The sequence below is a fragment of the Nerophis lumbriciformis genome, linkage group LG01 (genome assembly GCF_033978685.3).
Source record: "Nerophis lumbriciformis linkage group LG01, RoL_Nlum_v2.1, whole genome shotgun sequence".
In the NCBI taxonomy this organism is placed as follows: domain Eukaryota; kingdom Metazoa; phylum Chordata; class Actinopteri; order Syngnathiformes; family Syngnathidae; genus Nerophis; species Nerophis lumbriciformis.
The window spans coordinates 28,873,526-29,130,720 of record NC_084548.2 but is presented as its reverse complement, the minus strand read 5'-3'; the positions used below and the strand labels follow the sequence as shown (position 1 = coordinate 29,130,720).

The 257,195-nt window shown below is 40.6% G+C and overlaps 9 protein-coding genes across 16 annotated transcripts; 3 read left to right on the top strand and 6 right to left on the bottom strand.

Annotated features, from left to right (window-relative positions):
* Nucleotides 1–25,109: 25,109 nt before the first annotated feature.
* On the bottom strand, nucleotides 25,110–64,011 carry mlpha (melanophilin a). 2 transcript variants are annotated; one of them, XM_072913551.1, is made up of 15 exons: nucleotides 63,998–64,011; nucleotides 63,445–63,566; nucleotides 50,407–50,628; nucleotides 50,221–50,333; nucleotides 49,620–49,664; nucleotides 43,931–43,986; nucleotides 43,775–43,864; nucleotides 42,728–42,812; nucleotides 42,459–42,652; nucleotides 39,950–40,027; nucleotides 39,671–39,874; nucleotides 27,751–27,912; nucleotides 27,586–27,642; nucleotides 27,461–27,506; nucleotides 25,110–27,381 (listed from the first exon to the last, which is right to left on the bottom strand). In XM_072913551.1, the coding sequence occupies exons 2-15, from the start codon at nucleotides 63,552–63,554 to the stop codon at nucleotides 27,341–27,343; spliced, it is 1,503 nt and encodes a 500-aa protein (XP_072769652.1). In that variant the 5' UTR covers nucleotides 63,555–63,566; nucleotides 63,998–64,011; the 3' UTR covers nucleotides 25,110–27,340. The 2 variants fall into 2 exon arrangements, with proteins under 2 accessions (XP_072769652.1, XP_072769698.1); XM_072913597.1 differs by lacking the exons at nucleotides 63,445–63,566; nucleotides 63,998–64,011 and adding an exon at nucleotides 59,821–59,912.
* A 14,510-nt stretch (nucleotides 64,012–78,521) lies between these two features.
* On the bottom strand, nucleotides 78,522–84,935 carry LOC133618385 (CD59 glycoprotein-like). Its single transcript, XM_061978695.1, has 5 exons — nucleotides 84,875–84,935; nucleotides 84,587–84,657; nucleotides 84,325–84,426; nucleotides 81,882–81,955; nucleotides 78,522–78,942 (listed from the first exon to the last, which is right to left on the bottom strand). Exons 2-5 carry the CDS (start codon nucleotides 84,648–84,650, stop codon nucleotides 78,820–78,822), a joined length of 363 nt encoding a protein of 120 aa, XP_061834679.1. The 5' UTR covers nucleotides 84,651–84,657; nucleotides 84,875–84,935; the 3' UTR covers nucleotides 78,522–78,819.
* Nucleotides 84,936–85,087: 152 nt separating this feature from the next.
* Nucleotides 85,088–108,802, top strand: dytn (dystrotelin). 3 transcript variants are annotated; one of them, XM_061978671.1, is made up of 15 exons: nucleotides 85,088–85,257; nucleotides 91,939–92,279; nucleotides 92,636–92,722; nucleotides 92,795–92,993; nucleotides 94,781–94,866; nucleotides 94,947–95,026; nucleotides 95,098–95,169; nucleotides 96,480–96,643; nucleotides 96,730–96,841; nucleotides 96,903–97,021; nucleotides 97,080–97,206; nucleotides 99,915–99,967; nucleotides 100,059–100,200; nucleotides 108,188–108,578; nucleotides 108,652–108,802. In XM_061978671.1, the coding sequence occupies exons 2-15, from the start codon at nucleotides 92,261–92,263 to the stop codon at nucleotides 108,768–108,770; spliced, it is 1,770 nt and encodes a 589-aa protein (XP_061834655.1). In that variant the 5' UTR covers nucleotides 85,088–85,257; nucleotides 91,939–92,260; the 3' UTR covers nucleotides 108,771–108,802. The 3 variants fall into 3 exon arrangements, with proteins under 3 accessions (XP_061834655.1, XP_061834659.1, XP_061834666.1); XM_061978675.1 differs by lacking the exon at nucleotides 85,088–85,257 and having other exon boundaries at nucleotides 91,612–92,279; nucleotides 100,059–100,185; XM_061978682.1 differs by lacking the exons at nucleotides 85,088–85,257; nucleotides 99,915–99,967; nucleotides 100,059–100,200 and having other exon boundaries at nucleotides 91,612–92,279.
* Nucleotides 108,803–111,739: 2,937 nt separating this feature from the next.
* On the bottom strand, nucleotides 111,740–128,654 carry zdbf2 (zinc finger, DBF-type containing 2). 3 transcript variants are annotated; one of them, XM_061978668.1, is made up of 9 exons: nucleotides 128,257–128,654; nucleotides 124,089–124,185; nucleotides 122,792–122,949; nucleotides 114,839–115,307; nucleotides 114,593–114,715; nucleotides 114,420–114,528; nucleotides 114,227–114,350; nucleotides 112,983–113,121; nucleotides 111,740–112,919 (listed from the first exon to the last, which is right to left on the bottom strand). In XM_061978668.1, the coding sequence occupies exons 1-9, from the start codon at nucleotides 128,424–128,426 to the stop codon at nucleotides 112,107–112,109; spliced, it is 2,202 nt and encodes a 733-aa protein (XP_061834652.1). In that variant the 5' UTR covers nucleotides 128,427–128,654; the 3' UTR covers nucleotides 111,740–112,106. The 3 variants fall into 3 exon arrangements, with proteins under 3 accessions (XP_061834652.1, XP_061834651.1, XP_061834649.1); XM_061978667.1 differs by having other exon boundaries at nucleotides 114,227–114,438; nucleotides 114,505–114,528; XM_061978665.1 differs by having other exon boundaries at nucleotides 111,741–112,919; nucleotides 114,227–114,528.
* A 1-nt stretch (nucleotide 128,655) lies between these two features.
* eef1b2 (eukaryotic translation elongation factor 1 beta 2) lies at nucleotides 128,656–136,074 on the bottom strand. Its single transcript, XM_061978669.1, has 7 exons — nucleotides 135,909–136,074; nucleotides 132,086–132,208; nucleotides 131,893–132,031; nucleotides 130,878–130,944; nucleotides 129,095–129,220; nucleotides 128,849–128,916; nucleotides 128,656–128,778 (listed from the first exon to the last, which is right to left on the bottom strand). The coding sequence occupies exons 1-7, from the start codon at nucleotides 135,986–135,988 to the stop codon at nucleotides 128,692–128,694; spliced, it is 690 nt and encodes a 229-aa protein (XP_061834653.1). The 5' UTR covers nucleotides 135,989–136,074; the 3' UTR covers nucleotides 128,656–128,691.
* Nucleotides 136,075–136,094: 20 nt separating this feature from the next.
* Nucleotides 136,095–144,689, top strand: arl11 (ADP-ribosylation factor-like 11). Its single transcript, XM_061978670.1, has 5 exons — nucleotides 136,095–136,436; nucleotides 141,029–141,094; nucleotides 141,160–141,275; nucleotides 141,339–141,516; nucleotides 143,254–144,689. The coding sequence occupies exons 1-5, from the start codon at nucleotides 136,407–136,409 to the stop codon at nucleotides 143,380–143,382; spliced, it is 519 nt and encodes a 172-aa protein (XP_061834654.1). The 5' UTR covers nucleotides 136,095–136,406; the 3' UTR covers nucleotides 143,383–144,689.
* Nucleotides 144,690–147,843: 3,154 nt separating this feature from the next.
* On the bottom strand, nucleotides 147,844–166,772 carry cavin2b (caveolae associated protein 2b). The gene is made up of 6 exons (XM_061978664.1): nucleotides 166,445–166,772; nucleotides 156,368–156,508; nucleotides 156,155–156,256; nucleotides 155,018–155,278; nucleotides 149,862–150,014; nucleotides 147,844–149,789 (listed from the first exon to the last, which is right to left on the bottom strand). The coding sequence occupies exons 1-6, from the start codon at nucleotides 166,676–166,678 to the stop codon at nucleotides 149,499–149,501; spliced, it is 1,182 nt and encodes a 393-aa protein (XP_061834648.1). The 5' UTR covers nucleotides 166,679–166,772; the 3' UTR covers nucleotides 147,844–149,498.
* A 9,621-nt stretch (nucleotides 166,773–176,393) lies between these two features.
* vps16 (VPS16 core subunit of CORVET and HOPS complexes) lies at nucleotides 176,394–197,431 on the top strand. The gene is made up of 24 exons (XM_061978663.2): nucleotides 176,394–176,543; nucleotides 176,811–176,899; nucleotides 181,432–181,523; nucleotides 181,729–181,857; nucleotides 181,921–182,065; nucleotides 182,135–182,250; nucleotides 182,324–182,446; nucleotides 182,537–182,592; nucleotides 182,750–182,839; nucleotides 182,935–183,106; nucleotides 185,545–185,676; nucleotides 185,761–185,888; nucleotides 186,866–186,901; nucleotides 186,973–187,081; nucleotides 187,176–187,310; nucleotides 187,406–187,514; nucleotides 189,912–190,009; nucleotides 190,113–190,217; nucleotides 190,470–190,547; nucleotides 190,631–190,717; nucleotides 190,851–190,933; nucleotides 196,628–196,724; nucleotides 196,799–196,902; nucleotides 196,968–197,431. Exons 1-24 carry the CDS (start codon nucleotides 176,494–176,496, stop codon nucleotides 197,107–197,109), a joined length of 2,505 nt encoding a protein of 834 aa, XP_061834647.1. The 5' UTR covers nucleotides 176,394–176,493; the 3' UTR covers nucleotides 197,110–197,431.
* An 8,646-nt stretch (nucleotides 197,432–206,077) lies between these two features.
* On the bottom strand, nucleotides 206,078–250,413 carry fmnl2b (formin-like 2b). Of its 3 annotated transcripts, none has more exons than XM_061978660.1 (28): nucleotides 249,779–250,413; nucleotides 249,506–249,589; nucleotides 248,909–248,989; nucleotides 247,992–248,068; nucleotides 247,843–247,926; nucleotides 247,435–247,578; nucleotides 247,236–247,365; nucleotides 247,021–247,097; nucleotides 246,814–246,907; nucleotides 246,637–246,711; nucleotides 246,419–246,529; nucleotides 246,174–246,323; nucleotides 244,799–244,900; nucleotides 244,431–244,651; nucleotides 244,136–244,239; nucleotides 243,844–244,032; nucleotides 243,652–243,672; nucleotides 243,317–243,441; nucleotides 242,790–242,992; nucleotides 242,489–242,723; nucleotides 242,341–242,409; nucleotides 242,186–242,266; nucleotides 230,492–230,621; nucleotides 230,264–230,424; nucleotides 218,913–219,014; nucleotides 218,741–218,842; nucleotides 207,305–207,428; nucleotides 206,078–207,218 (listed from the first exon to the last, which is right to left on the bottom strand). In XM_061978660.1, exons 1-28 carry the CDS (start codon nucleotides 249,896–249,898, stop codon nucleotides 207,130–207,132), a joined length of 3,285 nt encoding a protein of 1,094 aa, XP_061834644.1. In that variant the 5' UTR covers nucleotides 249,899–250,413; the 3' UTR covers nucleotides 206,078–207,129. The 3 variants fall into 3 exon arrangements, with proteins under 3 accessions (XP_061834644.1, XP_061834645.1, XP_061834646.1); XM_061978661.1 differs by having other exon boundaries at nucleotides 247,236–247,362; XM_061978662.1 differs by lacking the exon at nucleotides 243,652–243,672 and having other exon boundaries at nucleotides 247,236–247,362.
* Nucleotides 250,414–257,195: the final 6,782 nt, after the last annotated feature.

Genomic DNA, 257,195 nt, shown 5'->3' with positions numbered 1-257,195 from the left:
ACATACTCAAATACATTACATACATCCACACGCACATTCACCATAAAAACATACATATACACATTCTGTACATACACAAGCACATATGCATACATACACTCATGCATATAATCACGTTTCATCAAACATATATTAACGTTGTTCCCCTACGGTAAACTGGGTAAAATACGGCACACTGACAAAGCTTAAGCTATTGTTACTATACCAATCTACAAGGTTAATACAGTTCACTTCTCTTTCTTCCCCTCCATTTATCTGTATCTTTTGTAATTCAAGTTATCATTACATATATCTATTATTGCATTTGAAACAACTGTATTGTTGATAATAGAGGTAATTATTTGTCACAGACTCGCATGGCTGCGGTAGGATGACGTGCAGGTAAGACAAGTATTTCATAATATTTATAACAGGATGAGCAGTCATGCACACAGCATGGAGCTATAAGTCAGTAACCGAAACAATCCTTGAGCCCTGACGAACAGGCAATGTAGGCATTAATAGAAGCCAGCAGATTGATAACCACTACCAGTGTGGCCAGGCTGCCAATCAGCAGCAGGTGAGGGGAAATAGCGCTCAGGGAGACATGCAGGAAAAGGAACCAAATATAAGAGCGCTACACAGGAAATAAACACAAACTAAGGAAACATAACAAGACGTGATGTGACAGATTGTCACATTATTATTATTATTCATTGTCAATAGTTTTTTTCTATTGGTATTTTCTCTTTTCGTACCTCATTTTGTAAGTTATTTACAATTTTTCTCAGGTGCTTTCTGACTTCTCCTAAAGATCATTCAGTTGGCGCGTCTGCCATCGTGCACTGAGATTTGTGGCATCAGTTGCTTCATCAAACTTCTAGGCCGTAATTAGTGGCCTGTGCTAACTGGAATGGGCCTAACCAGCATGGTTAGCTCTAGTCGTGGCAGTATTGTTTCCTCGAGACCCAGCATCCTGTAGAGGCTGGAGGTGGCACTTGTTCTTTTGGGGACTTATAGTAGACAGTCTTGTACCTTTTGTGCCAAAAATACTTATGGCTGATGTTAGCATCCAAGTCTTGCAGTGCTTTCAGGGTTACTAAATCAAAAGTCGGAGTTGTTGTGAACTGGACTCATAGTCAGGTCAGGTCAGTAAAGTCCTGTTGCACAGAATGAGCAGAATAAAATCAACATGTAGAAAACAGACGCGATGCCCCGTTCATCGTCAGGTCTGAGCGAATATTGTTGTCTGGCTGGTCTGTAGTCAGATTGTGATTTTGACTGGGTTTCAATTTTTAAGCAAACCAAGGTCATATTTATGAGATGCCCACAGGTGGGCCAGCACCGTAGTCAACAGTGGGAAGATGTTGGCAGGAGCAGTCACTTGAGCCAGCACCATGTGGTCTGAGTCATGCAGAATGATGACCGTCTGGAAATCCTGAACTCCTGCCGCAAGGTCAGTTAGGTAATGGAGAGGAGCTGGATCGGTCAGTGGTGGCGGGTACAGTTGTTCGTTTGTAGGCATCGCAACACAAAAAGACCATTGTCCTTCCATTGTATGTTTGACGATTTGGCCAGCGAGATTTGTGGAAAATTAAAAGCTTTTTACAAGTCTTATAATGAAGCCAACACATGATGTAAGTGTTTGTATTAGCTATATCAGACTGCAAGCTCTAAGGCGGGTGTGGTATTTGGATTTGATGTTGTTCATGTTTGAGAATATCTGCTTGCAAAGGTATTTGTTTTGTATGCAACAGCCACCTGCCTGGCACCACGCCGTGCAGAAAGAAACATGTGTCGCAGGCTGACGGAAATCTTTGTTGACAGAAATGTTAAAATTCAACAATTATTCTACCCATTTTTACAACATTGGAAAACATCAGTAAAGCAGACACTTCTCAGAGGCTGAGATAAAGCCTGGAAATGACTGGCTTAGAATTACCAAAGGTATAGATGTGTGTCCATGTTAAAGGAAACGCCAGGCTGTCTTCTTCTTTTTTTTTTTTAATGCCTCGCAATCGAGTGACACACCCTCCCTGATTGACCGGTAGCTCCCCCTGATGTAACTGCGTCACAGGCCACACAACTACAGTGCGTTCATGGACCCCCTCCCCAAAGTAGTAGCACAAAAACGGTGCTCGATAAATAATTTTATCAATGAAGCATAAATAAAAACATATTAAAGAATGGGCTTTCTAACAAATAGGAAGGCTTGTGTCATGTTTGTCCTCCTATTGTAATTATATGAAAACAAAAAATATGTTTTTTCTCCCATTTTTTCCATTTTCATAAATTTCTGAAAAAGCTTCAGGGAGCCACTAGGGGGGTGCTAAAGAACCATCCATCCATCCATCCATTTTCTACCGCTTATTCCCTTCGGGGTCGCGGGGGGGCGCTGCAGCCTATCTCAGCTACAATCGGGCGGAAGGCGGGGTACACCCTGGACAAGTCGCCACCTCATCGCAGGGCCAACACAGATAGACAGACACCGCATAGCAAAAAAAAGATCAACTTGGTTTTTAATGCTGTGCTGAATTAATGAATTATTCTGCCTGCCAATATGGAGGATTATAAACTCAAGATCAAATATTTCTCTAAACTACACTTTCAGACAAAACAGGTGATTATACAGAGCACATTTTCACGGTGGATAGTGCGGGTACTTCAGATACAAATACAGTGAATAGGTAGGACTTCAAATGTACTTGAATTTTATCAAAACAAATAAATGGGACACATAAAACAACATCAAAAATATAATTGTCACTTTATTTTTCCCATAATGATCAAATGATTAGAGCATATGACTTTAGGTTAAAACAAGATAATCAAACCAATTGCATTTGGTGTTAAGGTCACAGGTATATACAAACAAGCACTTCCACTCACATTAATAAACCTGTAAATTTGTCAACTGAATTTGTGCTGACATCCTTTAGATATGACATAGTACTCCTCAAAATCGATACTTCGATCAACTATGAGAGCTTGCATTGTTTTTGTGTTTCTTGATATTTCGCTTTGCTTTTTCCCTTCCTCTCTCACTTGTGTCTTCTGAAGCCGATGGCACCTCTGTTTCTTCACTAGCTTCCTCACAACTGTCCATGGCATCCGCTGAGGGTTCTTGGTTAGCCTGCATACATGTGACCATTAACTGGCCAGAGTGTTGCTGGTCAAGAAGTTTTCCTTCTCGGACATCCATCAGCAGCCTGTGTGGAACTGATAAGATTTTGATGTGCTCAAAAAAAGTGTTTCGCGGTTGACTCTGACTGGCAGCAGCAGAGCGTTCAGATGTAATGAAGTTTTCAGGTGCAAAGTAAGAATCCACAAAAACTAAGTCGGTTGAGCATCTATTTCTCTTTAGACAGTTTGTCTTTTGACATGTTTTGCACATGATCTCAGACGTATCTGCTCTTACTTCCAGCTCATGTGTTGCAGGAAGATCTTGGTCTTCTTGACTTATTACACTTACTGGGAAAGACGGTTCCTCATAGGTGTTCTTTTTCATCTCAGATGGTGTTGAGAAAGTGAGCTGCTGGTTTATCGCAGGATCTTTCCAATGATAAATGTCATACGCCAACGTTGTGTGCTGAAGAAGTTGTCCTATGAGTTCTTTAATGGATGAACTATGTTTGTTGTATTCTTCTAAACAGTTGGGTTTTCTTTCTTCCTCACGAGTTTCCATGCACTTTTCATCTTTGTGTCGTTGTGACAAAGCTGAGGTGACATGATGGGTTTTCTGCAGGTACTTTGAGCTCCTGGATAGGACAGTCCTGTGTCTTAAGATCGCGTCCCTGCCAAGTTGAGGTTTAGTGAGTCTTGTGTTTTGCAATTTTCTAACTGAAGTCCTCCAAACATATGAGAGGTAGTGTTGATGTTCTGTGTGGCCTTCAAACTGATGTTTGGAGCGACTGGCTTCCTCTGGTGACTCCGGTAATGTCCACTCATGCTCAGTGTTGTCACTCTGCTTTTTGAATGTTCTGTTTGTGGGTAGAACATCACGTCTATTCAGTCCAGAGAGTGATTTCCCCAAATGACCATTTGCTCTTGTCTTGTTATCGATTTTTCTTCCTGCACTGCCTTTTTTTCTTGTCATTTTTTTACTATCATTTGGAGCTTGGGTGCGGTTGCTGGCGGAGATGAAGCCAAGGGACTGTTTGTTTTGATGAATCTGACAGCGGCGGGATGTTTTGTCTCCAGTGTTCCCTGTAAGAATATGAAGAATACATTGGAGCACATAGCACGGACTAGTAGCGAGTGAAGGAGCAGAGGGAATCAACCTGGATGCTCAGCAAAAAGCGAGTGAAGTTCTCCAAAAATTCCTCCATTAGGTTAATTGGAATTAACCATGACCATTTCATGGTCATATTCATATATTAACAATGTCATTGACTCAATCATCATCTGTATTGTCTGTCAGTAGACTCGTACCTAACATTGTCTGTCTGCTGCTAGGAGCGACCATCGCTAATTGCGAAGCAGAGCTGGTGCTGACCTGATCCTCAGCCTCAGCCAATCCCGTCCCCCTACTGACCGTGACCCCAGGGGGAATGACATATGTGTGTCTCTGTTTGGAAAATGATCAGAAATTAATGATTGATCAGTGAATTGAGCACTTAACCTTACAAACTGTTAAATGAGACCAGTTCTTTTTTTTTCCAATACAAAGTTGCAGGTCATATGACGCAATGACTCCATTGAGCGGCTTCTTCTGTACCTTGAGAGCATCTCGGAGGTTGATCACCTCAAGTCTAAGCTTGTCTTTCTCCATCCGAATGATGTCGTAGAGTTCCTTTTCACGCTCCAATGCCTGACGTGAAAGACGAGTGGTCGGAAGGGATAAGAGATAGGGCAGGTTATTAATAAAACATTCAGTATTAATTTAAATCTGCATATAGGAGGTCCTCAAGTTAATTTTACGTGTTAAAACATTTTGTGGTTATGACGCGCTCCCATAAATTATCAATGCTAAACATAGAGAAAAGGGAACTAATTACTTAATTTGTAATGTGTCACCACACTGAAGAAGCACAATGCCCCTTTATATTTAACTTCATCTTGTATCTTAACTTTATGATGTTTTTAATTGTGAGGCAGACTCCTCTGAAGACAATGCGTCAAAGATAATTATAGTGAAGTGAAATTAAACAATAGACAAATACTTCAAAAGTTTAGAGATCAACTTTGGTTGTTTACTGTTCAAATATTGTGACCATCTGCTTAGTGGTCTCATTAATGACCCTTTTTGTTTCTCTCTTTCAGTGTGCAAGACAACCACAGGAATACAACTAAAGAGTTGTTCCATTTTCATTTCAATGACCCTCTTACCACATGACTACAACCCCATCAAATCAGGTGCATTATGCCAAGTTAATCACACCTGTGGGTGTGTGCCACACTGAGTGAGGCGCGCACACACGCTCACCCGCTTCCGATCCTCCTGGTCATGGATTTTGTGCCATTGGTGAATGAACCATCTTCTCGTGGGCAAGGCCAACTTAACCTTATGGGGGACCCTTGTGTTTTGTCCCAGGTAAGCCCGTGCATTAAGGCGGCCTTGCTTGTGGGTAAATGCTAGAATGGGCTGCTGGTTTTTCCTGAATTGGATCGGTGCCCATGCCGCCAGGGCCACGCCCTTTTGCTTATGTATGGTGATTTTGTAGCATGGCTCCATAATTTCCTGTGCCTGGCCGGCCTAGTTCACAGCCTTTCACTCAGCACTCAGTGTATTGAAAAGTGGATGCGATTTCACAGGTCGGTCCAACATTTGCACTCCTTGCTGCGATTTGTTTTCCCCTTCTGAGAAGTTTTCACCACCCTCACTACAAGGGCAGAGCAGTGTTAATCTTGACAGCAGTTTTTCATTTAGTTTTAGTCATAGTCTTTTGACAAAAATGTATTTTAGTTTTAGTCATTTCAATTGATGTAGTTGTGTTCTAGTTTAGTAGACTAAGTTTCCACTTATTAACAGGCAGGACAGCCAATCATCAACTATATGGACTTATGAAGAGTACAATATGACTGACTTAGTAGTAATTTAGATATCTTTTAGCTATAAGTTCCCACTTACATCAAAACGCCACTTATATTGCAGAGTCAAAACAGAACTCGTGTGCAGATCGAGGACCTCCTGTACTTGTTATTATTTTATCAGGTCATACTGTAATCTTCTTTTCCTTCCACTGCAAAGCTTCCTGCAGGTCAAACACCTCCTGAGAGCTGACATCAGCTTGTGCTCGTAAGTGTGACGCTTCCTGGTTTCATGAAAGGAAGAGAGAAGAAAAGTCACAGTATGTTTGTTTTAAGTCAACATGCTGCGCCACATGACTGCGTTATACCAAGGTCACGTGATTCCTGAGCATAGGATTACTGTGAGCACGATTTGTATGGGATGGAATTGTTTATGTGTTGGACGGATTATCAGAAGTTATTTGGTCAGTCTCATCTTTTTCATCTCCCTAAACTGGAACTAAAGAACCCTGTGAAGCTTGTGCTCACGCTTGTACACCTGCAAACACATGAGATGAATTTGAAACGTTTTCTGACCGACCAACCGACCGACTGATATCTATCTGCCCGTCTGTCTTTCTGTTCTATCTGTCAAGGGGTGTTTTAAAATAGTCGACTATCACCCTCACAGTCGAAATGCCGGATATTGAACCCCTGCCCCCTTTCCCAATTTGAGTACAGCGAGTGTGTTGGGACAATGTTCTGAGATGGAACCTGCCGCCACCAGAGCTCGCTGTGCTACAACGCGCCTCAGCTGGACCAAAGCCCTCCGCTGGCATCACTGGCACTCGCCGGATTTTCCGCTTCGGCACAGAGGTGTAACTTTGATGATTTTGCTCGGGCCGGAGTCCTCCCTCAACAAACACTGATATTACCTTAGGTTCACCTACGAAAACCAAGTTTTACTTCTCAGTGCTCCAGGAAAATCTACCAAATCAGATTTGACTATAAAAATCTTTAGTTGAAGACAGCCCTACTACTTATCGTCTGCCTAACTACATACCTTTGTGAGCTCATCGCAGTGCTGTCGCGCTTCCCACAGCAGTTCCTCCATGTCCCTTAGGTCCTCCTGCAGCGTTTCCACCTGATATATTAAAGTTGACTTCTGGTTGTACAGCTGACCAATGCAAGCAGTGGCTTTTTGATACTTCTGCTCCGTCTCCGCCAGACAGTCCTGACACATTGAATAAGCAATCACACAGAGAAATGACTTGTTTGCATCTTAAAATACTTTCTTTTGAGACCCTTGACCAGCATGTTGTAGACGGATAGGAAAGTGATCTCATCCAGCTCATCTCTAATGATAGAAAAAAATCAACTTTAAGTCCTTACTACCCTCCTTCACATTGTCGCCTCTACTCGCCCTAATTCAGGTGATCAACCTGTCAGGAAATTCATTTTGCAATCCACCTCTTTTGGAGCACAGGATTCACGTGACCACACAGTATGGGCCACTTCACCTGAAATGGCCGTGTAACGATCACTGTCCTCATCACTGTTTGGTGCATACCTTAGTCTTAAGGTCATGGTTGGGGTTCATTTTTGGGTACACTATGAGATCCATCCATCCATCTATTTTCTACCGCTTGTCCCTTTCGGGGTCGCGGGGGTTGCTGGAGCCTATCTCAGCTGCATTCGGGCGGAAGGCGGGGTACACCCTGGACAAGTCGCCACCTCATCACAGGGCCAACACAGATAGACAGAAAACATTCACACTCACATTCTCACACTAGGGCCAATTTAGTGTTGCCAATCAACCTATCCCCAGGTGCATGTTTTTGGTGGTGTGAGGAAGCCGGAGTACCCGGAAGGAACCCACGCAGTCACGGGGAGAACATGCAAACTCCACACAGAAAAATCCCAAGCCCGTAATTGAACTCAGGTCCTTTGTATTGTGAGGCACTTGCACTAATCCCTGTGCCACTATGAGATTAAAATGCAAAAACATAAAATTGTGTATTTTTTATGTAAACAGCTTGAATGTTGTCGTTTTTAAATGACTGCTAGTGTAACGAAGGCCAACCAGTGTGGCTGTGGCAGAGTACGTTGTTAAAATTCATTACCTGATGCCCAAAGAGTTTGCCCTGGACATCGATGCCTAGCGCTCTCTCAACATTATTCAGCTAACCCATGTTTGAGCCCCTGGCAGGGAAGCAGTAGCTTGGCCAGGCGGATTACACAAGCTATTGTTTTGTTGCGCTGTTCTCCATCCCTACTGAAAAATACGACACACTGCTTTCATCTTATCTAATTGTCTTTGTTTATGTATTTCACTGGAAGTCTTCCTAAGCAGCATACCTTGGAACAGGGTTTTCAAGCTTTGGATTCTCCCCGCTAGCTAAACAATGGACTGTGTTTGTTTACCATAAACACTTCCTGTCTCTCACTTGTAATGTGTACCGTGTGATATATAGAGAGGTGCGTATGTTAACTCGCTACATTTACTTTGTTTTATTTACTTAAATAACTTTTTAGACACATTGTACTTGTCATAGTAGTTTTAATGCGACATACTTTTATCTTTACTTTTTGTGAAGAACAAATGCTATGTTTACTACCTTACATTGAATTTCATCCTAATTACTACATTTATCTCATTTATTCATTACTTCTTGCAACTACATTTATTTTAGTTTAGGCTTATCAGAAACACTTCTTTCAGCCGGTGCTGTCCCATGACTCCATTTCACCAGTCAAACGGAGCCTGGCATATACATGACTGTACTCAAACATATTGCCACTGTAAACAAGAGACACACAGTTGTACCTCAACCTATGGGTTATGAGTTATACTTGTATAGCGCTTTTCTACCTTCAAGGTACTCAAAGTGCTTTGACACTATTTCCATATTCACCCATTCACACACACATTCACACACTGATGGCGGGAGCTGCCATGCAAGACCCTAACCACGACCCATCAGGAGCAAGGATGAAGTGTCTTGCTCAAGGACTAGGTTGGTAGAAGGTGGAGTTTGAACCAGGAACCCTCAGGTTGCTAGCACGGCCACTCTCCCAACCACGCCTATGAACACATCGCGCTCCACAACCAAGCTCGTAACTTGGAATACTTACAGCCCCACCCATTGAAATGAATTGCAATCAATTTAATCTGTGCTTGGCCCTCCCAGAAAAGCACAATTTTAACAAAACAATAGTAATACAAACTACGGTACAGTAGTTCTATGAATGTAACAATGTAGGTAGATAATGGAAAATAACCAAGGCCAGCAATCTCATGAACACTTCCCCAGTGTTTTGTAATACAGTAATATTAATTCAAAGCTTTTATATTTTCCAGCAAACTGAAGAGGACTGAGAAATATTTTTAATCCCTTGTTCTGTTTGCCGCCTTCCCGTTTCATTGGATCCAACATTACAAAAAAACAAGTTACCAACGAGGGAAGGATATTCGCAGCGAGCAATTGCGTTAATAAATAAGATTTTACTAGTTATGCTATCTCTCATACTCTCTGTTGTGGGAGAGAATAAATGTATGTGCTGGGAAAGTTACGAGGTGGGAGAGAGGACACGGCAGAGATAAATAAAAAAAAACACACACCCATAGCAGCTTCAGGCAGCAAAAGGTTGTCCGCAGAAAGGCTGTGGAAGCTGGACTGCTGCTAAAGGTTTGATTTCCAATGGTTGGAAAACAAAGTTATCTTTTTCTCTAGTTCTATAAGCTAGTGCAAGCAAGTTATACTGGATGTTTAGGGAAGGATCTTATGGTGTTAACTGTGTCATTAGCTATGCCACTTATCAGCTTGGTGGCTCGTAACTTGAACTATGTTTGCGATTTAACGCATAACAAAAGTTGTAGTTGTATCTCAGGCAATGAAAATAACCACAGCGACTCACAGTCAGATGAGGTAGCACATCTCTTCAATCAATGTTTACCTCACAAACTACAAAAAAGAACAGCTGTATCTGCTGTAGCTGCATTTCATTGAACATTGGCAGACAATCGATCTGTAACTGAATGAATGAGTAAAATGTTGGTACCATCATCTGCCTGATTGATAACTCCATCTCCAGAGAGACTGACGTGTCACTGCTTCCTCTGCGAGATGAGGCTCCGCCCAGTGAAGCAAGCATCACTGCAGACATGTTCGGCACTGTCCTGGATCCCTGAAAACAAAACACAAATACTAACCATTCCTACATTTTCCAGTTTTCAGTCAAATGAGTAAAAGCACAGAAAAAAATGTTGACTTACTTTGTTTATCCCCTCTTTCCAGTTTCTCCTCCACCTCAAAACACACAAATCATGATTTGGGAGGCAGTGTCAGGCTGTAGAGCATATCTTCAAAAGACTGGAGGTTGGTGGTTCAAACCTATCTCCCTTGCATCCAAGTCACTAATGTTGTGTCCTTCGGAAATACACTTAACCCACCTTGCCTCCAGTGCAGCCCACACTGGTGTAGGAATGTGAATGAATGTTTAGTGGTGGTCGGAGACACAGAGGGCACAAATTGGCAGCCTAATTTACGTCAGTATTCCCTCGGGCAGATGCAGCTACAGATGTTGCTTACCACCATGAAGTATGAATGAGGAGTGAAAGAATAATGGGTTCTTGTGTGAAGTGCTTTGGTTCACTCCAAAAAAGGTGCTTAAAGGGGCTGTTTGCAACTTCCTCACAGTTTTCTGAGCAAAAAATTATAACAAAAACATAATTGGCTAATATGGTGAATTATACCGTGTACAATTTTCTTATATGATTGCGAACTAGAGTGTATTTGTATTTGGTCACACAATCTTTTGGAGGATTAGTCATTAAGGAAATTTGTCCTTAGATAGCTTTGGGTGCAGATGTCCATCACAGCCCGTCCAGAGAGTTTTTGATTGATTGAAACTTTTATTAGTAGATTGCACAGTGAAGTACATATTCCGTACAATTGACCACTAAATGGTAACACCCGAATAAGTTTTTCAACTTGTTTAAACTTAAATTGATTCATGATCAGTGGTGGCTCTGGCCTCCAGGACAATTGAAATCCTAAAGGAATGCAGGTTTGGATTTTAGGAGTGATAATAAAAACATTAGCAACATTTGGTGGGAAGGCTCTACAGGTAGAAGTAGAGGATAGGGGTCGGAGGTCACCCGACTCAAACTGATCAGAGGAAAGAGGTCAGGGAAAGATTGACTGGCCAAACAACAAACTGGGCTTTGTCCAGATTGGCCGGCTCCAAGGCTAGAGTTACAAAGAGTGGGGGTCTTCGTGTAAGGGGTATTTAGGCACAGTGGTCCGAGAGTACAGCAGAAGAGTAATCAGGCCCATACTCTTTCTCCTAGAAGCTGCAGTTCCAGTCTGAGGCTCGCTGAAACAAATAAAGCTTTTTGTTCGACGATTCCTCCTTGGCTCATCACCCATCACACAACCAACAAATATACAATACTACCTTGTGTTACCATTAGTGGTTTAACAGAACACATTGAACTTACAATTGGTTATATTTTTCCACACATAATTACTAAGTGATTACTTATGTAATAAAACATTAAATAGAATAATTGGTGTTTACGGCAGTCACTGTCACATCCACACGTACGTGCAAGGAGTGCCTGCTCACAATCAGAAGCAGACAAGAGAAGCAACAAACCATGTGCAGTCAGGTTGTTGTAATGACACAATATACATTCACTAGCTATCCAAATCCCTAACGCCCAAAGCTAATGCACGTGCACGTGTTACGTACGTAGTTACGTCAGTAGGTCCCAGAAGCCAAAGAGGGCAGGATATACTGTGTAAAATTCAAGATAGATAAATGTTGCACACAGCCCCTTTAATGAGTGAAATCCATTAATATTATTATTATAATTATCATCGTCAAAGCCCACCACCACTCCACCATACCGTCCAGTGTGAGTTGTCTTTTATAACAGTAAAAACTTACAGTGAAACTCACCACAGCACTCACACACGCTGAACTTGCTCTGGAGGACGCCAAGGAGCCCGAAGCCAGAAAAGGTGTTGTAGTCTGACGGCTGGATTAAGCAAAGAGGTACAGTATGTGTACAATGTGCTTGTACACATGGGTACATGAACGCAAAAGACAGAGGAAAGGATGAGCCATAAGTCTGCAAAAGTGGAAAGAAACTGGTACATTGTCTCACCTTCAGACTGTCTCCACTTCCCACAGATGTCCACTCTTTATCATCTGACAGATGCAATCACAAACACGAGCACATTGTAGTTTTAGTTAGCAAGTAAACCAACTGTCAGGATGATGCGGTCACATCTGAGCCGTCTGACGTAAGTGCATCTTTTTACAAAATTTCTCTCAAGAGCCTGTACGAAACTTGTTCAAGCTCGTATTTATTAGCCTGTTTCTGGGTCTCTCTATTGTATCAACAGCACAAGCATGTCACAGCACAAGTGGGCAAACTCTTCAGGTTGTTGTTGAAAAAAATATTCCAACTAAGAAAGAGAAAGTCTGAATAAATACAAAGAATTTGAGCATGTTAATAACCTATGCAGTAGTTTCCAAAATACATAGGTGGTCTACAGCTTAGTAAGGGAATCAAAAACCAGTTCTTGTTCAGAACCGGTTCTCAGTGTATCAATTTCTTGGATTGCTTGCCAATTTTTCAAACCATTCCCTTAACGATGCCAGTGGTTGGGATTGGGAATGACATTATACAGACAGCAAAATGGCGGCACCAGGGCGTAACAAACACTCTAAAGTCCAGCTGTATTTTAAAAGAAAATATTGCAACAATGCTACTTGTAATATTTGCAACATTACTATGTGATCAAGAGGACATACGAGCAATAAGCTGAAACATTTGAACATACAGCATGCAGTAACTACAATTAAAAGTCGCGTTTTTGAACCGCTCCGATCTTATCCCATCATCTACCATGAATATAACTTTTACTAACTCACCGCCTATAATGTTAGCACTATTATTTGTCCATTTTAAATTAATGCCTTCTCATTTTGATGAGCAAGACGGAAGACAGATTCTGACTGGCTCTGAGGAGTTCATATCTGCTTCCCCTTTCACTGTGGCAGGAAAGAGTACATGCAGGACAGACAAGCAGTGACTAAGTTTTGCGGTCAAAAGCTTGAACCCATTTGCCACAGTGCTCCTGATTTCCGGTGGGAAGACGTTCAATTGTAGTTGGAGAAAAACGGCATTTCCGTCAACCACATGATCTCTCAGTCATTTCCATTAAACAGGTGAAACTCATAAAATTAGGATGTCGCGTAAAAGTCTATTCATGCCAGCAAATCAACTTCAAGTGTGAAAAAAATAATATCTGATATTAGTTCATTACATGCAGAGTGAAATATGTCAAGCCGTTATTTGTTATAATGTCGATTGAGATCGGCCCCAGTCCACGAAAACATTTCAACATCTCACCCAAGTTAATTGGGCAAACATGCACGCACCCGCCTCTCCCCCAATCAACGCCTTCACCACTGTTTAATTCCTCCGGGGTTGTGGATGGCTGAGTAGCGCTTTATAGCGGCAGCCGGCCTCCAGGGCCCCAAATCCCCCCCCCCCCCTCTGTTGCGAGTTGTTGTGATTACATGTATCATGTTTATGTGTGCCATGCTATGTGAGGTTTTTTCCTCGGACTCAGTCTGGACCCCTACTGAGGATCCAGCCTTAGACTGATATTTTTTTTACTCTTCCCCCTTTCCCAATGTCACCTTTTTCCCATCTTTTTTAAGGAGCGCCGTAAGTGGCTGATCCGTTGGTGGTCCCGTCTTGTCCCCTTGTAACGTATGTCTGCTCTTAGTGGGACTGTGCCGAAAATGAAATTTCAGTTCTTATGTGTCTTGTACATGTTAAAGAATGGACAACAATAAAGCATCATGAATCTTGATTATCATGGCTTACTGTTTTTGAGGACCCCCATATTTTCTGAGATTTTCAATTCAAGGTTTTTATAAACTGTAAGCCATAAACATCAAAATTATATCAAAAAAGCCTTGAAATATCTTGAGTTGCATGTTATGTATATGATAGTTTCACCTTGTAAATCTAAACAAACCTTTGTAATATTTTGAGTTTCACCAGTTTATTTTCTAGGGAGATTACAAAAGATCCTCAAGTTTTGAAAATATTACTAAATGTTACATTCTTGAGTAATTTCAACACATATAATTTAGTTTGTTAAATTCTACAATCTAATATTTATTTATCGTCAAATGTTTTTTCTTTTTATGCCATATTTGCCACTTAAAACCTCACTGTTGGCTTTGTAAGGTCATGTTACCTCTAAACTAAACAACATTAATGTTAATCCACATTTGTGTTCTCTTTTGAATTGATAAGAGAATCGATAAGAAACCAAATCATTAAGCAGAATCAAAATGGAAAAATCGTATAAATTCCCATCCCTATCTGCAGCTGTCTTGCCAAAGGTGGCTTTCAATTTGAAACCTGTATACTTCCTCGCGTGCAAATTATTTACATTGCGCAATTGAAATAATCAGATCAGCCGGTGTGTCTCAAAAATCCTTAGCTACAAAGGATATATTTTCTTTGGCCATTCAATGCAAATTCACAGATTCAGAAGACAGGGTCTGAGGAAAAAATCAGAACAGGAGATGGCTCATCACTGCAAGTCGCGCCCATTGTACTCAGACAATCCCCTCTTATGACGTCTCACCTCCATGGACCCCAAAGTACTTCTGGCATGTCAGGTGATACATGTTTTTTGTTTTTTTTCTAATTTGGTGACTTTACCCATATTACAAAAGTCCCGTGAAAAACACTGTAGCCTACTATGGGGTACCGAATGTAAAAGTTCAGTCACAATATCCTAGCAGATAGATTTCTCACATTTTGTGGAATTGTCTCACATTTAACTCACTTTTCTCACATTTAACACACTTTTCTAATTTTTAGCTCATTTTCATCGCATGTAAGTCTAAATTAAAAGTTGACTCTAAATATTACATATAAATGTTAAATCTAAATCTAAATGTTAAATCTAAAACTAAATCTTAAATCTAAATATTACATCTGAAATGAGATATCTAAACCTAAATCCTAATTAAATCAATCTAAATGTTACATCTGAATGTAAATGTGAGTGCGAAATGTTAAATCTAAACCTACATGTTAAATCTAAATCCTAAATCTAAATGTTAAATCTAAACCTAAATCTGAAAGTCAAATCTAAACCTAAACGTTAAATCTAAATATGAGTGCAACATTTTTAATCTGAATATAAATGTTAAATCTAAATCTAAATGTTAAATCTAAACCTAAATGTAAATCTTACATATAAATATAAAATCTAAATGTGAGAACTAAATGTTAAATCTAAGTTTCAATGTAAATCTTAATCAAAGCGCTAAATCACTTGCTAAGTGTATAGATGAATGATAATATCTCAATATTCCACCAATTTGAGGCATCCCTTACATCTTTCTCACAGCAGAAGAAGGAAACATGACAGATGCTTAATGACAAATGATGCCAAATAAAGTTGCATATTTGTATAAATGTTAGCTCCAAACGTGTGAGTGTGTATGGTGTGTTGCACAAAATCAATTAAACATTTGCGTTTGACAATGAATGGAATTGATTCTTACACCGAGGCATGCAGTCTGTTGGAATATACCTATTTCTATTTGTTTGTGATTTTTATCATTTCGCTGTGCTGTTACATCATGATTGTGTCACATAGTATCATTACTTTTTACTGTAAACAACGCAATCAATTAGAGATGTCCGATAATATTGGCCTGCCGATATTATCAGCCGATAAATGCGTTAAAATGCAATATCGGAAATTATCGGTATCGTTTTTTTTATTATCGGCATCAGGTTTTATTTTTTATTTATTAAATCAACATAAAAAACACAAGATACACTTACAATTAGTGCACCAACCCAAAAAAACTCACTCCCCCATTTACACTCATTCACACAAAAGGGTTGTTTCTTTCTGGTATTAATATTCTGGTTCCTACATTATATATCAATATATATCAATACAGTCTGCAAGGGATGCAGTCCGTAAGCACACATGATTGTGCGTGCTGCTGGTCCACTAATAGTACTAACCTTTAACAGTTAATTTTACTCATTTTCATTAATTACTAGTTTCTATGTAACTGTTTTTTATATTGTTTTACTTTCTTTTTCATTCAAGAAAATGTTTTTAATTTATTTATCTTATTTGATTTTATTAATTTTTTTTTTAAAGTACCTTATCTTCACCATATCTGGTTGTCCAAATTAGGCATAATAATGTGTTAATTCCACGACTGTATATATTGGTTGATATCGGTATCGGTTGATATCGGTATCGGTAATTAAAGAGTTGGACAATATCGGAATATCGGATATCGGCAAAAAGCCATTATCGGACATCCCTAAAATCAATGTAATGTAAGTTGTTGCAGCAGCCAGCTGCAGCTGCTCTAAAGAGTATGTCTCAATTGTGAGCTAACATTTATATTTACATTTAACATTTAGCGCTCAAATTTAGATTTAGATTCAAGATTTAGATTTAACAATTAGGTTCAACATTTTTATTTAGTTTTAACATTTGAAGTGAAGTGAAGTTAATTATATTTATATAACGCTTTTCTCTAGAGACTCAAAGCACTTTACATAGTGTCTACATCAGGGGTCCCCAAACTACGACCCGCGGGCCGGATTTTGGACGTTGGCGGGCCGGATCCGAAGTCCCAAGTTACATTTTTTGTTTTTTGTTTTTTTATTATTATTTTTTAAAATCTGTCCTTTCTAATCTATTTTCTACTGCTTGTTACTCTCGGTGTCTCCTAGCCGCTCAGGCAAATCATATTGTCTAAAAATGCATTTTCCCATCGATAACGTGACATCATCGCGCTCGGAATAAATATATTTACATATATATATAAATATATATATATATATATATATATATATATATATATATATATATATATATATATATATACAGCCCGGCCCCCGGCCAAATTTTTTTAACCAAATGCGGCCGCCGAGTCAAAAAGTTTGGGTACTCCTGGTCTACATCTTTAAGCTACATTTAAATCAGTGTGGGTGGCACTGGGAGCGGGTGAGCAAAGTGTCTTGCCCAAGGACACAACGGCAGTGACTGGGTTGGCGGAAGCGGGGATCAAATCTGTAACACTCAAGTTGCTGGCACGGCCGCTCTACCAACCAAGCCACGCCATCCCGTAGATTTAGATTTAGATTTAACATTTAACGCTCACATTTAGATTTAGATTCAACATTTAGTTTTATTATTTAGGTTTAGATTCAACATTTAGGTTTAGATTTAACATTTAGATTTAGATTCAACATTTAGATCTAGATTTGTTACTTAGGTTTAGATTTAGATTTAACATTTAGATTTAAGATTAAGGTTTGGATACAACATTCAGATATAGATTTAACATTCATACATCATATATAACAAGTATTTCCCATGAATTTAGTACAGAAATTGCATTAGAATTACATTCAAGTATAATTAAAAAAGTATAAAAATAGTTTTAACATAGATAACAATTAATCATACTATGTTGACACTTGTGATTTAGGGCTATATAAATAAACATTGATTGATTGATTGATTGATTGATGTTAATCAACAAATTAGAATGGTATGGAATCAGAAGATTAGTCTTGAACTGGATAAAGAGCTACTTAACCAACACACAATACGTGAATATAGGTAAAAAAATAAATAATTTAAACAGCGCTAGAGATATCTTGCGACGTACGCAAGGGATTAATACTGTGACTAAATGTGTTCAATCTTTATATCAACGACATTTGTTAAGAGGACACAGAGGACTTAAAGTTAGTATTATTTGCAGACGACACAACTGTGTTTTGTTTAGGGGAGAACACACATTAGCCAATACAAATAATAACAGAAGAAATGAATGAATTAAAAATATGGTTTGATGAAAACAGACTTTGAATACCAGTAAAACTAAAATAATGCTATTCGGTAACAGGAGAAGAGAAAGTCATACGCAAATAGACGGAGTAGATATTGACAGGGTGAAAGAAATCAAATTTTGGGGAGTAATAATAGATGAGAAAACTAGCCGGAAATCTCCTTTAAAAATATACAACATAAAGTGGCAATAAACTTTTTTAATGAACAAAGTAAAATATGTCCTACACCATAAATCTGCTTGCTATTGTTACCATATCAGAGTTATTGTGTAGAAATATGAGGAAATACCCACAGAAGCACTCTCCATTCACTAACTGTTACAAAAAGATCAGTTACAATATTGCATCATTTTGGATACAGAGAAGATACAAACCTGTTATTTATTGAATTAAAAATATTTAATTTCAATGATTTGGTGCATTTGCAAACAGCTAAAATTATACAAAAAGCAAACTGCTACATGCTACCAAAGAATGTACAACAATTATTCTCAACAAAAGAGGAAAAATAATCTTGGAGAAAAATCTAACGTAAAACATATATGTGTTAGTAATGGCCAGAGGTGGGTAGTAGCGCGCTACATTTACTCCGTTACATCTACTTGAGTAACTTTTTGGATAAATTGTACTTCTAAGAGTAGTTTTAATGCAACATACTTTTACTTTTACTTGAGTATATTCATAGAGAAGAAACGCTACTTTTACTCCGCTACTTTTACTCCGCTACTTTTATCTACATTCAGCTCGCTACTCGCTACTAATTTTTATCGATCTGTTAATGCACGCTTTGTTTGTTTTGGTCTGTCAGTCAGACCTCCATAGTGCCTGCGTTTCAACAAAAACAGTCACTGGTGACGTTCACTCCGTTCCACCAATCAGATGCAGTCACTGGTGACGTTGGACCAATCAAACAGAGCCAGTGGTCACATGACCTGACTTAAACAAGTTGAAAAACTTATTGGGGTGTTACCATTTAGTGGTCAATTGTACGGAATATGTACTGTACTGTGCAATCTACTAATACAAGTTTCAATCAATCAATCAAAAGTGTGAAGGAAAAAAGATCCTTTTTTATTTCAACCGTACATCCCGTCAAAAGCTTAAAGACTGACTGCACAGTTCCTGTCTTCACAATAAAAGTGCCGCTCCATCGCGCCTGCGCTTTCAAAATAAGAGTCTCCGAAAGCCAGTGCAAACAAGCTAGCAAGCTACGGAGTTTGCCGCCAATGTATTTCTTGTAAAGTGTATAAAAATGAATATGGAAGCTGGACAAATAAGATGCCAAAAACCAACCACTTTCATGTGGTATTAGACAGAAAGGAGGAACTTTTTTCTCCTCCATTTGAAAATGTGGATGTTATCAGCACAACTGTCTGATTACAATCAATGCAAGTCATCAGAATCAGGTAATACACCAACTTATTTTCTTGTCTTCATGAAAGAAAGGAATCTATATGTGTTAAACATGCATGTATATTCATTAAAACACCTTTAACATGTAAACAAAAACGACTAAATAAATATAAATTATATACTGTATATATCAATGTATATATATATATATATATATATATGTATGTATGTATGTATGTATGTATGTATGTATATATATATATATATATATATATATATATATATATATATATATATATATATTATATATATATATGATATGTGTGTGTATGTTACTCATCAGTTACTCAGTACTTGAGTAGTTTTTTCACAACATACTTTTTACTTTTACTCAAGTAAATATTTGGGTGACTACTCCTTACTTTTACTTGAGTAATAAATCTCTAAAGTAACAGTACTCTTACTTGAGTACAATTTCTGGCTACTCTACCCACCTCTGGTAATGGCTATGAAGTGAAAGAAAAGTAATCTTGAATGGAATTGTGCTGAAAATTTTAATTTCCCCTCGGAGATTAATAAAGTATTTTCTGATTCAGATTCTGACTCTGAGTAGGATTAAATCAGATTTGCTTCTTCCTACTCCATTTTGGGCATGTTGTAAAGAGAAATGGAAATATGTGATCTATCATAATGAAACTGTGTACATGTTGAAAATAAACTTCAACAAACAAACAAAAATGACTATGGGGATGTATCACAAAACATTATTTACAAAGATAATAATGCTTACTTTTGATTAACCTTGATTAACTTATTTAACAAAACCACAACTGTTTCTAGTACAGTATTTGGTTACCTTGTTTAGCAGTACAGTTGTACAAACACAATAATACACAAATATCACCCCGACATGACAAAACCACGTTATCATTAAGGTTTGCTTGAGCGTTGTAACACTAGTATTTTATATCACTTTAAAATACAACTACATTGAGTCTTTGAAATGTTTGTACTTACAGTATACTCAATGTTTCATTACAAACATATTTTTTGGTTGTCAAAGTTATAAACTTTACATTCAATCAAGAAATAGTTGACGAAAAAAGAACAAGAGAGAAGTGACTTACCACAGGATGAATGATTCTAAAGACTGTTTATTAAAGTCACACTGAATGTTATCACCCCTACTTTCTGACCTATGACCACAGGGGGTGTCACATGTTTGCTGACTGTCAGTCAATGGAAGTTAGTTGATTATTGATTTTTTTTTTTACCGTTTTTACTGTTGGAATGAAAACCCCTACCATAATTGAATTAATTTAGGATCGTGTTTATTGAGGCGGATGAGATTAGAGTAGTAATTTGTTTTAGCTAAGGTAAGAGCATGTTTATAAGTTTGTAAAGATTTAAGATGCTTTATTATTGTCCATTATTTAACATGTACAAGACATATAAGAACTGACATTTCATTTTCGGCACAGTCCCACTAAAGTACCGTATATAAAGCACTCCATGCTTGATGGAAAACCTCAACTTTCGTCGCACACCATTTGCGTTACACCTTTCTACATGACAGTTTAAGAGCTCTGTTTTTTTTCCGTGAACCAGGGGGTACGCCTTTTAGGGGACTTTTTTAGCTTTAGCTGTGCTATACTATCAATGGCGTTGCGCAGGTCATCATATAAGTTGTTAGTGAGGTTATCGATAGAGCCAACATCATTTGGGAATGGTGCCAGCAGTAGGCCAGCAAGAGTCATAGTTGTGACAGCATTATTGTTACGACTGCTAAAGCAGTGGTTATTAATAGCCTGTTGACAATGAGTCAGAACTTGGAATTTTATAAGGTAATGATCGGACATTACTTTAGTGTACGGGAGTATCATAACTTTTACTATCACAAAATCTTTTGTCATTTTTTAAATTGTTTATAAAGTTTAATTATGAAAGCATTTTTGTGGTGATACTGCACAAAAATGTGTAGTATCACGATCAGTCAATTATTGTATGACAAAGGCACTTCATATACTATTTTACCCCAAACGTATCCTGGCCACGTCATGCTCTGTCACTGATTAGAATAGGAGAAAAAAATGTACTCCTTTACTTCCGGTGGCTGCGTGCCGGGTCACTGTGCAAAGCAGAAGATGTTGGGTTCGAATCCTGGTCGTTGTTGAAAATTTGTAATGTTTTTTAAATTTATGTTTTAATGATGTTAAAATTCTTTAATATGCTAAACTTCAGGATATTAAAAAAAAGTGGACTGTACTGTTGCATCCTGTTTGAAAAGATAGTGGCTGCAATGATACGTAAAACTTTAGAAGAGGTGGGTGACTCTGGATACCCCAAAAAAATATATAATTTCTGCAACTCACAACAAATTCTGTTTACAGAGTAGCCTCCTCACAGCCAAATTAGAGTTTAATGTGAAAATTATATAATATTTGGTTTGCAATCTTTTAAGTGTTAACATGCCAGCACTATCAAAAAGGATAAGAAAGACTTCAAGCCTGATTTACTAAAGGTTTGCATGTACTAAAACATGTGTGTGGAGGTCTTGCACCTCCGGGTTCTTCGGACCACCCAGAAGAGACATGACAGGCTTGACGGTTTTGTGATTTGGTTTATTTTGCAATAAACTTATCGCTCTGCTTTTCAGCAATCGCCTCTCGTGACGGTCTCACTCTTCGGGTTGCTTTTCAGCCATCCGCTCTTGTCTCCGTCTCTGTTTCCGTCTCGCTCTCGCTTGTGCTCGTGCTCGGGTTTTCTCTTCACCATCAACAACTCCAACTTCTCCCCTCTTCCTTCCCGGCTGCTGCCCTTTTATAGAGTGACAGGTGATCAGATAAACGCACCAAGGTGGGCCATCTACGCACCTGTCGCCAATCTCGGAGCCGGCCCCGGCACACCCCGCCTAGCTTCAGGTCCGCAGGCCACGCCCCCTCACAATGTGCAAACTTGATAGGACACGCAAAGCTGATCTGCTAAACATATGCTAAGTGGATTGCATCTGTTAAGTGATCAAAATAAGGAGTGCCTCTGCACTCTCTCATGCGTCATGAGGCACATGGTCATACGCCATGTGCCTCCCGTAGACTGGGCGGCTCTTATTTCCTTTTAGCGCGGATAAAACTATTTATTTTCTGGTTGACCTTTGACGTCACACTAGGCATCTGTGGCTCCTAACAAGTTAACAGCCTAGCTCATTTGTGATGGCCACTGTAATATTGACACAGACTACAAATATTACGTCTCTACTGGCTATGCTGATGTTAAATAGCAGACAGCATGAAGAAAAGGATCTTAGATTGCGCCACGAACATGATGCTACTACCAAGAATGTATCAGAGAACAGAAGCATGTCCGAAGCAGAGAAAGACTAGCAGCAGAGAGTTTTTTCGAATAAATTTTCGGACGGAAAATATGGAAACAAAACTTTCGAATGTCTCAGAGTTCATTCATAAGGCTCTGTGGATTGATGGAAGGAGTTCTAAATCCTAAGGAAAAGACCGTTCGTGCCGCGGCTGATACTGTTCCAGATGAGGGTTGCTATTGTTCTGGATTATGTTGGCAGTTGTGTGGAATACAGAGTTATTGCTAATCAGGTTGGAGTGCACAAATGCAGCATGAAGAGGTTTGTGTACACTTTATTATTCGCCTTTAATATACCTGCTTTATTCTCTTTTATCTCATTCATATTTCGTTCGGGAGTCTGAATTAGGCTGGCATTCTCAATTTCCTTAGCTACCTTCTTAAATAAAGCTATTTTGCCTCCGCGACCGCTGAAGCCACACATCGCTCGGCCTGTCAATACCTGTCAACTGCCTCCGGAGTCCCATGAGCCAAAAGGACCCCATAAGGACTCTTTCTTCAGCTTGACGGGTTCTGGAATTATTGCCACAACAGGCACCAACCACCTTGCGGCCACAGCTCCAATCGGCCGTTTCGACAAAAGAGGTACGGAACATGGTCCACTTGGACTCAAAGTCCAGCGCAGGTAGAAATTTAAACTCTTTCTGAAGGGAGACTCTGCTAGACGTTCCCAGCAGACCCTCACAATGCATTTGGGCCTTCAAGGTGTGTCCGGCATCCTCCCCCACCATCGAAGCCAACTCACCACCAGATGGTGATAGATAGAAAGCTCCACCCCTCTTTTCACCCGAGTGTCCAAAACCAGGGGGCATAGAAGCCAGACAACATAGCTCCTAAGATCATTGGGAGACGCAAACTCCTCTACCACGATAAGGTGGCAGCTCATTTTGTTTGTATAAATCTTTGTATTTTCATAATGGTTGTATTGTTGTGTCATAATCATGTTTATTATATTTTGCTTTTGCTGGTGACTCGCTTGGTCATCATTTTAAATGATTGTCACGGCCGTGCATTATTTTGAGTTTGTTAATGTTTTCCTGTGTTAAGTGCTTTAGTTCCTGTCCTGTGCTTTTTTGGGGGGGGCGGGGCACTTCCGTTTTTGTGTTTTCCTGCAGTGACTTGACACCTGCTTTTGAGCGCTGTTCCCCGTACTTTTATGTGTCATAAATTACAACTATTTAAGTTTAATCTTGGCCACCAGGGGACTTTGTTAAGTTTGGATGTACTATAGTGGACGCTTCTCCTGCCGCACCTCTTGCAAGTAAGTTTTTGCTGTGTTCCAGTATTCTGTTATTTTTGTAGCCTGTTTTAGTTTAGTTTTGCATAGTCTAAGCTTCAGAGCACTTCCCAACTGCTCTCGCCTTTTAATTAGTTTTGTATCACTACATTAAATACCTTTACCGGCACGCTGCTTCTTCTGCTTTCTGCAATTTTGGGAAGACGCTAACAATTGCCGTCATGCGACCCATGCGTCACAGAAAGTCCTGACCCAGATATGCAAATGTTTCCGCAGTTCCCACCAGGGAATACTCAGAAGAAGAGACGCCTCTGGCTGCTGCGATGCAGACGCCAGCCTCGTATCCAGTGGCTCCACTGCTGACGCCAGCCTCATCTCCAGCTCTGCTGTCAGCTCTAACTTTGCGCCCTCCAGTCCTGAAGCCTCCGTGACCTCTTGCCATTGGGCGCCCGTCTGGTGTCTACACGCCTACTTCTCAACGACCAAGAATGTGACCGTTCCATGGACACTCTCCGCGCCATTAGCAGCAAAAGTCAGGACCTGGGCATGGACCTTCACAGCTACTGGAGCGCCGCTCACGCTTGCCTCCTCGTCGCCATTCCATGGACGCCTGTCTTACCAGCTGCAGCAGCGATCTGCTTGCCGCTGCCATCTGACTCTTCCCTGCTGGCTGCGAGGACACATGGCCAGGCAATCAGCCCTTTGAGACACTCGTGATTTAGGGCTATATAAATAAACTTTGATTGATTGATTGATTGAATCTCCTCCCTCTGCCCTCCCGAAATGTTTTCCAGAAATGCCTGGTATCCGTTTTGTTGGGGGTGCAAAGGGCCTTGTCTCCATTTGAGTTTGTTAGTGTTTTCCTGTGTTTAGTGCTTTAGTTCCTGTCCTGTGCTTTTATTTTGTTGGCACTTCCGTTTTTGTGTTTCCCTGCAGCAACATATGCCTTTGAGCGCTGTTCCCCGCACCTGTTTTGTGTCATCAATTAGGATTATTTAAGTTGAGTCTTGGCCACCAATCCTTGTCGGGACTTTGTTATGTACGGGTATTCTATTGTGGACACTTCTCCTGCCGCATGTCTTGCGAGTAAGTTTTTACTGTGTTCCAGCATTCTGTTTGTTATTTGTATAGCCTGTTTTAGTTCCGTTTTGCCTCCTCGGCTTTCTGCATTTCTGGGAACACACCAACAATCGCCGTCATGTGTCACAATGGGAAGATGTTCTCAATTGATCTTTCCTCGTCAAATTAAAGCACAAATAAAAACACAATTCATGATTTTTTAAACCTTTATTATATTTGTGAATATGATTTAAAGGCACATTAACCCTTTTTTAGACATTTGGTCCATGCATGCTTAAAAAACAATGCCAAAGCGTCAAATCATAAGATTCATGCATAAGCTTGCATGCAGCTTTGGATGCCTCTGAAAGCTGTGTTTTGCAGGGGGGTTTTTTGAAACAGTGGTCCATTTGTGTCGTCACTGATTGACGGACCTACTTATGTGGGCACCCGAGTATTTGCTCTTTACCAGCCTCCTCCCCCTTTGCTATGCTGAGACTTTCTGCCGACTACCTCCTGTGATATTCTTTCTTGTCTAATGCCGTCCCGCCTGCTCTGATGTCTATAAAATAAATAAATCTGTTTATTGCGGCTTTATTACTTGGTTTGAGGAAACACAAGAAAAAACGTGGGATAATGTATTATTTTAATATATTGTGGCATATGCACAATATCTCCAATGTGCGGCATGCTGATGAATGCTGCTTTTTTTATTGCAACTTTGTGAGCCACAGAAGGTGTACCTAATGTTGTGACCGGTGAATCTATACTGTGAATTAAGTTTGTTTTCAACCGTGTCTGAAAAAAAAATGATGATGATGTTCATATTGAAGATATATACTTCAACAGTGTGCATGTTCAAAAATATACTGATACTTTTGAAAAGGGTGGGTTGTGAAGTTGTTCATTTGCACCAACCGATGCAGACGAGTATGAAATGTGACTTTGGAGCAAAATTTTCACAAAATGTATACCAAAGCATATTAAATAAATATCATTTAGGTCACAAGCAAGTTTGTTAAATGTATTGGAATCATCATACAGTAGGTTAGGATTAGGGAAAGCCCATGCAGACAATGATTACACATAGAAGATATGTCTAGTATTTTTATTCTTTACATTCTAAAAATGTTGACATGCACACGGAGGATTCTCTCTATGTCATCTGTCATAGCCTCTTTCTCGCCACAATGACTGCGTTCATTTGTGCGTAACTGTGCCAGTTTTCAGGTATCTTTCAAAAGTACTAAATATAGACACAAAAACAGGAGCCGCAAACAATTTCAAGTTTGTCAAAATCACATTCGGCTGCTAAATAATTACATTTGTATCTTCTCCTGTTCTGATAAACTGCATATATTCTGCTTATGCATGAAAGCAAACAATAGACTGCGTAAGTTTTTTTGCTCATTTAGCAGACCCAATCCACTATACACAGGCCGAGTAGACCGGCTTTGCGTGTGCTATCAAGTTTGCATTGTTCTAATACACGCGAATCCTTAGCAGATGAGGCCCATGATATCTAAAAGACAACAATGTCAACCTATTGGAGTAACCATCACAGTGCTCTGATCTTATTTACCATATGATATTTGTGGGCCTAAAAAGCTAACACAGCTATGCCACTTCTGTCAAGAGGAATGTTGCAGAACTTATACTGTGAGAACATTGGGGAAATACTTTTTAACCCTTACCCCAAGTCATACAGTTTAAAGTTCATGCTATAAATAAAGTTGATTTGATTTGATTTGATTTATAAAATACTAAAGCTATTTTCGTACATGTGTGACTTACAAAAATACTTTTGATATTGTATCTCTATTAATTGCAGTTATTGGCAAAGGAAAAATAATTATGGTAATCCTAGCAGACCTAAAAGAGAAGTTTAATCCGGTTCAATTTCAGACAGTAAACAAAATAAAGTTGTATGTGTTTTTTACACACTGCATGTAAACTTATTATTGTTTGGTATACCGTAGAGTCCTTCTTGTTATTAACAATGATTTTATTTTATGTATTCAATGTCAAACACTATATATGCAACAATAAACTTCTACTGAAGTTAATTCACAGAATGGCCATCTTTGTTTTTCATTCTGAAGCCTTTAAGAGAAAAAAAAAGAAAAGGTTTCAAACAGGAGTGTCTTAACTTTTTACACCAAGGAAAAATGTCTTGTTATCAAAACTGTAATGTGGGTCAAGAAAAAAACATGTCAGCTTTGTGTTTTCACTGACAGTTGTTTTAGTGTCTTTACTTTTTACTATAACATTTAAATATTTTACTTTTGTTTTCAGCGAGGTCCCAATCCTCCTACCAATCCTATTACTATTTTTGTTGTTGTGTTTCACATTTTATTTCTAGAATGAGCAGTGGACCAAAAAAAAGCTAACTTTTGTACACCCCTTTTTAAAACCCTTTCAAACCAAAGTGATTGGCAGAAACTTCAAGAAATGTTGGATTTCCATGCAGCTCCGTTTGCAGATTCTGTGGACAGAACATGTCATTTTACCAAAGAAATGCAACCAAGGTGAACTGATGACTTAGCAGAAATAAAATGTCTTACTGGTAGCATGCTCGAGAGTATACTTCTTTCTTTGAGATGAAGAAACCTACAACAAAGTAAATATTTGACTGTAAATTGTAGCTTATTTGATGCAACCATTGATCGTCAATAATTGATGACCTCACCTTTTTCTTGGAACCTGCAGCATTCAAAGCTGCGATCTTACTCTCGATATCAGAAACCTACAAAAAGACCAAAGAAGGAAATTCAATAGGCATCAGGAGAATCATCAATTTCATACTTCATCACCACAGCAGACGTGATTGGCTGGGGGAGAGGGTGTGGCCTACCTCGCTTTCAGCACTCTGCACCCGGGCAGCAGTTAGGGCCACCACGTCCTCAAGCTCTGAAAGCTCAGAGTCCGTCGCCCCGCCAAAACAATTTGTAGCACTTTGTTCCAGTCGCATCAACTTGCTTTCCAGTTCGAATGACTGCCCGGCTGCCATGTACACCTGCACATACAAGCACGCACACCTTGTCAGAAAAAAGCACACTACTGCCAACGTCTCTGCTTACTTTTCACAATTTTTGTCTAGTTACGTTCTTCCACACATATTTATTTAGGTCCTTATTTGGTGTTTCCTCCATGGATTATTTTACACCCAGCGCAACAGACACACCTGCAGTTACTCTCCAATGAATCATGTTCTTAAGCCCAGTGGCTGCAGCAGGAAGACACTGTAATATTCCTCCACCTTTCATCCTACGACTGTCTCTGTTGGTCCCCATGCCGACCAAAGAGAGTTACATTAGTTACCATAGCAAAGCACAGTAGGAAATAAAAACTCACGATCATCCTGCTGGCCAGGATGACCACACCAAGAACTTTGAGCACCGTCTGGTCCATCGCTAATAACTCCTTCCATGGCCTAGTATTACCGTTCCCATTTTTGTGATGTTACTGTGTTCTTTGTTTTGCCTCTGTTGCCTTGTTCCAGCGTTTGTGTTCTTTGTGAGAAGATAATTCAAGACTTTCTTGCCTGTTTCTGGGTCGAACCCAGAACTGATGGGATACATTTTGTCAGCAAGTCAATAACCATAAAAGTATTTTCCATCCATCCATCCATCTTCTTCCGCTTACCCGAGGTCAGGTCGCGGGGGCAGCAGCCTAAGCAGCCTTCCCTCTCCCCAGCCTCTTTTGTCCAGGTCCTCCCGGGGGATCCCGAGGCGTTCCCAGGCCAGCCGGGACACATAGTCTTCCCAACGTGTCCTGGGTCTTCTCCGTGGCCTCCTACCGGTCGGACGTGCCCGAAACACCTCCCTAGGGAGGCGTTCGGGTGGCATCCTGACCAGATGCCCAAACCACCTCATCTGGCTCCTCTCGATGTGGAGGACCAGCGGCTTTACTTTGAGATCCTCCCGGAGGACAGAGCTTCTCACCCTATCTCTAAGGGAGAGCCCCGCCACCCGGCGGAGGAAACTCATTGCGGCCGCTTGTACCCGTGATCTTGTCCTTTCGGTCATGACCCAAAGCTCATGACCATAGGTGAGGATGGGAACGTAGATCGACCGGTAAATTGAGAGCTTTGCCTTCCGGCTCAGTTCCTTCGTCACCACAACGGATCGATACAGCGTCTGCATTACTGAAGACGGCACACCGATCCGCCTGTCGATCTCACGATCCACTCTTCCCTCACTCGTAAACAAGACTCCGAGGTACTTGAACTCCTCCACTTGGGGCAAGATCTCCTCCCCAACCCGGAGATGGCACTCCACCCTTTTCCGGGCGAGAACCATGGACTCGGACTTGGAGGTGCTGATTCCCATCCCAGTCGCTTCACACTCGGCTGCGAACCGATCCAGTGAGAGCTGAAAATCTTGGCCAGATGAAGCCATCAGGACCACCTCATCTGCAAATAGCAGAGACCTAATCCTGCAGCCACCAAACCAGATACCCTCAACGCCCTGACTGCGCCTAGAAATTCTGTCCATAAAAGTTATGAACAGAACCGGTGACAAAGGGCAGCCTTGGCGGAGTCCAACCCTCACTGGAAACGGGTCCGACTTACTGCCGGCAATGAGGACCAAGCTCTGACAATGATTATACAGGGAGCGGACCGCCATAATAAGAAAGTCCATTACCCCATACTCTCTGAGCACTCCCCACAGGACTTCCCGGGGTACACGGTCGAATGCCTTCTCCAAGTCCACAAAGCACATGTTGGGCAAACTCCCATGCACCCTCAAGGACCCTGTCGAGAGTATAGAGCTGGTCCACAGTTCCACGACCAGGACGAAAACCACACTGTTCCTCCTGAATCAGAGGTTCGACTATCCGGCGTAGCCTCCTCTCCAGTACACCTGAATAGACCTCACCGGGAAGGCTGAGGAGTGTGATCCCACGATAGTTGGAACACACCCTCCGGTTCTCCTTCTTAAAGAGAGGAACCACCACCCCGGTCTGCCAATCCAGAGGTACCACCCCCGATGTCTACGCGATGTTGCAGAGTCTTGTCAACCAAGACAGCCACAAAGCATACAGAACCTTAAGGAACTCCGGGCGGATCTCATCCACCCCTGGGGCCTTGCCACCGAGGAGCTTTTTAACTACCTCGGCAACCTCATCTCCAGAAATAGGAGAGCCCACCCCAGATTCCCCAGGCACTGCTTCCTCATAGGAAGATGTGCTGGTAGGATTGAGGTGGTCTTCAAAGTATTCCCTCCACCGATCCACAACATCCGCAGTCGAAGTCAGCAGAACACCATCTCCACCATACACGGTGTTGACATTGCACTGCTTCACCTTCCTGAGGTGGCAAATGGTGGTCCAGAATTGCTTCGAAGCCGTCAGGAAGTCGTTTTCCTTGGCTTCCCCGGACTCCTCCCATGTCCGAGTTTTTGCCTCCGCGACCGCTGAAGCCGCACACCGCTTGGCCTGTCGGTACTTGTCTGCTGCCTCCGGAGTCCTATGAGCCAAAAGAGCCCAATAGGACTCTTTCTTCAGCTTGACGGCATCCCTCACCGCTGGTGTCCACCAGCGGGTTCTAGGATTACCACCACGACAGGCACCAACCACCTGGCGGCCACAGCTCCAATCGGCCGCCTCGACAATAGAGGTACGGAACATTGTCCACTCGGAGTCAATGTCCAGCGCCTCCCTCGTGACATGTTCAAAGTTCTTCTGGAGGTGGGAATTGAAACTCTCTCTGACAGGAGACTCTGCCAGGCGTTCCCAGCAAACCCTCACAATGCGTTTGGGCCTGCCAGGTCTGTCTGGCATCCTCCCCCACCATCGCAGCCAACTCACCAACAGGTGGTGATCGGTAGAAAGCTCGGCCCCTCTCTTCACCCGAGTGTCCAAAACATGAGACCACAAATCCGATGACACAACTACAAAGTCAATCATGGAACTGCGGCCTAGGGTGTCCTGGTGCCAAGTGCACATATGGACACCCTTATGTTTGAACATGGTGTTTGTTATTGACAATCTGTGATGAGCACAAAAGTCCAATAACAAAACACCACTCGGGTTCAGATCCGGGCGGCCATTCTTCCCAATCACGCCTCTCCAGGTTTCACTGTCGTTGCCAACATGAGCATTGAAGTCCCCCAGTAGAACGAGGGAATCACCCGGGGGAGCACTCTCCAGTACTCCATCGAGTGAATCCAAAAAGGGTGGGTACTCTAAGCTGCCGTTTGGCGCGTAAGCGCAAACAACAGTCAGGACCCGTCTCCCCACCCGAAGGTAGAGGGAAGCTACCCTCTCGTCCATTGGGTTGAACTCCAACGTGCAGGCTTTGAACCGGGGGGCAACAAGAATTGCCACCCCAGACCGTCGCCTCTCACTGCCGGCAACGCCAGAGTGGAAGAGAGTCCATCCCCTCTCGAGAGAACTGGTTCCAGAGCCCTTGCTGTGCGTCGAAGTGACAAATATATCTAGCCAGAACTTCTCCACCTCACGCACTAGCTCAGGCTCCTTCTCCCCCAGCGAGGTGACGTTCCATGTCCCAAGAGCTAGCTTATGTAGCCGAGGATCGGACCGCCAAGTGCCCTGCCTTCGGCTGCTGCCCAGCTCACATCGCACCCGACCTCTATGGTTCCTGATTTGGGTGATGAGCCCATTGGAGGGGAGACCCACGTTGCCTCTTCGGGCTGTGCCCGGCTGGGCCCCATGGGGAAAGGCCCGGCCACCAGGCGCTCACCATCGTGCCCCACCTACGGGCCTGGCTCCAAAGGGGGGCCCCGGTGACCCGCATCCGGGCGAGGGAAATCTGGGTCCTTTGATTGTGTTCTTCATAGAGGTCTTCTGTGACACTTAAAATTACAAACTGACGTTACAAACAAACTGTCATCAAAATCATCAAATCATCAGGACTCGCAAAAAGCCGCTGCCTGACCAGGGCTCAGAAAATCTGCAGAGACTCCTCCCAACCCCACCAAAGACTGTTTTCACTGCTGGACTCTAGAAAGAGGTTCCGCAGCCTCCGTAGCAGAACCTGCAGGTTCTGTAACAGCTTCTTCCCTCAGGCCATAAGATTCTTGATCGCATCATAATAATCCCCTCAATTCCCCCCAAAGAATGGATTAACTCACTGGAATATAAAGACATTATAACATTCATCCATAAACGTGAATGCATATGCAAACGTGCAATACATGTATCTGTACAGTAATCTATTTATTTATATGTGCACCTTACTGTTCTTTTATCCTGCACTACAACAAACTAATGCAACAAAATATCGTTCTTATCAGAACTGTAAAGTTACAATTTTGATGACATGTCTAAGTAATGATATGGCGCAGATCAGGAAACGGTATCTGGGAATTCTGGGGTCTGGGAAGAGACAGATGACATTGCCACATTCAGGACACAGATGCCTTGGCAGAGGTATGCACTCTACTGAAGGGTTGTTTATATTTCAATTTGCTTATATTGTATTCGTCCCTCCTCTTGTCATATTGTGATTGTGTTCCTTGTGTTGGTGACTTGTCGATGTAGTTTTAAAAAGACATAAATCAATTCAGAAGAAGGGGATGAGGGAAGAAGAAGCAATTTGCTAGAGGCTTACATTTTCCTCAAGTTCCCTGAACGCATCATCGGCTTGCTTAGCATCAGTCCCTAACATGTGGGTTCTGTCAGCCGGCTCTGACAGGCCAAACTCGATCATCGCGTTTTCAGTGGCATTAATGGTTCTCAGGGCCTCAGTGGTGAGGTCACAAAGGGCGGAGGCGGTGGATCTCTGAAAGTCATGTAGAGGGACAGATATTAGCGGACAACGTCAAACCAGCACAGCAGCTACCTGACCGAACTACTGACACCCCAAATAATCAAGATGTTTGCTGCTTTCAGTCTACCGATCCTAATAAAACAAATTACGGGCGTCATCACACTCCGCCACTAGAACCTTGCTTGGGTCAACTTGACTCATTAATGGCCTGATCTACTAGAATCCAAATACAACGCGCTAAACCGTGTGTGCAAACTATAAAATTGTGTGTACTATTAGTGGGCGGGTGGCATGTGATCCACTAAGACTGCATGTACAGTTGAAAAGTGGTGCAGGCCCCCCTATTTAGATGAGGGTTTTGCATGTACCACTAGCCTTATGTGCCCTGCACATTCACGTGCTCCCCAACCTGGAGGCAATGTTCTTAAACTAACAGCACACATCTATAATTTGTAACACCTTTTCTGCAATATAGAATCGCAATCTAAAGAAAACAGAAACTATTTGTAGCGCGCTGACGCACTGCGGGGAGGGGTGGACCATCTCAACAGCAGCGCATTTATGTGTCTGGAATGATTCAAACACAAGAAAATGCTTGTTGAAAGACATATTTTCATGTAGGGGATGTTTTATAATGATATATTTTCTAAATTATAAAACAAACATCATTAAAAACAAAAACGAAAACGCCAGCAGACACCATAACACATCAATTGAATTTGTTTTAAACAGCCCATTAGGTCAACCAGCAGCTATAAAATCATAAAATGATATTGCTGAATAGACAATATTTCTAATATTTTTATTTATGACAGTCCAAATATGTTGATACACACACATGTGGACGGAGGATTATCTTGTGTCTTTGCAGCTCAAGCACCTCCTTTCTCACAGCCGTGTGCGTAATTTTTTCGGTTTGCACATACATTTCAAAATAGTGCCCGCAGAACAGTGATCAGTCCTTAATAAATATATTTGCATCTTGTCCACCCAGTATTGTGAGTGTTCTGATAATCAGCATATATATATATAAAGCTGATCTACTAAACTTGTGCACAGAGGATTGCGTTTCTTAAGTGTGCAGATTGAGGAGCACAATCCATTTAGCGTGTCTGCCTTCATGAATACATACATATATATATATATATATATATATATATATATATATATATATATATATATATATATATATATATATATATATATATATATACATATACCCTATATATATATATATATATATATATATATATATATATATATATGTATGTATTCATGAAGGCAGACACGCTAAATGGATTGTGCTCCTCAATCTGCACACTTAAGAAACGCAATCCTCTGTGCACAAGTTTAGTAGATCAGCTTTGCATGTGATATCAAGTTTGCATTGTTTGTCCAGTATGCTTTGGGTTGTGTGAGCGCTCATGTTCAGACCACTTCCCCGCCACTTGTCATTATACAAAGCAATAGATAGACAATATAATCCAAGTCAAAATCTATGTTTCTAACTTTTAAATACATGTAAACACAGTTCTTGTTTGGCTTGTTCAAGCCCTCCGATCCACCAAATGCAGTGGCGGGCCATGCGTTTCCCACCTAAGCCTTCAGTGATGTCCGGCTTCAATGATTTCCTCTCAAAATACCATCATTTATGTCACCACATGCCCATTGCTGGAGAAATACTATACAGAAACACGTTTACGCACTACTGCCCATTGACCCACATCAACAGTGTACAAAACGGGTTATTTTCTGGCGTATTTAAAAATCAATATACCTGCATCAGCAATTAAAACTAATCTTATGTGGTACTGTCAAAATTAAAATAGCGAAAAACATATTAAACGTGAAAAAATTAAGAAATAACATATTTGAACTCCCAATTTGTAGCACCCATTGGACGCCGTTTAAGCCAGTGGTACCCCTTGTCGATTCGAGTGGAAATGGCAGGCATTTCCCCATTTCATCGCCGACATGGTCTCACAAGATGTAGTTTCTCTTTAAATATCCTTCTTGAAAATGGCCTTGCAAATATATATCTGCTACCTAACTAACGTTTTGTTCTCCTTCTTTGTGGGTCAACACTTCCTGCTTCCTGCCATGTTGCAGCTTAGCAGGAATGACAAGTGAGTATCCAATCACAGTCTCGTTAACATCAGGCTACCTAGATAGGCTACTGTCAACAACTTCTGATCTGATTGGCTATCGCAACTGTCTCTCAACTCTATGTACTCTTAAATTCATCCACTAACGGTCCCGATGAGTATCCAATCGCAGGACGCGTAAATGTCACATTCAACGTGAGGCCAGCTAAAGGCCTTACTGACAACAACTCCTGATCTGATTGGCTATTACAACGGTCTATCAACTGTATGTCCCCATTCACTTACAGAGCATAGACACCCAGAGATTTGGTACAGCATGGCAACATAAGCTAGCTGAATTCTGATTGGATACAAACTAAAACTAAAAACAACAGCACTGGAACAAGCATAATACGACATGAAGAGAATATGAATACTTTTAAGATATTTAGGGAAAGTAAATTAAAAAAAAATTGTATCTTTAGTTATGATAATGATTTCTGGTAATGTTAGGCCAGCAGAGAAGGCCTTGCTGGTCCCGACGGCACACCACTGACCAAATGTTATGTGATCGCTCCTCGCAAGTTAGTAATGATAACTGCTACATTTTGTAACAGAAATAAACAGAAAGACTATGAACGCCACAATCAAAACCTACTGTACTTCTCATTTAGCAATGCGAGTGCTCCTCTCACAACTTACGAATGCTAAACTTCCACAATAGAAAGAATCATACCAACTCCGAAAACACTGGAAATATCCACAAAGCAGTGCTGTACAGGGGAACAAATTTGCCCCAACTTAAAAAAAAAAAAAAAAAACTGTCGCAGCTGTGTGAAAAGTAGACTTAGACTTAGACAAACTTTAATGATCCACAAGGGAAATTGTTCAACACAGTAGCTCAGTTACAATGATGGAAAGTGTAAGGATGGAAAGGACAATGCAGGTATAAATAGACTAATATATCGATACAAAATCTAACATATATACAAATATATACATAATATGTGTACAGAATAATATATATACAGATATATTATAATATGTGTATAACATATATACAATATATAACAATTACCATGTACAATATTACAGTATATGTGACAGCAGCAGCATAAAATAGAGAGTAAATCCAGCAGGAAATAGAAAATAGACATTATAAACATTATAAACAAAGAGAAGTAGCTAACATGTCAGGTGTCAGGTAATAGGCAGATGTCATCTATTGCTGTATGGCGAGTGATTATACAGCTGGATGGAGTGCGGAATGAAGGAGTTCTTCAATCGCACAGTGCGGGAAGGAAGTAATTTCAACTCTTTCATCACATTTTACTCCTAGAATAAATCCATCCAAATTTGATAAAACTAGAGTACATTTTTTGTCCATCTTTATAGCATGTTTTAAATGAATGTAAACCCTAACCATTGAAAAATTGCACTGTGATTGACGCGAAAGTGTTGATCACTCGCACTGAGAGCCCTTTCACCTGCGCCATGCAGAGTGGAGCGTGGCTGTTCCTCTGAGCTCATACACAGATGAAACTACATCTTAGTTGAAGGAACTGGTCGGTATGAGACAACGTTTTTTTCACCACCACTTGACACAAACTGCACTGCGCGCTCGTAACTATGAGGGTTGAAGGGAATATTGAATAACAAATCAATAGTTGAAGTGACAAACTTGCCATCCAAATAATTCCCCGTTTGTTGACAACAACATACAGCTATGGAAACACATTCAATCTATTTATTACACAAAGGTGACACAGACCAGTGAAAGATTCAAAAGAGCCGTGTGACCGTCAGAGCCGACAAACTGCTGCTGCTAGCCTGCTAAGCTAACAAAAACATTTCAAACTCAGACTACTGAGTGGACTCGCTGACGTCACACGTCACTAGGCAACGCCTTTTAAAAGGCACATACAGACGCATACACTGCTGCCATATAAATCCATCCATATCCATGTCGTCTCCTTTCCCCGCCGTACGTAACAGTATGTTCCAGCTAACTATGTCGGAACCAGGCGACACCGGCAGACCCCAGTCTGCCTCTCTGCCCTGATCCCCTAGGACACCTGATCTCGCGATCATGGGAGCGGTCCTGAATGAACACCAGGTTCGTTTTTCTACCCAGGAGGACAACCTGGAGAGAGCCTTCACCAGGTTGCATGCTAGGCTGGACCACTTTAGTCCAAGACAGACTTCTGAACCCGTGGCTAGCCGTATTTCCACCCCTGTTCCTGGACTTGGAAGCGCCACTCAGACCCGGGAACCCAAGATTGCTAGCCCAAGGCCCTTCGAGGGCGACTTTGAACTTTGTAGAGGATTTTTGGTACAGTGTGACCTCATTTTCAGCACCAACCCTCGCATTACTCATCCGACGGGGCCAAGATTGGTTTCATTTTCGCGCTACTGACAGGACCTGCACTCAAGTGGGCCACTGCGGCCATGGACAGGACCGTGGGACTAGGCACCGACTATGCTGCTTTCCGAGCCGAGTTCCGAGCGGTGTTCGACCACCCCAAGGATGGGGGTGATGCGGCAGGGCGTCTGCACACCATCCAGCAGGGCTCACGCTATGTTGCTGCCTACACCCTCGAGTTCCGCACACTTGCGGCTGACAGTGGTTGCTGACAGTGGTTGGGACGACAGAGCTCTTCCTCCTCTAAGATTGCTGACCTCCTCACGCTGCATGTCATCAAGCAACACGGCATCCCGATGGATATCGTTTCGGACCGGGGCCCATAGTGTACCTCCTGGGTGTGGAGAGCATTCTGCAAGGGGATTGGGGCCTTGGTCAGCCTCACTTCAGCATACCACCCTCAGAACAACGGGCAGGGAGAGAGAGCCAACCAGAGTTTGCGGACCATGCTACGCTGCATTGCTAACCGCCAGCCAGCCTCGTGGAGCAAGTTTATTCCCTGTGTTGAATACTCCTACAACGCCATGAAGAGCTCCGCTACTGGTATGTCCCCCTTTGAGTGTTCACTGGGTTATCAACCCCCTATGTTTCCCCAGCAGGAGCAGGAGATCGCTGTTCCCTCTACGAGGGCCAACGTCAAGCAGTGTCAGAGGGTGTAGAGAGCCGCTCGGGCGGCACTTGAAAGAGCTATGGAGAGGATGCGCCGCAGTGCCAACCGGTGTCGCATCCCGGCTCTATCCTATCAGCCGGGACAACTTGTTATGTTGCTTGCCAAAGACATCTACCTTCAGGTACCTTCGAAGAAATTAGCCCCACGTTATGTTGGACCTTATCCTACTGTGTCTGTGATAAACCCTGCTTCTGTCAAGTTGGCTCTCACACCCTCGGTCAAGCGACATCCAGTTGTGCATGTGACCCAGATTAAGCCGATAGCGGAGAGCGCTCTGTCCCCTGCCCCCGCTAGGTTCCTGGAGAATGGCGACCTCGGGGTTCGTTAGCAGGATAGGGGACTTGTGTACTTGGTTGACTGGGAGGGTTATGGTCCGGAGGACAGATCTTTGGTGCCGGCCTCCTACCCTTGCTTCTTGAGGATTTCTACCGTGCCAACCCTGGTGCTCCCCGTCGCTCGTCGAGAGCCTCGCCTAAGGAGGGGGGTACTGCCATGGCACATGCGCAATCCCTCATGTCTTCTGCTGCAAGCTCGGCCGGCACCTCCGCTAGAAGCTCTGGCCTCATCGCGGCCACGCACCGGCAAGGCTACAGGCAATCACTAATCTGCGCACCTGGGACTAATGAAGACGGACAGTATAAAGACCAGCGGACCCGAAGATCCAGTGCCGGAACATAGTTCACTCTAGTAGTGAGCATCCCGTCTCTGGCTTCCCTTCAGCGTACTTGCTCTCGCTCTGTGCCTTCCCTGTTCCCGTGTCTTATGTCCTTTGTGTCCCCCGCAGTGCTTCCCCTGTTTCCCGTGATCGAGCTGTGTGCCTCAACTTCCCTCTGGATTCTGGACTGCCTCCCTCGATCCTCGACCCCTGCTTGGACAAACCTAGGATAAACCTATTGAACTGATCTCTGCCGTTGTGTCGTCTCCTTCTCCCGCCGTACGTAACAAAGATCAAGGCATGGTGGAGATATTTAATTACGTCAACAAATATTTCCTTTCATGTGTTAGTTTATGGGCCAAACTATATATGGATATGAGTTTGATCACTATTGCCCAGCCCTACACTCGTGTTACCGACAGTGCTAGCACAGTTTAGGGATGTTCTGTGTGTTTAATTGAATGCTGCAGTTGGCCTTATGATGGCATTGTGTTTATATGTATGAGTGCACATGTGTACGTTGTATCAGTGTTGATAATAAAATTGTGATATTTAAGACATTGTATATTGCTAAAATGTTTATTTTTACCGGTGCTAATAATGAAAGGCTAAATTAAAAGGGTAGAATAAAAGTGATGTGTGAGATGAATGATCAGTGTTTCTAGCTGGGTCAGGAAGGTGGGGGTGCATTGGGGTTTGTGTCCATGTCGGTGGAAATGGGGTATAAACTCTTTCACCACTTCTTTCTTTCTTTCTGTCTTTCTTTCTTTCTTTCACTAAGTCCTGTAAGAGAGTGGGATAATGAAGTGATTGCTAAATTGAGAGCTGCAGGTTGCAGCTTAGGGTTGTCTGCACAACAACATCCGCCTTCTCAACTCTTTGCACCAACAAGTCACCCACAGACATCAACTCATGCAGCACCTTTTTTGTAGTTTTCTATTTTTCTACTTTCAAAACTTTTTTTGGAGGGGATTTGTTTGGACTTTGTGCGTCAGGTTATTCCATAGTAATAAACATTAATGTTGATTGTCTTGAACACATTTTTAAAGAGCATTTGACTTACCGGTAATTAAATCTCATTTAACCTTTTGATGACATATTAGAAATATATACATCAGTTTTTTGCTTTATGAAAGTATAATCTACATCACAAGAATGGAGACAAGGGGGAAGAGAAAGAATGGAGAACATCCATCTTCCTGTTTTACCTTCTGAGCTTCACTTGGGATGTCTTCGCTGGACGAGCTCAGATGCTTCATAGCGTCCGGTGCAGCCGCTCCTTTGACGCCACTGGAGCTTTTCTTCTTGTCAGCTTCGTCATCTGATGACAAGCGTTTGCCGCTTAGATGTCCTGCCAGCTCGTTCAACTTCTTCCTTAGCTTCTCTTCCTCGTTACCCGCCGGCCCTGATGCCTGCCAAACATCAAACGTTCATTGATAAATATCATAAAGTCAATATAGTTATTATTCTGAAATGTCCTGCTTCACCTTATCAGGCGTTATCTTCTCCTCCAAACGATTCAGCAGGCTTTCGATGGCGGACATACGTTTGCTTAACTCGTTTATCTGCACAAACAAGTAGAAGGAACATCAGCGTGGAAGTATAGTATAGTGAGCAGCTTACACAAAGTAATGTAACACTTTCATCATTAAAAAAAACAAACATTTGATTTACATTTCTATACACCAAGATAATCCATAAATCTCACAGGTGTGGCATATCAAAATGCTGATTAGACATATAACATAATTATTGTACATAAATAAATAAATAAGATACTAAAATAAAAGGCTACTATAAAAAGTGCAGATTTACTGCATTGGTGATTTATGAGGGTTAAGAAAACCAGTCAGTGTCTGGTTTGACCACCACTTGCCTCATGCAATACAACACATCTCTTTGGCATACAGTTGATCAGGTTGTTGATTGTGTAATTTTTTTCCTCTTCAATGATTTGATTTGATTTTTTTTATTGTTATTAAGGATCCCCATTAGCTGGTTGCCACAACTAGTCTTCCTGGGGTCCACAAACTCAATACAATTACAAGTAAAAACATATCATTATAACTGCACAATACAGAAAAAAATAAAAGCATCAATAAGAAAACAAGCAAACAATTTACAGTCACAGAATAATAATTACCATATAAATATAACTACACAATATAAAACCAAACAAAATCATCAACAAGCAAACTAATTTAAAGATTCAGATAAATTATTACTTTCTTTTTAAAAACCTGTTTACTTTCAATGCCGGTGAGCATTCGAGGCAGGTTATTCCAGAGCGATACAGATCTAAAAATAAAAGATTTCCGCAAAGAATTCTTCCTGGGACGAGGGAGTACAAAATGCCCCTCACTAGACGCCTTGGTATTATGATTATGTATAGTGCTACTGTGAACTATTTGGGCCATGAGAAAAGCAGGAGTTTTACTACCAATGGTTGTGTGAAATTGCTGGATATTGGCAGGAAGTGGAACATACTGCATATAGCATCCCAAACATGCTCAATGGGTGGCATGCTTACTGAGTATGATGGTGCAGGACCTGGGATGTTTTCAGCTTGTGTGTAGATCTTTGCTACATGGGGCCGTGCATTATCATGCTACAACATGAGCAGATGGTCGTGGATAGGCCGCAAAACAATGGAGGTCAGAATCTCATCAAGGTATGTCTGTGCATTCAAAATGCTATCAATAAAACACGTGTTTGTTGTTTATAACATGCTTCCCATAACGTGGCGCTGTTGGGAGAGTGGCCATGCCAGCAACCTGAGGGTTCCTGGTACGATCCCCAGCTTCTACCAACCTGGTCACGTTTGTTGTGTCCTTGAGCAAGACACTTAACCCTTTCTCCTGATGAGTCGTGGGTAGCGCCTTGCATGGCAGCTCCCGCCATCAGCGTGTGAATGTGTGTGTGAATGTGGAAATAGTGTCAAAGCGCTTTGAGTACCTAGAAGGTAGAAAAGCTCTATACAAGTATAACCCATTTACCATAACCCCACCCCGCCAAGGACCAATGACATCAGCAAATGCTCACCCACACGACACCGGGATTCAACTGTTAAGAGATCACCTCTCCCAAGAGTCAGATGTTATCGAATGTGAACCTCTACCCACTCAAGTTGGTTACAATATCAAACTGCAATCAAGTGGAGACATCGATGAGGATAACGAGCATGCAGATAAGTTTCCTTGAGACGCTTCCTCACAATGTGAGCAAAAAAATTTGGTGATGTAAATAGAGTTTTGCAGCAGCTGTTCAGATGGCTGGTTATAGACCATCTTAGAGGAGAAGATACTGGATGTGGTGCTCCAGGACTGGTGAGGTTAGACGTGGTCTGTGGTTGTGATGCTGGTTAGATGTACTGCCAAATTCTCTGAAACTCTTTGGAGGTTGCTTAGGATAGAGAAATTATAATTTAATTCCCATGCAACAGATTTGGTTTACAATCCTGCAGTCAGCACGCCTTATGAACACTCCCTCAACATGTCTATTAATGTTCTCATTCATTCAGGTCGTTGTCATCTCAGTGCATTCAATCGCTCGCAACTAGTCGGTTTGGTTTGTCTTAGAAGACGCTAGACTAGATCTGACCAATCTAAGTCTTTGAGCACAAACTGATGAAGCCTACTCGGATGAGAGGTGAAACGTCTTCTAAAAAAAAACAGTCTATTTGCAAAGCCCTCAGAATCCCTCAACACTTGCAACATATGTGGAATTGTGCTGTCTGATAAAACTGCACATTTTAAAGTGACCTTTTAATAACCTTCATAAATGCACACCTGTTAAATAATCATGCCGTCTAATCATCATCTTGATATGCCACATCTGTGAGGTGGATGGGTAATCTCAGCAAAAGAGTAGTCCTCCTCACTAACACACATTTCGACACATTTGTCAACAATATTTGAGAAAAGTAGGCCTTCAGTGTAAAAAGACACAAGCTACATATTTCAGTTCAGCTGTTGTGCTGTGGTCTGATTGTCTTACTGGCGGGGCTTGACCTAGGTTCTCCTGAGACGAAGCCCGGCTGTTGCGGCGACGAAAGGGTTGTGGTGGCTGGTAAACGGGTGGAAATCTGCCGTACTCCTCTTCATCAGATGTGTCGATGTACTGCTGGCGAGCCATGGAGCTAATCTTGGACAGGGAACGAGTCCGAACCATGCGGTTCTCACCATAATCATCTGGAAGAAAGAAAGTCCATCATTCTTTGAAAGTGGGTGGAGCATTCCATCGTGTATACGTGTGTTTATTTTCACCATTTCTCATTGCGTATCGATCCAGACTTTTCCTGCGATGCATTCGCTGAAGGTGCATGTCATATTCTGCATCCTCCTGAATTTGCTGAGGCATGAGACACACTTACTGTAGATGTGCTAATGTGTGTGTGTGTGTGGGGGGGGGATTTACGTGGACCCCGACTTAAACAAGTTGAAAAACGTATTCGGGTGTTACCATTTAGTGGTCAATTGTACGGAATATGTACTGAACTGTGCAATCACTAATAAACGTTTCAATCAATCAATCAATCAATCATTCAATAAATCAATCAATCAATCAAAAACCCTTCTTGAGACATCAACAAGGAAAAGTATCGTCCATATGAGGACCGGTGAACAAGTTGGGACATAAATCATGGTCCCAATACAGAAAACCATTGCATCTAATAGAGAATGTCTCATTTGCACCCCTGGTGGTGAAATCTTTCAAAATTAAGGTGGTCCCAAAAAGGAGGGATTTTTCAAATTGACTGTTTGTCTGTTTTTTAAATCCTCCCCCTCTGGCCAACATATGTAATAACAAGTGTGTGTAAGAAACTGAAATGCGTCCCCTTTGGCCAAAATTAATCTTTAAAACATTTTATAGATATGTATATAGAGACATACTGTAATAACTTGAAGTAAATAATGAAGATTAAAAACCAATTACAAAAAAAAAATTAAATAAAAAAAATAAAAAAATTAAATAAAAGCTTACCCTTTTTTATATTTGAATAGTATGTATATATTATTATTATGTTGTAAATACAAATTTTTATATATCTAGAAAGGGTGGTCCGAAAGAGGTAGGCATTTTTCGGAGAAGGTAACAAAATACAATAATGTGTGTGTGTGTGTGTGTGTGTGTGTGTGTGTGTGTGTGTGTGTGTGTGTGTGTGTGTGTGTGGGTGTGTGTGTGTGTGTGTGTGTGTGTGTGTGTGTGTGTGTGTGTGTGTGTGTGTGTGTGTGTGTGTTTGACTTGTTTGTGCCTCTTCTGACCCATGTGTGGTTACATGGCTGTCCCGGGTGCTTTTGTGTGTGGTTTACCTGCACAGATTGCCGTCTTGAATAAGGGAAGTATTCCTCCGAGTCAAAGTCAAAAGGATGAACCGACAGCAGGCGTTTATTTTTACGCATCTGGAAGACAAACTCAATTCAAATACTCCTGCTTTATAATCTTCACACTTTTATCTTTGCTTTTACCGATTTGTATCGCTGCGCCTCAACTTCTCCGTGGTCGTCGTCATTTGCATAAACTTCTACAACATAGAAGAACATATGGAGGTTAATTTGTGTCTTTATTACAAAAGCTTTTTTATGTAACTTAATTGTTTACGTTTGAATTTTGTGAACTCAATTTTTTTTTTTTTTCAAATCAAATTATGTTGACACTTTCGTTGAAAAAATGAATGAAAATGTTATCAAAATGTGTTTTTAAAAATTCATTGTTTGAAAATGTAATGTATAAAAATTCAGGGTTTAAAAATTCAGTGTATAAAAGTTAAAAGTTTGAAAATTCAGTGTATAAAAATTCTGTGTTTAAAAATTCAGTAAGTTGAAGCAGTTCCCACACTTTCCAAATCGTCCTCCGGAAACTCTTGTTATCTTTGAGCCCTAATCATAAAAAATGTATCTCCGTGTTGTATACCTCCTTAAGTTCAGTTGCTCCAAACTCTTTATCAGTGATAAGAGCCTCGTGGGAGAGCGATCTTAATACCAACATATCCGATCAACACTGGAACTCGGCCCTGAAACTGGTTCACTCCTCCTCAATATGTGCCCGTCATAGTCTCATCCAATGCAAAGTAATCCATAAAATTCACTACACTAATTCAAAACTATCCAAAATCTACCCCACTGTTAGCAATACCTGCAATAGATGCAAACAATCTCCGGCTGATCATGTCCATATGTTCTGGTCCTGCTCTAAACTATGTTCCTTTTGGGAGGACATTTTTGACACAATTGGAAAAGCATACGGTCAAAACTTTCCTCCCAACCCATTATCAGCCATTTTTGGCGTATGCCCCACTAAAACGCGCTGTTGCTTTTATGACCCTGCTGGCCAGGCGATTGATCTTGTTTAATTGGAAGCTGGCTCGCCCCCCATCACACGGCCGTTGGATTAGAGAGGTTCTCTACAATCTAAAACTGGAATAACTTAGGTTTTCGCTAAAGGGCTCGGTTCAAGCATTTGAAAGCTCATGGAGCCCTTTTTTGCTGTATGTCAACTCTCTTGACCTATGCCCAGACGCAGATGAGGAATAATCTCCCTTTTATTTATTAGTATTACTTTATTCTATTTTTTATTTTATTATATATTATTATTATTATTATTATTATATATATATATATATTTTTTTTTTATATATATCTGTCTGTCTCTGGCCGCGTATGTGTGTGTGTGTGTGAGAATGTGTCTGTCTTTGTCGTCTTACTTGTTACATAATTGTGCCATTTGTCCCTCGTTAGTGGGACCTGAGTGGGGTGGGAGGGTGGGTGGGTGGTTTGGGTTTTAAGGGAAAGGGTGTGAATCATTTACTGACTTTAAAATTGTATTGTTTTGACTTGCACTTTTTTCTGTCTGTTTGAAAATGCCAATAAAAAAAAGTTGGAAAAAAAAAAAATTCAGTAAATTGTCGGGTTCTGAGACAGACTCGATTGCTTTTGTCTTAATTTACCGGAAGTAAGTCTTGCTTTTTAAAGCAGCACATTTTTTTACACTGAATATTTATACCCTGTTTTTTTTTCAGACTGAGATAGGCTCCAGCACCCCCCGCAACCCCAAAAAAGGGACAAGCGGTAGAAAGTGGATAGATGGAATGTTTATACATCCAATTTTTATACAATACATTTTAAAACACACATTTTGTAAAACACGCATTTTGCTAAAAAAAAAAAAAAAAATGTTCAATGAAACTGTCAGCATAATTTGCTAAAATTTGCTAAAATTTGCTAAAAAGAAAATGTTCAATGAAACTGTCAGCATAATCTGATGTAAAAAAATTCAGTTCACAAAATTCTAATGCAAAAAAATTTTGTTACATGGAGTCAGTGTCAAAAAAAAGCTTTCGTAATAAAGACACAAATTAACCTCCATAGAACATTTTAGGTTTGTTCTACAAATTATAAAAAATATTATTATAAAAATACTCATTTTTACATTTGTAGTTATTTTCCAGTGCAAAAACGTTACCATAGTGCATACATTTACAATGTGCATGTGTGGACCGCGGGAACTGGGGGCCAAAAAAAAAGATTCCTGGCCAACCAAATTGGTCTAATCTAATCCAATCTAATCTAATCTAATCAGGAATGGTTCTTGTAATTTCCAGAAACCTTTAGATGCTTTCACCGTACTGATTTGATTAATTATTTGAAGAACATTAGTCATGTTTAATAAAGGTTTACAGAATACTCAATATTGTTTTATTATTTTATAATCGTACTTTGTGCTATTAATGTTAGCTAACATGCTGCAAAATTAGCTCCTTTCTACCACAATGAGGGCCTGATTTACTAAAGGTTTGCATGTACTAAAACACAAGCAAACTTAAGAGCACACGCAAAGCTGATCGACTAAACATGTACAAATTGGATTGCGTCTGTTAAGTGAGTAGAATAAGGAGTGCAATCCATTTTGCATCTCTGTCTTCATTAATATGGCGAGGAGAAGATGCAAATATATTATACAGCACACGCTGTGTGATTTATCAACTCTCATCACCGTTTTGCAAACACTATTGAGCGTGTTATTTAGCACGTCTGAAAAGTATGTGCAGACTGACACAGTAACACACTCGGCTGCAGTATTGGTGCTCGCGCTTTGAAAGGAAAATGAGTGTGTGTGTGTGTGTGTGTGTGTGTGTGTGTGTGTGTGTGTGTGTGTGTGTGTGTGTGTGTGTGTGTGTGTGTGTGTGTGTGTGTGTGTGTGTGTGTGTGTGTGTGTGTGTGTGCATGGTCTGTAAGAAATAAAAAATATTAGACATATTGTCTATACAGCAACATCCTTTCATAATTTTATACCGCATGCTGAGTGAGTTACAGGGCTGATTAAAACAAATTAAATTGATGCGTTTTAGTGTCTGCTTGTGTTTGTTTTTATTTTTATTTTAATGGCGTTCATTTTTTCGTTTAGAATATATACTAATAACATAGCTCCCATATGGAAAAAAACTCCCTGAAGTATGCATTTTTTTTGCGTCTTGAGAACAATAAGCGAACCTTTTCTCTCATGAGTGCACAAAAGAACAGTGTGTTTCATTGTGAATGCACAGGCCCGCTTCTAAAATGCCCATAAAAAGTGGTACATTCCTGTTGCTTGTTTTATTGCAAAACGCCACCGATAGGAGCATGATAACGTGAATGTGCAGTAATGGGTCTCCATGGTGAAAGTTTAAAATGTAATTGAAATAAGGCGGTCTGCACCAGTTATGATTAGCATGTGCAGTGTTCGTAGATCGCACGCAACACGCCCACATTTTTTTTAGATTGCACACGCTGTTAAGCACGTGGTAGTTGGATCTTAGTAAACCCGGCACTTAGTGTTATATTGGTGAACATTATAATACATCCATCCATCCATTGTCCCTGTGCTGGAGCCTATCCCAGCTGCATTCGGGCGGAAGGTGGGGTACACCCTGGACAAGTCGCCCCCTTATTATAATACATTTCAACTGTTTGTTATTTCTGGAGGACCAGGCGGAAGATGCAAAGTTGGGATGAGTAATATTTTGTGGTAAGGTGAACCATGTGATTTATTAAGACAACGATTATTGATGTATTTAATATTTGTATGTTTACTATGGTACATTATTTATTTATTATTTATCTGTTCACTGTTCTGTTTCAGAGAACAAGGAAATTGGATGAAATTGATATGGAATGAAAAGGGGTAGGACTAAATAAGCTCTGCTTCTTCCTACTCCTTTTCGGAAGTGCTGTAATGAAACGACTGGAACTGTGTGATGCAAAACATTGTATTGTATGCATGTTCGAAATAAACTGAAACTGAACTGAAACTGTGATAACATGTCCACCACTTGATGGCTTTACTCTTACAATAAACATTTTGAGCAAATCATGTCCATTCCTATTCTTACTAATTTGTCATTGTGTTGTTTGCTATTATGATATCTATGAATGTTGTAGTATTACAAACTATTATTTGTAAAATGTGAGTACATTAATGTTTAGTAAGTTAGTTCAGTTCAATTGAACATGTCATCATTAATTTACAATACAAAAATCTTGCTTGTGGAAACATAAAACACAAATGGACCACAGGAACCTTTTACAAACCCCGTTTCCATATGAGTTGGGAAATTGTGTTAGATGTAAATGTAAACGGAATACAGTGATTTGCAAATCCTTTTCAACCCATATTCAATCGAATGCACTACAAAGACAAGATATTTGATGTTCAAACTCATAAACTTTATTTTTTTTTTTTGCAAATAATAATTGTGTGCAGAATAATTGGGAACAAGTGGGTGCCATGATTGGGTATAAAAAAAAGCTTCCCAAAAAATGTTCAGTCTTTCACAAGAAAAGATGGGGCGAGATACACCCCTTTGTCCACAACTGCGTGAGCAAATAGTCAAACAGTTTAAGAACAACGTTTCTCAAAGTGCAATTGCAAGAAATGTAGGGATTTCAACATCTACGGTCCATATCATCATCAAAAGGTTCAGAGAATCTGGAGAAATCACTCCACGTAAACGGCATGGATGGAAACCAACATTGAATGACCGTGACCTTCAATCCCTCAGACGGCACTGTATCAAAAACCAACATCAATCTCTAAAGGATATCACCACATGGGCTCAGGAACACTTCAGAAACTCACTGTCAGTAACTACAGTTCGTCGCTACATCTGTAAGTGCAAGTTAAAGCTCTACAATGCAAAGCGAAAGCCATTTCTCAACAACATCTAGAAACGCCGCCGGCTTCTCTGGGCCCGAGAGAAGCTAAGATGGACTGATGCAAAGTGGAAAAATGTTCTGTGGTCTGACGAGTCCACATTTCAAATTGTTTTTGGAAATATTCCACATCGTGTCATCCGGACCAAAGGGGAAGCGAAACATCCAGACTGTTATTGACGCAAAGTTGAAAAGCCAGCATCTGTGATGGTATGGGGGTGCATTAGTGCCCAAGGCATGGGTAACTTACACATCTGTGAAGGCACCATTAATGCTGAAAGGTGCATACAGGTTTTGGAACTACATATGCTGCCATCCAAGCGTCGTCTTTTTCATGGCCGCCCCTGCTTATTTCAGCAAGACAATGCCAAGTCACATTCAGCACGTGTTACAACAGCGTGGCTTTGTAAAAAAAAGAGTGCTGGTACTTTCCTGGTCTGCCTGCAGTCCAGACCTGTCCCCCATCGAAAATGTGTGGCGCATTATGAAGCGTAAAATACGACAGCGGAGACCCCGAACTGTTGAACGACTGAAGCTCTACATAAAACAAGAATGGGAAAGAATTCCACTTTCAAAGCTTCAACAATTAGTTTCCTCAGTTCCCAATCGTTTATTGAGTGTTGTTAAAAGAAAAGGTGATGTAACACAGTGGTGAACATGCCCTTTCCCAACTACTTTGGCACGTGTTGCAGCCATGAAATTCTAAGTTAATTATTATTTGCAAAAAAAAAATAAAGTTTATGAGTTTGAACATCAAATATGTTGTCTTTGTAGTGCATTCAATTGAATATGGGTTGAAAAGGATTTGCAAATCATTGTATTCCGTTCATATTTGCATCTAACACAATTTCCCAACTCATATGGAAACAGGGTTGGGACTATAATTACCAAGAAATACAATTGCTTGGACATTATTTGTAAACGGGCTTTTGTTTCTCTGTGGTGAATTGTGAAGTAATGAAGTACTTACGGCTGCGGACATCTGGCATGCTCTGAGTGTCATCATCACGCCCACCTGGCGTAAGAAACCCTTTATTAGCATGGAAGTTATAGTTAAAGTACCAATGATTGTCACACACACACTAAGTGTGGTGAAATTAACCTTTGCATTTGACCCATACCCTTGTTCACCCCCTGGGAGGTGAGGGGAGCAGTGAGCAGCAGTGGTGGCCGCGCCCGGGAATCATTTTGGTAATTTAACCCCCAATTCCAACCCTTGATGCTGAGTGCCATGGGTCCCATTTTTATAGTCTTTGGTATGACTCAGCCGGGGTTTGATCTCAGGGCGGACACTCTAACCACAAGGCCACTGAGCAGGTAGCTGTTAGCATTTGATATTTGCAACACAATCACTTTAACATTTTTAGCAATTTGTGTGTTTTTTAGTGTATTAATTATATATTTGACACATGTACATTGTACAATACGGTTCTTGTATTGCATAGACAATATAAAACAAGAGGATTTTCATCTTCTGTTTCTGAGCAAAGGCAAAGTGACAGCAGCTTAAAAAAAATGAACTGATTGGAAACATTTGATTGATTGAAGGGTATATAAATAATGACAATCACCTTCTCCGTTCAGCCTTTTGTAAAGTGATCTCATCACCTTGGCGCTGCCGAAGCGCTTAAAGCGATTACGGACGTTGTCGTGGTACCACCCCAGGGTGCCGATCTTCAGGACTCTGGAGGAGAGAAGACGGCGATGAAGCCCGCACAGTGAATGCAGACTGTGCCAGGAAGGTGGGCGTGGCTCACCTGGTCATGCGGCAGTTGTCGCACACCCAGCCGTGCTCCTTCTTGTTGTAGCGGCTACACGACTTGCAGATGAACGAGCGGCAGTCCAGGCACTGACGCTTGCTGTTGACTAGGAACTTAAAGGGCTGCAGGCAGCGAATGCACAACGAGTCGGCCAGTTGGTTCTGGGAGCCCAGCAGCTCTCGTTTTGTGTCCTCCTTGTCAATGGAGTCCTTCAGCTTCCTGTGGAACACCAGCATCTTGTCAGAATATTCCTACATTTCAGGTCTATACCACTTAGAAAATACACTTTACAACACAAATCCATTCTTTTTAACAGTTTCTAGAAGTTGTAAGGATGCGGACGGACAGGAGGAGACGCTTCCAGAGGTGAGCAGCAGAGTATGAAGTTGAGAAATATTAGACTGACCATACATGTCCTCTTTTGCGGGGCTGTCCGGGCGGGGTTACTTAAATGCCTCAAATGTCCGGCATTTTGAGTCAGGGTTGCGTGTATTTTCAATGTACGCCCAGGGTTAAGAAGGGGTTAAAAACAAAACAAATTGTGAAGGTGTGCACAGCAGCAGCATTCGTGACGGAGGGGCAGGGACAGAGAGAGCGATAGAATGAGGGAGTGGATTGATTGACTTACTTGCCAACCCTCCCGATTTTCCCGGGAGACTCCCGCATTTCAGTGCCCCTCCCGAAAATCTCCCGGGGCAACCATTCTCCCGATTTCCACCAAGACAACAATATTGGGGGCGTGCCTTAAAGGCACTGCCTTTGCGTGCCGGCCCAGTCACATAATTTCTACGACTTTTCACACGCACAAGCGAATGCAATCGCATACTTGGTCAACAGCCATACAGGTCACACTGAGGGTGGCCGTGTAAACAATTTTAACACTGTTACAAATATGCGCCACACTGTGAACCCACACCAAACAAGAATGACAAACACATTTTGGGAGAAAATCCGCACCGTAACACAACATAAACACAACAGAACAAATACCCAGAACCCCTTGCAGCACTAACTCTTCCAGGATGCTACAATATAGTATGTATGTATGTCCTGGAACACCATTATCATCATTTCATGACCGAAGCAAAACACTTTTTACACTTTTATACTGAAATAAATACACCTACAACTTATTAAATAATAACATAGAAAAAACTACCAGCAGCGGTAAAGTTTAGATCCATGAAGGAAAGAAGAAAGTGAATGAATGTTTATAACTGAATACATTTACATATGTATAAAAAATGTGTCTTCTTTTTTTACTATTTCTTTTAATGAATTAAGTAACGTTTATGACAAACTTTTTCCAAAACACAATATAGAATGTGAGATATAACAGGACAATGCATATGTTTATCATTTGTTTTCAAAACGCTTACAAAAAAGTGGGACCCCAAAAATTTACTGTGGGACCCCATTTTTATGACTTGATGGGGTCCAAAATTCCTGACGCCAACACTGCTGTCAACAGAGGAGAAAAAATGCTTTATTTAAATAAATATATTATTTATAAAGCAAGTTCGAGTATAATTGGCAAATTTTCACCTAGTCCCGCCCTTGGCGTGCTGCCCGCCTTGGCACGCATATATGCAGGAGCGCCGCTAGGGATTTTGGGCCCCATGAAAAGAATCTTTACAGCGCCCCCAACACAGATTTGGGGGCGCTCCCAAAACAATACAATGGTTTGATACAATGGTGATGATGTTGAGAAAGGTGAAGTCTAGGACGATGCCGAGATGTCATGGGAGGGAAAGATGTCGTTTGTGACTTTGAGTTTGTTGTAATGCCAAAATTAATATTTTAGTAATCTCTTGTCTAAAACCACAATTTCAATCTAAGAGTTTGTGTGTGCGGCTTTGTCCTCACTGCATTGGTCTGTTTTTTGTCCTAAGGTAAGACACTTTTATGACCCTTTACGCATTCTTGGGGCTTGATGGGGATCTCTCCAAAACCCCATATTCTTCATGATTAGGACAAAGACTGCTGTGATGTTAGTTAACCACTATTTATGTTATATTTGTATTTTGGTCAAAAGGTTACTCTCCAAATGGGTTTCTTTTATGATTGATGTTGTTAACTGCCTTACCCAATGCTTAACCAAAACATAAGATATCCAAAATTTAGATAGTTTGTATTCATCCATCGTCTTCTTTCTCCCTCTCCCAGGAGACAGGACATTTCGCCCAAACCCCCTCCCTCCTCTCTCACTTCCAAAAGCTTTAATGTTCTGAAAGCGTGTTTTTGTCTTTCTCTTCCTCTTTCTCACTCACTCTCTTGCTCTTGTCCTCCTTTCCATTGCAGCGTAAAACCTTGCTCCTTTGTTAGCTGATGTTTTCTGAGTGCTCAAATAAATACTTAAACATATCTTAGTTTCCTCTGAATATTTATTTATTTAATTGAAAAATTCCAAAACAGTGTTTGATAAGCTGTGACATGAGTTCATGTCACATGACAAATGTGACTTGTCGTCCCAGAAGACATTCTGGTGTCCATTTCTACCCCTGTTTGGGTAGAGGTGAGCGGTAGACATTTTACATCCTGTACTGGTTATCAGCCACTCACAGGACACATATATACAAACCCCGTTTCCATATGAGTTGGGAAATTGTGTTAGATGTAAATATAAACGGAATACAATGATTTGCAAATTATTTTCAACCCATATTTAGTTGAATATGCTACAAAGACAACATATTTGATGTTCAAACTGATAAACATTTCTTTTTTTGCAAATAATCATTAACTTTAAAATTTGATGCCAGCAACACGTGACAAAGAAGTTGGGAAAGGTGGCAATAAATACTGATAAAGTTGAGGAATGCTCATCAAACACTTATTTGGAACATCCCACAGGTGAACAGGCAAATTGGGAACAGGTGGGTGCCATGATTGGGTATAAAAGTAGATTCCATGAAATGCTCAGTCATTCACAAACAAGGATGGGGCGAGGGTCACCACTTTGTCAACAAATGCGTGAGCAAATTGTTGAACAGTTTAAGAAAAACCTTTCTCAACCAGCTATTGCAAGGAATTTAGGGATTTCACCATCTACGGTCTGTAATATCATCAAAGGTTTCAAAGAATCTGGAGAAATCACTGCACATAAGCAGCTAAGCCCGTGACCTTCGATCCCTCAGGCTGTACTGCATCAACAAGCGACATCAGTGTGTAAAGGATATCACCACATGGGCTCAGGAACACTTCAGAAACCCACTGTCAGTAACTACAGTTGGTCGCTCCATCTGTAAGTGCAAGTTAAAACTCTCCTATGCAAGGCGAAAACCGTTTATCAACAACACACAGAAACGCCGTCGGCTTTGCTGGGCCTGAGCTCATCGAAGATGGACTGATACAAAGTGGAAAAGTGTTCTGTGGTCTGACGAGTCCACATTTCAAATTGTTTTTGGAAACTGTGGACGTCGTATCCTCCGGACCAAAGAGGAAAAGAACCATCCGGATTGTTACAGGCGTAAAGTTGAAAAGCCAGCATCTGTGATGGTATGGGGGTGTATTAGTGCCCAAGACATGGGTAACTTACACATCTGTGAAGGCGCCATTAATGCTGAAAGGTACATACAGGTTTTGGAGCAACATATGTTGCCATCCAAGCAACGTTACCATGGATGCCTCTGCTTATTTCAGCAAGACAATACCAAACCACGTGTTACATCAACGTGGCTTCATAGAAAAAGAGTGCGGGTACTAGACTGGCCTGCCTGTAGTCCAGACCTGTCTCCCATTGAAAATGTTTGGCGCATTATGAAGCCTAAAATACCACAACGGAGACCCCCGGACTGTTGAACAACTTAAGCTGCACATCAAGCAAGAATGGGAAAGAATTCCACCTGAGAAGCTTAAAAAATGTGTCTCCTCAGTTCCCAAACGTTTACTGGGTGTTGTTAAAAGGAAAGGCCATGTAACACAGTGGTGAACATGCCCTTTCCCAACTACTTTGGCACGTGTTGCAGCCATGAAATTCTAAGTTAAAAATTATTTGCAAAAAAAAAAATAAAGTTTATGAGTTTGAACATCAAATATCTTGTCTTTGTAGTATATTCAATTGAATATGGGTTGAAAAGGATTTGCAAATCATTGTATTCCGTTTATATTTACATCCAACACAATTTCCCAACTCATATGGAAACAGGGTTTGTACAAACATCCCATTCACACCTATCGACAATTTATAGCTTTTTTGTGTTAGTGCAAAACTGCTGGCAAGAGGCAGTTAACAAAGCAGGTAATAAGGAGTCATCCGTACTGCCTACAAAGCTCTCTAAAATACATCCAAAAACCGCCAACTTACATGCCGTGACCTTCATATCGACCAAACTACAAAATTACAACTTGTTGTTGTAAGAGCTAACTAATAGGAACTACTTTTAGTAACACAGCCCCTTGCCCACAGAGATACTCACACTGCACGGCCGACCGCTGCTGCTGCGTACTTGCCTCTGAGTTTGGAGATTATACAAGATTATAAATCATACTGTCTTGTACAGTAGAAGGTTGTTGCCAGATGCTGAGAAGTTGATCGAATGTGAAATTCAATTCAGACCTGAAGACATAGGAAGACGTGGCATTTTTTACCCGAGGAAGAGGGTTAAAAAATGGACTCGTCACGTTTTTAATATTGCTTGTCCATGTTGGTTGTCAAATACGCACTTTGTCCTGTGTTAATATTATTGTGAGAAAACAAATTGTCTGTAAAATATCAATAAATTCCATTGATTATAGCTTTGACACCAGTTTGCGGCAGGCTAAGGCTAAACCAAAAGATGCCAGCGTGTCTGATCGCTCAACCGTCAAACCCATTGCAGTTCGACTATTTATTAGACTTGCTAGTGCACTTTTTTTCGAAGTGTCATTTAGCAACTTTGCTTATGTTGTTATAATAATGATGTTGTGTCCTCAGCACACTAGTTATGTATCTAAGTTTATGTTTATGTTTAACACTACTGTGGAGGGGGCGTGGCCTGCGGGCCTGCAGCGGAACGGGGTGTGCCAGGACCGGCCTCGAAGTCAGCGACAGGTGCGTAGATGGCCCAGGTGGGCCTTGTTATCTAATCACCTGTCGCCCTGTTTAAGCAGCAGCCGAGAGGAGAGATGTTGTTGGAGCTGGAGCAAGAGCGAGAGCACAGACTCATAGGGAAAGGAAGACACACAGACAATTGCTGGAAAGCAACCTGAGGACACTATTAAAAATAAAGACTCTGTTGTAACCCTGATCCGGGCTCTCCTGGCAGCAGTAGATCTAATTTAAATGTAACCAGTCATATCAATAAAAGAGAGAAATCCAACCTTTTACAAAGTACAGTAGTTCTCATCAGGGGCGCCGAAAAGGGGGGGTAAAAGAGACGGATTCTAGGGGCCCATGATGGAGGGGGGCCCAGAGAGGCCCCTAATGATGATGAAATTATAATACAGAAAAAATAATGACACTGTGTTGGGGGCCCTGTAAAGATTATTTTCATGGGGCCCAAAATCCCTAGCGGCGCCCCTGGTTCTCATACCGATGACACTTGAAGACACCTTCTCTGTCATGAAGCTGCACACTAAAAGTATAATGTTAAGCAGAAGATATGGCTGTTTAATTTATATTCTTTTAAGTTAAGCAGGAAATATCTCTATCCAGAAAAACAATATTTACAGTAGGATGGTGAGAGGAAGGTGGGGGTTGACCATTTTGCAATGCATTCTGCTGAAAATAATGGAAAGTGTCACTCTACATAGCAACTGACGCTGTGGTCAAAGTTGGAATTGCCACAAAACACATTTTAAGATATTCAACAATCTACTACCATCTGGCAGCGAAAGTGGATAGTACGGTGGTATTGGTATCAAAATCATCACAATAATACTGAGTCGTGAGAAAGAAAGGATCGTTTTTTTCGACATTTCCTGAAGTTTTCATTTAAATCTATCCAAAACATTTTGAGTTATGTTGCTATTAGACAGACAAACAAACCCTGGCAAAAACAAAACCTCATTGGTCTACGTCCTACAAGGCAAAATTGCCGCCTTCGTCCGGAGTGTTTCCAAGATGACCCATAAAGCCGGTCAGAAGTTGTCATGTTTTAATCCACATTTTTTTCCAAAAACAACTTGTGCTCTAAATGGATTTGTTATCAGTAGGAAATGCGCCAGGTGGCAGTGCGGCCCAAAAAAACGTTTGGTGACACTGCACTGCTGGGCACACAGGTAATATGAGAAGCTACTTGATAAACCGTCACCCGGAAAATACATTTGATGCCAAAGAAGCCAAGCATCAAATTGTGAGGTATTTACATTATTAAACGTCAAATTGTCTGCTAACTTTTGTGAGAATCATTTTTCAAAGTGATAGAAGTTGTCCACTACAAAGGACACTGTTTTTCTGAAGTAAAAGTTGAAAGACACTAACATGAACATTATTGTTTCACAGTTGTTTTACTGGATGTTTATAATGTCAGTTTAAAGACACTTAATTGAAAGTATATTTAAATAAATAAATACTCATATAGATATATAAATATATATATATATATATATATATATATATATATATATATATATATATATATATATATATATATATATATATATATATATATATATATATATATATATATATATATATACACACACTTGTTTGTAGTAATAATATAATTTTAATTATTTGTGTGTTCAATTACAGTAAGTGTGTTTATCCTAAACATTCTTGCCACTTCATTTTACACACTATTCATTTTTTAAGTCCTTTACAGCTTAATACGGTGATAATATTTTACCGTGAGATTTTTGTCAAGTTTCATGTGTCAGGTAAACCGTGATGAATGGGGTAATGTGAATCTCCTTCCTACTATTTTTATTTTTTTGCTCATTTTGTTATTTTGCACAAAAGCATTGAACACTGAATAATTACTTTCCATTGTATTTGTACTTGGCCTGCACATCTAACCAAATTCTGGTTAAAGTCAAATAGTTAAAAAATACAGTATGTGTGTGTAGACTGTCAGTCATTGGGTCATATAATCCAAAAAGGTTTACATTCAGCCTTTGCAGATAGTATTTCACATAAATAAAAAAGGCAAAAAAATCAGGTCGACCAGACCCACAAGGTATCCCCTATTTAATTATTTGTTTGTTTCAGAGAGTTGGCAGCCTTTACTGAGGAGTGAGGATTATGCAGAATTTACCCACTGAAGGTAGAGTACAAATCTAGTGCTGAAAGATATAAACATCCCATCAGTCAGAGTGTACATTGTAAGTCACTGTTGTACTATGTTCATATTAGCTTCTGGCTTCTAAAACTTGTAGCCCATGTATTCAGGCTCAAAGAGATAAGGTTCTGGATCATCGTTCGTCCCAAAGTAGTCGTCGTTAGCTCTCATAAAGTCTGCCATGATTAGTAGAGGTTGTTATTGTAGATGTAAAATAAATGTTCCCAGGAAAGAAGTTAAGGTAAGGCTTAAAATGACTTAAATACTTGAATATTACATGTTATCATGAATATGTCTGTTACTACATTACATACACACTTACATGGTGTATATAAAACGTTGTTGGCGGTTTTTAAGAGGGATTTTTAGGCAAAATAAATCAATCCCCATTACCAGCAGTTGTTTACTGTTTAGAATGCATAGAAAAGAGACATGTGTTCGAGACTCACATAGGGATTGTGGATGATGGCCAAAATTTCAACAAAGTGTAGTTCATCTCTAAGTGCTGGGCTGCACTAAGAATTGACAGGCCGTGGCTTTTCGCTCACTAGCTAGTGCTGCTTGACTTAACTCACTTACTCAGTGCCTTGCAAAAGTTTTCAATCCCCCCCACCCCCCACCACCACCACACACACACACCCCACTTGGATTATTTCAGTCCTGTATTGCTTTTATAAATTACATTATTGACCATTTAATTTGACAAATTTCATGTCAAGGAGATGTTGGTCTGATGAGACAAAAATGTTGATTATGTGTGCAAAATAGCTGCAAACATTTGGCAATAATCTTTCTAAACCTGCAAGAAAACTAATTATTGGTAAAAGACTCATTCTCAATGCATTCTAACAGTTGATTTTTAGAGGGGAGGAGTATATTTACAGCTAGAATTCACCAAGTCAAGTATTTCATATATATATATATATATATATATATATATATATATATAAGAAATACTTGACTTTCAGTGAATTCTAGCTATATATATATATATATATATATTTATTTATTTATTTATTTATTTATTTATTTATTTTAAATTTATTATATATATATATATATATATATATAAATAAAAATAAGAGAAATACTTGAATTTCAGTGTTCATTTATTTACACATATACACACACATAACACTCATCTACTCATTGTTGAGTTAGGGTTGAATTGTCCATCCTTGTTCTATTCTCTGTCACTATTTTTCTAACCATGCTGAACACCCTCTCTGATAATGCATTCTGCTTCGTCTCCTTGTTGTGTGCGCAGTTGTGCGCTGCACTCTCTAAAAGCCGTAGATGTTATTGTCACATATGCGTGTACAGTAGATGGCAGTATTGTCCTGTTTAAGAGTGTCACAACATTGCTGTTTACAGCAGACGAACTGCTTTACGCTAGACGAAAACGTGACTGCTGTTGTTGTGTGTTGTTGCCGCACTGGGAGGACGTTAATGAAACTGCCTAACAATAAACCCACATAAGAAACCAAGAACTTGCCCTCGATCATTCTACAGTTATAACGTGATTGGGCAGGCACCCTGTTTATATTGTGGGAAAGCGAACGTGAAAACAGGCTGTCGACACGTCACTCAGGTCCGCATGGAGCTGGAGGGGGCGTGGCCTCCAGCTCCGCCTGAATTTCGGGAGATTTTCGGGAGAAAAATTTTCCCGGGAGGTTTTCGGGAGAGGCGCTGAATTTCGGGTTTCTCCCAGAAAATCCGGGAGGGTTGGCAAGTATGTTCACTAAAAACATGGCATACCCGATGCGAGCATGAATTGCTGACATGTGACTGACTGCATGCACAGAAACATCACGAGTGGCGATGCCGGTTGCACGGATTATTTCACACTTACTAAAGCAGCCAGGCAGCCTCTGCCAAGCGTGCTCATGCTAACCCAAGAGCCAGTATCAGCTGCCCGGCTTCCCAAAGTCCAGCTCACACCAATACCGGCAGCCTGGTTGCTCAAGACTCCGTCTCCAAGTCCCGTTGCTAAGCCACGCCAGCTCAAGGCTTTAATGCCCCCCATTCCTGTTCCACGTCAGTGCTTTGGGGGAACTGTACGGGACGGAGCAACGACCCTCCTCCAAGCCTCCCTCCCTCTATTCCTGCTCCAGGTGACACTGCCGGTCTACAGCTCATTGCTCCGGCAAGGGAGGAAATCTGGAAGGTCCTCTTAAGTGGGTGTGGAGTACTGCTACTCAGTACCTACATTTTGGGGTCGCCGCCCACCTCTCTCCAAGTTGGGTCGTCGCTTGCTGCTCTTCCTGCTCGTCTGCCCATGACGTCGTCGCCTGCTCTTTCAGTGAGTTTGTCCATAGAGTCCGTCTTCGCCCGCTGCAGAAGTAACCACCTGGTGCTCACCTTCTTCGCCTTCTACAGAATCTCCCATAGATGTGGTCATTCCACAAGCGCCCTCTGCGCCATGCCCAGGACCTGTGCAGAGATCTCCGCTCCTGCTAGAAAAGCCATGTCGTCCGTGTACATACGCCTCCTCATCAGGCATAGAAATGGCCATTCCATGGATTGCCTCTGCAACAACAGCAGCAACGCCCAGGACCTGGGCGTGGACCTCAACTGCTGCTGGAGCGTTAATCCCCCGCTTAGGTCACAGGTTTCAAAACTCTAAACTCAGTTAAACAGTTCATCTCATCCCCAAAACAGTTTCATAATATACTGTTTCATACATTCACGTAGACCTCAATGGGAGGTTTATGTAAAAAAATAACATCATTGGATAATTTGGATAATTCAAATGTGTAATATTTGTCCGGTTTAGTACATCAACTGTTCACTGCTGCCCAATGACATTTCTTCTCTGCATATACTTTTTTGCCAGGTTCAATACTGTTTGGAATTACGTACAGTACTCTTTTTTTTATTGTTATCATCAACGATTTGATAGAATTTTGTAAAGATTTAAAAATGTGGCTGAAGCAAAAATCCCTCAGCATTCGGTTTTGATTATGTTTTTGACCGTTTTGCACAAACGAATGTATCATTGGAAAAGTATTATATTTTGTAGGGGCTGACGTAGCAACTAAGAAAAGACTACCGTATTTTTCGGAGTATAAGTCGCACCGGAGTATAAGTCGCACCTGCCGAAAATGCATAATAAAGAAGGAAAAAAACATATATAAGTCGCTCTGGAGTATAAGTCACATTTTTTGGGGAAATTTGTTTGATAAAACCCAACACCAAGAATAGACATTTGAAAGGCAATTTAAAATAAATAAAGAATAGTGAACAACAGGCTGAATAAGTATACGCTATATGAGGCATAAATAACCAACTGAAAACGTGCCTGGTATGCTAACGTAACATATTATGGGAAGAGTCATTCAAATAACTATAACATATAGAACATGCTATACGTTTACCAAACAATCTGTCACTCCTAATCGCTAAATCCCATGAAATCTTATACGTCTAGTATCTTACATGAATGAGCTAAATAATATTATTAGACATTTTACGGTAATGTGTTAATCATTTCACACATAAGTCGCTCCTGAGTATAAGTCGCACCCCCGGCCAAACTATGAAAAAAACTGCAACTTATAGTCCGAAAAATACAGTACTTGAATTTTGGTGACAATAAATGCATTTTGTGTGAAAGCAATGAAAAGGTTGGTCAACATGGACTTCTTGATTTGCAGACTGTGTTGCTGTAAAAGTTTTCAACATGTGACTCCTGTTCATCTCATGCTTGTTAACACTTAGACTTAAACTTAGACAAACTTTATTGATCCACAAGGGAAATTGTTCCACACAGAAGCTCAGTTACAAAGGATGGAACGGGTAAGGATGAGAAGGCTAATGCAGGTATAAAGTACACTAAAAATGTACCATAGTAGCAATAGAAAATATAACATATATGCATACAGTATATAATATCTAGTGATATATCATATTATTATGTTATATTATATTTGTATATAATAAATACAATATAAAACAAATCCAAATTACCATGTACAAACCCCGTTTCCATATGAGTTGGGAAATTGTGTTAGATGTAAATATAAACGGAATACAATGATTTGCAAATCCTTTTCAACCCATATTCAGTTGAATGCACTACAAAGACAACATATTTGATGTTCAAACTCATAAACTTGATGTTTTTTTTGCAAATAATAATTAACTTAAAATTTCATGGCTGCAACACGTGCCAAAGTAGTTGGGAAAGGGCATGTTCACCACTGTGTTACTTGGCCTTTCCTTTTAACAACACTCAGTAAACGTTTGGGAACTGAGGAGACACGTTTTTTAAGCCTCTCAGGTGGAATTCTTTCCCATTCTTGCTTGATGTACAGCTTAAGTTGTTCAACAGTCCAGGGGTCTCCGCTGTGGTATTTTAGGCTTCACAATACGGCACAGATTTTCAATGGGAGACAGGTCTGGACTACAGGCAGGCCAGTCTTGTACCCGCACTTGGCATTGTCTTGCTGAAAAAAGCAGGGCGTCCGTGGTAACGTTGCTTGGATGGCAACATATCAATCAATCAATCAATCAATGTTTATTTATATAGCCCTAAATCACAAGTGTCTCAAAGGGCTGCACAAGCCACAACGACATCCTCGGTACAGAGCCCACATAAGGGCAAGGAAAAACTCACCCCAGTGGGACGTCGATGTGAATGACTATGAGAAACCTTGGAGAGGACCGCATATGTAGGTAACTCTTGCTCCAAAACCTGTATACAGTACAGCCTGAGGGATCGAAGCTTAGCTGCTTATGTGCAGTGATTTCTCCAGATTCTCTGAACTCTTTGATGATATTACGGACCGTAGATGGTGAAATCCCTAAATTCCTTGCAATAGCTGGTTGAGAAAGTTTTTTTTTAAACTGTTCAACAATTTGCTCACGCATTTGTTGACAAAGTGGTGACCCTCGCCCCATCCTTGTTTGTGAATGACTGAGCATTTCATGGAATCTACTTTTATACCCAATCATGGCACCCACCTGTTCCCAATTTGCCTGTTCACCTGTGGGATGTTCCAAATAAGTGTTTGATGAGCATTCCTCAACTTTATCAGTATTTATTGCCACCTTTCCTAACTTCTTTGTCACGTGTTGCTGGCATCAAATTCTAAAGTTAATGATTATTTGCAAAAAAAAAAAATGTTTATCAGTTTGAACATCAAATATGTTGTCTATGTAGCATATTCAACTGAATATGGGTTGAAAATGATTTGCAAATCATTGTATTCTGTTTATATTTGCATCTATCACAATTTCCCAACTCATATGGAAACGGGGTTTGTACAATATTACAGTATATGTAACAGAAAAATAACACGTGAAAAATTCAAATATAAATCGCTCATTTTCTTAATCACTAGACAGCACTCAGCATAACGTGCATATTTTCATTATAATCTGCAGTTACAGAAACATTTGTGTTAATGATAATCACATTTCCTTCCTGAAAATTCAATCATGCTTGAGATGATAATATTTGTAGCTTACTTGTGATAATGAAATCAAGCTTGTTTATCATCCAGAGTGACATTTTCCAACTTGCATTATTTGCCGTGCAATTTGGTGTGTGCGGAAGTGTGTGCGTGCGTGTGCATGTGTGTGCGTGTGCGGTTGTGTGTTGGGCCCTAATGGCTATATGAGTGTGCAGTGAAGACACAAGCGTCTTTGTGTTGGCTCCGTGTGACTGCAGTCATGACGGAGTCAAGTTTTCACGCTTGCATTCCTTGACTGGTCATATTGGAACAACAACTCACATGACTCTTTTCTAGAGACCTGCAACACCTTTCATGTTTTTACAAAGACCTGAGCAAAACTTTATATACTATTTCACGTCAGGAAGTAGACCTACCCTAGTCGATCTTCTTCGTTCTTGCGCAGGTTAAAGTCTCGTTGAATCACGTCCCACACATGTTTGGCTTCTTCGTCCGATAAACGAGTCAAATCCAGTTTCCGCTCCATATTGACTCCTCTCTGAGCAGGCAAGAAGCAAGTCAGTGGGGGAGCAACAATGCCCTTTATTATAGTTTTATTACTAAATAGATATCAACAATAATACAAAATCAAATTGATTTAAAATGTTGGAAGTAATTGTAAAACTTTGACATCTTTCAAAAGAAAATAGTCCCGGTAGAAAACAATAACAAGTATATAATATATGAAAATTCAACTTTATAACGTATTTAAATATCATTAATCATCTATATCCTTACTTATCAAATGAACACTTAACTAACATTTGATCCAAAAAAGGATCTTTGTTATTTAAAAAGTAGATTTTTTGATGACATGAAAAATAATCCAAAAGTAACAAAGGTCAACGTAGTATTATTATACTTTTTATTCAAAGTTAAATAGAATAAGTTTGTTGTGTAAAAAAAAAAAAAAGGGAAGAGAAAACTCACCTCTGTGTTACTGCTGAAAGACTCAGGATTGAAGTGAGAATATCAGCTGCTCGCTGGTTCACATGCTCCTGACATCATCACCATCACTCACAATAAATACTTTGTTTGCTGACAAGATCAGGTATTACCACCGCCCTCTAAAAAGGAAATAAACATTCATTTTAAGACTGTCTGGTAGAATACAGTAATAAGTACAGTATTTGATTCTTGCTTTTTTTTTTGTACCCTTACGAGACATGTTCTGGTACATTTGCTTTAAGAGACAATTAACTAACATTAAATAGTTTATGATTTAATAAGTATTTGATTCCATTTAGTGCTGTCAAATGATTATCCATCCATCCATTTTCTACCGCTTATTCCCTTTGGGGTCGCGGGGGGCGCTGGAGCCTATCTCAGCTACAATCGGGCGGAAGGCGGGGTACACCCTGGACAATGTTTTAATCAAATTAATCACACTTGAAATTTGATTGTGTCTGATTAATCGCAGCTAATTACTTGCTTGCATAATTTGAATTAACTTTTGACAAAAAAAATATATATATATATTTTAACACAAATGCAATGTTTTTGTATTTTTTTAATGTTTTACTTGAATATTTCTGGCATGTACAGCGATCACAACATTAAATAGTTTATGATTTAAAAAACAAACAAATATTTTAACACAAATGCAATGTTTTTGTCAGAATGTCATACATTAATTTTTTTTTGATGTTTTACTTGAATATTTTTGGCATGTACAGCGATCACAACATTAAATAGTTTATGATTTAATAATTATTTGATTATATTGATTCCATATACAAATGCCATGTTTTTGTTTGAATGTCAAACATGAAAACAATTTTTATGTATTTCTTGAATATTTTTGGCATGTACGGCGATCACAACATTAATTAGTTTATGATTTAACAAGTATTTGATTCCACATGGTGCTGTCAAATGATTATTTTTTAATCAAATTAATCACACTTGAAATTTGATTGTCTGATTAATCGCAGCTAATTACTTGCTTGCATAATTTGAATGAACTTTAAAAAAAATATATATATATATTTTAACACAAATGCAATGTTTTTGTATTTTTTTTAATGTTTTACTTGAATATTTCTGGCATGTACAGCAATCACAACATTAAATAGTTTATGAATTAATATGTATTTGATTATATTGATTCCATACACAAATGCAATGTTTTTGTTTGAATGTCAAACATGAAAACAATTTTTATGTTTTACTTGAATATTTTTGGCATGTACGGCGATCACAATATTAATTAGTTTATGATTTAACAAGTATTTGATTCCACATGGTGCTGTCAAATTATTATTTTTTAATCAAATTAATCACACTTGAAATTTGATTGTCTGATTAATCGCAGCTAATTACTTGCTTGCATAATTTGAATGAACTTTAAAAAAATATATATATATATATTTTAACACAAATGCAATGTTTTTGTATTTTTTTTAATGTTTTACTTGAATATTTCTGGCATGTACAGCGATCACAACATTAAATAGTTTATGAATTAATATGTATTTGATTATATTGATTCCATACACAAATGCAATGTTTTTGTTTGAATGTCAAACATGAAAACAATTTTTATGTTTTACTTGAATATTTTTGGCATGTACGGCGATCACAACATTAATTAGTTTATGATTTAACAAGTATTTGATTCCACATGGTGCTGTCAAATGATTATTGTTTTATCAAATTAATCACACTTGAAATTTGATTATGTCTGATTAATCGCAGCTAATCAGTTGGTTGCATAATTTGAATTAACTTTTGAGAAGAAAAAATATACATATTTTAACACAAATGCAATGTTTTTGTCAGAATGTCATACATGAACTTTCTTTTTTATGTTTTACTTGAATATTTTTGGCATGTACAGCATACAGACATATTTTGTAGTTGTAGTACTTTTAGTTTCTTGTAGCTGTAGTAGAACTTGCAGTAGTGTACTTGTAGATGTTTGCATTTTCATTACTGTACATGTTGCCGTGTACTTGTGGTGTACCCCGCCTTCTGCCCGGATGCAGCTGAGATAGACTCCAGCCACCTCCTGACCCCGAAAGGGACAAGCGGTAGAAAATGGATGGATGGATGGATGTAGTAGTATACTCGCAGTTTCTTGACATTGTGTACTTGTAGTTTATTTTAGTTGTGTACTTGTAATTGAAGAACTTGTAGTTTGTACTTAGTTTCTTGTACAAACCCCGTTTCCATATGAGTTGGGAAATTGTGTTAGATGTAAGTATAAACGGAAAACAATGATTTGCAAATCCTTTTCAACCCATATTCAGCTGAATATGCTACAAAGACAACATATTTGATGTTCAAACTGATAAACATTTTTTTTTTGCAAATAATCATTAACTTTAGAATTTGATGCCAGCAACACGTGCCAAAGTAGTTGGGAAAGGGCATGTTCACCACTGTGTTACATGGCCTTTCCTTTTAACAACACTCAGTAAACGTTTGAGGAGACACATTTTTTAAGCTTCTCAGGTGGAATTCTTTCCCATTCTTGCTTGATGTACAGCTTAAGTTGTTCAACAGTCCGGGGGTCTCCGTTGTGGTATTTTAGGCTTCATAATGCGCCACACATTTTCAATGAGAGACAGGTCTGGACTACAGGCAGGCCAGTCTAGTACCCGCACTCTTTTACTATGAAGCCACGTTGATGTAACACGTGGCTTGGCATTGTCTTACTGAAATAAGCAGGGGCGTCCATGGTAACGTTGCTTGGATGGCAACATACGTTGCTCCAAAAGCTGTATGTACCTTTCAGCATTAATTGCGCCTTCACAGATGTGTAAATTACCCATGTCTTGGGCACTAATACACCTCCATACCATCACGTCACAGATGCTGGCTTTTCAACTTAACAATCCGGATGGTTCTTTTCCTCTTTGGTCCGGAGGACACGACGTCCACAGTTTCCAAAAACAATTTGAAATGTGGACTCGTCAGACCACAGAACACTTTTCCACTTTGTATCAGTCCATCTTAGATGAGCTCAGGCCCAGCGAAGCCGACGGCGTTTCTGGGTGTTGTTGATAAACGGTTTTGGCCTTGCATAGGAGAGTTTTAACTTGCGCTTACAGATGTAGCGACTAACTGTAGTTACTGACAGTGAGTTTCTGAAGTATTCCTGAGCCCATGTGGTGATATCCTTTACACACTGATGTCGCTTGTTGGTGCAGTACAGCCTGAGGGATCAAAGGTCACGGGCTTAGCTGCTTACGTGCAGTGATTTCTCCAGATTCTCTGAACCCTTTGATGATATTACGGACCGTAGATGGTGAAATCTCTCAATTCCTTGCCATAGCTGGTTGAGAAACTGTTCAACAATTTGCTCACGCATTTGTTGACAAAGTGGTGACCCTCGCCCCATCCTTGTTTGTGAATGACTGAGCATTTCATGGAATCTACTTTTATACCCAATCATGGCACCCACCTGTTCCCAATTTGCCTGTTCACCTGTGGAATGTTCCAAATAAGTGTTTGATGAGCATTCCTCAACTTTATCAGTATTTATTTCCACCTTTCCCAACTTCTTTGTCACGTGTTGCTGGCATCAAATTCTAAAGTTAATGATTATTTGCAAAAAAAAAAAGGTTAATCAGTTTGAACATCAAATATGTTGTCTTTGTAGCATATTCAACTGAATATGGGTTGAAAATGATTTGCAAATCATTGTATTCCGTTTATATTTACATCTAACACAATTTCTAGACTCATATGGAAACGGGGTTTGTAGTTTTAGATCTTGTAGTAGTGTACCATAGTTTTGTGTAGTTGTAGCACTTGTAGTAGTGTATTTGCAGTTTCTTGTTGGAGTAGTACTTGTAGTTGTGTACTTACGTAATGTAGTTTCTTGCAGTTGTAATACTTGTAGTAGTGTACCTGTAATTTCTTGTAGTTAATGTACTTGTAGTAACGTAACTTGTAGTTTAGTGTAGTTGTAGTACTTGTAGTAGTGTAATTGTAGTTGTAGTACTTGTAGTGTACTTGTAGTTGTAGTACTTGTAATATTGTACTTGTAGTTTCTTGTAGATGGTCAGCCGGGTTGCAAACATGTCAGGAGGGATGTTGGGGTGAGAAACATTACACAACAGAATGTTTGCATCTCCATGTTTGACAGTAGTTAAAGTTAAAGTACCACTGATAGTCACAAACACACTAGGTGGGGTGAAAGTATCCTCTGCATTTGACCCATCCCCTTGTTCACCCCCTGGGAGGTGAGGGGAGCAGTGAGCAGCAGCGGTGGCCGTGCTCGAGAATCATTTTGGTGATTTAACCCCCAATTCCAACCCTTGATGCTGAGTGCCAAGCAGGTGATGATCAACATTTCATTTCATTTGATGCCAAACACTTCCATTGTGCTGTCATGTGACTAGGGGTGTAACCCACCTCTTGCCTAAAGTCAGCTGTGATATATGGAGGTTAAGTTGTGTCTTTATCACCAATGCTATGTAGTGCTGCATAAACTGCCTCTTTGCCACAGCTTTACAAGACCTGTGTCACGTGACTGCAAACGTGACACCTCATTGGCTTGTTCTGCAGAGGTGGGTAGTAACGCGCTACATTTACTCCGTTACATCTACTTGAGTAACTTTTGGGATAAATTGTACTTCTAAGAGTAGTTTTAATGCAACATACTTTTACTTTTACTTAAGTATATTTATAGAGAAGGAACGCTACTTTTACTCCGCTACTTTTATCTACATTCAGCTCGCTACTAATTTGTATCGATCTGTTAATGCACGCTTTGTTTGTTTTGGTCTGTCAGACAGACCGTCAAAGTGCCTGCCTTACTGGTGACGTTTCACTTCGTTCCACCAATCAGATGCAGTCACTGGTGACGTTGGACCAATCAAACAGAGCCAGGTGGTCACATGACCTGACTTAAACAAGTTGAAAAACTTATTCGGGTGTTACCATTTAGTGGTCAATTGTACGGAATGTGTACTGTACTGTGCAATCTAATAATAAAAGTTCCAATCAATCAATCAAAAGTGTGAAGGAAAAAAGATACTTTTTTATTTCAACCGCACGAGGACGTTCCTGTCTTCACAATAAAAGTGCCGCTCCATCGCGCCTGCGCTTTCAAAACAAGAGTCTCCGAAAGCCAGCGCAAACAAGCTAGCAAGCTACGGAGTTTGACGCCAATATATTTCTTGTAAAGTGTATAAAAACGAATATGGAAGCTGGACAAATAAGATGCCACAAACCCACCACTTTCATGTGGTATTAGACAGAAAGGAGGAACTTTTCTTCTCCTCCATTTGAAAACGTGGACGTTATCATCACAACTGTCTGATTACAATCAACGCAAGTCATCAGAATCAGGTAATACACCAACTTATATTGTTGTCTTCATGAAAGAAAGGAATCTATATGTTAAACATGCATGTATATTCATTAAAACACCTTTAACATGTAAACAAAAACAGCAAAATAAATACATATAAATTATATACTGTATATATCAATGTATATGTATGTATATATATATATATATATATATATATATATATATATATATATATATATATATATATATATATATATATATATGATATGAGTGTGTATGTTACTCATCAGTTACTCAGTACTTGAGTAGTTTTTTCACAACATACTTTTTACTTTTACTCAAGTAAATATTTGGGTGACTACTCCTTACTTTTACTTGAGTAATAAATCTCTAAAGTAACAGTACTCTTACTTGAGTACAATTTCTGGCTACTCTACCCACCTCTGTTGTTCTGAGGCACGATCGCTTGCTTCAGTCTTAATTTACCAGACGTGGGTCGAGAGTTTATATATATACAGTGCAGGCCAAAAGTTTGAACACACCTTCGCATTCAATGTGTTTTCTTTATTTTCATGACTATTTACATTGTAGATTGTCACTAAAGGCATCAAAACTACGAATGAACACATGTGGAGTTATGTACTTCACAAAAAAAGGTGAAATAACTGAAAACATGTTTTATATTGTAGTTTCTTCAAAATAGCCACCCTTTGCTCTGATTACTTTTTTGCACACTCTTGGCATTCTCTCGATGAGCTTCAAGAGGTAGTCACCTGAAATGGTTTTCACTTCAGAGGTGGGCTTAAGCTCATCGAGAGAATTCTGAGAGTGTGCAAAGCAGTAATCAGAGCAAAGGGTGGCTATTTTGAAGAAACTAGAATACAGAACATGTTTTCAGTTATTTCACCTTTTTTTGTGAAGTACATAACTTCACATGTGTTCATTCGTAGTTTTGATGCCTTCAGTGACAATCTACAACGTAAATAGTCATGAAAATAAAGAAAACGCATTGAATGAGGAGAAGGTGTGTCCAAAATGTCGGCCTGTACTATATATATTTCTGTACTGAATATGTATAAATTGAATTTTAAAACTCTGTATTTCAATAAACTGACTTTTTGGACACATGTTTTATTCACAAAATTGTATTAACTGAAATTGTCAAAATAATTTGCTGTAGCAAAACTAATTTCTCAAAATTCAAACAAAAAAAAAATCAGTCACATAAATTCAGTGTCAAAAAAATATTTGGTGATAAAGACACAAATTAACCTATAGAGCAGTGGTTCTTAACCTTGTTGGAGGTACCGAACCCCACCAGTTTCATATGCTCCTTCACCGAACCCTTCTTTAGTGAAAAAAAAAAAGTTTTTTCTTTATTTAATCTTAATTTGTAAATATTAATCATGAAATTATGTTCCATCCATTTTCTACCGCTTAATCCCTTCAGGGTCGTGGGGGGCGCTGGAGCCTATCTCAGCTACAATCGGGCGGAAGGCGGTGTACACCCTGGACAAGTCGCCACCTCATCGCAGTGAAATTATGTTATTATATTAAATAAATACTAATAAAGACATATTTTACAAACAAAGTTACAGGAACGTACACATGATTCCATGTTTACATCTCATTGTGCAACATGTGAATGTTTCAGTGGGAACTAAATGCGATATCTGAAAGGGGTACAAATTATTTCCAAAGCAGGACCCCCACCATCCATCCATCCATTTTCTACCGCTTATTCCCTTCGGGGTCGCGGGGGGCGCTTGAGGCTATCTCAGCTACAATCGGGCGGAAGGCGGGGTACACCCTGGACAAGTCGCCACCTCATCGCAGGGACCCCCACCCCGACATACAATACTAGTACACAGCTCATGAAAAACAATATTTTTTGTTATTGTCATTGCAAGTGGGCCAAAACACTTATATTAGAAAATAATCTCATGGATTATAATGATTATAATAATAAAACATTTAACTTGTTATTTAGTCAGGTTTGGAACTGGTGTGCTGCTGGTGTGGTCACAGTGCATGTGCACGTCTGACGTCGCTCACATGTTCTCCACTGAATGCTCAAGAAGTTTTCGCGTTTGCTCAAGCATATGGAAAATTAGAGGGAACATTGTTTGGGGGTATTCATAATACGCCGATTGAGAGAAGTTTTTATTTACACGATGAGTCGGGTGTGTCTTGACCTCTGTGGCGGAGGCTCCGTCGAACCCCTGAGGCCGACTCACCGAACCCCTAGGGTTCGATCGAACCCAGGTTAAGAACCACTGCTATAGAGATAGACCCCAGCTTACCAAGACCCTAATGACTACAGGTGCTATGAAAACATGGATGGATTGAGAAGTCCATAATTGTTTTTACTTTTGACACCGATAAAGTCTAGATTAGACAATAGCATCAAGACGCCAACATACGTTCATCGTTCCCCCTGCTCTCTAAACCCATCTGCCAGTTTGATGTTGAGTTTTTCCTTTGATTTTGTACCAACATTGCAATAAAAGTGAGTATTTTAATTATTAAATCAGATTTACTCTACTTCTATTGTCATTGTTCACTAACGACGAAAGCAGCTAACAAGCTTAAAGGGGAACATTATCACCATCAATCAATCAATCAATGTTTATTTATATAGCCCTAAATCACAAGTGTCTCAAAGGGCTGCACAAGCCACAACGACATCCTCGGTACAAAGCCCACATAAGGGCAAGGAAAAACTCACCCCAGTGGGACGTCGATGTGACCACCAGACCTATGTAAGCGTCAATATATACCTTGATGTTGCAGAAAAAAGACCATATATTTTTTTAACCGATTTCCGAACTCTAAATGGGTGAATTTTGGCGAATTAAACGCCTTTCTATTATTCGCTCTCGGAGCGATGACGTCACAACGTGACGTCACATCGGGAAGCAATCCGCCATTTTCTCAAACACATTACAAACACCGAGTCAAATCAGCTCTGTTATTTTCCGTTTTTTTGACTGTTTTCCGTACCTTGGAGAAATCATGCCTCGTCGGTGTGTTGTCGGAGGGTGTAACAACACGAACAGGGACGGATTCAAGTTGCACCAGTGGCCCAAAGATGCGAAAGTGGCAAGAAATTGGACGTTTGTTCCGCACACTTTACCGACGAAAGCTATGCTACGACAGAGATGGCAAGAATGTGTGGATATCCTGCGACACTCAAAGCAGATGCATTTCCAACTGGACTGGACAGATCAGCTTTCAGGAAAAGAGAGCGGATGAGGGTATGTCTACAGAATATATTAATTGATGAAAACTGGGCTGTCTGCACTCTCAAAGTGCATGTTGTTGCCAAATGTATTTCATATGCTGTAAACCTAGTTCATAGTTGTTAGTTTCCTTTAATGCTAAACAAACACATACCAATCGTTGGTTAGAAGGCGATCGCCAAATTCGTCCTCGCTTTCTCCCGTGTCGCTGGCTGTCGTGTCGTTTTCGTCGGTTTCGCTTGCATACGGTTCAAACCGATATGGCTCAATAGCTTCAGTTTCTTCTTCAATTTCGTTTTCGCTACCTGCCTCCACACTACAACCATCCGTTTCAATACATGCGTAATCTGTTGAATCGCTTAAGCCGCTAAAATCCGAGTCTGAATCCGAGCTAATGTCGCTATACCTTGCTGTTCTATGCGCCATGTTTGTTTGTATTGGCATCACTGTGTGACGTCACAGGAAAATGGACGGGTGTATATAACAATGGTTAAAATCAGGCACTTTGAAGCTTTTTTTAGGGATATTGCGTGATGGGTAACATTTTGAAAAAAAAATCGAAAAATAAAATAAGCCACTGGGAACTGATTTTTAATGGTTTTAACCCTTCTGAAATTGTCATAATGTTCCCCTTTAATGCATATACAATCATACTCCAGGTTTATACCCTAAATATACTGTGTCTCACATATTTTTTTAAACACATTTGAAATGATAAAATGTATGAACAGGTACTCACCACTAATCAATGATCATGAAAGAAGATAATGAGGATGATGAAGAGATGTAAGGCACAGTGCGAGCTAACGCTTTACGTTAAGAACTTGCTGTTTCTCTGCTTCTCTCCTTTTTTCTGGGTGTATGAATCAGAGCTGATAGATTTTCTTACCCTGTGCATATCCAAAGGTTCAACCTTTTCCTGCAGCGTCATGACCCACTTCTTCCCTGAGAAGGTTCTGGACGCATTGGCAGCATGGTACAATGTAAATGCAATAAAAAGTAAATACATACATTATGAATAAATTAAGATTAAAAACAAAAAATCGCCATCAGCGGGAAGTACAAGTCACAAACATAAATAATCAATCAAACTGCACACTAGCATGTACTGTATGTACTTTTTGTTTTATGCAATATTACCACATACTATGAAGTACAGTGCTACCTTGGTTTTTGTACACTCAACTCTCTGCATGATTCAGTTTTGGATTAAAAATTTCAATCAAATTTTATCCTGGTTTTCGTCTCGGTTATTATATGACCAAATATTGCACGCAGCAAACCAATCCGTTTGCCGGCATATCATTCTGTGGAATGAAGTGTCCAAACAAAGAATCCCACATGTTGACTCAGTCTCTGTACTTCTTTTTACCCACAACTGCCAAATAATGTACCATGGCGCCAAAGAAAGTTTTGCATGCCAGGATAAAAAAAATACAAGGAGTGATAAACACTTAAGGGCTTGAAAGGGCACCCAAAACATTGTTCGGTCACGGTCGCCATTTCTGCTGGTTAAAAGTTATGTTTACTGTACCCGCGGTACTGTGAGAGAGGGAGCAACAAACTGGATGAAAATAGATTTTACAAAAGAAAAACTCAGAAGAGCGTACCAAGACAAACTGGACCCTGTTTCAAAGGCATGCTACCTCGAAAAAATAAGTGAAATCGATCCATTTGAGCGCATCCAACGGACAGATTTGAATTTGTTCATTCACTTCATAAGCAGGTTTCCTTGGGGGGGAAAAAAACTTGACTATTATAGCTTTTAAAATATTTTGATCACTGTGCTTTTTCTCTGTAAAGAATATTCATTTATTTTTGTGCTTATCCACAACATAAGATAACTGGACACAATGCTCTTTTCCAAAACAATGTAGGTTGTTTGTAGCTGTGGTATATTTCTCATCGTGTCGTCTCCCAGGATGGAGTGACTATGTGATGGCTGATGAGCCAGGAAGATGCAAACGAGGAATTGTCGAACAAAAAGCGTTATTTGTTTCAGCGAGCTTCAGACTGGAACTTCAGCTTCCAGGAGGAGAGTATGGGCCTGATTCCTCTCCTGATGTCCTCTCGGACCACTGTCCTTAAATACCTTTTACACGAAGACCTTTACTCTTTGTAATTCTAGCCTTAGGGCCGTCTAGTCTGGACAAAGCCCAGTTTGTTGTTTGGCCAGTAAATCTATTTTCTGGCCTTGTCCCTCTGCTCAGTTTGAGTCGGATGACCTCCGACCCCTGATCTCTACTCCTACCTGTGGGGGCTCCTAACAGATGTCGCTAATGTGTTTATAATCACTCCTAAAATCCAAACCTGCATTCCTTTAGGATTCCAATTGTCCTGGGGGTAAGAGCCACCACTCTCTGGATGAGCTGTGATGGACATCTGCACCCGAAGCTAATTAAGGGCATCTTTCCTTAATATAATAATCCCCTAGAAGATTCTGTGACCAATTACAAATGCATGCTAGTTCACAATCGTGTAAGAAAAATGTACATGTCACAATTCACCTCATAGCCCACAGCCAGCTTGCCTAATGCTTACACCCTACTAAATGCTATTTGTGAGGCAGATTAACACAGGCTCTGATTGAAACTTACTCGTCTGAAAAGGCCGTGAACACACCAACATGTGTCGTGTGATGGCGGTAAAAGTGAAGTTTGGTCGTCTCTTTGATCCGAGTTCCTTGGCTTTGCTTCCACACTGGGAATGAGAAAAATCTCACCAAATTGTTTTGTTTCCTGAAAGGATCATGTGAGCTATTGAGGCAGTTAATGATGCAGCACATCCGTGCAATGTTTTGAACTTCCATCCATCCATTTTCTACCGCTTGTCCCTTTTCGGGGTCGCTGGAGCCTATCTCAGCTGCATTCGGGCAGAAGGCGGGTTACACCCTGGACAAGTCGCCACCTCATCACAGGGCCAACACAGATAGACAGACAACATTCACACTCACGTTCACACACTAGGGCCAATTTAGTGTTGCCAATCAACTTATCCCTAACTTGTTAAAGAAAAAAACACAACTTTGGGAAAAAGTTGTGCATTCAGCTGTGTAAATAAGGTTTTCAGATGGCCATAAAGCCACTGTGCATTGTGTTTACTACATCACACTTTAAAGCCCTATTAAATTCAAGAAAAGGCTTTTAGCAAAGTACAAAGTCTGTGTGGATCTCCTCATTCCCCCCTTTCTGCTCATCGCTGTTTTTGCATCAAAAGCCATTAATTAAGTTACAAGTTAAAGTACCACGAGGTGTGGTGAAATTACTCTCTGCATTTGACCCATCCCCTTGTTCCACCCCCTGGGAGGTGAGGGGAGCAGTGAGCAGCAGCGGTGGCCGCGCTCGGGAACCATATTGTTGATTTAACCCTCAATTCCAACCCTTGCTGCTGAGTGCCGAGCAGGGAGGTAATGGGTCCCATTTTTTATAGTCTTTGGTATGACTCGGCCGGGGTTTGAACTCACGACCTACCAATCTCAGGGTGGACACTCTAACCACAAGGCCACTGAGCAGGTAAATTAACGTAAAAGTGATGTCAAATGTTTATTTCTACAATTCATTCATTATTTATATGTATTTTACATTGTTTTATGCATTAAAAACTATTATTTTCTCTATAAAATGTGTTTTGTGTTCATATTTTTGGGTGTCTGGAATGGATTAATTAGATTTACATTATTTCTTGCAGGGAAATTGCTTTGCTTTTTTGAACCTTTTTGACTGACCTTTTGGAACAGATTACATATAAAGAATGAGATTCGATTGTATACTAACAACCCAGGGCTTTTAATGTCTTTTCTGACTTAATAATAACTTAATACAGTGGATAATAACTTAAATAGGGTGTACCCCGCCTTCCGCCCGATTGTAGCTGAGATAGGCTCCAGCACCCCCCGCGACCCCAAAGGGAATAAGCGGTAGAAAATGGATGGATGGATTGTTAGAATATTGGATACCCATGTTAAACAATACGAAAGGTCATAAGGTTCATGCATTTTGGCGTAAGCGTGCACAGGGTTTTGCAGTCTGGCTTTGTTGTGACATCACAGCAAGGTGGTTATTTGGACATTAAGGGCCTACTGAAACCCACTACTACCGACCACGCAGTCTGATAGTTTATATATCAATGATGAAATCTTAACATTGCAACACATGCCAATACGGCCGGGTTAACTTATAAAGTGCAATTTTAAATTTCCTGCGAAACTTCCGGTTGAAAACGTCTAGGTATGATGACGTATGCGTGTGACGTCGATGGTTGAAACGGAAGTATTGGGGCGCCATTGTATCCAATACAAAAAGCTCAGTTTTCATCGCAAAATTCCACAGTATACTGGACATCTGTGTTGGTGAATCTTTTGCAATTTGTTTAATGAACAATAGAGACTGCAAAGAAGAAAGCTGTAGATGCGATAGGTGTATTAGCGTCTGGCTACAGCAACCCAACCAGGAGGACTTTGACTTGGATAGCAGACGCGCTATCCGACGCTAGCCGCCGACCGCATCGATGATCGGGTGAAGTCCTTCGTCGCTCCGTCGATCGCTGGAACGCAGGTGAGCTTCGGTTTTGATGAGCAGATGAGGGTTGGCGTAGGTGGAGAGCTAATGTTTTTATCATAGCTCTGTCGAGGTCTGTAGCTAAGTTAGATTCAATAGCGTCGTTAGCAACAGCATTGTTAAGCTTCGCCAGGCTGGAAAGCATTAACCGTGTAGTTACAGGTCCATGGTTTAATAGTATTGTTGATTTTCTGTCTATCCTTCCAGTCAGGGGTTTATTTATTTTGTTTCTATCTGCAGTTAAGCCCGATGCTATCACGTTAGCTCCGTAGCTAAAATGCTTCACCAATGTATTGTCGTGGAGATAAAAGTCACTGTGAATGTCCATTTCGCGTTCTCGACTCTCATTTTCAAGAGGATATAGTATCCGAGGTGGTTTAAAATACAAATCCGTGATCCACAATAGAAAAAGGAGAGAGTGTGGAATCCAATGAGCCCTTGTACCTAAGTTACGGTCAGAGCGAAAAAAGATGCGTCCTGCACTGCACTCTAATACTTCACTCTCATGTTCCTCATCCACGAATCTTTCATCCTGGCTCAAATTAATGAGGTAATCGTCGCTTTCTCGGTCCCAATCGCTCTCGCTGCTGGTGTAAACAAAGGGGAAATGTGAGGAGACTTTCAACTTGTGACGTCACGCTACTTGTTCTATACTAAATCCTTTCAGCAAAAATATGGCAATATCGCAAAATGATCAAGTATGACACATAGAATGGATCTGCTATCCCCGTTTAAATAAAAAAATTAATTTCAGTAGGCTTTCGGTCAAACAGGGTAGAGCTCTGTATGAGGTCAACTGAGTTTGAGGAAACACAAAAGAAGATGGGATAAAGTATTATTTTATTCTAATCTTGGCATGTGCACAATAACACCGATGTGTGACATGCAGTGACATAAAATGGTGCTAAAAGCAGCTTCTTCTTTTTTTCAAACACTGTAATGATCGACAATTGTGCAGGTGTACGTAATGTTGTGACCGGGTGAATCCATATTATTTTTATGAAGTTATTTTTTGACCATGTCTGGAGAAAAAATAGTGTTGATGTTCGTCTTAAAGATACATATTTAAACGGTGTACATTTTCAAATGATACATTATGATACTTTTGGTGAGGGTGAAGCCAGGTTTCATTTGCAATCTGGGAAAGTCTCCAGAGACGATTATAAAAGTGACTGTGGAGCTAATTTTACGCAAAATTCACACCAAAGCATATCCAATAGTGTCGATTAAATTCCTCATATATACTCTTTCAGAATTTTATTTTTTTTTAAAAACAGACTTTTTGGAGGGAATGTGTGACAACATTTAGATGTCCTTTGATATACTTTATTAGACTCCATAAAACCTTGCAATTAGTGTTTTAACAAAAAAGGATCTGAATAGACATATTTACATATTCACCATTTATTTAGTTTAAAGTTACAAAAAGTAATAACAGTTACTGAGAAAATGACAATATTTGACGTGACATACTGTATGAGTGACATCAACCTGGGATAGTAATCGATTAATCAACCGTCTTTCTTCTTCTCTTTTTGTCAGCGTTGAATAATCAAGCAGCTTTATATCAAATAACATTAAAGAGCAGTGAGTTTTGAAGAAAGAAGAAATAATGACAGCTGTCAACCAAGAATCGGCGCTATATGAGCAATGTTCATGCCACAGAATCGGAACCAGTCGTCAACATCAGCGAGTCACCCACCACGTGACGACCACAGACGCCACCACACCAATCAGAGACGTGGCTGCGGCGGAGTGGGCGGAGTTACACAAGTCAGAGTTGCAGCACTTGAAAGTAAAACTGGACACCTGGAAAGATATATTCAATCATTAGGTTCAACACTAAATGTATTCCTAATCAAAGATGGACATTCTCCCTCATTGTACACATTAAGTGTTCATGGCATCATACATCTATACACTATAAACAAATGTGGTCTTTGGCTAACATCGCTAGCGATAGGAGAAGCCATAGCTTGAAAACCCTCTTCGATTATTAAAATGTCCTGTTGGGGAACACTTTTTCTTGCCCCTGAAATACGTAAACAAACAGAAATGTATTGTTTGAAAAATAGTAGTAAGTTTTTTTCACACGTATGTATATTCAATTTAAAAATATACAGTGCAGGCCAAAAGTTTGGACACACCTTCTCATTCAATGCGTGTTCTTTATTTTCAGGATTATTTACATTGTAGATTGTCACTGAAGGCATCAAAACTATGAATGAATGCTTGTGGAGTTATGTACTTAACAAAAAAAAGTGAAATAACTGAAAACATGTTTTATATTCTAGTTTCTTTGAAATAGCCACCCTTTGCTCTTATTACTGCTTTGCACACTCTTGGCATTCTCTCAATGAGCTTCAAGAGGTAGTCACCTGAAAGGGTTTTCACTTCACATATGTCATAGTTTTGATGCCTTCAGTGACAATCTACAATGTAAATAGTCATGAAAATAAAGAAAACGCATTGAATGAAAAGGTGTGTCCAAACGTTTGGCCTGTACTGTATATTTTCATATTTATGTTTTAAATGTACCACTTTTCTGTATTTGCAATACTTGGAGTAACATATTTGTAGTTGAAGTTGCTGTAATGTACTTGTTAAATAAATATATAGTAAAAATATTAATAAGTATTTTTGTTTTGTATGTTTCAAATTAGAGATGTCCGATAATATTGGCCTGCCGATATTATCGGCCGATAAATGCGTTAAAATGTAATATTGTAAATTTTCAGTATCGGTTTTTTATTATTGGTATCGTTTTTTGGTTTTTTTGTTTTGTTTTTTGTTTTTTTTATTAAATCAACATAAAAAACACAAGATACACTTACAATTAGTGCATCAACACAAAAGGGTTGTTTCTTTCTGTTATTAATATTGTGGTTCCTACATTATATATCAATACAGTCTGCAAGGGATACAGTCAGTATGCACACATGGTTGTGCATGCTGCTGGTCCACTAATAGTACTAACCTTTAACAGTTAATTTTACTAATTGTCATTAATTACTAGTTTTAATGTAACTGTTTTTATATTGTTTTACTTGCTTTTTTATTCAAGAAAATGTTTTTAATTTATTTATCTTATTTTATTGTATTAATTTTTTTTTAAAGTACCTTATCTTCACCATACCTGGTTGTCCAAATTAGGCATAATAATGTGTTAATTCCACGACTGTATATATCGGTTGATATCGGTATCGGTAATTAAAGAGTTAGACAATATCGGAATATCGGATATCGGCAAAAAGCCATTATCGGACATCCCTATTTCAAATGTAACACTCGTTCTCCATGATAAGCAAGTATTATATAGTCAGCTTGTTTTTAATGTTTCCCTACATCTTGTGAATGGTCTGATATGAGCACTTCACAACATTTTCACAAGATCTTGTAATTTCTCATGTCAAAACTTCATGAAATGTATGTCCATCCATCCATCCATCCATCCATCCATCCATCCATCTTCTTCCGCTTATCCGAGGTCGGGTCGCGGGGGCAGCAGCCTAAGCAGGGAAGCCCAGACTTCCCTCTCCCCAGCCACTTCGTCCAGCTCCTCCCGGGGGATCCCGAGGCGTTCCCAGGCCAGCCGGGAGACATAGTCTTCCCAACGTGTCCTGGGTCTTCCCCGTGGCCTCCTACCGGTCGGACATGCCCTAAACACCTCCTTAGGGAGGCGCTCGGGTGGCATCCTGACCAGATGCCCGAACCACCTCATCTGGCTCCTCTCGATGTGGAGGAGCAGCGGCTTTACTTTAAGCTCCCCCCGGATGACAGAGCTTCTCACCCTATCTCTAAGGGAGAGCCCCGCCACCCGGCGGAGGAAACTCATTTCGGCCGCTTGTACCCGTGATCTTGTCCTTTCGGTCATAACCCAAAGCTCATGACCATAGGTGAGGATGGAAACGTAGATCGACCGGTAAATTGAGAGCTTTGCCTTCCGGCTCAGCTCCTTCTTCACCACAACGGATCGATACAGCGTCCGCATTACTGAAGACGCCGCACCGATCCGCCTGTCGATCTCACGATCCACTCTTCCCTCACTCGTGAACAAGACTCCGAGGTACTTGAACTCCTCCACTTGGGGCAAGATCTCCTCCCCAACCCGGAGATGGCACTCCACCCTTTTCCGGGCGAGAACCATGGATGAAATGTATGTATACAAATTTTAATCAATCAGTACCGTTTGTGTTTTTTACTTGAAAATGCCATAGAGTGTATTTTGGATGTACAAATTGTGTATCAATAACAAACAGCGATAAGAAATGTTTTGTTTTTTGGGGAAAACCTACTTTAAAATCACTGCTCCTCTGCTCTCACTACTTCACATACAGATGTTTCATGCATAAAGTACAGCAATTTTTCTTTACTGTTTGCTAGTTATAACTATTAACTATTAAGCGGTTATCGCTTGAGAGAGTGTTGCATAGGCAACTCTGAGCTGGAGCCAACCCTCAACCCCCGACCAGTCACAACACAGTAGGCGTGGTCGAGGAGGAGATCGCTGAATGCAGATTTGTACACAACATTGATATTTATGTGGTGTTTTTTTCAGATAACATTACTGTAGTACCCCACTGAGATCCGAAATAATTTACACAAAAGCTAAGGAATTTTTTGCTTTGTATTGTGTTTCTTGCTGTACCCAATATGAACCAAACATTGAACATAAAACTGAGGTACCAAATCATGATGACGGTCTCACAGTTACATCCCACCAATCAATAATCAATACTTTGAGTTACCTGTGGGAACATCTGTCCAAGTCGACTGTGCTCGCAGTCTGAATACTTGAGGCACTGGCGGAACGTCATCCCTCCTGCAACACACACAGGAAGTACACTTACTGCAAGGTCTAATTTACTAAAGGTTTGTGTGTATCAAAACACATGCAAAATAGTGCAAAGCTGATCTACTAAGCTTCTGCACGCAGGATTGCAACTGTTAAATAAGCAAAATAATTTGCGCTATCCAATTTAGTGTCTTTTCCTTTATGCATATGCAGAAAATAAAGTATACGCACTTTATCATTCCACCCACAATAGAGGAAGAGATGCAAATGTAATCATTTAGTGCACGCAATGTGAGTTATCAAACGTTTATGCATCTATATTTAGCACCATAGCACGGTACGTGCAAACTGGCACAATTACGCACAAATGTGGTGAGAATGACCACAACTCAGCGAAGCAATTGTCAGATTACAAAATAGTGGAGATATATTGTCTATCCAGAAACAACATTTTTGGACTGCTGAATGATGGGCTGATTTGGAGTGAGCAGATACAAATTAATATATTGTATCTACAAAATGAAAAAACATCTAGTAACATTTAATTTTCTCACGTCTGGATCCTTCCGGCGCACTATCACGGTTATTGCCGGCGTCTCTCACAGTAATTTTTCTGGCGTTACATCCCAGGTGTTGAATGCTACTAAATGACACAAATCACCCTACCATTTGATAACTGTGCTCAACCCTTCCACTCGGGCAGAACGTTGCTATAATTTGTGCTTACATTCCAACGAGAAACATTGTGGAGCATATGTTCGGCGGGCTAAAATGTTTCTTCTGTTGTCTAGATAGCACTGGAGGGGCTTTTATATTGCCCAGAAAAAGTGCATATTGTCTGATGCATGTTCCACAACATAACAAAACACCACGGTTTGGAGCATGATGCCATGAATATGGAGGAAAATGTTTGACAGACGGTTATACACCTAAAAAACTCATTTATTGGGGCAGTCCGCACCACTTGTGCATCCATAGTGCGTCTTGGTGGATCACCCACAACATGTTCACTAATAGTCAGTTTGAAAAAGTACACTTAGTCGTGATTAAATTACTAATGTAAGTATATTTGTATTATGTAAGAGATGCAACTAATTACTGGCAAAGTAATTGATGCTTTGCTTTTTTTTTTTTTACTTTTACATACTTTATCTGCTGTGTGCAGTTGACATGTTTCATGAGAGAAGAGTGCGTTAGTGCGTGCCTTCAAAAGGCGGTTCCTGTTGCCAAGTGAAGCATGACATCAGCAAGGGTGAGCTCATTGGCTGTTTTAGCTCAGCTTTGGTAGTCTGCAGACTTGAAGGAAGTTTTTGACTACAGCGCCTGTGGAATGCTTTTTTTTAGTTCATAAAGTGATTGAACATACATCAATGCCTGTGTCTCTCCTTGTTCACAAATAGTGTATTATAGGATTATTGTTGTTGATGATAGTCACTTCATTGAATGTTCATTATTCACCCGTAGTAGTGGATTGTGTGTCTGCGGTGACTGTTGCTTGTACTAGTAAAGCTGACTTGTCCAGATCAAAAGTAGCGTGCCACGTTACATCAAACGTATTAGTAACAGCGTTGTAACCCACGTAAAAGTAATTAATTAGACCACTCGTTACTAAAAGAAGTAATAATGGCATTACTAATGGCGTTACTATGTAATGTAGTTTATTCAAACACTGCTAATAGTACCTGCTATTTTATAGTTTGCACACACTATTTAGTGCTAGTTATTTGGGATATTTTTTAGAACCATATTAGTGAAGTCGCCAACATGTACATGGTCGTGGTCACCTGAGGACAGAACACCCTTGTCTAACGTTCAAACTTGTTACTTTACTTAAAAGCAATTTTAAGTTCAAACTTGCACATGGAAAGCCAGGTATGTGTATTACTTGTAGTATGTGTTAAAACTCACACATGAATAGTAAGGTATGGTATAGTAGAGGTACCACAATGTGTAGTAAAGATACAGTAGTGCAACTGCAGGCATGGACAGTTGCTTATACTATAGTACATCTACATGGCTGATAAAGGATACATAGTAAAATACATGTAAAACTGTACTCCAATCGCAAATATTTATAAGACTAGGATTGCAAATAAGTTATGAATTGGTACTGCACAAAAATGCAATGGAAATAGTATGGAAATGTGGCAGTTAGTGCAAACACCTTGTTAAAGTTGTAGACACAGCACTACCATGTTTGTTGTGTGGTATTAGCAGTATACTAGCATTGACTGTAACTTACATTGTAGTAACGGTACTACCATAGCAAGTACACATGCGCAGGATGCTATGACAAAGTATATAAGCAGAATGAGCAAGTTAGTTAGAGATGTAGTACGGGTGCCAACATCAAAGTTACAATGTTAGAAGTTATTCCATAAAAATGCAGTAATAACCTCTTTCTGTGAGCGTCAGACAGGCGTCGTCATAGCTACAGTCTCGCTGTTTGGAACAACTCGCTGTGTAATCTTTACAACTGTAACAGCGAATTGCTGATCCTGAAACAACATTTCATGTTATATTTATCGGTAACTTCTTTCTGCAAAAACATTTTTACATTACTCACTTGTCATTCATTATACAGTACATCAATAAGTATAATAATAAGTAGTAATATAGCAATATCATGATCTTAAGAAGAACCAGGCTGAAACATACCAAGTCCCATCAGAGAGAAGCAAATCATCAGAAAGACGCTAACAGAGAACTTCATGTTCACCATCGTCACTCTGAAATCACACATGTATGTACTACTTAAGGGCTCTCAATACCACTTCGTACTGTGTGTACTGGTCTGTCTTGTGTGTGTGTGTGTGTGTGTGTGTGTGTGCATGTGTGTGTGTGTGTGTGTGTGTGTGTGTGTGTGTGTGTGTGTGTGTGTGTGTGTGTGTGTGTGTGTGTGTGTGTGTGTGTGTGTGTGTGTGTGCGCTCTGTTGTAGTACATACCAAACTGTAGAACTTGACAGATGCCACAGTGCTCACTAACTGACTAGAGATGAAACTGACTGAACAATTACACTGTTAGACCACACCCACTGGGAGGAGCCTACGAGAACCCTCAAAAACCTATAAAAAAAAACACATAAGACACTATTAGAACCAAATAAAAACAAAAAAAGAACCCATTACAACCTAATAAAAACAAATAAAAGACAAATAAAAACTCATTAGAGAACAAAATAAGAACCCAATACAACCAAAAAAAATAACACATAAGAACCAAATAAAACTCAAATGTAATTATAACCAAATTAGTTACATTCTGGTTGCAAGTCTGCGATGGTTGTGTTCTCCAGGATGCGGAAGGACGAGCAGGAAGCAGTGTGCAGGTAAGATCAATCTCTTTTATTTCTCAAACAAGGCAAATACAAACAGGTCGTGCAACTTTTTGGGAGTAATAATTGATAGTAAACTATCATGGAAACCTCATGTTAGACACATTAAAAAAAAATCTCCAAAAGCCTCTCAATTATAAACAAAGCAAAACTATACCTCAATGAAAATGCACTCCGTACTCTATACTGCACCTTGGTACTGCCATACCTTACATATTGTGTTGAAGTATGGGGGAATACTTACCACAACACAATTCATCCTCTGATCATATTACAGAAAAGAGCAGTGCGGATCATTCACAACGTTGTTTTTTTAGAACATAATCATAATCTGTTTATGCAACCAAAGTTGCTCAAATTTGATGATCTTGTTAAATATAATACATCAATAATCTTATATAAAGCATTTAACAAATTATCGCCGCCTAATCTACAACGTTTTTTTATAAGACGAGTGCAGGCTTATAATTTGAGAGGTTTTGGATATTTCTCATTGCCAAGAGCTTAAACCACGCGTAAACGTTTTTGTGTGTCTGTATGCGGAGTAAAACTATGGAACAAACCGGAATTATGCCAAAGTATTAATCGATTTAAACTTTTATACAAACATTGGTTCTGTTTCAAATATAGAGATGAGGGTCTTTAATTTGACCTGCTGTTGTACTCTGTCTCAAAGTGTTAACATGTGCTCAATGTTTGCTTACCATTATCGCTATGTTGTCTATTACCATTGTTGGTATATTCATTATTCCTACTTTGTTGATACAAATTATTGTTACAGTGTAAGAATTACTGTTACCTGTGGTAATTCCACAGGTAACAAAGTAACAGTAACAATGAAGCTCAATGGAATAATCACTGAATTGAGAACTAGGGATGGGATTAAATAAATTATCCTCTTCCCACTCACTTTCAGGCAAAACTGGATCATCATGCTTCCATACTGTACATTACTTTTTGCATCATATTAATTTATATTATTGCGTGTTGTCAACCTTGTACTTTTTTTATGTCATTGCCTGAAATAAATGAATAAACAAAACAAAACAAAAACTTGGAAGTGTATGAGAAAACGTAACTCTCTTGGAAGGTCATGACAGTAGAGGAAGGTAAAGGAGAAAATAATGCCCCCTAAGTTTATTTTAGTATGCTTTTATTAGCATGCTTCTATTTGGATGCTACAATTAGCAAAAGGCGCAACATGCACCTGCGGGTATGCTGATGTCCGACAGGCCGCCATGTTGTCGAGAACATGAAGCAGGGGTCAGGATGAGAGTGGCACCACGCCGTCCTGATCACTGATAGGATGATGACAAGCTGATAGATGTGGGGAGAAGAAAGGTGTGAGTGTGTCTCGGTGCCAAGCGACAAAGAAAGCATAGAAGAAGAAGACAAAAGTCCAGTGTGAGCAGAGACGACGGTCAGCAGCGCCAACGCAAACAAAGACGCTTCAGAGGCACAACGCTTCTTGCTGCTCCAATGTTTGGATCGTCCACTAGAAAGATGAGCTGAAAGACTTCAAAAGGTAACAATAATAATAAAGTCAAGTTTGAGAAGCATATAAATAATTGTGAATCGATTGTAAATAATGTTGTTGCTTCAAACGAAGCTTATCCATCTTGAGCAAAACTCCGATCACTAAAATAAACAGCATTTCTGTACTTTTTTATCGGGCTTCTTACTCACCTACTTCAACAAGGATCATTCAAAGTATAAATTAGGGATGACTTATATTATCGGCTAATATTAGCATAAAAATTAGGTAGGCTGTATTGATAGTGATCTATCTTATACTGATCCATCTTATATTGATCTTATGTTATTTTCTGCTGATAATGTTATCGAAGTGAGTATTTGTCGGATTTCAGCTAGCAAGTGATGACCTCATCAAACTGCGCCTTGCTCCACAGACAAACAAACTTGCTAGCTAGTATGTCCGTGGTGTGAAATGATCTAATATCAATTATGATAGTAATTATCTATATCTAATCTGATATCACACTTAAGGATGAAACACTTTTCTCCGGATACCCCGGTTTCCTCCCACATCCAAAGGCATGCACCTGGGGATAGGTTGATTGGCAACACTAAATTGGCCCTCGTGTGTGAATGTGAGTGTGAATGTTGTCTGTCCATCTTTGTTGGCCCTGTGTTGAGGTGGCGACTTGTCCAGGGTGTAGGCTCCCAGCTGCATTCAACACCGAGAGGGGCAAAGCGGTAGAAAATGGATGGATGGATGGGTTATGCAGAAGCCCAGAGAAGGGCAGTAGTCAGTGTGGAGCTCGTCTCTGCACCCTGAAACACATCTTGGCACACATCTTCTAGCTGGAAGCTACAGTTGGAGGCACAACAAAGCAAGTGGACCGAGCTGTAGAGAGCCCATGCCAACAAACAGCAGGCACCATCACCCAGACGCAACAAGCTCTTCCATGGGCAGAAGACACTTAGCAGTATGAAGGGATGAGGGAGACTTGATTTTCTCTCTGGAATAGAGCTCAGAGAAGTATTTCACCCATCTTTCCAACTGGTGGCCATTATCTGTGATAACTTTCCCGGTAGAATATTTGAGGAGAGCTGTTTTACTTGAGTAGGTTCTAGTGCAGGGATGGGCAAACTACTGCCCGGGGGCCAAAGCCTTTTTAATCCGGCTTGCCAAATATTAGAAAAAAATTAGGCAAAGATCTGTTTTGAGAATTGCCCCAACAAAACTAATACTAGACTTGGACGCACTGGCAAAGAAAGGGTGATCAACAACACTGCTCTCACTGAAACAGAATAAGTGTTAACTCTGTAATACCATTTGTGTGTTTCTTTGAGGTTCTGATATGACATTGTTGAAAATAGATGTAAAGCCCATGTTTGGGAAGTCTACTCTTCGTTCCAACAGATATGATATGCTTTGAAATGCAGCATGTTTTCAAATTTTAAAAGCCAATGTGGTCCCTGAGCCAAAAAGTTTGCCCACCCCTCTTCTAGTGCCTTCTTGATGCCATCATATTGATGTTTCCCATTTGTTGCTGAACTCTGTAAAGTATTGGTTTGGTCAGTGCAGTGCAGTCTGCTCAGCTTTGCTCCTGACAATAATGAGGATCTGTAGGTTCCTCTCACTTGTTGTCTATTTGTACTCAGCCTTTTTTGTTTCTATGACGGGGTCATCACGGTTGATTTGGCGTCAAACATGTTGTGAAGTTTCGAGGACTTCTACCAAAGCCAAAGCAGTGCAGCATCTAGTGTTGCACCGATCGTTCCACTTCTTTGATTCAGAGTAAACAGGATGCAAGATGCCAAAATCGTTCTTAAATGTCTGAGTAAACCGATTCATGAAGTGTGCTTGCTGACTTCAATTAAAGAATTTGCCTTTGTCTTTGTGCAATGGAATTTATTTAGTTGTAGCCTGATCTTGCAGCACACAAGGCATCGCAGTCTGCAGTATGGTAAGAGTGTGTGTGAAGAGCGTTTTCCTGATGGCAGCATGAAGGACTAGGTTCAAATCCAGTTGGTTGCAGTGCTTTGAGGTTATGTGGCCCCAGGACAACTTGTGTTGCAGATTGGCCTACAGCAGGGGTTGGCAACCCGCGGCTCTAGAGCCGCATGCGGCTCTTTAGCGCCGTCCTAGTGGCTCTCTGGAGCTTTTTCAGAAATGTATGAAAAATGGAAAAAGATGAGGGGAAAGCAATCTATTTTTTGTTTTAATATGGTTTCTGTAGGAGGACAAACATGACACAAACCTCCCTAATTGTTATAAAGCACACTGTTTATATTAAACATGCTTCACTGATTCGAGTATTTGGCGAGCGCCGTTTTGTCCTACTAATTTTGGTGGTCCTTGAACTCACCGTAGTTTGTTTACATGTATAACTTTCTAGGACGTGTTTTATGCCACTTCTTTTTCTGTCTCATATTGTCCACCAAACTTTTAAGGTTGTGCATGAAAGGTGAGTTTTGTTGATGTTATTGACTTGTTGGAGTGCTAATCAGACATATTTGGTTACTGCATGACTGCAAGCTAATCGATGCTAACATGCTATTTAGGCTAGCTATATGTACATATTGCATCATAATGCCTCATTTGTAGCTATATTTGAGGTCATTTAGTTTCCTTTAAGTCCTCTTAATTCAATGTATATCTCATGACACACTATCTGTATGTAATATGGCTTTTAATTTTTTGCCGCTCCAGACACATTTTTTTTTGTATTTTTGGTCCAATATGGCTCTTTCAACATTTTGGGTTGCCGACCCCTGGCCTACAGGAATGAGTTTTTTGACGCAGAGGCCATGAAAGGTGTACAGCTCCAGTAGCTAGTCGCGATCCAATCTCGTTCATCTTACCCACTCTGAACTGACCAAGACATGAGGGCAACATGTCATAATCTGCTCACTCTGGCATTAAAGTCTCCAAGAAGAAAAATGTGTTCCTTGCTGGGAATGTTACTAATGATGAATGCGTGGAACATAGAACGTGGCAGACAGTGTTAGGGCAGTCACCCTGACCTGGGACACTCAGCCTGTGATTAAATCAAAAGCGGTCATTAGATAAAAATGTTATTAGTCAGCTAAAAGCAGATCATTGATAACTTATAAAAGGGCAGTTTCTGTATTTTCCGTGATTTAAAACCGCTGTAATTTTCCCCCTAATTTTATTGACGTTAAGATAAGTCCAAGATTTATCATAAAAAATCTGTGCGCAATGGATGTTAAGTGGGTACGGTACAAGTGGATACGGTTGATAATGTACATAGTGGGGCCAGCAGGCGATCCTCTTGCATGTAGACAAGTCAGCAGCACAGAGACGTCACCAACTGATGCACAGAGGAGTGGTACACCCCCGGTCCTCTGTGGAAACTGATCTGTGGTCAGCTGATAACCTCTCCATGCAGGAGAGGGAGGCAGTGCAGAAAAGAGAAGCGGCAAGTCAACTTGTCTAAAAAAGGGTATATTTAAAGGCTAGAGTATATAAATGAGTTTTAAGATGGAACTTAAATGCTTCCACTAAGGTAGCATCTCTAACTGTTAACGGTAGGGCATTGTACTGGAGCCCGAATAGAAAACGCTTTAAAGCCCGCAGACTTTTTTTGGGCTGTGGAAATCACGAATAAGCAGGAGTTCTTACAACGGCGATTTCTGGCCGTGACATATGTTACAATACAATCAGCAAGATAGGAGGGAGCTAGACTGTTTAGTATTTTATATGTAAGTAATAAAACCTTAAAGTTGCATTTTAAGTGCACAGGAAGCCAGAGCAGGTGAGCCAGTATAGGCGTAATATGATCAAACTTTCTCGTCCTTGTCAAAAGCCTAGCAGCCGCATGGCACCCCAAACCATCACTGATGGTGGAAACTTTACACTAGACTTCAGGCAACGTGGATCCTGTGCCTCTCCTGTCTTCCTCCAGACTCTGGGACCTCGATTTCCAAAGGAAATGCAAAATTTGCATGGTTGGGTGATGGCTTGGGGTGCCATGTCATCTGCTGGTGTCGGTCCACTCTGTTTCCTGAGATCCAGGGTCAACGCAGCAGTCTACCAGCAAGTTTTAGAGCACTTCATGCTTCCTGCTGCTGACCTGCTCTATGGAGATGGAGATTTCAAGTTCCAACAGGACTTGGCGCCTGCACACAGCGCAAAATCTACCCGTGCCTGGTTTACGGACCATGGTATTTCTGTTCTAAATTGGCCCGCCAACTCCCCTGACCTTAGCCCCATAGAAAATCTGTGGGGTATTGTGAAAAGGAAGATGCAGAATGCCAGACCCAAAAACGCAGAAGAGTTGAAGGCCACTATCAGAGCAACCTGGGCTCTCATAACACCTGAGCAGTGCCAGAAACTCATCGACTCCATGCCACGCCGCATTAACGCAGTAATTGAGGCAAAAGGAGCTCCAACCAAGTATTGAGTATTGTACATGCTCATATTTTTCATTTTCATACTTTTCAGTTGGCCAACATTTCTAAAAATCCCTTTTTTGTATTAGCCTTAAGTAATATTCTAATTTTGTGACACACAGAATTTTGGATTTTCATTTGTTGCCACTTCAAATCATTAAAATTAAATGAAATAAACATTTGAATGCATCAGTCTGTGTGCAATGAATAAATATAATGTACAAGTTACACCTTTTGAATGCAATTACTGAAATAAATCAAGTTTTTCAAAATATTCTAATTTACTGGCTTTTACCTGTATATATACAGTATATACACACACATCTTTTAGTCAATTAGTGTGTGAGGAATATATATATATATATATATATATATATATATATATATATATATATATATATATATACACACACGCACACAGCCCGGCCTCCGGACACATTTTTTTAACCCAATGCGGCCCCCTGGGCTAGAGTCATACCCCCTACTCCTCATTATGCCCACTCACCCTACATGCAAAGTGTCATTGGGACACCACTACCTTCACGGGTATGTGCAAAATGTAGGGGTAGGGCTAAAAAGTAGGGTGAGGGGGTGTATTGGGATTGGGCCAAAGTCTACACAAGGTAAGTCTACTCAAGGTAGTTAATTTTGATTGTTATTTTGTTCAAAGAAAACTTTAGCGTTGATGCGCATGCGTGTGCATGCTTAGTAGCGTTGGGCAGCTCTTTTTTATGCATTTTGACAGAACACTGGCTCGGTTCAAAGAACCGTGAATCCCATCTCTCCTTTCAGCACATGCGTGACGTAATCGCCATTCTGTCTGATGATTGGTCGACAGCCAACAGGTGAGCAGCAGCTCTGATGTCTCATAAAAAATGTAACAGTTTCATTTTAGTGCTCATGTCGCTGCAGGTGAGTCTCTGCTCTACTGAATAATCCATTTGAATAAATATACTTCTTAAAATGAGAAACGATCAGATATATAAATTATTATTCAATGCTAGTTAAACTAATATAGTTTTGTTCAGAAAATAACCACATTAAATATGTTGTGATGTGAGTTTAAAATCACGTTTTATTAATTTAGCGTTTTCTTTTCAGATAGATACTTATCATGGATGTTGACGGTTTCAGTAAGTTTATTTTCATCATCATTTTTTTATTCTATTTCTACTAAAAGTTTCAGTATGTTTCTTCCTGCTTTTTATGATGATTTTTTTTTTAAATTTTGTTTCTGCTAAAAGTTTCAGTAATTATATTTCTGCTTAGTAAAAAATATTTTCTATTTTATTTCCAGTAAAAGCGTCCGTATGTTTCTCTCTCCTTTTATAAATATGTTTATGTGAACTCTAATAATAGTTCCAGTATGTGGCTTTCTGCTTTAAAAAAAATGTTGTCTCTATTTTTGTTTTGTATCTTTCATTTTTTTTTCTGCTGCTTCAAAATGACATGTACATTTAATGTCATTTAATTGCTTGCTTGTTTTTAGTTTCAGGTCTTGAGGGCTTGGATCAGATTGGTCCGTCCGTCTACCGCGTGGCAATGAAACTTCAAAGTCTACAGAACATCTGTCACAGTTTGTTGCTTTTTATTTGACTTTTGGTGTCTTGTTTGTGTGCTGATTATTTGTTACTGATTGTCGTCGCAGTGGATGTTGTTTTGCTTCAACACATCACAGCAGCACTCAACCTGGGTAGCGCACCTATGCGGGATTGCATGCTCAGCAAGCGGGAAGTAACTCAGAGCCTAAAGAGGATGTTCTGCAACACGTCCGTGGAACTGTCGAGTCATGTGATGCTGGAGGCGTCTGAGCAGATATGCAGTTTGATGTTCAGGATGTTTGACAGGTGAAAAGAGATGTTATACTCCATAGTCAAACAAACTGTCATCATGCGTTACATCACACAAAATCTAAGACTTTTGGTGTGAAGTAGAACTGCATGGTTGTACTTCACACGGTGGCTAGTCACAAAATGCATTTATCTTACAATCATCAAAAAAAAAATATTTAAAATGTTGAATTCATTATACAAATACATACATGTGTACTTAAACATCCATCCATCCATTTTCTACCACTTGTCCCTTTTTGGGGTCACGGGGGGTGCTGGAGCCTATCAGCGGCATTCAGGCGGAAGGCGGTGTACACCCTGGACAAGTCGCCACCTCATCACAGGGCCAACACAGATAGACAGACAACATTCACACTCACATTCACACACTAGGGCCAATTTAATGTTGCCAATCCACCTATCCTCAACATATTATTACAATATTAATGAACTTGATAATTGTGCATATATTGATTAAGTATTATTTATTCATCAATCAATAATGCAACTTTTTGTTTATCCATCCATTTTCTACCGCTTATTCCCTTTGGGGTCGCGGGGGGTGCTGGAGCCTATCTCAGCTACAATCGGGCGGAAGGCGGGGTACACCCTGGACAAGTCGCCACCTCATCACAGGGCCAACACAGATAGACAGACAACATTCACACTCACATTCACACACTAGGGCCAATTTAGTGTTGCCAATCAACCTATCCCCAACATATTATTACAATATTAATGAACATGATAATTGTGCATATATTGATTAAGTATTATTTATTCATCAATCAATAATACAACTTTTTGTTTAATGTCTGTATATTATATGTCCAGACGTAATAGACACCGCTTATGCTGATGACATGTATGCATGTATACATTGGTATGTAGTAAAAGTACTAGTATATAATTATGTATACGTTTGCATGTGTCTTGAGTTCAATCCCGGGCTCGGGATCTTTCTGTGTGGAGTTTGCATGTACATCTACCCGTGACTGCGTGGGTTCCCTCCGGGTACTACGGCTTCCTCCCACCTCCAAAGACATGCACCTGGGGATAGGTTAATTGGCAACACTAAATTGGCCCTAGTGCAGTGGTTCTTAACCTGGGTTCGATCGAACCCTTGGGGTTCGGTGAGTCGGCCTCAGGGGTTCGGCGGTAAAAAAACATGGTAACACTTTAGTATGGGGAACATATTCACCATTAATTAGTTGCTTATTAACATGCAAATTAGTAACATATTATCTCTTAACTAATCATTATTAAGTACTTATTAATGCCTTATTCGGCATGGCCTTATTATAACCCTAACCCTCTAACCCTGGCCCTAACCCGAACCAAATAACTATAACTATAGTCTTTATTACTTAGAATATGTTCCCCTAGTATCCTAAAAACTCTAAATTAAGTCTTTGTTACTTAGAATATGTTCCCCATACTAAAGTGTTACCAAAAACATATAACTTTGTCGTGAATTTGAAAAAAAAACGTTTTATTTTTCACTAAAGAAGGGTTCGGTGAATGCGCATATGAAACTGGTGGGGTTCGGTACCTCCAACAAGGTTAAGAACCACTGCCCTAGTGTGTGAATGTGAGTGTGAATGTTGTCTATCTTTGTTGGCCCTGTGATGAGATGGCGACTTGTCCAGGGTGTACCCTGCCTTCCGCCCGAAACGCAGCTGAGATAGGCTCCAGCGACCCCCCGCGACCCCGGAAGCTACAAGCAGTAGAAAATGAATGGATGGATGGACGTTTGCATGCCTACTGTCTGTACTTGTTTAAATTGTATTTGTGTGTTTTAGGAATGAGTCGGGTCACATTGCAACACTTTCTCTTTACGTTGCTCTCATCTGTTTATCGGCTGAAACTCTGCTGCTAAAATATAGAGGTGAAGAAGTGTTGAAATGTTGAAATATTTATTATGAAATGCGTATCATTGAATTGTTTGGTTGCATATTGTGTGTGCAGGTTTTGTGTGCGCAGCAACAAATGTTTCTGGGTCCATCAGCAGGGCTTCCCTCAGAGCGGTATTGGAGGATGTGAGCCAGGTACAAAGTAACTAAGTACTAAGTACACATGAATGTACTTTTATTTATGTGAGTGTTGTACTGCCTGTGAGGTTCCTGCAGTAGTCCAGGAGGAAGGCGTGTTTGGTGACGTTGATGAGGCGGTCGAGTCGTGTTTTCATGGGGTGAGCAAACAATGATAATCTTTTTCTATTTCCACATTGTTATTTTTAATAGCAGGCCTTAAAGTAATCCAACGTAGACATTCTGAGAAGTTATATATACCCTTATCTACTTTCTCTTAAAACAGTAGGCAACAAATTATTATCATTCGTATCTAAAGCTTTACATTTTTTGCTCTTTTTTTATTTTCACTTTTGTTATGTTGGAGTTTCCTTTTTGAATTGTATTTTCACAATATGCTGTGAACCAACCATCACTATGGATTTAAAATTAAAATATACATACCATGCATCCAAAAAGTATTCACAGCGCTTCACTGTTTCCACATTTTGTTATCTTACAGCCTTATCCCAAAATTGAATACATTCATTTGTTTTTAATTGTTAATTCTTGGTCACCGCATTACATAAGATGATGCTGCTTTGTATAAAAAAAATAAACAAAAATAAAAAAAACACTCAGTCTGGTCTTTGGGAGCTGCCGTGACACAGTTCTTGGATAAGCGTAATGACACTTGGATTACCGTAATACAAGTATATCACCAAATCATTGTCACAATATCTCCAAATAGGTCACAACTAGAGATGTCTGCCGATATTATTGGCCAATAAATGCGTTAAAATGTAATATCGGAAATTAATGGTATCGTTTTCTTTATTATCGGTATCGTTTTGTTTTTGTTTTTGTTTTTTGTTTTTATTAAATCAACATAAAAAACACAAGATACACTTACAATTAGTGCACCAACCCAAAAAAACTTCCTCCCTTATGTACACTCATTCACACAAAAGGGTTGTTTCTTTCTGTTATTAATATTCTGGTTCCTACATTATATATCAATATATATCAATACAGTCTGCAAGGGATACAGTAAGCACACATGATTGTGCGTGCTGCTGGTCCATTAATAGTACTAACCTTTAACAGTTAATTTTACTAATTTTCATTCATTACTAGTTTCAATGTAACTGTTTTTATATTGTTTTACTTTGTTTTCTATTCAAGAAAATGTTTTTAATTTATTTATCTTATTTTATTTTATGAATTTTTTTTTCAAAAGTACCTTATCTTCACCATACCTGGTTGTCCAAATTAAGCATAGCAATGTGTTAATTCCACGACTGTATGTATCGGTTGATATCGGTATCGGTAATTAAAGAGTTGGACAATATCGGAATATCGGATATCGGCAAAAAGCCATTATCGGACATCCGTAGTCACAACCGCTTAAATGACAGCTATAACCCTACATTGTTGCTGTGTGAAGTGAAATTGTAGCCCATGAATGATTGTTACAAATACACCTGAACAGGTGCTGACCCACACCGTAAAAAGGGAACACGTGTCTTCATGGCTGCAGAGTGAGCCTCATCTGTTACTATGGTTACCTGTCTTGTTTCGTCTCTCCGTGAGTCAGAAGGTTGTTCACAACGTCCGCTGTCACATTTGCAAGACATTTCCCATCAGCGGACTCAGGTGAGTGGCGTCGTCCTATCAGAAGAAGCTGAGCAGTGTGAAGACTGATTGTGCGTGCATGTGTGTGTGTGTGTGTGTGTGTTCAGGTATCGCTGCATGAGGTGTGTCAGCTTCCATCTGTGTCAGAGCTGCTTCCTGTCTGAGCGACACACACGCAAACACAAGAGTCACCACCCAGTCACTGAGTTCTGTACACAGGTGAGACGGACTTGAAGTGGGAAAAAAAAATCAGATTTAATACAAACCCTCTTCCTGTTAGCCCACCTGGCGAGAGTCTCTCTCCTACATGGCGCGCTGTGCTGGTCACTTCCTGTCACCACGGCGATTTAGTCAAAGAGGAACTGACAGGAGCAGAGGCCTGCAGGGGAATCAACGCAGGTGAGACATCTTTCATCACATAAATTTGACACTAAAAGCTAACAATCACATGTCCCAGTCATCTGCCCCCACATTGGACCAACACCACTGAAGAATGCAAGAGTAGAACCTCCCACGATTCCTCAGTGCATCCTCACTCCTCTTCATCGATATCACTGCAGACTGAAGACATGCTGATAAAACAGGTGACCTATAACTCCCCAAATGCACTTTTAGTCTATATTGTAAATAAGTATTTGATCCTTGACCATTTGCTGAATTACTAAGTGTACGCTTACAAAGATGTCAACAATAGATCCTTTTATGGTACATTGATTGCAACACAGAAACAGAATGTTAATAATAACATTATGTGAAGTTTAGGGATACACCGAAATTAAAATTATTGGATAAAACCGAAAATGAGGAAACCAAAGTCGAAAATTAAAAACACAGAAAAAATATATTATAACCATTGCATTTATGGCTCTGACTGTGTACTGACCTCACTAAAATCAAGGTATTGCAATAACATTTATTTTTCAAAGAACAAAACAACCATAAAACTATGAAAACATTTGTTTACCACTGGTATTACAACTATATAGAAGGTCAAATACTGTATGGCGCCTGACAAAGTCGGGAGTGCTTTCTAGAGATGTCTGATAATATCGGGCTGCCGATACTATCGGCCGATATATGCTTTAAAATGTAATATCGGAAATTATCGGTATCGGTTTTAAAAAGTAAAATGTATGACTTTTTAAAACGCTGCTGTACGGAGTGGTACACGGACGTAGGGAGAAGTACAGAGGGCTAATATACCTTAAAGGCTCTACCTGCCTTTGCGTGCCGGCCCAATCACATGATATCTATGACTTTTCACACACACAAGTGAATGCAAGCATACTTGGTCAACAGCCATACAGGTCACACTGAGGGTGGCCGTATAAACAAGATTAACACTGTTACAATTATGCTCCACACTGTGAACCCACCCCAAACAAGAATGACAAACACATTTCGGGAGAACATCCGCACCGTAACGCAACATAAACACAACAGAACAAATACCCAGAATCCCTTGCAGCACTAACTCTTCCGGGACGCTGCAATATACCCCCCCCCCCCCCCCCCCACACCTCAACCCTGCCCCCCTGAACCCCTCCCACCTCAACCTCCTCATGCTCTCTCAGGGAGAGCATGTCCCAAATTCCAAGCTGCTGTTTTGAGGCATGTTAAAAAAAAGAATGCACTTTGTGACTTCAATAATAAATATGGCAGTGCCATGTTGGCATTTTTTCCATAACTTGAGTTGATTTATTTTGGAAAACCTTGTTACATTGTTTAATGCATCCAGCGGGGCATCACAACAAAATTAGGCATAATAATGTGTTAATTCCACGACTGTATATATCGGTGTCGGTTGATATCGAAATCGGTAATTAAGAGTTGGACAATATCGGAATATCGGATATCTGCAAAAAAGCCATTACCGGACATCTCTAGTGCTTTCCTTTTATGTGCACTTCACATGATGTAGGGCCCTATGAAACCGTTTTTGTTTTTTCAAAATCTTTTTTTTCCCCCAAATTCTGTTTCTTTCATTTATTTTTTTGTATTCTGTTTTTTACTTCTAACATATATTTTGTGTGTTTTGCGCAACAAAAAAACTAAATTAAATTGTTTGTTAATTAAATGCAAAAATCTTAACATTTTTGGTGCAATACAGACCAGATGTTGGGCACAGCTCTGTTATTGTGAAGGCTGGCAGTGCGCTGCTATTCCTAAGGATGCTTGGCCCCTGCTATGTTTGTGAATGATTAGATGACTTGAGGTTGTTTTGAAGTAAAAATAAATTTCCTCTCAAGTTACGGCTGTTATCCTGCAAAGAACTACAAGTACACTACAACAAGTAGTACAACTACAAGACCACCATATTGCTGACGCGATCCAATGTGGCAGTTTAAAGTAACTCACTGTTGCTGTTTGTAAATAAAACATTTTTTTTACAAGACTGTCTATATCAGACTAAAGAACAGGAAGTCGTTTCTGGGGCAAAACGCCTAAACTAGAGATGTCCGATAATATCGACCTGAGGATAATATCGGCCGATAAATGCGTTAAAATGTAATATCGGAAATTATCGGTATCGTTTTTTGTAATTATCGGTATCGTTTTTGTTTTTTTACAATTAGTGCACCAACCCAAAAAACCTTCCTCCCCCATTTACACTCATTCACCCTCATTCACACAAAAGGGTTGTTTCTTTCTGTTATTAATATTCTGGTTCCTACATTATATAGCAATATATATCAATACAGTCTGCAAGGGATACAGTCCGTAAGCACACATGATTGTGCGCGCTGCTGGTCCACTAATAGTACTAACCTTATACCTAGCCTAACAGTTAATTTTACTAATTGTCAGTAATTACTAGTTTCTATGTAACTGTTTTTATATTGTTTTACTTTCTTTTTTATTCAAGAAAATGTTTTTAATTTATTTATCTTATTTTATTAATTTTTTTTAAAAGTACCTTATCTTCACCATACCTCGTTGTACAAATTAGGCATAATAATGTGTTAATTCCACGACTGTATATATCGGTTGATATCGGTATCGGTTGATATCGGTATCGATAATTAAAGAGTTGGACAATATCGGAATATCGGCAAAAAGCCATTATCGGACATCCCTAGCCTAAACCCATCACAAATCACACCATCAAACGTACAGGCCAACTGGATGACAGACAGGCCCCCCAGTGTCCGCCAAAATGTTACAATAAAGCTAGTATAAAACTTGTGTATTGTTCATGAAGTTGCAAAGGTAAACTTAGTCAATCAGCAGAGATCAAATACTTATTTTCCTAGTGTACGTGTGGCGCTCAGGTGTTTCATGTTTCAACCAGTCGGAGGTGTCCACTTTGCTGGCTGAAGTCAGAGACCTCAACAGAGACAAGAGGTGAGAAAACCAGGAATTGTTAAACAACCAATCAGAAGTCAGAATATAGTAAGTCATCATCAGGTGGTTTTTGATTGGTTACTTTTGGAAGGCTGTTAGAAGAGGAGATGAAGGTGTGGCGTCTCGCTGTTCAATTAGAACACAGTGTGCTGGAAGAAAGGTGCACAGAGATGGAGATCACCATGGAAACAGTCCGAGAACACAATTGCCATCTGCAGGTGATGCTCACTCAGGTAAACTCATTGGCGGTGTCTCAAATGGAATACTTGCGTCAGGACAATTCAATAAGTGTACCGTGTACACTGTATTTTTTCCTGAGTGTGTAGTACTCTCCCAAATCCATGACTGTGCGAGCACACTTACCACTACTTACTAATTCTACGTGTTGCTCCTCATTGGCAATATTTCAAGTTAGTCATTCCCCTTACGTTAAAGGCCTACTGAAATGCGATTTTCTTATTTAAACGAGGATAGCAGGTCCATTCTATGTGTCATACTTGATCATTTCGCGATATTGCCATATTTTTGCTGAAAGGATTTAGTAGAGAACATCGACGATAAAGTTCGCAACTTTTGGTCGCTGATAAAAAAGCCTTGCCTGTACCGGAAGTAGCAGATGAGTAGCGTGACGTCACAGGTTGTGGAGCTCCTCACACCCGCACATTGTTTACAATCATGGCCACCAGCAGCGAGAGCGATTCGGACCGAGAAAGCGACGATTTCCCCATTAATTTGAGCGAGGATGAAAGATTCGTGGATGAGGAAAGTGAGAGTGAAGGACTAGAGGGCAGTGGGAGCGATTCAGATAGGGAAGATGCTGTGAGAGGCAGGTGGTGGTAAATAAATAAATAGGTTACTGTACAGATAAATATATTGCACTTTCTCACATGCATCCACATTTATGGATGTATGTTATATTGTCTTTTTTATTCCAGTGAGTTAATCCATTTTGGGGGGAGTTGAGGGGCCACGCTGTAAGCCAGCCATGAAATTTACAGAATTTTCCGGTATTTTTGCCAAAATGTTCAATTACTACCGTGAGCGTCTGCAAGCCGCAGCCCGTCAGGGCATTAGTGGCGGTGTGATCACAGAGAGGTACAGCCTTATGCAGCAATTGACATACTGAGCCGGTGAGCTGCTGCATCGCCTCTAAATTGGTGAAAATTAATTTTAGATTATAAACATGCCTCTTACTTATGTAGTAGAAGATTGTGGTCATAAACCGAAAAGCTGGTCAACTTTGACATTCAACTTAGACCATACTTGCAAACATTAGGGAGATTGGGGGTGGGGGGGTTTAGTGGTAGCGGGGGTGTTTATTGTAGCCCCGAAGAGTTAGGGATGCAAGGGATTCTGGGTATTTGTTCTGTTGTGTATATGTTGTGTTATGGTGCGGATGTTCTCCCGAAATGTGTTTGTCATTCTTGTTTGGTGTGGGTTCACAGTGTGGCACATATTTGTAGCAGTGCCAAAGTTGTTTATACGGCCACCCTCAGTGTGACCTGTATGGCTGTTGATCAAGTATGTCTTGCAGTCACTTTTGTGTGTAAGCAGAAGCTGCATACAACATATGACTGGGCCGGTACGCTGTTTGTATGGTAAAAAAGCGGGCGCTAAAGGCAGTGCCATCACGGCACGCCCTTAATATTGTTGTCTGGGTGAAAATCGGGAGAAATTCGGGAGAATGGTTGCCCCGGGAGATTTTCGGGAGGGGCATTGAAATTCGGGAGTCTCCCGGTAAAATCGGGAGGGTTGACAAGTATGACTTAGACCCTGAGATCGCGAGAAAGACATGAAAAGACGCTCGTTCGCACCCACTTTTCTAAACCGGAAGGTGTGAACATCCCATCAGGGCAGATGTGGTGGACCCGAGTGGTGGGATATTAAAATCTAATAAAAATGTTGTTAAAAACCAATTTAAATATTAAGAACCCAATGCAGTGAGAGCAACCGTCCCAAAATAAGGAAAGATAATGATGCTGATTTACAATTTATTACAATATAGATTAAAACCGTCCAGTTGTCAATACTAAAAATACCAATTGGTAACCAATATTATGGTGAAGGTACAGCCGCGACAGATGTAGTGGGTCACCGTCCTGGCTCCACCCACTTCCACGGCATCCTCCTGCACACAGAATTAAAACGGAGGCAGGCCACGGGGATAAAATCTTCTAAAACGCTCTCCGGGCTGACGCCACACTTACATGCAAGGCAGGGTTTCCCCTGCCCCTGCTGTAGTTCCGCGTCAAAGTATTGGGTACACCCACTCTCCTCGCCAGTCGCCGGTCACTCGCGGGACCTACGTGGCCGTACCCCATACTTGCCAACCTTGAGACCTCCGATTTCGGGAGGTGGGGGTGGGGGCGTGGTTAAATATATATATATAAGAAATACTTGACTTTCAGTGAATTCTAGCTATATATATATATATATATATATATATATATATATATATATATATATATATATATATATGTGTGTGTGTATATATATATATATATACATACATACATATATACATATATATATATATAAATAAATAAAATAAATACTTGAATTTCAGTGTTCATTTATTTACACATATACACACACATAACACTCATCTACTCATTGTTGAGTTAAGGGTTGAATTGTCCATCCTTGTTCTATTCTCTGTCACTATTTCAGAACACACACCTTATACAAATATACATTATAAAATCAATAAGAAAACGGGAGCTCTAATTTAGGAGTCTGAATTAGGATCAGAAGTTCCTATATAAACATTGCGCACTCACGTCGCCTTTTTGTATTGATTACTGCAGCTGTGCACTGGATTCATTCACAAATACAAACTACAACTCACAAACACTTTAGAGTTAGGCTCCACCATCAGAATTTGTACTTAAACTTATAAAGATCACATGGATATTATTCAGTGAGTTGATTCACCAAAACTAACCTGTTATTCAGGAGGAAAAAGCACACAGGACGTTTCAATTGTTCACAGACTGGTCGCGCTCATCAGAATGACAAGACACTTCCGGTCTGCAGGTGACAGCATTCAATTGGGAAGAAACGCCCTACTGCCCCCTACTGACCAATGTGAATACTGATAAATGTGTAATGACAGCTCCAAAAACGAATTCAAACCACAAAATAAAATAAATAAATCAACACAAAAATGTGACACATTATGGGTGGGTCACATATGCATGTACAGTAGATGGCAGTAGTATTGTCCTGTTTAAAAGTGTCACAACATTGCTGTTTACGGCAGACAAACTGCTTTACAGCAGACGAAAACTTGACTGTTGTTGTTGTGTGTTGTTACCGCGTCAACACGTCACTCAGGTCCGCATGGAGCTGGAGGGGGCGTGGCCTCCAGCTCCGCCTGAATTTCGGGAGATTTTCGGGACAAAATTTGTCCCGGGAGGTTTTCGGGAGAGGCGCTGAATTTCGGGAGTCTCCCGGAAAATCCGGGAGGGTTGGCAAGTATGCCGTACCCGTCCCGTCTCGCTCCGCTTCTTGGTCGCTCCCGGGAGTCACCGCAGGTCTCTGGGTCCCGATCGCTCCTGCCCACAGGACCACACAGCCAGCGTACAACGCACGAGCCCGCAAGCCCACAGCCAAAGGCAGTTTGATCACCCCCACATATCCACAATCCACGACACTTACTTTGGAGGCAGAGTTTCCTCTGCCCCTGCGTGTTGTGGGCTTCTTGGGGTTCACTCCGGTAGCTTGCGGGGTCTGCTGTGTAGTCCTGGATTCCTTCCCAGCCTGCGAGCGTCCACCCGGACGCTCTTGGCAAAGCCTGTCGATACTCTCCGGTCGCTTCCTCCTCCTTCCGTCGCGCTTCCTCCTCCTTCCGTCGCGCTTCCCTCGGTCGCTCTTCCTTCCCTCGCTCTTCCCTCCGTCGCGCTTCCCTCCTCGTCGATCCTGCCTGTTCTCTTTTAAATGGGTGCAGCCCTAATGCTCCACAGGTGCGTCTAACTTCAGGAGCCGTTTGATTGGGCACTTCGGTTGTTAGGGGCAATAAGCTAAAAGGGGCAAGTCTTAAAATGCCAGCAAAGTCCACAAGGAGTAAAAACATGCAACTAAAAACACAATCAAATTCCACAGCAATAAAAACATGCAATTAAAATCCACAACAATAAAAACACTCTAAAACATGCATGCCAATGAAACATAAAAAATAAAATCCCCTACTTGTGTCCCAGCACACAGATGTGTGATTGTTTTATTATGTTCATAGTTTGTATTTCTTGTTTAGCACTTAGCAATACTGCTACTTGCTGGATCTGCTTATCACTCAGCTTCTAAAGCCTTTGGCTCATACACCGTATATTCATACTCAAAAATATAAGGTTCCGGATCATAATTTGTCCCAATGTAGTCAATGTTGGCTCTCATGAAGTCTGCCATGATTAGTTGTTTGTGTTGTTGCAGAAAATAGCGAACATTGTGATGCATCAGCGAAATGAATGTGCTACTGTATACTTAAAATGACATACGTAAATATTTAATGTGCAATACAATGTGCCTGGTACTGCATTACACACATATATTTAAAGTGTGTATATAATACATTAATGGAGGTTTTTGAAGCGCTTTATAGGCAGAATAGGCGTGGTGACGTAATGACTTCCATTACCTCCATTGTTAGCTGGATTTGGTAGCATTTATTTACGAGTTAGAATGCATTAAAAAAAAGGAAAACGTGTGCTTATCTCACATAAGGGTTGTGAAAGATAGGCAACATTCCACTTATAGTGGAATGTTGCCTATCACTCACAATCATGACAATAGTAAACACATGACAACGGATGTTTTTTTTTAACGCATTGCGGCATTGGGCAGCACGGTGGAAGAGGGGTTAGTGCGTCTGCCTCACAATACGAAGGTCCTGAGTAGTCTTGGGTTCAATCCCGGGCTCGGGATCTTTCTGTGTGGAGTTTGCATGTTCTCCCCGTGACTGCGTGGGTTCCCTCCGGGTACTCCGGCTTCCTCCCACTTCCAAAGACATGCACCTGGGGATAGGTTGATTGGCAACACTAAATTGGCCCTAGTGTGTGAATGTGAGTGTGAATGTTGTCTGTCTGTGTTGGCCCTGCGATGAGGTGGCGACTTGTCCAGGGTGTGCCCCGCCTTCCGCCCGATTGTAGCTGAGATAGGCTCCAGTGCCCCCGCGACCCCAAAGGGAATAAGCGGTAGAAAATGGATGGATGGATGGATGGATGGGCATTGCAAATATTAAATAAACGTAAATAAACACACATATGAGCCAATAGGAGCTCCACTATTCCGCCCATAAAATCAGTTTAAATAAAAATTCAAAAAGCACCAACAATACTCAATTTACATTTCGGGACTTGAATGTTGACCAATAATTAGTGATATAAATATTGTTACGATTGGGTCGCATCTTACTGCGGGGTTTGTTCTCCCGGGATGCAGACGGACCACTCCGGACAAGGCATGCAGGGAGGAACATGATTTAATCTTCGTCAATCAAACACGTAACAAAAACAGAAAACAAGCAAAAGGAAAACGTGCCGATCGCACGGGAAACTAAGATAACCACTTAGTGCAGGAATTCATAAACTAGGAGCCAAGAAATACCAATGTAACCTGTTGCGTACAGCAAACAATGAAGCCAGACCGAGTGTGGCGAGCAACGTGAATAAATAGCTCTCTGATTAGTGGTCGACAGCAGGTGAGCGTGCCGACCACTAACCAGAGGCAGGTGAACCCAATTAATCCCCATGGAAACCAAAAACAAACCCGGAGGTGCACAAAACAGGAACTAAGGGAGTCTAAAACTAACAGAACATAACAAAACATGATCCGGGCCACGGATCATGACAATTATTAGAAATGCTAACGCAGACAAACTATTTAGAGCGCTGTGATGTGACATCATCGACTGATCAGCTGCTTCCTCGTTTCCTTGCTCCCTGTAAGTTTATTCCAGATCAAAAATCATGCATCTCACCTGCACGGAAGAAGTGTGAGTAGGTATTTCGACAAGTTGGGACACTTTGACAGCCATATAGGACCTCGAACTGGACACTAAAAGTGCGTGTGCGCCCATTGGCACATTTTCACTTTGGCCCTTGGAGGCAAAAGGTTAGGGCTCGCCTGGTATATACTGTATCATTTCAGCGCACCATTGCAGTTAGTGCTGGCATCTCCCAGAATGCACCTTCCATTGTACATTTTACGGAAGGAGCGCTTTTATAGCTGCATGTTTCAAACACCACAGGTTGTTGGATGATGACTGTCTCCATGGTGACAGCCAGTAGTACACGCAGACACCAAATGTAAATAGGGCGGTCTGTACCACTTCTTCACTAGGTATTAGAGATGCGCGGTTTGCGGACACAACCGCGGAGTCCGCGGATAAACCGCGGGTCGGGCGGGTAAAAATAGATTTTAAATAGATGCGGGCGGTTGGCGGTTGAACCAATTCGGAAATATATATACATAGTTACCCACATACGAAAAACGAGCAGCACTCTTTGAAACAGTCAATTATTCATCAGGCAGCATAACACAACAGAAGAAGAAGAAGAAAAAAAGAAAAAGATGGCACTGCATCCCAGCAACAAGTGGCGCAAGTGAGCGCTCCTTCAGCGCAGCAGGGCGCATTTTAGAGGTCAGGCGCTCTCGCATGAATCCTGGCACTGTAGATGCCATTTTATTCCTGCATAGTGCTAACAAAAAAAAAAGTAAGTAGACATACGGTTGGATATGTTAAACGAATTAGTCTATGTATAGGCTATACCAATTAAGCCCGTGTCTAACTTATATTGAGTTCGGTCAGCTAAATAATTTTGATGGTTACGTGTTGTTTGGGCGCACTACAATGCAAAGGAATTAAGGCAATTGCGTTGTTTATTGTGTTTTTTTTTCTATTCGAGATATACTACTATGTGTGAATAATTATTTGGCCTCGCTTTCAAGTGAAGCGCATCTCCGATTGGCGACAATGTAAGGCTATTTAGCCTGCTTTGTTTGTCGCGACCGTCTATTTTCATTATAATTCAAGTTTGATGATAAAGTGCAGTCTGATGGGTTTGATTTCCCCCCTTCAGCTATTTGCCTTGGCCAATAAGTTGCAGGTAATTTATTATTATTATTTATTTCATTTATTTTTGTTTAAATAGAGATGACATACATATGTTATTGTATAATTTAAGTTTGTGCGCGTGATTGACAGCCTAAGGCTTATGAGGCTAATTTTTTATTTATTTTTTTATTTCAACTTAAAAACGTATGAGTCTATGCCTATGCCTACAACATAGGCTATGTGTTTATCTTTATTTTCCTGCCTGTCGTTGACAATGGAGATTGTCTGATATTTTGTCATGGCTGCAGATCAATCAATAAAGGTTCATCTTTGTCGCAAAATTGTTCACTGCTTCACTGTGCACCCCGCCCTCGTCCCTATTTGAATACGTTAACAAGTTAATATTCATTGAAATAAATTCAGAATATTTTTTTTACCTAACAAAAATATAGGCCTAGTCTTTCTAAAACATTTTTTTTACTTCTTAAAAGCCTCGTTCTGCTTGCTGCAACTGCGCACACAAAGTGTGAGGAACGCACTCCTGATCTGAGGGCATTGGCAACAATAGTCAACACTTTCTTAATGGAAATGACAATAATATTATAATAATGATAAATAATATTATCACGCATTAATATCTCTTAGCCACTAATGCGTGGCCAAGAGATATTAATGCATGACACGCATTGAATGTCTCTGCTGCATTGGATCAGTCTCCTTTCTTTAACAGGCAAAAGCTTTCTAACCTCACTAATGCCTTGCATCGTCTATATTAGATGTATAACAACGGGCGGATGGCGGGCGGGTGTGGTTTTGATAAAATGTTGGTTCGGGTGGATGGCGGATGGATGACGACTTTTGTGATGCTGTTGCGGATTAAATAATTGCCTATCCGCGCATCTCTACTGGGTATCAATTGGGCACGGAGTCTTGGTAGATGATCCGCAACACACCCACGAATTGTACACACAATTTTATGGTTGGTCACGCTATTTAGAACTTGTTATTTGGGATCTTTTTAGATCAGGCCCTAAGTGTACTAGTAAGTACGCAAGTAGACCAACTGAGACACAGCTATGATTTCTGCCTTGTTTTAAAAGGAAGCTCTCTCTTGGAGGGTTTGTGTGGCGGTACATCATTAGGAACCAATCATTTGTATTTTTCAGGCCCAGATCAAGAACGAAGCCAATTATGTCCCACAGCAGGACAAGGTGGACACTATAGAAAATATGTTGACTTCATCTGAAGCAGACAGGGGCACAGACGCAGACCTGAATAAAGAATTCCTATTGAAGACAGACAACCAGTGGAGTGAAAATGAGGAAACGATATCAACCAACCAGAAAATACCTTGGTCACATGACATCCACTATGAAGAGGCGGAGTCAGCAGGTGAACGCCTTCTTTGTCAATCAGTACAACAGGAGATTGCAAAGAAGGTGGAGCCTCTGCAGGACACGTGTATGGTTGAATCATGTGGTCCAGAAGAGCTGCTGCAGGAAACGGCGGACAGACTGAGTGTCTTGTGGACATGCAGGAGGAAAGACAAACAGTCAGGTGAGAAACAAGGCGAGCTTTTAAAGGAACTCCATCTTCAATCACAAGATGTTTTTCATTTCCTTTTGACCAGGTGATGAGAAGGGGGCGGAGCTTATTGAGGCTGCGAACCTGATTGGAGACTCGTTACGCTGCCTTGTAGACACAGTGAGACAAGTCCAGCCCCACACTATAGATTGTATGTTGAACTGATGTCTATTCTGAAATATATTTATTAAAAATCTCTTTTGAATGGTAACCCTGTTCAGATTTGAGGGAATCTATCACACCTCAGCGGAAATTCTGGGAACTTAATTTTCCACAAGCAAGAAACTTTGAGAGGTGAAGTTCTTGTGCCGAAAAATGGGTTAAAGACACATTAGACATCACACCCTGGTCGATCCACTAATCTTTTGTCTACCGCTTATCCGTTCAGGATCGAGTGACCAGGGGCCTTACGTATTAAGCAAGCGTACAAACAAAAACCTGGCAACGCCACAAAGTTGAGATTTATTAAGAGTGAACTGAATGTGGAAATGTGCGATGCCTCACGCCAACGTAATGGCTCATGAAGGCAAATTCCACATGCTGTGGATGCTTCGGCGACACACAAAGGTGGTTGTTCGAGCTTTGCCAACATTTGATTTCAACAATGTAAAAGATTGAAGGATATTGACACAAAATTAATTTTTTCACAAATGCATTTAATGTTTCATATTCATATTTGGGAGGACATTCTATGAATTTCTCTAGGCGATCATTTTGCCACCTATTGCTGTCACAATATGTTCCTGTGACTCCAGCACAACTTAAGTTAAGTTAAAGTTAAGTTAAAGTACCAATGATTGTCACACACACCTACTAGGTGTGGTGAAATGTGTCCTCTGCATTTGACCCATCCCCTTGATCACCCCCTGGGAGGTGAGGGGAGCAGTGGGCAGCAGCGGTGCCGCGCCCGGGAATCATTATTGGTGATTTATCCCCAATTCCAACCCTTGATGCTGAGTGCCAAGCAGAGAGGCAATGGGTCCCATTTTTTATAGTCTCTGTTATGACTCGGCCGGGGTTTGAACCCACAACCTACCGATCTCAGGGCGGACACTCTAACCACGAGGCCACTGAGTAGGTTTTGGCCAGTCAGTGGGACATTTGCAGCAGCCTGTGGTTGCAGAACAATGGCACCGGAGATGGTGGAGGAATGGCTGACTTTGTTTCACGTGACTGCTACAGCAAGTGCCTCTCCTAAGTTGTAATAATAAATTGAGTAGTCAGAGTCTTTCCTATCCTTTTTTATATGCTGTTATACTTAAATTGAAAAGATTTCAATTTTTCTTTAACATGAAACATCCATCTTCTTCTTCAATGTATTCCTGATGTAGTACCACTTATTTCTTACTTGTTCTTTTGTGTGGTTCTGATTCCACAGCATTGACAGCCTCGCACACTTTATCCCAATCAACTCTCTTTAGTTGGCTTGAAACGCCAGATTTTGGCGCGCCTTCACTTCAGCAAGAAGCGCCTCATATTCCTTGTCGGTGAATTTTGATTGGGCAGAGTGTGGGATCTCAGGTACATGGCTATTTCAAATAGGGTTTGCTTCTGTAAATGGGGGTGTGGACAGGCACTCCAACGTGCACTCAATTCCACGTTGATTGGGATGTAAAAAAGAAATGTGCAATTTTTAGTACAAAAGCCACACAACTCTTAAAACATAAGCTCTTAAGAGTCTATCACAGCTGATTTTGGGTAAGAGGTGAGGTACACCCTGGACGGATCTCCATTCAATCAAAGGATACATACAGTACAATTATATACAGACATTCATACTCACTTTTACACCTATGGGCAAGTTACACTGTACAATTAACATAACATGCATGTTTGGTTATGCAATCGCTGGGGTTTGTTTTGTTTGTTTTTTGCAACATTATTCAAAAAGTTATGGGCGGATTTTGATGAAAATTTTAGAAAATGTCCGAACTGGGATAAGGAACAATTAATTTATTCCGTTCAGTTCTACTATGTTAGCTTGCATTCGCGTTACACGCCTCTTGTTCTGTGTGTGTACGCGAGCGTACCCGCCCCCACACACAGAGACAAAAACAGTGGATGACTGGCAAGAGGGTTCATTCCTTTCGTTTCATCCACTATACAATCCCTTGTGTGGTGTTCGGGTCTGTGGGACCCGTTTTCATTTTTTATTAAAAGAAAAATGATACAATTAATTCATTTTTCAAGCAGACATTCACTGACTTTGGCTCATTTTCTGTGAAGTACATATATCAGAATACATATCTAATGACCACACACCATACACCCCCCTTCACATTTATATTACATATAAGATGTCCGGGTCCACACACACACACACACACACACACACACACACACACACACACACACACACACACACACACACACACACACACACACACACACACACACACACACAGCAGCCCTAGACAAGAGGACGACAGAGTGTAGGTAAACATAACATCGGAGGGTCAAATGTGCAAGAAAATGAGAGCAGACAGCATTGACAAACAATGTTGCAACCTTGTGTGGGAACCGCAGGTGCAGAAACACAAAAGAAGAATCCCTGTGGGATGCAGAAACTGGCAGAGAAATTTTCCGTGCAACGTTCATATTGTTGTTACTCAGCCAGCGTTTGTGGGTCTGATGGACCCGTTGCATTTTGTGGCTTTTAATGCCTCACAATCAAACACTTGTATGTTAAAATACTGAACAAATGTTTATTGGGATAAGGTAAACATCTGTTCAGAATTTGAACATAAAAGTGTTTGATTGTGAGGCATTAAAAGCCACAAAATGTAACGGGTCCATCAGACCCACAAACGCTGACTGAGTAACAACAATATCGGGACGGCGTGGCGAAGTTGGTAGAGTGGCCGTGCCAGCAATCGGAGGGTTGCTGGTTACTGGGGTTCAATCCCCACCTTCTACCATCCTAGTCATGTCCGTTGTGTCCTTGGGCAAGACACTTCACCCCTTGCTCCTGATGGCTGCTGGTTAGCGCCTTGCATGGCAGCTCCCGCCATCAGTGTGTGAATGGGTGAATGTGGAAATACTGTCAAAGCGCTTTGAGTACCTTGTAGGTAGAAAAGCGCTATACAAGTATAACCCATTTATTTATTTATAATATGAACATTACACAAGGATTAAAAAGTTATGGGGGGATTTTCATCAAAGGTTCAGGAAATTTCTGTAATGAGCTATGGAACACGTCATTACATTGTGGGGCTGATCCAGGTCATTTGTATTACGTTATCTTACGTTTAGTGCACGAGTGCATAAGGATAACTTGTGTCGTAAACGAAATCAAATACAATCAAGTCAGTTGTAATGATAGGCCCTTTTTAATTTAGTATTTAGAATACAGTATAAATATGAAGAATATGCCGTGGGACAATACAAAATAAGCTGGCCGGACTCTGGCCACACCTGACTTAAGTGAAGTAAATGTGTGATGCAAGACCAGAGAAGCATTTAAAGTATTAACCCACACACATTTTTTTTATGTCAGCTGTGCTACTTAGCAGTCTTGTCACAGCCCCTCCCTCTCTGAGATCGTCCTCGTCGGAGGTGTGGCTGTGTGGAGGACATGTGATGGAGACCACGTGTTCTGTTCTGAATTCTGATACTCTTCTTGGGGAGTCTTGGCCTTTGTTCCATAGCCATTCTTTCCCGCTTTGACCTGCCTGGAGGCAAAAGTGTGGCCGCCACGGCCCGCCTCCGCACTGTTTCGCGTTTAAGGGTCTGTGCTGAGTCCGTACTGAGCATGCTCATGGCAACATGACCGCTGATGGAGGAGGTGGTATCTAATAACCTGTGACTTTTGGCCCTGGAAGAGTCTACATCCCCTGACAATCTCTCAGCATTTAGGTCCGGGCTCAGACTTCGGAACAGCTGACGAACACATGACGGCAAGGGCCCAGAGAGGGGGGAACTTTTAGTTCCCACAAAACCTTTGGGAGGGTTCTTTATGATGCGATTGCTACGGTGATCATAGAAGCACACTGGAAAAGGTTTATATTTGACATTCGAGCTCTGAAAGTCTAGTGGACGCTGCCTTCTTCTGCTGCGTTTAGGGGCGGACCCTGCAGCAGATGTGTAGAGGGGGGCGGGAAATGTCGGAGAACAGAGAAGGTGGACCAGGGAGGTACTGGCCTGCAGAGGCGTGATGATGGGGGAGTACGAAGGCGGGAGACGCTTACATTGCACCTCAGGAGTTCTTTCTGTTCCAAGGAGAGGCACCGATTTGGGAGTGGCCTGCGTGGCTGGTTGATTGACAGTGGGGACAACAAAGTGGATGGTCTGAGTGCTGTGACTCACTTTCACTACCTGAGGAAAAGATGAACACATTTCATTCACCAAAACCCTTTATGATGTTTCAGTCTCACTCACTTGACACCTGGACGCCATCCTAAAGCACCGCCTCTTTCTGACTTCCTCCTCATGGGTGTTCAGCAGAGGAAGGAAAACTATGTCTGACGCTGCTTCCGTCTGACCACGCCTACTCCTGTGTTTGCTTCCGGTGCCAAACCTTAAAAGATGTCATCACACAGCTGAGTCAGTAAATCAGATTTCTTTCACTACGTTACAGCCTAATCACTAAATTGTTAATGCTCTGTTACACATGACTGTAACATAATGTATCAGTGCTTCTCCTACCATTATATAATTAGCCACCCCTGTCCCCCAAAAATGTCAAGTTGATTTTATTTTAATTGCATGCAGTTAGATCCCAACAGAAGTAGTTTTGTACAAATAAATATTTCAATCTTATTTTCATACATCGTGTAATTTCTGTCATCATACGCAAGTTTAATATGTATCGTCTGTTCTCTGTATCACTTGTGGAGGAGCAATAACATTTATTTTGACATTGGGGACACTCCCAGCCCAAAATTGTAAACCTAGAGACACATGTTTAAAAAAGTTTAAAATACAGTTAGCATGTAGTCTAAAATACATTAGCTTATATGTAGCATGTGCTGTAGATTAATTTACACTGCTAGCATGTCATTTATAATACAGTTAACATATAAAAACACTGTTAGTTTATAGTTAGCATAATATTCAAAATCCACAGTTCACACCAGGGGTCCCCAAACTACGGCCCGCGGGCCGGATCCGGCCCCCCAGCATCCAAAATCCGGCCCACGGGAAGTCCCAAGTTTAACAAAAAGTTGTATTTTAATCCATTTTCTACTGCTTGTTACTCTTGGTGTCTCCTATCCGCTCAGGCAAATCATATTGTCTAAAAATGAATTTTCCCATCGATAACGTGACAATGTTAAATGTTGATGAACATCAATGTTAATTGATGTTAAATGACAAAACAGAATATAAAGACAATGTATATATACATATATATATATATATATATATATATATATATATATATATATATATATATATATATATATATATATATATATATACACATACATACATACATACATACATACATACATATATATATATATATATATATATATATATATATATATATAAATACAGCCTGGCCCCCGAGTCAAAAAGTTTGGGGACCCCTGGTTTACACTGTCAGCATGTAGCGGTAGTTTAAAATGTGTATCAGTCACATAGTGCATTTGTTACTGAGCAGGTAATAAAAATCATGTGACCTTGCTAGTGACTCGCTGTCGAAGCAGCAGACAAAACGACCTTGTCTGAACTGCAGGACCAGCTCGTCCACCTTCTTCTTGTCTTCCGCTTCAATCTGGGTCCATGTCTTCCCTCTGAAGGATTCTGGAAAATGCTGTGGTATCGTCTCTTCTTCTGGTACACCACAAAATACTTGGGCCACACGTTGCTCACTGTGGAGGACGGAGTCGAGCTGGTGGGAGTACAACTGGTCTGTCAGGTCTACCTGGACATCAGTCAGATGGCTGAAGTCCCTCACCTGCGTCTGGACATGGGACTGCATCTACAAACGCATTGTAGCCTTAAAACATGAAGACCTGACTCGGTCCTTTTTTCGTCCTTCTCACCTGTACAGGGGAGTCCCAGTCCGAGTGTGTTTGAAGAGACTGAGGCGGACTAATGTGAAAGCTCTCCGTCTCCTCTTGAGGACAGGTGATCAAACTGTCTCCATGACAGTATGTTTGGATCACCTGGAGGCCAAACCAAACAGGTCATTTGGATTTATGCAAAGGTGAACAGGAGCTCAACCAGAGAACTCGAACAATCTATTTTATATCATCAAAAAAGACAACAACAAAAACTCACAAACAAACCTCTTCAATAGTTTGGTCCAGGTCAGTGTGCGGAGGCACAATGTTAGCTGCCAACTGTTGCTTCTGCCAGCTTTGCCAATGCTGTGGCACAGGGACAGACAGGGACCGTGTACCAGCATCTGCACCCTTGGGTGAAGGGTTTTTCCTCCTGTCAGTTTTCCTGTGTGCCTTCCGGTGCACAGGTGGCTTAGCCTGATGTTTAGACAGATGTGTATGCCCTGAGGTAACGCTCATTGCGTAATTCTGCTCTTCTGCTGGTGAAGAATGTCTGTGCCTTCTTTTCTCTAACTGGCTACCAGGACCAGAATCTTCTTCTGGATTAGTCATGTGATCAGACACATTGTCTGAGCTGGGCAAGTGGTCCCGGGTACCCAACATCCAGCTGTCGTTATCAGACAAACACACTTCATCAAGCACCTCCCTCGGCAAAAGAGGACTGGAGACTGACGGAAGGTCTGCGTCTGATGGTCTTATAGACGCAAATACACAGAAAAAAAAAGAATTAATCATGTCAACTACAAATCCTTAGAGAATTTCACAGTAATATTTTTATTTGACAATTGATAGAAAATGTAAAGCTTTTCTTTAGTAGAAGTGTTTTCTGGAATCCTAAATTGATTTAATTGTTTTTTTATGCAGCACTAGATGACAACAACAATGGGAGCATAAACGTCCATCCATTCATTTTCTACCGCTTGTCCCTTTCGGGTTCGCGCAGGAGTGCTGGAGCCTATCTCAGCTGCATTCGGGCGGTAGGCGGGGTACACCCTGGACAAGTCGCCACCCCACGCAGGTCCAACACAGATAGACAGACAACATTCACACTCACATTCCCACACTAGGGCCACTTTAGTGTTGCCAATCAACCTATCCCCAGGTGCATGTCTTTGGAGGTGGGAGGAAGCCACGCAATCACGGGGAAAACATGCAAAATACACACAGAAAGACCCCGAGCCCGGGGATCAAACCCAGAACCTTCGTATTGTGAGGCACACGTACTAACCCCTGTTTCACCGTGCTGCCCTGGGAGCATAAACAAATGCGTACAATTTTGTTCAGCATATTGTATATAGCGCTAATTCAAAACAGAAGTTATCTCAAAGCATTCCCAAGAAAGTCAAGTAGATTTCATTTCATTTTCCATACAGTGCAAGATGATAAAGATGATTATAGTGCCCCTAATTGACTTGGCATGCACCAAAATACACGCACACAAATGACGTATGTGCAACTATGCCAGGGCCCAGACTGAGAAAGAAACAAGTGGATCGTGAGAATTAGTGGCCGTAAGTGGGGGAAACTTAATAAAAAGTATACTTTGAAATAGGGCTGAACGACTTTGGAAAATACAACTAGAACAAGTTCTGTACATAAGTCAGTAGTCGGTCATAGTAAATAATTTAAACAACATCAGCAATCATCTTTTTAAATCCCTCATTTGCATTGGCACTAGGCGTATCGATCTACATACTGATAGTATTAATACCAAGGTGGGTATTGGTATCGGATCAATACTGGCCTGATGGGATCAATATTTTAGTTGCAAGTATGTCAGTGCAAACTGACCTAATTTTTCACGAATATTTGCCTCCAATGACAGCTATGTTTTTGTTGACATTTTTGTATTTTGTTATTTGGCTCTAGTCACTTTTTTTCTTAAATAATTGTTTGTATTTGAATGAAACAAGGGAGTTATTTTAATGAATACCTTGTTTGGGATTGTTGCATTTATGTATACCTTTTTTATTTTACTAAAAAAAAATTATTGTGTTATCATAGTCATAATGAACTAACTAAAGGCAAATTCACAAAATGTTTCAATGATAATAGAATAGAATAAAAAGTACTTTATTGATCCCTGGGGGAAATTCAGCACCACAGTTCGCTCACAATAAACATTAAACACTAAGGTATTTTTTTACATGTGAATAATATAAATACAGTCTATTATACAGCATTATTCACATGTGAATAATATAAATACAGTGTATTATACATCCAAGTGCAGTCAAAAAGGAACATATGCATTATACAATCTGGTGACATTTCAAGTCAAAGTATTGGTATCAGTATCAGCGATACTAGTGCTTATTTTTTGATATTGGATCGATACCAAAATTCCTAGTATCGCCCACCCTTAATTGGTACTGTCACTATCCGACCGGTTCCAGGAGACCTGATTGGGCAATTTTGCTAATTGTTCACAATCATTATTAGTGACAAGAACACATCCATCCATCCATCCATTTTCTACCACAGAGGGAGGGTGGGATCTGGAGCCTTTCCCAGCTGCATTGGGGCGGAAGGCAGCGTACACCCTGGACAAGTCGCCACCTCATCGCAGGGCCAAAAGATAGACAGAGAAGCATTCACACACTAGGGACAATTTAGTGTATCAGCCAAACCCCAGGTACATTTTCTTTTGGGATTCTAAAGAGGATAAAAAACGCTTCCAAAATGTGATGAATGGGAGTCACTGTTGTAGCCTTCAAAGCCGTCTAAAACAACTTCAAAACCCTCCATCAAAGTTTTATATACAAACTGCAAGTGTATATAAATAATAGTACCAGACACGTTCATAACAATATAATATGTTCAATATTTACCGTACTTTGGTCATTTTATGTATTAACGGAACATCTTTCCTAAGCACATTCATTTCCATTTCCATAGCAACGCATTTCTGACTTCCTGAAACAAATCTGTGTTCTTACTAGGAATGTAACAATATCAAAATCTCACGGTACGATATTATCATGGTATTAAGGCCATGGTACGATAATATTGTGGTACATGGCCCCCCCAAAACAAAGACATAAACATGCCATAGTGCGTAAAATGAAGCAGCAGGAATGTTTAGGATAAACACACTTACTGTAATTGAACACAAACATAATGCTAAAATGCTCTAATCATATCTATTACTACAAACATGTATTTTTAAGTGCAAACAATTGTACGGAAACATCCAGTGTGTCTCTCAACTTTTACTTTAAAGTTAAAGTTAAAGTTAAAGTTAAAGTACCAATGATTGTCACACACACACACTAGGTGTGGCGAGATTATTCTCTGCATTTGACCCATCACCCTTGATCACCCCCTGGGAGGTGAGGGGAGCAGTGGGCAGCAGCGGTGGCCGCGCCCGGGAAGCAGTGTCCTTTATCGTGGCCTTTTTTTCTAGCCGTTTTGAAAATGCAGTTTCTCAGACAAGTTGACTCACATTTTAACTTTTAATAAAGTAAATACCTCACAAATTGATGTTTAACTTCATCTTTTACGGGTGATGGTAGCTTATCAAGTAGTTCAGTGTGCAGCAGTTGCTTTCCCTTGGCACGGCGCGCCTTGGCTAAGACTGTTTTGGCTTGGAACACTCGAGACAAACGTGGCGCACGTTATTACTCCACCACAGAGGTTATGTTTTTGCCCGGGTTAGCTTAGCTGTTTGTTAGCAACATAACTTTAAAAATTATGAATGGATTTTGAAAAAAAAAAAATTCCTCTATTATCTACTACAAAGTAGAACACTTCACTTCCAGCTTTCTGTTTCGGTAGACGCCCCGCATTGCGGACTGCGCTGCCCATGGAGTTTCTGGGAGATGTAGTTTATTATCAGACCCATCCCATCCATCCATCCATTTTCTACCGCTTATTCCCTTTGGGGTCGCGGGGGGTGCTGGAGCCTATCTCAGCTACAATCGGGCGGAAGGCGGGGTACACCCTGGACAAGTCGCCACCTCATCGCAGGGCCAACACAGATAGACAGACAACATTCACACTCACATCCACACACTAGGGCCAATTTAGTGTTGCCAATCAACCTATCCCCAGGTGCATGTTTTTGGAAGTGGGAGGAAGCCGGAGTACCCGGAGGGAACCCACGCAGTCACGGGGAGAACATGCAAACTCCACACAGAAAGATCCAGACCCGCCAAAGTAAAAGAGCCAGAACATAATTACACACCAAGTTTTCGTTTGATACCGTCACGCGTCATGGTATTATTGAGAAGATTTTTAAACCGCTATACCGCCGTACTTACAAAACCGTTACAGCCCTAGTTTCTACAACCGGAAACAAACTTGTGTTCTAATCACGGCAGACTTGGTAACAGACAACAAAGATTATTATTTTTGGACAAATGAGGATTCACAATATACAGAGGATGAACTGCTGGTTATAGAAGCGAGCACGAAGTGAGGCTAAAACATTGGAGCAGACAGAAGCCAAGAGGATGAGGCCGGCATGATTTGACGGTGTCAATGTGGAACTTGGAGCCAAGTTATGCCGACATAAAGGACGTACTTACCAAAGTCACTTTGAAAAAACTTCCCTGACCAGCTGTACCAAACAGACAACTGTCCATCGAGTGAGTCACTATAATATTGATCATGATACATGCAGCACATCATGCTTGTTATCTGTGTTAGTGAGCACTTCTTCTTTGCCAAGATAAACCATCCCACCTCCCAGGTGTGGCATATCAAGATGTTAAACAGCATGATTATTGCACAGGTGTGCCTTAGGCTGCCCACAATAAAAGGCCACGCTGAAATGTGCAGTTTTATCACACGGCACAATGCCACAGATGTCGCAGGTTTTAAGGGAGCGTGCAGTTGGCATGCTGACTTTAGGAATGTCCACCAGAGCTGTGGACTGTTTTTCAGTCAGTACAGATTGGTGTCCTATCGCATTGTGTTGTGCATTACAAACTCAAACGCCATTCAGCTGCAGACGCAAAAGCTAGTTTACCTCTAGCTTATGGCTAATGCTGTCGCAAGACGATGTATTTCTACGCTAGGTCAACAATTCCTCAGTGTTCGCTCTTACTAAAACAATGTCACCAAAGCTTGGTTATTAGGTTACGGAATGTAAATTAATTATTGTTGGCGGTTTTTGGATGCATTTTAAAGGGATATAGAGGCAGAATGGATTGCTCTCATTTACTGCATTGCCAGCCACAAAGAACGAGCCAATTTTTACAAAAAAAATAATAATAATAACTTTTGTCTTCTTGTCTCTCATTAGGATTGTGAGCAATAGGTAATATAAAAAAACAAAAGTGCAGTTCCCCTTTAAATATTAATTTTGTTAAAGGAGGCACTTAATTTAAATCTTTATCTGCGGCCTAGCAAAAATAATAATTTAAAAAACTGTCAGTATTGGGAATGGATGTATTTGATGTAAATAAAATAGTAAAACAATATGAATTTCTTTGCCATTTAAAACTGCTAAACAAATCATTCAGGTTTCTGTAAGAATATGTATGGTTTAAAAATAAATAATGTATTCTTAAATAACAGTAGTTTTGTTTTCTATGTAATATTTTACAAACCCCGTTTCCATATGAGTTGGGAAATTGTGTTAGATGTAAATATAAACGGAATACAATGATATGCAAATTATTTTCAACCCATATTCAATTGAATGCACTACAAAGACAAGATATTTGATGTTCAAACTCATAAACTTTATTTTTTTTTTGCAAATAATAACTTAGAATTTCATGGCTGCAACACGTGCCAAAGTAGTTGGGAAAGGGCATGTTCACCACTGTGTTACATGGCCTTTCCTTTTAACAACACTCAGTAAACGTTTGGAAACTGAGGAGACATATTTTTTAAGCTTCTCAGGTGGAATTCTTTCCCATTCTTGCTTGATGTCCAGCTTAAGTTGTTCAACAGTCCGGGGGTCGCCGTTGTGGTATTTTAGGCTTCATAATGTGCCACACATTTTCAATGGGAGACAGGTCTGGACTACAGGCAGGCCAGTCTAGTACCCGCACTCTTTTACTATAAAGCCACGTTGATGTAACACGTGGCTTGGCATTGTCTTGCTGAAATAAGCAGGGGCATCCATGGTAACGTTGCTTGGATGGCAACATATATTGCTCCAAAAGCTGTATGTACCTTTCAGCATTAATGGCGCCTTCACAGATGTGTAAGTTACCCATGTCTTGGGCACTAATACACCCCCATACCATCACAGATGCTGGCTTTTCAACTTTGCGCCTATAACAATCCGGATGGTTCTTTTCCTCTTTGGTCGACGTCCACAGTTTCCAAAAACAATTTGAAATGTGGACTCGTCAGACCACAGAACACTTTTCCACTTTGTATCAGTCCATCTTAGATGAGCTCAGGCCCAGCAAAGCCGACGGTTTTCGCCTTGCATAGGAGAGTTTTAACTTGCACTTACAGATGTAGCGACCAACTGTAGTTACTGACAGTGGGTTTCTGAAGTGTTCCTGAGCCCATGTGGTGATATCCTTTACACACTGATGTCGCTTGTTGATGCAGTACAGCCTGAGGGATCGAAGGTCACGGGCTTAGCTGCTTACGTGCAGTGATTTCTCCAGATTCTATGAACCCTTTGATGATATTACGGACCGTAGATGGTGAAATCCCTAAATTCCTTGCAATAGCTGGTTGAGAAAGGTTTTTCTTAAACTGTTCAACAATTTGCTCACGCATTTGTTGACAAAGTGGTGACCCTCGCCCCATCCTTGTTTGTGAATGACTGAGCATTTCATGGAATCTACTTTTATACCCAATCATGGCACCCACCAATTTGCCTGTTCACCTGTGGGATGTTCCAAATAAGTGTTTGATGAGCATTCCTCAACTTTATCAATATTTATTGCCACCTTTCCCAACTTCTTTGACACGTGTTGCTGGCATCAAATTCTGAAGTTAATGATTATTTGCAAAAAAAAATCTTTATCAATTTGAACATCAAATATGTTGTCTTTGTAGCATATTCAACTGAATATGGGTTGAAAATGATTTGCAAATCATTGTCCATCCATCCTTGTATTCCGTTTATATTTACATCTAACACAATTTCCCAACCCATTTGGAAACGGGGTTTGTATATGACATTGTTACTGAAATAATGATTACAAAAAAAAGAAAACCAAACAGTGAACAAACATACTGTAATTAAACAATGAATTAAACATTTAACACAAGTTGACAGGAAGTGACATAGTCTTTACACATACGTGGACTGATCGGGTCTTCTAGTACCAGTCGTGTAGTGACGGGTACACTTGGTGACTGTACCGAGATGGCGAGCGATTGATAATGTATGCTAGCTGCACTCATCGGCGGCAGAAAAAGCTTGTCGTATTTTATTGTTGTCTTCAATGCCATTTTGATCATGACCATAATACACTGACACAATATTTACTTTATCTTTTCATTATTTGGTAGACAAGCTTAGGTATTTAAACACATAAAACACTGCAATGCCGACTTCGCTTCTTCCCTGCTGCCTTTATCACATCACAATTAAATTGCAAATGCAATTAATCGTTCAGCCTTGAATTAAAATATCATGGGAGAAAGAGAGTACCGGTACACTGAAAGACTGGGTCAAACTTGCAGGTGAAAAATGTCTCGAGAGTATCTTGCCGATTGTGCAAGTGTGACATTATTACATCATGCGAATTTTAGAGCCAAGAAGCACACAAAAAACAAGTTAATGACCTGTCAGATGTCGATCAGTGCTGTTGATCATCTTGGTGAACTTATTGGATCTATCTCAACAAACAATGATGTCAAACTACATTGTACAAAATGTACTGTTAATTACCTGTGTATTCGCTGGAGTTAGTTACTTAGTAGGTCTGAATTCTGGATATTTTTTTATGATTCTTACTATTGGAAGATAGGGCCTGGCAGAGGTATGCGCTTTTCAAGTGATTTTGTAGTTTTGTGCATTTGTTATTTCTACAATGTTCCACAGGCCCATAAAAAACGTGCTGCGGTCCACAAATGGGCGACGGGCCGCACTGTGGACCAGAAGTTAGTGTGCATTATTGCCAAGCGGGTTTCTAACAATAGGTACATCTCCAACTACGGGCATGGAATGCACAACAAAGTCTTCTCAGTCAGCATGCAAAAATAGTGAGCCATAAGAATAGTGTGTATGGTGTAGTGTTTAGGATTTCTTACCTGGTATCGTTGTAGCAGTGTGGGTGGTGCAACAAGACATCCTGCAGGAAACGTTCCAGTAGAGTCTCATTGCCGGAGCGGCTGTCAGAGAAGGAAATACTGCGAGACGCCCTGGAGGACGCTCCAACACAATCCAGGTGTCTGAGACTGGATAGATGCTGAAGATAAGAGTACCAATGTAAATATAGAAACAATAATATAAAGAATATGCCTATGACAAAGTGATTCAAGTTCATACTGGAAACAACACAGTTGACTGAAAAAAGGCCACTAAATCCAAATGAAGAGGGGTCATTTCATATATGTGATCGCTTCTCCACAGGTGATACAGAGATCAGGTGATGAAAATGCATGCATGATCTTAAAATTTTTATAAATTTAGATCAACAAGATATGACAACAGTATTGTTTATCAAAAAATGTTTAGACATGTTTTATATAAAAGTATTCTTAAGTTACTTCATATAACTTTTTGTGAATTGGGGCTATAAACAGTTAACAAAATATAAACGATCAGTATCAGCCGATATTTTTGAAAAGGCTAGATGGAACAGCACAGCAGCAGAAAGTAGGCAGCTATTAACATGAAATCCATCCATCCATTTTCTACCGCTTGTCCCTTTTGGGTTCGCGGGGGGTGCTGGAGCCTATCTCAGCTGCATTCGGGCGGAAGGCGGGGTACACCCTGGACAAGTCGCCACCTTAACATGAAATTAACAAGTAAATGAATAAGAGTCTAGAGAGAAGATAATATAACAACTGTTGTTGTCTCAGCATTGTCGCAGCCAGAAGTATACGACACGTAAGAGGGCAGATCGATCCATGATTTGGTGGTGTCGAGTATGTCGACACCAAGGATAATATCAATATATGAACTAGAGTGATTAGATAAATATTTTTATTTCCATCCATCTTCTTCCGCTTATCCAAAATCCGGTCGCTGGGGCAGAAGCCTAAGCAAAAAAGCCAGACTTTCCTCTCCCCAGCCAGTTTGTGTAGCTCCTCCCGGGTGATCCCAAGGTGTTCCCATGTCAGCTGGGAGACATAGTCTCTCCAACGTGTACTGGGTCTTCCCCGTGGCAAACTATTGGTCGGACACAGCCTAAACACCTCCACAGGGAGGCGTCCAGGGGGCATTCTGATTGTTGTTAAATAGAGGAAACCACCATCCCAGAATGCCAATCCAGAGGCACTGCCCCCGATGTCCACACAATGCTGAGTGTCCATGCTTCAAACAGAGTTGACATCTAAACAAACGCAACATGGCTGACTAACAGACTGATAAGTCATATGTCACCTGATCCAGGTCGCTGTAAAGGACTTGGCAGTAGGTGCAGTATCCCCGTTTGCATGGGGGGCATCTGGACGGCCCTTGCTGAGACTCCGCCCACATCCTGTGATATATGTTCAAAACATAATGTCATCATCTGTCACTAAACATTGTGCTTAAAAAATTGCAATTTTGCTAAAAGATCATTCCATGGCATACACACCTGTCAACTTTTGCATTTTAAAATATGGGTAATAATGATTTTAATCTGTACATTATATTTTTTCTCTATAAAATGTGTTTTGTGTTTTATGTTTTGGGTGTCTGAAACAGTTTAATTGTATTTACATTATTTTTTTATGGGACAAAGTTGCTTCAGTATTGGTCTGATTACACAACTCCTAGAAAACATTATGAAATCACCAGATGTTAATTTAATTGATTCAATTTGTAAAAAAAAAAATAAAAAAAATATGATGGAATAAGAGATATGACATAAAAATTATATTAATGGTATTATTAATGGTAACTTTTTTGGCTTTAAGAAACACTCAAATAAATCGAGAATCTAAACTCCGGTAGTCAATAACAGTTTATTTTACAGATCAAGTAGAGTGAAAAAATTAAGAATCACTCAATTATGAGAAAACATTAATGGAATCACCCATACATTTTTATTTCCACAGACAACACCTGTATCAGATTAAATATGTTCATCGGTTAAAAAGGAGAGCTGTCATCAGGTGGATTGATATGAATCATGGCTCCAACACTGGAGATGTCGATTGAAACAAGGAGATGAATGTCAAACTTTTTCATATCACACGATGTTACAAAATATGTTGATTGTTCACAATCAGCTGTGTGTCTAAAATCTGAACCAAGTACAAACAACATGTGAAGGTTGTAAAAGGCAAGAGACTACTGGTAGACCAAGGAAAACATCAAACTGTCAAGACAGGAAACTTAAAGCAATATGTCTTGAAAACAGAAAAATACAAAAATGCAAAACGAAAAACCGTCATTAAAACCGGCACATAATCAAACAAAGTTACAAACAATAATTTAACTGTTTCTGACGACCACAATTTTTTTTGTATTATTTTGTTTATCGTTACTTAAAGGTAAAACATTGCTAATTAAAATGACTATAGTTTTGTGTCATGTCTAGGCCAGGGTATACCTACACGTACTTAATGGTGGCAGCCCACCATGGCAAAATAAAAGTCACCACAACTTAAAAATGTGTGATTTTATGTTAAAAGAATTAATAGTAAAATAATGTATACATTGATATATATATATATATATATATATATATATATATATATATATATATATATATATACACATATATATATACATACATATATATATATATATATATATATATATACAGTATAATTATAGTGTAATACATTTGGAGGGGTTCTCATCTTTTTGTAACTGTTAATTACAAGAGACACATACATCAGCGTGGACCTATGTTAGCTTTATTTTTCAACTCACTTACGTAACAACTTGCACACTGTACGTAACATTTATGCAACTGTGCCACAGCGTACACGTAAATTCTGTTCTTCCACAATCGCTAATTCTTAGGAATCATAGTAAATATACTTATATCTTCAAATATTACATACAGCTTATTATTTGCGGACTATTGACTGGTGATGGATTGAAAATTTGCCCGCCGAACTGAAATAGCGATGCCGAAACTGGCTATTGTTTGATCTATGTGCAAATAAATATTATAGAGGACAGTGGTGGCTTTTACGGAGTGTAAATGTAGTTGGAGCAGCAGCACAAAGCAAGTGTATTGTCAGGCTTGCTGCAGCTCTTGCTGTTCGTCTTAAGGGACAAAAGTGTCTCTAAACCAGGGGTGTCAAACGTACGGCCCACGGGCCTAATATGGCCCGCGAACAGGTTTAATCCAGCCTGCAAAGTGAGTTTACTATGTATAAAAATTAGCTGCAATTTTTTTTATGAAAGAAACTGCAGTTCTAAATTATTCCACTAGATGTCACAATAGCAATACCAGTGTAACCCACATCCATCTATCCATCCATTTACTACCGCCTTTTCCCTTCGGGGTCGCGGGGGGCGCTGGAGCCTATCTCAGCTACAATCGGGCGGAAGGCGAGGTACACCCTGGACAAGTCGCCACCTCATCATAAGGCCAACACAGATAGACAGACAACATTCACACTCACATTCTCACACTAGGGCCAATTTAGTGTTGCCAATCAACCTATCCCCCCCCCCCCCCCCCCACATCACACCTTTAAAGATGATGTGTCATCTGACTTTAAGCGCCCTCAGGATTGGCTGCCGCTACTCCAATTAACGCAGGTGCACGCAATCAGCAGCTCCTGTTGTGGCTGGCAGCAGGCTTATGCTGTAGCGACGCACAATACCTCCTTTTATTGTAAAGACAATGTCTTTACAATAAAAGTCAACATGACCATCATCTTTGCAGTTAGAGTTCATGCAGCGCTCGCAATTGGTTGACGGTGTGCACTCTGAACTCCATTGTAAAAATGTGTGTTTCTACATTTGTTGTTTGCCCTATTTTATTTTATGCTTAAATCTAGCATGTTCACATTGGTTAAGTTTGTAGTTCTTACCTTGATTTCGGCTATGGTGTCATTTTGATAACTGTTTTTATAGTATAATTGTAATATTTGAATGATGATAAATGAATGTGTTGTGGCAGTTGTGGATGTCAGGAATGTGGAGGTTTGAGGAAACACCCGGTTGCTTTTCCAAACATGTCTTTAATGGTGAACTGCCAACATGAGATTGCTGAATAGGAAGTGCTTAAAGTTTACTGGTTTTGTAAAAACACTGACAAAGTCTAAGTTCATTATGTTCTTAATGTTTTTAAAACTGCACCAATGTTTTCCTCAGAATGTTCGACTAACATGAAGTGTTTGCCAAGAAGATTATTTGTAATGTGTGCATTTTCAGAATGTGCTTGTTCTATTTTTGGTCGAAGTAAAACAAAACAATTTTAAAGTTGTCTTTATTTTTAAATTATGTCATGATTTTACCAGTCAGGCCCGCTTGGGAATAGATTTTGCTCCATGCGGCCTCTGAGCTAAAATGCGTATGACACTTCTGCGGTCTAAACACAAGTACAGTCTCCAATAACACCAGAAAATGATGCTAGATTTATTGCTCATCGTTTTTAATAAAGAAAAAGTCATTAAAATGATTGAAGATGCCTCTGGGAAATGAATTCTCAAGTAAATTTTACAATATGCAGCAACAATAAAAAATAAAAACACACACATATATATATATATATACATTCTCTAAGCAAAAAAATACATGAAAAATATATTACTAAATAACAGATTTGTTTATAAATGTGTGTACATGTTTTTAGCCTTTTTAAATATTGTTGACCACGCCTCCACCGCCACAAGTATGTTAACAACCTAGGGTAAAACCTATGTGCTTTTTTCTACTAAATTAAATTGAACGAAAATCCCCCGAAACTAGCGATTTCATACTTTTTGCCAGGGGTTGTATACAGACTATGTCACTATGATTAAACCACTAGTTATTTTAGCAGCAAATATGTGTTGGTTTTAACTGTAGCTGACTTAATATCACTCACATATAGGTCTGGTAGTTTACGGTCGTCTGGTTAAACCCAAAAGCAAACCAAAGACAATTCTGCATGACCTGAAAAGTCCGAATGTAAATACGGTACAGTATTGTTGCCATTCCCTAGCCGGCTCAATTATCATATTCGTTTTTTATAGAAGTGTTTAAGGCTGAACTTCACGATCATGAGTAGGACATCCGTTAAACAGATGGAGTCACCTGAATGAGCCAATTCCTTCTCCCTATATCCATCAAACTCAAAGACACAACAGGACATATTCTTATCCGTGGTCGCTTAAGTCGGTGAAGAATTTGACAAAATAACAGCCACTCCGCGACCAATGACAGGTGAGTCAAAGCGATATTTCTCTCCCAGTTAGTCTTACTGCCCAATAACGCTGGCGTATATGACGTGTGGCACAACATAAATCTCAACTTTAATCGGTTTCTTGGACCCAAGTTAACCCGGGATAACCACGTGACGTAGTACAATGCGTGTCAACACGAGGTAGTAGTCGGCTAGTGTGTCTTGTTTATTGTATTAACACGCCATCGCAAGGAACAATAAATAGGCTTTTACCTTGTTTTACTTTCAGAGAGTACGACACCATTTTCCGCCGCGCGCTGTCTGTTTCCGGTTCTTCTTCTTCGGCGACTTGACGCGCAATGATCTGCTACCACTAACAGGCCAAACGGAGAATTACAAAGACGTTCATTAACACGAAGTTGGGCAACAAATACTCTATACATTTGAAACGAACCATAAGGGGTAATATTAAACGCAGTTCAACAAAAGTCACTTTCCAACTAAAAGCATATACTTCTGATTTATTCAGAAATGAATGAGCTACATGTCATTAACTGGACAGGAACATTATGTAGGCTGTATACAATCATTGTGAGCAGTGCAATGTATCCTAAACACATTCCACAAGATGTTAGCATTGTACAAGCTAAACAAAATGCCACACAAAAATCAAAACGTTCTCCAATACTTTATTTTCCAAGTTCCTTTTCAGATTTTGTTAAAGGCAGCAACGTCCATTGACTGAACAAAATCCTCAAACGCAGTGATTTGCTCCTCGAGAATATCAGTGCCAACCTAAAAATAAAGAAAGGAAGGCCAGTCAGATACCAAACACAGCTCACATCAGGTGCAAACAAACACTCACCTTGTCATCTTCAACCACACAGTTGATCTGAAGCTTCTTGATACCATAACCCACTGGTAGTAGTTTTGCTAAAGGACAATGAATTAATGGGTCACTTTTTTTTCCTTTTAACTTTCAATGAACCCTAACCAGGTTATGCTTCAGATCATGTAAGAATCATCACAGCTTCAGCCGAAAGATGGTAAAATAAAAATCATCATGTTAAGAGCCCAAAATGCATATCTGTAAATGTAGATTTGTACTTACACTGTCCCCAGAGGAGTCCGTCCATCTGAATACTGCGAACACACTCCTCCAACTTCGCCATATCAGTCTCGTCGTCCCATGGCTTGACATCCAATAGGATAGAGGATTTAGCAATGAGGGCCGGTTCTAAAGAGAAAAACAGTCATTTCCCCATAGAAAAGACCATAGAACAAGGACAGGACTTAGGCTGTGTCTCAAATTGAATATTTATCAGTACACTGTGAACTTCCCAGATGTATGCATTTTGACTGCAGTGTTGTTCCAAACCCATTATCATTGAACATTTACTGTAAATTATCACAAAACTTACATTATAATCTCCCTTTAAATGGTGAATAGCAACCACTGGACTTGATTTGGCTAACCCGACAAATAATCGGTCAGCTTTGTCCTCTCCCAATTGTAGAACCATCAAAAATGTACAATATACCTTCCGCTAGCATTTAGGGACATGATTTACGTGTTATACAGTAAAAGTGTCTGATCAGTACCTTTGAAACGATGCCTGAGGAGGTACATAAAAACAACATTTTTAACACTACTATTTTTGTAACATGCAAGTTGAATTAATGTAGTAATTTAATTTACTAAATAATTTACTATTAATTTAATAGTAATTTAGTTATAAATCCAACTTCTGTCATGCCAGTACAACTTTCATGTCCTTAGGCAAGACACGAGAGCTACCCACATGGGTGTAAACAAGTTAAAACATTTAAATAAATGCACTAATATAAAATTAAACACAACAAATTGTCAGTTATCACAGAAAAAACAGCAACCGTACATAATCTGCAAGATTTTACAGCATAGCAACAAATCTACAATACGAATGCTTCTGAGCTGTGATTCAGAAAATGGGCAGTAGGGGGCTGTAATGATGGGTCAGCACCAGCCTGGAAGTGAAGTTTGTTGGCAGTGTTTGAAGTAGCTTGCATCAGTCTGCAATAATTACCATTGTTTTGTGCATGACAAAAGGCTGACTTGTGCCACCCTTCCTCATTGTTCTTCAGCTGACTTATCTAAATGAATTTAGCAGTGAAATGAAGCAAACTTAATATGTTTTTCAGTCTGGGTATTGCAGTTACTGTCAGCAACAGTGCCATTATGGAGTTTTGGTACCCATACGGCGTGGCGAAGTTGGTAGAGTGGCCGTGCCAGCAATCGGAGTGTTGCTGGTTACTGGGGTTCAATCCCCACCTTTTACCATCCTAGTCACGTCTGTTGTGTCCTTGGGCAAGACACTTCACCCCTTACTCCTGCCGGCTGCTGGTTAGCGCCTTGCATGGCAGCTCCCGCCATCAGTGTGTGAATGTGTGTGTGAATGGGTGAATGTGGTAATACTGTCAAAGCGCTTTGAGTACCTTGAAGGTAGAAAAGCGCTATACAAGTATAACCCATTTATCATTATTTATCATACATACTTGCATATTTCTTCTGCTTCAAATGAGGTAGCGATTAGGCCATCATGATGGTAGTCCCTCCCCTTCCCCTATATAACAAAGATGCCATCTATTGAGGGTGGGAACTCACCAGTTTTACCATTAATATGCAACATCCAGGAACTGACAGTGTACAGCATTTTGTTGTACTTCTCACACACACACTCAAGATTAAGTGTAAGTACAACAATTGAGAAACAGCCTTAACTCTTGTCAGATAAATATAGTGTCATCACGCATCAGCCGAAAGATGGTGAAAGAATCATCATTAAGAGTCCATTTAACACAAGTCATCACTGCTGAACTGCAAAAGGCAAAGCCTGGGAAAAAAACAAACTTACTTTTTGATTTCTTGGCTGTATAGGCTGCAATACGCTCTTCCTTCAACCGTGCAGCCTCTGCATCATCCTACAGGATTCATGTTTTAAATAAGTAACCTGCATAATTTAACTTAAGTCTTGTTAGCACAAACACCTGCTTGTAAAATGCACACAACCTTTAATAGTGCAAAATATAGCTTGTATTCAGTCACGTAACTTTTTCACTGGAGGTGATCGAAGTGGTGGTCAACCAAACCAACACAGCTACTGTGCAGCAAACAGAGTACATACTATCCGAATACCCAAGGGGCTTCGACCTTACCGCTAACTAGCAAAAAAATCCAAAACAAAACATTTCATGATTTAACTTTACATCTTGCGATAACGCATCCTTGTAAACAAACAGCGAGTAGCACTCGATAGCCTTGATTCAAGTGTTTTTCCTTTTCCCATTATGTTAACCACGCAAAGATTGTAGACGCCACTGAAAACCTGGATGGTTGTGAAAAAACGACAGAAATTATCACAGCTCACTGTAACTGCATGGCCAAGTAGATCTCAACGCTGCATGCTGAAAGCTTTATTTAGGATTTCTCCCTTTGGTGTAATCAACAAATTGGTGGTTCACAAAGACTCACAGCAAAAATGCTTTTTAAGACCCCTATAACAAAATAATACTTAAATAGGAAATACTAAACGTTAAAAGTATATTCAACCTTTAACAACTGATAACTGTAAGCTTGTGCGTTGGGCTGCTCCTTTGGACTGGATTGAGACACTTTTCTCCTCATACTTTAGTAAAATTTTAACGTGTTTCGCCATTTCTTGATTAGCTCTCGAGGACCCCTGAAGAATATTTTATGCTTTTTACGATTTTAGCGGTTCAAACAGCCCATAACACCCTTAGAGAAAGGCAAAATGTGACCCAGAACGCTTTGACAAGATGCTCGCTTGACCACAATTTCAAGTCTCGCTTGTTTAATGAGCCGGACGTGACATCAGGTGAATACAACCTATTTGTTGGGCATTACCTCACCTCATCAGAGCCAAACAGATCAATATCGTCATCGTCATCATCCTTCTTCACCGTGGCAGCAGCAGAAGCAGCGCACGTTGTGGTGTCGGCCACACCCGCTGGCCCGTACTGTCCCAGAGGCTTCTTCACACCTGGAAGACTGACATAGGAGGTGAGTTTGAGTCAGACCTCAACTGAGCGCAGCAGTCTTTACCTGTTCTTCTGGCTCTGGTAAGACTTCATATGGTTGAACCAACGGAGAGCATGGCAAAGCGCAACTGGGGGTGGCGCTGCAATAGCCTCAAAGACGGCAACATCTGCCTGAGAAGGAACACATCTGAGAAAAAAGGATGCTTCTTAATTCATACATTGGATCAAACATTAAACATTTAGAAGGAGCTAGTGCAAATCCTCCACATTGAAAAACTGAGATGTGATATTTCTGGTAAATTACATAAATTTCGTGATGTGTGGAGACTAGAGATGCGCGGTTTGCGGACACAACCGCGGAGTCCGCGGATTATCCGCGGATCGGGCGGATGAAATTAAAAAAACTAAGATTTTATCCGCTCGCGGGTCGGGTCGGGCGGATCAATTTTTTTTTTTTTTTTTTTTTTTGCGGGTGGCAGTTAAACCAATTCGGAAATATATATACATAGTTAAATGTTGTTACCCACATACGAAAAACGAGCAGGCACCTGCTGCATATGCCACAACAGAAGAAAAAAAAAGAAGAGATGGACACTTTTACGGAGCGGAGAAGGGACGCCTCGCCGGGGTCCGGGACCGAGGCCCCTTCCCCCGAGAGGGCCCCACCGGGAGCCGTAGCTGAGGCGATCCGCGAGAAGGGCCCGACGCACGTCCAGGGTCACTACCGCGCCCACCGACACCCCGCCTCGTCCGCTTTCGCCGCGGCCGGCGTCACGCGCAGCAGGTAAGCAGCTTACCTGCCCGCCACCCCCGTGGCCGGGGGCTCGTAACATGGGTCACTCCGCGCGCTCCGCCCGCGCAGCTTACCTGCTTGCCACCCCTGTTGCCGGGGGCGCGTAACAGGGGTCACTCCGCGCGTAGTGCGCTCATGAAAGGGGTGGGGCTCACCCTGGTTGATATAGAGAGCAGGACGGTGGCCATGGAAGTTGGAACCCGCTAAGGAGTGTGTAACAACCCACCTGCCGAATCAACTAGCCCTGAAAATGGATGGCGCTGGAGCGTGGGCCCATATCTGGCCGTCGCCGGCAGCGAGACGCGCTTGGAGGTGCGCTCAGCGCGGCTCCCATATGATTGCGCACTGGTGTGCGTCTGGGTCGTGACAGCGTGGCACGCGAATGTCTGTGCATTGCATCAGTCTCCTTTCTTTAACAGGCAAAAGCTTTATAACCTCACCATACCTGCCAACTTTTAAATCAGAAAAACCTAGTAGCCAGGGTCCAAGGGCCGCAGGCCCCGGTAGGTCCAGGACAAAGTCCTGGTGGAGGGTTCAGGGCTTCGCCCCCCGACGCAAAATGACTATTAGCATTCAGACAGGTTAAAATGTTGCTAAAACCATCACTTTTCTATCAGTCACAGTGACTTTTCAAAACAAAAATATTACAGCAAAAATCATATGGGTTGATTGACATGTTTATTCTGTAAGCTAACTTCAATAGTTTGAAATTATTTTGACAGTTAATGCCAGTTATCCTGTCAACCTTTCACAAGACTTCAATTTGTTAATTGAAAGTATAAATAGTATAAACACTTTTTACAGTATGTCGTGCTGTGAAATACAGCCGACAGGATTGTGCATGCATGGTGCAGGAGAACAAAGGACTTCTTTCATTTAAGGTTTGTGATAAACCATCAAACTCATTCGTTAAAAGGACTCTATAGTAATATAAAGCGAATTTTTCTGGACATTATCATGCAAGAAAAGTTTATTTTTGGGATCGCGATCACCGCGTAATGATTTTTAAAGGTTGCATTACATTATTAACTGTCCCATGTGATCAGCCAGTGCGATTGGAAGTCCATGCTCAATTATTGCCTCCGTAAATAAAACTTCGGCATTTATCACATCCAAAGAATCTGTTTGGGCGACGAAAAACGTTGAAAGTTTTCCACTTGTATCGCTAGCAACGGCATTAGACTTGTGTTTTTTTGTCCCAACGTGGTCTTTTACATCGCTAATTCCTCCGTGTCCGATCGAAAAATCTTGTATGCACAAGGTGCAATTCGCGTAGTTTTCACCCTTTTTTTTAATTTTTTTATTAATATTAGATATATAACAACGGGCGGATGGTGGGCGGATGCAGTTCTGATCAAACGTTACATCGGGTGGATGGCGGATGGTTGACGACTTTCTGACGCGGTTGCGGATGAAATAATTGCCTATCCGCGCATCTCTAGTGGAGACCTATCTCGGAATACCTGAAACTGTAGTCACCCCCTAAGAAGTAGCGGTCTTGGTATAATTGATGTGATTGATGAAAGTGGACATTCAACTCTTTGTATGTATTGTTTTTTTCATGTTATAATCTGTGTAAAAAAACTTCTTCATTTGTTATTTATATTTTATTTATTTACTTTATTAAGTTTGTATTAAGAAAACTGAAAATATGTACCGGTATGTTATTTATATTTTATTTATTTACTTTATTATGTTTGTATTAAGAAAACTGAAAATATGTATGTAAGTCGGACACGTTTCCAGTGAGGGTTGGACTACACCAAGGCTGCCCTTTGTCACCGATTCTGTTCATAACTTTTATAGACAGAATTTCTAGGCGCAGTCAAGGCGTTGAGGGGATCCGGTTTGGTGGCTGCAGGATTAGGTCTCTGCTTTTTGCAAGATGTGGTCCTGATGACTTCATCTGGCCAGGATCTTCAGCTCTCACTGGATTTGTTCGCAGCTGAGTGTGAAGCGACTGGGATGAGAATCAGCACCTCCAAGTCCATGGTTCTCGCCCGGAAAAGGGTGGAGTGCCATCTTCGGGTTGGGGTGGACATCTTGCCCCAAGTGGAGGAGTTCAAGTACCTCGGAGTCTTGTTCACGAGTGAGGGAAGAGTGGATCGTGAGATCGACAGGCAGATCAGTGCGGCGTCTTCAGTAATGCGGACGCTGTATCGATCCGTTGTGGTGAAGAAGGAGCTGAGCCGGAAGGCAAAGCTCTCAATTTACCGGTCGATCTACATTCCCATCCTCACCTATGGTCATGAGCTTTGGGTTATGACTGAAAGGACAAGATCACGGGTACAAGCGGCCGAAATGAGTTTCCTCCGCCGGGTGGCGGGGCTCTCCCATAGAGATAGGGTGAGAAGCTCTGCCATCCGGGGGGAGCTCAAAGTAAAGCCGCTGGTCCTCCACATCGAGAGGAGCCAGATGAGGTGGTTCGGGCATCTGATCAGGATGCCACCCGAACGCCTCCCTAGGGAGGTGTTTAGGGCACGTCCGACCGGTAGGAGGCCACGGGGAAGACCCAGGACACGTTGGGAAGACTATGTCTCCCGACTGGCCTGGGAACGCCTCGGAACCCGACCGAGAAGATGGATGGAAAATACAAATACTTTAAAAAAAAAAAAAAAAAAAAAAAGGTAAGCATTTACAGAGAACAGTTATGTAAAATTAGTAGAATACTTTCCTACTTAGCGAGGTCACGCTTTTGTATCGGCCTAATAAGACTGCTTGCTTAATATATGTTAGCAGTCTTTCAATACCGAGTATAGTTATACATATGATATAATAAATGAGCGACAAGCATGTCGGCAGTCATCGCTGGTCATTAGCACCATGTGGCTAACAGTAGACCGGTTAATCCATCACAAGATACAATTAACAAAACCCTAAAGCTGCAGTTGCAACAATATTTTCATTTTAAATCTGCGCATTTTAAACTGACGGTTTCATGTTCGGTTATTATTTACCCCGCTGTGCTAGCTGCTACTGGTTAGCCACGCTTAGGCAAGATAGGGCCGGCGGCAACTCTTATTTCATAGAAGTTGTCCTATTTTTTTTCACCCGTTCTTCCATAACACATTTTCTTTTTGAAAGCGTCACTGACCCCTCAATGTAGCTGCGGTCCGCAAGGTAATCGTTCAGCACTTTCAGGCCGGAGGGCGCTTTCAGATCACCGAAACCCATGCTGACGAAGTGCTGCTCTTTGGGGAAGAAGAAGGACCGAGAGTCGGAGAGCCGCCATTTTATATCGAAAGGCTGGCTCCTCCTTCTCACGGGTCCTCCTCAAAGATGGATGAATGTTTAACGCCTTTCAAACTAAAACACTATTTAAAACGCTGTATTGTGAGTCTAATATAATGTTCATGACTTATAAGAGTATGTTTGTAGTTAAACATGAACAGTAGACTGTTTCAGTGTAGTATGTAGTGTATGTAGTATATACTACATATGTAGTGTGTGTGCTGATTGCGAGATAAAGAACATGCAGTCAAACCAGTTTGTGATGTATACCCCTATGTCAGTCCACACACTCCGTGTTATTTAGCAACGAAACCATTGGACTCAGCTTTAAGTACAGAAAGACAAGAGGAGGAAAGGCGCTATGGGCCAGGGACAGACAAAAAGTCCACAGGTAACTATATGAACAGGTAACACACACATTGATTTTGAGCAGGTAACACGCAGGTGACATACATTCAACCACGAAGCAGGTAACGCACTGGTTGAACTACAAAGCACACAACACACCTTGATTTGACGAGTTAAACCGAGAAACAAATACTTTAAAATACCCTGGCAACAGGTAAAAAAAAAAGTGTCAGTTTTCCTCCATTTAAACATATGAATGAAAATTATCTTTATAGACTGTCGACGTATTTGTTTAATCTGGAGCCAGAAGCTGTTTAAAGAGGACATGATGCGTAAACTTAAAATCAGAAGTATTTGTTCCCTATTGGATAGAATTTTAATACAATTTGTCTTTCCTTAGTATCAATAACACAGCGATTTACACAGGGGCTGTGCGGACGCGCTCTTACAATATATATCACAATGTACTAGAGATGTCCCATAATGGCTTTTTTGCCGATATCCGATATTCCGATATTGTCCAACTCTTAATTACCGATTCCGATATCAACCGATACCGATATATACAGTCGTGGAATTAACACATTATTATGCCTAATTTTGTTGTGGTGCCCCGCTGGATGCATTAAACAATGAACCAACGTTTTCCAAAATAAATCAACTCAAGTTATGGGGGGAAAAAATGCCAACATGGCACTGCCATATTTATTATTGAAGTCACAAAGTGCATAATTTTTTTAACATGCCTCAAAACAGCAGCTTGGAATTTGGGACATGCTCTCCCTGATAGAGCATGAGGAGGTTGAGGTGGGCGGGGTTGAGGTGATGGGGGGGGGGGGGGGGGGTAGCAGGTGTGTGTATATTGTAGCGTCCCGGAAGAGTTTGTGCTGCACGGGGTTCTGGGTATTTGTTCTGTTGTGTTTACGTTGTGTTACGGTGCGGATATTCTCCCGAAATGTGTTTGTCGTTCTTGTTTGGTGTAGGTTCACAGTGTGGTGTGTATTTGTAACAGTGTTAAAGTTGTTTATACGACCACCGTCAGTGTGACCTGTATCGCTGTTGACCAAGTATGCTTTGCATTCACTTGTGCGTGTGAAAAGCCGTAGATATTATGTCATTGGGCCAGCACCCAAAGGTAGTGCTTTTAAGGTACTGTATATTGGCGCTCTATACTTCTCCCTACGTCCGTCTACCACTCCGTACAGTGGTGTTTTAAAAAGTCATACATTGTACTTTTAGAAACTGATACCGATAATTTCCGATATTACATTTTAAAACATTTATCGGCCGATAATCTCGGCAGTCCGATATTATCGGACATCTCTACAATGTATGAATATGCAATGAGGTGTCTTCTTTGAGGCGTGGAATCTTCCTCTCCCTGGACTCCGACCCCACATCTGGTGTTTGTCCTTCTGACCTCGGCAAAGAAGCCAAGTGACCAGTGAAGAATGTTGGAGATAGGAATTTATGGTCGGCCTCAACTTTCACCCTGTGTCAACTGAAACTCAGAACATATGATTAGTTGCACGGCCTATTGTAAGCATATCTATATTAAACATTTCTTAATAACTTAATCTTTCATTATCTTACTTATATTCCAATATAATATATCCCAACAAAACATTGTTTGTTTATGTTCTAACCTACACGTATCAAAGCTATATCAGGTAAAATGAAATTGGATATACCATGTACAAGACTTTAGTGATGTTTTTGTAAAATACAAGCTGATGTGGAAGATGTTTAATGTTGTATAAATGTTAATTGAAAATAACTTGGCACTTTTTTATGTAGTACAAATGTACTTTGAATTGAGCAAATAACATACAGTACATAATAATGTAAAACCATTGAAACTCTGACATTTCAATGTCTTATAGCAGGGTTCCCCAATCTTTTTTCCACCAGGGACCGGTTTAATGTATGCGTTATTTTCACGGACCGGCTTTTTACGTGTGGCAGATAAAAACAGCAAAAAAATTAGCATGAGATAGGCTGCAGCCTAAACAGAGACATAATTAAATTTGGCTCAATTGAGCAGAGCGCGTACACCTGTACCCTTGTACAGTGTCTCACCACGCTCTGACGAAATATTGTACGCCTCTTTTATTTGGACTTTCCCTGATTACATGGCAACAGCTGTTTCTAAGGGAGGGGGGTCGTAAACAGCCACTGCCTTTGGTTACAAAACAGTTAAAAGAAAAGGTCGTAAAACAGTTCAAAGAAAAGGTGCCTGGAGGGGAGTCAGGCTCTGCTTCCTCTCCGCTTTGTAGATCTCGGGTCAAGACAAAATCTTTCTGTGGATTACAATAGAAGAAAGAAACCGACGCGTTCATGTCGCTTCCCATCGTACACAATGGAGTTTTACAAGCCTTCTGCTTGGTAGGATCAAAGACAGCTTTTGTCCTCTCGCAGGGCGAGTTGAACTCAATGTAACACAAAGTTTTGTGACAACTTATATACAATTATTCTGACAGCAACGCCAACTTTTCTTACCTATTGGTACTTGTTGTTTTGTATTGAGGATCTGCATTAGTCCCTAAATTTTGAAGTCAATCAATCAATCAATCAATGTTTATTTATATAGCCCTAAATCACAAGTGTCTCAAAGGGCTGCACAAGCCACAACGACATCCTCGGTACAGAGCCCACATAAGGGCAAGGAAAAACTCACCCCCGTGGGACGTCGATGTGAATGACTATGAGAAACCTTGGAGAGGACCGCATATGTGGGTAACCCCCCCCCTAGGGAAGACCGAATGCAATGGATGTCGAGTGGGTCTGACATGATATTGTGAAAGTCCAGTCCATAGTGGATCTAACATAATAGTAAGAGTCCAGTCCACAGTGGGGCCAACAGGAGACCATCCCGAGCGGAGACAGGTCAGCAGCGCAGAGATGTTCCCAACCGATGCACAGGCGAGCGGTCCACCCCGGGTCCCGACTCTGGACAGCCAGCACTTCATCCATGGCCACCGGACCTGTGTGTCTCCCCCTCCACAAGAGAGAGGGGGGAGCAGAGGAGAAAGGAAAAGAAACGGCAGATCAACTGGTCTAAAAAAGGGGGGCTATTTAAAAGCTAGAGTATACAAATGAGTTTTAAGATGGGACGTAAATGCTTCTAAGTCAAACTATGGAGGCATTGCGGCGATATTTATAAAACAATCTTGTCTTCCTTCATACTTCCTCCAATGGAATTTTCCCCATTTGTGACGTCCAACTGGTGACATTAGCGAATTATCCATGAGTGGTAGAAATGGATAATAAGACCTCCCACAAAACGGGACAGCCAATCGTCTCCGCGAGTCCATCTTTGCTAACTTGCTAAGCTTATCACTGGGCTGAGTCTATCTTTCTGTGGCCAACCACGTAACCGGGTCCCTCTTACCAAATGCCTATCAAATGTCCAGATCCATCTTTTGGCAGCCCAATCAGCGTGAATGCAAACTTTTTTGGCTAGCCCCTTCAGAGCAATTAGTTGTAAATTGAGCTGTTTGCACTTCTCGTTGTGCAATGCGGCGGCACTTTGGAGCCTATCGGCCTAATATTAATTTCACTACTAATAATTTCTTAAGTAATTATGTTCTGATCCGAAACAATATTTCCAATGCATTATTATTAATTATGCTTATGGTTGAAGACACTCGTTGCTGCATCTTGAACGTATTGTCTGATTATTAGCAGGTGCACAAGCGCTGTCCGTTGCTGTATCTGTCACCTTTACCCGTGAAACATTTTTGCCATCAGTGCTTGTGTTAGGCTTAACTATTTTGTTAAATATTCTTTGGTTAAATTTAGTTAAAACTACTTTTATATCGAACATGCTTCTGCTGTATATCATAACTGATTTCATTGAAAAAATTAAAACTTAAGTCATGAAAATCAATTCTGTTCTTAGCCCCCCCACAAATCTGTCAAGGGTTTTAAAGGGGAACAGCACTTTTTTTTTGGAATTTTGCCTATCGTTCACAATCATTATGAAAGACATGAAGACGGATGATCCTAAATGGCTGTCAAAGTGTCCCAATTTGCCGGATTATATTCTCAGTCATCTACTTTCCAGGTGAGAGGCATGATTTATGATCTACAGTGAACTTACAGGGAGCAGGGAAGCGAGGAAACAGCAGATCACTCAAAAATGTAAACATAAGGACACACGGAAGTGATCACGTCGCCGCTATAAATAGTTTGTTTGTGTTAGTGCTTATAATTACAATATCATTAATACTTGGTTAATATTCAAATCACGAAATGTAGATTGAGTATTGTTGACGGTTTTTGAATCGTTATTTATTGGATTTTATGTGCGGATAAGTGGAGCTCTCCTTGACTTTTATTTACGTTTAAATATTATTTAAAATGTTTTTGTTTTTTTAATCCATCCTTCGTCATGTCTTTCATAATGATGGTGAACGATCGGCAAAATAAAAAATGCAGTTCACCTTTAAGGTTTAATCAAGATTCAATTGCCAATTGAATCTTGGCAATTGCAGATGTTAAACACCTGAAGTGGAGAGTTATGTTGTGACATGTTCAGTCTAACTACATAGAATAAACACATTTACAAAGCAGAACATCAGTTGTAGTTGTATCTACTAGTTTTGAAGCTAAAATACTAATACCATGCATTAGGTGATCCTGATGGGTTTGGATAATTCTGGAAAGACGACTTTTCTGGCTCGACTTCTGACTGGACAGGTGAGGGTCCGCCTCCGTGTCTCTGTATTTTGTTGTACTGCTGTCACCGGACTGTGACCTGGCAGGTGATGGACACGTCACCAACCATCGGATTCAACGTTGGATCTTTCAATGTGGATAAGAGGACATCGTTGACGATTTGGGACATCGGCGGACAAAAGAACATGATACCCAACTGGAGGTAAACTGGTACTTTTTTTTTGTCCATTTCCTCTTCTTCTGCTTTCTTGTGTGTCTTCCTCAGGTACTACCTGGATGACTCCAAGGCTCTGGTTTTCATGGTTGACAGTAGTGATCCAAGTCGGATGCGGGAGGCCCAGAAGGCATTGCGGAAGGTTCTGAGTGACGAAAGGTTACGTGGTGTTCCTTTGATGGTCCTTGCCAACAAGGCGGATCAACCCAACGCCATGACCATACAAGAGGTAAAACTCACTATGACTTCTAGATTATTCATCTGGATTGTATTTCATAGGAAATAATGGAAATGGAATGAAGTGTTGGCAGCACGGTGAAACAGGGGTTAGTGCGTTTGCCTCACAATAAGAAGGCCTTGGGTTTGATCCCTGGGCTCGAGGTCTCTCTGTGTGGAGTTTGCATGTTCTCCCCGTGACTGAGTGGGTTCCCTCCGGGTACTCCGGCTTCCTCCCACCTCCAAAGACATGCACCTGTGGATAGGTTGATTGGCAACACTAAATTGGCCCTTGTGTGTGAATGCTCACTAGTGTTACCATATCTGAATTATTGTGTATAAATATGGAGAAACAACTACAAATGTGCGCTTCATTTACTAACAGTGTTACAAAAACGATCAATTAGAATAATACAAAATGTTGGATATAGAGAACATACAAACCCTTTATTTATTTTTTCAAAAATATTGAAATAAAACAATTAAAACCTGCTATCCAAGAATGTACAACAATTCTTCTCAACAAAAGAGGGGGAACATAACCTTAGAGGAACATTTAATTTAAAACATTTGTATGTATGTACAACACTTAAGACCTTTAGCATATCTGTATGTGGAATTGAATTATGGAATGGATTAAGCAAAGAAATCAAACAAAGCACCAATATGATTCAGTTTAAGAGACTGTTCAAACTACAAGTATTCACAATGTACAAAGAAGAACAATTATGATGAACATTTTGAACCCTTTTTAAAAAATAAGATCATTATTATTTATGTATTTAATATTGTTTACTTACTTATGGTATATTTGTTATTTATTTATTCATTGTATTGTTACAAACAGAGAACAAGGAAATTGGATAAAACTGCTATGATAATAAAAGGGGTAGGATTAAATAGGTTCTGCTTCTTCCTACTCCTTTTCGGACGTGCTGTAATGAAACAACTGGAAATATGTGATGCATTATATTGTATTGTATGCATGTTTGAAATAAACTGAAACTGAACTGAAATGAATTAAAATGTAAGCGTGAATGTTGTCTATCTGTGTTGTCCCTGTGATGAGGTAGCAAATTGTCCAGGGTGTACCCCGCCTTCTGCCCAGATGCAGCTGGGATAGGCTCCAGCACCCCCGAGACCCCGAGAGGGACAAGCGGTAGAAATTGGATGAAATGGTGTGTTCCAAGCCCAAACTGTTACTATTATAAACCCTTAAAGAAGTTGTCATACATTTAAATAAATGAAATAAGAGTTTCAAGGAAATTACTTGTCATTGGAAAACAAGACAAATAGTATAATTTGTTTATTAACATCAAAGAGTAAAAAGTTGCTACTTCTTTAGGAGAAGGAGTGCGATAAGCACCTCGGTTTGAAGGTCATGGTTCAGTTTGGGTACTGTAAATAACTAAACTAAGATTGTTTAGCTTTTAAATACAATCGTTTTTAAATGAAACATAAAACATGAATTGCTGGCAAGTAATTGTCCACTATACACAAAAATAAACAAAGTAATATATAATAATTTCCAACACTGGTCTCTTTTTCTCTTTTTCTACTCAGGCTGGATGTAAGCCATACATTTAATTGGACACTTGCCGGTATATCTGACGTGTAAATCCAGCCTTAGATGCTGAGTGACAGTTGTGGTGATGAAGATTGTACTATGTAACCCTTCTTTATGTGACAGTAAGCTCATCTGAGTCATTCATTCTTTGCCCCCTTTCCCTCCCTGTCACCCCAAAATTAGATCTCCAAGCAGCTTGGAATGTCCAACTACCCTCACCTGCAATGGCAGATTCAAGCATGCAGCGCACTGCAAGGAGTTGGTCTGCGTCAGGCATTCTTGTCTGTCGCCAAACTTATCAAGAAGAGGTAAAATGGCATCCGATGGTGATAATCAAGATGGGAACCTCGGTTTTCGTTAGTAATCTATTTCAAAAGATCAGACGAATACAGAATCGTATGAAAACCGAATCCATTTTTCCTGTAGGAAATGATGTAAATCAAATGAATATGTTTCATGAACACATAACACATTTTATAGAGAATGATTAATGTTTTAATATCAGTAAATATGAAATACATATCAATGTCAGGAATATAATGTATAAAGGAACATTTACCATCACATTTATTTTTATTGAAGCAGGGAGGGGAGAGCCACGTGGACAACACTTTTGTACCCTACTAGGAGCTTATTACATCTGTTTGTGTTGAATGCATTCCCATTACTCCAGTCTGAGGAGGCTGTGATTTTGGCTGTTGTTTGTAATCGCTTACCAGGATGGTTCTTAAGAACAGCATCGGTTTATTACCATTCCGAGTGTAACCTGCATCTTGGACGTATTACCTTGCGTCCCTTTAGGACTTTGTGTTTTGCGTGTGGGTACGCTCTGCGTCCATGATCACAGACACGTCACCTCTGTCTCTGCATCCTGCTGGTCTAGCCCTAACCGATCAGGACATCTCTGGCCCCATGGTGGCTTATTTTGCAGTTGTACTCAATCAAAAAAGTACAGGAATTAAATAATTCACCAATATGTGAGCTTGTTTGTTTGGACATTCGATTTGGCTGAATGACACACGATACACATTCCCTATACTGTTGTTGACGGAAATAGTGTTTGTTGTTATGCGCCCAGGAAATAAGTTTTGGTAATGCTTGCTCCTCCACCTCTGAAGTTGTTTGTTAAATTAACATCATAACAAACGACGAGGATAATGCAGACTTCATACAGAAGAAAGTGTCGGATTCATCGCCGTAAAAATAGTTTTTGGACAATCACACTTTTTATATAAAGCAATAACTGAATGGAACAAGCGCATCAATGAACTCAAGAACAATACACATTTTGGAGATGTTTTTAAGGAAAACATAAGTCCTGTTAATACATTACATACATACTTACAGTATATCATCAGTAAAAACTGTTATTGGAGGTTTTTGCCAGTATGGCAAGTCCATTCCTGGACTTGATATTTTGTCATGTTTGAAGTACGGTACATTCTTCCTCTTCTACCTCTCTCATATTTCTAAGCTGCCAGTTGATGTTTGGAATGATAACATAGACAGAAATCCCACGTTATTGCTCTTCGCTGAACAAATGTGAACAAATGTAAATGTAAAACTTTCACTGACTGTAATGGAATCCATAAGGACATACAATAAAAACCACATTCATTTATTTGTTTTTTCAGGAAAACCACACATAAAATATCATTTATCAATAATGTAGTTGTTTGATCTTTCATGAAACCACCATGTGTAATAACATGTATTCTGAATTCATCTATCAATTTTCTATAGTACATATCCTCATCAGGATCACAGGTGAGTTAGAGTTTGTTGCAGTTGACTTTGGGTAAGAGGTGAGTAACACCTTGGACTGGTCACCGGCCAATCCCAGGACACATTCTATATATATATAAACAAACATTCACACTCACATTCAAACCTATGAACAACTAACACTGTACAATTAACATAATGTGCATGTTTTATTACACTGTACAATCAAAATAACATAAGATGTTTTCTTTTACTCTACAATTAACACAATTTATATTTTATTGCACCATACAAATAAATGACATGTATATGTGTATTATACTGTACAATTAACATAAGATGAATGTTTTTATTATGTCATACACTTAAGATAAAATAAGAATTTTTATTAAAGTATACAATTGACTTGAATGTCTTTGGAATGTGGAAGGAGAAAACAGCCAACTCAACATTAACATGTTCCAACAATCATTCAAACCCTCAAAATGATTGACTATGAGGCAGACATGCTCACCAATAGTTAAGTGAAGTGAATTAATTAACTCATATTATGTTTTGCATATGGTGAATGTTTATATTCATCTTGGAGAAAGCAAACCACCAAGTTTAAGTAAATAGTGGTATTTCAGTTTGAGCACATAACAAGATAAGGCCCCTTAGTTTGATATTTGCAGGTGTATTGGATCACTTCTCTTAGGAAAGAGGCCCTAATTGGGACTTCGGAATCCAAAAGTGATAGCCCTATACTTGAGAAGAGACTACCTGTCTAGCTCAACGCCAACATTTAAGTTATGACGTAAAGCAGTTGTTTTCCAGACACTTACCCACGAACATCTCCTTTTATGGTCAGGATGTGCTCTCCTGACTTAGCACCTACACACAGAGACAGGAAGGAGGAATATAAAACTGATGGTTTGGAGTGCCTCATTTTTTGACCTAACCTCCTCCAGGAACTGCAGTCCTGCATAATGACGCTCGCTTGTATTAAAGCAACTTTTGGTTCAGTAAAGCGTCTCCGACGTCTCTTTTGATTTAGCCGCACTGTTGTGTCGCCCTTATGTCTGGACGAGGATGACAAGACCAGAAATACACATCATCAGTAATGTATACTAAGTAGGGATGTCCGATAATGGCTTTTTTGCCAATATCCGATATTCCGATATTGTCCAACTCTTAATTACCGATACCGATATCAACCGATACTGATATATACAGTCGTGTAATTAACACATTATTATGCCTAATTTTGTTGTGATGCCCTGCTGGATGCATTAAACAATGTAACAAGGTTTTCCAAAATAAATCAACTCAAGTTATGGAAAAAAAAATGGCACTGCCATATTTATTATTGAAGTCACAAAGTGCATTATTTTTTTAACATGCCTCAAAACAGCAGCTTGGAATTTGGGACATGCTCTCCCTGAGAGAGCATGTGGAGGTTGAGGTGGGCGGGGTTGAGGTGTGTGTGTGGGGGAGGAGGGTAGAGGGTGGCGGTTGGGTGTATATTGTAGCGTCCCGGAAGAGTTAGTGCTGCAAAGGGTTCTGGGTATTTGTTCTGTTGTGTTTATGTTGTGTTACGGTGCGGATGTTCTCCCGAAATGTGTTTGTCATTCTTGTTTGGTGTGGGTTCACAGTGTGGTGCATATTTGTAACAGTGTTAAAGTTGTTTATACGGCCACCCTCAGTGTGACCTGTATGGCTGTTGAGCAAGTATGCTTGGCATTCACTTGTGTGTGTGAAAAGCTGTAAATATTATGTGATTGGGCCAGCACGCAAAGGCAGTGCCTTTAAGGTTTATTGGCGCTCTGTACTTCTCTCTACGTCCGTGTACACAGCGGCGTTTTAAAAAGTCTTAAATTTTACTTTTTGAAACCGATACCGATCATTTTTCGGCAGTCCGATATTATTGGACATCTCTAATACTAAGTTATCATTTTATACAATCATTTTACATTTTAACTTTTTTTTTCCATCCATCCATTTTCTACATTGTTTAATAGAAAATGGTAACTTAGTAGAGTAGCCCAAATTTGTACTCAAGTAAGAGTACCATTACTTTAGAGTAGTATGACTCAAGTAAAAGTAAAAAGTGCTCTTCCAAATAATTGCTTGAACAAGAGTAAGTATTTAGAGAAAACAACTATTCTAGTAACTTCTGGTTAATTTTAGTAGCTATTTTTTTAATGGTACTTCTACTAGAACTATAGCCTTTGTGTGTGTGTGTGTGTGTGTGTGTGTGCGTGTGTGTGTGTGCGTGTGTGTGCGTGTGTGAGGGAGAGACACTACTACATCATGTGTTACAAAAGATGCACATTTTACATGGCTAATGTTTGACTATGGCAGCTAAAACATTTAAAAACAATACTACTTCTTGTAGGCTGAAATGTTAAACATTTCTCACTGACGCAGCTGACAGTGCATGATCAAACTGTTCTTTTTTGTAGTTTGTAAAGTAAACTATGAGGAGTTGTGCTGCCTTATCTGACATCATGTCACTTTACAGCGTGTAGTTCGAATGCAGTCACGTGACTGCCAGGCTCCATTTGATTGGTGAAACAGAATCACGTGACAATTCCCGCTGTAAGAAGTCTCTCTACCGAGCCAAACGTCGTCTTTGCAATCAGTAATCAATCGATTATAAATGAATATAATGATTTTATAAATGAATGTAGCGATCAGATTGTGTGACGGATTAAAAGTATTGTTTCTTTTTTTTACATAAATACTCAAGTAAAAGTAAAAAGTATGGTGCTTTAAAACCACTCTGACAAGTACAATTTCTCTAATAAATTACTTAAGTAAATGTAACAGAGTAAATGTAGCGAGTTATTACCTACCTCTGTAACTTGGTATATGTTAAAGACAAACTATCAATAATTGTTGAGACACGGGGAACGGGTAGAGTTAAATAAGCTCTGCTTCTTTGTACTCCTTTTCATGCATATTGAATTGTGCAGTTGTAAACATTTGATGTAACTTTGTCAAGCATGCTGGAAATAAATAAACCATAAGTTTAAGTTCAAATTAAAAGACACAAGAAAGTGCAAGTGATAGTCACAATGGTTTATTTTTGTCTTTTAGGTACAATAAAATCTAAATATTCTTTGGTTGCAAAGCTTTTTATACATGTAAGAAAAGTGTTAAAATGTATAAGTGAAAGCCATCTAAACCACTTCAAACTGGTTTGTCAAAGTGAGCGGTAAGCCATGGCGAGCCATTGAAAAGTGAGCATGTTGTGACACACATCTTTATTTCTTGACATGTCATGGAATGTTGTCAGAACCTTGTGGTAATGTTTTGGGTATATGTTTTTGGATCTATTTAAAATGTTGAATTCAATTAGTATTTTTTAAGGTATATAAATGCTAAGAATGTGAAAGTGCTTTAGTTAATAACAGCATGAATACAGTGGTACCTCAGTTTTCCTTAGTAATTAGTTCCAAAAGATCTGACCAAAACCAAAATCGTACAAAAAACAATGTTCTCCAAAAAAGTAATGTAAATTCAATTAATCCATTCCCAACACCCACAAATATGAACACAATTTTCATAGAGAATATTTATACTTTTGCATGCAAAAACCATGTGAAATTCAATAATAAATGAGGAATGAAATGGACAAATTCAAATTTAACATTACTTTTGCCTTAATTAAAAACTCTTCTTGGCAAAGACGGTAATGGAAGGAAATGGAGTTCTTGGTTTCATTAGTGTTTCTCACCTTCTTTTTAAAGTGCTGGCAATCACAACTTTCTTTAGTCCCTTAGTGGATTATTGGACACTTGAATTTGTGTGATGACACGTGGCCCAATGGACTACCTTGTTACCAGGGGTGCATTGGCCATCTTGGAGTTTTCCCAGGGTGCCAATTACTAATGGGTCAATGGACAGCCGTTTTTTTTACATTTCCATCCATCCATCCATTTTCTACCGCTTGTCTCTTTTTTTGGGGGTCGCGGGGGGGTGCTGGAGCCTATCTCAGCTGCATTCGGGCGGAAGGCGGGGTACACCCTGGACAAGTCGCCAGGTCATCACAGGGCCAACACAGATAGACAGACAACATTCACACTCATATTCACACACTAGGGCCAATTTAGTGTTGCCAATCAACCTCTCCCCGGGTGCATGTTTTTGGCGGTGGGAGGAAGCCGGAGTACCCGGAGGGAACCCACGCAGTCACGGGAAGAACATGCAAACTCCACACAGAAATATCCCGAGCCCGGGATCGAACTCAGGACTACTCAGGTATTGTATTGTGAGGCACATGCACTAACCCCTATTAATACTTTTTTTGCAGCGGGGAAAGAAATAGAGAAAATGGAGAACGAAAGTAAAAAATAGGTGGTGCAAAGAAATTCGGAGATAGGAAAAAAAAAGCTATAGTGACACAGCCAGCGCAAGGCAGGATTATGTTATGTCTGCAGGGGTAGCCGGCACATATCTGCGCACGGATTGCTATAAAATGTTTGTCCAAATTCGCCCATGCTTGTTAAAACCGAATGTTTGGCCATACAGTATACGAAAACCGGCAACAATTTTAGCCAACATTTTTGCCAAAGACCGAATCACCCAAAAATGTGGGGTATACGAAAACCGAGGTACCACTTTCTAACAAGGTTCGCTCCAGTGTTTTTGTGCTAGATACGACAACACTGTTTTGTGTGCATGTTAGCATTGCGTTGACAGAACATGTGAACAAACTCTTATTTCTCAAGTGATGCTGAAGGCTCCTCCTTGCGTTCCTGCACCTGAGGCAGTGTAGTAGACATAGCATACTCCTCACTGATGCCTTCAGATGTCGTGCTGACGTTCACACACGAAGGCTCTTCCTCCTGCTGCTCTGCCGGCGCTGCCTGGTTTTGGACCTCTGTGAAGACAACCTCCTGCTCATCGCTGCCCGGCGAGGACAGTCGGATGTCCTCTTCAGGGAGTGCAATCTCCTTCATCTGGTCGGGATGTTCTTCAGGAGGCTGGGAGTCAGAGTTGTTGTGAGGCTGGAAATACATACAGTTCAGAGGTCAACACATGAAGAGTCCAAAGTCACAAAAGGTCAGTTGAGGTCATACCTTTTTGATGCCAAAGGTCAGAGGGGACACCTTCAGGCTGGATGTTTTCTGTTTGATCTTCTCTCGTTGCTCAGCCGAAACAATTTTGGTTCCAATCTTTGTCATCTTTTTCTCAATGTTTTGTCGTGAAAACGCCTTCTTCAGGCTGTCAACCTGCACACACACGACAATAAGATTTAATTATGTATATATTGGGGCTGTCAAAGTTAAAGTCTATGTATCTCTCTAATCCGCTGAATGGAGGGGCTTCAGCATGCCAAAGAATTTAAAGTAAATCAATTGCTAAGCGGGGGCTGTTAATTGCTCCTTTGTCCGGAAATGTGCAACCAAATCCTGGACCTGAGCTTCAATGCTCCCAGACACCCTCTGATTTTAAATCATTGCCTGGTCTGAAATATGTTCATTTGAATGTACGAGCTTACTACCAAATATGGACATGTTCAGAATTTGGGTGCAATTAATAGGGGCAGATGTTTTGATTTCAGAAACTTGGCTTACTAATAAGCCTATTACAAATGAAGACATTAACATTAATGGGTATAATGTTTACCGCACCGATAGGCCAAAAAAGGTGGGGGTGTAGCTATTTATGTAAAATCCAGATACAATGCTTCAATTGTTCTTTCTCAGGCAAACTGTAAACAAATTACATTTTTGGCTCTGGATGTAGAAATAGTAAAATCACTACATATTACTGTGGTTGGGTGTTACAGGCCTCCATCTGCTTCAAAGGAGGTGCTTGAGTCATTAAACAGCTTTGGATAAGTAAAATTAAACTGAATTATTTAAATCAGGAGATTTTAACTGGGACTGGTTAAATGCAGCTTCAGATTAATTTAAAAGGTTTTGGATTCTGTTAATCTCACCCAGTTGGTCAATTTTCATGAGTTCTCTTCGTTGGGTGTATTCTGTAATGATTTGAGTGATCATTGTGTTACTGCTGCATGTAGAAATACTAGGACTCTGAAGTGCGAGTCTCGTATTGTTTGCAGAAGGAATCCTACAAATTTTAATTAACAAGCCTTTTGTCGTGATTTGTCTATTGTGGACTGTGAACATATATATCTAGTAAGAGATGTACAGCTTGCTTGGACGTTTTTAAAGACATTTTCATGCAAAGTATTAATAAACGTGCACCTTTGAAGAAATACAGAGTGAAGGGACGAGAAAATCCCTGGTTTTCTCCAGAACTGGCAGACATCATTCATGGGCATGGGCATGGGATAAGGCGAGATAAAAGTAACTGCCACTGATTGGTCATATTTTAGACAGCTTTGAAATCAATGCACTTCGCTTTTTATCACAAAGGCCAAATCAGAATATTTTTTGTTTGTCACCACTGAGAACCTCAACAACGCACAGAAATTTAGGAAGGTGATTACATGTATTTTACCACATTTGTACTTAAAGAATCAGTGCCAGTTTATGATCGAATTGAAGTCTTGAATTGTTTTAACCAGCATTTTTTATCGTCTGGTTCTCTATTTGACTCAAAAGGGACAACTATGGGGAATTCGCTGGGTTTCAAATTATTTAGAAAACAGAACCCAGTGTCTCCGGGCATTCAATCGATTGCAACTGGCCTGTTTGGTTGGTCTTAGAAGACGTTTCGCCACTCGTCCGAGTAGGCTTTATCAGTTCATGCTCATTGACTTAGATTGGTCAGATCCAGACTAGATGTGACCAATATGAGCACAAACTGATGAAGCCTACTCGGATCAGCGGCAAAACATCTTCTAAGACAAACCAAACGGTCCAGTTGCAATCGATTAAATGCCCTGAGATGACAATGACCTGGATGAATGAGAACATTCATTGACAGGACCCAGTGTATTAAATCCAAGGGCCTTTTTTCAGAATTTGTCACTGCTCATAAGGGAGTGCCTCAGGGATCTGTTTTGGGGCCCCTCTTATGTATATTGTACATCAATGATCTCAACATTCTCTGATGCTAATATGCATTTTTAGCTGACGATACAATTATTTATTGCTCTGGATCATCTCTTGAACAGGCTGTTAATTCCCTGCAGAAAGCTTTTGTCGCCGTGCGGAATTCACTAATTTAATTAAAACTGGTTCTCAATGCTGGCAAAGACAAAACTTATTCTGTTTTCCAAACATAGTGAGGTGCCTCAAACTAAAGGGAATATCATAGAAGTGGAGCATGAATATAAAAACCTTGGTGTTTTAATTGAGGACTCCCTCACTTGTAAACCGTTTATTGATAAACTGGTGAAGAAACTAACTTATATTGGGGGTTTTCTTCCGTAATAAGAGATGCTTTTCTTTTAGTGTAAAAAACCGCCTTGTCTCTGCCACATTTTTATCTGGGCTAGATTATGGCGATCTTTTTTATATGAATGCTACTCGTTCCTGTCTTCAGATGGTCGACTCTGTTTGCCATGCTTCTTGAGGTTCATCACAAACTGTAGAGCCATGACACACCACTGTGACTTTTACTCTCGGGTAGGATGGCCTTCTCTGTCCACAAGGAGACCGTGTCATTGGTACACTTTTATTAACAAGGTTCTTCTGGGACTATTGCCTGATTACATTTGTACATTGATTTCACAGAGAAGTACAAACTCTTATGCACTGAGATCCAACGATCAGCTGTTGCTCTCTGTGTCCCTTTTGCTCCGATTGAGCTAGGAAAAAAAGCTTCTGTCTATGCAGCTCCAAGCGCTTGGAACATGTTACAAAGAGACTGGAAGCTGACTGAATTTTACTTTGCTGCCTCCAGGACTCCCTTGAAAAAGAGGTTTTTAATCTCAAATGGGATTTTTTTCTGGTTAGATAAAAAGAACAACCCACTCAATGCTCTCCCATTGACTGACAGACAGACAGACACACAGTGTTGAAGCTGAGCGACTGACTACAATAGGAGTGGGTTGTTCCACTGCAGCCAAACCAGACAATTATTGGATACATTCCTGGGTGTATCTCGTGTGAGAGGAAGAGGTCTGCTGAAAATGATAGAAAGCGCCACTTTACAAAGCAACTAACGCTGTGGTCAAAGTTGGGGTTGTCACATAACACATTTTAAGATACTCAACACTCTACTGCTATCTGGCGGCTAAATTTGTCATGTTTCATGTGTCAGATAAACCGCAACAAATGGGGCTAAACAAATCCCCTTTCTACTACCCAATACACATATTTACACTTAATTCCGTATCACTGACATGTCACGAATAAGATACTTCTTACTAGGGCTGGGCGATATATCGATATGTGCGATATATTGCGGGTTTGTCTCTGTGCGATATAGAAAATGACTATATCGTGATATTCGAGTATGCGTTCTCACGCAGTTGCTTTTAGCATTACACTACAGGCTCTCCTCGCTCTTTCCTGTGTCTCCTTCTCACAGACAGCAAGCGCAGCTTCTACACACGTCACATACTGTCAACGTCATACGTCACATACGTATACGCCCTCACGCAGCAAAGAGGTAGCAGCATGGCTAACGTTAGCTGTGATGCTAGCGGTAATACGAGAGAAAGAAGGTGCGAATCTGGTAACAAATGAAGGAATAATTAATTCCCCCAAAAAACAGTAGGGGGTCCATCGTCTGACGGTGGTTTGGCTTCAAGTGGGAATATGTCGAACAGACAACCGTAATTTGTCAAGTGTGGGGCGAAAGCATTGCTATAAAAAGTAGCATTACTGCTAATATGTAGCATCATTTGAAAAGTCACCTGGTAGAGAATGAACAGTGCTTACTCCGCATGTCAACATCTCCGTTCGGTGCCACACGCCCACACCATCAAAATGCAGAGGCAAACATTTCCAGATAAACACCGTATGAAAAAAATAGTGATTTTTTTAGTTGTGATTTCCTTCTCTGCATGAAAGTTTTAAAGTAGCATATATTAATGCAGTATGAAGAAGAATGTTTTAATGTAGACACATAGAATCATCATACTGCTGTGATTATATGCATCAAGTGTTCATTCAAGGCTAAGGCAAAATATCGAGATATATATCGTGTATCGCGATATGGCCTTAAAATATTGCAATATTAAAAAAAGGCCATATCGCCCGGCCCTACTTCTTACTTTACTTCGTATCCCCGACATGTCACCAAGAAGATTTATCCGATTTCACTCCTTATTACTGACATGCCACGAAGAAGATTTTTCTGGCTTTACTTAATATTACCAACATGTTACCTTGCTTTTGTCTTCTGAGGTGTTATCATGACACAAGTAAGAACCTTTACAGTTCACACTAACTTGTTCTGGCCTGTTGTGTTTAATTTGATCATAGTTGATCACATGTGAACACACCACACCACATGCTAGCACATTTCACTGCAGATGCAAGACTTTCCACAATATGGGGAAACAGGGCAATTGTAGCTCTTATGGGTTTACAATAGCAATTGTCTAAAACCGGTGTGCCTAAACGTTTTGCCTTCAAGGGCCAAAGTTAGAATGTGCCAATCACAGCAATTTTAAGCATACTGCAGAAACCTTGATCGAGTAGTTTAGCTCCATAATGCCATAACATACATATTAGGTAGTGACGTGAAAGGAAACTAGTTTGCATTGAGTGCATGCCATACAGTAAATGACTGTGTGAGCTTGAAGTAGGTCAGTATGTATGTATGTATTCCAATTTGGGAAGTCAGCCTTTGAAGGGCCCAACAAAACCCGTCTGCGAGCCAAATTTGGCTTCCGGGTCCCAGTTTTTTCACTACTTATGTTGCGGCCACATTTCCTGGTGGTTGCTAAGAGACGGGGATGGGTTTCGAGTTTGAATTACGCGCTTAACTCAGAAATACATTTGAGGTTGATTTAATACTGTATGTCACAGGAATAAGATGGCATGAACGGTACAAAATCAAGCGTAATGGCAGAAAATGAAGAGTTTAATAAAGCGTATAAAAGCGGTAAACAAAAATACGGCATCCGAACCTGGCCTCTCTCCTGTTTCCTATTTCCTGCCCTGACACAGGTGAATGCAAGTTCTTAATTACTTCCTGTCAGGTAAATCGCATAGCCACAACCATTCCACATGTGACCAGTAACTCTCTCATCCCAGCAGACACCCCCCCCTACACACACACATTGCTCCTAAAAACCTAATTTTGGCTCCTACATCTAGTTTAAAAGAGGCAATACAACACATTCTTCCTGTGGGTGTCTTACCTTCTTCAAACTGGAGCGTTTCAGTTTCTCAGCTCTGGACTTTTCCATGTTCTCCAGGTCATGAGGCCACATCTCCTCCTCCAGATCCTCCTCCAGACCCACATCCTCGTCAGATGATAAGTCGATGGTATGGAGGCCACCCTCCGAGGGCTGATCACCTTCAACCCCTGGTGCTGGCTCCTCCCCTTCTTCTAGAATCTCATCACGAGGGAATGGTGGAGGATCCTTCACAAAGACACTGGAGGGAATCTCGTTCTCCTCCTGAAAGGGACAGCACAGGCACCACAAACACACCTTAACACTGAACTGCTAATCACTCTGGTGTAGGTGGTAAAGAAACACACACATGTTAACACACACATATGCTAACACACACATATGCTAATATACACATGTTTTAGCATGGCTATATGGAATTTGGAGAATGTGGATTTTGTGTGATACCCAGGCGTATGCTTCTCAGAGATCTCTGGTTCCATCCCAAGGAATGCCAGACCACATGATCTCATGGTCCATCACAGGGAATGAAAGTAGATTAAATGATTTAATGTTGATAGAGAAGCACAGACATGCTTACATATGTATGCTAACACACATGCATTAGCATGACTGTAAGGAATTTGGAGAATGTTGAGTATTGGTGAGAGAACCCAGGCTTATGGTTCCCAGTGAGCTCCTGTTCCATCCCCGAAAATGCTAGATGATCAAATGATCTCTTGTTCCATCCCGAGAAATGCCAGATCACATGAACTCATGTTCTATTAGAAAAAAATCATCAGAGTGAGCACGTGATTTCCATCCCGGGATGAGAGACCACACATTCCCATGTTCCATCATAGAAAATAACAGATTACATGAAGTCATGTTCCATCATAGGAAACAACAGATTTTATGAATTTATGTTCCAGTTTAAAAAATAACAGATTACATGAACTCATGTTTTATCAAATAAAGTACGAGATTAAATGAACTAATGTTTCATCAGAGAAAATAACAGCACACATTGTCTCATTCCTTCACAGGAACTCAGTTAATCACAAAATCACAATTTACACTACTGTAGATCAAATGAGGTCATGTTCCATCCCGCAAAATGCCAGTTGATCACAAAGACTGAAATAATTAGAGCTTACAAACCTGAAAGATAAGGACTTTAAAGAGGTTTCTGTTGGCCAGGTGGGCGTGGTTGGCCTCCAGCTTCTTTACCTGTGCACCCTGACGTTCCATCTTGTCACGTACCTGAAACATACATTCATTAATAATAATTTCGAAGGAATGACAATTGTATTAACCATCGACCAGGAAAACCTGGCATCAGGCGTGAACATAATGTAGTAAACTTCAAGGTACCTCCTTCATGGTGACGGAAAGTTTGCGGCTCTTGTCTAGCAGTTTGCTGACGGTGTTGGAGGTGTGAGTGTGACTCTTGGATAGTTTGAACATGTCAGCCTGGATCCCTCTGACCACGCCCTCCATCTCAACCTGGTGCGCCTAAAAACAAATTAAATTTGTCAGGCTATCTGGGCATATCATTTACATATTTTCTGTAATGAAAACGTGTATGTGAGGTTCATAGAATAATGTTTTAGTTAACTATTCAAGAGCAATGTATGGATTATAATCTAAAGCAGGGGTGTCCAAACTACGGCGAGCAGGCCAAGTGCGACTTGCCGGCATCTTCACTCTGGCCAGCGAGACGTCACAAGTTTGTTAAGAAATTGTCGTTACCTTCAAACGTGTGACCATCCTGTGAACGACGGGATACATTTTGGTCAAAGACTGTGCTTTACTCATATTTTTCAAGAGCATAGCATCGATTTTTATGACCCAATCCAAACATCCTTTCCCGCACATTGTGCAACTGCAAATAATCTATATCCAACACAAAAAGTGAACACACGTGGTCTCACATAACACACAGCTTGCCTCCTGAACTATGTGGACATTATTACAATGTCTAAGCCAGGGGTCACCAACCTTTTTGAAACCAAGAGCTACTTCTTGGGTACTGATTAATGCGAAGGGCTACCAGTTTGATACACACTTAAATAAATTGCCAGAAATAGCCAATTTGCTCAATTTACCTTAAACTCTATGTAATTAATAATTAATGATCTTGTGGAAACACTGATCATCTTAATGATTTCTCACAATAAATATATATAGAAACAGATAAATATCAATATGCAACACTTTATTTTTATATTTTCTCTAAGTGCACATTTTTCAAATTGAACATTTTCAAATGATCACTTCTAAGACAGTCAGAGTTTTGTCTCTCTTAGAATTCAAAATGTTGAGCAAAGCGAGACCAGCTTGCTAGTAAATAAATACAATTTACCGGTAAAAAATAGAGACAGCTCACTCGTAAGTGCTGCTATTTGAGCTATTTTTAGAACAGGCCAGCGGGCGAATCATCTGGTCCTTACGGGCGACCTGGTGCCCGCGGGCACCGCGTTGGTGACCCCTGATCTAAGCAGTACACACAATTTTAAAGTACACCCATTTAAATCCACTACCACGTCTGATGGGTAATATGCAAAACACTCTCTTCACACTTTGCACTTTGGCACATTTTAGATGCTTGATATTTTTGATTGATTACAAAATTTTAAGAAGGTCGTCACGGAAGTAAACAATGTAGGGGCCAAGCTAGGGGGAAGGTCACCTACATGGCGGCTTGAGACCTCGCCTGTAGGAGCTCAGAATTGTGGAGTGTAAAATATTGAATGAAATGTAATCTTGCTACAACTGGCTTTTTTTTTTCACTCTCACATTTCACTTTAGGATGTGCAGATCATTTTCAAGTGGATCGCCGATGACAATTATGTCAATACTTACCCAGAATACACTCGGAGTCCAAGTGTATTTTGGTTTAAACAGTCATCAACCGTCTACCACGTGACTTTATCAGTCACTTGTAAACAAGTACAGGTACAGTACAAGAAGCTAGGTGAGACGGATGGTGAGCATTTACTCAAAGTTAACATGAGTGGAATTATTTATAGTAGACATTAGAGATGTAACGGTATTACAAATACCGCCGTATTTCGGTTTCAAAGTCTTCTCAATAATACCGTGACGGTATCAAACGAAAACTTGGTGAGTGTAGTTTCTTCTTGCATTTTAGCATTGGCCGGGTCTGTAAATACACAACATTTCCCAGAACATTGTTTTTGCCAAAACATAACCTCTTTGGTGGAGGTAAGAGAGTATGTGTTCTGTTAAAGCGAAGCGCGTTACTTTTGTTTCGAGCGTATCCAAGGCGACAGATACAGACTCAGCGGGTCTCGTCGCACCGCACGACGGGAGATCACCCCCCAAAAAAATGTTCAACGCGAAACCAAAAAGCTACTTGATACATCCTCAACCCAACCATCTATTTTTCAACTGCTTGTCTGTCGATGTTGCGGGAAGCTGAAGCCTATGCCAGCTGCACTCGGGTGGAAGACAGGGCTGGACAAATTGCCATCTATAACCGTCACCCAGAAAATATATTTGAAGCCAGCGAAGCCAAACATCAGTTTGTGAGGTATTTACATTATTAAAAGTTATATTGTTAGTTAACGTATCTGAGAAACATGTTCCAGATTGATATAAAAATGACCACTGCAGAGGAGACAGCTTCCATTACTATAAAAGTTGAAATACACTAAACTGTACATTATTGTTTTACACTTGTTACACTGGATGTTTACATTGTTACTTTAAATACATCAACTGTAAGTTATTCTTTTAAATATTTGCTTGAAACAGTGTATGTTCCTACACAAGTATTTGCACTTAGAAATACTGGTTTGTAGTCAAAAATATGATTAGAGCATGTTAGCATTATGTGTGTTCAATTACAGTAAGTGTGTTTATCCTAAACATTCCTGCCAATTCATTTTGCACACTATGTATGGAGGTTAAATTTTGTCTTTATTATGAAAGCTTTGGAATCATTTCTATAGTTTGAAGAATATCCATCCGGACACATTTAAATGTTAATCATGTTGTATTATGCCAAGGTGGCCCAGTTAACTGCTTTATTAAGCTGTTTTGCAAGACCCGTGTCACATGACTTAAAAACTTGTCTCCTCATTGGCTGGTTCTGAGACAGGATCGATTGCCTCTGTCTTGGTTTACCGAAATTGAGTCTTGCATTTTGAAGGAGCGAATTTTTCGACACTGAATTTTTTTTTTACACTGAATTTTTATTAATTGATTTTTTTATACACTTAATTTTAAAACACTGGATTTATTTTCAATGAAATTGTCAACATAATTTCATTTGAAAATTTAGTTCCTAAAATTCAAATGCAAAAAATTCAGTTACGTACATAAATTCAGTGTCAAAAAATATTTCATAATAAAAACACAACTTAACCTCCATAGTATGGCCTTTTTAAGTCTTTTTTTTGACAGATAACACAAAAATATCGTACCGTGGCCTTAATGCCTTGATAATATTGTACCCATCCATCCATCCATCCATTTTCTACTGTTACATCCCTAGTAGACATAAAAGTAGAGCAGGAAAGCACAAAGAAAAAGAAAAAAGAGAACAAAGTAAAACCAAATTACAAAAACTGGACACATTGTTTTGTTTGTACTCATGGAGTTAAACCTGACGTGGTTAATGGCAGCGATTCAGGCCTGCCAAATGCGCCAATACTGCCAGCATCAGGGAGCCACCTTTCCAGGTAGCAATTAATTTCTAACAATTACTGTACTACACTATAACAAGGTTTCTGCGGGGCATTAAAAGTCATTAAATGGATTTTGCGAAAATTTTAGCCTTAAATGGCATTTAAAACTTGATGTCCAGAGGCATTAAAAAATGTGTACAATTGTTGGACTGGGCCGATAATAGTACGTCAATCAATCAAGTGGTAAATTAAAAAAACAACTCAATAATTTTGCCGACAGATACATTTCTACTTCTGTCTGTGTGTTCATTTTCTCCGGCTGCAACTTTCAAATTGGATACAAGGGACTTGTAAGTTCCGGTCCGAAAGCGTAAAAAGCGCTGCCTCAATACGGCAAAATTAAACATTCTGGTGGCCCAAACTTTGCCATTATGTGGTCACTGTAGGGATGTAGTCCTCAACTATGACACTATGTTGTGTTAATGAGAAGCTGAGCTTGTTTCATACACGACTCATTTATTTCAGTCATCTCCAGTTCAACACACATGAGCTAACTTGGCTAACATTAGCAGGTCTCGTGACGCAAACACCTCACGTGACCTACGATGGCCTAGGATGGCGAAACAAGGCAATTCTGACGAGACCACAACTCTTTATTCACCGACATTCCCACAGTAAATTAATTAGTTCCTTGAGCTGCCTGACACTTTATACTTAACTTGCTGTCTAATGTACCCATTTTAAACAACTGTGAGGGTGTAAAATACAATCTATTCAAGATGTTTAATTGAATCAGTTTATTTTTAATGCATCTAAAGGATGCAAAAATCATTCTATGATGTGTCTTTTTCTCAAATGTTAATATTACTCATTTATTTCCGAACACATGCATCATTTGCATTCCGATTATGATGTGTATTTATTATTCCATATAACATTTTATCTATTTTTTTCTAAATTAAAAAAGTGTATCGTCCAGTTTGTGGCTAAAATAAGGGATATTTTTTATACAAATGATTGTCGTTACATCACAATCAACTCTCTGCTGTGTGGCGAAAAACGTGTCGTAATTTGTGTGTTTGCCTATATGCGTGTTATGTGTGTCTGTGTGTGTGTGTGTGTGTGTGTGTGTGTGTGTGACCACGCATGTGCAGCCATATGACAGCGTATTGGCGTTTACCCTGGAAAAATTTCTTTAGCATGATTGTGGAATACAGCAAAGTTATCGGAATTTCAAATGAATAAATTCAATATAGAATTTTTTACAAGCCTATACCGCTTGGCCTCATTAGGGTCAGAGGTGAGCTGGAGCCTATCCCAGTTGAGTTTGGGTGAGAAGTAAAGTATACCCTGGACTGGTAACCAGCCAATCCCAGGATATGTACTGTATATACAAAGTGGCATTTATGCTCACACTCACAGCTGCGGACTATTTCCACTGTACTATGAACACAACATGCATGTTTTTAGAACGGGGGAGAAATAAACCTACACAAGCAAGGTTTGACTCCAAACTCCACAATAAGATTTTCCAATGGCGATTCAAACCTGTGACGCTGACATTGTAACCACTAGTCCAACTCACAGTGGATATATGGTAACCTGACTCTCGCCAGATCCTTGTAGTTCGCTGAGCTCCACACAAGGATCTGGGACGTCTGAATAGGAGACGTATTTCAGAAGGCGGGGCTTTGTAAAAAAAAATCATTGTACCGTATTTTTCGGACTATAAGTCGCAGTTTTTTTCATAATTTGGCCGGGCTCCAGTGCGACTTAAATGTTTTTTTCCTTTTTTGTTATGCATTTTCGGCAGGTGCGACTTACACTCCGGTGCGACTTATACTCCGAAAAATACGGTATGTGATTGGATAAACCACTTGTCCGTTATCTTGAATGACGTGCTACTTCAACCACTCACATCAAAAATCAACCCGTTACGCTGCGAAATCCAAACCCGGTCGGAAGAAGAGCCAAAACATCCTTGCCACCAATAAATGCCTTCAAAACCGTTCTCTGTTTATCTTTTAAATAATTAATATTCGATAGATTCGACAAAACAGTTGCAATAGCAGAATTAATGTCAGCACACGATCCTGATTGGTTCATAATTTTTTGCTATCTGGAAGGAGTTTGCAATGCCTTCGAGCCCAGGCCCTTGTGTGGAGCTCAGCGAACTACAAGGGTCTGGCGAGAATCAGGTTACTAATCTAAAGCATAATTGTGGAATAGAGCAAAGTTATCAGAATTTCAATTCATTGTATCGATTTAGGGCAGCACGGTGGAAGAGGGGTTAGTGCGTCTGCCTCACAATACGAAGGTCCTGAGTAGTCCTGGGTTCAATCCCAGGCTCGGGATCTTTCTGTGTGGAGTTTGGATGTTCTCCCCGTGACTGCGTGGGTTCCCTCCGGGTACTCCGGCTTCCTCCCACTTCCAAAGACATGCACCTGGGGATAGGTTGATTGGCAACACTAAATTGGCCCTAGTGTGTGAATGTTGTCTGTCTATCTGTGTTGGCACTGCGATGAGGTGGAGACTTGTCCAGGGTGTACCCGGCCTTCCGCCCGATTGTAGCTGAGATAGGCTCCAGCGCCCCCCGCGACCCCGAAGGGAATAAGCGGTAGAAAATGGATGGATGGATGGATGTATCGATTTAGAATTTGGCAGACATGAATCAATTCAATTTAGAACTTTTTACAAGCCTATACCGCTTGGCCTCATTAGGGTCAGAGGTGAGCTGGAGCCTATCCCAGCTAGGGTGACCAGGTGTCCGGATTTAGGCCAGACAGTCCGGATTTTTAATGCCCTGTCCGGCGTCCGGCGCAGCATCAAGCCGGACACGTATTTGTCCTCCTTTTTGAGGCACTGGGCTTGAAGAGCGGAGTTTTTTCATCTTTGCTGGGCTGCAGCGCAATAGCCAATCAAAGACCGTAAAAAATGCCCCAACGCAGTAACATATCAAATGATTGGCTAAGAGCGGTGTCGGATACAAATCTGCTTATCATTGGTTAAAAAAGTAAACAAGGGTTCATGTGCTTCTGCGGCATGACATTGACAGAAAGTTAGCATCATGCCAAAACGCAAGACCTCGTTTGATTCTGAATGGATAAAAGAGCACGAATTTATAACGAAAAGCAGTCGAGACTCATTCCATGGCTTCTGCACACTTTGTCGATGTGATGTCGACGTAAGTAGTCAGGGGAAAGCTGCAATTGAACGGCATGCGGGTACAGATAAACATAAAAGTAATAAACGTGCGGCAGGTACCTCTTCAATGAGGACATTTTTTCGTGAAGTTTCGTCGCCCCTGGATGACAAGATAACCGCTGCGGAGCTGTGCAAGGTGTACCATGCTGTAAAGCAGTGGTTCTCAAATGGGGGTACGCGTACCCCTGGGGGTATGTAATGTAATGTAAGTTCATAAACTGAACATCAAATCAAGTAGGCTATTCCATTCATTACCATAAATCCAGAGTTTCGCCCATGCCATGGTTTGACCCTCACTAAAATGTCTGTCAAAAAGAACTGTGAAAAGAAATGCAACAATGCAATATTCAGTGTTGACAGCTAGATTTTTTGTGGACATGTTCCATAAATATTGATGTTAAAGATTTCTTTTTTTGTGAAGAAATGTTTAGAATTAAGTTCCTGAATCCAGATGGATCTCTATTACAATCCCCAAAGAGGGCACTTTAAGTTGATGATTACTTCTATGTGTAGACATCTTTATTTATAATTGAATCACTTGTTTATTTTTCAACAAGTTTTTAGTTATTTTATATATTTTTTTCCAAATAGTTCAAGAAAGACCACTACAAATGAGCAATATTTTGCACTGTTATACAATTTAATAAATCAGAAACTGATGACATAGTGCTGTATTTTACTTCTTTATCTCTTTTTTTCAACCAAAAATGCTTTGCTCTGATTAGGGGGTACTTGAATTAAAAAAATGTTCACAGGGGGTACATCACTGAAAAAAGGTTGAGAACCACTGCTGTAAAGCATCACCAGCCCTACAGAAGTTTAGACTGCGGCATGAAAGTGGACCGGGAGATTTTCAGTGACTAGCCCACAGTTAAAGGGATGGCCTGTGGCCGAACAAAAGCCAAGGCATTGTGCGAGAACGTCATCACTCACTATTTGGTACAGGAACATACCGACTACATAAAAGAAAACAACCTACCCTTTTCCGTGGCAACCGACGCCTCAAATAAAGCAACAAACAAGTGTTTTCCCATTGTGGTAAGGTATTTTCACTTTGATGAAGGCATCCAACATGTCCTGTTGGATTTTTATAGTGACAGCAACGAAACGTCAGAAGCCATAACAAACCAGCTGCTGGCAAAACTTGAGATGTCTGGCTTAGAGGTGAAAAACATGTCTGCATATGCAGCAGACAATGCCAGTGTCAATTGTGGCAAACACAACAGTGTGTATCAGAAGCTGAAACTGAGCCAAAAAGATGTGCTCCCTGCAAACTGTTTGGCCCATATTCTGCATAACGCAACCAGATATGCAGCAAGCAGCCTTGATGTTGATGTGGACAATTTTTTGTGTCATTTTTTTTAAATTATATATGTTAACTACATTTAAGTCCACACATGTTATGCTTTGTGGCACTCTGCACTTGAAAAGATTCATCTCAGTGGTCACTTTTTGAACACCACAATGTATTGAATAAATACAAATACTGTTAACAAACACTTGACTTTAATATTTTTTCCTATTCAGCCACACAAACATCATCTTTAAACCACTCAAAATTGTACTATAAATAAGAGTATACCAGAGTCCTATGTACACCATAGTAATTTATTGATATGCCGCATAATGTCCTCCTTTTTGGTGTCATGGAAATGGTCACCCTAATCCCAGCTGATTTTGGGTGAGAGGTAAAATATACCCTGGACTGGTCACCAGCCAATCCCAGGATATGTACTGTACATACAAAGTAGCATTTATGCTCACACTATTTCCACTGTACTATGAACACAACATCCATGTTTTTAGAACGAGGGAGGGAAAAAACCCTACACAAGCACGGTTAGACACCAAACTCCACACTAAGATTTTCCAACGGCGATTCAAACCTGTGACGCTGACGTTGTAACCACTAGTCCAACGTCACAGTGGATATATGGAGACTGTAGTTGTCTCCTTCCTGATAAATGTTGCCTTAAACGAGCAATAGAACCCACCTAGTACTGGGCCATGCATGTATTCTTGTGTGGTGTCATGCATGCAACACAATCTTTACCAGGGGTCACCAACCTTTTTGAAACAAGAGCTACTTCTTGGGTACTGATTAATGCGAAGGGCTATCAGTTTGATACACACTTAAATACATTGCCAGAAATAGCCAATTTGCTCAATTTACCTTTAACTCTGTTATTATTAATAATTAATGATATTTATCTTTGTGGAAACACTGATCATCTTAATGATTTCTCACAATAAATATATATATAGAAACAGATAAATATCAATATGCAACACTTTATTTTTATATTTTCTCTAAGTGCACATTTTTCAAATTGAACATTTTCAAATGATCACTTCTAAGACAGTCTTGTGAAATCACAATATCCCATTTTAACTAGCTAGCCACTAAAATTTTTTAACAAATCATGAATTACTTTGCACCATGTTTGTACAAATAATAACTCATGTAAAATACAAAAGTCAACTCTCAAATGTTTAAATAAATCATGTCACACTTTGAACTGGACACCAAATCTGTTATCTGTTTCTTTGTCAGTTAGTGAAGACCAAGTCTTTAAAATATTTTCTTGGATTTTCAAATTCTATTTGAGTTTTGTCTCTCTTAGAATTAAAAATGTCGAGCAAAGCGAGACCAGCTTGCTAGTAAATAAATAAAATTGAAAAAATACAGGCAGCTCACTGGTAAGTGCTGCTATTTGAGCTATTTTTAGTACAGGCCAGCTGGCTAGTCATCTGGTCCTTACGGGCAACCTGATGCCCGCGGGCACCGCGTTGGTGACCCCTGATCTATACAGTGATGCAGATTGGACATTTTCCACATTTGGTCATTTTAAAACATTTTAGTGGTTTTTTTGATTGATTGAAACTTTTATTAGTAGATTGCACAGTACAGTACATATTCCGTACAATTGACCACTAAATGGTAACACCCGAATAAGTTTTTCAACTTGTTGAAATCGGGGTCCATGTTAATCAATTCATGTTACAAATATATACTATCAGCATAATACAGTCATCACACAAGTTAATCATCAGAGTATATACATTGAATTATTTACAATCCGGGGGTGGGATGTGGAGGGGGTTAGGTTGGGTTGCTATCAGCATACTTCAGTCATCAACAATGATATAATCTGAGAAATGGACATTGTAACAGTGTAGGTCTCACTTGGTAGGATATTACAATGAATCGATTAACGTGGACCCCGACTTAAACTAGTTGAAAAACGTATTCGGGTGTTACCATTTAGTGGTCAATTGTACGGAATATGTACTATACTGTGCAATCTACTAATAAAAGTTTCAATCAATCAATAAACATGTACAGTGAGCGGTGACCATAGTGAGCTCGGAAAGCATAAGAACAAGTTTTAGGCTCTGTGGCCTTGACAATGGACAGTGAATACTGCAATAAAATGTAACAAACATTCAGGAAGTGTTGTCAAGTCTTTTAGCAAAAACACGTTTTTTTTTTGTTCTTCATCCACTTTTTGCGGCTCACATTTGCGAAAGTTGACCCCTTACAACACAGTTCGGACCAGAAGTGTGCGGTGCGGCCCCACCCTTCACTCACCTCCATCTTGTGCTGGTTCTCCTGCACGACGTCCAGCATGTTGACCAGCTTGTCCAGTAAAGTGAGGACCGTGATGGGGTTGACAGGTTCCTGACCCATCTTCTCCAGGTCAAATCCAGCCATGTCCAAGGTCGGTTTCTCTGGGTTCTTCTGGTCTTTCAGCGGCTCCTGCGGCTCCTGGACCTGGGGAGGGACCACCAGGTCCTGGTTTTCGTGGGGGTCAGTGGTCACCATAGTCTTGTGGGCCTGAACGGCGTCCTCGGTCCTCAGAGGTAGCAGCTGGACAGGAAAGTTGTGCAGTGTGAAAAACAGTGGAAACTTTGAGTGTTTGTGTGAGCTGAGCTCCGCCCTAAGTCCCTGCTAGGAATGCATGCCTTTAACTCCTGCACTGCCAGGTTGCTCCGCACACAATACAGGACTACTTAGACTTTCCAGTCACTTCAAACGACAGGAAACAACTGCCACACATCTGTTTTAGTCTGATCGTAGAATAAAACATGGTGTCCTTAAAATCTCGAAAAATCGGGAGAAATGCCTGAATATTCGCTGGTTTGTTTAGTTCAGTGTTTTTCAACCACTGTGAGACACAGTCTGGTGTGCCATGGGAGATGATCTAATTTCACCTATTTGGGTAAAAAATATTTTTTGCAAACCAGTAAGATCCTACCTCAGCATTTAAGTCCCATCTTAAAACTCATTTGTATACTCTAGCCTTTAAATAGACCCCCCCTTTTAGACCAGTTGATCTGCCGTTTCTTTTCTCAATCAATCAATCAATCAATCAATCAATGTTTATTTATATAGCCCTAAATCACAAGTGTCTCAAAGGGCTGCACAAGCCACAACGACATCCTCGGTACAGAGCCCACATAAGGGCAAGGAAAAACTCACCCCAGTGGGACGTCGATGTGAATGACTATGAGAAACCTTGGAGAGGACCGCATATGTGGGTACCCCCCCCCCCCCCCCCCCTAGGGGAGACCGAATGCAATGGATGTCGAGTGGGTCTGACATAATATTGTGAGAGTCCAGTCCATAGTGGATCCAACATAATAGTAAGAGTCCAGTCCATAGTGGGGCCAGCAGGACACCATCCCGAGCGGAGACGGGTCAGCAGCGCAGAGATGTTCCCAACCGATGCACAGGCGAGCGGTCCACCCCGGGTCCCGACTCTGGACAGCCAGCACTTCATCCATGCCCCCCCCCCCCCCCTCCACAAAGGAGAGGGGAGCAGAGGAGAAAAGAAAAGAAATGGCAGATCAACTGGTCTAAAAGGGGAGTCTATTTAAAGGTTAGAGTATACAAATGAGTTTTAAGATGGGACTTAAATGCTTCTACTGAGGTAGCATCTCTAACTGTTACCGGGAGGGCATTCCATAGTACTGGAGCCCAAATAGGAAAACGCTCTATAGCCCGCAGACTTTTTTTGGGCTCTGGGAATCACTAATAAGCCAGAGTTCTTTGAACGCAGATTTCTTGCCGGGACATATGGTACAATACAATCGACAAGATAGGACGGAGCTAGACCGTGTAGTATTTTATACGTAAGTAGTAAAACCTTAAAGTCACATCTTAAGTGCACAGGAAGCCAGTGCAGGTGAGCCAGTATAGGCGTAATATGATCAAACTTTCTTGTTCTTGTCAAAGGTCTAGCAGCCGCATTTTGTACCAACTGTAATCTTTTAATGCTAGACATAGGGAGACCCAAAAATAATACGTTACAGTAGTCGAGACGTAACGAACGTATGAATAATGATCTCAGCGTCGCTAGTGGATAAAATAGAACAAATTTTAGCGATATTACGGAGATGAAAGAAGGCTGTTTTAGTAACACTCTTAATGTGTGACTCAAATGAGAGAGTTGGGTCTAAGATAATACCCAGATTCTTTACTGAGTCGCCTTGTGTAATTGTTTGGTTGTCAAATGTTAAGGTGGTATTATTAAATAAATGTCGGTGTTTAGCAAGACCGATAATCAGCATTTCCGTTTTCTTGGCGTTGAGTTGCAAGAAGTTAGCGGACATCCATTGTTTAATTTCATTAAGACACGCCTCCAGCTGACCACAATCTGGCGTGTTGGTCAGCTTTAGGGGCATGTAGAGTTGGGTGTCATCAGCATAACAATGAAAGCTAACACCGTATTTGCGTATGATGTCGCCTAGCGGCAGCATGTAAATACTAAAGAGTGCAGGGCCAAGAACCGAACCCTGAGGAACTCCGCACGTTACCATAACATAGTCCGAGGTCACATTATTATGGGAGACGCACTGCATCCTGTCTTTTCTGCTCTGCCCCCCTCTCCTTCGTGGAGGGAGGCGGGGGGGCACAGGTTCGGTGGCCACGGATGAAGTGCTGGCTGTCCAAAGTCGGGACCCGGGGTGGACCGCTCGTCTGTGTATCGGTTGGGGACGTCTCTGTGCTGCTGACCTGTCTCCGCTCGGGATGGTCACCTGCTGGCCCCACTATGGACTGGACTCTCACTATTATGTTAGATCCACTATGGCAGTGGTTCTTAACCTGGGTTCGATCAAATCCTAGGGGTTTGGTGAGTCGGGCTCAGGGGTTCGGCGCAGGTCAAAACACACCCGACTCATCGTGTAAATAAAAACTTCTCCCTATCGGCGTATTACGGACACGGCAATAGCAGAAGTCAGACTGATTTGCAGGTGTGTAATTTGTTGTGAGTTTATGCACTGTGTTGGTTTTGTTCTTTGAACAAGGTGATGTTCATGCACGGTTCATTTTGTGCACCAGTAAAAAAACATGGTAACACTTTAGTATGGGGAACATATTCACCATTAATTAGTTGCCTATTAACATGCAAATTAGTAACATATTGGCTCTTAACTAGTCATTATTAAGTAGTGAAGTGAAGTGACTTCACTTCACTTCACTTCACAATTATTAAGTACTTATTAATGCCTTATTCGACATGGCCTTATTATAACCCTAACCCTAACCCGAACCCTAACCCTAACCAAATAACTCTAAATTAAATCTTTGTTACTTAGAATATGTTGCCCTAGTGTCCAAAAAAACTCTAAATTAAGTCTTTGTTACTTAGAATATGTTCCCCATACTAAAGTGTTACCAAAAACATATAATAACTTTGTCTTGAATTTGAAAAAAAAAAAAGGAGGGTTCGGTGAATGCGCATATGAAACTGGTGGGGTTCGGTACCTCCAACAAGGTTAAGAACCACTGCACTATGGACTGGACTATCACAATATTATGCTAGATCCACTCGACGTCCATTGCACCGGTCGTCCGGGGGGATCTGAGCCAAGGATGTCGTTGTGGCTTGTGCAGCCCTTTGAGACACTTGTGATTTAGGGCTATATAAGTAAACATTGATTGATTGATTGATTGAACTATAGTCTGCAAATGATGTGTTGTTGTTGAGTGTCGGTGCTGTTTAGAGCTCAGCAGAGTAACCGTGTAATACTCTTCCATATCAGTAGGTGGCAGTCGGTAGCTACTTGCTTTGTAGATGTCGGAAACAGCGGGAGGCAGCGTGTAGGTAAAAAGGTGTCTAATGCTTAAACCAAAAATAAAGAAAAGGTGAGTGCCCCTAAGAAAAGGCATTGGAGTTTAGGGAAGGCTATGCAGAACGAAACGAAAACAGAACTGGCTACAAAGTACACAAAAACAGAATGCTGGACGACAGCAAAGACTTACTGTGGAGCAAAGACAGCGTCCACAATGTACATCCGAATATGACATAACAATCAACAATGTCTCCACAAAGAAGGATAAAAACAATCAATTATTCTTGAGCGCTCAAAGGAAGACATGAAACTGCTACAAGAAAATACCAAAAAAAAAGAGAAAAAGCCACCAAAATAGGAGCGCAAGACAAGAACTAAAACACTACACACAGGAAAACAGCAAAAAAAAGTCCAAATAAGTCAGGGCGTGAAGTGACAGGTCGTACATCTACTTTGAGACAAGAGCTATATTGATGCATGGTTGGTTATGGTTTAAAGTCATATCCAACAATTGCAACAACGACTTTTTACTGTCTACTGAGTTTCATTTTTTAATGATTTCTGCTGGTGGTGTGCCTTCAGATTTTTCAACGCAAAAAATGTGCCTTGGCTCAAAAAAGGTTGAAAAACACTGGTTTAGTTAGTTGGCAACATAACTAAAAAGGTATGGGCACATTTTTATGTGAATTTCAGGAAATATAAAAAATGGGATAAAGAACAACAGAGGATTATATTTTGGAGGTGAAAGGTCACTGTCTGGATTCAAGATTTTAAAATTGGGACATAGGGCTTAGCGGAGGTCTGTGCTCTCCGAGTGCTTTGTGGTTCACATACCACATTTCATACACAATAACTCAAGGTGCTTTACATAATTAAAACTTCAACGTTTAACAGCATTTAAGAACAAAGAAAATGTAAAAACAAAGTGCAGAACTAAAATGAATAAAAACATACAGTGCAAACGAATCAATAGATATTTTTTAAATGCTTTAAAACAAGGGTAGTCCAAGTAAAGTAAAGGAAGTATCTAAGGCCCCCTGGATGATATTTGATTAGTATTAGAACCGGCCCGCAGGCCACAGCCGCCTGCTGCTGTTTTGCACGCACCAATACTCCATCAGTGTTGATGTTAGGAATTTTCTAAATCAAGTCACAAAAATGGGGTCCCACAGTAAATTTGGGGGGTCCCACTTTTTGTAACTGTTTTGAAAACAAATGATAAATGTATGCATTATCCTGTTATATCTCACATTCTATATTGTGTTTTGGAAAAAGGTTGTAATAAACGTTACTTAAGTCATTAAAAAAAATAATGAAAGAGAAAACAAGTTTGGGTCCTGGGTTTGATCCTGGGTTCAATCTCCGGGCTCAGGGTCTTTCTTTATGGAGCTTGCATGTTCACCCCGTGACTGCGTAGGTTTCCTCCGGCCACTCCGGCTTCCTACCACCTCCAAAGACATGCACCTGGGGACACTAAATTGGCCCTAGTGTGTGACTGTGAGTGTGAATGTTATCTATCTGTGTTGGCCCTGTGATGAGGTGGCGACTTGTCCAGGGTGTACCCCGCCTTCCGCCCGAGTACTGCTGAGATAGGCTCCAGCAACTCTGAAAGGGACAAGCGGTAGAAAATGGATGGATGGAAATCTTAATGTATAATTGTATTATTTTTTAATTCATCTTCTCATCTCATATTGTACTCATTCAATTGTTACATTTCTAAAATTAGTAATTTTTTAATTATGAAAGATTTAATGTATTGTTTGTCATTCATTTGTTAGCTACTGTAATGCATATCGAAATTAAACTTTTTAGGAACAATAATGCATGTATATTATATGTGCATATTATATGTCCCCACATTAGTGACACTTTTATTATTAGGATTACAGCAATATTTACACACACACAAATAGCTGAAAATTAATAACAACACAGACGCAAAAGTATATATCATACAATTGTTTATTTCTATGTTTATTAAACAAATTAATGCATGTTTTATGCATGTTATAATTGTGATTGTTTAAATATTTATGATATAAATGTTATCGTTGCGATTGTTTAAATAATCTATGATTTACAATATTAATTATTTTTTGTTATTAATTAATTATACATGAATTTAAACTTTTTGTATAACATATGTATATCATATTTGTATGTTATATGTGCAAGCATCAGGGACACCTTGTATACAGGTATAAATGCAGATAAACTTACAAAACCCAAAACCATTGACGTTGGCACGTTGTGTAAATCGTAAATAAAAACAGAATACAATGATTTGCAAATCCTTTTCAACTTATACTCAATTGAATAGACTGCAAAGACAAGATATTTAATGTTCGAACTGATTAATTAAATTATCCCCTCAAATCCCCCCAAAATGGATTAACCCGCTGGAATAAAAAAGACAATATAACATACATCCATAAACGTGGACGCATGTGGAAAAGTGCAATATATTTATCTGTACAGTAACCTATTTATTTATTTATATATGCACCTTATTGCTTTTTTATCCTGCACTACCATGAGCTTATGTAACGAAATTTCGTTCTTATCTGTGCTGTAAAGTTCAATTTGAATGACAATAAAAAGGAAGTCTAAGTCTAAGTCTAAGTCTAAGAAACGTAATTTTGTTTTGCATATAATCATTAACTTAATTTAATGGCAGCAACACATTGCAAAAAAGTTGGCACAGGGGCATGTTCACCACTGTGTTACATGGCCTTTCCTTTTACCAACACTCAGTAAACGTTTGGGAACTGAGGAGACACATTTTTGAAGCTTTTCAGGTGGAATTGTTTCCCATTCTTGCTTGATGTACAGCTTAAGTTGTTCAACAGTCCGGGGTCTCCGTTGTGGTATGTTAGGCTTCATAATGCGCCACACATTTTCAATGGGAGACAGGTCTGGACTACAGGCAGGCCAGTCTAGTACCTGCACTCTTTTACTATGAAGCCACGCTGTTATAACACGTGCAGAATGTGGCTTGGCATTGTCTTGCTGAAATAAGCAGGGCGTCCATGAAAAATACCTTGCTTGGTTGGCAACATACGTTGCTCCAAAACCTGTATGTACCTTTCAGCATTAATGGCGCCTTCACAGATGTGTAAGTTACCCATGCCTTGGGCACTAATACACCCCCATACCATCACAGATGCTGGCTTTTCAACTTTGCGCCTATAACAGTCCGGATGGTTCTTGGTTCTTTTCCTCTTTGGTCCGGAGGACACAACGTCCACAGTTTCCAAAAACAATTTGAAATGTGGACTGGTCAGACCACAGAACACTTTGCATCAGTCCATCTTAGCTCGGGCCCAGCAAAGTGTTTCTGGGTGTTGTTGATAAATGGCTTTTGGCTTGCAAAGTAGAGTTTTAACTTGCACTTACAGATGTAGCGACAAACTGTAGTTACTGACAGTGGTTTTCTGAAGTGTTTCTGAGCCCATGTGGTGATATTCTTTACACACTGATGTCGCTTTTTGATGCAGTACCGCCTGAGGGATCCAAGGTCACAAGCATTCAATGTTGGTTTTCGGCCATGCCGCTTACGTGCAAGGATTTCTCCAGATTCTCTGAACCTTTGATGATATTACGGACTGTAGATGGTGAAATCCCTAAGTTCCTTGCAATAGCTCGTTGAGAAATGTTGTTCCTAAACTGTTGGACAATTTGCTCACGCATTTGTTCAGAATGTGGTGACCCTCGCCCCATCCTTGTTTGTGAATGACTGAGCATTTCATGGAAGCTACTTTTATACCCAATCATGGCACCCACTGGTTCTCAATTAGCCTGTTCACCTGTGGGATGTTCCAAATAAGTGTTTGATGAGCATTTCTCAACTTTCTCAGTCTTTTTTGTCACTTGTGCCAGCTTTTTGGAAACATGTTGCAGGCATAAAATTCCAAATTAGCTAATATTTGCAAAAAACAACAAAGTTTACCGGTTCGAACGTTAAGTATCTTGTTTTTGCAGTGTACTCAATTGAATATAGGTTGAAAAGGATTTGCAAATCGTTATATCCGGTTTTTATTTACGATTTACACGACGTGCCAACTTCACTGGTTTTTGGTTTTGTCGATTATAAAAGGGATTAAAACGCAGAAGAAAATCTAAGTATTAAAACATATCCTTGTGTGAGAAAAGTTCAATAGTTTAGTAGGATCGGAAAGACCTGCACTCAAGTAGGCCGAGGAAAGAGTTAATTATCTTTCCGCCTGTTACCATGACAACACAGAGCTGGGGGATGTCTCGCCTTCATGCTTTCTACATGAAGTCATATGGAAAGAAAGTAGTCCCACACATCTTTTAAAACTTGCTTTAGAAACCAGGTTTCATTCTTTACTCGTACACTTTATTTATTCATACATGAGATACAGAGTAACAGTATTGCAAACTACTTAAGTCATTTTTTATGTTTTGTATTTTACTATGTATTCTAGTTCCGACTTTTACAAGTACTTTTGTACATTTTCTAAATAAAGTGGATACTTTTACTCAAAGACATTTCCAATGAGCATCATCACTACTTGTTACCTTAATGGCTGCAAGAAATATGCCAGTCATTCCAAGGAAAAAGAAAAAGAATGTGTGTGATTGGTTGTTGTTTTCTGATTTCATACTCCATACAGACAGAGAAAACAAAAACGACTTTTTAAAATGTAGGTAATTGAAAAACAATATATACTTGTGTAATTCATTTCTCTCGTAATTTTATGTTGACGCTTTTTCTTTTTCGTTATAGGCTACTTTTTCTATACTCAAGTACATTTTTAGTTTTTGTACTTCTGATACTTAAATATAACAGCAGCCACCTTAGGTCAGCGTCATATAAAGCGTTTTTATTTTAAATTTTTACTATCTCTAGTTTTAAACAAGTGATATGGATCCTTTCTATAAGACTGTGGAGACATAGTTGTTATCTTTTTATAATGAAAGACCTATATGTGCTTTTTATTTGTAGTAACTGTGTTCACTCTAGTACAGAACAGAGCAGAAAGTATTTCATACTGCATGCATTCACAAAAAGGAAGTCGCACAATAGACTTAGCGGTAACTTCCTGACCGTCATACCATACATTGTTTTAGCCCAATAGAACAACATACCTGTATTCTCACTTTATTCATCACTATTGCATACAGAGGACATACATGCACAGGCAGTTTCTGGGAAGATAATATTTTTAGATAGACATAATATAATATATAAACAATACTGTTAGAGTAAATAAGTTAGATCCAGTAGTTTTGGTCACCTTTTGGGAATGATTCACCTGATTTGATCAACACTCGTCATGCGTTCTGGCACACACCAGAATAGCAGGAAATTAAATAGAAAATTAAGTGACAATGACACATTAAACACAGTATGTAGACATTGTGTGTAAACAAAGGCAGCGGGAACAAAAAAGATGTTTACACAATAAACGACAAATAGACTATAATGATGAAGCATGGGTTAAATCATAAATCTTACATTCAGGTTAGGAGAATAAACACAAGCACTACACAAGAAAACATACAAATTTAGACTAGCAAACTATTTTGTTGACAAAGCAACAAAACAACAATGTTTAGTTTTTACTCAATTCTTCCTATTGTGCCTCGTTGTTTTATTCCTACAGCCTCTTTCTTTTCCACAGCACTTTGGTTTTTACCTTTGCAACATTGCCTTTTATTTATTCTATTTTTCAAAATGTATTCTTTATTTGCAATTTGTATTTTAAACGCATACAGCAATCAATGAAATACTTTTGTACTTTTTTTCTGCAAAAAAAAAAATTTTATGTTCTGGCCAAACAATCACTCAAATCAGAAACAGAAAATAAACTTTCCACCTAGTAAAGGCTGAAGCGATCATAAAGAAGCAGAAGTCTTGATGAGAGTATTGGGACACAGGACCGACACAGGAAGACTTCTGTACAACCTTTAAAAACATGTTGACTCGAGAACAAGGTCGAGCAGGAACTAAAGAAGTTATTGATGTTGTATACAGGACTTGCGAGCATAATAGCAAAATTATGGAACTATTAAACTGGTTTATGTTCTCATTTTATATATTTTGACAGCATGTACTAACATAATGAGAAGGAACTGAGTGAACTCTCCTGAAGGAATCAATAAATCAATAATTAATAAATCAATAATCAATACATTAATAATCAATAAAGTACTATCTATCTATCTAAAATTAAAGCAACATTTTTACCAGTAACTTAAGGGTTAAACATGACATTCTTTTTTGTTCTCTGTAATTATTAACTGAAATGTTAATACAAAAGGGTTACTGTATTGTATATGTTGTCATAAAATACTCATATCATGCTTTATCGAGCCATATACTTCCCCCCACTTTTCTGCCACGCTACTGTATCACACTCCTGTCCAACAGGTGGCGGTAGTTTGCTTATCAAGTTGTGTGCCGAAAGAAAAAAATATGAGGAAGTAGACGAAGAAGAAGTAATCAGCTGACCAATCTTTCCGGAGTAAATATATTATTTACATATTGTTACATCGTACAATTGTCGGCCTTAATTAAATAAATATTACATCAGCATGGCGCTGATAACAGCCAACTGGAATCCGTTAGGAGACGCTTTTTACCGGTAAATTAATCATCATCAGCACAACTCACTAGTGCTACTACTATTAATAATAAACATTAGACTTAGCCACAGCTATCCTCACAAGCTACTATTTTTAACCCTTTTAGCTCTCATACTCCATTAAGTTGTCATTTGCATCGTTTACAAACATCTTTGATTAACGTTGTAATGAAAAGGATTCAAGTAAATATTTCATCATACTTTCACAGTCATGTGACACTGTTAATTAATCTGACAGATTGTGTGTGTTTGCTTGTGTCCATGCAGTAAAACAGAATTGTACGTGATGAGTTGGAACCTGAGAGACGGACTCAAAGACTGCTTAGTGGCGGCAGCACCTTATGGCGGACCTATAGGTACACACACCATGCAAGTACACTATTGGTACACTCACAATGCAAGTACACTACAGGCATTAAGTACACTCACAATGCAAGTACTCTATTGGTACACTACACGCATCAAGTACACTCACAATGCAAGTACTCTATTGGCACAATACACGCATCAAGTACACTCACAATGCAAGTACTATATTGGTACACTACATGCATTAAGTACACTCACAATGCAAGTACACTATTGGTACACTACATGCATTAGGTACACTTACAATGCAAGTACTCTATTGGTACACTACACGCATTAGGTACACTCACAATGCAAGTACTCTATTGGTACACTACACGCATTGGGTACACTCACAATGCAAGTACTTTATTGGTACACTACACGCAGGGACGGCGTGGCGCAGTGGAAGAGTGGCCGTGCGCGACCCGAGGGTCCCTGGTTCAATCCCCACCTAGTACCAACCACGTCATGTCCGTTGTGTCCTGAGCAAGACACTTCACCCTTGCTCCTGATGGGTGCTGGTTAGCGCCTTGCATGGCAGCTCCCTCCATCAGTGTGTGAATGTGTGTGTGAATGGGTAAATGTGGAAGTAGTGTCAAAGCGCTTTGAGTACCTTGAAGGTAGAAAAGCGCTATACAAGTACAACCCATTTATCATTTATTAGGTACACTTACAATGCAAGTACTTTATTGGTACACTACACGCATTAGGTACACTCACAATGCAAGTACTCTATTGGTACACTACATGCATTAGGTACACTTACAATGCAAGTACCGTATTTTTCGAACTATAAGTCGCAGTTTTTTTCATAGTTTGGCCGGGCTCCAGTGCGACTTATATATGTTTTTTTCCTTTTTTACTATGCATTTTCGGCAGGTGCGACTTATACTCCGGTGCGACTTATACTTAGAAAAATACGGTACTCTATTGGTACACTACACGCATTAGGTACACTCACAATGCAAGTACACTTATAGTGTATTCACTCTAAACCGGGTGTTGGCAACCTTTACTCTCAAAAGAGCCATTTCCCCTCTTCCACCAAATAAAAATAGTCTGGAGCTGCAAACTATAACAGCACAGCTGATTAACTTCTGACAGTAGCATGTTTATACCTATTACAACAACAGAATACAACAAACAAGCACAGTGTTTATGTATAAGGGATGCCAGGCAGTGTTGCCGTGTGATAGAAGTGCACACAAAGTCAGACGCTGTTTTTTTTTTTAACTTTTATTGACAATCTATGCTAACACAGCTCACAATGCAAGTACTCTATTGGTACACTACACGCATTAGGTACACTTACAATGCAAGTACACTATTGGTACACTACAGGCATTAGGTACACTTACAATGCAAGTACTCTATCGGTACACTACACACATTAGGTACACTCACAATGCAAGTACTCTATTGGTACACTACAGGCATTAGGTACACTTACAATGCAAGTACTCTATCGGTACACTACACACATTAGGTACACTCACAATGCAAGTACTCTATTGGTACACTACAGGCATTAGGTACACTCACAATGCAAGTACTCTATTGGTACACTACAGGCATTAGGTACACTTACAATGCAAGTACTCTATTGGTACACTACACACATTAGGTACATTCACAATGCAAGTACACTATTGGTAAACTACAGGCATTAGGTACACTTACAATGCAAGTACACTATTGGTACACTACACGCATTAGGTACACTCACAATGCAAGTACATTAATAGTGTGTTCACTCTAAACTGGGTGTTGGCAACCTTTATTCTCAAAAGAGCCATTTCCCCTCTTCCACCAAATAAAAATAGTCTGGAGCTGCAAACTATAACAGCACAGCTTATTAACTTCTGACAGTAGCATGTTTATACCTGTTACAACAACAGAATACAACAAACAAGCACAGTGTTTATGTATAAGGGATGCCAGGCAGTGTTGCCGTGTGATAGAAGTGCACACAAAGTCAGACACTGGTTTTTTTTTTACTTTTATTGACGATCTATGCTAACACAGCTCAATTCCAACACTTACCTGGTTCCTCCCACGCTCACATCTATACTCCTCCCTTATTTCTGCAACAACACTTCCTCTTTATTCGCCAATCACCTTCCAGGCGTGGTACGTTCATGACCATGGGAACTCTGAACATCACCCACACACAAACACGACATCAACCCCAGCAGGTCAGTACAGCATGTTAAATAGTAGTGATGGGTCCAGCAACACCGATGTATCGGCGCATGCGTCGAGCTCATAGAGCAACACCCTGTGTCGGTGCGCTTACCGCTTTTAGAAAGTCACGTGACCGATCATGAGCTGTTTCGGTCACGTGACCGATACGCGAACTGTGTTGCACTGACGCCTCCTCTGTGCCCTGTGAGCGGGTCTTTTCTACAGCCGGAGAAATAATAACTAAGAAGAGAAATCGTCTAAAATTGAATACGTTGGAAAAACTGTTTTTTTTTAAATAAAAATGTGTAAAAAAACAAAAACAAAAATTCCCAATCCACAAGCATCCTCATTCACAACACGTTCTCTTAGATTTCCATGTTATGATACATGTTCACATTATTTATTGACTGTATCTAAAAAAGATAAAAATATTTTTTTTATTTAAATGAAGATATGAAATAATCCTAAATGAAATACAATGACTTGGTTTATATACTAGGTCATAAAATCAGTGTCAGTTGAGTCGGTCCATAGGTTGCCTGTAGGGATTTTTAATGTCCAGCAGATGTCAGTATTTAGTGACACAGTTTCGACACAGTATCAATACAGTTTTGCAATGTGTCGAAACGCTTCATGACGCCTCATCAACCCATCACTATTAAATAGACCTCACACAGCCTAGGTGCATAGAGCAGCCAGTCACCAAAAACATACATTTATTTTAGCTTGATGGATAGCGGTTCTGAACTATATCACAATTAGTGGAGATTTGCAGTCGTCAGTTCAAAGCCGGTAGGTACAGGGCTGGACTGCGTGAGATGTCTAGCCCTTTACCTGCCCTGTATGTCTACTTCCTCATATGTTTTCCTTTCTGCTGACAACGAACGCCTCTTATTTTCTTTTCGTTCCTGCCATACATTTCTCCATCCCTCTGCCGCCGTTAATTCTGTCCGCATGTGTTCCTGTGTACTTACTACCTCTACTAGGTAGAACAGGAAGCCTGTTGATTAGGTTGAGCACTGCTGCCACTTAGCTGCATGGTTGTGTATTGTTCTAACATAAATACTAGAGTGGAGACACATATCATGAAACTCTCCATTACCACTTGTGACCTGTCTGGCCCTTAACCAGAAGAATGAGTGCATCTTAACTTGGAGCTCACACTTTGCAATTCCTCTCTCTTCGAGATTGAATACATGATCAAACCTACTGGCAAAAGTATGCGTTTTTTGACCACTTATGGAGGCAAACTATCCCTGGTGTGAGGATATTTGATGAAGGCTGGAGAAGAATCTTGTAAAAGACCCCCTCTTCATATCCAAAGGCCTCGGCTACTGGCGATCGACTGCAGATATCCTCAGAGATAAAGAACTACTAGGACCACACGTTCATGGCCACTCTGACGCCCAGAATTTACTGTATTTGTTCAGTAAATCTAATCTGTAGTGACGTCAATGGGGTTGTGGAGACAAGTATTCTGTCTGTCTGCTTGCAGGGCTACTTGTGATGATGCATTGTATTACATCCTTTTCACCCTGTCACACCTTTCTGTCTGGAGACTCATTGTTGATCCGACACCGTGTCGACGCATTTCTCTTTTCAACCCAGCAAGAAAACAAAACAGAAATACAAATCCAGTGTGTACAGGAGAATAGTCGAAAGCTGCTTCTGTCACTAATTAATTACAAGAAGAGCAATTGCATTATTTATATGATAAATTATATTCCGTCCATCCATCCATTTTCTACCGCTTGTCCCTTTTGGGGTCGCGGGGGGTACTGGAGCCTATCTCAGCTGCATTCGGGCGCAAGGCGGGGTACACCCTGGACAAGTCGCCACCTCATCACAGGCCCAACACAGATAGACAGACAACATTCACACTCACATTCACACACTAGGGCCATTTTAGTGTTGCCAATCAACCTATCCCCAGGTGCATGTTTTTGGAGGTGGGAGGAAGCCGGAGTACCCGGAGTGAACCCACACAGTCACAGGGAGAACATGCAAACTCCACACAGAAAGATCCCGAGCCCGGGATTAAACTCAGGACTACTCAGGACCTTTGTATTGTGAGGCACATGCACTAACCCCTGGTCTACCGTGCTGCCCATGAATTATATTATTATTACTAAATTTGTTCTCAATATGTGAGTTATTTTCAGTATTATTTGGATTCTTTCTGATTATTTTATGCAAAGTAATGGGATTCTTAATTTAATGACTTGTGAGAGGAGTGATTGCATGAATTGAATGTTTTTGCATATATTTGTAGCGGCCCGCAATGAATACATTGAAACATCCACAAATACAGTTGGCGCTACAGCTGTTTTTTGTTTGTTTGATTGTGTAACAGCTCTCCTCAGAGAACCTGTGAGACGTTCTCCAAGTGCTCGTCCTCAGTTGGAGATTTATTCCGCTTCTGGAGTTGTGATTGCCAGTTTCCCGGTAAGCATGTGTGACATTAAACCAAATAATTCACTTCTCCTTGTCCCAAACGGCCCAATCATGGTGTGCTGACATTTTGTGTGTGTGTGTGTGTGTGTGTGTGTGTGTTTGTGCGTGTGTGTGTGTGTGTGTGTGTGTGTGTGTGTGTGTGTGTGTGTGTGTGTGTGTGTGTGTGTGTGTGTGTGTGTGTGTGTGTGTGGGGCAGTGGAAGAGTGGCCCTGTGATTCAGCTAGGTTGGACAGTCTCTGATGAGTTGTTGTGTATACAAGAAGACGGTTCAGTTCTGATCTACGACCTGTTTGGATCCTTCAAGAGACACTTCAGCATGGGACAGGTGAAGTACCCATTTGTTCATATTTATAGTGTGCATGATAAACCTTATGTCCTTGATCTGTAGGAAGTGGTCCAGTCTCAGGCTTTAGAAGCCAAAGTGTTCCATTCTCCTTATGGGACAGGTGTTGCCATAGTAACAGGCTCTTTTCGCTTCACCTTGGCAACCAACATAAGTGATCTGAAACTGAGGAGATTACCCGCTGTTCCAGGTAACACCTCCCCTGTGTAACCATGCGCCCTGGCATCAATTTTCTCACATTGTCCGTCTTGCACATTAGGCCTGCAGGGGTTGCCATCCTGCTGGTCTGTCCTCACTCAGGACCGCCAGACCAAAGTATTGCTGGTCGTTGGGATGGAACTATACATCCTGGACAACACGTCCTGCACTGCAGTGGTGAGACAGACAGACAGACAGACATGTGTTCAGACAGACAGGAAGTAACATGATGTCATGTCCATGTTTTCAGTGTGCTCCAGGTCTCAGTCCTCAGTCTGGCAATGTGGTCCATATGTGTGTGTCGTTTAGTTACAAGTATCTGGCTCTTTTCACTGACACTGGACATGTGTGGATGGGTTACTCCAACCTTCAGGTAAACCTCTATATTGTCTTGTTACATATGAAGCATCTCTTTGGAGGCATGGGGTCTCGCTGGATGATTGATGAATAAATGTGTCCTTAGGACAAACTGAGTCAGGCTGACACTAAAGTGAGGACGCCACCCAAACAGATGGTCTGGTATGTACTATATGTCCAACTACCTGCTTACCATCCGTGTACTAGACCTTACCTGTGTGTGTGTATGTGTGCGTGCGCATGCTATAGGTAATCTTCCCTGCACTAAACTTTACACATGTGTGTGTGTGTGTGTGTGTGTGTGTGTGTGTGTTGCCAGGTGTCGCAGGTCAAAATCGCAGCAGCCATCCGTGGTTATGGTGTGGGATCGCCTCCTCTTAGTGGTTGGACAGTGTAATGACATCATCCAGTATCCTGCCAAGTTTCTCTTGTGTAACCATTAGAGTTTTGGTCCTTTGTTCAAATTTCTGTGAAGTAGTGTGTGACCCTTGAGCCCCACTTCAGATTCCCTCTAGAAAGTCAGTGCGTTTGCGTCGGAGAGCTGGATGGCGTCCGGATTATAAGCGCAACCAATCAGGAGCTGCTCCAGGAGGTTCCTCTTGTCTGTCAGGACATCTTCAAAATTGCTTCCATGGCACCTGGAGCGCTGCTGCTGGAGGCCCACCGCGAATATGAGGTAGTGTCTCAATTTCCTCTTATGTGCACAGTGTGTGTGCTCAGCCATCTCTCCTCTTCATTCGGGCTATGCACATATGATATGATTGCCCCACACATATAGTGGCTAGAGCATGCATATTTGGTTATGATTCATATATATTTTTTAAAAGGCTGAAAAAAGTTACACATCTATTTAAAGAAAAATCTTGTGTTGTTGTTGTTTCTTGGGTGGGCTCATGACTCAAGAGCAAGAGTGTAGCAACTTTTAGCTCCCCTGTTGGATGTTTGTATGTTTGGTTTGGTTAACAATATTTTGCTGCACCTCACAAAAGTGGCCATAGACTACAGTCACCAACATTGTTTATTTTACTACTACAATGTAAAACAATCTGCACTTTGTACACCTTTGGTATAGTATTCTGCCATCCCTAAATATTAGAATTTAGTTTGGCTGATCGGTAAACAGTCCTTTAAATTAAAGATGAAAGAAACTTCCAACCTGAGGTTGTTAACTGATAGTCTCCACAATTAAGTTACTGTAGAACTAAGCACACAAAGGAAAGTACATTAAAATCATATTAAATCGACAATAGAGTTTGGTATAAACCAAATAACAGGATAAAGGATGACACTTATGATGCCAGCTAGCTTAATGCTAACATACAATAGACAATCCCATTGACAGGTTAACGAATATTAGCACTGTGATTGTTTTGAACTTGTAAAACTTGTTAAACATACAAGATTTTAACCGAACTAAAGTGACCTAAAACTGCAAACTGCATTTCGACTTACAGGCATATACAGGTGAAACTCAAAATAATAGGATATCGTGCAAATATTTGTTTATTCCAGCAATTAGATTTAACAATGTGAAACTAATATATTACATAGGCTAATAACATGCAACTCAAGATATTTAAGTACCAATGATTGTCACACACACACACACACACACTAGGTGTTGTGAGATTTGTCCTCTGCATTTGACCCATCCCCTTGTTCACCCCCTGGGAGGTGAGGGGAGCAATGGGCAGCAGTGGTGGCCGCGCCCGGGAATCATTTTTGGTGATTTAACCCCCAATTCCAACCCTTGATGCTGAGTGCCAAACAGGGAGGCCTTCTTTTGATATAATGTTGATGATTGTGGTTTACAGCTTATGACAACCTCAAATTGAAAATCTAAGAAAATGTTGGGTTTTCAAAAACTGTAATAAGCCATGATCATAAAAATTACAACAAATAAAGGCTTTATATATCTCACTTTGCATGCAATAATTTATATCACTTATTAGTTACGCATTTGAAGTTAAATTGCTGAAATGATTGAACTTTTGCACGGTATTCTAATTATTTGAGTTTCACCTGTAGTCACCAAACTCAATGGAACGAAAATTGACTGTTCACTCTGCCAGTCTATTCTTATGCACGGTGTGCTGACTAGCTAAGGAAGCCGGTTGTTTGTTATATGAAAGATGAGCGCATATATCACGCAAGAGCTGAAGTGTTAACTTCTTGTAATGCAAAATGTTTTGTTTGTTCCGTCACAAACAATAAAATGAGCGCTCCTCCCCAGTTACATTTTGTTTGATGTAATTATTCAAATATTTTAATTTTAGAAAAGATTGTAAAAGAATCTAAATAGTCTACAAAGTAATAATCACAATTCCATTCACGATACAGAGAACCGCTGGTATCGACCATATAGATGCAAAAATTACATGCCGTCATGTAAAAAGACTAAGATTGTAAAAAAAAAGGAGTTAACTAATGTGATTAATCACAAAAATTATCGAATGAATCATGTGTAAATGCAGATTAATCACGCAATTTATTTTGCCAACACATGTTCCTTTATCATAACCGCGGAGTGTTACCTGAAAAGCAGAGCAGGTTGTTATACGGTCAGTGATCAATGCATACGTTAGTGCAAAGACGAGTGAGGAGACTCTGACTGTCGCTAGCAAATGTCCCTTCCAAAAACACCCTAATGGGACTTAAGCTAAAACTGTTACCACGTTTTGTGCAAATAAATGCAGTACATTGAAGTAAAACTTTTTTTTTTAATTCTGTTTGATATTCTGACAATATAATTGCCATTTTGTCCAAATATTGGGTGTTTTAAATTAATTAAAATGATGCAAGTGATTAATAACCTGTGATTAATCATGATATATCCAAATTCAAAAGTGTGATTCATCTGATTAAGAACTAATTATGATTGACAGCACAAAAAATAATATAGTGCTATTTATAACTTTAGAACTATGTAGAAACCTGTTCTATATGAAAATCTGCTTAAAGTACTGCTGTTGTAAAATTAGATTAGAAATAACTCAACCTTTTTGGGGTGGCTCAGCTAGGCGACTCTTAGAATACAATTGTTTAACTGCATCTTCTGTCTGTCTTATTAGCTGTTTATTTTTCCAAAATGATTGTGTGTGCGTGTTTGTGTAGAAATCCAGTCAAAAGGCAGACGAGTACCTGCGTGAAATCAAGGAGCAAAACATGCTAGGAGAGGCTGTTAGACAGTGTGTGGAGGCGGCAGGACATGAGTATGACCCCAATACCCAGAAATCCCTGCTGCGGGTGAGAAATATTTATTGTTGTTCATGAACATGACATTTGCTGGTGTGATTTTAACAAGTGTTCAAACAATCACTCATCCATTAGGCGGCGTCTTTCGGTAAATGTTTCCTGACAGACTTCAGTCCCGAACACTTTGTGTCAACCTGTCGAGAGCTGCGAGTGCTAAATGCTGTCAGAGAGAGCAGTGTGGGTCTGCCACTCTCACACACACAGTATCCTAACAAGTTCAAACTTAAAGAATTTTTTTTTTAACACTGTAATTTATGGAGTTTTTGCCTTGGCCAAAACCACCTTTTGTACATCGTGGGACAAGAACCAGCGCTGAAGTAACAGGACTGGGAAGCTGTCCCTTATTTGTCTGATATAAATAGTGAAACATAGTTTTAAAAACAACAGCCACCATGGCCTGCAGAGAATATATTGGATGCAACATCATGTGGTTAATGTGACTTGTGAAATATTCCACATTTTTCAGAGAGGGTAATGTGTTTGGGTAACAGGACTGAGTGAAAACCCAGAGACACAACTAAAGTGTGAACTTTAACTAATTTGTTAAGTTTTTAAAATACAATAAAGTTCAAGTATAGTTGTGATACGGAGTAACAAAAATATGTTACAAAAATTTACATTACTGAAAATTTGTAATTATTTCATGCTAAAGTTGAATTTTAGTAAGCAGGGACAGGTATCAAATATTTTTTTCTAGTGTTCAAGTTAGTTTAAATTAATCTTCTATGTCTTATATATTGAGGTTGTTTAATTGTTGCCGTTGGTTTGTCAGTTAGATGTGTGTATGCTTGCAGCCCCGTCAGAGAGAGTGGATGAATGACAAGAGACTTCACTCTGTTTCTTTCTGTTTGCTAAAGATGGCTCACAAAGTTATGGGAGGATTTTGATTCAACTTCCAGAATTGTCAGAAATGAGATAAGAAACAATTGATTACATTTTGTGGGTGCGCAGGATCATCGTTCACATTCAGGGCTTTTATAATATTGGGAGGTAAGGCCTGGCAGAGGTCTACACTCTCTAAATGTTTTGTTAGGTAAATATGCTATCAGATTCATGTGCCGTAAACCTTGCTTAACAAAAAAGTATATTTTACATTTAATTTATTTTGCATTCATTTACATGTTATTTATAAATCCACTGTACATGTGTATTCAGTGAGCTCCTTTACATGTGATCTCAGATTCAAACAGATCACCCTGCAGGTGCTGATTGACAGGTAAATCCACTTTAATTGTACCTTTTTGTTGACTTTAGTATATTGACGTATGTTTCTGTCTGTGTGTGCAGGTTGGTGTACCGTCAAATGTATCAGTTAGCGATAGAAATATGTCGATACCTGAAGATTCCAGATTATCAGGGAGTCAGCAGAGTTCTCAAGCACTGGGCTGCATGCAAAGTATGATCCACTTTCTCTAACTCCTCCCATTAAACCACCTTGTGACACACAAAGAACATATTTTTTATGTGCTTCTCCATGTTGGCCTATCTAGGTGCAGCAGAAAGACCTTTCAGATGAAGCCATAGCCAGAGCAGTGTGTCTGAAGGTGGGAGACTCGCCTGGTGTGTCGTACTCACACATTGCTTCTAAAGCGTACGAATGCGGACGCACAGAGCTTGCCATCAAGGTACAAACGCTCCCTCACACACGGACAAATATGTTTTTTGCCTCACAGAAATGTGTTTTATTGATGTGATGCTAACATCTTTGTTTGTTCCCCAGCTATTGGACTCAGAGGCTAGGTCCGGTGAGCAAGTTCCTCTTCTGCTGAAGATGAAGAGGAGTCAGCTGGCTCTTAGTAAAGCTGTAGAGAGTGGAGATACTGACCTGGGTATGTCAATAAAATACTAATTATTGCATGATCTGGATTAAAAGCAGCATGTAAACACCTTATTTAGATCATGTTGGAGTGGTTGAAGGTAGAACATGTGATTGTAAAGTAGATGATCTTGAGTGTACGGTATATATATGATGGATGTTTATACTAGGGCCATAAAACACTTACGATAGAATTAACTTTTTCTGGATAGAAATACGTGACCATTTTAAAACAATTAATTTGTTTCAGCAGACGTAAGAATAGCCTGCTAATGACGACCGCAGCGACATCAATAAGTGCCCTATTCTCCCATGTGCTTAAGTCAAAGCTGTGCAGTTGCGTGGATTCTAGCCATGCAGCATTCTCCCCCTTTTGACGTTAGTCTGTCACTGCGCGCGCCTTCATCCAAGAAATGGGTGGTGCAACCCTTAATTGTGGGCGTTCCCTGTCAAATCTGGCCTTGCGCGCGTTCTCCCATCGCCTTAAGTATTTCGTTCCTACACACCTCCTTGGCTGGAAAAACACCAGTGCCCCTGGAAGGTGAGACTTAAAGTTACACTTAAAATTTGGATGCAGTGTACATCACATAATAAAATGATAAGAGACTTACAGAAAGCTATCTGATCTACTCTGTTGACCTCAATTGGAGACAACTGGAAACATCCTTTGAGATGAGGATAAAATAACTTTAATGCCACTCTGAAATAGCTATTACAAATCAAAATGCACCTCCTTTATCTGGCTGAGTCTTTGCTTTGGTGGGAATCAAGGTGAGCGTGCAAGACCCTCTGACGGGCCACAGCTTCACAAACAGTTGTACTAAACAGAACTCTTAACATCACAAATAAAACCAGGGTGCCAATACGGGAATAACAAGGGAAAGAAAGTTTGATCTATTCTATGATTTCATCTGGATTCACATCCAGCCAGGAATAGGAGTCTATCGTACCGCGGTCTGGATTGATAATGCCTTTTCATATTGAAAATGTTATATTTTTCACGGATTTCAAAGACAACCACAAGTGTTAGAAAAACTCCATGTCGAATGATTCTCACACAGACAAAAAAAGACGTCATGGCAAAGTCTGCCTCATTAATGAATGACATGAGCCGGCCTTCATTCACAACTTACGTGTGTGTGTCTCCTTTACGCGGGGTGGGCGTGTCCTCAGTCTGTATGGGAGAATACAAATAAGAGAAACATGCGTAACATCACTTAAGCCAAACGGAAGAATAGGGTACAAAGATCATTTGTAGTTTAGATGAAAAAGAGGTCTCATTCTGTCAGGCGTTAAGGCTGGGTGAACTGTGTGACTTTAAATAGTGGCGATAAGAGAAATTACATCCTACAAATAGTGTAAAATGTCCTCGATAAACTTAGACATCTCAGATGCATGTTTATGGTTTCTGTAGTCTGAATAGTTTGGCGTGGGCAAAAACAGGGATATCTCTCATTGCAACGATTCGAAATAGGCAGCTGAGATTCCTCTTACATATCATTAGAAAAGACAGTTTAGAAAAACTGAAGTTAACCGGAAAACTAGCAGCAAAGAAAGCTCCAGGTCGACAATGAACAACATATATCAGCAGCCTAAGAAATGTTAACAGAAATATCAATAATATAGAACTCATACATAGGGCGGACGACAGAGAAGACTGGAGAGCCCTGATCATCGATGCCTGCAAACAGGCCTGATACCCCATGATGATGATGATAGTTTGAATGTTGTCTTGTTTTTAGTGTAGTGTAAACGATGCCTCTTTTTTTAGCGTAATGAACATCTTTCTACTAAACGAGTTATTTCTAATGGCGTCACTTCCGGGTGGGTTTTGTGCAGCATATATACTACAAACGTATGTATAAAGGTATGTTATCCATTTGACCAGCCCACTTCTACTTTTAGCAGTTAGATATTAGTATGTAGCAACCTCTCCCTCTACCCACATAGCTAACCAAGCTGAAATTATAACAACAGGTAGCAGCCTAGCTCAGGTGGCAGAGGGCTTGTCTCCCAACCTGAAGGTTGTGGGTTTGATCCTAAGTCCCCCTGTGACCACGTCGCAGTATACTTGAGCAAGATACTGAACCCTCAGTTGCTCCTGATGATGCGTCATCAGTAGGTAAATGTGGTAATAGTGTCAAAGCTATTTGAGTGCCTTCAAGGAGGAAATCAATTTACCATTATAGTCTCCAAGTGTTTTGGAGACACATGTTCATCCAGCGATGGACTTAGAGAAAGTGTATGGAAACTGTACATTACATGAAAGTGCGACAAATAAAGAGACACAACTATTTTGGGAAGTTGAATGTCAGCACAGTAAACACCTAGCGTGTAGGTTAACATTACCTCTTAAATGACTAAAAACACAGAAATGATTTTTCTTTCTGTGTGTGCCTGTGTGTGTCAGTGTACACTGTAGTAAGTTACTTGAAGAACGAGATGAACAGAGGAGATTTCTTCATGACACTAAGAAATCAGCCCGTCGCTTTGAGTCTCTACAGACAGGTACTCTTGCACCTTTTCTTGAATAGCTGACTTTGACTGCTTGGTCAAATCATCTAACCTGTGTGTGTGTGTGTGTGTGTGTGTGTGTGTGTGTCTGTGTCAGTTTTGTAAACTGCAAGAACAAGAAACACTGAGAGATCTCTATAACCAGGATGACGACCATCAGGAGCTGGCCAACTATTATGTGTCCGCCAGTTACAGAGAAAAGGTTTGACTTTTGAAGTTACATGTTTCTTTGGTGTTTCTATCCTTCATTTGCAACGCTCTAATACTTTTGTAATTTGTACGTTTAAAATGTTGTACTTTTTTGCTACATGATGTGCAACATTTTTATTTCTTAGTTTCTTTAGTTTGTTTTGTCTTTTTGAAAGCCACACACCAAGTGTCTGTATATGTATGTGTATGTGTGTGTGTGTGTGTGTGTGTGTGTGTGTGTGTGTGTGTGTGTGTGTGTGCATAGAGATTGGACAGCCGTCTTTCACTCCTTCAGAGTGCTGTGGATGAATTCAATAAAGCCAAAAATGACTTTGCTGCCAAGGTAAGAACAACTTGACAAGAACAACTTGATGTGTGTCAGTGATGAAAATGACACTGAACTTCAACCAACGTTGACCTATGCAGGCCACCGAAGACGAGATGCGCCTCCTCCGCTTCCAGAAGAAACTAGATGATGAGAAGGGGGCAGGGCTTTTGGGCATGTCACTGCAGGTAGATAAATGGGCGTTTAAATGGGTGTTTCTCTGCTAATAGAGAAATAGGTGGGGCTTTTGGGCCTGACATTACAGATAAATCAATACCATACAAAACAGCCTTCACCCCTGTGATGTCACTTTCTGTTCAGGCAACCATGGAAACTTTGCTTGTGTTGGGACTTTACAAGCAGACAGATCAACTTTACAGAGACTTCAAAGTACCTGACAAAAGGTGAGGAATGCTCCCTGTTTGGTCCTCAGTCCCTCTGTACCAAGTCGAAGTATCCTTGAGCTATGGCTGGGCGATAATAGGATTGTGATCGATGATCATGATTAACTTGAGTTCCAAAGTGGTGATCAGCTGTTAGCATATATTACCTCGATCAAACTGGGCGGAAATGTCTGGTAGAAGACACCGTCATAGGTAAGCAAGGATGCTCGGTATAATCCTGCACGAAACAAACCGCCTTTATTGACCGTGATCCTGTGTGTGTTTGCGAATGTGTGTGTACGTGCACGTATGTTTATGGTGGCCGTGCCAGCAACTTGAGGGTTTCAGGTTTAATCCCCGCTTCTGCCATCTTAGTCACTGCTGTTGTGTCCTTGGGCAAGACACTTTATCCACCTGCTCCCAGTGCCACCCACACTGGTTTAAATGTAACCTAAATATGTAGATAATGGGTGTCACTATGTAAAGTGCTTTGAGTCTCTAGAGAAAAGCGCTATATAAATATAATTCACTAACTCACTTATTTCACTTGTGTGAATGTTTGTGTACGTGTGTTTGCGCGACCGTCCCTGTCCACTGTTGCTAGAGTCAGGCTCATCACAATGTAATTAATGTTCAATCAGCGTTTTGCCGCTTACCCCTTACACAACTGAAAGTAGAGCCCAAAAACATTAAATAAATAAATATGGCTAACACTGGCATGGAAGTTGAAACATAACATTTAAACTGAGCAGCAGCAACTTTAGTGACATACTTTCGTCTCACTGACTGCAGCAACTCACAGTGCAGTAATCCTGTCCTGAATGCAGACTCGCAGGCTGGCACAGAAGATCTATGTGACTAAACTACTGGGAGAATAAACACACCCACAAATTTAATTAGGAAAAAAAACGTATATCTAAATATTTTAGAATCTAACTTTTCGTTTGTGTTTTTTCTGATTTAACTCCTCTGATACAACATTTACTAAAAAACTCTGCTGACACTTTTCATTCAAATCATTTTTGAGTTTGTGGATAGAAACATTTTGTTCCTAAAAACGTGTTTTATGTGTTGGTACACATTATTATACAGTACCTCAAATTCAAATTGCATTTCAATGTATTTTTATTAAATATAAGCTACAGTATTAGTTTAAAAAAACTCCACAATCTGGGTCAATGCTTGCCGTCTACCAAAGCACAGAGTATACAAGTAATACAAATAATAATTTACCATTTGAAAGTGTTGTTTAGTAAATGTTAACTTGAAACAATAATAATATAGTATTCAGTACACCACTGACACTTTGTTTATTGCAGAAAGAAGTTTGTGATCACAAGCAAAATAACAAAATAACTTTGAGAGGAAAAACATTTGTCCCTTTACCCCCACAAAACGTACCGAAAAAGAAGCAAAACTGTGGACCTAAAACCGAGGTACGCACTGTAGTGTGGGTTACCTGTACTGTTGCACCTCGAGTAGACACAATTATAGATATGAACGAAATGACAGTTGTCACCTGTTAGCATGTACAGTATTACCTCGATCAAAGATGGCGGAAATGTCTGGTAGAAGATACTGCAGAAGTAAACAGTAGGGTTGCAACTGTACTCGTATAATCCTTTAATAAAAAATAAACAATTGTCATATTAATCAAGATCAAATGATATGGAAAAATTAATGGGGATCATATTTTTTGCCATATCGCCCAGCCCTACCTTGAGCAATATACTGAAACTCCAGTTGCTCCTGGTGCTGCGTCATCAGTTGGTAATACTGTCAAAGCGCTCCTAAAATCCATTTACAAACCCCGTTTCCATATGAGTTGGGAAATTGTGTGAGATGTAAATATAAACGGAATACAATGATTTGCAAATCCTTTTCAACCCATATTCAATTGAATGCACTACAAAGACAAGATATTTGATGTTCAAACTCATAAACTTAATTTTTTTTTTGCAAATAATAATTAACTAAGAATTTTATGGCTGCAACACATGCCAAAGTACCGTATTTTCCGCACTATAAGGCGCACCTAAAAACCACAAATTTTCTCAAAAGCTAACAGTGCGCCTTATAACCCGGTGCGCTTTATTACGATTAATTTTCATAAAGTTTCGATCTCGCAACTTCGGTAAACAGCCGCCATCTTTTTTCCCGGTAGAACAGGAAGCGCTTCTTCTTCTACGCAAGCAACCGCCAAGGAAAGCACCCGCCCCCATAGAACAGGAAGCGCTTTAAGCAACCACCCGCCCCCGGAAGAAGAAGAAAAAACGCGCGGATATCACCGTACGTTTCATTTCCTGTTTACATCTGTAAAGACCACAAAATGGCTCCTACAAAGGACAAGGATCCGGTTCATAAAAAGACGCAATCTCTCCATCCGCACACGGATTACTACCGTATTTCACAGCAACTGATATTCCTGTGAACCGCACTGTGGAACGGGAGCACGTACGGTGAATATTCGCACCACAGGGAATGAGAAGTCATCCTTCACTGTGGTTCTAGCTTGCCATGCTAACTTCCACCCATGGTGATATTCAAAAGGAAGACCTTGCCAAAAGAGGCCTTTCCAGCCGGCGTCATCATAAAAGCTAACTCGAAGGGATGGATGGATGAAGAAAAGATGAGCGAGTGGTTAAGGGAAGTTTACGCGAAGAGGCCGGGTGGCTTTTTTCACACAGCTCCGAAGGCGAACACACCTTCACTAAGACGGGCAGACAGCGCCGGACGACATACGCCAACATTTGCCAGTGGATCGTAAATGCCTGGGCAGATATTTCGGTCACAACTGTGGTCCGAGCTTTCCGGAAGGCAGGATTCACAGAACAACAGCGACACTGACTCCCGATGACTTCGACGAGACGGAACCGGCCATTTTGGATACCACGCTTGCGCAACTTTTCAATTCGGACACCGAAGACGAAGAATTCGAAGGATTTACGAATGAAGAATAACTTCAGAAGGTGAGCGCTATGTTTATTTTGTGTGTTGTGACATTAACGTTCGAGCAACATTATGTTACTATTGCTCTACACCATTTTGAATTTTACTATGTTTGTGATTGCACATTTGCGTACATTTTGGGACAGAGTTGTTAGAACGCTGGTTTTCAATATATTATTAAAGTTTGACTGAACTATCTGACTGTTTTTTTGACATTCACTTTAGCGCAGCGTTTTTTTGACATTCACTTTAGCGCAGCGTAGGCGCGGCTTATAGTCCGGGGCGGCTTATTGGTGGACAAAATTATGAAATATGTAATTCATAGAAGGTGCGGCTAATAATCCGGTGCGCCTTATAGTGCGGAAAATACGGTAGTTGGGAAAGGGCATGTTCACCACTGTGTTACATGGCCTTTCCTTTTAACAACACTCAGTAAACGTTTGGGAACTGAGGAGACACATTTTTTAAGCTTCTCAGGTGGAATTATTTCCCATTCTTGCTTGATGTACAGCTTAAGTTGTTCAACAGTCCGGGGGTCTTTGTTGTGGTATTTTAGGCGTCATAATGCGCCACACATTTTCAATGGGAGACAGGTCTGGACTACAGGCAGGCCAGTCTAGTACCCGCACTCTTTTACTATGAAGCCACGTTGATGTAACACGTGATGTCGCTTGTTGATGCAGTACAGCCTGAGGGATCGAAGGTCACGGGCTTAGCTGCTTACGTGCAGTGATTTCTCCAGATTCTCTGAACCCTTTGGTGATATTACGGACCGTAGATGGTGAAATCCCTAAATTCCTTGCAATAGCTGGTTGAGAAAGGTTTTTCTTAAACTGTTCAACAATTTGCTCACGCATTTGTTGACAAAGTGGTGACCCTCGCCCCATCCTTGTTTGTGAATGACTGGGCATTTCATGGAATCTACTTTTATACCCAATCATGGCACCCACCTGTTCCCAATTTGCCTGCTCACCTGTGGGATGTTCCAAATAAGTGTTTGATGAGCATTCCTCAACTTTATCAGTATTTATTGCCACCTTTCCCAACTTCTTTGTCACGTGTTGCTGGCATCAAATTCTAAAGTTGATGATTATTTGCAAACAAAAAAAATGTTTATCAGTTTGAACATCAAATATGTTGTCTTTGTAGCATATTCAACTGAATATGGGTTGAAAATGATTTGCAAATCATTGTATTCCGTTTATATTTACATCTAACACAATTTCCCAACTCATATGGAAACAGGGTTTGTACCATTTACCTCCATCAGCCAAAAGTATTTCAATGGTTTAGAGGCGAATATACAAGCCAGATATCATAAAAAAATATCTAAATGTGATGGAGTGGATGCATACACAATTAAGAAGAAATACGATTTGAAAAGATTCAACCTCACCGAAGTTAACTTTTCAAACTATCTTGTCTCCCACTCGTTCTTCCACATCCGCAAGGAGCAGAAGTACAAAAGTATGGCGGCACATAATTTCTTTACATCTGGATGGTACATGAATCAGACCATGAAAGATAATGTTGGACTTTTCTTTGCATTGGTAAGTAGGGGCGGCGTGGCTCAGATGGGAGATCAGTCGTCCAAAGACTTCATGGTTCTTGGTACAAATGCAGCTTCCATGTCATTGCCATTGTGTCCTTGGGCAAGACACCTCTCCCACCTTGCTCTCAGTACCACCCACACTGGTGTATGAATGTAGTAGGCCTCCCTTGAAAAAGAGATTCTAAATCTCAATGAGATGTTCCCGTGTATTTTTTTTTAAGTGACGTTTGAAGTGAATTATATTTATATAGTGCTGTTTTCTAGAGACTCAAAGCGCTTTTACTTAGTGAAACCCATTATCTACTTGTTTTTTAAGCTACATTTATACCAGTGTAGTTGGCACTGAGAGCATGGTCAAAGACACAACAGTGACTAGTCTGGAATTGAACCTGTAACCCTCAAGTTACTGGCATGGCTGCTTTACCCTCTGAGCTGTGCCGCCCCCAAAGTATGTAGTTAATAGGCCTTGGTGAATGTTGTACAATCTTAGTTTATCTGTGTTGTCAAGAAATTCGCTTATAACATAAGCACATTTTTGCAGTTGACCTCTTGCTGCAAGCCAAACATGTTTTTTTGCTTTATTGGTGTGAAGTTAATGTTTTGATAAAAAATGTATTTGGTTTTTAAGTGCCTGTTGTCCAGCAATGTTTGGTTGTAACAATATTTAGAGATATCAACATACAGTATGTTGTTGCTATAGAATATAAGAGATTTGTTGATGTAGTTTATTGATACTATTTAGCGAGGCTAATATGGAGAGCAGCCATTTCAACACAGCAGCAACCTTTTTCTGCGTTTTTTTGTTTAACAACTTTTTTTTACTTTATGATTAACTATCCTAGCAATTTTCTAAGAACTTTTTTTCAAAATCCACAATGGAACCATTTCCACAGGCGATAACAGCCCATGTATGCAACATTTTCACTCTGGTTTGTGTGCCCTCCATGTGCTTGAGTCCAAGGCAACAGCATTGTATTATGGATCTTTGATTGTAATATTGTTATTATTCAACAATCTTTAATTACTAAATTCTTACCCAGTGGTGTCCCTCCTCTTATATTAGGCACCACCCAGTGTCATTTCTGTGCCTGCATGGTCATGTTTCTTTGTTAATTACGTTTACCTTTCTATTGCTTACTATTACATAACATTTGTAAAATGAAACTGAAGGTTTAAATGGTGGAGATGAAAGTGATACATTTGTTTCCTTGCAGGTATTGGTGGTTGAAACTGAAAGCTTTGGCAGAGAAAGAGGAGTGGGACGAGTTGGAGAAGTTCTCAAAGAATAAAAAGTCTCCGATTGGCTACCTGGTGAGTGGAAGCCCCTCCCCCTACAAAAATAATGGGAACTTCCTTGAGGAACATTTATTGTGTGTGGTCTTCAGGCCTTTGTGGAGGTCTGCATGAAGAGAAATAACAAGTATGAAGCCAAGAAGTATGTTTCCAGAGTGACGCCTGAGCAGAAGGTCAAAGGTCACCTGGCTATAAGGTAAGATATCATCTTGTATTATTTCTATGCTGGAAAGAAAAGCCTCCTGCTCTTCTTCTCATCAGTGACCTCGAGGGGGCAGCAGATGCGGCCATTGAGCGGCGGAACGAATCAGAAATAACGACAGTCATGGCGAGATGTTCTGCCACTGATCGCTTGTTGATGGAAAGATTACATCGAGCCAAATTGTCCATCGCCAAAAAGTGATCCGTCTGATAGGTTATTAATTGGATTGAGTAGCAGCTGTTACGTTCTTCTTGGCTGTCCATGCTTGTTCCACCAATAATTGGAAGAATATTGGATTATTATTTCTTCATCTTGTTTTACTAAACACACAGAACTCACAGAAGCACTTGAAGTAAAAGAAAACAACAGGTAAATAGCATACATTTGTCTTATTTGTATACGTATGATAGTTAGATAGTAATTTTATTTGTACAGCATGCAAAGGGCCAATAAACAAACAAGCTGAAGACTGTAAATGACTGCATTAAACACCCTCGCCATGAAGGATTATTTGGTCAGATAACACATTTGAAAACTTAAAAAGGTTTCTAACAATCAGTGTTGGGACTAACGCTGTTATTTTCGGCAGCAACTAGTAGTCTAACGCGTTATTTTTTATATTCAGTAACTCAGTTACCGTTACTACATGATGCGTTACTGCATTATTTTACGTAATTTTTTATGTAGTATCGGCTAGAAACTGAGAAGATCTGTGTGTGTTTTACTGGAGAGCTGCAGAAGAGGCGCGGGAGAAGAGGCGCGCTGTGTGTGTGTGCGTGCGTGTCTGTGTTTACTAACAAGACATCATGGCGGAGCCAAAGTCGAGTTTCTTAACATGGAGATATTCTCACTACCGTACTTTTCTTTTGTCGAGCACAAAGAAAAGAACATTTTAGTTCAATGTAAGTTGTGTCTTGGATCAACGATCCTATCTACTGCCCAAAACAGCAATTTAAATCTGCTGAAACAGCTACAAAAGCAACATGCTTCGACGAAGCTAGTAAAGAGAGACACACTTCACCTCCAACACCATCCAAGCTACAGCGGCTGGATTTTAACGGGACTGCTAGCCAGGACAACATTGATAGAGCCATTGCAGTATATGTGCTAGAAGACATGCAGGCTATTTCTACAGTGGAGTCACCCGCTTTCAGGCAGCTAATTATCATGATATCAGGCATCAAACAGCAAATGGCACGAAAAACATTTTCCACGTACCTGGACACAGTAGACAGTGAGTACATAAAAATGGAAAGCGAGCTAAAGAAACCACTCCAAACTCTGCCTCTGCTCATCATTCAGCACTGAAGGTACACACACTCTGTCATTTCTCTTATATAATCTTTCATTCAAGACTTCTAGAGTGTTTGATTATCACATCACTCTAAATGTATAGACTATAAAGTTCACAAACATAAAGAGGTATGCTAATGGGCCAGGCCAATCTTTCCTTATCTCTAAACTAAAACTGCGGAAATGTGTAGTGTGTTCTGGGCTGCAGACATGATTTTATTTCAGAATTCCTTGAGAGAGGGGCTTCACGGTGGCAGAGGGGTTAGTGCATCTGCCTCACAATACGAAGGTCCTGAGTAGTCTTGGGTTCAATCCCGGGCTCGGGATCTTTCTGTGTGGAGTTTGCATGTTCTCCCCGTGACTGCGTGGGTTCCCTCCGGGTACTCCGGCTTCCTTCCACCTCCAAAGACATGCACCTGGGGATAAGTTGATTGGCAACACTAAATTGGCCCTAGTGTGTGGATGTGAGTGTGAATGTTGTCTGTCTATCTGTGTTGGCCCTGCGATGAGGTGGCGACTTGTCCAGGGTGTACCCCGCCTTCCGCCCGATTGTAGCTGAGATAGGCTCCAGCGCCCCCCGCAACCCCAAAGGGAATAAGCGGTAGAAATGGATGGATGGATGGAATTCCTTGAGAGAGAAAAACGCCTGGTTAGGCTTTGTGTATGGAGTGTGTGCCTTCCTTGGTTTACAGCTATGTTGTTATTATGCTGTTTGTTACTTATGTATGTTATGTTGCAATAGTCGACAAAGTGTGGGTCCTGGTGAGATTTTTTGAGTGATGGCGACTTCCCGGTTACGGTGAAGGCCATCCCTCATCGGCAAGCCCGGTTTTCCCCAGAAAGAGGGCCACTTAGCAATAAACGTTAGTCCCTGTTCTCTACAAAAACTAGCCAGCCACTTGTTAAGCGAGACAAATCTACTATACCTCTAATCATTGCCTCTCGCAGGCTGGGGACCAGAGACAAGTACTTGATGCCTGGACATCTTTCTAGTGAGATTACAAGTCCTAGCTGTGTTCCTCTTTATAATCTCTGACTGTCTCATCCTAGTGTCATTGGAACCAACGTTTACAACTATGTTCGCATAGCTAGTGGTGCAATTATCCTGTTGTACGTGTTTACTAGACCTGTTGCGAGTCAGCTCCCTAAGATTAGCTTCAATGTCAGGTGCTCTGGCCCCAGGAATACACTTAATTGAAGTGGGGACGGCGTGGCGCAGTGGAAGAATGGCCGTGCGCGACCTGAGGGTCCCTGGTTCAATCCCCACCTAGTACCAACATCGTCATGTCCGTTGTGTCCTGAGCAAGACACTTCACCCTTGCTCCTGATGGGTGCTGGTTAGCGCCTTGCATGGCAGCTCCCCCCATCAGTGTGTGAATGTGTGTGTGAATGGGTAAATGTGGAAGTAGTGTCAAAGCGCTTTGAGTACCTTGAAGGTAGAAAAGCGCTATACAAGTACAACCCATTTATCATTTATTTATTATAATTATGGCTGGTTTTCTAAGTTGTATGTTTCAGGGTGATGGAGTCCCCTATGACTAAGGTGTGGTGCCCGGTAGACTGGAGTGTAGGACTATCTAAAGGGCTAAATCTATATGCATTTCAACTGGTTCACCGTGGCTTGTAGGCCGCTTAGGGCTGCTACAAACTGGGCTAGTCAACTCGCTACAGCTAACGCTAGCAGAAGTGTCCGCAGCGTCTAAAGTTACGAGATTACTCTGCTCTACTTAGCGGACACGGTCCTCTAGTAGGGCCAACCTATCCATGAGAAAAGTGCACGAAGAGCAGGGAGCCATACTCACCTTGTTTCTTTCGCCGAGTCGAGTTCTTGTTGTCTTCGGAGAAGTGGTCGCAACGTGTGGGAGCAGATTCCTTCAGACCGTCGTCACGCTAAGCTTTGTTAGCTTAGCAGCTAGCTAGCTGAGAGATGGGTGGTGACAGAGAGTGGGTGGTTTGCAAGTTAGATATGACTACAAGTATGTTTAGGAAGGAATAAGGAAAGCTGTAAAACAATTAGAAGCACACAGATAAAAAGATAATACTTAGCTTTTTTCGCAACAGCGAGCAGTCACTCACGGCAAACAAAATTGTCTCCAAAATCCTTTATTCATGCAGACTTTCTTATTTAAAAAAAAAACTCCTGTAAAATCAAATTAGATTTTTAGTTGTTCTGTCATGATAACCTGGCATAATACTTGAAGAATGTAATGCTCAACAGACACATGAAGTAAAAAGTAGTCCTAAAAAAGTATTCTTCTTACATGTCATTTATACATTTAAGAAGCCTTTGTGGCCAGCAGTTTTTCCAAACATCAAAGTCCTGTTTTGTCTTTGCAAATAATTGACATGTCATTATTTTTAGCATTGTGCCAACACGTTTTATTTATTTACATCAAATGTAGATGCAGCAATAGTAACAACAACAAAAACTGGAGAAGCTACAAAAATGTTTTTACATGTAGGTAACGTTGTGCTCTTTTACGTTTATATGTTGAAATAAAATATGTCTAGGGATAGGATTTTGGGGTGTCAGGCAGGGTATTGGGGTGGGTTGATCGGGGCAGCGGGTGATGTAACAGTCAGACACAAACAGAGTTGAGATGTTATGATGGTGTACTCACCACCATACTTGGTCTTGCTAATAGGATATAAGACTAGCCAGCTTGCAAAGAATGAGAAGATGTAGTCTTATGACCATTAGGATGTATTAAAACTTGGACAATCGTAACGTGCATGTTAAATAGATGCCAACTAGTGTGGCTGTATGATAGTATGTTGTGTAAGGCTCACTCCCCAACACCTTAAGAGGTGTTGACAGCCCAGGTTTTTAACTAATTAGCCAGCACTGCTTGACATAAATTGTAAATTGAAACTGCACTTTTTTTTGGAATTTTGCTTATCGTTCACAATCATGAAAGACAAGACGTTGGATGTATTTTTTTTTAATGCATTCTAAATATTAAATAGATACGATCAAAAGTCTGCTTACAATGGAGCTTAAGGGAGTTGCTCTATAGTGCCTACAAAGCCCTTAAAAACATCCAAACACCTCCATTAAAGGTTTTATGTACATGATGCAAGTATATATAATGTAGTAATAGGCACATTTAGAATAACATTTAATATTTACGTATTTTGATAATTTTAAGCATACGCGGCGCAATCAGTTCAAACACACATCACAACGTTCACTTTTTTTCTTCATTACTGATTACTGCTGAGAGCCAACAAACATAATACAATATCACTTACTGTCCAATGTCTGCTGTCATTAGAATGCAGACTGCTGGGATGCTCATATATTCCCATTTTAGATGAAGAAAAGGGGGGTGGAACCTAGTGTCTTTTTGTGCCGTTCTCGTCATTCCAAGGTCTAAATTGGCTGTCATAGTGTACCAACTTGTCAAAATATGCCATTGTCCTTCTAATTTCCAGGTGAGAGGCATTATTTATAATTTGTAATAAAGTTTGATGAGTAAAGAAACGAGGAAGCAGCTCATCAGTCCATGATGTCAACATTGGCACACAAGCTTGTTTTCACAGCACCGCTATCAATAGTTTTTCTGCGTTAGCGCTTATAATAACAATACCACTAATACTTGGTTAATATTCAAGTCACGAAATGTAAATGGAGTATTTTTGGCTATTGGGTATAATGGGCGGAAAAGAGGACCTCCCATTGGCTCTTCTGTTAGCAGACTTTTATTTTCGAGTTAGAACGCATGGGAAAAAAACAGATCCCTCGTTATGTCTCTCATAATGATTGTGAACGATGGGCAAAATAAAAAAATTAAAAAGTGCAGTTCACCTTTACCCTTAATCAGTGAAGATTTGTGGGCACCAGTTACTATGCAGGATGACCATAGACTAAAGTCTGGTATGTTTGGCTATTGTGACCACACTGATCCGTGCCAGGGTTGCCAACTTCATGACAAATAAATATTGTAACGGACACCTGGTTGGCTGGACCGGCTGATCCGATTGTCTTCATCCTCACCAGTGTGGGGATTGTGTTTTTGTTTTTTTTAATTTGTGTGAAACAATCTTGCTCATGGACATAAACAGGTATAAACAGATGCATGTTTGGGAGTTACACCAATACATGCAAAGAAAATTGTTCAATGATACATTTTTTAGTGCAAAATAAAAGCTTTTCCCATGAGGAGCACCACAGTGAGACAATCGCATGAGGATTTAGTTTATTATTTGATTATATTATTGGGGACAACAGTAAAGGGCTGTAAAATTTCATAAAAAGCCCTTTGTTTTTAATTGAAATTTTACAAACTATTTTTCATTCTCACGAGCCTATTCTGTTTTTCAAAGGACGGTTGGTAACTCAATTTGAACCTAAGCAAAGCTAATTACCGCTCTTCAGGGACATGCACATGTGCAACATTGCCGATGTTTAGAGTGTACTTACTGATTATTTGTGCTTTATTCTGTTTACCTAACCCTTCACCCAATTACTCCTTATATGACGTTTCACTGCAATTTATATGATTTTGTGGATTCTTTTCAGTCTTTCATTTCTTCTCTGCAAGATTGTTGTCATTTATTACTTGCAAAAGGCGTAGTCGCAATTATCACACAAATCACGGGTAAGATAGAATGCTGTGGGTTTACCTTTTCAATAACATTGAGTCACTTATCATTATTAACCTGCAAGAAGCGATTGCATTGCAGTCCTTTTATGACTCGGCTACATATGCATGTGCAGAGGACCACCTCTTCCAAGCATGCTCAAGGAGGCAAAGCGTGCCGTGCCAAAGTGTGGACCAGTGCGCTCACATAAGTCAATTGTACCGGACATAAGGTGTGAAGTGGGCCCAGGCATGTTACAACTGTCCTGGTGTGAGCACACCCTTATCTGACCTCGGTTGGGAGAGCGGCTGTGTCAGTAACCTGAGGGTTCCAGGTTCGATCCCCGGCTTCCAACACCCTAGTCACGTCTGTTGTGTCCTTGAGCAAGACACTTCACCCTTGCTCTTGATGAGTCGTGGTTACAGCCTTGCATGGCAGCTCCCGCCATCAGTGTGTGAATGTGTGAATGTGGACTTAGTGTCAAAGCGCTTTGAGTACCCTTAAGGTACAAAAGCACTATACAAATATAACCCATTTACCATTATATCTACCTGTGGTATTTTGCAATGCCATGTCACATGTAGCACACAACTTTAATCTGCACCAACTTTTCTGGGCTATATAGACGATCCTCTAGTGCAGTAGTTCTAAACCTTGTAGGAGGTACCGAACCCCACCAGTTTCATATGCTGATTCACCAAACCCTTCTTTAGTGAAAAATAAAATGATTTTTTTCTTAATTTAATCTTAATTTATAAATATTAATCATGACATTATGTTATTATATTAAAGAAATACTAATAAAGATATATCTTACAAACAGAAAGTTACAGGAATGTACACATGATCCCATGTTTACATCTCATTGTGCAACATGTGAATGTTTAAGTGGGAACTAAATGCGATATCTGAAAGGGGTACAAATTATTTCCAAAGAGGGACCCCCACCCAGACATATATACAATACTAGTACACAGCTCATGAAAAAACAATATGTTTTGTTATTGTCATTGTAAGTGGGCCAAAACACTTACGTATATTAGAAAATAATCTCATGGAAATGACTGCTGTCATTTGATTATAATAATAAAACATTTAACTTGTTATTTAGTCAGGTTTGGGACAGGTGTGCTGCTGGTGTGGCCACAGTGCATGTGCACGTCTGACGTGGCTCACATGTGCTCCACTGAATGCTCAAGGAGTTTTTGCGTATGCTCAAGGAGTTTTTGCGTTTGCTCACGCATATGGAAAATTAAGGGAACATTGTTTGGGATATCCATAATATGCCGATAGGAAAAGTTGTTATTTACACGATGAGTTGGGTGTGTCTTTACCTCCGTGGCGGAGGCTCCGCCGAACCCCTAAGGCTGACTCACCGAACCCCTAGGGTTCGATCAAACCCAGGTTAAGAACCACTGCTCTAGTGCGATCTAGGCAACAGAATCCATGTTTCAGCCCGCTGAAGGTGCACTTCAGGACATTTCTCGTTCGAATGTGAACAATATTATAGCAATTCACCAGTAAAACTGATGGATCGCTAAAAGACGACAACACTAACTGCGATGGTGCGTGAGAATGATCTAGACGCAAGAAAAAGCAGTATTGCATGAAGATTTTCCTCAGAAGATATGGATTGTTCCTTTAGATGTCTGCTGGCTCCCGGAAAATGCATATTGCAAGACATTTTTTCATATAGGAGGTATAACAATAATACGCAGTGTGCGTAACTGTACAGTTTGTACGTAGATTTCACATGTGCTAAATACAAACCCCGTTTCCATATGAGTTGGGAAATTGTGTTAGATGTAAATATAAACGGAATACAATGATTTGCAAATCCTTTTCAACCCATATTCAGTTGAATATGCTACAAAGACAACATATTTGATGTTCAAACTGATAAACCTTTTTTTTGTTGCAAATAATCATTAACTTTAGAATTTGATGCCAGCAACACGTGACAAAGAAGTTGGGAAAGGTGGCAATAAATACTGATAAAGTTTAGGAATGCTCATCAAACACTTATTTGGAACATCCCACAGGTGAACAGGCAAATTGGGAACAGGTGGGTGCCATGATTGGGTATAAAAGTAGATTCCATGAAATGCTCAGTCATTCACAAACAAGGATGAGGCGAGGGTCATCACTTTGTCAACAAATGCATGAGCAAATTGTTGAACAGTTTAAGAAAAACCTTTCTCAACCAGCTATTGCAAGGAATTCAGGGATTTCACCATCTACGGTCCATAATATCATCAAAGGGTTCAGAGAATCTGGAGAAATCACTGCACGTAAGCAGCTAAGCCCGTGACCTTCGATCCCTCAGACTGTACTGCATCAACAAGGGACATCAGTGTGTAAAGGATATCACCACATGGGCTCAGGAACACTTCAGAAACCCACTGTCAGTAACTACAGTTGGTCGTTACATCTGTAAGTGCAAGTTAAAACCCTCCTATGCAAGGCGAAAACCGTTTATCAACAACACCCAGAAACGCCGTCGGCTTCGCTGGGCCTGAAATCATCTAAGATGGACTGATGCAAAGTGGAAAAGAGTTCTGTGGTCTGACGAGTCTACATTTCAAATTGTTTTTGGAAACTGTGGACGTCGTGTCCTCCGGACCAAAGAGGAAAAGAACCATCCGGATTGTTATAGGCGCAAAGTTGAAAAGCCAGCATCTGTGATGGTATGGGGGTGTATTCGTGCCCAAGGCATGGGTAACTTACACATCTGTGAAAGCACCATTAATGCTGAAAGGTACATACAGGTTTTGGAGCAACATATGTTGCCATCTAAGCAACGTTACCATGGACGCCCCTGCTTATTTCAGCAAGACAATGCTAAGCCAGGTGTTACATCAACGTGGCTTCATAGTAAAAGAGTGCGAGTACTAGACTGGCCTGCCTGTAGTCCAGACCTGTCTCCCATTGAAAATGTGTGGCGCATTATGAAGCCTAAAATACCACAACGGAGACCCCGGACTGTGGAACAACTTAAGCTGTACATCAAGCAAGAATGGGAAAGAATTCCACCTGAGAAGCTTAAAAAATGTGTCTCCTCAGTTCCCAAACGTTTACTGAGTGTTGTTAAAAGGAAAGGCCATGTAACACAGTGGTGAACATGCCCTTTCCCAACTACGTTGTCATGTGTTGCAGCCATGAAATTCTAAGTTAATTATTATTTGCAAAAAAAATAATAAAGTTTATGAGTTTGGACATCAAATATCTTGTCTTTGTAGTGCATTCAATTGAATATGGGTTGAAAAGGATTTGCAAATCATTGTGTTCCGTTTATATTTACATCTAACACAACTTCCCAACTCATATGGAAACAGGGTTTGTACATCCGCAAAATAGTGCCCGCAGAACAGCGATCGGCCTTGATAAATCACGCGTGTTGAATGATTATATTTGCATCTTCTCCCAGTATTGTGGGCGTTTTGACGATCAGCATATATTCTGCATATTCATTAAAGACACGCCAAATGGATTGCACTCCTTATTTGGCTCACGTAAGACCCGCACAAGTGTTGTAGATCCGCTTCGTGTGTGCTATCAAGTTTAGCTTTAGTAGATTTGACCTTCAGAATTAGTATAATGCAATCACTCCTCACAGGTTAGTGATGATGAACACAAATGACAATAGAAATAAAGTACAACGACTCAAAACAACCCAAAAGTCAATGCTAACAGCATGGTTGCTTACTGGCGAAAAATGCTCTTTGCACAACATAAATAATCAGAATTACTCCAAAAAAGACTGTCATTAATACAGAGTCAGTGAAAGAGCATAAAAACCGCAGAACAGAAGTGAAGGACAAGTAAACATGTCATAACACAAATGATCAGTGAACACAGGCCAGCAGGACCAGGAGACGGACGGGAATGGAACCCAAGTCAATCACGGTATGAATGATCCAAAGTGTCGTACACACTTATTCTCAAATGGTTCAGTCAGAAAGTTTGTTAGATGATTTTGACAAAGTTTCATGATGTGGAATGTGGTTGTTAATCCGTTAAATACGGTAGAAAGTAGAACCCTGTTTCTTTCAGGAAAACCTTTCCTACATTGTTAGAAACGTCGCAACAATTTGATGGGACTCACTTTAAGTTGAGTGTGTGCGTTTTGTTGCTATTTTATACGATTCGCTGCATCACTCTTAACTGGACACAAAACAATTGTTCACCATAACTGCAATGGAATTATCTTCCGGTGCTTTGTTGATCGACAGCATACAAATGGATGCTCCAACAATTTGGTTCACAAACTGACCAATTAGATCGCATGATGTCCAAATGTTCAAAGTGCTTATTTGTTGCCATGAATTCATGGGGAGCCCAACATCAGTAGTGTTCTTCAGTGTGGGCGGGGTCACAGAAGAAGCGAGAGCTACGTTTGGCTGATCGAGCTGTGAAGGGGCCGGTTTTTAATGCTGCGGGAGAGACAAACACAAAGTGAAGACAAACAGGAAGCAGTCGACGTGCTGACCTGCGAGCATTTAAGGTGAGAGGTCATTACCGGTGATGATGTCCTCAATGGCGCCATCCTTCCCCTCGTAAACATGGCGGCTGTCCTTCCCCTGTCGTCGTCTTAGCTCAGTTAACAGCTCCTGCTGCTGCCGTTTGCCCTTGTGAGATGGCGACTAAGGGGTAAATGTAGACATTACCTTCCAACTCACATGACCACATCCATACATGCATTCTCATGCTGTGCTCCTTTGTTGTCAGCTCCTCCTTCGCCGATGTTAATGTATGGTAAGTGGATTTTACTATTTTTTAATGTTTATTATTGTAGCAATATGGTTGTTTACGTTAAGGATTTGGGTGATTTCTGATCATTTTTGAGGACACCATGTGTGCGCATGTTGGCAAATTGTTGAGACTTGATCCCATTATTCATGGGATCAATTTACATTGTTTCTTATGGAGAATTTTGCTTCACTATACAAACTCTGATTTATGAATCATGGTCAATAACCAATTAAGTTTCAAAATTTCACTATACATGAATGAAATGCTGACGAAAAAAAAAATACTTAGATATGGATGGCAACTTTAACAAAAGCTGGCAGCAAGATTCAATTTGTACAACAAATGATCAATTAGTAATGTCAAGAGCAAAAGCATGTATGTCATTTTCTCCAATATTAAGAAATATATTCATTGATCATTATCAACAATAAGTTATAGCTTAATGTATATCCCGCATCACCGCATGTATTCATACCTCATCCAATATTATACCCATGTATTTATTTTTTCATTTATCTTCAACCTATTATTTTCCCTTATTTTCTGTTTGATTGATTGCAACTTTTATTAGTAGATTGCACAGTACAGTACATATTCCGTACAATTGACCACTAAATGGTAACACCCGAATACGTTTTTCAACTTGTTTAAGTCGGGGTTCACGTTAATCAATTCATGGTACAATGTTAATGATCAATTTTCATTGTGGTTATTATTTTTACTCACTCGTCTATTTTTATTTTTTACCTTTCAGTTTGCTACACTTTATTTTTTATTATTTTCTATTTTAATGAATCAAAACTTTATTTATATAGGACAGGCAACCCCATGTGCTTCACACCAGTTTAAAAGGAAAGAAAGAAAATGCACATGTACACACACGTACACACGCACGCACGCACACACACACACACACACACACACACACACACACACACACACACACACACACACACGCCACTGACAATAACAAAAATTATCGTTTGTTCCGTTACGTTTTTATGTTGTTTTGAAATACATTTTCTGACTTGTGATGTTGTCCAGCCCCCCACCTTGTCCAAATCACCCCAAACTTGTCCATTAATGTGTGCTACGTGTGTGCTGCAGTTGTCTTTGTCTAACTATTATACATTTTAAGCTATCAACGAATTATGACTAATAAGCAACCCCCCTCTGCGATGAGGTGGCGACTTGTCCAGGGTGTACCCCGCCTTCCGCCCGATTGTAGCTGAGATAGGCTCCAGCGCCCCCCGCGACCCCGAAGGGAATAAGCGGTAGAAAATGGATGGATAGAAGCAACCCCCCTACCTTGTCAAAATCTCCCCAAATCACTCTCAATCCTTTGTGCTACATTTGTGCTGGTTTCTGGCGCAAACATTTTTGATCTAACTATTATAGTTTTTGTCTATGAATGTTCTCATTCATCGAGGTCACTGGAATTTCAGGGCATTCAATCGATCGCAACTGGATTGTTTGGTTTGTCTTGGAAGACGTTTTGTCTCTCATCCGAGTAGGCTTCATCAGTTCGTGCTCATAGACTTAGATTGGTCAGATCTCGTCTTAGACTTAGACTGGTCAGATCTAGTCTTAGACTTAGATTGGTCAGATCTAGTCTAGCGGCTGGTGCAAAAATATTTATACTCCAAAAACCAGGAGGGTGTGCCTGGGCAAGGATGGATTTGCCCTATCGTAGTGAGAAAAACAACAGTTTTGATGCAAACAAAGCAATTCGACTGTCAAATCCAACAGTCGTTGAAGTGTAATTCCCCTTGTTAGCATTGAGGTATGATCGCTGTGGATGGACTACTACCAGTCCAAAATAGTCAGAGCCCCCACGTAAGCATTCCATTCAGTTGTAAACAAATGGCACAAATGGCATTCTGGTCACCTTCTGTGACCACAATGTTTCTAACTCCTGTTATTTGTTGGAGGCTAAAGTATTTTAGGAATGGTTGAAAGGACAGTGTTGTAAGTGGGAGACAGGTGGTGTCTCAGACCACCTCCTCTGTTCAGGGATGGTTTTTCAACCTTGACATAGATGGTTTCTCTCACTCCTCTTTCGTACCATCTGCCCTCCCTGTCCAGAATCTGTACATTTTTGTGCGGTTTCTCCTTGAGGTGCAGGTAGACAGCCGAGTCTTGGCCTGAAGAGTTTTCTCGTCTATGCTGTGCCATGTGTCGGCTTAGTGCTTGTTTTCCTAATGTATGAAACTAGAATATATTATAGTTTTTATGTTATTAATTTTTTATGGAGCTGGTTGTTAATAGTTAGACTGGGGGTCAGCAACCCGCGGCTCTAGAGCCGCATGTGGCTCTTTAGCGCTGCCCTAGTGGCTCCCTGGACCTCTTTCAGAGATTTGTGAAAATGGAAAAAAATTAAGAAAAAAAACATTTTTTGTTTTAATATACTTTCTGTAGGAAAACAAAAATGACACAAACCTTCCTAATTATTAGAAATCCCACTGTTTGTATTAAACATGCTTCACTGATTAGAGTATTTGGCAAGCACCGTTTTGTCCTATTAATTTCAGTGATCCTTGAACTCATCGTAGTTTGTTTACATGTACAACTTTCTCCGATGCTGCCATAGAAAGACGTGTTTTATGCCATTCCTTCTTTGTCTCATTTTGTCCAACTTAAGTTGGACAAAAGGTGAACTTTGTTGATTTTGTTAATTTGCTGGAGTGCTTATCAGGCATATTTTGTCAGTGCATGCTAATCCATGCTAACATACTTGCCAACCTTGAGACCTCCGATTTCGGGAGGTGGGGGGGGGGGCGTGGTTGGGGGCGGGGCGTGGTTAAGAGAGGAGGAGTATATTTACAGTTAGAATTCACCAAGTCAAGTATTTCATATATATATATATATATATATATATATATATATATATATATATATATATATATATATATATATATATATATATATATATATATATATTTATATATATATATATATATACATACATATATATATATATATATATATATATATATATATATATATATATATATTTATATATATATATATATATATACATACATATATATATATATATATATATATATATACATACATATATATATATATATATACATATATATATATATATATATAAGAAATACTAAGTCATATATATATATATATATATATATATATTTATATATATATATATATATATACATATATATATATATATATATATATATATATATATGTAAGAAATACTAAGTCAAGTATTTCATATATATATATATATATATATATATATATATATATATATATATATATATATATATATATATATATATATATATATATACAATAAATACTTGACTTTCAGTGAATTCTAGCTATACATATATATTTCTTTTATTATATATATATATAAAATAAATACTTGATTTTCAGTGTTCATTTATATACACATATACACACACATAACACTCATCCACTCAATGTTGAGTATTGGCATCACTGTGTGACGTCACAGGAAAATGGACGGGTGTATATAACGATGGTTAAAATCAGGCACTTTGAAGCTTTTTTTAGGGATATTGGGTGATGGGTAAAATTTTGAAAAAAACTTTGAAAAATAAAATAAGCCACTGGGAACTGATTTTTAATGGTTTTAACCCTTCTGAAATTGTGATAATGTTCCCCTTTAAGGGTTGAATTGTCCATCCTTGTTCTATTCTTTGTCACTATTTTTCTAACCATGCTGAACACCCTCTCTGATGATGCATTGCTGTGTGGCACGCACAAAAGTGCTTTCATCAAATGCACTAGATGGCAGTATTGTCCTCTTTAAGAGTGTCACAACATTGCTGTTTACGACAGACGAACTGCTTTAGGCTGGACGAAAACATGACTGCTGTTGTTGTGTGTTGTTACCGCGCTGGGAGGACGTTAATGAAACTGCCTAACAATAAACCCACATAAGAAACCAAGAACTCGCCCTCCATCATTCTACAGTTACAACGTGATTGGGCAGGTACGCTGTTTAGATTGTGGAACCTGAGTCCGCCTGAATTTCGGGAGATTTTCGGGAGAAAATGTGTCCCGGGAGGTTTTCGGGAGAGGCGCTGAATTTCGGGAGTCTCCTGGAAAATCCGGGAGGGTTGGCAAGTATGGCTATTTAGGTTAGCTGTATGTACATATTGCATCATCATGCCTCGTTTGTACTGTAGGTATATTTGAGCTGATTTATTTTCCTTTACTTATGTCCTTTATATTTGCATGTCTCATGACACATTATCTGTATGTAATATTGGCTGCATTTCTCATAGTTGTTTGTGTGCCATGTTGTTCCAGACCACAGCAAACGTTACCCAGCTTGCAAAAATTTTAATAAATCCATTAGAAACTTGGATACACACATCTATACCTTTGACCATTCTAGGCCAGTAATTTCCAGAAGTTATCTCATCCTGTGAGAAGCCTCCATTTTACTAATGGTTTCCAATGTTGCAAAAATGTGTAGAATAAAAATTAAAGTACAACATTTCTGTCAGCCTTTGATAGTAGGCTAATATAGCTAATATAGACACTTACATCATGTGTTTCCTTCATTATAACACTTATATAAAACTTAAATTTTTTTGCGGCTCTAGACAGATTTTTTTTTTTTTACTTTTGGTCCAATATGGCTCTTTCAACATTTTGGGTTGCCGACCCCTGAGTTAGACCAAAGATTTTGCAACACAAATCAGCACAAATGATTGGGACAATTTTGGGGAGATTTGGACATGGTTGGAGGGCTGGTTATGAATAATAGCATATTAATACCATAAAACAGTAAAACGTTAATAGCTTAAAAAATATTATAGTTAGACTAAAAAGGTTTGCAGCGCAAATGTAGCACAAATGATTACATCACTAGTCAGAACATTTATTTTAGAATAACTTAAAAACCATAACGGCAAAAACGAGCAAACGATTGGGACATGTCTGGACAAGGTGGGGGGGCCGACTTCACACATGTCATTGAATGACACTGAGGATGGAGAAAAATGTCATCTTTGAGGCGTCCAGAGTTGAGAATACCGAAACAATTACATCATCTACATTTTTTTTTTTTTAAAACCAACATAAAAATACATAGTAAAAAATAAATAGTAAAAGTGGGACAGCACACAGAATAGATGTATCAACATAACATGGTAAGAATATGAGTAGTGATAATAGCAAGAAATAATATATAGAATAACAGAATAAGGGACAAGAGGTAGAAAATGGATGGATGGATGGAGAATAAAAATTAAGAACCTAAGAAGAGTTTCAAATGATCAGTAAAAGCCTAATTTAAAAGGTGTGCCTTCAACCTTTTTTTTTAAGAAAGAGACAAATCAACAGTCTTTGCAGGCCAAGGCTCACTGGCAGGCTGTTGCACAGGTGTGGGCCATGGTGGCTGAATGCCCCCTCACCGTGGGTCTGTGTCCTGGTATTTGGTAAAGATAAATGCTTGGTGCCAGAGGACCACAGGATCCATGAGGGTTTATACGGTAAAAGCAGGTCAGATAGATAAGACATTTAAAAACTAATAATAAAAAATTAAAATCCACCCTGAATCGGACGGGGAGCCAATGCAGCATCTTTAAATCTGGGGTTTTGTGGTCCCGCCCTCTAGTCCTCGTCAGCACGCGTAATGTAACGTTTGTAATAATTGCGGACTTCTCATATTCTTTTTAGGAAGACCAGGAATCATTACAATAGTCTAATCAACAGAAAATAAAAGCATGCATTATTTAAAGTTAAAGTACCACTGATAGTCACACACACACAAGGTGTGGTGAAATTACTCTCTGCGTTTGACCCATCCCCTTGTTCCACCCCCTTAAGATGATAAATAAAACCATTTTTGTAATATTTTTGATACATGGGATACACATCAGCTTAAAAATCACAGCCAGAATTTTTATGAATTGTGTTAGTTTAAAATCTTGTAATTTTGGTAAAAGTCTGTCTTTTTGGCCTAAGAACCTATAACTAAAACCCCCATTTTGTCCTAGTTGAGCTGTGGGAAATTTACTGCCATCCATGAATTGATGTCTAAAATGCAGTTAAAATGGCATCTATTATTAGCAGACACAGTAATGTACAACTGTGGATCATCAGCCTAACTATTGACGTCCTCAGTGTTCACTTCCGGACGCCGAGATGAGCAGTCGCATTTTCTTTCGTTCCCACTCGGGAATCCAAACAAATGCTTGGATGATCCAACACTTCCTCCTTTTTCTACTGTGGATCACGGATTTATATTTGAAACCACCACAGATACAATACCCTTTGAAGAATAAGAGTCGTGAACGCGAAAAAAACGAACACAGTAATTTCTACCTCCTCTGTAATTCATCTACGAAACATCTGGGTTTTGGAGGTAATGTGATTCACTCATGCCTCACAGCGGATCGGAACAGAAGAAATAAGCCCCTGACTGGAAGGATAGACCGAAGATCAACAATTTTACTATTACTTCTACTCTCTACCCTACTCAGTGGCCCAGAGTGTCCGTCCTGAGATCGGTAGGTTGGGAGTTCAAATCCCGGCCGAGTCATACCAAAGACTATAAAAAAAATGGGACCCATTACCTCCCTGCTTGGCACTCAGCATCAAGGGTTGGAATTGGGGGTTAAATCACCAAAATGATTCCCGGGCGCAGCCACCGCTGCTGCCCACTGCTCCCCTCACCTCCCAGGGGGTGATCAAGGGTGATGGGTCAAATGCAGAGAATAATTTCGCCACACCTAGTGTGTGTGTGACAATCATTGGTACTTTAACTTTTTTTAACTTTACTCTCAGGAGACACTGAACTAAACCCCGGACCAGTAACCACCCGGTTAATGTTGTCTCGCCTGGCGAAGTCTAGCAATGTTGTTGCTAACGATGCCGAGGAAGCTAGCTTAGCTGCGGGACCTCATCGGAGCTATGCTACAAACATTAGCTCTCCACTTACGCCAGCTCTCACTTGTTCATCACCACCTGAGCTCACCTGCGTTCCAGCGGTCGGCGGCACGACGGAGGACTTCACCCCGATCATCGGTGCGGTCGGCGGCCCGGAGACGGAGGAAGACAGCTCAGACACCGGTGAGGACAGCGGCGGACGGCGTAATGGTTTTCGACGACACCCTGGCCGCCATTGCGGAGGTCCTCCTAACCTGTCCCGAAACCCCTGAGGGTCACCACCGCGTCACCTGGACCCCCCGCGGCCTACACAGGATTCAGGGGATTCTTTGTACATCCCTGGTCATTGTTCTCAACCTCACCAAAACCCACGAAAACCACGTCCACTCCCACCACCCCTACCTGCCCCCCCCTTTAACTCCGTCCGTCCCCCATCACCTGGCCGACGAACAATGGGCCTCTCTACCCCTCCCCCAAGTCTCTCCACACAAACAGTGATTGGACTGCAATACAACTGCAATAACAACCAACATCCCTCCATCTTCTGGACAGTACCTCTCCCCAGCGGACTCTGATGTTCTTTTTGGTTCCGGTGGACTACACATCATCCACCTTAATGTGAACAGCCTCTCTGGAACTAAACTCGACGAAATCAGAGAAATGTTTCACAACAATAAGGTAAAAATCCTGTGTTTCTCTGAAACTAAATTAGATCAAAGTGTTTCTGACTCAGAGATAGAAAACTTCTCGGTTTTCAGAAAGGACAGGAATAAACATGGTGGTGGTGTTTGTATGTATATTCACCAGGATATAGAATACATAACTCACACTGATCTTAACCACAATGCCCTTGAATCTGTGTGGGCAGAAATCAAAATTACAAACGCTAAGCCGGTACTAATAGGGAATGTATACATACCCCCTAATCAGAGTGATTTTTATGGTGCTCTTGAGGAATGCTTAGCTGGGGTAGACAATGTGGAGAAAATTATAACTGGAGATCTGAACACAGATATTCAACGCAGAGATGCGCCTGTCTTCAAATCTTATAGCAAGCTTTGTAATCTGCACGGCCTCTCCCAGCTAATAACACTACCCACAAGGGTGTGAGATTCCACCCAATCAACCATAGATCTCATTCTCACATCAGACTGGCATAACATAAAAAATTGTGGGGTCATGATCTGTGGTCTTATCGACCACTATCTAACCTTCTGCACCCGCAAAATAACTAAACCCTAAGCCAATGGCCACATAACAGTTAAATCCAGATCCCTTAAAACACACTCCAGTGATAATTTCAACCTTAAATTAGGTGAGTGGGACTGGTCCCCTGTGCTCACGAGCAACCTGGTTGAAGATGCTTGGGATCGCTTCAAAACAGTGTTCCTAGCGATACTAAATGATGTGGCTCCCGTGAGAACAGTCAGGATCAAAGCCCGCTCTGAACCATGGATGAATCCAGACCTATTAGCTGCCATAAAAGACAGAGACAGAAAATACGACAAAATAGAGGAAGACACAAAGAAGCCACGTGAGCGCTGGAAAATTCTCAACAACCAGCTTCCTGGATGCAGCCAGAAACTTAAAACCAGACTCACCAACATCAACATCAAGGAGGGTGACTCTCTCATTACAGACAAAATGGAGGTAGCAAGCAGACTCAACATCTTTTTCACCAGCATAGCCACAACTCTAGTTAACAAGCTGTCCCACCACTCTGGTCGTTTTGGTGTAGAACACATTACAACCTTTTACAGAAAGCTAGGAGTAATCAACAACAATTTCAAATTAGAAATGGTCTCAGCTGACGAGGTGCTTAATAAATTGAGCGCGCTCCACCTGAACAAGGCCACCGGCCTTGACAATATTCCCTCCAGATTCCTCAGGGACTCTGCCACCATCATTGCTCCTATCATCACACACATTATTAACCTCTCAATTAAACAAGGCCAAGTACCCAAGGATTTCAAGATAGGAAGAGTAACCCCCCTTTTTAAAAAAGGTAGCAAATTAGAACCTGGTAACTACCGACCTGTTTCTATTCTCAGTTTCTTTTCGAAAGAAAAGGAAACAAATAGTTTATGAACAGGTCGATAGATACCTTGCTACTAATAAACTCATGTACAAATTCCAATCCGTCTTCAGAACTAACCACTCCACTGACACATGCCTTTTCTATCTGACCGACCACATCAAACATGAGGTGGACGCGGGCAAATACTGCGGCATGGTCATGTTGGACCTTCAGAAGGCCTTTGACACCGTTAACCACGCTATACTGTTGGATAAGCTCAGAGCAATCGGATTTGATAAAACCTCATCGAGCTGGATGCAATCTTACTTGGAGGGGAGGAAACAGGTGGTAGAGGTGAACGGCACCGTGCCCCCCCCCTCTCAGTAAGTTTTGGAGTCCCCCAAGGCAGTATATTAGGGCCTTTACTGTTCCTAATATACGTAAATGACATGTCATCAGCATGCGACTGTGAATTGTTCCTGTTTGTGGATGACTCGGCCCTGCTGGTATCCAGCAAGGACAAGTCACAGGTGGAAAAAATCCTCAGTGCTGAAGTCCTTAGTATTTGCACCTGGCTCGCTGACAATAAACTATCTATACACTTAGGTAAAACGGAATCCATCCGATTTGGGTCCCAAATCAATCTCAAGAAAGTCAGTGACTTCACTATAAAAGTGGGTGACATTGTTATCGCCAGGAAAGATGAGGTCACCTGCCTAGGTTCCATTCTAGAGGCTAATCTTTCCTGTGATAAAATGGCAACCAAGGTAATCAGAAAGGTCAACCAACGAACAAGATTTCTCTACAGAATTTCCTCTCTGGTCAACAAAAGCACCTTGAAGATTCTAGCGGGAACTCTCATTCAACCCTTTTTTGATTACGCTTGCACCTCCTGGTACCCTAGCACCTCCAAATCCCTCAAATCTAGACTCCAAACATCCCAGAACAAGCTAGTCAGGTTACTTCTAGACCTCCACCCCAGATCACACCTCACTCCTACCCACTTCTCCAAAGTGGGCTGGCTCAGGGTGGAGGACAGAGTAAAACAACTTGCACTGAGCCTAGTCCATAAAATCCGCTACACCTCCCTGATACCGAAGTACTTGTCAAACTACTTCCTTAACGTAAATGACCGCCATAACCACAACACCAGGGGGAGCTCCACTAACCACGTTAAACCCAGATTCCGAACTAACAAAGGTCTTAACTCATTCTCCTTCTATGCCACATCAATATGGAATGCACTCCCAACAGGTGTAAAAGAAAGTGCATCTCTATCATCCTTCAAAACCGCACTAAAAGAACACCTCCAGGCAACTTCAACCCTTGACTAACACCCTCCCCCCTCCACATCCCACCTCCCCGGATTGTAAATAACCAAATGTAAATAATCAAATGTATTTCTAATGTATATACTTGTTCTTAAGCTATCTGAACTCACTATGTTTTCTGCTCGCTGTACATATCCTACCAAGTCAGACCTACACTGTTTCAATGCCCATTTCTCTGATGATGCAATTGTTGATGACTGAAGTGCTGATATCAACCAAACCCTCCTCATCCCACCCCCCGGATTGTAAATAATGTAAATAAATCAATGTATATACTCTGATGATTAACTTGTGTGATGACTGTATTATGATGATAGTATATATTTGTACCATGAATTGATTGACGTGGATCCCGACTTAAACAAGTTGAAAAACGTATTCGGGTGTTACCATTTAGTGGTCAATTGTACTGAATATGTACTGTACTGTGCAATTTACTAATAAAAGTTTCAATCAAAAAAACAAAAACTCATGTACAGAACCCCACATCTTATTTTATCTGTCTATTTTCTTCTTTATTGCACAAGCTGTCAAGTTTTTTCAATTATTTTTACTAATTTAATACATCGTCTTTCTCTTTACTTTATTTTATCTTCTTTATCTATTATTTTGTGTTTACTTGTATTTGATGTACTCTTATTACACACACTTAACCATTTCTATCATTTTTTTCTTTCTTTTGAAATTTTAATTTCTTTCTTTCACTTTATCTTTTATATATCTATTATTACACAGGGTCTAACACGTTTTCTCCCACTTAGAAAATGCCCCAAGTAAACACAGGAAGTGAACAAATGACAATAGACATGTAGAAGAGGTAGAATTAAATACGTTTTTGCTTCTTCCTACTCCTTTTTAGACATGTTGAATATTGTAATATAAAGTTGTAACTTATTGAACATGTTCCTCACAAATAAAACATGACCACCTGTGTCAGAGCTGTTTATGTTACCTTGGTTTCTTCATCCTGCTGCTGCTGCTGCTCCTCCTGTTCCAGTTTCTCCAACATCATCTGTTCCTGACGCCGCCGCTGTTCATTGTCCTCCTCAGCCAACTAAATGCGCACACACGCACACACCCACGGGTTAAACATGTCAAATGAGCAGATGTAAGTACCAACTTACCCTGTAAGCTTTGATGAATCGAACAAAAATGGGGAAAAAGACGGATGGCGGCATTGTCTTCGAGCTTTCCCCAAAGAATTTCACCACGTCTTCAAAAGCGTCCTTCAGAGAAACAAATAGTTACAGTTGTCCCTCACCACATCACACTTCAAACATTGCGGCTTTAACTGCATTGGTGATTTAGTTTTTAACGCATATTCTTCATGTTTGTCCTAAATTAACGTGAAAATAAAGACATACTTACGTCTACTTGTACAAAACTCAAAACCAGTGAAGTTGGCACGTTGTGTAATTCGTAAATAAAAACAGAATACAATGATTTGCAAATACTTTTCAACTTATATTCAATTGAATAGACTGCAAAGACAAGATATTTAATGTCCAACTGAGAAACGTTTTTTTTTTAATTTTTGCAAATAATCATTACCTAAGAATTTAATGGCAGCAACTCATTGCAAAAAAGTTGACACGGGCATGTTCACCACTGTGTTACATGGCCTTTCCTTTTAACAACACTCAGTAAACGTTTGGGAACTGAGGAGACACATTTTTGAAGCTTTTCAGGTGGAATTCTTTCCCATTCTTGCTTGATATACAGCTTAAGTTGTTCAACAGTCCGGGGGTCTCCATTGTGGTATTTTAGGCTTCATAATGCGCCACACATTTTCAATGGGAGACGGGTCTGGACTACAGGCAGGCCAGTCTAGTACCCGCACTCTTTTACTATGAAGCGACGCTGTTGTAACACGTGGCTTGGCATTGTCTTGCTGAAATAAGCAGGGGCGTCCATGATAATGTTGCTTGGATGGCAACATATGTTGTTCCTAAACTTGTATGTACCTTTCAGCATTAATGGTGCCTTCACAGATGTGTAAGTTACCCATGTCTTGGGCACTAATACACCCCCATACCATCACACATGCTGGCTTTTGATAGATATATAGATAGATAGATAGATAGATAGATAGATAGATAGATGGATAGATGGATGGATGGATGGATGGATGGATGGATGGATGGATGGATGGATGGATGGATGGATGGATGGATGGATGGATGGATGGATGGATGGATGGATGGATGGATGGATAGATAGATAGATAGATAGATAGATAGATAGATAGATAGATAGATAGATAGATAGATAGATAGATAGATAGATAGATAGATAGATGGATAGATGGATAGATAGATAGATAGATAATTACTTTATTGATTCCATCAGGAGAGTTCCCTCAGGAAAATTACAATTCCAGCAGCAGTGTAGAGTTGAGATCGAATTTAAAAAGTAAAAAGTAAATAATAAATAATGGAGGTATATGTTATTGTTTCGCATCCCCTTTCATCCTAGTAACCCCCCCCCAGTCTGATGGCGTGTGGGACAAAATAGTTTTTGAGTCTATTAGTCCTGCACTTGGGATGAAGCAGTCTAGCACTGAACAGGCTCCTCTGGCTACTGATAACACTATGCAGAGGGTGACTGGCATCATCCAGGATGCTCACTAGTTTTTCTGCAGTCCTCTTCTCTGCCACCGTCACCAGTGAGTCCAGTTTTATTCCGATTGTAAAATGCTAAATGGGCAGAGGTGGGTAGTAACGCGCTACATTTACTCCGTTACATCTACTTGAGTAACTTTTGGGATAAATTGTACTTCTAAGAGTAGTTTTAATGCAACTTACTTTTACTTTTACTTGAGTATATTTATAGAGAAGAAACGCTACTTTTACTCCGCTACTTTTATCTACATTCAGCTCGCTACTCGCTACTAATTTTTATCGATCTGTTAATGCACGCTTTGTTTGTTTTGGTCTGTCAGACAGACCTTCAAAGTGCCTGCGTTACTGGTGACGTTTCACTCCGTTCCACCAATAAAATGCAGTCACTAGTGACGTTTGACTCCGTTCCACCAATCAGATGCAGTCACTGGTGACGTTGGACCAATCAAACAGAGCCAGGCAGTCACATGACCTGACTTAAACAAGTTGAAAAACTTATTGGAGTGTTACCATTTAGTGGTCAATTGTACGGAATATGTACTGTACTGTGCAATCTACTAATACAAGTTTCAATCAATCAATCAAAAGTGTGAAGGAAAAAAGACACTTTTTTTTATTTCAAACGTCACAAGCCTAAAGACTGACTGCACAGTTCCTGTCTTCACAATAAAAGTGCCGCTCCATCGCGCCTGCGCTTTCAAAATAAGAGTCTCCGAAAGCCAGCGCAAACAAGCTAGCAAGCTACGGAATTTGCCGCCAATGTATTTCTTGTAAAGTGTGTGAAAATGAATATGGAAGCTGGACAAATAAGATATCAAAAACCTACCACTTTCATGTAGTATTAGACAGAAAGGAGGAACTTTTTTTCTCCTGCATTTGAAAACGTGGACGTTAAGCACTGCTGTCTGATTACAATCAATGCAAGTCATCAGAATCAGGTAATACACCAACTTATATTCTTGTCAACATGAAAGAAAGGAATCTATATGTGTTAAACATGCATGTATATTCATTAAAACACCTTTAACATGTAAACAAAAACGGCAAAATAAATAAATATAAATGATATACTGTATATATCAGTGTATGTGTATATATGTATATATATATATATATATATATATATATATATATATATATATATATATATATATATATATATATATGATATGTGTGTGTATGTTACTCATCAGTTACTCAGTACTTGAGTAGTTTTTTCACAACATACTTTTTACTTTTACTCAAGTAAATATTTGGGTGACTACTCATTACTTTTACTTGAGTAATAAATCTCTAAAGTAACAGTACTCTTACTTGAGTACAATTTCTGGCTACTCTACCCACCTCTGTAAATGGGTTATACTTGTATAGCGCTTTTCTACCTTCAAGGCACTCAAAGCGCTTTGACACTATTTCCACATTCACCCATTCACACACACATTCACACACTGATGGCGGGAGCTGCCATGCAAGGCCCTAACCACGACCCATCAGGAGCAAGGGTGAAGTGTCTTGCCCAAGGACACAACGGACGTGACTAGATTGGTAGAAGGTGGGGATCGAACCAAGAACCCTCAGGCTTGTCTCTTTTGGGGTCCCAGCTGCACTCGGGCGGAAGGCGGGGTACACCCTGGACAAGTGCCCACCTCATCACAGGGTCAACACATCCTTCAATTTTCTACCACTTGTCCCTTTCGGGGTCGCGGGGGGTGCTGGAGCCTATCTCAGCTGCATTCGGGCGGAAGGCAGTGTACACCCTGGACAAGTAGCCACCTCATCACAGGTATCTTATGTGATATGATTGTTTATTTTGAAGGTTAGCTGCCTTTTCTTTTTTTGTATATTCTTCTTATATTAATATAGCGCTTTTCTCTAATGACTCAAAGCGCTTTACATAGTGAAACCCAATATCTAAGTTACATTTAAACCAGTGTGGGTGGCACTGGGAGCAGGTGGGTAAAGTGTCTTGCCCAAGGACACAACGGCAGTGACTAGGATGGTGGAAGCGGGGATCGAACCTGGAACCCTCAAGTTGCTGGCACAGCCACTCTACGAACCGAGCTATACCGCCCCACCATTGTAGAGCCGGCCCGCCTGATAAGTTTCTCCAGTCTGGAGCTGTCTTTCTTAGATGTACTGCCCCCCAGCACACTACGATGCAGAACAGAACACTGGCAACCACAGACTGGTAGTACATCCACAAGAGGTTTTTGCAAATGTTGAAGGAGCACAGCCTCCTCAGGAAGTACTGCCTGATATTTGCGCCTAGAACAATCCGGATGGTTCTTTTCCTCTTTGTTACAGAGGACACAACGTCCACAGTTTCCAAAAACAATTTGAAATGTAGACTTGTCAGACCACAGAAGACTTTTACACATTGGTCCATCTTCGATGAGCTCGGGCCCAGTGAGGCCGGCGGCGTTTCTGGGTGTTGTTGACAAATGGCTTTTGCTTTGCATAGTAGAGTTTTAACTTGCACTAACAGATGTAACGACAAACTGTAGTTACTGACAGCGGTTTTCTGAAGTGTTCCTGAGCCCATGTGGTGATATCCTTTACACACTGATGCAGTACTGCCTGAGGGATTGAAAGTCATGGGCATTCAATGTTGGTTTCCGCTTACATGCATTGATTTCTCCAGATTCTCTAAACCTTTTGATGATATTACGGACCGTAGATGGTGAAATCCCTAAATTCCTTGCAATAGCTCGTTGAGAAATATTGTTCTTAAACTGTTGGACGATTTCCTCACGCATTTGTTGACAAAGTGGTGACCCTCGCCCCATCTTTGTTTGTGAATGACTGAGCATTTCATGGAAGCTGCTTTTATACCCAATCATGGCACCCACCTGTTCCCAATTAGCCAGTTCACCTATGGAATGTTCCAAAGAAGTGTTTGATGAACATTTCTCAACTTTCTCAGTCTTTTTTGCCACTTATGCCAGCTTTTTTGAAACACGTTGCAGGCATCAAATTCCAAATGAGCTAATATTTGCAAAAAATAACAAAAGTTTACCAGTTCGAACGTTAAGTATCTTGTCTGTTTAAGTCACACTTGACTAACTACACTAGAGCAAGCCCGGTCCCAGGCAATTACAGAGCCTGCTAGTCCGGGTGAGGAGTCAGTTAAGCTAGAACTAGCCAGCGCCAGGCTGGATAATCCCTGTACGCATAGCAATTTTCTTAGAATAATACACAACTCACATAATGTTTTTTCTGTTGTGACTGTGTCAGAGGTGGACGTGCATTCTACTGAGGTGGCAAATTATGATGTGTTCAGTTTATCGCAGCACCAAGCAAACAATCTGAAAATTCCCGTCATATCAATTCCTAGATATGGTCGAAACTATTTAAAGTGCACTACGCATAATAAACGCAACATTATTAATATTGCTACTACGGATAATTTCAACAAAAACTTGTCAAAACAGCCCAATACCTATAATATGGGATTTTTAAACATAAGATAATTGTCTCCCAAAACGTTATTAGTTAATGAGGTCATTAGAGACAACAATCTTAACGTCATTGGTCTTAGCGAAACCTGGCTCAAACCAGACATTTTTTTGCGCTAAATGAGGCATCTCCTCCTAACTATACGAATGCACATATTGCCCGTCCCCTTAAAAGGGGTCGGGGGGTAGCACTAATATACAATGAAAACTTTAACCTTACCCCTAACCTAAATAATAAATATAAATCGTTTGAGGTGCTTACTACGAGGTCTGTCACACCCCTGCCTCTCAACCTGGCTGCTATCTACCGCCCCCCAGGGCCCTACTCGGACTTTATCAATGAATTCTCAGAGTTCGTTGCTGATCTAGTGACGCACGCCGACAATATAATCATAATGGGGGACTTTAATATCCATATGAATACCCCATCGGACCCTCAGTGCGTGGCGCTCCAGACTATAATTGATAGCTGTGGTCTTACACAAATAATAAATGAATCTACGCATCGCAACGGTAATACGATAGATCTAGTGCTGGTCAGGGGTGTCACCACCTCCAAAGTTATGGTACTCCCATATACTAAAGTAATGTCCGATCATTACCTTATAAAAATCGAAGTTCTGACTCATTGTCAACAAGCTAATAATAATAATAACTGCTATAGCAGCCGCAACATTAATGCTGCCACAACGATGACTCTTGCTGACCTACTGCCTTTGGTAATGGCACCATTCCCAAATTATGTCAGCTCTATTGATAACCTCACTAACAACTTTGACAATGCCCTGCGCGAAACCATTGATAGTATAGCACCGCTAAAACAAAAAAGGGCCCCTAAAAGGCGCACCCCATGGTTTACAAAAGAAACTAGAGCTTATAAATTATCATGTAGAAAGTTGGAATGCAAATGGCGCGCGACTAAGCTTGAGGTTTTCCATCAAGCATGGAGTGATAGTTGAATATCTTATAAACGCATCCTTACCTTAGCTAAAGCTAAATATTACTCAAATCTCATCCGCCTCAACAAAAACGACCCTAAATTTTTGTTTATTACAGTAGCATCGCTAACCCAACAAGGGACTCCTCCCAATAGCTCCACCCACTCGGCAGATGACTTTATGAATTTCTTTAATAAGAAAATTTAACTCATTAGAAAGGAGATTAAAGACAACGCATCCCAGCTACAACTGGGTTTTATTAACACAGATACGACTGAATATACGACGGATACTGCAATACAAAATAGTCTCTCTCTTTTTGATGAAATAACATTAGAGGAACTATTACGGCGTGTAAGTGGGATAAAACAAACAACATGTTTACTTGACCCACTTCCTGGGAAACTTATCAAGGAGCTTTTTGTATTATTAGGTCCATCAGTGCTAAATATTATAAACGTATCACTTTCCTCTGGCACTGTTCCCCTAGCATTCAAGAAAGCGGTTATTCATTCTCTGCTCAAAAGACCTAACCTCGATCCTGACCTCATGGTAATCTACCGACCGGTGTCCCACCTTCCGTTTATTTCGAAAATCCTCGAAAAAAAATTGTCGCACAACAGCTAAATGAACACTTAGTGTCTAACAATCTCTGTGAACCTTTTCAATCCGGTTTCAGGGCAAATCACTCTACGGAGACAGCCCTCGCAAAAATGACTAATGATCTATTGCTAACGATGGATGCTGATGCGTCATCTATGTTGCTGCTTCTTGATCTTAGCGTTGCTTTCGATACCGTTGATCATAATATTTTATTAGAGCGTATCAAAACACGTATTGGTATGTCAGACTTAGCCTTGTCGTGGTTTAACTCTTATCTTACTGACAGGATGCAGTGCGTCTCCCATAACAATGTGACCTCGGACTATGTTTAGGTAACATGCGGAGTTCCTCAGGGTTCGGTTCTTGGCCCTGCACACTTTAGTATCTACATGCTGCCGTTAGGCGACATCATACGCAAATACGGTGTTAGCTTTCACTGTTATGCTGATGACAGCCAACTCTACATGCCCCTAAAGCTGACCAACACGCCGGATTGTAGTCAGCTGGAGGCGTGTCTGAATGAAATTAAACAATGGATGTCCGCTAACTTCTTGCAACTCAACGCCAAGAAAACGGAAATGCTGATTATCTGTCCTGCTAAACACCGACATTTATTTAATAATACCACCTTAACATTTGACAACCAAACAATTACACAGCGTGACTCAGTAAAGAATCTTGGTATTATCTTCGACCCAACTCTCTCCTTTGAGTCACACATTAAGAGTGTTACTAAAACGGCCTTCTTTCATCTCCGTAATATCGCTAAAATTCGTTCTATTTTATCCACTAGCGACGCTGAGATAATTATTCATGCGTTCGTTACGTCTCGTCTCGACTACTGTAACGTATTATTTTCGGTTCTCCCTATGTCTAGCATTAAAAGATTACAGTTGGTACAAAATGCGGCTGCTAGACTTTTGACAAGAACAAGAAAGTTTGATCCTATTACGCCTATACTGGCTCCCCTGCACTGGCTTCCTGTGCACTTAAGATGTGACTTTAAGGTTTTACTACTTACGTATAAAATACTACACGGTCTAGCTCCGTCCTATCTTGCCGATTGTATTGTACCATATGTCCCGGCAAGAAAGCTGCGTTCAAAGAACTCCGGCTTATTAGTGATTCCCAGAGCCCAAAAAAAGTCTGCGGGCTATAGAGCGTTTTCTATTCGGGCTCCAGTACTATGGAATGCCCTCCCGGTAACAGTTAGAGATGCTACCTCAGTAGAAGCATTTAAGTCCCATCTTTAAACTCATTTGTATACTCTAGCCTTTAAATAGACCCCCTTTTAGACCAGTTGATCTACCGTTTCTTTTCTTTTCTCCTCTGCTCCCCTCTCCCTTGTGGAGGGGGGGGGACACAGGTCCGGTGGCCATGGATGAAGTGCTGGCTGTCCAGAGTCGGGACCCGGGGTGGACCGCTCGCCTGTGCATCGGTTGGGAACATCTCTGCGCTGCTGACCCGTCTCCGCTCGGGATGGTCCCCTGCTGGCCCCACTATGGACTGGACTCTTACTATTATGTTGGATCCACTATGGACTGGACTCTCACAATATTATGTCAGACCCACTCGACATCCATTGCATTCGGTCTCCCCTAGAGGGGGGGGGGTACCCACATATGCGGTCCTCTCCAAGGTTTCTCATAGTCATTCACATTGACGTCCCACTGGGGTGAGTTTTTCCTTGCCCTTATGTGGGCTCTGTACCGAGGATGTCGTTGTGGCTTGTGCAGCCCTTTGAGACACTTGTGATTTAGGGCTATATAAATAAACATTGATTGATTGATTGATTGATTGTCTTTTCAGTCTATTCAATAGAATCTAAGTTGAAAAGGATTTGCACGTCATTGTATTCTGTTGTTACTCACAACATGTCAACTTCACTGGTTTTGGGTTTTGTAAATGAATGTGAAAATAAAGGCATACTTGTAGGTTGTGAGTTCAAACCCCGGCCGAGTCATACCAAAGACCATAAAAATGGGACCCATTACCTCCCTGCTTGACACTCAGCATCAAGGGTAGGAATTGGGGGTTAAATCACCAAAAATGATTCCCGGGCGCGGCCACCGCTGCTACCCACTACTCCCCTCACCTCCCAGGAGGTGATCAAGGGTGATGGGTCAAATGCAGAGAATAATTTCGCCACACCTAGTGTCTGTGTGACAATCATTGCACCAGTCAAGTTGACCAACTTTGGGCCGAACAATTGTTAGATGCACTTTATCTGTGACCCCTGCCTCATTAATAACACATCTCCACAGCAGTGAGCCTTTGACATAACCAACAGTGGGACATAGCAGAACTTGATGTGACTTGGCGCACCACTTGATGCTATTAGCTATCAGCACCTGTCCGGGCAATGCTAAGTGGAGATGAACTCTTTTATTGCACTTCATCTTCGACTGAATCTTCATCTTTGACATCAATAACACAACTCCACATGACATGCCTTGGAAATGACACCGCAGGACACACAATGCTAACAACATGGAATGCTAACCAGTAACAGCGGCTAGCTTAGCTGCAACTGTCAAGTTGACCACGTTTTTCCCGAACAACTTACGCCAGTGGTTTCAACACTCAAAGCCCAAGTCTAACTTAGATAAATTATCCAGAATGTGATGAGTCTTTCCGCATAGGAGCCGAGTTGTATTGGTTGGCCCCTCTGGGATACTGGCATACTTGCCAACCCTCCTGATTTTCCCGGGAGACTCCCGAATTTCAGTGCCCCTCCCGAAAATCTCCCGGGGCAACCATTCTCCCGAATTTCTCCCGATTTCCACCCGGACAACAATATTGGGGGCGTGCCTTAAAGGCACTGCCTTTAGCGTCCTCTCTCACCTGAAACCTTCACCCCTTAACAGCCGCATGCTGTCCAGGCGTCCGCTTGTCCTCCATATAAACAGCGTGCCGGCCCAGTCACATAATAATGTAGCGTTGGACGGGTTTAACAATGATCTTTACCCGAAGATGTCAAGAACTGCTCACACGTTGTATGATCTTTTAACTGGTTTAATGATAACGCAATGCATACTTGGTCAACAGCCATACAGGTCACACTGACGGTGGCCATATAAACAACTTTAACACTGTTACAAATATGCGCCACACTGTGAACCCACACCAAACAAGAATGACAAGCACATTTCGGTAGAACATCCGCGCCGTAACACAACATAAACACGACAGAATCCCTTGCAGCACTAACTCTTCCGGGACGCTACAATAACATCTGCGGCTTTTGGAGCTCAGTGCACAACTGCACACACAACAAGAAGGAGACGAAGCAGAAGAACGAAGAAGAGACATGGCGACGACGAGTAAGAAGAAGAAATACGCTTGCAAGTTCCAAAATGATTGGAAAAAACAATTTCATTTCATCCAGAAAAGCTCGAAGGGGAAGGGGTATGCTGCCTGCACCTCAACACCCCCCCCCCACCCCCCCCCCATCTCCCGAATTCGAAGGTCTCAAAGTTGGCAAGTATGGATACTGGTGAGCAGTGTTGGGTTAGTTACTGAAAACCAGTAACTAGTTACAGTTACTAGTTACTTCATTTCAAAAGTAACTCAGTTACTAACTCAGTTACTTACACCAATACGTAATGCGTTACTGTGAAAAGTAACTATTTAGTTACTTCTTCCCCCCCCCCCCCTTTTTTTAAGGCTCCCATTAATGCCCTTTTAGCCTTCATTTCAGTACTGTTATTGCACTGGAGAATAATACAATGTGTTGATAGACTTGACATGCATTTGCATTACTGAACTCAGAAAGCAATGTGGTCTACATACAACACACAAAGACAAAGACATGTTTCAAAGGGCCAATTTATTTCAGGCCAGAACAAATTGACAAAACTATTTTAAATAGCTGCAACATAATGGCACTTTAACTTTAACTTTAAGTAGATAGGATCTGAGATCCTAGACACAACTTACATTTAACTAAAATTTTATTTTCTTTGTGCTCGACAAAAGAAAAGTAGTGAAAATGTTAAGACACTCGACTTCTGGCTTCACCATGATGTCTTGTTAGTTGTTATGAGAGTAGCGTATGTGTGTGTGTGTGTGTGTGTGTGTGTGAGGTGAGTGACGTCAGTGAGTGAGTGGGCGAGAGAAGTGAGGGAGCGGCGACAGTGAGTGTGTGCAGGTGCTCTAGCTTGGTGGATGGTTGCGTCCAATAAAGTCACAAAGTTGCAACAAACCGCCGGCCTCGTCATTCACCCTCAGCTGTAAAGACCCACTTCCGGGTAAAGTGAAGGTTGTTAGCCCCGAAGTACATAGGCCCTGGAGGAACGTCTCCCTGCGCCCCTCAACTACGGTCTGGGAGCCCCCGCGCCCCCACCCACACAAAGCACGCCTCTTCTTTTCCACGCAGCGCTGCAATAAAACACACTCAGATCTTCTGTTTCTAGCCGATACTACATAAAAAATAACGTAAAATAACACAGTAACGCATCATGTAGTAACGGTAACTGAGTTACTGAATATAAAAAATGACGCGTTAGATTACTAGTTACCGCCGAAACTAACGGCGTTACAGTAACGCGTTACAAAGTAACAAAGTTACAAAGTAACGCGTTAGTCCCAACACTGCTGGTGAGTACTGTAATCTACAGTAGAACACACTCAAGGCTACTATATTGGCGTAACGAGTGTAAAGGTAACTATACGGGTGTCATTTCATGTTTAGAGGGCTCTAATATTGCATATATATATATATATATATATATATATATATATATATATATATATATTTGATTTATTAATAATAATCCTACTTGGCACGGTCAGTCAGGCCTGTAACCATTTTGACGCGATAAAACAAGAGAAGACTGAAATGAGTGTGCTGGTGTACCTGGGCGATGCGTGCGTCCTCCTGAAGTTTGTTGAGTCGAGATTCATTCCTGCTGATGAAATCTTTCAAGGTGGAGTTGTGCAGCATGCTGAATTCACGCCAGGTGAGTTCCATCCCTCTCTGCAGGTCCTTCACGTCACACAACACGTTCTCCAGACTCACTGAAAGACGCACATACACCGTATGAGCACACTGGATGATGTCGGAGGGACGTCAGTGAACCCTCACCTGCAGCAGCCTTGTCCACGTAATGCAGCTCGTTGAAGAAGAGCGCCACTGCAGGATACTTTTCTCTGACCACATTGGCAATGTAGTGAAGCAACGTCTGGGTTCTGTCAGTCGATTTTGTCTCCAGGAGCTGAAACCATGCGCGTAAACTCATTAGCTAAAAACAGAATACAAACGTTTTCAATCAAATTAAAATGAGAGTCGAAACTCTTTTACCGATAATACCACAATTTATTTTTTTAATATTACTCCATATGTATCACGGTATAAAGGAAATCACCATATTTGTCATGCTTAAATAAGTCCCTTTAAAAAGTACTCCTAATCTCAACAAATTCTGGGCCCGATCTGTTAAAATACAAATAGGTGGTAAATAGCGTGTGCAAACTATAAAATTACTATTAGTGACCATGTTGTTGATCTACTAAAACTGTGTGCGCAAAACATGGTATGGACTGCCTTTTTTAAATGAGTTTTGTGTGGACTACTTGCTGTCACTGTTGGCTCCAACCTGTGGTGTTTTACACAAATATTGAGTCGTACCACTTTTTTGGACTATTAGAAGCACAATCTAGACAACAGAAGCTATTTTAAGCACACCAAAGGAAAGCGCTGGAATGATGCGCTGGAATGATCCAGACGCAAGAAAAAGCATTTTGCAAGACATTTTTAATATATATTTATACATAATATGACAAAAGTTTAAGTCATCAAGCAGCTATAAAATGGCATTGCTGAGTAGAGGATTTAATTGTATTTACAAACCCCGTTTCCATATGAGTTGGGAAATTGTGTTAAATGTAAATATAAACGGAATACAATGATTTGCAAATCCTTTTCAACCCATATTCAGTTGAATATGCTACGAAGACAACATATTTGATGTTCAAACTGATAAACTTTTTTTTTTTGCAAATAATCATTAACTTTAGAATTTGATGCCAGCAACACGTGACAAAGAAGTTGGGAAAGGTGGCAATAAATTCTGATAAAGTTGAGGAATTCTCATCAAACACTTATTTGACGGCGTGGCGAAGTTGGTAGAGCGGCCGTGCCAGCAATCGGAGGGTTGCTGGTTACTGGGGTTCAATCCCCACCTTCTACCATCCTAGTCACGTCCGTTGTGTCCTTGGGCAAGACTGTTCACCCCTTGCTCCTGATGGCTGCTGGTTAGCGCCTTGCATGGCAGCTCCCGCCATCAGTGTGTGAATGTGTGTGTGAATGGGTAAATGTGGAAATACTGTCAAAGCGCTTTGAGTACCTTGAAGGTAGAAAAGCGCTATACAAGTATAACCCATTTATCATTTATTATTTATCATTTGGAACATCCCACAGGTGTGCAGGCAAATTGGGAACAGGTGGGTGCCATGATTGGGTATAAAAGTACATTCCATGAAATGCTCAGTCATTCACAAACAAGGATGGGGCGAGGGTCACCACTTTGTCAACACATGCGTGAGCAAATTGTTGAACAGTTTAAGAAAAACCTTTCTCAACCAGCTATTGCAAGGAATGTAGAGATTTTACCGTCTACGGTCCGTAATATCACCAAAGGGTTCAGAGAATCTGGAGAAATCACTGCACGTAAGCAGCTAAGCCCGTGACCTTCGATCCCTCAGGCTGTACTGCATCAACAAGCGACATCAGTGTGTAAAGGATATCACCACATGGGCTCAGGAACACTTCAGAAAGCCACTGTCAGTAACTACAGTTGGTCACTACATCTGTAAGTGCAAGTTAAAACTCTCCTATGAAAGGCGAAAACCGTTTATCAACAACACCCAGAAACGCCGTCGGCTTCGCTGGGCCTGAGCTCATCTAAGATGGACTGATACAAAATGGAAAAGTGTGCTGTGGTCTGACGAGTCCACATTTCAAACTGTTTTTGGAAACTGTGGACGTTGTGTCCTCCGGACCAAAGAGGAAAAGAACCATCCAGATTGTTATAGGCGCAAAGTTGAAAAGCCAGCATCTGTGATGGTATAGGGGTGTATTAGTGCCCAAGACATGGGTAACTAACACATCTGTGAAGGCGCCATTAATGCTGAAAGGTACATACAGGTTTTGGAGCAACATATGTTGCCATCCAAGCAACGTTACCATGGACGCCCCTGCTTATTTCAGCAAGACAATGCTAAGCCACGTGTTACATCAACGTGGCTTCATAGTAAAAGAGTGCGGGTACTAGACTGGCCTGCTTGTAGTCCAGACCTGTCTCCCATTGAAAATGTGTGGCGCATTATGAAGCCTAAAATACCACAACGGAGACCCCCGGACTGTTGAACAACTTAAGCTGTTCATCAAGCAAGAATGGGAAAGAATTCCACCTGAGAAACTTAAAAAATGTGTCTCCTCAGTTCCCAAACGTTTACTGAGTGTTGTTAAAAGGAAAGGCCATGTAACACAGTGGTGAACATGCTCTTTCCCAACTACTTCGGCACGTGTTGCAGCCATGAAATTTAAAGTTAATTATTATTTGCAAAAAAAAAAATTAAGTTTATGAATTTGAACATCAAATATCTTGTCTTTGTAGTGCATTCAACTGAATATGGGTTGAAAAGGATTTGCAAATCATTGTATTCCGTTTATATTTACACCTAACACAATTTCCCAACTCATATGGAAACAGGGTTTGTATGATAGTCCAAATATTTTGACAGGCACACGGATGGAGGATTCTATCTTGTCTCCTCCTTTCTCACAGCCATTTGTGTATAAGTGTGCCTGTTTGCATGTACCTTCTAAACATGCTAAATATAAACGCAAAACACCAAACAGCAAATCACATTGCCGCCGCTGAATGATTATATTTGCATCACCTCCTCCTTCACCTCCTCCTTCTGTTGCGGGCGTTATGATAATCAGCATCAGTGGCGATTGCTCTAAGACAGCAAGGGAAGCTCAGTATTCCCGAAAATGTAATAAAAAATAAGTGGTCAAATATTTACTTTTGTGTTTACGTTTCATTGACTAAATATGTACCAAAATGCATTCAACTTTTGTTCAGAATCATCTATTATTTTTGCATTCATTCTTGTAGTGTCACGGTGTATTAAACAGCGTTGAAGCGGAGCGTCCATTGACTTCAAAGGGGGAGTATAGAGTGGGTTGTTCCACTGCAGAGAAACTGGACAATCACTGGATAAATGCTCGGCTTTGTCCAGCCCATCTAACGCTTCTGAATGATGATTGGACAATCTCTCTGAGGCTATATCCCTTTTTGATTAACAGCAAAATAAACGAGCCAGCGACCTTGAAATATAAAGCACTGACAGAGCATTTTTTAAGTTTCGTTATGTTATTCCAAGTTGATTTGGATAATTTTACAATTTCTAAGTTGTTTTCCTTGTAAAATCTAGCATCTTTATGTATTTTATCTGTTATTGAAGAGAGTGTATAGAACAGAGGTCCCCAAACTACGGCCCGCGGGCCGGATCCGGCCCCCCAGCATCCAAAATCCGGCCCACAGGAAGTCCCAAGTTAAAAAAAAAAGTGTATATATTTTTTTTTTTTTTTTTTTTTGTTTTTGTTTTTAATCTTTCCTTTCTAATCCATTTTCTACCGCTTGTTACTCTTGGTGTCTCCTAGCCGCTCAGGAAAATCATCCATCCATCCATCCATCTTCTTCCGCTTATCCGAGGTCGGGTCGCGGGGGCAGCGGCCTAAGCAGGGAAGCCCAGACTTCCCTCTCCCCAGCCACTTCGTCCAGCTCTTCCTGTGGGACCCCGAGGCGTTCCCAGGCCAGCCGGGAGACATAGTCTTCCCAACGTGTCCTGGGTCTTCCCCGCGGCCTCCTACCGGTCGGACGTGCCCTAAACACCTCCCTAGGGAGGCGTTCGGGTGGCATCCTGACCAGATGCCCGAACCACCTCATCTGGCTCCTCTCGATGTGGAGGAGCAGCGGCTTTACTTTGAACTCCTCCCGGATGGCAGAGCTTCTCACCCTATCTCTAAGGGAGAGCCCCGCCACCCGGCGGAGGAAACTCATTTCGGCCGCTTGTACCCGTGATCTTGTCCTTTCGGTCATAACCCAAAGCTCATGACCATAGGTGAGGATGGGAACGTAGATCGACCGGTAAATTGAGAGCTTTGCCTTCCGGCTCAGCTCCTTCTTCACCACAACGGATCGATACAGCGTCCGCATTACTGAAGACGCCGCACCGATCCGCCTGTCGATCTCACGATCCACTCTTCCCTCACTCGTGAACAAGACTCCGAGGTACTTGAACTCCTCCACTTGGGGCAAGATCTCCTCCCCAACACGGAGATGGCACTCCACCCTTTTCCGGGCGAGAACCATGGACTCGGACTTGGAGGTGCTGATTCTCATCCCAGTCGCTTCACACTCAGCTGCGAACCGATCCAGTGAGAGCTGAAGATCCTGGCCAGATGAAGCCATCAGGACCACATCATCTGCAAAAAGCAGAGACCTAATCCTGCAGCCACCAAACCAGATCCCCTCAAAGCCTTGACTGCGCCTAGATATTCTGTCCATAAAAGTTATGAACAGAATCGGTGACAAAGGGCAGCCTTGGCGGAGTCCAACCCTCACTGGAAACGTGTGCGACTTACTACCGGCAATGCGGACCAAGCTCTGGCACTGATCATACAGGGAGCGGACTGCCACAATCAGACAGTCAGATACCCCGTACTCTCTGAGCACTCCCCACAGGACTTCCCGAGGGACACGGTCGAATGCCTTCTCCAAGTCCACAAAACACATGTAGACTGGTTGGGCAAACTCCCATGCACCCTCAAGGACCCTGCCGAGAGTATAGAGCTGGTCCACAGTTCCACGACCAGGACGAAAACCACACTGTTCCTCCTGAATCCGAGGTTCGACTATCCGGCGTAGCCTCCTCTCCAGTACACCTGAATAGACCTTACCGGGAAGGCTGAGGAGTGTGATCCCACGATAGTTAGAACACACCCTCCGGTTCCCCTTCTTAAAGAGAGGAACCACCACCCCGGTCTGCCAATCCAGTGGTACCGCCCCCGATGTCCACGCGATGCTGCAGAGTCTTGTCAACCAAGACAGCCCCACAGCATCCAGAGCCTTAAGGAACTCCGGGCGGATCTCATCTACCCCTGGGGCCTTGCCACCGAGGAGCTTTTTAACTACCTCAGCAACCTCAGCCCCAGAAATAGGAGAGCCCACCACAGACTCCTCAGGCACTGTTTCCTCATAGGAAGACGTGTTGGTGGGATTGAGGAGGTCTTCGAAGTATTCCCTCCACCGATCCACAACATCCGCAGTCGAGGTCAGCAGAACACCATCCCCGCCATACACGGTGTTGATAGTGCACTGCTTCCCCTTCCTGAGGCGGCGGATGGTGGTCCAGAATTGCTTCGAAGCCATCCGGAAGTCGTTTTTCATGGCCTCACCGAACTCCTCCCATGTCCGAGTTTTTGCTTCTGCGACCGCTGAAGCCGCACACCGCTTGGCCTGTCGGTACTTGTCCGGTGCCTCAGGAGTCCTATGAGCCAAAAGAACCCGATAGGACTCCTTCTTCAGCTTGACGGCATCCCTCACCGCCGGTGTCCACCAACGGGTTCTAGGATTACCGCCACGACAAGCACCAACTACCTTGCGGCCACTGCTCCAATCAGCCGCCTCGACAATCATATTGTCTAAAAATGAATTTTCCCATCGATAAAGTGACAATGTTAAATATTGATGAACATCAATGTTAATTGATGTTAAATGACAAAACGGATTATAAAGTATAAAGACAATGTATATATATTTATAAATATATATATATATTTATATATATATGTCTTAATAAGGTTATCCAAAAAATAGTGCTCGATACCGTAGTAGAGCGCAATATATGTATGTGTGGGAAAAAAATCACAAGACTACTTCATCTCTACAGGCCTGTTTCATGAGGGGTTCCCTCAATCATCAGGAGATTCCTGATGATTGAGGGAACCCCTCATGAAACAGGCCTGTAGAGATGAAGTAGTCTTGTGATTTTTTTCCCACACATACATACATATATATATATATATATATATATATATATATATATATATATATATATATATATATATATATATATATATATATATATATGTATATATATATATATATATATATATATATATATAGGCTGGCCCTCGGACAAATTTTTTTACCCTAATGCGGCCCCCGAGTCAAAAAGTTTGGGGACCCCTGGTTTAGAAAGTAGCGGAAAAAAACCTGAAAGACCAGCACCCGCCACTGATCAGCATATATTCTGCGTATACAGTACATGAAGACAGACGTGCTAAATTGTGCTTAATATTTTGATCATTTAAGAGATGTGCATGTGTTTCAATACACGCAAACCTGTTATAGATCATGTCCTATGTGTATAAAATACATATATTACACAAACACTCCTCTTCCATTGAAACCTCTACACCAGACTAAGCTGCAGAAAAATATTTGAGGGGGAGCCTCTGCCAACAATTGATTCCCGCCGCGGTAAAGCGCACACTTGCTAAAGCGCACACTTGTTAAAGCTTTTATGCTGGCCTTTATCAGTCCACAAACTGATTACTACATGGAAGACAAACACTTTATATTTCTGGTTATCATAAGGATGTGCGTTTGAAAATATTTTGGCCTTTATCATGTCTGAAAATGTCGAGTTGGCCATTTCTATGGTATTAATTGTAAAGGACTGTTGTTGATCCAATGTTGATGTGCCAAAACCTCTTTCTTGTTTAAAAGCTACATACGATATTAACTGTAATTTGTTCATGCACATAATAATTATTAATAAAGTGTTTGGATGTATTCATTAAATCAATGTATTCTTGGTTGTCAAAAAAGGATACAAAGTAATATTTTGATATTGACAGATGTCATCTATCCATAAATCACTTGAATACCCTTAGGACAGTGTTTTTCAACCACTGTGCCGCGGCACACTAGTGTACCGTGGGATATTGTTTGGTGTGCCGTGGTAAATTATGTAATTTCACCTAATTGGGTTAAAAATATTATTTGCAAACCAGTAATTATTTGTGATGTCAAGAGATCGGCAGAGTAACCGTGTAATACTCTTCCATATCAGTAGGTGGCAGCAGGTAGCTAATTGCTTTGTAGACGTCAGGAACATGATGTGTCTTGATCACAATATGCAGGCGACAGTGGGAGGCAGCGTGCAGGTAAAAAGGTGTCTAATGCTTAAACCAAAAATAAACAAAAGGCATGGAAGCTTAGGGGTGGCTACACAAAATGAAAATAAAACTGAACTGGCTGCAAAGTAAACAAAAACAGAATGCTGGACGACAGCAAAGACTTACAGCGTGTGGCGCAGCAGACGGCGTCCACAAAGTACATCTCTACATGACATGACAATCAACAACAAAATAGGAGCGCCAGACAAGAACTAAAACTCTACACACAGGAAAACACCAAAATACTCCAAATAAGTCACAGCGTGATGTGACAGGTGGTGACAGTACACCTACTTTGAGACGAGCTACAGTGCTTGGTTGGTTATGGTTCGAATTTTTATCCAACAATTGCGAGAACAACTGTTCACTGTCAATATCGGGTGCTGAGTTCAATTTTTTTATGTTTTTTGCTGGTGGTGTGCCTTGGGATTATTTTCAATGAAAAAAATGTGCCTCGGCTCACAAAAGGTTGGAAAACACTGCCTTAGGAGATGTACAGATGTAATGTGTCAATATCAAAATATTATTTCTAATCACTAAGATGTTCTTTGAGGTTGATTTCAGCTTTTTAAAGGGTACTTCAACACGTAAACAGTACAGTATATACTTCATTATCATACATGTAACTCGCTTGGATGAATACATCCAAACACCTGATTAAATATTTATTATGTGCATGAACAAAGAGCTTCTAAACAAGAAAACAGTTTTAGCACATTAACATCGAATCAATAAGAGTCCTTTTATATTATCATAGGAATGGCCAACTCTGTCATTGTTCAAACACGATAAAGGCTTAAATAACACACATCCTAATGATAACCACAACTATAAGTGTTTGTCTTGCATGTCGTAATCAGTTGTGGACAGACAAAACCTTAAAACATGATACGTGCTCCTGCGACGCGGCAGCGGGAATACATTTTTGACATGGAATCAGTTTTTGGTGCAACACGATAGCAGCAAAGAATAGATCTGACTTACAGTTGTGTCGATTTGACGATTGATGACTTGCCTGCTGTTGGCATCAGAGCAGTAAAAATGAAATGTGTGCTCTTTACTATCTCCCTGGTGTGCACATATCACCATGTAGAACATGTTGAGTTCAAACCCCGGCCGAGTCATACCAAAGACTATAAAAATGGGACCCATTACCTCCCTGCCTGGCACTCAGCATCAAGGGTTGGAATTGGGGGTTGAATCACCAAAAATTGTTCCTGGGCGCGGCCACCGCTGCTGCCCACTGCTCCCCTCACCTCCCCAGGGATGATCAAGGGTGATGAGTCAAATGCAGAGAATAATTTCGCCACACCTAGTGTGTGCGTGACAATAATTGCTACTTTAACTTTAAAGCCACACATTTTGGTTTAGGCGGCGACTTCCTTAACTCGCAAGGGAAAAGCATCTGATTGGCTCTTGTTCATAACTAACCCCTCTCCCCCTTTTCAAAGTACACCATTGATAAGCTGTTATTGGATATATTTCAAACTTGTCCCACCCATTGACAAGACAACATTTATTATGATTGTATTTCTTTTCTGTCAACATTTTTGCCTCGTAAACTAACATGTCAGTTACTTGTTTTATTGTCTTAGTCAATATGCCTTTGTTTTGATTACTGATCATTCTATTTTTTTTACCTGCTCTGATGTAAAAAATAACTCCATCCATCCATCCATTTTCTACCGCTTATTCCCTTTGGGGTCGCTGGAGCCTATCTCAGCTACAATCGGGCAGAAGGCGGGGTACACCCTGGACAAGTCGCCACCTCATCACAGGGCCAACACAGATAGACAGACAACATTCACACTCACATTCACACACTAGGGCCAATTTAGTGTTGCCAATCAACCTATACCCAGGTGCATGTCTTTGGAGGTGGGAGGAAGCCGGAGTACCCGGAGGGAACCCATGCAGTCACGGGGAGAACATGCAAACTCCACACAGAAAGTTCCGAGGCCGGGATTGAACTCACGACTACTCAGGACCTTCGTATTGTGAGGCAGATAACTCAATAAATAAAAATAAAACAAACAGCTTACAGCCCAGGGCGGGCATGGCTTACTCGATAGACGAGCCTAGCCCGCCCAGGCCCACCCATTACTGCTCGACACCTCCTCGGGAAAAACCAAAGAACTGACCTCAAGGACAAGATTATAGACCTGCACAAGACTGAAATGGACTACAAGTTTGACAATTAAAACCTGAATGAATCACACAAGGCGACAAGGAGACTGTGAAGAGGTCACATGACAGCAAAATAGATGTGTTTGGCTTCAAGTAAGCTGGACGTGTTTGTTTGCAGAGAAATGTTGAATAAAAAATCTAACAACATCACTACTGTCAGACATGGAGGTGCAAATATTCTGTTTTGTAATGTTTCTCTCACCAAAACTCTTGCATCCCTGCTGACCAACTTCCAAGAAAGTGCAAGTACTACATCAAAAATAAATGATCTTTGTGCTTACCACCAATACTTTCTGCACCAACTACTAAATTACCTTTTGTAAGGGCATCAAATACTTACTTACATGGTTCAAACAGAAATACATTTTCAATCTTTATATACCGTTTTTTTTTTTTTTTACACTCTGTTACACAGAACCTACAAACCCCGTTTCCATTTGAGTTGGGAAATTGTGTTAGATGTAAATATAAACGGAATACAATGATTTGCAAATAATTTTCAACCCATATTCAGTTGAATATGCTACAAAGACAACATATTTGATGTTCAAACTGATAAACATTTTTCTTTGTGCAAATAGTCATTAACTTTAGAATATGATGCCAGCAACGCGTGACAAAGAAGTTGGGAAAGGTGGCAATAAATACTGATAAAGTTGAGGAATGCTCATCAAACACTTATTTGGAACATCCCACAGGTGAACAGGCAAATTGGGAACAGGTGGGTGCCATGATTGGGTATAAAAGTAGATTCCATGAAATGCTCAGTCATTCACAAACAAGGATGGGGCGAGGGTCACCGCTTTATCAACAAATGCGTGAGCAAATTGTTGAACAGTTTAAGAAAAACCTTTATCAACCAGCTATTGCAAGGAATTTAGAGATTTCACCATCTACGGTCCGTAATATCATCAAAGGGTTCAGAGAATCTGGAGAAATCACTGCACGTAAGCAGCTAAGCCCATGACCTTCGATCCCTCAGGCTGTACTGCATCAACAAGCGACATCAGTGTGTAAAGGATATCACCACATGGGCTCAGGAACACTTCAGAAACCCACTGTCAGTAACTACAGTTGGTCGCTACATCTGTAAGTGCAAGTTAAAACTCTCCTATGCAAGGCGAAAACCGTTTATCAACAACACCCAGAAACGCTGTGGGCTTCGCTGGGCCTGAGATCATCTAAGATGGACTGATACAAAGTGGAAAAGTGTTCTGTGGTCTGACGAGTCCACATTTCAAATTGTTTTTGGAAACTGTGGATGTCGTGTCCTCCGGACCAAAGAGGAAAAGAACCATCCAGATTGTTATAGGCGCAAAGTTGAAAAGCCAGCGTCTGTGATGGTATGGGGGTGTATTAGTGCCCAAGACATGGGTAACTTACACATCTGTGAAGGCGCCATTAAAGCTGAAAGGTACATACAGGTTTTGGAGCAACGTATGTTGCCATCCAAGCAACGTTACCATGGAAACCCTTGCTTATTTCAGCAAGACAATGCCAAGCCACGTGTTACTTCAACATGGCTTCATCGTAAAAGAGTGCGGGTACTAGACTGGCCTGCCTGTAGTCCAGACCTGTCTCCCATTGAAAATGTGTGGCGCATTATGAAGCCTAAAATACCACAACAGAGACCCCGGACTTAAGCTGTACATCAAGCAAGAATGGGAAAGAATTCCACCTTCCATCCATCCATTTTCTACCGCTTATTCCCTTTTGGGGTCGCGGGGGGCGCTGGAGCCTATCTCAGCTACAATCGGGCGGAAGGCGGGGTACACCCTGGACAAGTCGCCACCTCATCGCAGGGCTGAGAAGCTTAAAAAATGTGTCTCCTCAGTTCCCAAACGTTTACTGAGTGTTGTTAAAAGGAAAGGCCATGTACCGGTAACACAGTGGTGAACATGCCCTTTCCCAACTACTTTGTCACATGTTGCAGCCATGAAATTCTAAGTTAATTATTATTTGCAAAAAAAAAAAAAAAAATTATGAGTTTGAACATCAAAAATCTTGTCTTTGTAGTGCATTCAATTGAATATGGGTTGAAAAGGATTTGCAAATCATTGTATTCCGTTTATATTTACATCTAACACAATTTCCCAACTCATATGGAAACAGGGTTTGTACTATTAAATGATGTACTGTTCTTATCTTTGTAAGGGTACACTTACTAAATAAACAAGGAATCAAATACTTAATTTCCCCACTGTATGGACACAGAATAAAATGATCTAAGCGCAGGGAGAACATATAAACGCACAATTACCGGGTAAACTCCACACAGTCAATATTGTTATGGTAGAGATAAAATGTGAGTGTGTGTGTGTGTGTGTGAGTTACCAGGTCTAAGCTCTGTAGTTTGAATCCATACACAGCACCTCTCTTACTGCTGTTCATGTAATTCCCAAGCGCTAAGATGATCTGCAACAACAAACAGCAAGAAGATGTTAGGAAGAACAACACCAGTGATCCAATCATAATGGAAACAAACTGACCTCAAGTATCTTCTTCAGTTTCTGAGATGATTTAATGGAAACGGATGCAGCAATCATGGCATGGAGTTGCTATAAGAAGATGCATCATTGTTTGACAAGACCTACTCTCTTTACAGATTTATCATTTAGTGTGAATGTTTCCATCTACCGGTGTTAGCAGTTGCACATTGTCACAGTAGTTGCCCATGAAGGTCATAATGGACATGCGCTGGTTGAGTCTTTCAATGCGGCTGAACTGGATCATGAAGATGTCTTCGTCACTCAGTGCCTCCAAAGGTTTTCGGTCTCGCTCGTACTGACGAAGAAGCTTCACCTCGGCTTCTGTCGGCAGGAAACGCATCAGGCACTCCACAAAGTCAACTCGAACGGTCCGCAGATCAAACCTAGATGAGCAGAGTTCAAATTAGCGACATTATCTGACACAGACTTGGTTCTCATGTCAGTCTTACGTGTGGATGGCACGGCAGATGACCTCTGGGCCCTGGCCAGCCTTTCTCAGTGTGATGGCCAAGTTCTTGGCTCGGTTGGCCTCCAGCAGAGAAACTCTAGACACAGCCTTCTGAGGAAGTTTCTGTCTGGATAGCGTTAAATCCATGGCTGGACCCTGAGCCTTTGTTTTAAAGAGCTCCTCAAAGACTTCCACATCCAAATCCTGGACACAAACAAAGTGAGTAAGAACATGCTCCAACAAGATTGAAATATATCATAATTAGAATGGATTGGATTTTTGGCCTTTCTAGACTTTACAATGAAAACCATTATTCATTCAGTCCACATCCCCGAAGTGATGGTGGTAAACTACATCTGTAGACACGTTTTGTACTGGGCTAGACTGACAAACATTCATTAACCTTTATGCACCCGGCATAAGTGTCTTCCCCTAGGACACTACAGCAGTGACTGTGGCTTAGTAACCGCTGTGTGAAACGCCACCTTCCGGTTTCTGTTCAACCCGATTAAACCAAACAGGTGTTACCTGCAGGATGGCTTCATCGTCAATGTCGTTAAAGACCGTGCCGTTGATCTGACTCGGTTTCAGAGCAACCCAATTCAAGACTGGCATCCGAAACTTGGTCTGGATTGGTTTCTTTATCTTCACCGCTGTGAGTATTAAGCAAACAGACCATCATTTGACAGTGATATTAATTTTTCAAACATAGTTGGTGGTTTATGACGCTGGCAGATAATTGGATGATGGATGAATGACTGGCAGAATTGATTGACAGGTAGATGATAGATTGTAAAATCATGGATGGAAGATGGGGAGAAGATGGATAGTTGTTTGACAGGTGGACAGTCAAGTAAACCTACAGAATAACTTGAGTGGTCCCTCTGACAGCAGAACAAAAAAGAACATGTGTTAGTGACTTCCTGATGGATAAACGTCCCAAATTTTTTTTTTCTTAAAAGCGCCCTAGTCTTGCCTAAACCGGAAGCAAATTTACACCAAAGTAAATTTGTTGAAGGAAATTTCAACACATGAATGTGTTTGTCTGCGCTCACCTGCCAGCCCAGAGTTGAAGATGACCGTGGGTGACCCTCCTGACCCTGGAAGTGGGGGGGCCACTGGGGGAGGAGGAGGAGGCATAGGGAGAGTGGACGAGAGCTCGCTAGTCCGACATGGAGGGGGCGGAGGAGGTGGGGGAGGAGGGGGAGCAGGGGGTGGCGGTGCCGGGTACAACCCGTTGGACACTGTCAAGAAAAAGATACTCCTTTATTGTTCAGGGTTGTACAGGAAGTATTCCACAACAATAATTAATAAATATTTGCATTGGGATTGGTGTAGTTCACTCACCCGAACCTGGCATGGGTGGCGGTGGAGGAGGCACGGGTAAGGATGGCATATCTAGAGCTCCCCCCATTCCTGATCCCATTGCATGATAGGCGACCGTTTCTGGGCTGGATAGAAAGTAGAAATAGTTATTTGTGGTGTCCAAAGTCTAAACTGGGGGCCATTTTCAGCCCAAAGCTTGTTTTTGTTGGCCCGTTTGTTGGCATATTTACAAACTGAATAGATAAATAACTGTGTCTATTAGAACATTACCATAATGGTAAAGGTCCCACTGAAAATAAAACAATTACTACTTTACCTGGGGGAGAGATTGGAGCAGGGGGGAGGTGAGGGTGAGGCACAATTGACCACACCCCCATCACCTTCCCCTCTTTGGGGTTGAGGAGCTCCAGGGCCTCCTGCTTGTTGCGCCTCCTGGGCCTGACGCTCTAGACGACTCTGACGACGGATAGTCTGGTCTTTCTCCCGAACAATCCGCCGCAGTGTGTGTACCTGTGTGTTGGTGTTGGCATATACATCCTGTGCAACAGAGCAATTGTCAAATTTAATTAACCATCATCCAAAATTCCAGTAATCCAATGAGCAGCCCTGCAATTTCATCATCTGTGTCCACTGTGAAGTGTTTTGAAGAGTTGGCTTTGTTCTTAGTACGGTAACAGTACTGACTCTAAGCTGGTCCAGCTCCTTGTTGGTTTGCATCAGCTGCTTCTCAAGTTCGACGATCTTCAGCATTGCTTCGTTTTCCACATCGAGCAGACGTTCCGACATCTGAATAGAGAAAGATGTTAGCGAGTCAGCATTGGCTGTCTCTTTATTTCTGTCTTGGCAGTAGAGATGCGCGGATAGGCAATTATTTCATCCGCAACCGCATGACAAAAGTCGTCAACCATCCGCATCCACCCGAATTAACATTTAATCAACACCGCACCCGCCCGCACCCGCCCGTTGTTATATATCTAATATAGACGATGCAAGGCATTAGTGAGGTTATAAAGCTTTTGCCTGTTAAAGAAAGGCAACTGATCCAATGCAGCAATCATCTGGGAGCCGCGCTGAGCGCACCTCCAAGCGCGTGGAGGTGCGATGTCACTCGCACCCGGGCTCGCGCCCGAGGCTTCAGCGCGCACCGCGGCGCCCATCCTACTCGTCGCGGCCTAGCCCTAGCAGCTCTCGCTGCCGGCGACGGCCGGGTATGGGCCCGACGCTCCAGCGCCATCCATTTTCAGGGCTAGTTGATTCGGCAGGTGGGTTGTTACACACTCCTTAGTGGGTTCCGACTTCCATGGCCACCGTCCTGCTGTCTATATCAACCAACACCTTTTCTGGGGTCTGATGAGCGTCGGCATCGGGCGCCTTAACCCGGCGTTCGGTTCATCCCGCAGCGCCAGTTAGCTTGCCCCACCCCTTTCGTGAGCGCACTGCGCGCGGAGTGACCCCTGTTACGCGCCCCCGGCAACGGGGGTGGCGGGCAGGTAAGCTGCACGGGCGGAGCGCGCGGAGTGACCCCTGTTACGAGCCCCCGGCCACGGGGGTGGCGGGCAGGTAAGCTGCTTACCTGCTGCGCGTGACGCCGGCCGCGGCGAAGGCGGACGAGGCGGGGTGTCGTGCGGTGGGCGCGGTGGTGACCCTGGACTTGCGTCGGGCCCTTCTCGCGGATCACCTCAGCTACGGCTCCCGGTGGGGCCCTCTCGGGGGAAGGGGCCTCGGTCCCGGACCCCGGCGAGGCGTCCCTTCTCCGCTCCGTAAAAGTGTCCATCTCTTTTTTTTTTTCTTCTTCTGTTGTGGCATATGCTGCAGGTGCCTGCTCGTTTTTCGTATGTGGATAACAACATTCAACTATGTATATATATTTCCGAATTGGTTTAACTGCCACCCGCCTGAATCTATTTAAAATCTTTTTTTTTTTTATTTCAACCGCCCGACCCGACCCGCGGATAAAATCTAATTTTTTTTTTATTTCAACCGCCCGAACCGCGGATAATCCGCGGACTCCGCGGTTGTGTCCGCAAACCGCGCATCTCTACTTGGCAGCTTGTCTCACTGTGCTCAGGTTCTCCTCCAATTCTTCCACTCTTTCCAATGCAGCGGTTTTGGTCTCTGCATCTTCAAGCAGGGTCCCGACATCAAACACATTGTCCAGATATGCCTGAATCTGCACCTGCAGTCTGTCACTCTCTGTGTGCTTCACCCTCTGGTAGATGGAGGCGAGACAAGTTAATAATGTTCTTTGTTTGGCGTCCTGTCCTGTTGTTACACATCCAGAAAGACTGAGGACCCTCTTGTTACCTCTAGGTGTTCATCCAGGTTTAGTTTGGTAAAGTCGTACTGCAGATGAACTCTGAAGTTCATGTCTTCCACTGAGTGGACCACAATGTTAATAAACTGCATGCAGGCCACCTAAGAATTAACAATAAAGACAAAACAAATGAGTCCTATTCAAATTCTAGATGAACAGATTTTTTGTTTGTTGTTTTCATAGTAAGACCACAGTTTATAGAGTTTACCAAGAAATCAATGTTGTCATCTTCATTTTTGAAGTGTTCCATGAGTTTCTCAAAACGCATCGACTCTGAGCACACCTGCAAAAGATAAACCAATCAACCGGTCTGTCCATCACATTAGCTAGTGAGGCAACCAAGTAGATCGAGTGACCCTTGGCCATATTGACTTTGAGAGTTTACCGTTTTGAAGTTGTCAAAGGCAGACAAGATAATCTCATGTCCTCCTCTGACCAAACACACCGCCGCTAACAATTCCAACACGAGAGCCTTTGTCCTACAGGGAAAGGACAAGTAGAGAAGTTCAGTTTGCAATTGTCTGGTTTTATGTGGTTTTTATGGCTTGTTTTAAAAGTTACATAATACTTATAGTATGTGTGTTCTAGTAACCTTGCATTCCTGTTGTTGAGGCTCAGAGCAATTTCGTTTACAGCGTGTGGATGAGACATGACCATGTTGAAACCGTACTGAGAAGAAACAATCCGTGCATTAGTCTTAAGAGACATTAAGAGTTGGTTAGTTCCTATGATGGATGTCTTTTTACATCTCTAGATTCCATCCATTTCCACAAATTCTACATACAGGAGAAACAGAGAAAGCCTCACCTGGTAGTTCATGATAGCTCGAAGACACATGATGCACACGTGGACGTCATCTTTCTTACACACCAGTCTGGAATTTTTCAGAGTGCGACTACTGGGCAGCGTGTTGGAGCGAGTCACCAACGTGGAACTACTAACAAAATGTAACATTATCAGGGACTTTACAACCTCCCAAGAGTCCTTCTCCTTTTCTCTTTATTACCTGATGGAGTGTCGTGCTGTTCTGGGTACAGAGGAGGACGGGGAAGGGAGACTGCAGTCACCATGGAGATCTTCTATGGACCGACTCCATGGAGAGTCAATAGAAGCTGCATCTCCTCCAGACTCTGACTGCTCGCCATCAAACCTGCAGAGTAAATGTTGGTCTTAGCCGACTCGACAAATAAGATGTTGCTTTACTTTTTCTTATTGACTAGTGCAGGGTGGCCCAGTGTCAGGGATGCAGTTGAACTGTTCAGAAACAGTAACAGAACAAAAGCAGTTATAATGGTCTGACATCAAATGAGTTTAAGATTCACACTGTGAGAAAGTTTGGTCTTGGATAAACTCTAGCTTGTCAAGACTTCTCAAGATGATTGCCTAAGACCAATGAAACATTTTGTGGACTCACGTGACAGCATACTGTGCAAAGGACAAATACTCCACCAGAACGTCCAGACCTCGATTCTCCTCATTTAGAAACTCTCTCACCCAACTGCACACAAGAGATCAGGTCAGACACACACATAGGTCACAGTGACAAGCAAAATCAAATCGTACCCGATGTGGTTTGTGCGAAGAGAAATCTCAAGTTCTCGGAGTGTCTGCGTTGACTCTTGGACCCTTCTCCTGAATTTCTGCAGACACAGATGTAGTCAGGATTAAGTGTTGGATTTTATAAAAAAACCTGGATTATAAAAACCTAGGTTTATTGATGTTAAAGTAAAAACATGGTAACAGCTGTCTTCCTTCAACACTTGGAAGGTGCTACACTCTTTTGAATTCACTTTTTATTTATTTATAGTAGTGTAAATAATGGCAAATGTTCTAAGTCAAAAACAAAGAAAGTGGGTTTAAAGCAGTATTGGGAGAGTGGATGTGTGGAATATGTGGTGAAACATTGGTGAAAAAAATATAATGAGAGTAACTTTTGTGAACACTCCCAAAAACTCCACATGCCAAGGTTTTTAGAGCTATCTAAAAACATCTTTGAGACGCCAAGCAAATACATTGACTGATTGTCTGTGACAAGACCATGAAAAAGCAGAAGCTCTTGATCAAGTCATCTAGTCGCATGAGGCTTCTTTCAAGACTTCAGGCCTTCCTACTTTTTTCAATGTAAACATAAAAATGTTTCAGTTGTGGCCACATATGGCACCAAATGTTCTGGCTTGAGCTTGGTGCTCATGAAAAATATGTGACACTTATTCAAGCAGTATCGAGAGGATCGTGTTAAACGTGTTTCTGGAAAACCAGCTGGTTCTACTATTGAGACTTAAGGTACTCCACAGTTGTTGTTCTGAAATTCCAATTTGTTTTCCCAGAGGACGTTTTTGTTGGTTTCCAGGTACCATGTATGTGAAAGTGACGCATGTGGATGATAAACATACAAGAGTCTTTTCACAAAGGAGCTGAGGGTTTTGTTTTCTGTTTGACAACACACAAACACAGCGTCCATCTTTTTTTCCCAGGCTTACCTTGCGTGTGACCGCTGGGTCGAGAAATCCTCGCAACTTCTGGATATACGTGTGCGGAGGGTTTTTCACTTGGAATCTCTCCTACGTTACAAACATCAAACATTATGTCATTTACCGAATCTGAAATAGTTTGTATGTTTATTCGACCCCTTAAATCCTGGGTTTAAGAGACTTGCTATTAAAAAGATCAAACAAATTAAACTTTGTGTCATGGATGATGTTGTGAAAGTAAATACTTGGTTAGTGTAGTGTTACAGTATCTTTACTACTGGATCAGAATAAAGGTTTTAGCCGTAGAGGAATGATACTTTAAGGGTGTTAGCTTTCAAACACTGCTAAGTCTGTTTCATTCATGTTTTGCCTTACAAAATTATTCATGGCAAATGTTGCTCTCTGACTGCTTGCTTGTTTTACACACATTTACATTGTCTTCTCTTCTTATAAAATTGCTTTTGGCTGACGTTCTTCCAGTTACAGAGCATGGGTATATTGATACAAGCGTTACCATAGCAACACATGCTGCCCCCAGTACTGTAGGGTTTAAAAGGTGAAGATGCTGCTTAGTAAGGAAAGACAAGCGTCAATCAAATCTCCTACCTGATCACAGATCAGCTCCCACTTCTTCTCGTTGTCATAGGAACGCAACAGACGCACCTTGTCTGGAGGAAGGTTCATGGAATTCTGAAATATCATTTTCAAAAAAATACACGTTTATTTTTGATAAAACTCCCGTCCGGATCCGATTATCCTACAGGCATCTAAAGCCGTCAGTACGGGATCTACCTGTCTGGTTAGGTAGCTCGTGTACATGCAGTTGTGTAGTGTGTTCTTTCTCAGTGTGTGCATCTGCGTGAGTGTTTGAGTGGTTACCAGGGCAATGGAAAACCTCTCCTCCAGCTCGGCGGCATCAGGCATTGGGAGTCGGACTGGTGCAGCTCTGGACCGGATCACAGCCAGCTGGCTCTCCATGCTCTCCGTGTTCCCCATCATACACACACACACACACTCACACACTTCACACTCGCATGAAGAACACACCCACCACAGACACACACTCAGCACACACACACAAACATGTGGTCGGCCATTGCGCTCGAACACAACTGGACGTGGTGAAGGCCGTGTGTCCGTCCCTCCTCCCCTCTGTCCTTCTTCAGGTCGCCTGTCTCTCTTCACATCCGTCCGTCAATCCTCTCGCCAGTCCTTCCGTCTGTCTGTCCTCAGATGGTGAAATGGTCCCCGTTCACTCTCCCCCCCCCACTCCCCACCCCGTCTCACTCTTTGTCTCTGGCTCGCCACCGCTGGTGATGATGTTGATCCTGCTGATGCTCAGCCGCGTGTGTGTTTGGTGTGTCTATATAGAAATGTGTGTGTTGCAGATCAGCCGGTTAATCCTCCCCCTCTCCTCCCCCACATGAAGAAAGCGAGTTGTTGCCACCTCCTCTTTGTCTCTCCTTCCTGGCCTCCCAGTCTTTGTTAGCTCGCTCCAGCCTTCCTCCTCCCTCTCTCCTCTGCATCCTCTCACAATGAGGGCTCTACTGCAACAAGCTCCGCCCCCCCGCAGGCTCATCCACTTCATTTTAAATGTTTTAAAACACAGCGCCGGTGTTAAAAAAAAAAGGATTTTCAGTTCGAATCCGGATTATTTTTGATAGATACTTTTAATCTAGTCCAGGGGTGTCAAACGTACGGCCCGCGGGCCTGATCCGGTTTTATCCGGCCAGCGGGATGAGTTTGCTAAGTATAAAAATGAGCCGAAATTTTAGAATGAAAGAAACTGCTGTTCTAAATGTGTCCACTGGATGTCACAATAGCAATTATTTGTATCTTTGTAGATTATGCTATATATGCAAAAAAAAAACAACCAAAAAACCACATGATGTTAGTGCACCAGTCGAATAAAATGAGCACACTACATAAATAACATCCTGTAATTTGAGTTTGATATTATTTTTTTATCTTAATGGATTGAAAATTAGCACCAATGAGTTGACTGATGAACATTATCACATAAGTTATTCAGAAAGTATAAATAACGACAAACAAAGATAGAATACTATTAACCACAACATGTAAGTGTAAAAAAAACCCAACAACATTATTATGATTTGTACATTTTCAGAATGTGCTTGTTCTATCTTTAAACAAAGAAAAACAATCTGAAGTTGTCTTTATTTTTAAGTTATCGTTATTTTACCAGTACGGCCCATTTGTGAGTAGATTTTTCTCCACGCGGCCCCTGATCTAAAATGAGTTCGACATCCCTGATCTAGTCCAAGGTGAAGTAACAATTAATTATATGAAACTGGCAAGCTGTAGGTACAAAACCAATATTGACTATCATCAGTGACTCATAAAAACAAGTGTAAAGTTTCAACTCATCAAGTTCCTGAGTGACGTACAAGAAACACTTGGGAATGGTTGTCATGTGACTGGGCCAGGATATTTATCGAATTAGCGGGGTGTCAGGTAAAGTAACTCATTATTTTTATGAGTAAAATCCATTTAACAATTGTAATGCTTTAACATGGTGTCAAATATAACATTTCAACAGTTTTTTGAATTTTCATTTCTTGAAAGTAATCCATTAAAAACAATCTAGGAAAATATCACTCATTGCTAATACATGCTAACGCTAATAAATGCTAAAAAGACACACAATAAGTGTTAATGTTTCAATGATTTTCAATGTTTTAATGTTCTCTTTTTCAATTAAAAGTACATTTCTGCTACACTAAACACTATCAAATAAGTTTCCATATGAGTTGGGAAATTGTGTTAGATGTAAATATAAACGGAATACAATGATTTGCAAATCATTTTCAACCCATATTCAGTTGAATATGCTACAAAGACAACATATTTGATGTTCAAACTGATAAACATTTTTTTTTTTGCAAATAATCATTAACTTTGGAATTTGATGCAAGCAACACGTGACAAATAAGTTGGGAAAGGTGGCAAGAAATACTGTTAAAGTTGAGGAATGCTCATCAAACACTTATTTGGAACATCCCACAGGTGAACAGGCAAATTGGGAACAGGTGGGTGCCATGTTTGGGTATAAAAGTAGATTCCATGAAATGCTCAGTCGTTCACAAACAAGGATGGGGTGAGGGTCACCTCTTTGTCAACAAATGCATGAGCAAATTGTTGAACAGTTTAAGAAAAACCTTTCTCAACCAGCTATTGCAAGGAATTTAGGGATTTCACCTTCTACGGTCCGTAATATCATCAAAGGGTTCAGAGAATCTGGAGAAATCACTGCACGTAAGCAGCTAAGCCCGTGACCTTCGATCCCTCAGGTTGTACTGTATCAACAAGCGACATCAGTGTGTAAAGGATATCACCACATGGGCTCAGGAACACTTCAGAAACCCATTGTCAGTAACTACAGTTGGTCGCTACATTTGTAAGTGCAAGTTAAAACTCTCCTATGCAAGGCGGAAACCGTTTATCAACAACACCCAGAAATGCCGTCGGCTTCGCTGGGCCTGAGCTCATCTAAGATGGACTGATACAAAGTGGAAAAGTGTTCTGTGGTCTGACGAGTCCACATTTCAAATCTTTTTTAGAAACTGTGGACGTCGTGTCCTCCGGACCAAAGAGGAAAAGAACCATCCGGATTGTTATAGGCGCAAAGTTGAAAAGCCAGCATCTGTGATGGTATGTAGGTGTATTAGTGCCCAAGACATGGGTAACTTACACATCTGCGAAGGCGCCATTAATGCTGAAAGGTATATACAGGTTTTGGAGCAACATATGTTGCCGTCCAAGCAATGTTACCATGGACGCCCCTGCTTATTTCAACAAGACAATGCCAAGCCACGTGTTACATCAACGTGGCTTCATAGTAAAAGACCGCGGGTACTTTCCTGGCCTGCCTGCAGTCCAGACCTGTCTCCCATCGAAAAATTATGAAGCCTAAAATACCACAACGTAGACCCCCGGACTGTTGAACAAATTAAGCTGTACATCAAGCAAGAATGGGAAATAATTCCACCTGAGAAGCTTAAAAAATGTGTCTCCTCAGTTCCCAAACGTTTACTGAGTGGTGTTAAAAGAAAAGGTGATGTAACACAGTGGTGAACATGCCCTTTCCCAACTACTTTGGCACGTGTTGCAGCCATGGAATTCTAAGTTAATTATTTGCAAAAAAAAAATAGTTTATGAGTTTGAACATCAAATATCTTGTCTTTGTAGTTCAATTGAATATGGGTTGAAAAGGATTTGCAAATCATTGTATTCCGTTTATATTTACATCTAACACAATTTCCCAACTCATATGGAAACAGGGTTTGTATTATGAACAATCTGCAATACATCACACATATTTCTCATCATTTATAGTATTTTATTAAAACATGACTAATATGTATGTGTTAGTATATCAACCATAATTTTACCGTACATGGTTATAGTTCTTATGGGTTAAAGCAATAATAATTTTGCATCTCGTAGCCAGTGAGTATTATAAGATTTTGTTGTCTTTAATATTACTCGCTTACCTCGCTATTTGGGGTAAGGCTGACTGATGCCTGTAGTCTTCCGGCCACATCACACTTTGAAGTTTGCAGCTTGTAAAGGTAAATATGTGGTTGGTATTGCATGTCTAGAGGGCCTTCTTAATGTTAAAAACATTTAACAAAAAGTTGACAGTTTTTTTTAATTCTTTAGCTATAAAAATATTAAATTGATAATTAATAATGACTGGAAATTCATTTACCGTGGACCAATTAACAGCGATAAACAAGAGCTTACTGTACATTACTCTTGGCGACCAGAAGTAGATCTGCCAGTGGGAGCCTCAGTATGTGCAAAAAAGACACAACCAACAAAAATGCACTTCAAATATGTTAATAATTAGAAATTAAGAAATATTATTCATAATATTTCAAAAGTTATGCAAAGATTTGTATTTTATATTTGTATCAACAAGACTGGTGGGTCGCCACAAGAGCAGCGCCCCAAACACCAGTGTGAGTGGCACATAGGGCAAGGTGGGTGAAGTGTTTTGCCCAAGGACACAACGGCCGTGACAAGGATGGCGGAAGCTGAATTCGAACCAGGAACCCTCAAGTTAAATAATCTCTGATAAACAAAAAGACTACGTCGACAACAATAATTCAGTTCAATATGTTCAATAGTCATGTGTTTACATTTCAGATGTCCAAAAAAAAAATAGGTTGATACGTCCAAGGGCGAAAAAAACAACAATTGTTTGGGGAAAAGATCCGGCTAGAATATGAACTTAAATAGTAAGGTCAATTTAGAAATAAATATAATCTGGTACGACAACGGTATTCAGAGAAATGCTAAATGACCAATTATCTCATTGGGCTTTTGAATGGATGCGGCCGCGATGCTGCTGAACCGAACTAAATCTACAAAACCAGTGAAGTTGGCACGTTGTGTAAATGGTAAATAAAAACAGAATACAATGATTTGCAAATCCTTTTCAACTTATATTCATTGAATACACTGCAAAGACAAGATATTTAATGCTCGAACTGAGAAACTTATTTTTTTTTGCAAATAATCATTAACTTAGAATTTAATGGCAGCAACACATTGCAAAAAAGTTGGCACAAAAATGTCAAAAATTGGTGGTCCAAGAGAAACTTTGAAAGGCTGAAATCATTTGTGAAATCAGCACCATTTAAATAATATCACCTTGAGCAGCACAATTAATTTCCAGAATAACAAAAGCTTTCATTGAGATAGAACTATCACCTGTTACATTATCTAATATCTTTGACAATCAGCATGATTTTGTAACAGTCCACATTTTTACTAATATGCTGAAGTTTAGTGTAATAAGCAATTGTAATATCATTAGAACATAAATTTAAAAAAAAATCTACCACAACCGGGATTCAAACCCAATACCTTCTGCTTTTCAAAGCAAGTATTGATGACACCCGCCACAACACCACTGGAAGTAAGGGGGGGGAAATCTGTTTTCATATTCTACTCAGTGAGAGAGCATGAGGTGGCCAAGAATACATTTGGGGTACAATTTCATATGAAGTGCCTTGTCATTCAATAATTTACATTTCAATGTGCTTCTTCACACATAACGGGCCCCCCACTGATCGCGAAGCCTTACACCAGGGCAATTCAACTACATAATGAAGAGGGCCGCAGTTTCAAGAGTCCAAGGGCTTGGGGGTCGGACGTCGAAATGTGGATGTTTCGTCAAGAAGTGCCTTCGCAGGTTAAATTCCTCTGAGACGTAGTTTACTTAATTACAAAGTAAACACATCAGCTTTCACACTGCACTGTCAATAAATGTATTATTCTGCCTTCGTTACTCAATTGCCGCGTCTGCAGCTAGTTAACAGAAGCTCCAGAAGTATTGTTGGGGATTTATGTTCCTTCTTTTGTATTATTATTCAATTATTTGATGGCTTTAATCGAAGTAACAGAATAAATTACCAATGCAATAGATGGTAAACAAATGTGCAGCAGTGTTAATGGATCTAACTAAGGCATTTGACACAATGAATCACAATATTTTAATTAAAAAAACGGTATGGTATCAGAGGGTTGGTCTTAAACTGGATTAGAAGCTACTTAACCAATAGGAAAAAATATGTGAAGCTAGACGAAAAATCATCCACAACGCTATATATATCCTGTGGCGTACCACAGGGATCAATACTGGGACCAAAATTGTTCAATATTTAAATGACATTTGTAAAGTTACAAAAGACTTAAAGTTAGTATTATTCGCAGATGATAAATAGCGTTTTGTTCAGGAGAGAACACTAATACAAATAATAACAGAATAAATTAATAAATTAAAAAGATGGCTTGACAAAAACAGACTATCTTTGATTCTCAGTAATACTAAAATAATGCTATTTGGTAACAGGAGAAGGTAAAGTCAAACACAAATACATATTGATGGAATAAAAATTGAAAGAGTAAACAAAAACAAATTTCTAGGTATAATGATTGATGATAAAATGAACAGGAAATATCATATAAACAACATACAACAAAGTGGAAAGAAACATGTCGATAATGAATAAAGCTAAATATTTAACAAACCAAAAATCACTTTATATTCTCTACTGCTCACTAATGACACCATATCTGAGTTATTGTGTAGAAGTATTGGGAAATAACTACAAAACTGCTTTTCATTCATCTACCGTCTTATAAAAAAGATCAGTTAGAATAATACATAATGTTGGACATAGAAAACATACAAACCCTTTATTTATTCAATCGGAAATACTGAAATTCAACGACATAGTGAATTTGTAAACGGCTAAAATTATACATAAAGCAAACTATAACCTGCTACCAGTGACGTGCGGTCACTGGAGGCAGGTGAGGTGGGGCCTCACCTGCCATCATGGAAAGAAAAAAAATGTAAAAAGAAAAAAAATTAATTAAATTGTTATATGTATCCAGTGATTATACTATAAAGTTATTTTCCGTTTAACTTCACCAGTTTTAGATTATTTTTATTCAAAATCGCTGAATTTTCACATTTGCCGTTCAAATACTGAGAAGAGACGGTGCGGTGATCAGCAGCCAGTTGAGGCACGTCACTCAGTTGTGCCTCACCATGGATTGCGGACTCGGCTAACTGCTGACCTGCTGTGCAGTGAGACCGTATTGCTATATGAATTATATTATACATTTCCATAGTTTAGTTAGCTGAGGTATATAATGTACAGTGTATTTTGTCAACAATTGTATGTGTGTAAAGTATTTCTTGTGCTGAGCAATCATAAAACTGCTGCGAAGACGCACTGTGTGAGGCTCGCGTAATCCCGCCTCCTGGTGCCGGTTATTGCACCTCCGCCGCAGACTGCACCCCCCGACGGGAGCGCCACACCAACCAAAGCCCACACCCAAACCCTCCACGTGCAAGACCGAATCCACCCAAAAAAAGTCACTTAACAAGAAGCCAAAAAGTGCAAAAACAACATTGCTCGCGCCGGAGGAGCCGTGAACGACTGCAGGGACACAACATTAGGTACACCTGCAGACTGCAGCACGGATTTCATATTTCATTCATTCACAACTCCTCCAACACGAACACCAATGTTCCCGCACTTATAAGTAAAGGTAAGACCATAATAAAGTTTTTTTTAATTAAACGTGCTTTTTTGTGTGCTACAGTTTGTATGTGTAAAGTTAAAGTTAAGTTAAAGTACCAATGATTGTCACACACACACTAGGTGTGGTGAAATGTGTCCTCTGCATTTGACCCATCCCCTTGCTCACCCCCTGGAATGTGAGGGGAGCAGTGGGCAGCAGCGGCGCT

Excerpts from the sequence above, each read along its gene's own strand:
- cavin2b (XM_061978664.1), bottom strand. The coding sequence starts at position 166,678 with ATGGTGACCACTGACCCCCACGAAAACCAGGACCTGGTGGTCCCTCCC. Across the intron at positions 156,509-166,444 it reads AGAACCAGCACAAGATGGAG|GCGCACCAGGTTGAGATGGA; the intron begins GTGAGTGAAGGG and ends ATTTGTTTTTAG. Across the intron at positions 155,279-156,154 it reads TTAAAGTCCTTATCTTTCAG|GAGGAGAACGAGATTCCCTC; the intron begins GTTTGTAAGCTC and ends TGTCCCTTTCAG.
- dytn (XM_061978671.1), top strand. Across the intron at positions 96,842-96,902 it reads TCACTGAGTTCTGTACACAG|CCCACCTGGCGAGAGTCTCT; the intron begins GTGAGACGGACT and ends TCTTCCTGTTAG. Across the intron at positions 97,207-99,914 it reads AAGACATGCTGATAAAACAG|TCGGAGGTGTCCACTTTGCT; the intron begins GTGACCTATAAC and ends TGTTTCAACCAG.
- fmnl2b (XM_061978660.1), bottom strand. The coding sequence starts at position 249,898 with ATGATGGGGAACACGGAGAGCATGGAGAGCCAGCTGGCTGTGATCCGG. Across the intron at positions 247,579-247,842 it reads TTTGCACAGTATGCTGTCAC|GTTTGATGGCGAGCAGTCAG; the intron begins GTGAGTCCACAA and ends TTTACTCTGCAG. Across the intron at positions 247,098-247,235 it reads GAGCTATCATGAACTACCAG|TACGGTTTCAACATGGTCAT; the intron begins GTGAGGCTTTCT and ends GTTTCTTCTCAG.
- zdbf2 (XM_061978665.1), bottom strand. The coding sequence starts at position 128,426 with ATGTATAGAGTATTTGTTGCCCAACTTCGTGTTAATGAACGTCTTTGT. Across the intron at positions 124,186-128,256 it reads CTCTCTGAAAGTAAAACAAG|GATGTGGGCGGAGTCTCAGC; the intron begins GTAAAAGCCTAT and ends CATATATCACAG. Across the intron at positions 115,308-122,791 it reads CACTGCTACAACGATACCAG|ACCATCAGACGCAGACCTTC; the intron begins GTAAGAAATCCT and ends TGCGTCTATAAG.
- eef1b2 (XM_061978669.1), bottom strand. The coding sequence starts at position 135,988 with ATGGGTTTCGGTGATCTGAAAGCGCCCTCCGGCCTGAAAGTGCTGAAC. Across the intron at positions 128,917-129,094 it reads CGGACTCCTCTGGGGACAGT|CAAAACTACTACCAGTGGGT; the intron begins GTAAGTACAAAT and ends ATTGTCCTTTAG. Across the intron at positions 128,779-128,848 it reads GTGTGGTTGAAGATGACAAG|GTTGGCACTGATATTCTCGA; the intron begins GTGAGTGTTTGT and ends CTTTATTTTTAG.
- LOC133618385 (XM_061978695.1), bottom strand. The coding sequence starts at position 84,650 with ATGGTGAACATGAAGTTCTCTGTTAGCGTCTTTCTGATGATTTGCTTC. Across the intron at positions 84,427-84,586 it reads CTTCTCTCTGATGGGACTTG|GATCAGCAATTCGCTGTTAC; the intron begins GTATGTTTCAGC and ends ATGTTGTTTCAG. Across the intron at positions 81,956-84,324 it reads TCTGACGCTCACAGAAAGAG|GAGGGATGACGTTCCGCCAG; the intron begins GTTATTACTGCA and ends TGTGTGTTGCAG.
- vps16 (XM_061978663.2), top strand. The coding sequence starts at position 176,494 with ATGGCGCTGATAACAGCCAACTGGAATCCGTTAGGAGACGCTTTTTAC. Across the intron at positions 182,447-182,536 it reads TGGGTTACTCCAACCTTCAG|GACAAACTGAGTCAGGCTGA; the intron begins GTAAACCTCTAT and ends ATGTGTCCTTAG. Across the intron at positions 187,082-187,175 it reads AGCACTGGGCTGCATGCAAA|GTGCAGCAGAAAGACCTTTC; the intron begins GTATGATCCACT and ends TGGCCTATCTAG.
- mlpha (XM_072913551.1), bottom strand. The coding sequence starts at position 63,554 with ATGGAGCGGAAACTGGATTTGACTCGTTTATCGGACGAAGAAGCCAAA. Across the intron at positions 42,653-42,727 it reads TCGATACGCAATGAGAAATG|ATGATTATGGTGAGAACCGC; the intron begins GTGAAAATAAAC and ends TCTTTCTTCCAG. Across the intron at positions 27,507-27,585 it reads CTGCAGGTTCCAAGAAAAAG|GTTTCTTCATCTCAAAGAAA; the intron begins GTGAGGTCATCA and ends ACTTTGTTGTAG.
- arl11 (XM_061978670.1), top strand. The coding sequence starts at position 136,407 with ATGGGCCAGGGACAGACAAAAAGTCCACAG. Across the intron at positions 136,437-141,028 it reads GACAGACAAAAAGTCCACAG|GTGATCCTGATGGGTTTGGA; the intron begins GTAACTATATGA and ends ACCATGCATTAG. Across the intron at positions 141,095-141,159 it reads CTCGACTTCTGACTGGACAG|GTGATGGACACGTCACCAAC; the intron begins GTGAGGGTCCGC and ends GTGACCTGGCAG.